The sequence below is a fragment of the Camelus ferus genome, chromosome 25 (genome assembly GCF_009834535.1).
Source record: "Camelus ferus isolate YT-003-E chromosome 25, BCGSAC_Cfer_1.0, whole genome shotgun sequence".
Taxonomy (NCBI): Eukaryota; Metazoa; Chordata; class Mammalia; order Artiodactyla; family Camelidae; genus Camelus; species Camelus ferus.
The window spans coordinates 6,148,164-6,436,521 of record NC_045720.1 but is presented as its reverse complement, the minus strand read 5'-3'; the positions used below and the strand labels follow the sequence as shown (position 1 = coordinate 6,436,521).

Genomic DNA, 288,358 nt, shown 5'->3' with positions numbered 1-288,358 from the left:
AGTAAAAAGTGGTCAGATTCTGGGTATGTTTTGAGAGTAGAGCCAAAAGGATGAATCGTGGGGTGTAAGACAAAGAATGGAGTTGCTACGACTTCAAGATTTTGACCTGCCTCTCTTGGCTGTTACAAGAAAAAGAGCCCCAGCATGTGGTGAGTACCCAAAACATGTCGATGTGGATATTATGACCATGATTTGATTTGTACAAAAACTTGATTAGCTCTTTAGCTGATCCATGGCAAGACAGAAAAAGTAATTAAGGAGAGATAACCCTGGGAGACGTCTGATTGGAAGAAGAGAAATACCAGTTAGGAATAGAAGAGAAGGCTGAACAAACTCATTAAGAGGGGGCATGAGGAGTCACCAAAGCCACAGCCACTCAGAGCCAGTCAGTGGGGAGACCAATGTTCTGGCATGCCTCAGTAAGTCCCCGGGAATTGTCCTATAAAAGTTAATTTTCTTAATGCCAGTGAGTCATCCAGATCAAATTACGTTTATTGTATTATGCTTAAAAGATCAGTAAAGTGTGTAACTCATTATAGGAAAAGTTCCATCTAAAATACTTAAAGTAAAATACTTGGCACTTAAAAGGATAATGCCTCCGATACCTGGGGGTGGGGGTGGGATGGCTGCCTTGAGATTCCAGGGAGTCGTATTCTGTGCTAACAGTGGAAATTCACCTGCATTCCAAATGTGAAAGACACATTCACATCAATGACTTCCTTTGATGCTCATAAAAACCTTAGGAGATAGACAATTATCCCCAACTCCAGGGGCATGAATCCTTACAGACCCAGAAACATGAAGTGATTGGTTTGACGTTAATGGCAGAATCAAGAGCCAGTGCTGGACATGCAGGACAAGAACTGCTCCTCCATCAGCCTTTGTCACGGGCCTGCGCTCCCCCAACACCCATGTGCTTAGGAGAGCTGCTCATGGCGGGAAGGTCAGGAAAGACCTAGAATTGAAATTCAGTTCTGCCACTAAGACCTGTGCCTGTTACAATCTAAATAAGGGATGGCCAAACATTTCTGTTTCCATTCCAACTTTAATTACTCCATAATGGCTTCAAGGAGTCTTGTGTTGAGGGATTCCATGACGAGACAGACTCAACCTGGAAGAGACATGACTTGGATCCACAGTGTCAGCCAGGAGCAGGGGCCCAGTAGTAGAGGCATGTGTGGGGAATGCATCCTGTGACCTATAAGAGCCCTTCCAAATCTCATGTCAGATGATCACCTCCAAATAGAAAAGTCTGGATCACGAATAAAGAAGGAATGGAAATTCACCAATAGAACATTCTTTCTACATATTAACCTACTTTCCACAACATCGAGAGCCTCCAGCAGAGGCTTTTTGTATCATAACAACATTTTCAAATATTTATACTTCACATTTTTAGAATATCCTCTCTCAGAGAAGCTCAAGGTAATATACTTTACTTACACTTTTGTGTATTTTCCAATTGCCAGTTGTAAAAATGTTATCTTTATCTTAAAACTATAGCCAACAGGCCTTTGCTCATATTTCCAGAACGCGTATTACTGTTAATAGTGGAAGCAGTTTTATTGCCTAATCAATTATTCTACAAATCCTAATTTAATATATATATGACATTTTCCCAGAGAAATAAAACTTTGGCCTAAAAGTAATAAACAACCTGTAGTGGGGGCAGTGATGTAATTCCTACACTCATCTCTCCCCAGAATAACTTTCACACTGAACAACTGATGTTATTTTTGGGATGGTGGTTTCTATGGCTTAATTGTGATGTCTCATTTTGGATCCAGGCTATAATAAACATTATCGATGTCTCTGTAAAACAAAGGTCATCTTTGACCATCTCAAAAGGCAAAGGGCTAAGCACAGCTTCTTTGACTCTGATTAATGTCAGAAACCTAATATTTATTGCTCCAAACAACAGCATACCTATGAAAGCAACTTGCCTCAGAGGAGTTACCCTTTTTAAGCCACAATATGTGCCAAGGTACACTTTATTCCCTACTTAATTTAATACTCACAGCATTTATGGCAGGTGTTTTTTTTTTTAATCTTGATATTAAAGAGAAGGAAACAGACATAAGTTCATTGACTCAATGATTATTCAAGAATCTATGAGATGTTTAGAGGCCAGTTATATAACAGATTATATAACTAGTAAGTGGCAGAGCCCAGATTGGACTCAGCCATCTGATTGCAGTTAGCTGGACCTTTCCTCCACTCCAGCATCTCTCCCAATGTGGTCTGAGAGAGCTCACCTACATCAGAGTCATCCAGGGTATTTGTAATAGCATATCCTTGGCCTCACGCAGACTTACTAAATCAGAATCTGGTGGCGGAGCTTGGGAATCTTTTTGCCATGTGACTCTGCTGACTCTACACACAGTAACATTAAGAACAACTGCTTTTAATTGTATCCTATCCCCAAAATACTGTCTAAGTTCTTTGGTGTTTATTTTTGTAACGTAGCAAAAGCTAACTGGTATACATTTGCTTGGTTTCACCAACAATATACAAAAGACAACAGTCTTTAAAATGAAAAACAAGGAAGCACAAAGAAGAGCACAAGAAAAGATGAAGCAGGAAATATTGTAACAAGAAAAAATACACTAACAATTAAAATCAGTGTTGCAAGGTGTGAAGAAATAACACTGCAAGAAAATTAAGCAATGTAGAAGACAAGCTATAGATTTAATCTCAGAATAGACAGGGAAAAGAATAAGAAATTAAAATAATGGAAGTTTGATAAGTCAGAAAAGTTCTAAATCATAAGGAGTGCTAATTCTGGAAGAAAAAAGAAGAAAAAACCACAGAATTGGGGAAGGAGAAGAGGAGGAGTGGTGGGGGCCAGGGGAAGAAGAAAACCTTCCAGAGTCTTCAGATCAATAAGACACTCCACATTCTGGGGAGCAGGAATGCAAGGGAACACACAGAAATATATCCTTGCACTTTATAAACTATAAGATTTATAAAGACTATAAATTTCAGGTTGTCCTAAATAGTTTATTCACAAATAATCTAGAAGAAAGGAACTAAGAGGAGACAGAGGCATGGACAGAGGCCAGGGACAGAGGCATGGAGAGAAGGGAGAAAAAAGAGTTTACTATTGATGGTGTCTCTCCTGTGTGTCCATCTCTGCTGTTCCAAATGCTTCATCGGCACCTTTCTTCCTACTTGACCACTTTTTAAAAAATCCTTAAGCAAGGTCATATACTGCCAACGCCACCTCTTGAATATAAAACACAGAAAATGCAAGATAGTTACAACTGTTTTAAATATTCAAGATGAGAAAAATTATTATGTGTTGAAAATTATGCACAGGTAAAATCATAGTTTTGAATCCTTTATTTTCAATAATAAGCTACGAAAACACTTTCATTTAAAAATAGCAAGAACATAATAAGGTATTAAAATAAATATTAAAGAATTAGAAAATTAAATAAAGTCCAGGAATTCATTTTAGGAATAATTAAAATGTAAAAATATACCTAATAAAGGACAGAAAAATTTCAGCATTGCTTATCCCCATACATTACTGATGGAAATATAAAATGGTTCAACCACTTGGAAAAAGGATCTGACAGTTTCTCAAAAAGCTATATTGAGTTACCCAGCAATTTTATTTCCAGTTATACACCAAAGAAAAAAGAAGACATATGTCCAGATAAAAACTTGTTCACTAATGTCATAGCAGCATTATTCATAATAGCCCAAAAAATGCAAACAACCCAAATGTCCATTAACTGGTGAATGGATAAACAAAAGTGTTATATCCATACAATGGATTACTACTGGGCAATAAAAAGGAATGGCAGACTGAGACATGCTACCCTATGGACTAACCTTGAAACATTATACTATGTGAAAGAAGCCAGACACTAAAAGACACATATTATATGACTTCATTTATATGAGATGTCCAAAATAGGGAAATCCATATAGAGAGAAAGTAGATTAGTGGTTCCAGGGGCTGGGGGAGGGGAAATGGGGGACTAATTGCTAACTGGTGCTGGGTTTCTTTTTGGGGTGATGAACATGCTCTAAAATTAGACAGTGGTGATGGCTGCACAATAAAACCACTGCCCTGTACATTTTTAAAGGATGAATTTAATGGTACATGAATTATATCACAATAAAGCTATCATTTTTAAGTCAATTAGCATATAACTGACTCTGAGTTAAACAACATTACCAATGAAACATAGTACATAGATCAGAAACAGAACCTCATATAAGAATTAATATATGATAAAGGCAGAAGAGCAAACAAATAAATAGGGCAGAATAGATCACTCAAGACATAGTGTAAAAAATGGCTTTTGCTAAAAAAAAAAAACATCAAATTTAGATTCTCACCACTATAGAGCAAAATAAATCCTGTTTAGATTAATGATTTATGTATAAAGAAAGTAGGTACAAACATCGAGTATTTATTGCTCTGCAGAAGAGGATAGACTTTCTCAATACAAAAGCAACAGAAGAAGCCACAAATCAGAACACCAAAGGGTGTGCTATCTTACAACATAAATAAACATCTATAGAACAGAAACGCCCACAAAATTTAAAAGACAGCAATAAAACTGAACAAAATGTAATAACTTCTTCACACTAGCGTTTAATATTTTTATTTGAAGAGTTCATTAAAAATGGATCAACCTTTAATTGGAAAATAAATAAATAATATCAACAGACAGAAGAAAATCAAATAGCTAATGAATGTTCAATTTTATAAATAATTTTAAAATGGGAGCATTTTTCCACCTCTCCAACTGGAAAACATTTACGAATTAGTGCTGCTGGGGGAAGAAGTGATGTGTTAGAAATTCAGGTGCAAGTACAAATCAGGACAGAAGCAGCTGTGCAATACATGACAAGTTCTCAAGAATTTTAATAGTCAGATAAACACCTATCAATATTTGAAATAAATGTACTAATAAAAAATGTAAACTTCAAAATAATTCATTACCCAATAAACGTGCTTATGGGAAGCGATCCTATGAAAAAAATTCAGACATGTCAAAAAAATGATTCATACATATTGTGTTCATTCACTGAGTACCTATTTATTGCACATCTAGCATGTGCCCAGGACTGTCAAGTAATAAGGATTATTAGCAGAGAACAAAACGGACAAGTCTCCGCCAATGTTGCAGAGCCTGTACAGCAGACAGACAATAAACGCAGTGCGCTCATTAGAGGGTGACGAGTGCACTGGAGCAGCTGATGTCACTGATAATACCAGCGTCCCTGGAAGTCTTCCTGGCCACCTGCAGGTGAATTTCCTTCTTTGTTGTGGATGCTCTCAGGTGGGCACTAAAGAGAGGTACAGAGATCCTCGCACCTTTGAACATTCTAACAGAAGTCCCCCGACTAGACTCTTTCCCAGGTTTCCACCCAGCCCTGCTGGCCCTGAGTCAGAGTGTGCTTCGCACCCCAGCTCTCCTTTCCCTCCACCCAACTTAAATGACCAAGTGCCGCGGGGCAGCTCTGCACCCTTCCACTGTCCTTGTCATTTAGGGGTCCCCGGGAATGGGGCTGCAGGGTGGCAACAGTTCCTTTTGGTCCACGCCCTTGTCTTTCATGCTGACCACCTACTAACCAGGTCCCAGTGTTCTTCCTCGTCTTCCAGCCAAAAAACAATGCTGCTGATCTCGTCCTGCAGTCTGGTTCCTCTGGTAAATGGTCACAAGTTCCTTGGGGAATGTTTGGAGGAATTGTCACTCTATTTGCTTGCTGCCATTTTGCAGATCTCTTCCATAAGGGGACTCAGTCTCCCCTTCAAACAAGGGGGTCTGGGTTTGAGAACTGCCTAGGATCTAGAAACTGGGTGACACACCACAGTGCATCCATTGTGATGGCTAGCTTCAGTGCGCTCTTCACTGGCTTTAGATTTTTTTTTCCAGGTAGATCAGTCAAGCTACACCCTCGTTGGCTACCTGCCCATCTCTATTGCCCCTTAGATCACCAAGGTCCACTGGCTATTGCTAAGATCCTCTAAGTCCAAGGCACCCTGTTGTCCCTCTGGCCTTTCTGTCCCCTTACAGTAACTACATCCTCCAGACTCTGGTAGTCAAGCATTGACACCTGGCTCCTGCTAGTCTAGAGTCTATCCTGCCCAGTTCAAGGGCGCCATCTGCTACTGTCAACCCTGGCCCATACACGGTGCTGAGCTTTTCAAAGATTCCACGCCCGTGCTCCCAGTAGTGTGTTCCTTACTGACTAAGTGAAGGGCACATCCTGCGCACCCTCCCAGGGAACATAATCGTGTTGTGTACTCTCTGGTCCTACATAAGAAATCCAGTCTATTCTTCTCCTCTCTCCAAGCCTTCTGACCTTCTCATTTCTCTGCTAAGGTTGTTCTGGCATCTCCATCTCAATAAGCCATCACCGTTTCCAAGTTTCACGGAATCATCCCAGCAGATTAGGATTAGCTCCAGGGTGTCCTTGCCAGGACAGTAAATCTTGAATCACAGGAGAACACCTTCATATCAATAAATTTCCTCCTCTCCAGCTGTGCACTTTGTATTGGCTAGTCTGACACCCTCAAGAGTAATTCAGTTGTGTTGCCTTAGTTCCAGTACATGCATATAATCCAGATCACATAATCACTTCACTGACTAAGCAATTTCCTCCAAGAACAAAGGAAATAAAAAAAAGGAAAATGGGTCATTTCTAAAGCAAGATCCAAGGAAGACTTCATAGAGAAGATACTAGACCTGAGTGTGACCTTCTCTGAGAGGCAGAGAAGGTCAGGGAGAGAGACAAGGGCATGCCATGTGAGCAATTGCAAAGGGGCACCAAATGGCCAGGCACCCGAGGAAGCAGCAAGCAGAGCAACTGGGCAGGAGTGGAGAGAGTGAACGGAGCGCAGAACAAGGCTCAGATGTAGAGGAGGGTCACAGAAGGAGGAACTTGTGTGCCAAATGAGGGTGCTCCCAGGCACACACATTCACTAATGCCCACCCCAGCCCCACGCTGGATGGATAACTGACAACAATTTTGTGGGATTTAAATATCTCATTTAAAAGACTGTGATTTGGAAGGACAGATAATTGGTTCAGATACCAAAACTGAGATAGTCTTAATAATGGCGCCTCCAGGATAGACGCTGTAGAGAGACTGGAATCCCATCTGCATGTGGGTGTCAAGTTTAGTGGAGCAGGAATGATCCTCTACGTCATCTGCTGCAGAGGATGGAGTGCCTGATTGACAGCCACCTGCCAGTCATACTGGCTGCCATTTCTTACTGCTACCATGTTCCATACATTTCATATCTATTCCTTATACCTATTTCACCCAGTTTCATTCTTTTTAGAGATGAGGAAGTTGAGTTTAGAGAGGTTCAGTGTTGTACCCAAGCCGTACTAGCCAGTAAGTGACAGAGCTGGAATTCAGATGCAGGCTTCTCTGATGAGTCACCTCCAAACATGGTCTGACATGGAGATTGAAACAGGCTAATCTAAAGGTTGATGCTCTCTAGGATTTGAATCTGTGTGGCTTCCCTCTAATATCTGCCCAGGTAACTTCTCTGGGTTTTTGCAAGATAATCATAATCAGAATCATATACTAAAGGATACTGTCAATGATTATGATATACAATAAACATAAGGAATTTGTGCTGCTTTTCATTATTTAGTGCTCACATTATTTTGCTTAATTTTTACTGTTGTCATCATCATCTTAAAATCATAACAGGCTGAAGGATTATTAGCAAGGCAAATAAGGCAACCCCTCGTGGTGCTTTTTCCTTTCCTACTTGGGACTATAAATTAAATGTGTGAGAAAACTAACCTTTACTCATGAGCAGGGATGAGTTAATGCTGAATGACACCAACCCAGGTAGACAACACCCCCAGTGAAACAGGAACTCCAAGAGGGACTTAGCGCTCGGAGGTGCTCGCGCAGGACAAAATCACCCCACGAGGCAGTTAACTCTGAACAACATGACCACTGGGTCTCTGAACCTCAATGAGCGAAGGTGAGGAAGGTTTATCGAATCTGCAGGGAGCCATCCAAGAGGATCACAGTTTGTAATGAAAATACCCAGAGACGGAGGGAGAGACGCATGGCATCTGGCAGGGAAGAATTATTTATCCAGATATTTATTCCACCCTGACACCAAGCATCTGGACGGAGGATCCAGGCATCTGTCTGAGGCTGTGTTTGTTGTGGGGTGGGGTGCGTGCATGCGTGCGTGTATGTGTGTGTGTGTGTGTGTGTGTGTGTGTGTGTGTGTGTGTGTGTAAGGGAGAGGCCATACGAAATGGAATCAATCAAACAAACATCTGCAGAAAAGATAAATGCCAGAAGCAGAATAGAGTGGTTGTAACCCCTCAGTTCTTTAAAATCAGACACAGGTACATTTAAACCCCAGCTCTGACTCTTACTGTGTGTTCCTCAGAAATGTTCTTGAGCTCCTTGAGCTTCAGTTTCCTTATGTGTTAAATAGGAATCGTAACAGAGAGCGTCGCTGGGAGGATTGTGTGAGTAAATGTATGTAATACACCAGCTACAGAACAAGTAATTAGTAAACCCTGTCCATTATTATAACCAGCCTTTTGTGTGAGCCCTGCAGAAGGAGAATAAAACAAAAACCAGATGGGTTGAATTTTCCTCTTTTTAATCAGACATGCACATCTCTAATAAAGCAGCTGGGATTTAAAACCATCAGGAAAGTAAAAGATTGGGTCACATTCAAAGAACAACTTTTGAATTATTTTGAAGCAAATTCTTCACCAAACAGAAGGTTCTTGCAACGCGAAGTGAGCTCTGCATCACCTGGGAGCTTGTCAGAAATGCACAATTGCAGGTGCCACCCTGGAGTCTACTCAATCAGTCTGCATTGTAACAATATCCCCACGTGACTTGCAAGCACCATAAAGTTTGAGGAGCACTGAGCTAGGACATAGAGTCTGCAATTGTGCACAATCACATCAAATCCCCTCATGAACTGGGAAGGAAGGGTCCATTTAGCCAAGCAGCTGATCTATTCAGTCACACCTGATCAGTTTATGCCCCAATAAGGAAAGAGCAGAGCTGACCAGCTCACATGGAACAATGCCCAGTGCAATCAGCCTAAATGGGAAGCAGATGGTTTATGTGAAGGGCTGTCCAAAAATACTCTAAATAAGATAGTCCCTTGCATCCCTGAAGTTTACAGCCTATTAGAGGGTAACGGAGGAGTAGAACACTAAGCCTAACTGTCAGCTGAGTAACAAGGCATGGTGGCAATTTCTGACTTGAAAAAAATCAGAGTAGCTTTCTGGAGAGTGTAGGAAGTTTGGTGCTCAGTGATAAATGGGCAGGATTTCAACAGGTGGAGAAGAGGAGGAAGATGCAGTTCAAGTAGAGGGGATCCATGAGGTGGGAGAGCAGAAAAGTGCCTGGTGTGTGCAGGTGCATGAATGGACGTAGTGAGAGTGAAAGCTTGAAAGGTGTTTGGGGATGGGTCATGTAGTCCTGAAAGCTGAATCGAGTGCTCCAGCTTCAACATCAAGACAAAGAGAATTGAAATGTCAAGGAATGTTGCCTTAAACAGAAATATGACTTGAACGTGTACGTGGGGGCCACAAGTGATACCGATTTTATTTAGCCTTTGGCATAAACAATAGGACATAATCTCCCTGTGACTGGAGACAAGACAATTCTATGTAATCTGGCCTTGACTTGTCACATACGGTGTGGGAGTCAGACCCCTGCTGGTCCCTGCTTTGGTAGATAAGGAAGCCACCTGTGAGGATGCCTAGACTTACTCAGTTATTTTCTTAATCTATAGACAATGGGATGCTCGGGCCCTGAAGCCCGTAGCACAGATGACTCTCTGGGCACTAGCATTTACTCACTCTCCTGCAGCGCAGAGTTGTAGCTGGAAAGCAGCTGCTCATTCCGGCCCCCCATTATCCAGCCCTTCCTCACACATATGTGTAACCCTGAGACTAATTCTCTCCAAAAGAATGTGAGCAGAAGCAGTGTGTTCACACCCAGGCCAGAGATTCAAAGAAGTGGTCATGTCTGCAGACTTTTCCTTTTCTACAAGCTTGATGCAGATAACTGTGACACCCTGGGGGATGATAGAACCTGGGCCCCAAGTCTCCACATGACATAAAGCCAACTCCCAGCTAGGAACATCCCACATTGCACTAATACTTATAAACAAACAAGAATAAGCTTCTGCTGTATCTGAGTCACTATTTGTTTTGGGGTCTATATGTTACAGTAGCTAGCCTTACCCTAATATAGACCTCACAGGTGCGACCGAGAGAATCAAAGGAGAAACGGGTGAGAAGATGCTTTATAAATTATAATGTCCTGATTAACACTCTTGCTACATTAAATATTCAACAAATACTGATGGAGCAGCTAGTAAACAAGCATGTACTTGGTTCTGAGTAATCGGTGACAAATAGGACAGATATGCTCGCTCTCTCCCAGATTAGCGTCCAGCCACTACCCAACAGCACTGGCTGGAGCATAAGAATCACACCATCTGTCTCTCAGCAGAGGAGATAATGCATCTCATCCTCATTTATCCATCCAATGGGACAAAAGCCAGGCAAAATTAGAGCCTCTCTCATTAAATGGCTTTCACTGAGTTTCTATGTATATATATTTACATATAAATACATAACTTGCTTTGTTCCAGGCAAGAGTTAAGACAGCTTACCAGATAGCTTAATTTTAAAATAAAAATGAAAGATGAAAGTAAAAACAGAGTAGCAATATGAAATGGAGCCCTGAATATGGTTAAATATGCAACCACTGATGACTTACCCACTTGCTACAAATTTAGCTCTGGGCTCCCTGGAAGGCAAATCAAAAAGTGATATTCCTTAGTTGTTATGAACTATGCAGCATCTACATTCCCCATGGACTGGAAGCTACATGGAGGACAAAGTCTGTCTTTTACTTACTGTTGTATCCAGCTGACCTAGCCCAGCTCCTGACCTAGCCACAAAAGTCCCCAATAAGCTTATCACCGAGTATAAGGAGATCAAGCCTGAGGTCCAGTCACACTTGGCACTGAGACAGAGAGGCACATCACCCCTCCCCAGTCTGCAGAGAGATGAGCCAGCATGGTGATACCCAGCATCCGCATCATATGCTAATAGTGAACCCAATGGCAAGTGACTGGTGGCTGGTACTCATTTCCCAAACCCTATGTGTTGATGGCATCAGACCAAAGCACAACACAGAAAAGGCAAATTCTGTAGGGAATTCAGAATCCTGTGGTCCCAAACCCCAATTTCTGCTGGTCTGATATGATTCAGGAAGGATTGTTTACAACCTAGATGAGCAGATGGATACATGACCTCTTAAGAACCCTCTACTCAATGCTGTCTCCCTCATAATATTTTAGCTCCCATCAATGAGGGAACTTTGACTTCGTGTCTTTGGCTTATACAGGTCATTTTATAAGAAGCCATTTTCTGGGGAGAGGGTAAAGCTCAGGGATAGAGTGAGTGCATGCCTAGCATGCATGAGGTCCTGGGTTCAATTCCCAGTACCTCTGTTTAAATAGAGAAATACATAAATTTAAATTACCTTCTCCCCCCACCATAACAATTTAAAAAAAAAAAAAAGAAAGAAATCATCTTCTGAAGCTAGAATCTCCATTTTTCCATGTGGAAAATTGAAAAGTTTGTCTAAGTTGTCACTTAGGGGCTCCAATATAAAGATGTAATTAGTTGAGTCAAAGTGACATATAAATGTCACTTTTGCTACAGAATTAGAGAAACCTTTTCCTGTCCTTTGGGTTCTTACGCTGACTTGTTTCTCTTTTTGGCATAGGTCATTGATTCCAGAGCCTGGATTGGCAAGATGACCTGTGTAGTCCCAGCTAGTCAGCAAGGTGCCTGATGCAGATGGCAGAGCACACGGGGCCAGTAGGGGCAGCAGAGAGCAGGGCTATGGCTGAGATAACGCGCTGAGGACCGAGGCAGAGTTACAAACCCAGGCCATGTGGGGACAGCACAGGATTCCTAAGGGTGTCCCCAAGAATGCACCAGAGTGAAAAACTTGTGCTGGTTGTGAGTGTGAACCAGTGACCTCTTGCTCAGCTCCAGTGACCCAATGCTCCAATTGCATTGACTGCACTGAGTTCAATGTGATGGCACCCCCTGGAGTTGTGCTGTGCATCTGCCCTGCTGGACAGAGTGTGAGAGGGCTCATCGACATCAGTAACGATAAGAACCAACGTTGACTGAGTGCTTTGGACATGCCAGGCCTGTGCTAAAGACTTGGCAAGTATTAGCTCACCAGGCTCTCACAATAATTCTCTAAGTAGACTCCACCATCATTCCCATTTTACAAAAGTTGGGGATAAGACTTAGAGACATTAAGTAACCTACCCAAAATCATTCAGCTAGTAAATGATGAAACTAGAATTTGTACCCAGACAGTCTGATTTCACCAACTTATCCTCTTAACCACCTACTATATTGCCTTCCTAAGAGTTGATAAAAAAAAAAAACTTCAAGATATTGTGCAGAAGTGCTTTTGAATTCTTCCCTAGCAACCAAGGACCTAAATTTCACATGCTGATTCTACTACCTTGTCTAAGGGAACGTCCCCATATTATAACGTGGAGGTAGGTAGGCACACACTGCACACACACCCTGGAGAGACATTAATGCAGAGAGACATTCAGGGTCTGGCCCTGCAAAGCAATCCCAGCACAGCAGGATGGATGCAGCCTCTAACAGAGATGCCTGCAGCAGTTACCTAGGCACTTACTAAGTCCCACTGGCTAAATTCTCCCTTGGATGCTAGCAGACGATTTCCATTCTCTGCAATGAGAGCTGGGAGAATGCATTCAAGGGCACAGCACAGCTGGGGGCTGCATTTTGAAGGAACAAATTCAGGGAGCAGGGGAAGAGATGGCTGGTGACACATCACTCAGAAAGGAGCTGTCAGTGCAAAATGACCGCTGCCCAGTGGCCAGGGCTCCTTTAACTGGGAGACACCCATCTGCAACCTGAGAGCGGACAGGCATCCTCACAGAAATATATACCCTGTGCCGTGTTTTTAGCAAGTTTTCCAGGCATCCCCCAGAAGCTTTTTACTCCCTCAGAGATAAATCTGCCTGGAAAGACGCAGCTTAATCTATTTCATCTTTTTTTTTTCTTCTTTGAGGGCTTTACTTCAGATCACCTTGTTCTTCAACTGACACTTCAATCCTCTAAATGTAGATTTCACTTTTTATTCACTTTTTAGTCTGTTTGGATCCTGGTTTGGTTTAGTGGTGCATTTTTCCTTCCTTCTGTCGATGTAAAGAAAAACATACAACATAACTGTTGTGAGTTTCAGTTTTATTCAGGGTCTTGCTTAGGACGATAGCCCGGGAGACAGCCACAGTTAGCTCTGGGGAAGCTGCTCCAAAGAGGGAGGGGGAGAAGGCAGATTATCTGTGATCTGGGGGCTACGAATACAAGCAGTCAAGCATACAGCCTGGTAAAGGATTACTGCTCATCATAAAGAATAGGTATTTTGAGTTAATGATTTTAGTGCTTTTCTAGATATGGAAAGATGCAAGAATCTGGGGTCATTGACCTTCTTCCTAAGACATGCGTCTAACTACTTTGGGACCCGTTTATCCAAAGCACACAGTGCCTCATCCTGCTTTTCCTCCTGAATTCTTCTTGGGGTGCACTGTCAGTGGGCAACTGCAGTGGGTTACAGCTCAGCCCTTGTAGAACTCGGTGATGAGCGATGCTCTTTGGTCTTCTATGTTCTCGCTTTTCTTCCTTCTTTCCATCCTTCCATCCTTTCTTCCTTCCTCCCTTCTTTCCGTTTTTTTTCCTTCTCTCTCTCCCCCTGTTTCTCTCTTTTTCTTTCTTTTTCTCTTCAGATATCTAGAGCTCTGCAGACTGAACTAAGCTTGGGATGATCTGCCTTCATTGTGCAGGAGCTCCACACACGCAAACAAGAGCAGACAAGCAAATGACTGAATACAATCCAACCAACATGCACCTTGCCTGTCTCCAGCCTCAGCTCCTCTAGCATCCTGGTCCCTCTGGGCACCTGCTACCCTTACACTCTTCCAGATCCTGAACCATACTGTCTCACCTCAAGGGGCCACACTCAGGCTATCCTTCCACCTCGATCAGGGCAAGTGGAGACAGCAGAGGGGCACTGTGGTAGGCAGAGAATTAATCCCTAATCTGGAGTCAACTGTGTCTGTTCCCTGCCCCTAAGTCTCCTAATGCCTGAAGCCACTTACAGAAAGAAGACAAGGCTCCCTTTACCTAAGCTGTTGGATCAACCTAGAATATTGTCCTAAAATGTCATGGTGCTTATTTTTAAAGTTTCCTTCATTTCATTTTTATTTTGCTTACAATTTTGATTCTTTGTCCAAACAACTTCTAGGGGATATAAAGAACATTTCCTATATTTTATGCCTTCTAACTGCCTCTGTCTCTCTCTCTCTCTCTCTCTCTCTCTCTCTCTCTCTCTCTCTCTCTCTCTCTCTGTGTGCGTAATCATGTACAGCCAGGCTATTCAAATCCCCTTGGGCTCTTTCCCATCCTGCAACTTTGAAGCATTTTCCCCATCTGAGGGGCTAACAGGTAAGTGAAAGTTGGAACAGATCTTGAGGTCTGGAGCAGTAAGTGCCTAACACAATTTTGTACTCGGTAGCAGTCCCTAATTATAGCCCCCAGCTATCTCTAGACCTTCCAATATAGCAATGTCAAGGGTACACTATACAAAGAGCTCTTTCTTTACCTGAGGTGGGGGGAAGCACTGAGGGGAGGGTAATTTGTTAATGAGATTGGGGGAAAGAACAGAAGGCAGAAAAGGGAAGTAAATAGGTGTGACAATAAAGCTGGTGGGAGAGAGAGAGATGGGAGGGGAGAGTGTCAGAAAGTTCTGACAAGGGTAGTTACGGCTTTGCCTTTGTTATGAAGTCCGTCAGAGGGGTTATTTGGGAGTCGGTATTTCATTCTGAGGCCACAGAATATCAATCAAAGCAGGTCTGCCATTGAATGGTTGGTGTTTGCCTCTCCTCTGGAGTTCCTCTTAAATCTAACTTTTTTTTGGTATACTGAAAGTCTCCCATAATGACCACTGAATTCTAAATCATCCTTAAGGAAGGGCTGCCTTTTACCAAGAGAGACGCAAGAATTAGGACTGTAGTGAGAGAATATTCAGCAAGCAGAAAATCTGCCAGGTGGAGGCTTTGGTTTTGATGCAGGTGATCCTGTGACAAACAGAAAAAGTGGCCACTACAGCTGGGCAGAATTGTGTGCCTATGAAAGGTGGATCACAGTCTTACTAAACTGAGTCTAAGAAGGCGCTGCACTAATCTTATACCACAATGTGACAACACAAGAAGCAACATTATGAAGGTTTTGATGAGGTATTCAAGGTCAATGCTGACCAATTGCTTCTGCCTGAATTGGTCATTGGTCTAACAAACCATTAGTCATGAGTCTAATCAGCCTATAACCATTAGTCCACAGGACCAGAGAGGACCAGAGGATGAACGAGTTCACGCCTTCATCTGTTACTTATGGAGTACTTCCTTGTAACATTCAGCGTATACAAGACAATTAAGGACAATGCAAAAGCACAAGGGCCAAGATGATGTATATACAGAAAAATGAAAAGTGAAAGTATTTAAAGCAATGGAAGAATAAAGGGAACAATGAAAGAATATTAACAAAAAGCTTTTCCTTCCAACCAAAAACATTTACTCCCCTTCAATAAATACCTATTTGCTTACAAATCCAAGGACTCCACAGTAAATTCAGCAATGAGACCTCAATAAAACCCATTTGAGAATGACTCACTTCCCAGAGAAGGAGAAGGATAATCAGGGTGGAACCAAAGGGGCTCGATGAGCACACCAGTCAACATGAGGTTCAAACCAACACCAGATTGCAAAGAAAGAGACTGTTAGTCACAGTACCTGGAACAAAGATGCTGTGTTTATTCCTTTCTAAGCAGTAGAGAGCTGTACTTGCAAATCACAGAAAAGTCTCCCTGAACAAAGCAAAGAGCATATTTTTGCAGAGCTTGGGGATCAGAGAGCTTTCCCAAATGGGAGTATTTAGGGATTGGATGACGTGCTATGGTCGCCATAGTATGGGTACCGCTGATGGACTTCCAGGCCTACGACGACTGAAACGAGGCCACTCTTGACTGATTGGGACATTCAATAAAACACCTAGAAAAACTAAAGCAATTCTGATAAAGAATAAAGTTAGAGTACGTTCCCTTCCCACCTTGAAAACTTACTATAAAGCTAGTTATGAAGACAGTGTGGTACTGGCGTAAGGATGGACTGGCGAAAGAAAATTCAGAATCCAGAAGTAAATCCTTATATCTGTAGTCAATTGAATTTGAAAAAAGGTGCCGTTGGGGCCCAGAGTAGGCTGCCCCCAAATACACCTCAACAGCATATTGATTAATTGGATTGGAGTTACTTAAGAAATGGCCAGCACAAGAGGGACACCCTAACCTCCACTTCTGTCTCCCTAAAAGCAGGAAATAAATCTCTCACACGAAAGACGCCCAGACTCCGTTATCACCAAAGCTACAGAATTCAGGCCAAGAAGCCTGTATGAACAAACATTGTTACTTCTTTAATTTACCACCCCAAGCTATTTATATTCTTTATTAATTGGGCGCCCAAAACTTCATTTTTGTTGTCCTGTCATTTCCTCACAAATTTCTTGTTTCTTTGTCTAAAATACAAAAGCTGCCTGCTTTGGTCCCATTTTTATGGGAACTCCATGGGCATGAATTAAAATTTGTTTCTTTTTCTCCTTTTAATCTGTCTTTTGTCAATTTTCCTATTGGTCCAGCCACAGGAATTCAAGTTGGGTAGAGAGAGAAATTTCCCCCCTTCAACAGTGCCAAGAAAATTAACTGGAGTAAAAGATAGCCTGTTTTGAAGAATAGCACTGGAACAATTAATCAATGCATAAAGATGAGTTAGACCTTCATCTCACACAATACACAGGCATTAACTCAAAATGGATCATAGACTTAAATGTTATAAACCTTTAAAAAAAATTAAGGGACAATCTTCGAGACTTGGGCTATGCAAAGATTTCTTCAATACAACACCGAAAGCATGGTCCATAAAAGAAAAATAAATGTATACATATTGGATGTCATTAAAAAATTTAAATTTTTATGCTTTAAAAGACATCCTTAAGAAAATAAAAATAAAAGAAATAGACTCAGAGAAAATATTTTCAAAATCCATATCCAAGAAAGGGTTTGTAGTCAGAATTTGTAAAGAATATCTACAACTCAATAATAAGAAGACAACAAGCCAAACTAAAACTGAGCAGAAGTTATGAACAGACATTTTGCCAAATACAATTTACAAACAGCTAAGTAGTCATTAGGGAAATGCAAACCAAAACCACAAGAGGTAACAGTCACACACACTAAAATGGCTGCAATAGACACACAAAAACGCACGTGGATGGGGATGTGAAGAAATGGGAATCTTCACGTAGTGCTGGTGGTCATGTAAGTGGTGCAACCTCCTTGAAAAATATTTTGGCAGATTCTTAAAAAAGTAAAGCATGAATTATCATAGAAGCTAGCAGTTCCACACCCAGGTGTCTGCCCAGGAGAAATGAAAACATTGAATTGCACTTGAATGTTCATAGCAGCATTATGCATAACAGCAAAACCCCCAAACAGCCTACATGCCCATCAACCAATGTGTGAATAATCAAAATGTGGTGTATCCATACAGAGGAATATTATTCAGCTGTAAAAAGTAATGAAGTATTTACACATACAATAGCATGGATGAAGCTCAAAAACGTTATGCTTAGTGAGTAAGCCAGGTGCACAAGGCTGCATATTAGGACTTCACATATCAAATGACTTCATAGATCAGAATAGAGAAAGCTATAGAGACAGAAAGTTAGCAGTTGCCTAAGGCTGGGAGAGGGAACAGCAATTAACTACAAATGGGCGTGTGTGATCTTATTGGGGGGATTAAAATGTCCTAAAACTAATTTATGGTTATGGTTGCACCCCTGGGTAAAGTACTAAAAATAACTGAATTGTACATTTGAAATGGGTGAATTTTATGTTATGTAAATATAATTCAATAAAACTGTTAAAGAACAATAAAACAAAAAAAATAGACTATGGAGAAATATCAACATGTGTTAACTTTAGAAAATGAATAAGTGAATGTAACATAAATCTCTATATTTTATGTTTGGAATGTTACATAATTTTTAATTGGAAAAATTAATAATTAAAACCTTTTACGATCTCAGAGATGGCATTATCCCTGGGAGCGAATGTCGTCGTGATTGCTTGGCGCCTGTGAGCCTGCTTTTTATTTTGAGGGTTATCGACAATCTGTGCTTGATAACTGCCCTCTGTTCTTTTGCATCTTCCACACCACCTGGTTCAGGGCCAGCCTCAGAGGAGATAGTTGTTAGCTCGATTCATGCCTTCTGTTTGCCCAGGTCCAATGAGAGTTTCTATAAGTCTCTTGGCCATTCAAAACCCTTTCTTTGGGTGGGGGGGTGGGTAGGAGATCTTTGCAAATCTTCTAATTAGAAAAGGATACTGTAATAATGAGTGGTAATGGTGATTTTAGTTGTAAGTGCAAAATCAAGGAATGAACAGACCCATTATTTCAGCGACTCCCTTTTGCACCCCAAACTAGCAGCCCCTGCAGTTCAGTTCTTGCTTCAGCAAAGGTACAAATCATTTCAGCAAGTGAAACCTTAAGGTCAGAAGCCAAAGCAGCAAATCCAAAATTTTAGTGCCTTAGTAATAATATCCTTTCCACACATTTTATTACTTTTCTAAAAGTCAAATGGATTAACAGAAATCATTATTGCCATATTATTGCCATTTTTCTGATGAGGAAATGGAAATGCTGAGAAGTATATGACATACTGAAAATCACGTGATATATGAAATACGCACGTAGCAGATCTGGGACAGAAATTCAGTTCTCTTGTGTGTTAAAGTCAGGTTACAGAAGAATGTATAAAGTGAGAAATTGGACATGCATCGACATCTCAAATTCAGCATGTCCAAAACCAAATTTCTGATCTTCACCACCAGGGCCCTGCCTGCTCCTCTTGCAGCCTACCCACTGCTGTGAAGGGTAACTATCCCACCATGTGTTCGAGACAAAAAAGATTTTGGTGTCCCCTGAAAGTTTTCTTTCTCTCCCCACACCCACTATGTCAGCAAACACTGCTCTCTCTCCCACATGTAAGCAGAGATCCACCACTTCCCAGTGGCCACCACCTTGGATAACTGCAGCAGCCTCTTAACACGTATCTCCCTGCATCCACCCTGACTCCCCTAAAAACTGCTGTTGACTCAGTGGCCAGAGCGAAATAAAAGGAAGTCCAGTCACCTTATACTTCTGTTCAAAACCCGCCAGTGGCTTCTCATCTCAACCCAAGTCTTTCCTGTGGCCTCTAAGGTCCTCTACAAGGAAGTCCCTCTTCTGTGACCTCGTCATCCACCTCTGTGCTCTCCACTCCGCCTATTTCCTCCCCTCCCACCCAGTCCCCTATGCTTACTATTTATCAAACGTGCTACTGCCTCACCTTTGCAGGTGTGCAGGTGTAGCTCCTCCATCACTCCCTTCATACATTCGAATGTAACCTTCTCAATGAATGTAACCTTCTTACTTGACCATACCTCTACCTGCCCTCCTTGATGGACTGCAAACAAAAGGCCTCAATCCCTCTCCCTGTACCCACTCCACTGCAATGTGACTTTGTAGCTTCTCCCACTAGGAGGGCAGGCCTCCACCCATCTCCCTGGTAAAGAAGATGCTGGTTTTTGCAAAGGCCACACTTTTCCTCTCTACCTTACACTGGCTTAGTCTGTTGGAAAAGGAGTTGAAACCCAGACTTGAACCCAGGTCTCCTACCTCTGAAGTCAATTCTCTTTCCAGAACGCCACAATGCCTTTCAGACAATTATTAACTGAGCCCAACCTTGAACTTTCAAAAGCACTTGAGTCACATTCTGCCAAAGCAGTATTTCTAAGCTTGTCCTCATGAGATCCCCAGGAGTGAAGAAGTCAACCAGGCCATAAGCAGTACAAAGGCAGTCACAGAACCGAGGGTATAAATAGCCTTTCACAGCTGGTGCACGTGGGATTACAAGTAATAACGTTTCATCGCTGAAGACGCTGCACTTCACTGCAGAACCACTTCAGCTGTTTCTCCGATGTGTTTTACAAATAATCCAGAACTCTCGGAGGGTCAGCTCGACCATGCTCCTACCCTCCTGTCAAGAGCTTCCTGAGTCTCAGAAGTGCCAGTCATGACTGAATCCCTAGTTAAATCCTGACCTACTTTCAGCAATTCTAACCCAAAATTCTATGTTGTAGCATCATTTACTGATTATTTATAGCTAATATGTGATGAATGTTGTAACTGGGAGATTATGGGATGCCGTGGGAACACACAGCAGGACCTAACTTGCTGTGGTCAAAATACAAACTTTGGGGACCTTTCATCAGAGGGGTGGTAAACTCATGGGATAATGTGATTTTAACCAGAGAAAATTTAAAGGATAAAAAGAGGGCCAAGAACAGAATTCCAAGTAATGGGAGCCAGCAGAGGAGACAGACAAGGAGCCAAAAGAGGCAGGAGAAAAGCAGCTGAAGGATGTCATGGCAGCCAGATTGGGACATACATCTTAAAAGTGGGCAAAAGATAGCAAATCCAGGCAATGGTAAGCTAGTTCACTGCAGATCAACAGTCTGCCAAGAATAAAGCAAAATCAGGATAAAATGTTCAAAAAAAGTAATTACAAAGTCATTGGAAAACTACTCAGTGAAAGCATAGGGACCAAGATTCTAAAGAAAAGAAAAGCACAGAAATGTGAACCCAAAATTACTTTTTCCTTTTTTTTTTTTTTTTTTCTTTTCGCTTATTTGAACACAGAGCCTAAGAGGCTTATGAGGCTGGAGGAACAAAAACTGGAGTTCAGGACTGATGAAAGATGAGTTTCCTTGGTTAAACACCCTAGGTTTTTAGTGGAGGTTCCGGAAAAATGAAACCGTGAGAGTTGGGGAACACATGAAACAGAACACTCCTCACAAATGCTGAAACCCGTCTTTAATAAACTAAGCTTATCCAACAGAACAGATACAGGAAATGTCCCGTATCTGTGCTGTTCAATATGGTAACCATGAGCAGCATTTGGCTATTGAGCATTTGAAATGTGGCTAATGTAACCGAGGAATGGAATTTCTAATTTTATTTGATTTTAATTATTTTTTATGTAACTTTAAATACCCACATCAGGTGATGGTTTTTGATTTTCTGAATACCAGGATTCATTAATACTTCCAACGGATCAATTCCTTAAGAAGTAGATTTGTAATTATCATTTGTAAGATGTGTATTAAAATACATAAATAAAAAGTAAAATATTATTTTGATTTAAAAAACCAAGTTATTTCTACTTTCAAGACTTCATCTTTGCTTAAATAACCACATTTGTGTTTAGCAAGTTACAAACAAATATTTCATTCAATAACAAATTCAAATTTATGAAAAATAAATAAATGACTAAATACCCACACCAGGATTGTTTCAGCTAAAGAGAGTGACCTCACCCAAGATCTAGCCTGCTTCCAGGGTGACCCACATCAATGAATGGTCCACACACGCTACAAAGGCCAAGCCTCTTGGCCCAATTCAGGGCAATGTGGAAAAGTCATCGAAGCCTCAGAGCTCTCCGTGAGGTTGGCCAAACTCCACTGGGACTGCTTCACAGCTCAAATTCTCCCTCTGACAATCCTTTCTTTTCCTTCCCTTCCATAGGTGTCAGTCCCAAAAGAACTCCCCAGTAAAATTCCTGCTTGCTACTCTGCAACTTGTAATATCTGGTGCTTGGAGTAGGCTAAGAAAGCAGATACTAATATGGGAATCTGGAGCTAGAGCATCCTCCCCTCAGCTGGCAATGAGGCTCCATCACTGGTGGGAGGTGACACATGGCCTCTGGCACAGTCGCAATGCAACTACTAAAACTTTCACTGTTTGTGAGCTGAGATGGGATACAGAAGGGGAAAAAATACATTAATTAGTGTGAAGCACTACTTTTAGAATTCAGAAAGAACATCTTTTTTTTGACAAAAAGGGCAAACTCAGATTCTGTCCTTTTAGGGAAAGTCCTGAGAAAAATCAGTTTCCCTGATCTCAGCTGTCTAGTAACGTGTCAAGGGTCCTTCCCAGATTTAACTGCGCCATCTGTAAAGGTGCGTGTCTTTGCTTCATGTCTCAGCAGAGAGAAAGACGTTGGAAGGTGCTTGTTTCACTTGAGGGAGAAACCGACCGGAGAGAGCAGGCCCTCGGAGGAGCCTTTGGGAGGAGCCCTGAGCCAGTGTACTTCCAAACCAGGAGTCCAGATGGGGCCTCGCAAAAGTTGGAGTCTCAACACACCAAACTGCTCTTCCTGCCACTTGCTTAACTCACCCACAGCCGCCAAACATGTCTTCTCAGCTTTGTTTTGATACACTCGACTTAAAATAAACATTGGGCCAGCTGTTTTCCACTCTCAGGTTTAAGCGGTGAAATCATGACCAAATAATGGCCATGGGCCTTACCTTCGGCAGGCTCCTCTCCCGCCCCTGAAGGGGCTGAGCAAATTTATCGGGTTTATACTCTTGCTCCTTTGACTTTAAAACCTGAACTAAAGTGAAGCATATTCAGAATATTGAACTGAATTGTCTGTGATCTTAACTAGTTAATCGGAAATTAACTAGGGAAATCATGTAGCTTTCCTGAAACTTGGCTTTTTGATGTATAAAATGAGGATTTAAAAAATCATATAGGAATTATCTTTCCCACCAGGTTGCATCAAAGACCGAGTACATCCAGAAGCAGTCCAGTGCCACGGTCTGGAAACAGGCAGACTTGGACTGGATCTTGATTCTGCCACTTGTTAGCTGTGTGACCTTGGGTAAGTCACTTAACTTCTCTAGGCTTTAGAGTTCTCATCCATAAATGGAAATATAAAGATTACCTGCCTGTTATTGCAAGGGCTGTTGTAAGAATTAAATAAGAAAATGTATATAAAGCGTTAAGTGCATGCCTGGTGCATGGCAGAAACCAAGAAATTACAGAAGCAATAGTATTAATATCCTTAAGATACTGTAAGCTATAAATCACTATGATACAGGTACAATCAAGATCATCATGATTATCAGCTAAGTCAAACTTTGTCTTTTTCATGAAGACTTTCCCAAAGACTTGTTGCCTAGTGACCATTCCTTTCCCTAAACCCCTACAGAACATCCTCCCTGCACTGTGTATTAGGAATTTAACTTAATTCTCCCATGTATTTTCTCTAATGCTTTCAATGACAGTTAGAAATAAACATAGCTCACCCAGGCCACATCTCCTGGGGACGGGTGGGGGTGGAGTGGGCAGTACTCGATAAAGCCACCTGATTCAGGGCCCAGAAATTCAGGGTCCAGGGACTTCATCTGGAGTTCATTCTCTCAGGGACTGAGCTGTACCAACGTCCCCTCTCCCCTACTCCCCTACACATGAAAACAAATGCATGGTTAGAAATAATCCTGAATTCTAATGCACCCTTTAGAGTCAGGGATGGTAATATCCAGGTAGGAGAGCACTACTTTTCACAACCCAGGGCTCCCCTGCCCGGCTGGAGGGACTGGGAAGTACCCAGCATGAAGTGCTCAACAAATATTTGAATGAATAAATGAATATTACTAGTGAGAGGATTATGGGGGTATCCTTAATTGTCACCTCAGTGATGCTGCAAAAGGCAATCAAGAAAGCCTCGGTGACAAACCATTGCTCATATACATCAGACCGACTGCGAGCAGCTCAGGTGGCTGTGCCATCTTGGCTGAGAGGTGACGTGACTGCCAATGGGTATCATCAGAAGAAGAGCTGGGTGGGAGCCTGATTCTCTAGCTCCCAATCCAGCACCCGCCTCATCCTCCCAGGTTCTCCCGGGTCTCAGGGCTAAGATTCTGTGTTGGGCAGAAGTAGAACAGATAGAGGATGGGGGACTCACCAGGTGCACACACGAACACAAGCTTCCTTGTCACGTGCAGGACCAGCACAAATTCCAGCGAGCTGGGGTAAGCCTGAAACAGGCTCTAACACCACTGCCAAGCTCCAGGAGGCAGAATTTGGGCCAGCACAATTAATGGACTACATCGAATGAGGGACCAGGGAGCAGGAAGGGCTCCCTTGGGGACAGGAGTGTTTGCCTGTAAGAGGCAAATTATCCATCCCAGCCACTGCCCAGGCAGCCATTTGCTTGGCACATGTGTGTATCACCCTCCAGGGAGTGTTCTCTCTTCCAGTTCACAGATCAAAAACGTTCAGGTGGTAACTGACTTATTATACACCTTCTGAAGTCTGGATCCAGGATTCAGAATGATCCCCCTGGGTCCAAGATTACAGTCACACACACAAACCACTGTGATGAATTAATTTCTTTAAATCTTGCAGAATTCAGTCAAAGTGTCATTTGTCTCTTCTTCCTGGCTCCAGATAATCGGGTAGGTGGAACTTTTCAACCTTCACCCTTTGGCTCACAGAGAAAGAATCTGAACATGAGGTGAGACAAGTCAGCCTCTGGTCAAGGTCATTCCCCCACAGGGCCATCTTCCTATGTCATGTGATTTGAAAATGAGGAATGGCCATTATTCTTCAGGACTCATCCATTCAGTCACTAAGCAGGCATTTGACATTATGTGTTGGCCAGGGGACTAGACGGTAGTGTTAAGAATGAATAAACCACAGTCTCTGATTCTCAGCCAATGACTAATGGGTGGCTCTCACCCCTGAGTTTTATTTTGTTTTGATTTTTGTTTTTTTTCTGCCTAGTGAGGAAAAGATAATCATAAATAATTATAAAACTATTTGGAAAAAGATTGCAATGGGCATATGAGTTACATAACACAAGATTAACAAATGAGCTTGAAGGAGAGGTAATATTTAACATGTGTCCTGAAGGATGAAGAGGCAATCCTAAGAAGGGAGAAAAGTATGTGCTGGATATTGTGGACTGGCTCATTCAAATGCCTCCCCTTCATCCTTCCAGGGGAGACTGAAGAGCTAAAATCCAGATTTCACAGACTCCCTTGCAGCTAACCTCTGGATACAAACTGGATTCCACTGGTTAGATGCCTTTGGTGCAATCTGAATGGGATTTGAAAGGCAGACATAAGCTGAAACAACATATCTGCCCTTTTGGGGGCTGCTTCTGCTGGTAAGAAAGGCTATGGAAGTGTGAAGATTTTCTGCAGTAGCAAATCAGGGTCTATTCTCTAGCTCTGGATCTTCCAATAGGCATTTGAAATGACTGTAGATGCCCTTTATTCCAGAAAAAGCTTCCTTAACAACCTCAGAAATAGATGCACCCCTGGTTAATCTATTATTCTATGCTGATCTGGGAGTGATTTCTTCCAGTGATTTTGTTAGCATGAATTCCTTGTGCCAAATGCCTTTCTGCTTAAAATACTTCAGTTGATCTCTATCTGTTGCATTTAATTCTTACTGATACGGAATTTAGAATCAAACAGATGCTTAGACATGGGAACTTGGGGTTCTTTTTTTCTGAGCTTACAGGGTTTGAAGGCAGGAAAAATGCCACTATCATATGAAAATGGGTCACACAGCACACAGGGGCAGTTACTGAAGGTATCACCTCTGAGCTTCCAGGTATGATGGTCCAGCTGGCAGCCTTACTGCTATAAACAATCTTGAAACTGATAAAAGTATATAAGACCACTGTTTACAGACATGTGGCAATAGACTACACAGACTGAAGTTCCCAAGAGAAGAGAAATTCCAGGCGGGACTCATAGTTGCCCCAGCTCTCTGTGGGGGAACTTCAGCTGTAAACCGGAGTCAAAGAACACGGTGAAGTCACTGAGCTGGACTCTGTGGAACAGGGCACTGGAGGGGAGAAAGTTGTGCAGGTACCTGTGTGGGGTACCTGTGTGGGGAGGGGTCACGTGTAAGTCACTGACTGAAAGGCAACAGGTGATGCTCCTAGAAGCTTACCACAGAAAGTAGAACAGAAACACCAAAGGTTGAACAGTGCCCAGGGCTTTGAAATTCTGGCCCAGCAAGGGAGGAGGAAGTCCTCAACCTAAATCAGAAGGGCCCTGATTTAGGTTTAAAAGCACATCCTACAGTTGTGCCTACACTAGACATACCCTAACAGATCCTAGGATCAAGACATGATAGGATCTACAACAGAGACAGGTGTGGAGACTGGGTCTTCCCAAATTATAGGGCTTGAGGGACACCTTAGGTTTTTCACAGATCAATCCAAACCAACACAAGGTCAAGGTGATTAGCTACTAATTGAGCCACTTCCAATTTTAAAAATCAATATTCTTGATTCACTTTGGTCACTAAGAAATTCAAAAGTACTAGACATGGAAAGAAAAAGTATATATGGCTTAAAATCAAGAAAAAAGTCAATTAAAAAAACAGACATAAACTAGCACAGATGTATTGTTTGGCAGACTAAAATTTTAAAGCAGCTATCAGATGGAAATTCTAGAACTGAAGACTGAAATAAAATAATCAGTTAAGCCTAACAGAAAATTAAAAATAACAAAAGAGTCAAAGAATCAGAAAAGTCAACAGAAATTCTCCAATCTAAAGAGAAGAGAGAAAAATATTACAAAAAAAAAAAAAAAAAACAGGGACTTGTAGGACAATATGACATGTAGTAAGAATCCCAGAAGGAGAAGAAAATTAGAACAGAGTAAAAAAAATAATAATATTTCAAGCAACAACAGGCCACTGGATAAAAAGCAGGGATTCTCAGAGCCCTTAATAAGGTATGCATTAAGAATTTCCGAAGTATTCAAAGGAGACCATCCTAAGCAGCATCTGCACAACTTACTGGATTCCAGAACCTCTGTGCCATGGAGCCTGTCACAGAACCGTGTTCCGTAGAATTCACTTTGGGAAACATCCCCCATCAGACTGGACATGCAGCTCAGACATTTCTTGGGGAATCTGGTTCAGGTGAATGAGTGACCCCGGGCTCCCAGAGGGTGAGGATACTCAGGGGTGGGTGACAGTTACAATGACAAGAATACTCCAGGAGGTCAGGGAGGACACAGAAAGGGAGGTGGAAAGGGCTGAGGACAAACATCCACCACAGACCCATCCTGGCTCTGAGGCAGCCCCCACTCAAGTGACACTTAACATCCGCAGGTTAGCGGGTAGCATTTCACACAAGCAGCCCTGGGCGCCCCCCTGGGAAATCTGGGTCCAGGACTCAGAAAACTCATTTCCAACAAAGAAGCTAGAAGTCCTGGAGAATCGCCAAAATCCAGGTGGAAAGCATTGCTTTGTGTTTTTGTTTCTCTTTTTTTTTTAAGTGACAGAATTGTAAGGAATGTCACCCAATGTAAAAGAAATAGCACAGAACCACGAATCACAGTTCTCTGGATCACAGCCACGTCTGCCTAGCTCTTCCTACGTGACAAATGGAAGAGCCCAGAGGGTATTAAACAAACTACACCACAAAATACGAAACAATGACTCAAGTAATGACCAAGAGACAGGTCATGTGATTGACTACGTATTAAACTCCTGCAAATGCATAACCCTTTCATTCAGAGAGCATTTGAGAGTTCATTTTTAAATTTGATTTTTATGACAACACACAAAGCTTTGGCATCTTTTCCATTTTACAAATGAAGAAACTGAGACATGGGAAGTACTGTGAACTTCTGGAGACTCAAGTGTAGCTCATTCCTCTTAACAACCCACAGCCAACAAGGGAGGGACCAGCAGGGCTAGCCCTTGGCCACACTGTCAAAAGCATGCATTATCCACTTCCTGTATAGTGTCCCTCTCCTCACCCCTGCTCCCCCACCTTCCAGAACTGCCCCTAATCTGGCAACTCTTTTCTTCCTTGGCTCTCTTGTTTATTGTGTATAGTTGGTAAGTTACTGACACTCTCTGCCTCAGTCTCTTCATTCATAAAATGGGCTAATAATTTCTTCCATGCCCATCCCATGACTTTAAGTACCCAAAAAACAAAAGCACAGAAAAGTGCTTAAAAACAAGAAATGATGTGTAAGTTCAGACACAATTTCCTCTTGTCTCATCCCATAGACATTGATTCCCAGAAAAGCAATACTATAAACAACTGCTTTTCCTCCAAAATGAAAATTGTCCATTTCTCTAATTATAAAATCATTCAAGCATATTATGAATAACTTCGACAATATCAAAAATATAGAGAAAGAAGTGGATCATTCATTTCACATAACACAGAAACATACATATATATACATACATAATTGATACCAGATATTCATCTTTTTATAGACTGTGATCTTTGTGGTGTGGCATACTATAGAGCAGACAAAGAAAAACCTGGGTCTGAAAATCTTAAGCACCTTCATTGATGCAAATACTTCTCAGTGTCATAAAAGCAAGGCTGACGGCATCTCCCAAGGCAGCTGCAAGGTTTAGGCTTTTAGCACAAACGTCCCCTTTGCCCAACATTTCAAGTCTGTCGGACTCCAAGTCACCATCACCATAATAACCCAGAACCCATGAAAATTAGTGCACAAAATGAAAATAAGTACTGCAGAATGTCTAAACAATGTCTGAATTTTGAGAACAAGGGGGAAGAAATATTAATAGAGATGAGTCAAGACATCTTCAAAAGATAAATATTTCTCTTTAAATAAAAATAGAAATAATATATGTACCATTTAAAAATCCACTACTCCTTGTTAACAAAATACTGTAGGAAACTTATGTGTCAATGAGAACCTATCTAGGGATTTGCCTATTCTGGACCATTCATATAAATAGAATCATACAATATGTGATTTTTTGTCACTGGCTTCTTTCACTTAGCATAGTGTTTTCAAGGTTCATCCATCTTATAGCATGTATCAGCCCTTCATTCCATTTTACTGATGAGTAACATTCCATTTTCTGGACATACTACATTTTGTTTATCCATTCATCAGTTTTAATCCACATTTTAAATAGATTTATAATAGTCAGATGTCTGTCTGTGCCCTCACTGTTTAATTGATCTCCTGATGATGGACATTTAGATCTTTCCAAATCTCTAATTTTATTAGACAACAGTGTAAATTATACGTTTATAAATATTTCTTTATACACATAGAACAATGGCCTTACCTTACACTAAAATCAAACAAAATCAATTCCAGACAAATTATAGATCTAAATGTGAAAAATAAAACAATAAACTTCTAGCTGGTAATACACAAAAATATAAACATGGCCTTGGAGGAAGCAAAGTTTTTTAAACAGAATACCCCAAAAAAATAACCATCAAGTAAAAGATGAATAAACTAGGCATTTTTAAGACCTAAAACTTTTTAAAAAAATCAAAGTCACCATTGAATAAGACATTTGCAGAACATATATCCAACAAAGGGCTCATACCCAAGATACCAAGGAAACTCCTCCAAATCCATAAGGAAAACACAGATAACCTAACAGAATATGGTAAAGAGACCTGAACAAGCACTTCACAGAAAGAATATCAAAACGACCAATAAACACATGAAAATATTCTCCACACCTTTGGTCATAAAGAAATGCAAAACTAAAACCACAATAAGGCACAGCTACACACCTACCAGAAGAGTTAAGTTTTTCTTTTAAATAACAAGGATGTAGAGCAACTGAACTCTCTTACACTGCTGCTGACATGAGTTCACGTTATTACAATCACTTTGGCAAACTGCTTGAAAGTACTTACAAAAGCAAACATGTATCCTAAGACCCAGAAATTCCATGTTTAGGTATATATCCAACAAAAATAAATACATCCATGTACCAAAAGACATGTAATAGAGGGGGAGGGGATAGCTCAGCGGTAGAATGCGTGCTTAGCAGGCGTGAGGTCCTGGGTTCAATCCCCAGTACCTCCATTTAAAAAAAAAAAAGACATGTAATAGAAAGTTAAAGCACCATGATTCACAGTAGCCCAATACTGGGGAAAAAATGTCCAACAACAGCCAAATAAACTGTCATATATTCTTGCAATAGTAAATAGTGCAGCAATGAAAATGAACCACTGCTATATACAAAAAGATGCATGAGCCCTACAAGTATGTTGAGCCAAAGCAGCTAAAGACGGGAGAGTAGATGACACATGATTTCATTTATGTAAAGTCAAAAACAAGCAAAGATACTTGATGATGAGTGAGGCCCACGGTTAATTTTTTTTGCACTAGTAATTAAGGTGCTGCTTTGGTCACACAAATATGTTCACTTTGTGAAAATTCTATACACAGGATTTGTGCACTCTTTGGTGTGTATATTGAGTGGCTGCAGCCATCTTGTAACCATGAGAAAGGACGTGTCCAAGAGTGAAGGGAAAAGGGAACTGAGAGATTGTTAGGGAAAAGTTTGGTCCCGAGATGGTTCAGGTCTCTGAATCAAACCACACTTGAATCTGACTCCACATAGAGTTTTCTAGTATGTGAGCCAGGAAATTCCCTTTGCTCTTTAGCCATTTGGAGGTCATATTTTGTTTTGCTTGCAACAGGAAGATTCATATCAGATGTGGCAATTACCTAAAATAAATCAGAAATCCCTCAAACATAAAGATTCATTTCCTGAGGAAACTCTCACCAGGTCTACATGAGAGTTTTGCATTTCTCTTACTAACATAACTTTCACCTAATCAGGTTTTGAGAAAAGAAAGAAAAATTTCACTCCTAACCCAGTCTTAGGCCATTAATTTGACAACAAGGGCATTGGGTCAAACCCTCTTCTATCTTTCCAAGATTTCTTGCCCAACTGGACTGTAGTGAAAAGATGAGCTGTCCTGACAAAATTCCCCCCAAAACAGGTCATCTCCATCCCTTCAGATGAGGACACTAACAGGGACACATACCACCAAATGACCCAGGAAGAGTTTCACATTGGTCGATGTACCCCAAAAGCCATTCCCTTAACACTGCATCGCCCCATTTATTTGTAGGGCTGAGCTCTTCAGGAACCCACTTGGTGGAAGTGCCAAGACTTGACTCAGCCTCATAGCCCTTTCACGGTCTGTGTTCTATCCCTGGCCTTTTCTGACTGCTGCACAAAAAGGAAGTAGCTGATTCTCCTCACAGTGGGGCCGCCAGCCCTCTCCTTCCAATCCATTAAGCATGGCGTGGAGATGTGTAACTCTGCACACGCCGCGCTGTTCTGTATAAATGGGGACCATCCATCAGGAATGTCACAGACAGGAAGCCAATGAAGTTTCTACAACCAATTTACAATCAGGATCCGCTGTAAAATGCACACGGAAAATGCCTTAACAGATTGAGAGGATGTGAAATACATATTATGTATGGCCTATGGAGCCCTGTTAAATCCAAGGACGGAGCTCCAAGGAGAAAGTGGAAAATGCACAAAATCGGGGGAACAAATGATGAAAAGGTGGGGTCTATATTCATATTTGAGAATGAAAAACAAGGTGGCACATAGAAACAGAGTCACAATGTCCCATTTTTGCCATCCTGCAAAGTCAGCAAACCAGGGGCACCCTTGCAAATAAATGTTCTTCCTGATGCTGAATTTATTACCACTGGGCTAAAAAGTATAAAAATTGAAGATTTCTATTTAGACAGAAAATAAATTTAACCAAGGGGATAACAAAGCAGGTTTTCTGAGGCTGAGCTGCCAACTTCCTTCACTCTTGTCCCGGAAGATTTACTTACAAGCATAAAATTTCAGCCTGGGTTCAGAGGTGCCGCTTCCTTCATTTTAAAATTATCCTCGCAGGACAAGGACGAGATCTGTCCATCCCTCTCACCATAGGCATCCTGAGCACCCAGGTCCAAGGCATGGCTTCACACAGGGTAGAGACTCAGAATGTTCCCATTACTTCAATAAATGCCCAGCAGTGTTTTCTTTCTCTATATGTTCATGCAAAGGAAAGAGATGCTCAAACGCTAATATCCTCCTCATCAGTATCATCAACAACCATCGTCATGCCGGTTGATATTTAACGAAGGCTGGTTTTATGCCAGGTACACGCGTGGTTTCATGTAAAATGAGCACTGTTATGCGCCCACTTTAAAAGAAGGCAAAACCCAGACTTAGAGAGATTAAGTATCAATTAAGTGATAGACTCAGGACTCCAGCACCATCTTTCCAAGGCTGGACCACAAAGCTGTAGTCACTGATCTTCTGCCACTTATTAAGGGCATTTATAAGACCCTCAGATGGGTTGCTTGTACATTTTCTACTCAAGGGTCTCTGAAACATAAAAATCTCTCCTCCTTAGCCCAGTTCTGCAGGCAATGACCCTCCCAGTCAAGAATGGATTGATCAACAGTTACAGACTCACAGACACAGAAAACAAAATTACGGTTACCAAGGGGGAAAGGGGTGGGAAAGGATACACTGGGAGTCTGAGATTTGCAGATACTAACTACTACATATAAAACAAACAGGTTTCTACTATAGGGCACAGGGAACTATATTCAATATCTTGTAGTAATCTATAATGAAATAGAATATGAAAACGAATCTATATATGTATATGGATGGCTGAAACATTATGCTGTGCACCAGAAATTGACACATGATAAATTGACTATACTTCAATTAAAAAAAAAAAAAGAATGAATTGATCAAATAAACATTTACCAAACATATAGGACTGATAATAAAGGCCAACTTTATTGAGTGCTAACTATGCCAGGCATTGTGCTAATTCTTTTATATGGATTATCTCACGCATTTATCACACTGACACTATGAAATATCCATCATTATTATCGGCATTTTATGGGTGAGGAAATTGAGAAACGCACAATTGTGACGACGGCCGGTGCACGTACATTTAGCAAGTGACCGAGCTGGAGGTATTCGCCTCCCACTGTCCCCTGAACCCACCACAGCCAGGCTTTCTAGGCTCCTGCTCACCGCAAGCTGCTCTTGCCATGCGACCCATGGCCTCCACATAGCTCAGTCTCGTGGTCAGTGTGTGCTCACTTGTCTTAGTTGATTTTATCAGCACCTTTGGAACACTGTTCACTCTCCGTTCTTTGTTTGTTTTCCTATACTTTTCCATTATAGGTTACTACAAGATACTGAATATAGTTCCCTGTGCTGTACAGAAGAAACTCGTTGTTCATCTATTTTATATATAAATCTTGAACTCTCCGTTTATCCCTTCCCATTGCCTGTCCTCCCCACCCAGCAACCATAAGTTTGTTTACTATGTCAGTGAGTCTGTTTCTGTTTTGTAGGTAAGTTCATTAGTGTCTTCTTTATTTCTTTTTTTAGATTCCACACATGAGTGATATTATATGGTATTCTTTTTCTTTTTCTGGCTTACTTCACTTAGAATGACAATCTCCAAGTCCGTACATGTTGCTGCAAATGGCATTATTTTATTCTTTTTATGGCTGAGTTGTATTCCAGTGCATAAACATACCACAGCTTCTTTATCCAGTCATCTGTTGATGAACATTTAGGTTTCTTCCATATCTTGGCTATTGCATATACTGCTGCTATGAACACTGGGGTGCCACCCCGGGTGAAGAACCATGGAACAGGTGGCCCAGCTTGAACCAAAGCCCTGCCTCCTGCACTCTGTTGCAGGTGACTCTTCAGTTGCCTGTCTCCCCACCTTGACCACGTGCTGCAGCAGGGATGCCAACATGACTTGGGGGTATCTGTGTACCAACACCCAGCACAAGTGCCCAACAAATGTCTGTGACACAAGCGAGGGCTAGACATGGTCTGCCTCATCTGTGGTGCATCACTCCAAATCCCACTCTCCCCAGGGTTTGCATCCTGATCCCTACCTTACACCAAACCCAAGGCCAAACAAAACCATCCCACCATCCACGTGACTTTTACTCAAGCTTAAATAAAAGCACCCACTGAATTCATGGTTGAATAAGTGCGTGCTCTCGGGTTCATAATTTAGACTAGAGTGAAAATGCAACCCATTAATATTCCCAGGATGTTGTGCAGGGTGCTGTAACAGGGAAGCATAATGAGATATTTAGGAGAAGAAAGGAGATCCTTTCCCCAATACTGTGGATCAAAAACCTAGAGTCCTTAAATTGCAACTATTATTTTTTTAAAGATAAAGTGTTAAGGATAAATTTCAGAATAACTCTTTCAAAGCTATCTCAGAGGTCAGTCATTACTCTCCAGTTTCCTACAAGTAAGCAATCTGATTCTCAGAGCTCATATATACCCCCTTAATAGATGTGTGTCCCTCTAAACATGGGAAACGTGAGCTGGAGAGGTTGGTCACCAAAGCTGAAAAGTCAATTTCACATCGCAGCAAGAAAATCATTTTCCCAGAAGTTACATAAGTCAGCAAACAACAACATGCAAGCCTCTGGCGCTGGCCTTGTCCAAGGAAATAACTCTTAAATTTAAGGAGTGAAACTGCCTGAAGAGATTGGGGTGAAGTCACCTGTCTAGAAATTGACAAGACCGGTAAAAGATTGCAGAAGCGAAGTTCTCAAGCTCTGCAAGGTTAACAGAAATGTCTGTATAGATTGCAAACTGCAGGCTACTGGATGCTGCAACTTCCCCAAAATGAAGTAAAAATCCTGCCAATTATAAACTAGCGAACTTGACTTCCATCATAAAAACTGTCAGATGAAAATGAGAACTTTCTTTACAAGCTCAGCACTAAATATGACTTGTCAAATCAGTCGTGTCCTGAGCTTACCAGTGGCAATGAACTCACGGCCCTGCAGTTTGCCATGCATATGCTCCAAGACAGAAAAGTGAAAGTCCAGCGGAAGGAGCTGTGATGGAACAGGTTTGATGATTTTTCCTTCTTTGCCTAGCTCTTCTAAGGAAAGCACCTGGCCTGGGTCCTGTCTCACTCTGCGTGCTTTTGAACGTTTGCCTTCAGGAAACTTCCACAAGGGCTCCACTCAGTCATCTATGATTCCAAACTGCCTAGTATACTGCCTGGGATGTAAGAGAGGTCCATCAGATGTTTGATGAATAGAACAAAATCACCTCCCTGATTATCACAGCACAGGATGTCGGTGTCCTGCCCAGATGGTGTTACCGGGGAGGATGTGTTGTCCACAGCTGCTGGCATTGGCTATTAATGGCTCAGACGTGTACCTTTCTCTGAAGGATTGCCCTTGGCTTACCTGGGACAGCAAATCCTCCTGGAGGTGCCTAGAGGCTACACTTCCCCTAGGGCAGGGAGCGGCCTCTACACAATGGCTAATCTGATCTAAGCCAGTTTTTCTTTGGGCAAGACAACTATTGTGTGTAATTCACACTCCTGAGCTCCCTGTGGGAGCAGGCTGAGGCCAGGCTTTCTTTCCCCTGAAGCCTGTTCTCTTGTCTTCCCCTTCCCAACCCCATCAGGCTTTATTGAGATGTAACTGACATGTAATACTGTATAAGTTTAAGGTATACAATGCGTTGCTTTGATATACATATCCTCACCTTAGTGTTAGCTAACACCTCTGTGGTGTCACATAATTACAATTTCTTTTTTGTGGTGAGACCATTAAAGATCTACTCTCGTAGCAACTTTCAAATATATAATATGATATTATTAACTATGATCACCGTGCTGTACATTAGATTCCCAGAACTTATTTATCTTATAGCTGGAAGTTGGTGTTCTTTAATCAACAGCTCCCATTTCCCCCACCCTCTCCAGCCCCTGGTAACCACCCTTCTAGTCTCTACTTCTATGAGTTCGTGCTGTCTACTTTTCTTTGCCTCACTTCTTTCCTTGACCCAACCCTGCAACTCTCACTCCCTCACACCTCACAGGTCCCTATTTTTTTTTAATAATAATGCCAATCTTACTTATTTTTTGTTTTTCTTACAATACACTCCGCATATTTTTTTAGTTTACGTGTATGTCCTGATCACTGTTTCTAAGAACAGATTACAGCTCAGCTTTTTAAATTTACATAGTTATCAAAGGAATAAAGCCAACCACAAAATAAGAATCAACAGAATGTTGTAATCCAATCATAAAGGACAGTAAAATCACAGGTCCCTGTTTTGAACAATCCCTCAATAAATCACTTTCATGAGCACTTTTCAGACACAGCTCCTAGGGAATCAGATCTAAAATACTGATCAAGCAATACTTGTCAATGTTCTGATCATACAGAGCAAAGAAAGGCCACACCACATTACATGGAAGAGGTGTCATTTCATGGAGATACTGACGCATGAACAGGATTTCACAGATAGAGATGAGAAGGTGAGACATTGCGCAGGGAACTCCATGAGCAAGGGCCCAGAGGCAGATTGGTGTAGCAGGAGCTTCGGATAGACAAGAAAGGAGGGGAAGCCAAGAGGAAAAGACTTAATTTTCATCTCCTCTGTGTTACTTGCAATACGTCCCCCTCCACAATGTCATGACTGGTCATAAATCACAAGCTCGAATGGAGTCACAGTTTCCTTCCCATGGTGCTCACCCTGGGACCCAGAAGATCTGGCTGGAGGAACATGTGAATCGGGGTCAGGCTGAGTGGACAGCATGGAGAAGGATGACAACGTTTTACACTCAACAGAGAGGAAGGAAAATAATTCCCCCAATGTATTTGTATTCACTGGAATATTCCCCGAAAGAAGGGATTTCAGAGGCTAATTCCAAGAAGGGGAACTGAGGAGTAAAAGTCTTGTAACAGGATTAGGAAAGTAGGGGATGTAGCAAATAGAATACTAATTAAAAGGGAAGAGACCTGGACATGTTCTGGGTAATTCTCAAAAGTGATCATTTATTTCTCAAGACAACTTTGCTGGGCTTGTATTATCCAGAAGCCGAGAGAAGCAGCCCCCCCCTCCACAGTCAATGGAATAGTCAGGGTGGCACAAGGCCTCACCCCTAAAGTTCTCCTCTTTATTAAATAAGCCATAATAAACATTCCTGGGAAGATGATGTTTTTAGTTAACCTATGTAAGTAGGGAAGGGTAGATCCTGAAGGCCAAGTCAAATAATTCTGGGAAATGAGAAACTACAGAGGATGGGGCTTGCTCTAGTGCCCTCAGGAGAAACGGAGTCCAACAGCCACAAAATCATAAATGCACAAATATCTCGTAGGAGAAATGGCCAAACAGATCCCAGACCTCACCTCCTGAGAGCTGATACCTCCAGATGGTTTTAGCAGATACAACAAGATATTCTAAAGAGACGACTACCCAGTGAGCAAAGCTCAATCAATGTAAGAGCAGAGGTGGGTCATGTGGTTGCACGAAAAATATGTAAGAGAGAAGCCCCGAGTAATTTTATTTTTACTGTACTTGGTATCTTCTCACTGCCCATGGCAGTGAAGTGGGCATTCAGCAAACACTTATTTCATTAAACCTAAGTTACCTTGCTCTACACCTTTAACTTTATTAAGCTTAGGTTTCTTATCTGTAAAATGCCACCAATAATAGTCACTGTGCCTTGCTTCACAGGCATATGTTAAATGAAATAATTCACATGAGGATTTTTGTTGTTGTTGTTTTGATAAACTCTCATGCACCATGCAAACATATTCACCTCTGAAAGCAGAAACCCAAAAATACCAGCATGTTAATTATTTTTTATTGGTTGAAAATGAAATGGAAGGAAGGTCAAAACAGTGGCGTAACTCTGCTGTCAAGAACATGAGAGATGGGGAAAAAGCTTTTGCCATGAGAAAAAGCACTAACCTGTGGCAATCTCTTTTTATTGTATGCTTTCCATGCTCTGTTCCGAGCTTAGGGTAGTTAGCTTTCTGAGGAAGCAGATGGATGTTGGTGGATATGTGACCTGCCCACAACAATTACACAACTTTATGGCACTTTAAATCATCCCAAAGATAAAAATCAAAAAACAAAGTTTTGGAGCTGTCAAAACTAGTCTAATTAAAGCAGCAAATGTGCTAGTTAGCAACTGTGTCTCTGCAGAAAGATAATTCAGACACTGCTGGCTGCAAGGCATGCTGGGATCTTGTTGACATGGTTGGTGAGAAGGATAAAGAAGTTCAGAAGCATCGTGGACTCAGGCTTGGTTGGTCCTGACTCTAAGGCTCCAGAAAGCCCAAGCTAAGGGGGACAGGGAGTGGGAGACAATGGCAGTTCACTGGGGTAAGAAACCCTAGCCAGGGGTTAGTAACACTGGTTACAATTCTGGGTCTCGGGAGCTGTCTGAGGTCCTGAGAATACAGGCTTGAATCAGTCTCACTAGCTCAGAAACCAGCAGGCCAGCAGAGAAGACAAAAACATAATCAAAGCCTTTTTGGCACAATTATAGGAACATATACCATTTATTGAACCTCTACTCTCTGCCAGACAGGGTGCTAGGCATTGCTTCATTGTTGGATATCATCAAACAGAAATAGTCTTAAATGTGATGCCCCATACGGGCCCCCACCTACACCTCCTACTCATATAAATTAACATGTATAGGACAATTTCCACATGCCAGGCATATTGCTAAAATTTTATATAACATATCTCATGAGCCACATGAATCCAAGCATGGCTCCTGGAAGCCACAGTTTACCAACTGGCCTGACCTTCCTGGCAACAGATTATTGCACTGAAGATTTCACTCTAAATGGGCTAATGATAATGCTTTCTCTGGGAATTTGGATTTTTGCTTCATTCTGTCTCCTGAGCAGCAGCGATAAAAACTAGGGATTTGTTTGTGGTCTTTGAGGACTGTGAAGCATGCAAATCAAGCTGCAGTAAGAATTATTCAATAAATATGCAAAAAGAAGTAAAGTTGAAGGATAGAAAATCTTTTAGATCTCTTACAAATCTATAAACGCTGGTTAAGCTCGTACCAGAAGCCCAGCTATATCCCCTTCTTTGGAATCTGTTACATAACCTTGAAAATGAATGACAAATACTCCTATTTGGTTAAACTAGTTTAAGTCTCCTTACTTGTTGCAACCAAGAGTTGTAACTAATGCATCTCCTAAAGACACCTCGATTATAATAAGGGACTCACAGCAGTTTCTCAGACAAAAGAAAGACTGGGCTCTTACCTAGCACACATTTTAACTCCTTCCATTCCCTTGCCTGACACTCTCTCTGGGCACCCTCACATTATGCTCTAGCCAAACCCAATCACTGCAATAATTTAAACTCTCTCTATAGTCTGTTGTCTACCTGCCTTTGTAATTGTTGATCTCTCTGCATAAACTTCCCTTCCCTTCTGGGTCTGGTACACTTGTATCTATAATTCAAGGCTCAGCTCAAAAGCATTTCAAAGGCTCAAATATGGGTGTTATGGCTCCCACTGAGGTGTCCATGCTAGTACACCTGGCTTTCCCAGTGTACCAGTCTACCACCAGGTTGCACAGTCCCCTTCTGTGCACACAGCCTTCTGACTTATCAGTCTCTCCCACCACACGCAGCAACAGGGAGCAAGTCTTTCATCTCTCTATCTCCATGACCTGGCAGAGTACCTAGCATTTAGCAAGAACACAAGCACATTTTTCTTTATTTGAATAAACATTAAAACTAACATTTTTTGCTTTATACATTTCTTCCAGTACCATGAAAGATGGTTGAAACCCGTTACAGTGGGGGAAAAACCTGACTGGAAATCAAGATACATACTGGGTTTATTTGGATAAATCTCATACCATTGTGGGATAATGGGACTGAAAAGAATTTCAGAGATTAACTAGAAACATGGTGTTTGCTGCTGGATAAGTAGTCCCCCGCCTGGTCTGCCTGCATCTTTTTTGCCCCTTTACAGCTCAGTCTCCACGTAGCAGTCAGAGTGATCTTTGTGGGAAATGTAAATCAGGCTATGACATCATTTAGCTTAAAACCCTTCCATAGCTTCCCACTGCCCCTAGAATAAAATCCAAATGTTTTACAACAATCTAGCCCAAGTGCATCTCTCTCACCTCATCTTGTGCAATTTCCCCTCACTGTTTCAGTGGCACTTACTTTCCTTCCATTGTAACTTGCTAAACTGTACATGCCTTAGGGCCATTGCATTGTTTTTCTCCCTCAACCCACATTTTCAAATGACTAAATCTCATCCCAAATAGCATCTCTTCAAAGAGTCTGCCCTGTCTCTTCGGTCTAAGCAGCCTAACCCTTTCCTCATCAATTCTCGCATTACCTCCCTCTTCTATTGGTTTCACATCTATCACCATCTTAATTATTCGGGAGATTCACTGGTTTGCACCTAAACTTACTCTCTTCTTTCTAGAACGTACACTCTGATGGCAGAGATCGTATCTGGTGTGTTCAGCACCGTACATCAGGAACAGGGAAATTGTCTGACAAATGTAGGAGACTTGATAAACACACATGGAATCAGTGAGTCATGTGAGTTCAAGTGTTAGCTGTCCTTTACTATTTGGATGCCTGTGGGTAAATAAAACAATAAAACAAACAACAATAACAAAAAACCCTCATGTTCTCTGAGTGTCGGTTTTCTCATCTATAAAAATTAAGAACCCTAGTAAACAACCCAGTCTAACTTCAAAATGGCATGGTTCCACGATGGGGGGCCTTCGGTGGGTATGAGAATGAGGACATGGCCTTGGAAAACTTTTTAATAATAGTTTCTTAATGCAGACACTGAAGTTGCACGTGTCTGACACCAAGGTGGATCAGCACAAGCCCAGCTGAGTATATTCACTCTGAGTAGAAATGAAACTCAATCATTAGTTTTATAAGCATCTCCAGGGCCTTCTAGAAGGTCCATCCTGTCCATTTTACAGCCTGAGAATTGCATCATAAAATTCATGTATCTGTGTATCCTCCCCTGAATTTGTCTGTCTATCAATCTACACAGAGGTAGCATCTTGGTTTATCCAACATTAACGACAGCCTCACTCTTGGCCCCACGGCCCTGACTCAGCAGCTCAGAAGCAGGGAGGGTAAAAGTTCAAGTTCAGCTGGACTACTGTTTATCTTCCACCCTCCTTCCCAAGCAGTCAATTAGACTTCCAGAAGAAACAGTCGTCAGAGTCCCAATCCCCCCCAAATTTAGCAGAGGCAGTATTTTAAGAAATGAATGGACTTTAGCCTAGACTGCTTCTCCCCCTACTGCATGTATTTCTTCATTCAATGCTCTCAGCCTCTTTACATCTAGTTTGGCTAATTCTACAGTGCAAGTTATTGTCTCCTGTAACGTTCTGAAATCATCTCTCCACTGTCTTCTTGACCCCACTATTACTGTTGAGGTATTTAATGCCAAGGTGGCTTGAATTCATTATGGTTTGATCTATCTTCTCTCTCTGGAAGCTTTTTGAGACAGAGGAAAGACTGGTGTTTAAGAACCCAGACTCCAGACCAAGAGACTGCTGGCTTCAAGAGTGATCCCATCCATGTCCTGACTGAGATCTTGGGCAAGTTACTTCAAATCTCTATACTGCAGTTTCCTCGTGTAAAGTCTCAGGGTTGCTCTAAGGGCTGAAAAAGTTCACACATGTGATGTGCTTAGGTTGGCGCCCCCAGTACCAGGTGAATGTTCTGCTGTGGATACTTAAGTTCTTTGTTTTTCTCTGATAGGCTTGTATTTTTCTCTCACGTTATGGCTGTCTGTTTTTCCTTATCTACTCTGTCTTGTACTCTGTGAAGTCTTTCAATCAAGTTCGCTCATCATCCTTTAATTCTGGAACATTCTAAGTCATGATCTCTTCAACTATTCTCTCCCCTCCAATCACTTTTGCCTTTCCTTCAGGGACTTCTGGTGCAAGATCACTGACATTTCTTCAACACTTCCTGACATCTCCTGGGAGAGTTCCTCAAGCTGGCCTCCCATCTGGTCTGTTCTTTTATTGCAGGCATTCTGCCATGTAGCCCAACTACCATGTTCTTTAACATCATATTTTTCCCGCCATGCATTTCAACTTTGATTCAGTTTTATTAACTTCTTGCTTCTGCTTTCTATTACCAGTATCCTCTCTCATCCCTGTGGGGGAAAATCATTATGCTTATTTTGAATTTATGACCTGTCTAGACCATTAATTTTTATTTTTATAGTATAGCTGAGTCTTATATTCTTGTCTTCCTTTTATAGTGACGGCGTCTCTCAGAAGTGAGGTTAGTTTCCCCTATGACATACCCCTCCTCCACTGCAGAGAGCCAGATACTAGTTCATGCTGCTCATAGTGAGGACGCATGATTAAATAACCACACCTGCTCTAACAGGTAATTACACAATTTCAGTGTGTTTTGCATTACAGAATTTTATTTCTCACCACCATTTGCTGTGTCCAATCATTGTGTCCTCTAGTGACAGAATCCCTCTCCTTGGAGACTAAGATTTCCACACCATCAGAAGCCTGAGTTTGGGGGATGGAAAGCAAAAACTCTGCAGTGGATTATTAAACATAGAGTTCTCTAAACATAGAGAACCTCTCTCAAGTTCACCCTTTGATTTCTAGACCTATGTATGTTGGCTATGGAAAATATTATACCTTGCAACTGTCTCTGATTTAAAACCTACAGTTCATCCTGGAATACGGAACACCTACTGTCACACCTGGCCTGCTAAGGAGAGCAACTGGAAATTTTCAAGCATGCAGGTGCTTCCTTCACTAGTGCCTATGTCTCAACACCTTAGTTAAGAGTCTTGGTGCCATAACTCTGTTGTGAGATGTAGTTGGAGGCACGTGTGCAGGTCACATGTCAGTCATCTACTCCAACACTTCTTTTTCCCTAATCTTTTGAATTTTATCCTCCATATCATGCCAAGAAAACATTGGCATCTCAATCTCATTAAACCCAGCCCATTATTAGGTCTAAATTCCAGCCAACCAACCAGTAAGATGTTAGAACCATCTCCAGCTGCATGAGCTAATCCATTAAACCCTGGGTCTTCACTAAATACACTGTATCAGTTAGTTCAGCCTGACACAGTGTTAGAGTCTACCTTCTGTAACACTGGGCAGCCACTCAGATTCATTCTCTTTCTTCCTATCTCTTTTACATGGTGATTAATAAGAATTAGGGTGCCCAAACCCCAAAAGCTCATGAGAAGCAGCAGCAACATTGGAATTCTGGGTCAACTGTTAATGGACAATCTCACTGGTCCAAACCCTCAGAAAATATTTTCCTCCCCAGACTTGAACTTGAGTTATACTGGCTTCATATAAAAGCAAGCTGCTGAGCTTGTGAATGAAGCAGGCCAAGTGCCCCACATCCACACCTTCGTGTTGCTTTCCATGCTCTCTTAGACCTGGTGATGAGTAGAAAACCATACCAGATTTGTTATTGCAAGGTCTGCAAAGGAAGTCAATGGCCAAAGGAAGGGAGATATATGAGGACTGGGGCAGCTCTTGTAGGAATCTTGTTCATAATTGTGTGCTGGGGTGATAATGGCCCATGGCATTCCGGTCAGAACAAAGAGAATGCCTCCAGTACCCGAGGGCACCGGAACTGCCCGGACCGTGGAGCAAGCTGGTCCTTGGAGCTGACTGAGACACACTGACACAGCTGACGCCCCGTACGCATGGATGGATACGCTTCCAGATGTAGATTTTGCAGTGAGACCAACTTGAGTTCAGATCCCCATCCTGCCACACTATTCACTTTATGGCCCAGTAATATAACCGTTTTATGCCTGTTTCTTTATTATAAAGTAGGGCCTGCTGTGGGCATCACAAATTAAGCACCCACCCCAAGCCAGCCACTGTTCATAAGTGAGTCAGCCATGGCCTCTAACCTGTAGGAACTCACTGTGGCACAGACAGACTAGCAGACGTACAAAGACAATGAGGCGACAGGGCTGCAGTAGAGGTAGACAATGAACACTACATGAACGAGGGGTCACGGATGGCTTCTTTGTAACCCTGCATTGCAATCTCTTTTCACATTGATCTCTCAGCCTGAAATCAATTGCTAACTCAAGCTTTCAATAATCACAGCACACTATTATAGCAGCTATTTAAGGATACATGATCAACCCAAAATCTTACCCACGTGTCCTCTCTTTTGTGCTTAACAAAGAGGGCTCTGGCAGGCAGGCAGGCAAAGGATTGGGTTCCCCTTCCCTCTGCATCCCAAAGACGCCCTTCTGACCTTAGCTTCTGTCACACATTGCACAACCAAAGTGAGCCAGAGCCTGAGGCATGCTGGGGTCATGGCACCTGTGTCCATGGAGAGTTAGGGGAGAGCAGGGAGTTGGAGGATTAGGCCAGGGAAACTGCCAGCGGCTGGGATGGTCCCAGCGTGGAATGGTCGTTGACAAGGGCCGGGGACAGGGGAAAGGGATCTCAGTGAAAGGGAAGCTGAGTTGGTGTAGCCCAGGATTATGCTACATCCAGGGACGCTCCAGGCCTTGGAAATGGTTAGAGATGAGCGAAGTGGCAGCACCAGGCAACAAGCTATGCACTGGATAAGAGCCAATGTGTGCTTTGCAATGGTTCTGATGCTATGATGTCAATCTCTACAGGCTTAGCGGGGACACAAAGCGCAGAGTAGTTACCTCTGCACATGGTGGGGGTGGCAGAGCCTGGGCTTGGGAGCAGGGCCCCCTATCCGGCAAACACTCCCTCTTACCTGTTCAAACCTACTTGACGCAGTGACTCAGAACATGGGTCTCACTGTCAGTGGTCATATGTTTGAATCCCAACATTCTCCCAAGTATACCTGCTGAGTAACCTTTAATATGTGACACATACTAACATCCTGCAGAACGAACGCTCCAAGAAAAAGCCTTGGAAAAACATGGCTTTGCGGCATTGCCACATGACTTAGCACTTGATAAACACGTACTGGTATTGATCCCTAATGCCTTCAATTAATCAAGCATGGATTAACTGAGAAGGATCCACTTGAAAGAAAAAGAAAAATATAAATTTAACGTGAGCTGTGCACTGCCCATTTCCCTTACGTTGAACACAGGTGATTCCCCCTACCTACAAGGCTTTCCCCACGACCCCCTTCCCAGTCCATGGTCCATCGTCCCAAATCCTACTCATCCTTTAAAACTCACCCTTAACTTCCTGTGGGAGCTCCTGACCTCCCCAAGTAGTTCCATACTTGCCCCATCTTCCCAATTCACTTTGAATAAACCTCTAGGTGGCCCTCTGCACCTGGTACCAAAAACAATGAGAATGTCTCCCTCATCAGAAAACTTAGGACTCTCCAGGGTCTCCAGATGATGTTCTCCAAGTGCAACTCGTAAGAGGAGGATGGGGACAATATAAAGGGCCCCAGAGTCCACACACAGGTGCTATTTTAAAGCTTCCTAACTCATCTCTCCTCCTCCACTCCTGCTCACCCCACATTCCCTTTCAATCCATTCTCCTTACTATGACCAGTGCAATGTTCCTAAAACATATGTCCAATCAGGAGCCTTCTCTGACTCCAGTCTTTTTTTTTCTTTAAGTTTTTTTTGGGGGGAGGGGGTAATTAGGTTTATTTATTTTTATTTATTTATACATTTTTAACGGAGGCACTGGAGATTGAACCTAGAACCTTGTGCATGCTAAACACACACTCTGCCACTGAGCTATATCCTCCCTGCTGATTCAAGTCTTTTAAAGTTTCTTTTTCTCCTGAAGGTTAAAGCCCAAGTTCCCCACCACGGCACAGAAGGCCCTTCATGACCCGGCCTTCCCTCCCCTCCCCATAGCAGGCTGTGCTCCAGTCAGATGGAGATAAATCATAGTTCTCTCAACCCACATCCTTGTATGTGTTACTCTCCTGCCTCAGCCTCTCCCAGCCACCCTAACCCACCTCTCTGCCTTCGAAGCTCAGTTGATGTGGTCTGCCCTCCACTGACCAAGCCTGCCCAGAGCCCCTCAGCCAGGCTGAGGCCCCCTCTCTGCTCCCACAATGCTGCGTGTACCCCAGCTCAGCTCTCAGAACCCCACCCCAAGCCCCCCATCCTCCAGGGCAGTACCAGCTCCTCCAGGGCGCGCACTTTGTCCCGTGCACCCCTGTGGATCCCACACCTGCCTGGCCATCACGTCTGCTTGGTCCATCAGTAAGCAGGTGGGGGGTGACTTGCTGATAATAGCTGGTGCTTTTCTCTAAACTGAAGGATTACCAGCTCCCCATTTTTAATCTGAAAATGAAAAGGTGTCTGGTGCAGTAGGAAAACACACTCAGGCTTGAGGCAGAGGAATCTTGGAATTGTGATGGAAAAGATCTCCATTCAGATCCTGATTGTATGACCTGCTCTCTGGGTGACCTCTGACCTGTTACTAAGTTTCTCAGAGGCAGATATAGCCAGACTAAGGCCCCCGGTAAATCATTTTAAAAACAAAATGACCCAGAAATCTGACCAGGACAATAGTAATGCTTACTTCATCTTTCTCTCCCCTTTCATAGCAAGTGCAGGGTCCCAGTACGTATTTGTCAAATGAATTAATGAATAAATTAATCAATAAACAAACAAAAATGGGTTCCTCCAAGCCTGGAGGTAAACTCTCAAAGGCAAGATTTAAAGGTCCCTTGGTCTTGTCAAAAGAGCATGTGCTAAAGAGCTCTGAGTCTGTATCCATTTAAACCTCCCCCGGAGAAGCAGAAACCGGGAGAAACCAGAAGGCAGTATTTAGAGAAACAGCCCAGATCCTGCTCTGTCTGACACATTCGCTACAGATTCAGAACCAACTGAGGACTTTGCTGCCCCAACCTCAGATCACAGGCTGGAATGGTCAGGAAAGAGCCCTGGTATTAGCATTTTAGTAGAAGCGGAATCGAGCAGAATCACAGCCTCCATGCCTTCCGACCAGACGCAAGCTAACAGAGCCGGCCACCCTAGTGCCCCTGGGTCTGAAGGTGCATCGAGAGGCAGGGGTGACAGTGGAAACCTGGTCACAAGAGCCCACACCCTGAGGTTCTGGAAACTGCTCTAGAATGCTCCATGCATTCTGTGGTGAGACCACTATGTGGTGTTCTAGGAAGAGGCTGCATTTATTTGGCTAACCTAGTGGGTTGATATAAGATAAGCCAGGGGCCTCGAGGTGGAGGGAGATGGCCTGGAATCCCAGCTTCACTTCTGACTAAGTGAGGGGTGATGGCAAGTTGCTTAGCCTCTCTGAGCCTTCGTTTCCTTATTGGTTGAAAGAGATACATTAAGATTTACAGCAACATGGATGGACCTAGAGAATATTACACCTAGTGAAGTCAGTTAGACAGAGGAAGACAAATAGTGTATCACTCATATGTGGAATCTAAAAAATAATACAAATGAATCTATATACAAAACAGGAACAGCAACACAGACATAGAAAACAAACTTATGGTTACCAAACGGGAGAGGGCGGAAGGGAGGGCGGGACAAATTTCAAGTATGGAATTAACAGACACAAACTACTATACGTAAAACAGAAGAGTGACAAGGATTTACTGTGTAGCCCAGGGAATTATATTCAACATCTTATAATAACCTCTCATGGAACATAATCAGAAAAAAAATAACTGAATCACTATGTTGTGCACCTGAAACTAACATAGTATCGTAAATCAACTATACTTAAAAAAAAGACCAGAAAAAAAAAAAAGAATATGCACCACATAGGGTTGTGAATATGTGAGAATTAAATAAGATGATACTTGAAAAGCAGCAGCCCCAGCTACCCTCCCACTAGGTAACTGCTGATGCACGAGAGGACCAGCCCTGCCCAGGAGAAAGCCCAGGACGCGGCGCAGCTCCGGGAGAGGTGAGGCGCCATGTGGGCATCTGGAAGGCACTGGAACACCCCACCCATGGCAGAAGCTTGAGTTTTTCCACAGTAGACTCTGGCAGTGGAAACCAACAGGCTGATAACCTGTTGGGACCAGAGCAGAGTGAGGTCAAAGAACCACTTCTGAGGACCTGTGAGACACCCCGGGGCCTCTCAGGAACAGCTGAAGTGCTTCTTTACAGGGCTGGGGGTGGTGATAAGGCAGCCATATGTGAGCACTCATCCTTAACGTGAACGCAGCAGAGTAAAGCCAGGGAGAAGATCACGTCCCACGAGCAAATGGTCATGCCAAGCTAGGGCCACCCCCAAGACCTGCACCACAGCAGAGATTTAAGCTTCTTTTCCATTATTATGGATGCTGGATTGAGGTTTTCCATCTTTTATAACCTCTATGCTATGCTGAGACTGAACCATGAGGTCCCTGGATTCCCTGGGGTTCCTCATGCCTTTCAAACACTTGTAAAACACAGGCTGGGTGTAATGCCCCGCTGTCCCCCATCACCTGCCCCAGGCTGTACATCACAGACACTGCTTGTGTGATGCTGAACCCGCCCCAACATGCTTGAGTGTCAGATTGTGGGGAGGTCACCCCCCGTCTACCACTGTCCTCATCTGCAAACCGCAGAGGGTGGAGACGACTCCCCAGAATCCTTTCTGGTTCTTCAACCTATGAGGTCAATGGTTTGTCCTTGGCAGAGAAGGAAGGGAACTCAGCTAAGGAGGAAAGCAGAGTAGATTGTAACTATCTGTCATGTTTTGCCATGAAAAAAACCTGAGGCAGATTTGACAAAATGTTGACATTTTTTAATTCCACTTAAATGTCACACACACACACTCTTAAAGACAGTAAAACAAGGGACTCTTGAAAGAAGTTGGTACATGTAAGTAAAGAGTCCAGAGTTACAAAAGCTATGTTGAATGACATGCAGGGAAAACACAGTATCCTAGATTCATGGGCTCCCCACCTCATGGGATAAGGCTGCACTTTGGAGCCAACAGCCTGAGTCCTGTTTGCAGTTCTGTCCCCAGTCAGCCATGTCACAAAGTTTCTCTGGACCTCAGTTACTTCACCATCACTTTTCAAAGTCTAAACAATCAGCAACACAGTAAGTCAAGCACTGATTTATAGGGTTTGCTGATTTCTGTGGTGTAAACCCTCCCACTGTAGCTGATTTCAAGCTACCAATATGACGTCACTGAACTTGAAATTGGGAAGAGATGCTTTGAAGCTTCATTAATAATTTTCCCACCAGACAGACAATAGAAGCCAATTACCTTAAGAGCACAGAGACAGTAAACTGTAGCAAAATAATTAGCAAGTGGTAAGGCTTTATAATTTACTCTTTGTTATTAGTATTATTTACTATAAGTTTATGTAATTTAATTTTCAACAGTGGCCAGTTTAACATCCAGGATGCTTGCAAAATTTCTGAAAATTTAATAATTGCCTCTTGCAAGCCCGCGTGAGCTGGCTCCAGTGCACCACTGTGGCCGCGTCGCTTTTTCTACCCACAGTTAGGAATTCTAGGATATAATGAATCTGTGGGGGAAATTCATCTGTTTCCCCCACGATTGTATACTTAGTATTTGGCCCAATGCCTGGCACAGAGAATGCCCTCAGTAAAGGTCTGTTGAACAAATAAAATCCTAGGCTTTTTTAAATTATTATTTCTAAGAGCCTATGATTCTAATGGGTGATTCCCCTGGTACCATCACTCCCACACTAGAAAGGCAGTGGAGGTAAAAGATAAGGCCGCTTGAATTTGGATCACAGCTGTCTGCCACTGACTAGCTATGTGAATTTCAATACATTAACCTCTCTGTGTCTCAATTTCTCTTTTGTAAAATAGGCAAAGTAGTTGTAGTTCCCTCATAGGGGCCTAATCATGGCACATGAATGAGTGACTATTCCGAGTGCTGAGAACTGGTACCTAGCAGATCCTATGCTGGTATTTGCTGCCATTTTTCTTAGCTGTATCATTTCCAGTGATCTGTCACATGCCAGATGTTCTGCTAGGGGCATTTCAGCTGGACTACTTGGATCTACCTCCAAGAATGCATAATTGAAGACAGAAATTTAGGCAGAATTTTTACACAGAATTTAGGTTGCCCTATCTGTGTTTCTCTCCTTTATAGATTTCTTCTCTCACATTAGAGATGTGGTGATTGTCCAAAACTCAGTCCGCTTGATCCCTCAAACAGTAAACTTCAGGTATCCAGCTGAATTTTTGCCACACGAGAACTTGCTCTCAAGTGAAAAGCTATAAACATGGGAAATTCAGTCAGGGATGATTCCTTCTTCAGGTATCAAATCTCCTCTAATTTCTGCCTGTTTTTGTCACTCTCCAGGGCCATCACATAGTGGGCTTTTTTTTTAATATTTTGTCCAGAGTTTACAATTGTTGTTAGCAAGAGGGTTGGTCCCATACAAATGACTCCGCAATTACTATAAGCAAACTTTCAGCAACATACATCTGATGCTGTGAGCTAACAGAACCACAGCTCTTACTATCATGGTAGCTTGAATTCAAATAAGCAAACAGATCTCAAAGTTGGAAGTCATCTAGTGTTTGCTCAATCGATGTTGTTGAATTAAATTGAGCAACAAATGTTGGAATCTCAGGGACTGATCTGTACAATTGTAACATGGCTCTAATCAATGGCTTATTGACTGTCGTCCAGGCTGATGCTGCAAGAAACATCTGTGGGCTCGTCCTGAGAGCCTGAAGATCAAAGGACCCAGGAGGATGGAAGGCTTTTGCTCAGAACCAGGCTGGGAAATCACTTCCCGCCCATAACAAGTTGCCACAATTCTCACGCCTTTCAGAAAGTCTGAGAAGTTCACAGACCTTAAGGGAAGGTTGGAAGAGGCACCGAAGGAACACTGTGGAGCCTCTTAGAGCTAGAAGGCATATTCTCTTAAGGGAAATGTCCTAGCAAATTAGGATACAGATATATGACCACATAGTTTATCACCCAAAACAGGGCACTTGTGAGAGTGGACGGGACTTCTAGTAATAATTCTGCAGGGGCGATAGGCCTGAAATGATACTGCCCCAGGCAAACTGGGATGTATAAAACCCTGAATGGTGCTGGGTCTCTCACAGACATCCTGGAAGACAGCATATCTCTGATGCCCTACAAGCAATGAAATCAGACCCACGCAGCTGTAACTTAGTCATCTTCAGTACCAACAGCATGGCTCTGTTAGATGGTCCTGAAACAGCCTGGGACTTCAGTAGCGGGCACTTAATGAAGGCAGGAGGCTGGAATACACTGGCCCTAGAAGCTAGAGTGGGTTTAAAACAAAAGAGAGCTATATATCCCATTTTCAGTGTCCATAGGAGCCTGGAAAATGTGGGCTTGAGTCCCAAAGAAGCTGATACCCCAGGAGGATTGAACGTGGCAGGCAACACCCACCCTGGGGCAATTCTAGAAGCCACCGTGTTCTAACAGTTTCGTTCATTCATCCGTTCATTCAATAAACATTTACTGATCCGGGGCACTGGGCTAGGAGCTGAGGATCCACTGTAGTTTAGAGGGCATACTGGTTTACAGGGCCAGGGTCTGACCTCAGGGGCTGGGCTTCAAGGGCGAGCCAGGTGGTCAGGGCTCTGCTGATGCTGCCGAGGTTCAGTCCTGAGCTGCCAGGGAGCTGAGAGATGGCATGGTGTAAGAACAGGAACTGTGGCAAAACTCTGATTACAAAAAAAAACACGCACCTGGCAACGAAGCTGAGCGCTTACAGCTGGTGCGCTTGTGAGTCCCTGGCTCACTTCTGCAAGTTCTGCACCTGACGTTGGGCTAATGTGCCCTGAGGACCGCCAGACCCCACATGCCCTGGTATGTGGATGCTAATAATCTGCCAGTCAAGTCAGGGCTGAGGGTGGGGCTGGAGGTACTGAGCCTGAGGCCGATGCCCGGCTGGGTGGGGAAGCAGGGCTGGGGGTGAAGAACGGACCGATGATCCAGTCGCACGTGATACCATGCTGCCCCCTCCACACCCTGTAGGGAGAGGGCTCCCTAGTGCAGAAAACTCGACTTCCGGGGTGTTGATCCACTTATGAAGGTTAGAGAACGAGCCAGAAGCAAAACAAGCACCACACACCTCAGGTGCCAACTCTCCTCCCAACCACCACACTTCCCAAGCAACAGGGACGGGCCGGCTTAGAGCTGGCGCTTTTACTTGGTTCCCAATGTTGGGAAAATGAGGGTGGCTCTGGGTGCCCTGGAGAGGCTCCTGGAGGGTTCCAGGGGGGCCCAGAGTCTGGAATAGAGGGGGTCAGTTAAAATCCAGAAAGTAATCAAGTAAAATCAGGGGCTGGGCTGTATCTGTCCCCTTGTTGACAGTAATAAATTAAATCCAGGCCTCCAAGCTGAGACCTGAAAACATCTCGAGCTGTGTTTCATCCCCACAAGTGCCCTTCAAAGTCAAGGACAACTGCTGTGAGCAGAGAGACGCTGTTTATATAGCCAGGTACCAATAAGGATGAACTGGGGCAGGGGCTCATCCCTGGGGAGAGGGAGGGTGGCCGGAGCACACTTGCCAGCCCATCTTTGTCTCATTCCTGCCTTCTGAGGAGATGCCTGGCTCTGGCTCAGACATGAGTCCAGATTCAGGCCACACCACTCAGGCTTCTCATCTGTGGCATGAGACTGATGCTTTCAACTTTCCAGAACATCAGGAATTGGGAGTATAACCGAGCAGGACCCTATGGGGCCTTCACAGGACAGACTACCCCCATGTTGTCTGCTTGCCTCTTATTTGTAGAAACACTTTAGCCTCCTAGGCCTTCCCTGAGTTCCAAAGAATAAGTTTAATCAGAGAAGTGAAAAAAAATGCAGAAGCCAAGGAAAAGAGTCAAACAAGACAAAATAATAATAAGTTAGCCACCAAACAAAGTTGAGGACCTTCAGTTCCTCCTCAAGGGCTGTAGATAATATTCTGAGCCATGTCCTTTGAGCTGTTTTGCAGGTATCGAAACCCCACCAGGTAGAAGAAGTTGACTATATGCCAATCACAAGCACGCAGCCCCCAGACCAATTGGGATGAGACTGGTTGATGACGCTGACTCCCAGTTACCTCCCCACCAACCAACCAGAAGAATGTCCAGGGGCTGATCATACACCCCACCACCCTCTCCTCAGCACGTAGCCCCTTCCTCTTTTCTCTACATAATTTCTGAGTGAAGGGGAGTAGGGAGTTAGACAGCAGAAGAAGAAAGCAGACACATCATGAGGACAAGGCCAAATGGCCGGGGGGGGGGGCGGTCAGAGAGGGTCCCCGAGCGCCTCATCGGGCCCAGGCCTCACTCATCCCTCTTTCATCCCACCTCTTCCCAAGGCACCTGTGTGTGCCTCTCTGGACCTGCCGACCAAAAGAAGCAAGTGGAGCACCTAAGGTGGCCTTTCCCCCGACTCATTCACTTGGCCAACTCCCACTCACCTCTGGGTGTCTGCACAACCCAGCCTCCTCAGGGCCCCGCCCTGACCTCTTCATCTGATATGGACGCCTGCCCTGCGCTCCCACGCTCCTGGAGTACTGCAATGTCTAATTACTTGTTGGCCTTCCTGGTTAGACTACAAGAACCCCCAGGACTGGAGTTGTGCCTTTTCCTCCCTGGACCCAAAGCACACTGAGCGGCACACAGTAGGTCCTCAATGACTGAATGAGACACAAAGAGCCCCATGCCAGGGGTAGGAAAGGGGAGAGAGAGGCAGCACTGGTCACGGTGCTCCTGCCACAGAAGGGGCAAGTCCATGCCTTGTTACCAGCTAAAGCTGGTTGGCACAGTGCCTTTCCCCAGACACACCCCCAGGGCGACACAAAGGAAAGCTTAATTCCAAGTGGGCAAGTCCAATGAGACTTCCAAGGGCAAGCAGTGTCCGTGCTGGCTTAGAAGGAGGAGGTGAATACTTCCCAGTAAATGGGAGAGGCTTTGCCACGTGGCCCTGGAGCATGATGGCGTCCGAGGGGTGGGTCGAACTGGGCTGGGGAGACAAGGTCTGGGCCCACCAAGGGGCTTCAGGAAGCCCTTCCACCAAGACCTGCCCCATCCGGGCACCAGCCAGGGCCAGTGCAAAAGCAAAGGCCATCAGTCGGCTGGTGTGAGTCGATGCCGAGGCCCAGCTTGGATTTACAGTGACGCACATTGATTTTGGCTCTTGGAGGTGTCAGCTCACCCGTAAATTAGAAGATTTATCTCAAGGAGCTACAGAGATAAGTGGCTTTGCACATAAATATCCTTTCTTTTTAAACGAAGAGTGCTAACACACTGAGGACCTCTGTGGGAGAGGCTTTAGGAAGCTCCTGCCGTCTCCCGGGGTCCAGCTCTGGGTAGGCCTAAGGACACAGCCAAGGATGCCTGCAAGGTGCCTCATCCCTGGTCTAACCTCAGCTCAGGAAAAGGTGTGCCATCAGCCCTGCCTCCCTGCCATGCTTGGTGCTAAAGGCTTCACTCACTCACGCATTCATTCATCAAACATCGACTAAAGGACCATCGTGCTGCTCACAGGGCCAGAGGCTGTGGATGGATGCAGAGATGGTTGAGACCAAGTCCCTGCTCTCCCAGGGCTCACACACCAGAGGAGGACACAGGGGATCAGTGAATGGGATGACATCAGGTATGATCCATGCTGTGAAGAAAGTGAACTCTTTGACATGAATGACATCACCCAGGCTAGGGCGGAGGCTATGCAGATGGGGTGATCAGGGCAGGCCTCTCCGAGGGTGGCATCTGAGAAGAGTGCTGAAGGATGAGAACCAGGTAAGTCTTGCAAAGTGGAGGAAGAGGGAGGGCATTCCAGGCAGAGGGAATCGCAGAGGCACGGAAGAGCTTGGAATGTTCCAGAAACAGAAAGGAGGCTACAGTGGCTGGAGTCTGGTGAGCAAGTGGAAAAGGGTAAGAGATGAGATGGGAGGAAGGGGTCAGGGACTGAATCCCCCATGCCAATGGATGAAGTTCAGATTTGATTGAAAACCTCATGGGAAGCCAGCAAGTGGTTTTAAGCAGGGAAGTGATATGACTCCGTCTGTGTCTGCAGGATGGCTGGAGGACCACTGGGAGAGGGGAGGCGAGGGGTCAGGCATGGAGGAAGGGAGGGCAGCTGCGGGCAGTGTGGCCATCCAGGTGAGGGGTTAGGCTGTTGGGCAGAGGTAGGGGAGGAGACAGGAGGCAGATGGATATAAGCCACATTTTCGATAATCTAGTCAATTCCTTTACCAGGAGGGGGGCCCAGACAGCCGAGCTTCCCAGGCTGTGGTTCCTCCAAACACAGCCAAGGCCATACCCATGAGCAGACCATGTGGCCCATCTCCACAACCCAGCCGCACTGTCTTCAAATTCCTGTGTCCAGGCTGCCTCTGGGCTGCATCTTCTGAAGCCTGAGCCGCAGCCCCCAGACACGCTTGGCTCCGTGGATCAGATTTATGCTCTTCTGTGCCCAGGGAAATTTCCACAGAAAAGTGCACCTTGCTCCCAGTACCAAATGACCACTGCACGTAAAATCCATCCCCACGTGGGGTCTTTCTCCTTCTATTTGGAGATCCTAGGATTTTTATCACTGTTATAATTTTTGAAAAGGCTTTTCCATCAGTTTTCCAAAAATAAGTCCTTATAAAAAGTTGGCATTCTAGTTTGTATCCTTGTGAGTTTGGTATCAGGCTGATTATCTGGTTAAATGGCTTTGGACTAACTGGTCCCAAATGAATTGGTTTGAGGGGAACTGTCCCTGCTTTTAGCATCCTCCACGGGACCATGCTGTTCAGAGATGAGTATGAGGTGGAAAAAGACCGTGGAAGGCCTCCCACCCCCAGGAGTCCCCCTACAAGGCCACGGTCCCTCCCTCTTCCCACGGAGGACCCACCACAACGCATCTAAGGACCTCCGCCAGTGTGGCCGGCTATCTCCTCGGCACCTGATTTAGTTCAGGTATCGGAGGAGGTTGCCCTCCCGAATCAGAGCTGTTTCCAGTTCAAAGGAGACACTTGGATTTATCCAAAGGCAAACCTTAGGGGAAAGAAGGCAGAGGAGGGAACGTGGGGTGAGTGCTGTGGACAGAAGGGGACAAGGACAGGGGTTAACGAGAGGCCTGGAGGCTGTGTAAGACTTCCGGGGGGGGGGGTTGAGGACCCCCCGGGGCCACCCCGACAGTGACACCTGAGGAGGATTTAATGAAGGGATTACCAACAAAGGGGATGGCGGGGTGCGGAGAAACCACAGGGGCGGGCGGGGAGGAGCTGCAGGGCTGCTGACCGAGGGCCCGGTGATTGCTCCGAAGCCCGGCACAGCGACAGGAAGGGCCGCTCCGGGCACGGAGCAGAGCGCCGGCGTCGGACAGTGGCCGGGACCACCCGCCAGGCGGATAAACACGCCGACCTGGCTGCCTCCGCCTGCCCTGCTGTCCGCGCAGATCAGGCCAGCGCGCAAGGCAGCCGGCGAAGGCGCGTCACACACGTGTCCCGCTGCTGCCGGGACAGACGACAACAAACGTCACGGCCCCCGAGGACACAGATGCATTATCCTACCGTTCTGAAGGTCTGCGGCTCCCAGTGGGTCTCATGAGCTAAAACCAAGGCGCGAGCAGGGCTGCGAGCCTCCTGAAGGCTCCGGGGAGGAACCAGTCGCCTACTTTCCCGCCTCCAGAGGCCGCCCTGCCCCAGCTCGCGGCTCGCGCTGCAGTCCTCAGATCCCGCGGGCGTCCTCAGATCCCGCGGCCGTCCTCAGATCCCGCGAGAGTGAGGCAGGCCTTCCCTACGCGGCGCAGTTCCGGCTCTGAGCGCCCTGCGGCCGTCTTCCGCACAAAGCGCCCTTGTGCCAGAGGGCTCACCTGGGCAGTCCAGATACTCAGCCCATCTCAGGGTCAGCTGATCGCCAACTTAGCACGAGGTCTACCCCTTAACAAGTGTGTAAGTGCCTGCAGTAACCGTAGGTTCCCTCTCGTACAGATCTCTAGAACCTACTCATCTTAACAGTCTATCATTTGAACAAAAACTCCACAGCCCCCTCCCCCCAGCCCCGGCACCACCAGTGTTCTCTCAGTTTCCCTTCGTCTGAGTATTTTAGATACGCCGTACCAGTGGAAGCATGCTGTCTGTTTGAGCTGCAGTAACAAACTACCATCGACCGGGTGGCTTATAAGCAGCAGAAACGTATTGCTCACGGTTCTGGAGGTTTAGAGATCCAAAAGATCTCTAAACTGATCCAAGATCCAAGAGAGCTGTCTTCTGACTGTGTCCTCGTACAGCAGAAGAGTCAAGCAAGCTTGCTGGGCCTCTTTCACAGGGGCACTAGTCCCACTTACGAGGGCTCTGTTCTCAAGACCTCATCACCTCTCAAAGGTCCCACCTCCAAATCCCATCACTCTGGGGGTTAGGATTTCAAGATATGAATTTGGGTGGAAACCCAAACATTCAGTCAATAGCACATGCATTATCTGTCTTTCTGTGACTGGTTTCTTTCACTTAGCACAATGTTTTCTGGGTCTAACTAGGTTATTGGAAATGGTAAGATTTTCTTCTTTTTCAAGGATGAATTACATATATAATTTTATTTATATATATTTATATTTATATATAAAGAAATATATGTTATATTATAAATGTGTATATTAAATTATGCATTGTATATAATTTATATAATATATATTAAATTATATTTTACATTTATAGCATATATTACATACAACATAATATATAAATAATGTATTACACATTATAAATAAATGTTATATAAAGAAATATAATATATGTATATATACATGTATGCATATATCTGACATTTTCTTTATCCATTTGTCTGTCAGCAGACATTTGGGATGATTCCAAATCTTGGCTATTGTGAATAATGCTACAATGAACATGAAAGGATAAATATCTCTTCCAGATCATGATTTCAATTTTAAATATATCATCCCAATTAAATTTCAGTCATCTTTCAGGGCAGATCTTTTTCCCCTGCTTTCAGATGAGGAAATGAGATCTAGAACTAGTAATGGTGGGTAACTTATAGCTCTGACTCCAAGCCAGGTCCTGGAAGTTCCGGACGCTGTCCGCATCTCATGGACAAGGCAGGAAGCGCCAGAGCAGTCAGTGCTGCAGAGGTGGGATCGCCTCTGGGTTCAGAGCCTGGTGCAGAGAAGATGCCCAGGAAATACGTGGCAGGCAGATTAAAGAAGGGGCTGTGAACGTCACCTCTCGGGAGGGTATCAGAGCATCAGAGACAAAAGGGAAGGGAGGTGGCTAGAGACTGAGCCGTCACGTGGGAGACTTTCAGCTTCCAATCTTTCCTTTACAGGTACAGCCCTAAGTGCTTGGCAACTTTCTGCAACTTTGCCTCCCATAGTCTGCAACCCCCTACATACACATACTTTTCTGTGTTTCTGCTGGAAAAGACCCTCTTTCTCTTTTTTCTTATTCCCTGACAATGCATCAAGAGAGACTAGCATTGTAAATCTAGTTCCTGGCACTGAAGCAGTGGGTCCAGGTGCTGCATACCAGGCTTTGGAAAGAGTCAGGCCTGAGGCAGCCGAGGATGCGGGAGCTTTGTGGGGGTGGGCAGGCACACCACCCGGTGAGAGGAGCCAGAGAGAATGACTGGGAAAATGAGGAAAATCAGGAACGGTGGGGAGAAGGCCAACCACCTACATCAGAGCACCGAAGAAGGCTATAAACCCAACACAGACGGGGTTCATGGCATCTTTGGCAAATGTTAAGATGCAACGGCCGGCATCTCAGTGCCACTCCTGTCTCCTAATCAAATGGCACTTTCATCATCCCAGCATAGAACAGAGCAGGAGCTGAGCGATGACAAAATGATGCTAAGCTCTGTGTGTGTGTGTTTTATAGCCGACCATTAATAATTCATGCTGCAGCTAAATGACCAGAGAGCCGGAGCCATCTTCAGCACCCTCCCCCCACCGCCAGCACCTGCTCCCTGCCACAGACCCCTTTGGGGGCCACCCGTCCCTCTCTCTGCCTGGGACCAGAAGCGCCTGCTTGCTGTGTCATGCAGCGCCTGACAAGCCCGTGACAAAAGCTGACATCCTGCGTCAGGCTTTCCCGTCCACTCACCCAAAATCAAACAGGCTACAATGTGGCGATTTATCCTTCCTCCCACTGTCCTCAGCCTCACCCCTGCCTGTCAGAGGATGCAGGCCAGCTGCACAGGTCCCCTGGGACACAGGCTTCAGTTCCCATTGGCCCCTGCCCTGCCGCAGCAGCCTACCCAATGTGAGCCCACACTCTGATGACCACATCCAACTCTGGGACTAGTTTTAGTGACAGCTTCTTAGAGCCACTGGGTAGTTTCAAAAGGGGTGATGAATTTCCTTCCTCGTGCCCCCAACCCAATTCCTGGTGCAGTTTGTCCCAGCAAATCCCTGGACAGACATCCCCATTCCTCACCTGGAAAGGATTTTTGACATCCCTTATCCCTGCCCCGCTCCTCAGAGTGGCCAGGATCACAGTGTTGGCCATGCAGCCCCTGTGGTGGGGAGGGGAGACCTGACTCAGGGCCCCCCAGTTGGCACAGTTGCAGTCCCAGGGGAAGCCTCTCCTCTCACCCCCCAGCCCCCTGAAGTGGGGGTTTAGCACGTCAATGCAGCCCACAATAAATTAGACCAAGGCTGCGAAGCAGGGGTGGGAAACATCTGTGTTATTAAAGATGCCCTAGGGGTCGGGGAGACGGTGAACATCACACACCAGGCCACCACATTTCATGCAATCGTTTTTTTCTTTCTCTTCTGTCCCCATTTACCTCCTGATGGTTCATTTTGTATTCAATAACAATTTCTAAAACACTGCAATACGTCAGGCACTGCACTACGTTCTGGGGGTACAGCAGTGAGCAAATGACAGCCCCCAGAGCTCGTGGGTGTGTGTGTGTGTGGGGGGGGTAATCACAATATACGGGTGTGGATACAGATACAGACAAAGGTGAAGATTGCAGAGATAGGTGTCAGCATTGAGTGACGGGGGAAATAAATGTCACAAGACCTTTTCACCACCCCTGTGGACAGTGTATGATGCAAGGGTCTTAACATCTGTGCCCAAGGTGTTTTTCAGGAACTTGGAGTCAGCTGTGTCCAGTTCAAGTTTCAGGTGGCTCAGACTGGTTGGGACCACCAACCCTCCAGCTGGGCATGCGTTCGTGTCTGCTTGGTGACTTTTTGATGTAATAAAAGAAATGTTCACATATTGAGGTCTGGGGAAGTCATTCTGGCTTATACATGAGTTAACTTGAATCTTATGCTAACTAAAATAGCCTATTTGTGGCCCATCAAACATCCATTGTACCTCTGCCTTAATTATTAAAGAAAAGGGCACACTGACCAGAAGTAAAAAATGTCCATGTTAAAAATAAATATTAAATGTCCCTCTTCCTGGGATGCCAGTGCTGGTCCTCCTTTCACGATAAGACTCCCTTCCCAGGTGCCAAGGCCACACTGTACATGCTGCACATGTACATGCTAGTATGGTTCTTTAAAAAAAAAAAAAAACCTCGATGAATTGTACTCCTGACTTGTTCAATGTTCTTGTTCTGACAAGATATAAAACTGCTGAAAACCCTGCTTCTCTGGAGCAGTTTCTCAGAGAAATTTTTAGGAAGTATGCTTCTGGGCTGGTCCTCAATTTGGCTCTAGTCAAACACTTTTCTATTCTTTTTATTAATTATTTTTAATTATTGTCATCAACAGACATCAGAGGGCCAAAACGTCCACCTTCAAGATATGCACACACTTGCAAACAATGTGACCAACAAGGGATTTTCAAAATAACAAACAGCACACACAGCTCAATATCAAAACAAACAAACAAACAACCCAATCAAAAAATGGGCAGAAGATCTAAATAGACATTTCTCCAAAGAAGACATACAGATGGCCAATGGGCATATGAAAAGATGTTCAACATCACTAATTATTTGAGAAATGCAAATCAGAATCACAATGAAGTATCACCTCACACTGGTCAGAATGGCCATCATCAAAAATTCTGCAAATGATAAATGCTGGAGAAGGTGTGGAGAAAAGGGAACCCTCCTACACTGTTGGTGGAATTGTAAATTGGTGTAGCCATTATGGAGAACAGTATGGAGGTTCCTTAAAAAACTAAAAAGGGAATTACCAAGTGATCCAGAAATCCTACTTCTGGGCATATATCCAGATAAAACTCTAATTTGAAAAGCTACGTGCACCCCAATGTTCATAGCAGCATTATTTACAATAGCCAAGACATGGAAACATCTTAAGTGTCATTGACAGATGACTGGATAAAGAAAATGTGTACACACACACGCACACATGCACACACACACACATAATGGACTAATACTCAGTCATAAAAAGGAATGAAAGAATGCCACTTGCAGCAAGATAGATGGACCTAGAACTTATCATTACAGAGAAAGACAAATATTATATATCACTTATATGAGGAGTCTAAAAAAAGGACACAAGTGAACCTATTTACAAAACAGAAAGAGACTCACAGACAGAAAACAAACTTACGGTTAATAGTGGGGAGAGAGAGGGAGGGATAAATTGGGAGTTTGGGATTAGCAGATACTAACTACTATATATGAAATAGATAAACAGCAAGGTCCTATTGTATAGCACAGGGAACTACATTCAGTGGCTTGTAATAACCTGTAATGAAAAAGATATAAAAAAGGATATATATGTGTATAACTGAATCACTTTGCTGTACACTAGAAACTAATACAACATTGTAAATCAACTATACATCAATTTTTAAAAATGTTTAAAAAAATATGCCCACACTGCCATTTTGTGAACGTGCATCCCGTGAAGCAGGCAGCTTAGTCAGACCTGCACAGGACAGCGATTCCCTCCCCTTCTCCTCGCCTCTGGTCACCTTTCCCCAAGCTCCCCACGCCCCAGACCACCCTGCTTCTTTATCCCATAAACATCCCAAGCCCCTCGCCTTCGGGGAAGCAGATCTGAAGTTTGCTCTCCCATCTCCTCGCCTGCCTGCCTCATGAATAAACGTTTTCTCTGCCACAAACCTCAGCATCTCAGTACTTGGCTTGCTGGGTGTCGGGCAAAGGAATTGGGTTTGGTAACTGGGGAGCAGCGGGAGGCTGGGAGGCTGGAGGGAGGAGGTGGCAGGAGACAAGGTCAGGGAGGTCAGGACAGAGGAGGCAGCCCGGGGACTTCGGCTCCACTGATGGAGGGGGGATTGGTGGACAGCCTCGCATAGAGGGTCCACCTGCCCTGAGGGTGAATTCCCAGGGCCCCTCCGGCAGCTGGGCTGAGAATGACCATCACAGGCAGAGACAGGAGAAGGATTGGCTGGGGGTAACAGGACGGCCAGGCTGTATGATGCCGGGACCTGGCTGGGGGCAATGCGGGGCACCCAGGGACCAGCCCCGGATGCTTCTCCAGGTGGGACTGGTGGCTCTGCTGATGCACTGGATGTGGGGTGAGTAAAGGCCCCTCTTCCCAGCGGTACCCACACCCCCCTCTCCAGCAGGAGGAGGACACTGCCTGCTGCCCCGGCTCACTCCCTCTGGCCCGACGCACCAGAGGACCTGGGGGAGATGTCCTTTCTACTCTTCCCGAGGGGCTACGCTCAGAAGACGAGGAAATGAACCTTGCCAGGGCTGAGGGCCTACTGTGTGCGGGCCCTCGGCCAGGCCCTTCCCTATGCACCCACAGCCAATGCTCACAATTGACCTGTGGTCAGGTCCCCAGTTCACTGACGGGGTGCCCTGACTTATCACAACTGGTGTGGGCCAGGGACAGCCCTGCAGGGTCTCTGCCCCCCCACCGGAGCGGGGCCACCTGACTCCGAATCCTTTCCCTCTTAAGAAAATTCTGGTTTCCTCTCTCTTGGTCCTGGTAGAGGGAGGCTGGCCCACCGTTCGCTGTAAGCCTCTCTTGGCCAGCTGCTCCACTGATTCAAAGACACACCCTCTGCTGTTCCTTCAATTCCTCTCTCCTTCTCCCTCAGTTTCAAGTCTTTGTAAAGGAGCAATTTTATGGTAAAAGGCCTGCATACAAAATCATATAGATACTGTAAGCTTGTTTTAAAAAATACAATATATGTTTACACTTACATAAATACGTTGACAATAAAGCCACAAAAATATAAACAGTTTAGTTCTCTAGAATTGGTGTTTTCTTCTTGATTCTTCTCTGTATTTTCAAAATGACCTGCCATTTCTAGGAGGCTTTATTGCATGAGGTTTATAAATGCAGGCCCTGGGGCCGGAAAGGCTGGACCCATCCTTGGCCACACAGACCACTCTGATCTGGGGCCAACTTTCAGCCTCGCTGGGCCTCTCCTTTCTGTTCTCTGAAGTGGGGATTATAACCACACCTGCCTCTTCCTCATCCGCCGCTGTTATCAGGACCCAGAGAACTGCTCGTGGAGGGAGTGACAGCTCTCACAGGAAGCAGGCACTGCTTTGAAAATCACAGGGTACGGAGCATTTTTAGAGAAATATTTAAAAAATAATTCAAAAGGCAGGGTGGAGGCAGAAGAATTAAAACTGGTTCTAATCTTCAAAGCGTATGAATCTGAGGCTTCTGCATCGAGAACATTTCAAAGCTTCCTGGAATCTATCTTCATTTGGGCCCAAGCGCTGGGGAAAGAGGATAAACAGGCCCACAGCCAGAGTCAATTAACAGCCACCAGATGTAGGGGGACATTCCTCAGGGAGTAAGCAGGGTCCTCCCTCACTCGAGTTGTGCACCTAGGGGTGAGGTAGACATGGGGTGTGTGTGTGTGTGTGTGGTGGGTGTGGTGTGCATCTGTGTGTCTGGTGTGGCACAAGCAGAAATGGTGCGTGCACACCTCCCTGGTTTCACCTCCATCTCTCAGCCTGTGATGCTGCCACATGCGGGCTGGGCATCAGCAGCCGGATGTAGACAGAACCCTAAGGACAGTCACAGCGGGGCGTCCACTAATGGCCCAAGAACATCTGGCACAACTGTTCTGGGGATCGCATGGGCTACCGCTGGGGACAATGGCAGACTAGATGTCCTGTACTGCTCTGGCTCAGAGAGGGGTGCCCCGGTGACCGTCCTTGGTTCAGGGGCTGGGTTCCTAACCACACTGTCCCCCTGTGGACTCCCTCCACTCTTGGCCTCTGATCTGCGACGGTCCGCCTCCAGGTGCTAAGCTGGTGGCCCTCACTGACTCCTGGGTGGGCTGAGGGGAGATGGGGAAGCTGAGGGGGCTGGTCCCCGGGGGGGGGGAAGAGCCCTGGGCCACTATGCTGGGTGCTGCTGGATGGTCACCCACGGGCTGGAGGCCGAGCTGGGGAGCTGGACAGACGTCAGGGTCACATTTCCCATCTAGGGAGGGTGTTCGGGACAGTCTCACCTTCAAACGCTTGTATCCTCCTCTGCTGCTCCCCCACCACCGGCCAAAGGGAGCTCGCCATTGCTACGGCTTACTGCCTTCCAAGTGTTTCCAGGCCACAGAAGCAGGCGTGACCCCAGCAGAACCCAGCACCCTGAGTTGAGGAGAGGGAACTGAGGACACGGACAGAGTTCACAGGGCAGAGCACTGGAGGAGAAAGCTGCTCAGAGGGACCCCGGAGACGAGCAGAGCCCCGTGGCTGGCAGACGAATGGCCTCTGAAGATGTCCACATCCCAGAGCCCAGACCATGTGAACACATCACTTCACACTGCAACGGGGAATGAAGGGGGCTGATCAGCTGACCTCAAGATAGGAGAGGACTGGGCTAGATTATCAGACCCCAGCTGGGTCAGGGAGACAAGATGGAAGGAGGAGAGATCTGGAGTCTGAGAGGGACTCATCCCACCATTGCTATGGCCCTGAAGACAGAGGAAGGGGCTGAGAGAAGGACGGTGGGCCAGCCCCAGGGGATGGAAACGACCACCAAGGAAGTGGGAATCTCAGAAAAAATGAATCCAAGAGCCCACGTGAGCAGGAAATGGATTTTCCATTTCCCCCAGAATACAGAAGATTCGGGAACAGAGCCTCCAGGAGGGCACACAGCCTGCTGACCCCGTGCTCTTAGCCCACTGATGCCCATGCTGAACTTCCAACACTCAGACCCGGAAGGTGGCAAGTTTGTGTGGTGTAAGCTGCTGAGCTCACAGTCATTTGCTATGGCAGCAATAAAAAATGCACACAGCCCCCTTGAGTATTCTGATCAACTCATGCAGGGGAGAAAACTACCAAAGAGAGGGGGAGAAAAAGACACACAAACGGGTTAAAGGGAGGAGATTAAAGGGATCACACAGAGCCCTGCCCTCTGGGTGGGGCTGCCTACGGAGCTGGGACCAGGGGGAAGCTGGGACCAGGGGTAGCCGAGACTTGATTTCCAGATCTGGTTTTGTCTGAACTCACAGTTTACCCTGAGCAAAACACACTTCCCCAGCCTCTGTTTCCTTGTCTGGGACATGTGGGCTTGGTCTGGAAACCTTCCAAAGGCCCCTCCCCTCCACTGAGATGTCCTTCAAGCCATCCACACAGGGCAACGATCTAGTCTTGGATTGGATTGCATTTCAGTGTTCCTTCCGGTGGAAGATAACCCGAGTTGCATGCACACAGATGCCCTGATCCCTGCATCAGTCCATGAAAACCATCACTGGTCCCAGGGTTCTACTGCAAAACTGATGCAGTGCAGCCAGTCCATTCACTGCCTTTTCCCACTTACCTGCACTGGCAAGGCCCTGCCTAGGGAGAGACCTACTGCTTATAGGAGCCAAAAACAAAAAAACAAAAAAAAGAGCAATCTAATAGCCGTCAATAGGGGATGTTAAACGCTCAGGAGCCACACCAGAGAAGACTGTGTAACCAGTTTAAGAATGAAGTAGACTCAGCATAGAGGTTCTCCAGGTGTCCACACACGGGGATATGAAAAAGCAGTTTGCAGAGCAACACCTATAGCGTGTCAATGGTTCTGCTGGAAAAAGAAGATACAAATATACATGTATGTGTGTATATATATAAAACATATATACCTTTTATATATGATATATGTAGATATGTAACTTACAGGCATAAAATGCATTGAAAGGTGGTCCATTTTGCACACATCTGCCAAGCAGTCCTTTTATAACATGAGTCGGTTCACGCCATTCCTCATTCCCGAAGCACCAGCAGCTCCCCAGCTCCCGGAGAACAAGGGACGAAGTCTTCTCCACGGTCTGCAAGGACCTCTGTGACCTCCCCAGCTCCTCCCCAACCCCGACACCTCCCAGGCTCCCCCTACTCAGCACAGGCAGCCACACTGTCTCCTGCTGCCCCTCCAACAGGTGAGTCCTCAGAGCCACACCTGCTCTTCCACCACCAGCACACCTTCCCCACGTGTCAGGCCAGCTCATGCCCTCGCTCCATGCTGGCTGCTGCCGAAATGTCTCCCGAGGAAGCAGTCTGTGTCCAAAATCACACTTCCTTCTTCACAGCTCCCCTCCTCTACCCCACTTCATTTTTCAAAAAGCACTCATCCCCCTGTGATGAATTTTCATCTCATTTGCATCACTTGGCGGTTTCACTGCCTCAACTAGAATACAAGCCCTTCGAGTTTTATACAACGTCATACCTCCAGGACAGAGTAATGCCAGGCACACAGTAGGTCCTCCATAAATATTAATTGAATGGATGAATAAATAATAGACAGCAAACCACATCTAGCTGTTGCAACTTGGGAGGAGATGAGGACTGCTCTGGAAGGGAACTCCAGTTGTATCTTTAAGGTCTAAACTGTTGACACTGAGAATGTTTTCCTGGATTGCTTGTGAAATTAAGCATCACTAAACACTTAGGAAAAAGTCATTAGAACCCACTGTGTAGAAGGACTGGCACTTCTCCAGGATCTCACAGGATCTGAACTGGGAGAACTGGGGACTGAAGAACGGACAAGAGAGAGGAGAGGAGAAAATGTTCCAGGCAGAGGGAAGAGTGTGAGCGAAGTGGGGTGAGGCGAGCCTGTCACCCTGCCAGGGGGACTGAGCCACAGCCAAGCTGAAAGTCAGGTTGGGTGGAAACACACAACTCGCTGTCTTTGGCAATGATGCCTGAACCACCAATCTGCAAGGAGTTTGTGTTAAAATACAGACATAAATATAAATCAGTGCCTTGCTTCCCTGCTTCCTTCACTGACAAAGTCTTAACACAAACAACACAGGAGCCCTGTAACAGGTTGAACAGTGTCCTTGATGACGAAGTTGACTTACATTCTGGCCGGGAGCAAGCTCTTTCTCTCACCATGGACAGTAACAAGTGGTTGGTGAAATGAGACTAGCCCTGGGACCCCGAGTTGAATGACCCTCTTCCATGGCTCGCCTCAAAGTTTCTCTTGAGCCTTGGCTAAAGAGAGGGAGTGGCTGTGGAGGTGGGTGTTTGGGGGCCTAAGGGGAGGGAAAGGGCAGAGACTCGGACCACGCCAGGTACTTCCAAATCCTTGGGGGAGACACTAAGCCCCAGGATCCCTGCAGATTTTCACATGCCCCCCTCCCCATCTTCTGTGTCTTCTTTCCCCACCTGCCCTCCCTTGTCTGACTTCTTTCTCTTGTCTACAGACATCTGTCAGTTTCTTCCTTCCCTCCTTGTGTCCCCTGGGCCATGCTCTCAATAGCCTCTCAGCCATGGCACAGGCCAGGCCCTTCACTTGGCTAAAGCCTGGACAACTTCCAGAATTCAGCTGCAGAACGCCCAGCGCCCAAGGAAGCCTGCCCTTCCAGGGTGGGTTGGGGCGCCCTCCTCGATGTCCCCAGTGCCCTTGGAAACACCTCCATCACTCAGATGCCAGCGACCTGCTTTGTCCGACTGGGGGACTGGGTGGGGTTGGATGGAGTCGTTTCCCTGCTCACCCCCAGGTCTCAGGGCAGAACGAGCTCTCAGTAAGTAGTGGGTACATTAAAAACCAAAGCTGGATCAGATGTGCTAAGTAGACCATTTTATCCACATCCCGGGGAAGCTGCCAGTGTGTCTCACCTGTGGGAAGGAATCCCTGGGTGTCTAGGAGAGGAAAACACCAAGGTGCTCTGCGCTGAGATGGTGCTGGCACAGACACGATCAGCGTGCCATCAGGGGACCAGCGGCAGCAAAGGCTCCCAGGAGGAGAAAGGCCTTAGGAGGTGAGGGAGACACAGGACTGCCAGGAACACACTCTTGGTTTCCATGAGACCCCAAAGCCTGGGCCACAATTCACATCTCACTCTGAGGGGGGCTGGGCATGGCGTGGATGGATTAGAGGTTTGGGGGCAGGGTAGGACTGATTGACCTCAGGATTAGCAACAGAGCGCCCGTATTTAGAGAGGATATCTTCCCAGTCTCTCCAGGAGGAGCAGCCAAACCAAACTGAACCCCAACCCCCAGCCGAGGCAGAAAGCATTCATCGCTTTTGCAAGCTCAAGAAAGATCATCCAACTTAATTAAGATCGGCCCCTCCTGGACCATCCAGGAGTGGTTGGTGCGGCAGTAACAGGAGGGCAGCTGGAGTGGGAGGAGGGAAAGGGACCAGAGGGCGAGCGGCCGCTGTGTGGAGCAGGAATCCCCCCAGTGAAGGGTTTGCTAAATGTTCCCGGGGGTCAGACCTCCAGTGTCCGCCATCTGTGGACGGCAGGGAGCAGAGCAGTGTCTTAATTAATCCGTGGAGAGCGCTCTGGCCTCAGCACCACCCTCTGTTTCTCAATCAATCAATCCTTCTAATTTCCCAGAGATTTAATTACAGGCTCTTCCCCCTTACAATAATATCTCATTTTCCTCAGAGCAGCATGAAAAGAATTAGGAGCCACCAAAGCTGATCTGACTGTGGTGTTTTCCCTATTGGAGCAGGAAGGAGCCAACAGGCCTGCTCAGTGCTCCCCACCCCCCACCCCCTTACCCACTGCAGGGGATTGAGGCCCAGAGAGAAACAGGGGTGTTCTCAAGGTCTTCTCCCCTCCACCCACTCCATAAAGAGCTGTAATCTTCAACCAGTGACTCCAGTTCACGCCTCTTAAAAATGGCATGATATTTGTGGAAAGTCAATTCCATTACAAGTATAAAACGGCTTGGTTGCTGGAAATCAAAATCAAACACAAATACTTTGCAGCTTCTGTGACCCTGGCCCTGAACACCCAGGCATCCAGGACAGGGGTCAGTACACTATGGTCCGCGGGTCCAGTCTGGCGCCACCTATTGTTGTCAATGAAGTTTTACTGGCACACAGCCACACATCTGTCTCTGTACTGTCCATGGCTGCTTCCAGGTGACAATGGCAGCGCTGAGTAGTTGTGATGGAGACTGGATGGTCCGCAAGGCCTAACGTATCTATCTGATTCTTTACAGGAAACAGTTGCCAATCCCCCCAGAGTGGGAGAAGCCTGTGATTCCATCAAGAATTCCAAGGGCTGGAGGAACCAAAATGCTTTCCTAGAGGAAACAGAGTAATAATGTCTATCGAACGTGGCACGCCGGCTGTGGGCCAAGGAAATCGGATGACGACCTTTAGGACATTGCCACACGTGATTCTGGCACTGATCCTACAGATGGGTGAGAAGCTCATGGAAGCTCAGGGAAGCTGAGGGACAACAGAGGCCACAGAGCTGGTGAGCTGAGGACAGAGCCCCGCTCCACACCGCCACCGGAGGCTAGTTCCTCTGCATTGGACGATGCCTTCCTACCCGGGACCGGGCCTCGAAGGTCCTCCAGCCCCAACCCCTCGCTGCACAGTAGAGAACTGAAGCCCAGACAGCAGACGAGACCTCAGAGCCCCCAGCAGAGGTGGGGAAAGGGCCCGACACTGTGCTCCATCTGTCCCATCAAGGCTGAGCTAGGGGACACACAGGCAGGAATGAGGGTGATCAAGACCAGAGGACCCACCCTCCCCCGGGAAGGCTGGCCCCCCAGCTCCCCGAGCTCTGGTTCTCTCTTCTCTGACTTCCCGTGACACCAGGCATCTGGGCTGGTGGCCATAGCTCTGGATTCTACCCCATCTTGTGCAGAATTCTCAGTCAGTCCAAACCTTCGTCTCCCAAACCCCCTGTAAAGGGGAGAAGCTGTGTCTTGCATACATTCTACATGCCTCACGGGGGTTTTTACTAGACGTTCAACAAATACTCGACTGTTACTTTTCTCCCTGGCAACCATGGGAGGGGAAAGAGGTGAGGACGTTGCACTGGCCTCTGGGTGTGCAGACACCTCATCACGTGACCCTGGCCGGACCTGACCTCTGTGTCTTGCACATGTTATGCTAAAGATCAAGGAGGTGAAATTGGATCAAAGGGTTTTAACTTAGGACCCATGAACCTCCTGCAACGGCACTAAAGCTGTGCGTGTGTGTATTTCCCTGGCAGCGAGTCTGGGGCTTTCCTCAGAGCCCCCTCTTCTGTAGGCCATGGGGTGTCCCAACGCTGGGGGCACTGATGTCGGAATCACAGTGGACAGAGGACTGAACTGACAACAGGGTGTGGAAGTGACCATTGCTTTCTTGTCACTGATAGCTGCCCTCTCCCACGTCCCCACAGTAGGAGGGGATTGTCCTGGTGGTGGGGTGACCAGGCAATGACCAGTTCCCAGGTGACAAAAGGTCTGGGTGGTGAGATTGGCAGTAGCAAAGGATGAAGGCTGCTTCCAGAGGGCAGAGCAGCAGTGGTTGCCTTCCCAGAACCACGGTGGGCATCTTAGCCTCCTTAGTATGCAAGCGTCACCAGTGGAGCTCAGCAGCATTTCACAGACTCACTCCCACTGAGGAATTGGAGGAGTCCCTTTCCCTCTCTGGGCCTCAGTTTGCTCACCTGTAATATGGGGCTGCTGACTGTCTCCCTCAAGTCCCTTCCGCTCCGGCTACACTGTGCCTGGTTTGTAGTCTCTGCTCTGTCCTTGCTGATTATTGCAAACTAGGGAGTCACCTGTCGCCTCTCCCAGCCTCTGGGGCTCCTTGGGTGGTAATCTGCCCCCCCACGCACTCAGCATGGTTATGGTAGAATACAACGATGACAGTAGTTGTGGGGGTTGTAATTATCACCCCAGTTGGATGGCTGCGCTGTGGCAGGAAGTGCACATGCGATGCTTAGGCCTCACGATGACTCAGTGAGGAAGGTGCTGTTATGATCTCCATTTCAGAAATGGAAAAACTGAGGCTCAGAGAGAGTGTGTGATGTACCAGCTCACAGTGGTGACCCCCTGGCTCCAACCCGGCTGTCTGACCCCAGACGCAGCAAAGGTTCAGCCGTTCACAGCATATCCACACTTGAGCACCGGTGGGTGGGTTTACAGACCGCTGGACTGGGACAACTCTACTGATCATCACAGTCAACGTGTTGTGACTTACAGGGCACAGAAACCGGGCGAGCATCCCTCCTTCCCGCCAGGGCCAGGAGAAGCTGTCTTTCAAGGCTGGTTTCCACCTCGGTATCTGGGTGGGATGTATGTGACCTACGTACCCATCACGGGTAGTTGTGCCACAAATGGTTCCCTTGTCAGTTTCTCCAGATCCACAGTGAGCCCCCTGGGGGCGGGGCTCCTGTCTGGGATGTCAGTCACCCACAGGTCTGGTTCAGGGATGGTCAGAAAAGAGGTACAGGATGGCAGGACCAAGGCTGGGCACAGGAAGGCAGCAAACACCACAGGCGACGTTGGCTTGACATCCCTTGTTTTGTCTACACCGACCTGCCTTTCCCTTTTGTCTGCTTTGTGACAGTTAATATACCGAACCGTCACTGCCTTCTTAGCCTGCAGTAAGGGTAACAACTGTTATCTACTACGAACCACTGAAGCCTTAAATTGCAGCAGGAATGGTGACAGTGATAGATTAGAATTTTTAAAATCAAACCCAAATGTGTCCCCATCATGGCTAAGGGAAGGGCTAAGTTGACTTGAAAATAATTTACTGAGAAAATTTTGTGATGTGTGGTAAATTAAGTCCCCCTTTCAGAACGTTTTTCCCCCTCTTCCAAAGTATTAGGCCACTTAACTGCTTCCCAAAGACTTCCTGCTTCGACTTAAAACTCTTACTACCCCCGGGGGAAAACTGACGCAGACCGGGATTTCAGCCAAGGGCAAGACTGACAGTTCATTTTGAAATTTTAAAAGGGGTGGGGGGAGTGGGGTGATGGATTTGGAATCAAACTGCATTTTCTTCTCCAGTCTTGAAAGAAGGAACCAAAGAACAAGGGGAAAATCATCACTGACCACAGCTAATGAACTTTAAATACTTATTACAAGAAAAATTAATTTGCCAAATTGGCCCTGTAGATACAGGTTAGAAAGTAAGTCATGTCACCTCAAAAAATGCCGAACTCAGAGCGACTAGTGCATCTCAGACTTAGGGCCACCCGGCCCTGGCCACGCCAGAAGGTCACGGCCTCCTTACCGGGGGGGGGGGGGCACCGCCTCCAGGGGCCAGAGCCATTGTCTCCCCCGGACCCTGTGCTAAGCACCTCACAGATGTTATCTCGGTGAACCTTATCACGCCAGGGGCCACTTTATCTTCATCTGTATGATGGGACGAGAACAGCCACACCCGCCATGCTGTCCTGAGGGTGGATGTGGAGCCCCGACTCAGTAAGTCGTTAATACCTTGCAGTGATGATCTTACCATCTGCACTAGTGCGGCGGTGAGGTGGCACAACCCCATGTTCCAGTTACATGGATGCCAAGAGGTGGAGTCAGCCCCAGGGCTGTCCAGCCTGAGCTTCCGCTCCTTGTTCTGAATCTGCCTTCACCCCCTGCTTTAACAGACCACAGCCCGGGAAGCGAGTCCACACAGCAGCGGGAAAGGCCGCCCAGATGCAGGGCTGGTATTAGGGCTGCTGGCACATAACACGGGCTGAAGGGGCACCTGGGGAACAGAGCCGGGGGTCTTCAAAGGCCAGGCCACCCAGCGCCGCCCTCGGACTCCTCCACAGGCCCGAGCATCGCAGGCCCGTCCTGGCTGGTCCCCATTCCCTGCTTGGCTCTGGGTCTCCTGCTCACACTTGTTGTGGGTTCACAGCCACAGGGTTCCAGGGCTTTCACTCCACGTGGCGGCTCTTGGCATCCTGGCTCTAACCTGTTCCTGCCCCTGAAAGTGGACCTTGCCCCCTACCTCCACGCTTGCCCTGCTCTCTGGTGTCAGGGTGGAAAGATAATAGGGAGGCATCATGGCCCAGGGAGACAAAAAGCAGGGGATGAGACCGGCCCCTCAGACTGGATTCTAGTCCCAGACACATCACTCTCTGGTTTCAAGTGTCACCCAAGAAAGGTTGCTTATCAATCCTCCGTTTTCTCAGTGAGGAGTTGGCAGAGTGCACTTTAGTTGTGAATGCAGATCTTCCTTGGGCTCAAATTCTGGCTCCACTACTTCCTGTATGAACTCAGCAGGTTTCTTAATGTCTCTGTGCTAATATTCTCCATCAATAAAACTCACCAGGTTGCTGGTCACAGGCCACCTCCACCATGAAGCTTTCCCTAACTCATCCCAAGTGAGAAGTATCCTTGCTTCCTCTGAACTCCTGCTGCACTTCTTGCCATCCTGGTTTAGGAAAAGCACTTTCCTCCTTGTATTAGAGCAGCAGCTTCTCAGCTTTTTCCAAGAGGTTCCATCAGACTTGGCTGGGGTTAGAGGGTGGTGACAGTGCATGGAGCTATGGACTCCACCCTCTTCATCCAGAGCAACCACCACTTTGCCTGTCTGTACACGTGCTTACATACCTGTATGAGACTTCATTTGAAGAAAGGGTTCTGGGTGAAACAAATCTTGACCTCAGTGAGAAGCTATAACCAACAACAGAGAAATACACAGGATCACAAGAAATTACTATGAACAATGACACACCAAAAAAAGTACAACCTAGAAGAAATGGATAAATTCCTAGAAATGTACAATCTCCTGAGGCTGAATCAGAAAGAAATAAAAGATATGAATAGGCCAATTACCAGTAATGAAATCGAATCAGTAATAATAATCTCCCAACAAACAGAAATCCAGGACCAGATGGCTTCACAGGTGAATTCTACCAAATGTCTGGAAAAGAGTTAACACCTATCCTTCTGAAACTATTCCAAAAACTGAACAGAAAGGAGTATTTCTGAATTCATTCTGCAAGGCCAACATCACCTTGATACCAAAACCAGACAAAAGCACCATAAAAAAAAAGAAAATTACAGGATGATATCACTGATGAGCATAGATACAAAAGTCCTCAACTAAGTATTAGCAAACCAAATTCAACAATACATTAAAAGGATCATACACTATGATCAGGTGGGATTTTTTTCCAGGGATGCAAAGATATTTCAATATCTGCAAATCAATCAATGTGATATATCACATTAACAAACTGGAAAGTAAAAATCATGATTGTCTCAACAGATACAGGAGAAGCTTTTGACAAAATTCAGTATCTGTTCATGATGAAGACTCTCAACAAAGTGGGTATAGAAGGATCATACCTTAATATAAATAAAGGCCACATGTGAAAATCTGACAGCCAACATCATACTCAATGGTGAAAGGCTGAAAGAAAGCATTTCCTCTAAGATCAGGAACAAGATAAGGATACACACTCTCATCACTTTTAGTCAACATAGTATTAGAAGCTCTAGCAACAGCAATCCAATAAGAAAAAGAAAAAGAATCCAAATTGGAAAGAAAGAAGTAAAACTGTCACTGTTAGCAAATGACATGATACTATATACAGAAAACCCTAAAGATGCAACCAAAAATCTAATAGAACTAATAAGTGAATTCAGTAAAGTTGCAGGATACAAAATTAATATGTAGAAATCTGTTGCATTTCTATACACTAACAATGAACTATGGGAAAAGAGAAATAAAGAAAACAATTCTACTTACAACTACACTAAAAAGAATAAAATATGTAGGAATAAATCTAATCAAGGAGGTAAAAGTCCTGTAGTTGAAAAACTATAAGATGATGATGAAAGAATCTGAAGACAATACAAACAGATGGAAAGATATACCATGTTCATGGATTGGAACAATTAATATTGTTAAAATGACCATACAACCCAAGGCAATATACAGATTCAATGCAATCCCCATTGAAATACCAATGGCATTTTCACAGTCTAGAACAAACAATTCTAAAATTTGTGTGGAAATACAAAAGGCTCCAAATAGCCAAAATATTCTTGAGAAAGAACAACAAAGCTGGAGGTATCACACTTCCTGATTGCAAACTATACTACAAAGCTTCAGTAATCAAACCAGTAAGATACTGGCACAAAACTAGGCATGTAGATCAATGGAACAGAATAGAGAACCCAGAAATAAACCTAACATGCATGGTCAATTAATCTGTGACAAAGGAGGCAAGAATATACAATGGGGAAAAGAAATCTCTTCAATAAATGGTGCTGGAAAAACTGTACAGTTATATGTAAAAGAATAAAATTGGAACATTTGCTCACACCATACACAAAAATAAAATCAAAGTGGATTAAAAACTTAAATGTAAGACCTGAAAACATAAAATCCCCAGAAGAAAATATAAGCAGTACACTCTTTGACATCAGTCATAGCAATATTTTTTTTGATACGTCTTCTCAGACAAGGGAAACAAATTAAAAAATAAACACATGGGAATACATCAAACTAAAAAGCTTTTGCACAGCAAAGGAAATCATCAACAAAATGAAAATGCCAGCTACTGTATGGGAGAAAATATTTGCAAACAATATACCAGATAAGGAGTTAATATCCAAAATATACAAAGAACTCATACAACTCAACATCAAAAAAATAAACAATGCAATTAAAAAATGGGCTGAGGATCTGAATAGGCATTTTTCTAAAAAAGACATACAGATGGCCAACAGATATGTGGGAAGATGCTCAACATCACTAATTATCAGAGAAATGCAAACAAAAACCACTGGGATATTGTCTCAAACCTGTCAGAATGGCTATTATCAAAAAGCCAAAAAATAACAAGTATTGGTGAGGATGTGGAGAAAAGGGACCCCTTGTGCACTGTTGGTGGGAATGTAAATTGGTGCAGCCAATATGAAAAACTGTATCCTGGTTCCCCCCAAATTAAAAATAGAACCACCATATAATCCAGCAATTCCCCTTCTAGGTATTTTTCAGAAAAACAAAGCAAAAATAAAAACACTAATTCAAAAAGATACATGCACCCTGATGTTCATAGCAGCATTATTCATATATGACAATATGCCAGCATATGCCAACATATGGCAGCAACCTAAGTGCTGCCCATCTATAGATGACTGGATAAAGAAGATGTGATTATATATATGTGTACACACATATATACACACATACACAATAGAACATTACTCAGCCATAAAAAAGAATGAAATCTTTCCATTTGTGACAACATAGATGGACACAGAGGGTATTATGCTAAGTGCAATAAGTCAGACAGAGAAAGACAAATAACATATGATTTCACTTGTATGCAGAATCTAAAAAACAAAACAAATGAACAATCATAACAAAACAGAAACAGAGTCACAGATACAGAAAACAAACCAGTGGTTGCCAAAGGGGAGTGGGGTAGGGGGATGAGTGAAACAAGTGAGGGAGATTAAGAGGTACAAACTTCCAGCAGCAAAATACCTGAGTCGGGGATGAAATGTACAGGATGGGATGTAGTCAACAACTATGGCGTAACTGTATGATGACAGGTAATAATTAGACTTACTGTGGTGATCACTTTGTAATGTATAAAAATATTCAATCACTACGCTGTGCACGTGGAACTAATGAAGGGTCACAGGTCAATTACACATTAAAAAACAAACTCATGACATACAGGCTTTTTAACACTAAGAGAAAAAAAATCCATCACTTTGTTGTACTATTTACCCTTACCAAGATTGGTAACAATCCATCACCTTTACTAGAAAAATAACTCAGACTTCATGCTTTACTAAAAACAGGTCAATAATGTCTTCCTTGCAAACAAAAGACAGCAAACCATTGTAGGATTAAAAGTAATTCTCAAGCTTTTTCTTCATCGGTTTCTGAATAAAAAGTTTTGCCAGTGTTCCAATGCCCGAATAGCATCAAGAAATTTGTTTTAGATGAACAAGTTTTGTGAGCCACCCCAGGTAATATAGGTTATTTCATTGTCTAGTCTAGAAATGTGAAATTCTAAAACCATGGGGCAATCGTTTGGTATTTTACACCTTAAAATGATGGTTTATTCAAACAATTGGTTAGAATCACTATAAATTAAATAAAATTTCATTTGATAGAAAAAAATCTTGACCTCGAGTGGGATGGTAGGTGATGATGTTGAGAGATCCCGGGGCTGGACAGGGCGCAGCAGGACTCGCCTCGACGCCCCCATAGAGCTGTCAGGGAGCAGAGGCGCAAAGAGGTATGGGATTTATCACGAGCACCTGGACTGAAACCTCAGTCAGACAGGAGAGCATCTGGAAGGCTTCTGACTGCCAGTTCCCTGCTCCTCCTAAGGTGGTAGGGGCTGCCGCCACGTCTCAGATGCAGCAAATCAAATGCCAGGTGCAGGGAGACAGAGGGTAAGACCACTCACCTCAAACAGTGGCCCAAAGCAAGGCTCACGCTCTAGAGGGAGAACGAGCATCATCACTGCATTTTAAGGGCCGCGGTCTCAGGGAGGGTGGTTCGGGGTGGAGCCCAAATCCAAGATTTCGATTCAGGAAAGCTAACGGAGGAGCGGAAGTACTCAGGCAGAGAGTGTTTTTATTCTACCCACCTCACCTCCTTAGAGTGGGAGGTGAACAGTAAAAAGTGCATTTATTTAAAAAGCAAAAGAATTCCAAGACAGTAAGCCGAGCCCCCACCTGTGATGGGAGTGGGCAGATCATCAAGTCGTGGTTACTTCACATGATCCTGGACAAGTGCCTCTGATGCCTGAGGGGGAGACCTCTGTAGCTAACCCCTCCCCTCTTTTCTCTCATCGGTGATTCAGAACCATAAGGTCACTTTCTCTGATGGCTGTCTCCCATGCACCAGGCTGCAGGGCAGTCCCAGACGAAGGTTCGGCACCTAGATGGGGGTCAGGGAGCTGGGGCCGTGATTCAGGGATGATGCTGTTGGGGACTTGGGGGCCTCCGTTCGAATGTGAGGCAAAAGGGCTACACAGTGTGGGCCATGTCTGGGGAGCTGATGCAGAAGTCTTCCTGGAAGCAGATGATACGGGGGAAGGGGGTGTGTGTCTGGTGGGGGTGGGGATCCTGTATTGCTGGTGATGCTGATGGCCTTGCCCACCCAAAGCAGGACAAGGAGAGCCCCATCTGGCCGCCGGGGTAGTGCGCGCAGAGGAGAGCACCACGGAGAGCACCGCTCGGTGGCCTCCCCGCCCTGGGTGTCCCGGCTGCCCTGAGGAGCCTGGCAGCCCCACCTGTGCCTTCGTCTGCCGCTGTGTGTCCTCTACGGCTCCTGGACTGGCGGCCCCACGGCCGGCTCCCCCACGGGCTGCACGGCCTCTTGCACGTAGACGATGAACTCCGAGGCCTCCCCGCCCTGCGTGTAGACAGTTACCGTCTCGATGCCCTCCACGTCGTCGGAGGACACCACCAGGTGATGCTGCTCGGCCAGCCCCACAGAGGCCTGCTGGAGGGTCTCCTGGATCATGACCGTGTGGTTGGAGCTGGGCTCCTCGTCGGTGACCTGTGGGAGGGCGAGAGAGAGGTCACACGGGCCCCACCTCCAGGCCCGACCGTGACAGCAGAGTCACAGCTACTGCCTACAAAGCGCCTCATCCGATCCAGGAGCCTGTCCTCGCTGCACAGGCATCTCAGCCGCGCTCCGGCTGCTCTCACCCCGGCTCGTGGAGGAGGGGAGTGAAGCTCACGACTGCAAAGCTGCAAGGCCAGGGGCCCCCGCGGTGGCTAACGGGGCTCAAGTTTACCCCCAAAGCCCAGGCTCTTCTCCTGACACCAAGCTGCCTCCCCACAACCGTGTTGTGGGTTGAGGGGAGAAAGGGGGTGCTCCTGGAAACCCACAGCCGGCGCACTGGGTGGTGAGTGGGGACTACTTTACGTGGGGTTACCTATCTCCCCACACCCGCTGGGAGCTCAGCTCTCCGTGTGAAGGTCGGCACCACACTAGGCAGGAACGGATGCCCTTGTAAGACTGCTTTTCCCCAGGGGTTCTCCGTCAACACTGCTGCCTCAGACTTTCAGAGGGGCGCCTGCTGATAGAAACTCGCTGCCCCAGGGCTGGGCGGGAGAGTCTCAGAGCATCTGTCAGCGGAGGGAGCCTGCTGGGCTGGCCTTTCTCTGCAGCTCCAAGGCAGATTCCAGACAAGGCCACACTCCAGCTGGCACCAGAGCCCCAGGTCCCTGACTCTGGGTTCTGTTCTGTTTTACAACTGCCTTGGATCTCGAGAGGAGAAATCACAGAAGTAAGGTGGGGAAGATTTAGAAAGAGCTGAGACCCTAAGATCTGTGAAGATGACTGAAGGGTCAGAAAGCCAGCCCAGGGGGAAGGCAAAGGGGCCTGGAATTGCTGAGCTGGGGGACGAGAGAGCCCTCGGACGTGGGGAGGGATGTCAGAGAGACAGGCCTTTCCAAGGGGGTCTGAGTGGCGAGGTGGAACGTGAGCGTTGGTCGGGGTGAACTCAAGTCCAGGGACTGTCCTCAGCTGGTGTCATGTGGCAGAGACTGAAGAGATTACGTGCCACAGATCAAAAGGGCTAAATTATTACTCTTTACGCACCCCAATCAGCTTATGGCTGGCTGTGCAGCTCTCAACCGTTTTCTTTGTTCAAAATGATCACTCTAGTAGTTTAATCTATTAGCACAGGCTTAAAATTGTCCTCACAGTGGAAATAATATGGCTTCACGGCGTCATCATCCCCTGAGATGGGTACTCTGCTTTCCCCAAATGCTCTAACACATCTTCCAGATAAATTATCAGCAGCACAGAGAGCTTAATGGGAAACCTTAACCCACAGGACTCTGCAAATTATTCTCTAAATCAGGCTCTGAGTTCTGCGGTCCTGCCCACCTCAAGCGTTCCAGAACCCTTGACTGGAAGGCTTGTCGGACCCAGGCACGCTGTGGTCTCTCTTCACGCTGAAGGGCAGCTTCCCAGCAAGACCCCAGCCCCTCCACGGGCTCCGCGAGCCCTCCCGCACCACTCGCCAGGCAAACGCCGACGGGCCCTGGGCTGTGGGCCAGTGCACCGGCCTCACTGGTCCCGCCTTTTCCGTGCTCTCCCCCCGGCCCCCGTCCAGCTTTCTCCCCCTTCTCCAGGTCCCCCGCACCACTTTCTGGGTAAAAACTGTTCCTAGCAGGTTGTGCTTTCTCCCTCCCAAGATTCAAGAAACTCCCCAGAAGCGCCCCAGCTGGGGGAGCCCCCCTTAAGGAAGAGGGGTTCCCCGTGCTCACACAGGGTACCCAGAGCCCCTGCAGGGCCCTCTGCCCGGTCCTGTGTTACAGCCCGTCTCTGCCCCGGTCTCCCTGCTAAACCGACCACCTCTGGAGAGCGAGGACGAGCCCCTCCGTCCCAGCGCAGCGCCTGGTCTCCGCAGGCCCGCCAGGGGCACTGGTGTACCCCTCGCACTATTCCCCGGTAGAGCCTGGAAGTGCTGACAGAACACTGGGCAGCCTCCCCCGCTCCAGCCTGGCTGCTGCGTCCTTGTTTCAGTCTCAGACAAACCCATCCAGCTGACGTGGAGGCAGGGAGGAGGCAAGCTGTCCACAGAGAGGCCCCTTTGGCTCCAAAAGTCCTAAAGGTCCATCCTCATATTATACAGGAGAGGCGCGGTGCTCAGACAGGAAAGAATCCAGAGGCCGGACCTTCTGACTTTTGGTCTGAGAACTCCCCAGGGCACGGCTTCAGGCCACCTAACCTGCGCCTGTATCCCTCTCTCCCCTCCTCATGCTTCCTTCACACTCCTTCCATTTGCGTCTTGTGACACTCCTGCTCCCTTGTGTTACTGTCACATCCCACAGTGACTGTAACAGGTGGGCCCTCGGCAGTTAGCAGAGTGTTCTCAGGTCCCTTAGCTCATTTAATTCTCCAGCAGCCCCGTGAGGAAGGCCAGGTGGGGCGGACTGCAACCCATCTTTTTGAGAAGTGGTGGTTCAGAGAGTTCATGAGACCCTACTGCTAATAGCAGGTGATTCTGGAATCTGAAGCCAGGTAAGACCCTCCGAGGCCTCCAGTTTTTCTCACTCCCTCTGTTTAATAGTCGGTGGTCTCCTGTAACCGCCAAGATGACGGGCCCACACCCCCCTGGTGTGAGGGACGAGATCTCTCTGCCCTGGCCCCGCCCGCCCCCTCCCTCTGCTCTCATCTTCGGTTTCTGAGGGCACACGTGCTCTCTCTTGCCCCTGAATTTCTGCCCTTGCTGCTCCACCTGCCTGAAGCCCCCACCCATCACCTTTCCCTGGAGAACACGGGCCGAGCCCTCTCGTCCAGGGAGCCCTATGCGCCCTGAGCTACCCAGCCCAGAGACCCCACTCAGAGCCTGGAGACAGCAGGCAGCCCACAGTGAACCCCCGCTTCCTGGATGAGTCCCCAGGGTAGAGAGTGCAGACTGAAGTCTCCTAAGAAACATGCTAACCTTACCCAAAACCACAAATAAAGCTGGCTGGACGCACAGGTGCCAGTTAGACGGTACTGGTCACTGGGAGAAGCCACGGGCAGTGACCCCCCAGAAGCCCGTGTCTCTCAGACACGTGAGGTCACTGAGGGCAGCCACCACAGCCTCCGTGCACCCTCCATGGCACTAAAGGTTCTGTTCTCGGTACAGAACCAGGGCCGGGGCCCTTGTCCTGGTTCAGGTACCGCCATGCCCGTGGCTACAGGCGCCGCCAGGTGTCACAGTGCCCCCCTGACCAAGGCGGCTAAGGGGCAGTTGGGACGTGAATGGGGTCGGCCTGAATCCCAGCCTGTGCGCCTCTGCTCCATGACACCACCTCGCAAATACACAGAGGGTCACGTCATCCCAGACACAGAAGCTGAGCGCCTACCACGTGCCCTAAAAACTTGGTGGTGAAAAGGCAGCACATAACTGCAAAGGCCCTACTGTGTATCCCACACTTGGCACCAGCCCCTCCGGTGTCCGCGCCCGGCCAGACCCCGCATGCCTGGAGCCGCCGCCTGGGCTCAGCGCCCTCCCGGCCTCCGTGGTCCTCTCCCCAGAGAGCCTGTCCTGCCGCGGGGCTCCTCCTGTGACCTGCCCCGCTCAGAGCCCATCCCGGGTTGGATTGTCCCTCTGCTCCTCCCTCACTCCCTTCAGGCTCCTGCTCCAGAGTCACTACATCCAACGGGACCTCCCTGAGCCCCGAGCAGAAGCAGCCACCTTGGGCACCCGCTGGTCTCTCCTGCCCGCTGCACTGTTGCCCCTTGAAGTTGTATCACCTGTTTATCGATCTGCTCATCATTGTGAGCTACATGAAGGCAGGGACCCGGGCCGTGTTTATGCCACTTTATTTCCAGCACCTATGATATGGCCTGGCACAAGGAGAGTGTCCAGCAAGTCCCCCCCGACAGATGGCGCGTCTGGTACCACGCTCACCAGCACGAAGGGGGCATTGGCACTCTCCGTGGGCGTCTGTGTGCTGCGCGACCACAGGCCGTTTTTCTCTTCTTTCTAAACTTTTTCTGTTGCCTAAGTTTTCACATAATATAATCCTTTAATATTTGGGGGAAATGAAGCAAAAAGTAAGATAGGAAAAAAGAAAAGGGAAGAAGAAAAAGGCAGAGTTGCTTCTTCCAAATGCCACGAGGTGTTCCGGCTGAGAAAACATTTTCTCCCAAAAGCACAGGAAGGCCACCAGCCCTGTGCTGGGCACGGAGGGGGCGCTTTAAAAAACTGCAGAAAAACTGAACTCTCTGGGGGAAGTGGGGAGCATGACTCAGTGGTAGAGCGCATGCTTAGCATGCATGAGGTTCTGGGTTCAATCCCCAGTACTGCCATTAAAAAATAAATTTAAAAAATTAAAAAAGATTGAAAATGTCTAAATCATGAAAAATTAAAAAAAAAAAAAAAAAGAACTTTCCAGAGCAGCCCTTTGGTGGGGAGGGGAGAGGAGGGCGGGCACTCAGCCTACACCAGCAGGAAATGAGGGAGGAGGTTCTAAGCCAGGATTTTCCTCTGTGTTTGGCACCAGCAGGAATGAGAGCGCGTCGCTGTGGGCAGCGTCCCCGCAGGAGGGGCTGCAGACACTGGATCGAGGTCTGGTTTCAGAGGGACCGCACAGCGTAAACTGCTGCTTGATAGGGTCCTCACACGCAGTCAGGCTCCTGGGAGCATCACCTGATGACGACGGCAAACAGGCAGGCCGGCGAAGGTTCCCGCGGCCAAAAGTGATGGGCAGACAAGGCCAAGAGATGGACACTGAACAAGCTTTGAGATGAGGAACAGGTCTGGGGGGCTGGTGCTTGCTCTGGGCTGCTGCGCGGGAAAGGTGCTGCCTCCGTTGGAGCAGGCGTCTGCGGTTACAAGCCATTAGCACTGGCTCTGCAAGACCGACAGACAGACAGTGGCCTCTGTGTGTGGACACCTCTGAATGGGGAGCCTTTTACTGAATAAGCCACCTGACAGGCCACCTACCTGCTCTCGCCTGTCCGATGCTGAGTTCCCATACACTTCAGATGCCCTCTCGGCACTTTCCTGTTCCACTGAGAATTTAGTATGTCAGACACTCTGCTGGAGGCTGGGAACAGGACCCTGGGCCGCCCACACTCCTGGTCCTGAAAGGACTTGCGGTCCAGTGGAGGGGCGGACAGGGCACTTATTCTGGACCCCCCGGGGCGGGGTGGGTGGGGAGCAGGCCGAGGTTTCCTGAAGGAGTGACGCTGGTCTTAAACACTGTAGGACTCCCAGGAATGTGGGAAGAATGTGAACATCTCCGAAGGTCCCTTCCACTGCAGAAGCTCTCAGGCTGCACCATATGGTGAGAGTTAGAGGTGCAGACCAGAATCCAAACACTCCCCAGACAACAGGGGTGAAAAGGGCCCCGCAGTCCACTCTTCCAGGTGAAAAGCTCCCCGTGTGTGCGTAAGCTCTGGGGAGCGAGCTTTATTTTTTCCAGCAACTAGAGTTTCACCCACTGCTTTAATTATAACTAGGTGAGAGCTTCCTCCCGCATTCTTAAGGGGACCGCAGACCCACTTCACAAGGTTAATAAGTGAGCGCAGTTATTTTCATGACCCTGGGGGAGGTGTGCCGTTGTATTCGTTGGAAACAAAGGCAAGTGTCTGTACTATCCTCAGTTTATAGAGGAAAGAAAAGGTCTAAGTGAATGTGGTTTGTGAAAAAAAAAGCATCATAAATTCCCAACTCTAAATGTATGTACATATATATGGGGCAAAAAAATGGGGGATAAATATTATGTGCAAGAAACTTGCAGAAATGTCAAAAGATACTCACAGGCAGGAAGAAACCATTCCATACATCAATGAAGATTTAAAGCCTTTTAAAAAAGAAAGGCTGCGTGGGAAATGAGGGGGCCTCAGGCGAGGCAGGCATCTTTCATGAGAAGACGGCAAAATGCCTCCCTCTACTCTGTCTTTCTCTTGGTTATAAGGAGATAGCAGATTCCTTTCTTTTCTGGAAATAGAGTCCCCATAAACAGTCCAAAGCCCGGGCTGTAAAGACTGTTGGCTAAAAACAGTCACCAGCAGGCCCTGTGTGTGCGTCCTGGCTCTAGGAGACGCCGCGGGGTCCAGCCAGCCGGCGCTCGGCCGCCCTGCTGAGGCCCCAGACCACTGGGGAGCCCTCCGGCACAGAGTGGCCCTGTGCGCAGGGTCCCCGCCTGTGGGAGACAGGCAGGTCCAGCTCTCTCTGCAGTGACAGAGGAGCTTGGAAACAGGAAGAGAGGTGCCTCCCACTGGCCCCCAGCCGGTCCCAGGATGAGGATGAACGGGCACGCACACTGGCCACACCGACTTAGCAGGCAGCCGGGGTTAGAAGCAGATGCCCGGGCAGCAAGAAGGGGGTGCACGTGGCGAGGACACCTTGTGTTTTTCAGGAGTCTAAGCACAGGTTAGAGTGGTCTCGATAATCGTGTGACTGAGGGAAAAAGAATCCTTCCTTGTACGCTGTAATGGCACGGGAGGGCAACGTGGTCTCCCTTAGCACGTGTGAGAGTGAAGGTGGGGCAGGAGTAGCAGGTGGCACTCACGATTGCTATGCGTGTCACCCCCTCCAGGGGCGGGTATCCCCACCGTCCCCACTCCCCACTGCCCCCGGGAGCTTAACTAGCACACCCCCTCCAAACAATGTTCACATAGCCCCTGGCTTACAGTAGGCGCTCCATACACGCCTGACTTGCATTATCTAGTGTGTGTCCCGGGAGATGTTTTACAGCTGAACAGAAACAAGCACTTTCGCAGGGAAGGGAAGGAGGCAGGCAGAGCCTCTGACCGCCTCTGAATATCTTCCGATATTTAGACAAGTTTATTGTGCCTACTGCTTTGCTTGGGGGACCTCTAAGCACATTAATTGAATTTCTATTCAGCGCCAGGCAGGCATCAGTCGGGGGCTCGGCACCCCTGTTAGGCACCGCGCACAGGGGGACGTGCTTCTCCTTAGAGCCTCGCTGCTGCCAGGTAGCCCGTGCACCTCCCTGGGTCAGCAGGGCTCCCTGTGCTGCTCTCACGGGAGCCCCCGCCACTGCAGTTGGAGAGCACCTCCCTCCACACGTGGCCCAGGAGCCGAGGCCTCCACCCTCCTGATGGTCACCAGATCCCCCAGCCCGACAGGCAGGTGCTGGACAGGGACGAGGGGTGTGATGGGCCCCGCCTGCCTCTGCCACCCCCAGGGGCCCTCTGTGTGCTGGGGTGGTGTGTGGCTCCTCTCCTCAGCTGATGCAGACACCCCACACTCCCACCCAACAATCTGTTTCCTCGAGCAGTTTCTCTCCGTCCTTTCACACAGATGACGCGCAGCCGCCGCAGGGCACAGGGGACAAGAGCCTGGAGCTGGCAGCTGGTCCTCCTGCCCTCCAGAGCTGCAGCCTCGCCTGAGGGAGAGAGACAGACTAAACTCCCAGGGACAGAGCATTTCTGAGTTCTGTTTAGAGAATGTTTATCATAATAAATCATAAACCACTTCAGTTACTCCTCCAACGCATCAAGGTAAGTTCATTTATGGCAAAGTGGGTCCAAGAACAGAACACGGACCTGTCACTCATGTTACTCTGAGCACCAATGCCGTGCTGACGTCCACCCTGTGCGCTGAGCTGGCTAAGATCCGCTGAAGCTCAGCGTGGACACCACGTCCTGCTCATCACCTGCACCATCTCCTTGTTACCTGTCCTCCCCTCTCAGAGGAGGAGGGTCTGCCAACCCTGACCCTCTGGTCGTCTTCCCTCTGCCTGGTCTCGGCCTGTGCCCCTTCCGGCTCAGAGCCCCTCACCCAACTCCCCACTCCTCTGGGCAAGTGGCCGTGTGTGCGATGCTCCTCAGCCTCCTCCGGGGGGTGACCCAGAATGTCCACCAGCTGCACACAGCACAGGGTCGGGGTGTCTCCAGCCACAAACACGTCGGTCTACATAATGCAGCGACACATTAACCTACCTGGACCAAGTCACAGGCTCTTCTACAAAGTGCACGGTGTTTCACCCACCCTGGGACTCCCACTGCTGCACACAGGGCCTAGATGGCCGCATCGATGCCTGCCCGCTGAACAGAAGCTTCCAGAAGCAAAAAGAGTTATGGTTGAATTCTACGAGCCCAGACTGGGGTTAAGGAGCTACATCACTCCTATGAGAGGAGCTAAGATTTAATGAAGACTTAACCAGGGCCAGGCACTCTGCCACCTGCTTCGTTTGCATAATTGCATATAACCCACACATTAGCCCCTCGGGGTAGGTTCCCCATTTCACAGATGAAAAAAGAGGAGTTCAAAGAGGAGAAGAGCTTTGTCCCAGGTCACACACTGTTAAGTGAGGACGCAGGGTCAAACCCAGGCAGCCTGGCTCCCTTTGGGCCACTCGCTGTGCCACTGGCTGTGCTGAGAACTCCTTCTCCGGCCCCTGTGACCTGGCCTGGGTGACCCACAGAATGAGCCCCCAAGTGCTTTTCATCCAGGCAAGGTCTCCATCTCAGAGGCTGCAGCTCCCCTGGCAGGGCACCCACATGGCCAGAGATCACAAGGCTGCTCAGCTAAGTCCCACGCAGGGCCACCTCCCCCCCCAGCCCACCCAGGTCAGCTTCCCAGGTCTGACCCCCACTGGGGCTTCCTGAAGGCCGGTGAAGTCTTTACGATGCGCCAGGCCCTGAGCCAAGTGCTGCAGACCCCAGAGACGAATGAGACCGGCCTCTGCTCTTACCAAGCCTCCAGCCTGATGGGAAGGAAAGGCATGTGAGCAAACAGGCTTCCTAAGATATGGCTGGTGGTACAGCCTCCAGGAACAGACGCCTGCCCTCAGCCCCCATTCTCCCCACCGCCTAGGCGGACGCCCACAGGTGGGAGCAGCAAGCAGCCCAGTGGGCTGGTGAAGATGCAGGGAGAGGCCAGGCCGCTGGGGGAACCAGGAGGCCAGGGTGAGGTCCTACTCTCAGTCTGTCAGAGACTTGCAAGTTACCGGAGGGCTTTAAGTGAGGTACGCTGGGATCTGATCCACATTTTGAAAAGATGGCTCTGTCTGAAAACTGGATCTTAGAGCAGCAGGAGGGAAAGTAAAGAGACACGTGAAGAGCAAGGTCTGTGACCAGGGAGGAAGGCTGACAGCCCAGAGCGAGCATCCACTACACACGCCAGTCACCCGGGGACCAGGGACGACACTGTCTAATTCAGCAGGGGAGCCAGACATTCTGAGTCCCTAACAAGCCCCCTGATGCAGATGCTGCTGGCCTGGGACAGCACTTTGCGTAGCAAGGGCTTGATGGAGGTGGCGACAGGGGACTATTTCAGGTGTGCTGTGAAGGGAGAGCCCACAGCAAGGAGAGAACCTGCTGACAGAGCAGGTCTGGGGCTGAGAGAGACGGCGGCGGGAAGACAGACACCCTGCAGCTGGAGTGGCGAGGGTGCATCTACTGGACAGGGAACCTGGATGGAGAGCGGGCGGGGGAAGATGTGGAGTCCACAGCTCCTGTTTAGGGGAACTCCTCTGGCCAGGAGGGAGCCTGCTGCCCCAGCAGGAACGGAGACAAGAACCAGCCTGCAGCAGCACCGCCCTGGGCCGAACCCAGGGGAGGCCGGGACCAGACCCCTTCAGCTGGGGCTCACAGCTCGCTCCTCCCATCAGGTTGTCATAGCCCAGCCTTTGCCCCAAACCTGAAGCAGACAGTGATCTCAGCCAGCAAGGTGAGGCTGCAGAGAGGAGAGGGAACTCCTGCCTTGGCTGAAGACACAGATTAGGAAACAGGCACTCGAGCAAACAGAAATAAACACAACAGTGTTAAAACTCAAATACCGTGGAATCTGGCAAATCGCATCAACCAAGCTGCAGCTTCTTGGGGCCCAACAGGAAAACTGGGTCTTAAGGAAAGGAAAAGAGAAGTGAGCTTCAAGAGATGGACATCTTCAGGTCGGGTGAAGATGTTTCATATGAAAAAGAGTGTGAGAATGGATTAGGAAAAAAAGCCTTTATTCTCTATTTTTTCAGACAATTTCCCATAATGGCCACAGATATGTTATGGAACTTTCACTTTTAACATTTCACAAAGGAATGAAATGACATTTTCAGTCACTGCTATGGCATAAGAGGGCTCAGCAAGTCTTAGAAGAGCCACGAAAGGAAGGAGTTTTGAATATCAGCCATCAGAAGTTACACCAGAAACAGAAATCTCTGAAGGAAGTTTTATTTAAGACAAAGACAAAGAGAAGATTCCAGCAGCCAAGGGAGAGCTCAGGAAGGCTCACAAGGGACAAGAGTTGGCATTAAATGACAGGGAGAATAACCCACTGCCAAGACCCCGAATGAACTGTCTCGATCTAAGTGCTGGAGGTCACCGTCCAGTGACCGAGAAGAATGTGAAGCATGCAGATATTGGATGAGGCTACCTGTGTGTGTGATTAGGAGCTTGATGTAATTACAGCTGGCAGGGCCCCAGGATCAAATCAATTGTACTGCAAAGTCCTTTAGGCCGAAGCCAAACCTCACCAACCAAAACGTCTGGTTAAAACAGGTTCTCGTTGGAAGGGTTGGGATGAGAGGGAAAAGCAGAGAAAGGAGTCAGTGAGGCTTCAGTATTTACATAATGATCAAAAGGACGGGGAATTAAACAATAAAAGATGTCTATCTGGATTGCAGACATCTGCTCTACCCCAACAGGGACTCCAGAATTAGATCATGTGAGGGTCAGGGAGCACGGGGGACGCCTCTGCTCTCAGCCCTGCAAAGTGCAGCAAATGTGATCGCCTACGAAAGACGCGCGATTCCCTCGCACGGGCCTGCAAAGGCATCTGGGTCCACTGTGACTGTACTTGGATCACGGAGTCAGGGAGCATGGACGGGGTGTGACATTCTCATCACACAACGAGGACGGAGAGAAAACACGAACAGTCACGGATGACACAAACGGCAGTTACCACGAGTGCTTTCAAAACCACATGTACTCGTAACCTTCTGGGAAGATTCCTTAGATGAACCACAACAGCGGCAAAACCATGATAAAGGGAAGGTGGAGCAAATAATCCAGCGCTAGGGCTTCCTCACGGCGGAAAAGAATACAAATCTGCTGTTACAGGGCCTCTCACGCCCCCAGCAAGTGGTCTGAAGACAAGCGAGGTTCTGAGGGAGATGGGGGGACAGAGAGAAAAGGGCTGGTGGCTTTCCTGTTACTTCCATGCCTTCAGTGAAGTCAGGGAGAGGGGTGTTGACAGTGTGAGTCCCACGGTGCCTCGGTGGGAACAAGAGAAGGGCATTCCATTAACTCACCGGTTCTTTGAGCTTAAAAGGATAATAAAATGGGAAGGCTTCACCCAGTCCTTTCCGTGGGCAGGATAAGGACAGAGACCTCAATTCAGCCCCACTTTATTGCAATGCAGGTGGCCAAAATCTTCTATAATCTTTAGAGGATTACAAGGGAATCTGGTGTGAAAATGATTCTTCTGTGTTGCTGTGTTGTTAAATGACCAAATTAATGGAATGGAGTGACTAATTTTAAATGATAACAAAAATAAGGTTTTGTTCCCTCCCATAAGTCACCTTCAGATCCATCTCCCCATTATTTGCCACAAGTCCTACGAGACGGTCAATCCCTACCCCCGAGGGGCAAGAGGCCTGCTCCGGGCTCCCCTTCCAGGTGGACTATGAAGAGCGAGGCCCCTCTCAGGCCAGACCTGCCCCTGAGAAGTCCCTTCCGCAGAACAGCTTCTCCCCACCAGACGCCCCTGTGCAGATGGAAAGTGACAGGCTTTCCGGGGACCCCCTTACTCAGGGCCTTAAGTTAAAAACAGGACAGGCTGGACCCATGTTTCCCTGCAAACAGGCAACTGATGTACGTGGTTGGCCATATAAGTGGATTGCATTTCCTTACAAAAATAATGAACTGCAAATAACAGACAGAAATTCCAGGGTTGGCTGCCAACCAACACACGTCTTCCAGAGAACTGCCCCCGAAACTGCCTCAGACTATGTGCTGCAGGCTGGTGTTCAGGGAGGCTCTGAACTCCTCTCCTCCAGACCAACACGTCCGGACCTCACCCTCCAGCGCCAACCACCCCAGGGGATCTGCGGGAAGATGACAAAGGGCTCGGGGAAGCAGCCAGGAGAGGGGTTTTTGTTTTGTTTTAAACTAGCAGTTAAAGCATGTGGGAAGAACACTTGGGATTTTGAACAAGATGATGGCAGCCTTAATTCTGCACCACGCCCACCCGGCTGAGGGTATGGGGAGTGGGGAAGGGGACGGGGTGCCTGCAGGTCTCAGGTGGACTTCATTGCTCCTCCCTGGGGTTCCCTCCACTGGCGCGGGCTGCTGGCCTGGAAGCATCCAGCACATGGAGGGCAAACAACGAGCAGGGGAGGCAGTCCCGGGAGGCTCCGTAGAGCAGCAGGACCAGGACAGAGGCGCAGGCTCACTAGCAGAGTGTGTGCTCATCACAGTCCTGCGGTCCAGCTCCTCCACGGGAGGCAGAACAGTGAGGACCACGTGGTTGCTCTTGACCAGGGATGAGAGCGGAGCATCGGTACTCAGGGGAGGACCCCCGAGGGCCTGCATGGCTCTGTTTGCCTCTCCTCAAACTGTGACTCTTTACAGGACCTGCAAGGTGAGACTCATTCCTGAGCCCTGAAGGGAAATGTCAACTATGATAGAAATGAGGCTCTCCCCAAGTAAGTGTGCTCCTGAGAAGCTGCCCCATCGCCCTGGAATCTGCAACTCAAAATCATCTCTATGACGACTGAGTATCTCAGTAAACAGCAACCTGGTCTAACAGGAACCTTCCACCGACAGACGCTGTCATACTCTGAGATGCACTATGTGGACATGTGTGATGGTTAATGTTATGTGTCACCTTGCCTGGGCCACGGGGTGCCCAGATATTTGGTCAAACATGACTCTGGGTGTTTACAGATGAGATTAACATTTAAAGGAACAGGCCAAGTAAAGCAGGTTGCCCCTCCTAATGTGGACCTCGTCCAACCAGTCGAAGGCTGACTAGATCGAAAGGGCTGACTCTCCCTCAAATAAAATGGAATGCCTCCTGCCTGACTGCCTCCGAGGTGGACACTGGATTTTTCCTGCTCTTGGATTCCTGTGGAAACTTCAGCTCTTCCCGCATCTCAAGCCTGCTGGCTTTCAGACTGGAATTCACATCATCACACCATCAGCTCTCCTGGCTCTCAGGCCTTCAGACTTGGGCTGGAACCTACACCAACTGCTCTTGGGTCTCTGACTTGCTACCTGCAGGTCTTGAGACTTGTCAGCTTGTCAAGCTTCATCAGTGAGCCAAGTCCTTATTTTATACATATATACACACACATACATATATAATAAATATATATAATATAAAATACATACATAAATATGCAATGTAAAAAATATATATCCTAATTTTATATATATGTCATACATAGAGAGAGACACACACATGTATAAACATACAAACACACACACATATATATCTACACACACACACACACACACACACAGGCCCCATTGATTCTGCTGGTTCTGTTTCTCTGACTAACATGCTGTGTTTCCTCACAGGGGCTCAGCAGGGTAGGCATGATAACTAAGTCTCAGAGAAGCAGGCTCGACAAAGTGCGAGCCCCTGGACAGTGAGGGGGTGTCCTGGCCTGTTCACACAGGGCACGTGGACTGAAAGACTATTTTTTTTTAAAAAGCAACACGGATGAATGATCTGAGTCACTTTACCTGTGGCTCAGGAACCCTTCTCCCAGCCAGGGCCCCCTCCACCCGCAGAGGGTGGCACCCCACGATGCACCAGCCCCACCAACCACTGCTGTTCAGGGGTAAACGCTCAGCAGTTACAAGGAGTACTCAAATTTAACTCAAAAAGGCCCTAGATTATCATAAAGGCACCCTGTTGAGTCAGCCCGACCTTAAGAGGAAGACGCTGTGCGATTATAAGCTTTCCTCACTCTCCACAGACAGACACCCCAGGGAAGAGGAGGGGGGCACGGTGCAGCTGCTGACCTGGTGGACCCAGACATGGAGGCCACGACCAGTGTGCAGGGGTCTGGGAGAGCTTCAAGTTGCTCTGCTGAACGCCAAAAGGCCAGAATGCTCAGTGCAGACGCACTGCTTGGGTTCTGTGACTAAATGGAAGAACCTAGAAATTGTGATCTGTTAAAAATGCCAACGTGCCTTCAAGAGGGCAGCACAGGTCAGAGAGCCCACAGCAAAAGGACGTGAGGCTCAGAGAAGCGACGTGAAGCCGTGGGCTGCCTGGTCTCATCCTTTTTCTACTGGCCTTTGAGCTAAAGAGAGAGGCCAGGCTGGGGCACTTACCACCCCGTGGTGACAACAGAACATGTCATTTAACCTAAGCGGAGCCTCATCTGCCACCTCACCCTGTCTCCGGTCACCAGCACTGACCACCAGCTCCCGCTCCCACCTCAGCCTGGAACCCTGCCCCACCCACCTCCCAGCTACCCTCAAGACTCTGTTCAGACACCAGGGCGTCCACAAAGCCCTCCCTGCCCAGCACCTGCTCCCACCACAGACCCAGGTTCAAGCTGGGCCACTCCCCGTCCCCAGTGAGCCCCCAGCACTCTCGCCTGACCTCCCCGAAGCAGTCATTACTCTCCGCTGAAACTGCCTGTTTAAGGTCTGTGTTCTCCAGACCCCTTGACCAGTCCTGCTTATCTTTTTCCATCTCACCTCTAACGTACTACTTACTAACGTATTTATTACACGTGTGTGGACTAGCTCTTGCCCAAAGGTAGACTGTAACCTCCTCGACCGTACCGCTCATCCGTTCTGTCCCCTGCAATGCCCCCCGTGCTGGGAACAGCACCTGGAGGGTGGGAAGCTTGGGGGCTGTTTGTTGGATGAAAGAATAAACCACTTCCCTCACTAGACAATTTGCCCCTTGAGAGCAGGAGCTGTCTTAGCCCTGCAGCCCAGAGAGGCAGGCAGAATAATGCCCCCCACCCCACCCCCCGCCAAAGAGTGAGCGTCCTCGTCCCCAGACCTGAGAGCGGTTCTCACGTGGGCGTGAGCTGACGTGCCTGGGCTGATGACCCTGAGACGGGGAGATCATCCTGGATTATCCGGACAGGCCCAGTGTAGGTACAAGGTCGCTTAGGAGGGAGGATGGGGTCAGGCCCAGAGAGGCCAGTGGGACGAGGGAAGCAGGGGTCAGAGTGAGGGGACGTGGGAAGACCGAGCTCTGGAGATGGAGGAAGGGAGCCCCGGGTCAAGGAGTGCCGGGACCCCCCGGCCAGAAGAGGCAAGACGGGAGTCCTTCCCAGAAGGAGGGCAGCTGTCCGCGCCTTGATTTTACCCAGTGAGACCCATTTCAGACTTCTGACCCCCTGAACCATAAGATCATAAATCTGTGTTGTTTTAAGGCTCTGAGTTCGTGGTGATTTGTTGCAGCTGTGAAAGAAACGAACGCACTGGGGACCGAAGGTGAAGCGGTCGCGCAGGGAACGTCCGCGAAACGCACGCCGGAAATTTCTAGTACGATGTCGCTTTCAGTCTCGAAAATAAATGTTAATCCATAAAAACAGCAAAGAGTGAGTGAAGCCAAGAGCCAAACTTGGTGATGGTTGTTATTTTTGTAGGTCTTTCTTTTCCTTTAAGTGACTAATTTTGACTCAGAGATGCTTATGACAATATTTCCCCTATGCTGGTAGGTCTTACATTTAACCTACTTAGGCAGTTTTATTAATCAAATGTACGTTTCCCCCTCATAAAACCCTAAAGCAAGATTAAAAAAAAAAAAAGAAACCAGTTTATTTAATAAAAACTGGTCTTAAATGCAAAAGTAACTGCACTTAAAGTCGTCACGTGACTCCTGCGGGTGAGGCACGTGCAAGGATTCCTCTTTCTGAACATTTCCAAATGCTCCCTCCCCACGAATCTATTTTTAATGCTGACACTTGATGAAAGAGAGAAGTGACAGGAAATCACTGAGGACTTACTTCTGTGTCCAACTGAAAATTTAACTGGTCTGAATTATGAGCCAAATCTTTCCCATGTCTCATTAAAAAATGAGAAGAAAACAACTTAAGAAATGTTTTTCTCAGCTCTTAGCTTTCCAAACCCCTCAGCCTAACTCCCAGTCCTGTTAGTATGTTCACCCTAGAAACCAAAAACTCTTAAAAACCGGAGATTAATAGATACATTTCAATCATCACTGAAAAACTTAAGATACGTAGGAGTCTTTTCAGTTTACACTAATACATCATGAAAAAATTATCAACAGAGCATATAATTATTTTTTTTTTAATATGGGAAAGAAATCTTGAAAGTTTTAAGCAACTGGAACCAATTCACGTACAATCCAGAACTTGTTTCGGTCCTTTGGAATATCTCCAAACGCAGTTATTCAAGACTGTGTTAAGCAGTGGCACTCCTCTGAGCGCCGTGTTTTCAATAAGCCCCGAAGACGGGAAGGTGCCCCTGTTTTCTGCTGCCGCGAACACATTGCACCTGTTTACACTGGCTGTACCGGATGCTTATCTGCCTTATCCCTCCTCATGCTGTCAGTCTAATGCCTCGAAGCGCATCCAAGCTGTATGCTAAACCTGCACCCTCATGTATCACTGCCTCGCCTGCGATGTGCCATGAATCATGTCTCCAAGGAGCAGCAAGCCAGTTCAGTTCCTAGAAGGAAGGTGCAAGTCACAGTCAGTGGCGCCTTCCTGCAGTTCTCAAAGGGATTTGGCATGTGTGAAACATCCAGCGTTCTCCTGATACCATCACACGAAGACCCTTCCTGAAGTGCCAGGTCCAGCTCAGGACCCCACGTGCCACGATGCACACGAGTCTCAGAAGAGATTTTTAAGACAATGTGAAGACTGCAATCTAACAAATACAAAGAAAAGCTGAAAGGCTGTTTGGCCAAGAGGCGTATGAATCTGTTCCCAACCAGTGAAGAACACCAGGCCCCTGCAGACAGAAACATCAAACTCCCACTGCCCGACTTCTCTCCGGGGTCTTGTTGAGAGAAAGCAGATGAATGGAGGAGGGTTTCCAGAACATGCAGTCCAAACACTCATCTAGACGTGCTAAGTCTTGTCTGTGGATCCAGAAACCCAGAGTTAAACCAGAATGCCTAATTCCCCGGAGAATTCCTTAGCCTGAAGTTCATACTTTGCACTGTGGCCTGGGCACACTTGAGGGGACAGTCATGGAGACAGCATTGGGAAGTCTACTGATTTATCAAAGGCCAGTCACTGGGGATACATCACCCAGGGATGTGAGAGCTGCATTAAGAAACAACTTTCTTTGTTATTTGCCAAGAAAACCTTACCGCTTCCACCGTTAACTGTTTCAAGTTTCCTCCTTGTCTTTTATTATAAAATTCTGTATCAGTTGTACAGCAGAACTTGGATAATTCTAGTAACATACACCTCTCCCACATCTCCACTCAAACGTCAGGGATCTGCCCCAGTAACCTTTTACGAAGCAGCCCCCAGCCCACACCCCTTGGCCCACACCCTTCCCCCGCCGTTCACCATTTGACATCCTTTAGGTCTCACTTAAGTATTTTATCTTTTTCTCACTAGAGTAACCACGTTGATGGGAAACACTGGAACCCTAGCAAGGAGAACACTGCAGGCACTTCCTAACACTGAGTGAATCACTAGAAGAATGGAAAAACCGTGTAGAACTCTATGGCCTGAGATTCAACCTTCTCCATGAACTTGAACTTTGATTCTAAATTATACACCCTGGGTTTGCCCTGCTTCTGATGTGCTTACTCTTGTTTTTTGTTTTGTTTTTTTTTTTAAGTATTTGTGTAAGCCAGCTTAAACTTTTGTACAACGAGGGAGACAGTAGAGAGAGAGGTATGGACAGATAAAAGGATGATCTGATTACAGATTACTGCACACACTGCATTCTAGCAGGTGGTGAGGTCTGTCCTGAGGTTAGAGCCAAACAGTATAACAACCAAGTAGAGTAACCTTTATTCAAAAACTGGTCATCTTCTTCCGGTCAGTCACCCTGGGTTGACTGGATCAGGTGATGTTTCATATTTAAAAGGCCAGTCTGCTGGGAGACCCTCCTGGCTTCTCTGGCCCCAAGGCCCCCACCTGTTCCACTGACTCATGCCTTAGGCACCGAGGCTGCTTTTGCCCATAGGTGTGTCCAGATGTGCCCACATCACGCTCATTTCACTCTGGGATTGCTTTCATTCAGAAGGAATGAGTAAAGTTTCCAGAACTTTTTGAAATACACTACACCTTCCCCCACAACACACCCGCCACGCAGAGCTACTGCAGACACAATCCCATAATAACCGGAGGCGGAATAAGAAAATGCCTGAGACTAGACCAATTTTGTTCCAAATTCTACCCCAGCTAAGTTAGAGCCCTGAAAGCTTCCGGGGGCAGGAGAGAGGGTGTGTGCAGTGTGAGGAGAGGGCACGGTCCTACCTGTTTCACGACGGTCACCGTCCCTGGCGCCATGGCAACCACCGAGGCAACGGCGGTGGCATCGTGGGTCTCGGTGCCCAGCTCGATGATCTGCTGGAGGAAGTTCACGGCTGTGGGGTCAAGCCGGTCACCTTACCGGGAAGAAGCACACAGGGGACCGTTAAGGCCACGGGCAGAGAAGGTCACTGAAGGCAAAAGGAGCTCTTACGAGAGGCCATTCTTGGGCGGCGCCCTCTCCGGGGATGCACGGGGCCTGAGCAGGCGCTCATGTTGACAACAGAAACACTGTGGGTGGTACCTCATAGCTTACAATGCACTTTCTATAAAACATCTCAAGACTCTAGGCCACCTGTGAGGAGAGGACCCTGTGACGATATTATCCTCATTTTACGTCACTTCACTGCAAAAGACCGAAAAGACTTGCCTTGGGCCATTGGGTCAGTTATGTCATGAAGCCAGGGCTCAAGCCCAGATATTCTAAGTCCAAACTTGTTGATACGGGACTGCCTCTCAGAACAGAACTCCTGAGATGCTCCAGCTAGGGCGTTAAGCTGCAGAGCCGGCTCCCTGGAGCACGGCCACAGGAGATGGTCAGGGCCCGTGCGCCAGATGAGCGGCCTCACATACAGGCATGGCACTGAAGGATGTCTCTATTACCCAGCCCGTGGGCTTTAGCACCCTAACCCCATTCAAGCTTGGGCTTCTCTTTAATCATCTCAAAAGACTGGAATCCACATCATCAGGGCGGCTGCTGAGTGTGCCCTGCCTGCTCTCACCATCTGCTTGGCCATCTGTGAGGCTCCCGAACACGGCACTCTGACCCTGATCATTAATTCACTAAGAGGGAAATTACTGCCTGATCGCCAGGTTAGCATAATATTATGACATCTCCCCCCACGTCTGCACCCTCCTGGCGGCTCTCTGCAGGCCACGTTCCAGTGTGAGCCTGTGTTCCAGCGCCCTGCACCTGTGTGCTGTACGCCAGCCCAGCATCCCCCTACGCACACACCTACACACACACACACACACACTCCTTAAGGGGAGTGTTTCATCTGTGCCTGGCAGCCAACCACTCTGAATACCCAAAAACTAAATAAAATATTTACCTTAAAAAACATACTGACATAAGAGTTTAATTCCTCATCCAGCTACTCCCTCAATGACTGTCGAGCCCATGCTGTCAGCCAGGAACATGGTTCCCAGTGGGGACGAAGATCTAACCCTGCCTCTCCCTCCTCCGAAGGGGCTCAGGGTGACTGAGACAGCCTGTAAGCAAATCCTTGCAGCACCTGGTCGGTTCCCCATCAGAAGGGGCAAACAGAGAGCACTGTCAGAAATTCGGGTGGGCTCCTGGGAGATGAAGATGCATTTGCCTTAAAAAGTGCTGAGTGGGAGGGGCCCAGACTGGGCCCGGAGAGCCCTGGAGCATGTGAGGAAAAGAGAAGGGCCTGGCCTGGAGAGCACAGCCCAGAGAGGGCAGAGACACATGCAGGGTGGCCAGGACCAGAGCCGGCGGGCCTGGAGCTGAGCTGTCTCCTGAGCTGGGCGGAGACACAGAGAGCCTTTAGAAGGAGGGAGAGGGTGAGGGTTTGTCCACGGGGGATGAAGACAGACAGGCTGTCCTTGCAGGGCTTGAGTGGTCATTGAAGTCACGAACATGAAGGAAGGAGGGAGACTAGAATGGAGGTGATGCCCCAGAGAGAAGTCAGGGGCCCCACATTCCAAGACCAGCTCCAACACCCAAAGAGTGGGTGACCCCCCAGCCAACCATTGACAAGGAAGCAATCTCCTGAATCCGTGAAGTGAGGACAGTCAGAACTGCTGCCCTCGTAGACTGTCCTGGGATGTGACAAGACGTGTGGACGCCAGCACCGCCGTTACGCAGCACTGCCTCCCTTGTGGCTCAATTCTAGAATCAAGAGATCGCTACCTCCAGGCTTGACATGGGACCGCTCCTGTGGTCCGACGCAGCCGAAGGAGATGAACGGACAGACACCATTCACTCACACATCCATTCATCCTCCATCAGGGCCCGGTTCTAGGGTGACAACGGGAGGCAGGGAGCGCCGTCTCACCGCTCTCTGAGGTGTATCTCAGGTCCTGGAGCGCCGCCACGGCCGCCTGCGTGCCCTGAACGTCCTCCTCCGCCTCTGTGATGTGCAGGTACTGCGTGGAGGGCTCCTCGGGAGTCTCGGTTGCTGGCTAAATAAAAACATGGCATCATCTGTGTGCTCTTCTAGAGGGTCACCTCTTCCCCAGAAGTCCCAGGATAATGTCTTAAGACAAAACAAATGTACACAAGCAACGCCTTGCAACATCTCACTCACCTGGCGCCCCTGAGAAATTAGTGCTCTGATAAAAACATACTTTCCAAAGAGAAAACTGCTCTTCGCAAGTGCCAACACTTTTTAAAACCAGCTTTGGTGGAAAACACATTCTTGCCTTAGGGAACAGAGTATGCTGTTCATAATTAGAGATCAGACAGGCGCAGAGATCCCTGAATGTGCTCTTCTAGCGTCCCCTCTGCCTTCTCCCTCTGCCACCAACACTGCCCCCGTCTTCCCTGTGCCAGGGGCCTCCCGCCCTGAGGCCCACAGAGGACAGGCCCAGCGGTGGGGGCACCGGGAGGGCGGAGAGGGCGGTTCATCACTCACATACGTCGAGTTTCCAGCACAGGGCCCGGCACATAGTAAGATCTCAGCAAGTCTTAGCTATCCGTGCCCTTCTTATTTTTATATGAAGGACTGATGCGTGAAACTGCCCACAGGAAATGTGTGTATGCAAACTCAGGATTCCTGAGCACAGGAGGAGCCTGAGCGACACTCACAGTGTCTCACACCCATGGCAAGAAGAGGTGGGGTGGGATTTTCACAAGCACCAGATGTTAATAATCACTTCCTTCTGAAATCCTAGGGCAGGAAGAATGGATGTGACCAACAAAGAAGAGCAAAAAGGAGGTTTTACGTAATATTTATAGGCATCGAAGTTACCATGCTCTATAAGCACTTATCAGCTACTCACACAGGTTCAGAATAGAATGTGACTATTCTTTTACAGCCAAGTGGTCAAGTTCATTTAGGTGTTTCCAGCCTGACATACTGTAGACACCCAATAAACAGTGATGAATGCAGAAATGAACAAGAAGTAAGAATATTTCCTTTTAAGGACCAGTAAGCAACATATTGGTCAGCACTGACCGGATCCAGGGGTCGGCTGAGCCGGTGATGAACAGGACATTTATTATGTGTGAGGCTGATCATGTTTTCAGATATTCAAGGTCATCTGCATTTCTTTCCCTATGATCCTTTCTTATTTCAAGCCCATTTTCCCATTGGGTTGTTGATCTTTTTCATCAGTATTTCTAGAAGCCTTTTATAATATAAAGATATTCATCCTTTTCTCTGTGATATGACTGAAAGTACTTTTTGGCCATTTGCCTCTGTGAGTGCTTTTTTTCAGTAGTATATGTATATTTTTATTGAAGGACAGTCACTTTACAATACTGTGTCAGTTTCTGGTGTGCAGCACAGGGCTTCAGTCATACATGAACATACATACAATCGCTTTCATATTCTTTTTCATAAGTTACTACAAGATACTGAATTTAGTTCCCTGTGCTCTACAGTATGAACTTGTTTATCTACTTTATATATAAACTTTATTGGTTTTTTTTAACATCAGTTTAAAATTTTTTTTGCACGTAGTCAATTTTTTCAGTCTTTTCCCTAATTGAATCTGGATTTTGAGGATAGCTACAAAAGGTCTCCATACTCCCAACTTATAAACGAATTCACTTCTGTTTTCTTCTGGTCTTTGCAAAAGACCTGTTTCTTTACGTTTAAATCTCTGATCCTTTAATCTGCTGCTTACTGTGTATAGCAGACTTCATTTATTCTTTTAGATTTTTCAAAACCATACTCCTGTCATCTACAGAAAAAGACACTTCATTTCTTCCCGTCCGATTCCTATGTCTCTGTTTACTCTGCTTCCGCTGACGCACCAGCTGATGCCGCCCGCGGGATGTGAAGGAGCAGGGCGCCCAGGGCGTCCTCCTCCTGTTCCCACCTTTGACGAGAAGCCCCCTCACCTAAGATGCCGGCTTTTGGGCTGAAACGCATATATTTCGCTTTTCGTCTTTAAGACGTATTCGTTGAATTCTACTTTACTGCCTGTTTTTAATCAGTGGATGCTGAACTTTGTCAAATGCCTTTTCTGCATCTGTGAAGATGGTCAGTTCATTTTCCTCCCTAGTTCTAGTATGATGATGGATTATATTAACGTGTTTCTTCCCACCAGACCACCCTTCCTTCGCATTCTGGAGTAAGTCCCGCGTTGCCATGTATTATTTTTCTCACGCGTTGCTGGATTTGTTTCACAGCCCTTACACTTAACCACTGGGGCTCCAGAAAGTCCTTAGAAAGTGGTTCTCAGCTGGAGGTGATTTTGACTCCTGGGGAACACTGGCAATGTCTGTGATGTTTCTGGTTTTCACAGCTGGGGATGCTCTTGGAAGCTGGCGGGTAGAGGTCAGTGATGCTCCTGAGCACCCTAGGGTGCCCAGACCTCCCCTACAGTGCTGAGCCGTCCCCAATGCGAGTTCAGCAGGACCGCGCCTGCGCGGCTCTACCTAAGGTAACCTGCAGTTAGTCCGCGGTGTGACCGCCGGTACTTGAAAAGAGAAACAGCTACTGGCTTTGAAAACACAGCTACTAGTTTTTATGTAATTCAGCCAGGAGACTGGTTCCAAAACTGATGGGGAAAACAAAGGTGACAGGTAGGAGCAGGTGCATTCGGCAGAGGGGGAGGCAGCCCAGAATCAGGCAGTGGGCCCTTCCCGGCTCTCCAGGTGAGGACCGGCCATGTATACCCTGTTGTGCGTTCTTCCTTCAGATGCAGCATCTGGAACTCCAGATTTATGAGGACAGAAGTGAAAATGTCCATGAGAGTCTCACAGACATTCACAGACCAGCCTAAACACAACCCAGGCTGAGAAGGCACCTGAGTGGCCCGGATCTCGCCCCGAGGCACCCCTCAGGAAAGAGACAGGCTTGAAAAGATTTCTAAGTTTCCCCACAGGAAAACCCACTGCTCTGAGGACTGGATGACTGTGCCCAGCCCGGAGCTTGCCCACTTTGTCGCTGTGTTCAGGAAAGGCATGATCAAGGCGTGCTTTAAAAAGTACCTCCCACTTGGGATCTCCTTCGTTCTCCACCAGCTTCAGGCCATGCTTGTTCTTCAAGTGCCTGTTGAACTCCCACTTGGTGCCGTATACGAAGCTGCACACGGGACACTTCAAACCACCTGGAAGCACAGACAGAGGTGAAGAGAAGGGTTCACAGCACCCAGACACGCAACAGCTCCGCTCCCAGCCAAGTGCCTCAGATCTAAGGAGCGTGTGTTTTTGTCTCCAGTACTTACTTCCACGCCAAGCTTACCTTCATATTCGACAGAATAGCAACAGTCTGTGTTTTGCAGGGTAGAGATTTTAAAACCAATGTGTTTCTTTTCCTTTTTCCCTTTTTGAATGAGAATTTGCAGAGAACCTAATATGCACTTAATATTCTAGGTGCCAGAGAAAAGTAAGATGGGTAACAGAAGTCCCTCAGCCGAGTGCATAAGCAGCTTAAATCATCTTTTCATTCAAAAATAACAAATAATTTAGAAAGCAAAAACATAACTGAAGGGCAATGGGTGCTTTTCTCAGTCTCCTCTGTCCCAGAACACTATGACCAAGGGCCAGATTCCCAGGCTCCTTCACATCAGAAGCCGAGCCAGGGGTACAAACCCCCATGTGGAAATCCCAGCAAAGGACAGAAGAAGAAGCTGGTCGTATTCTGAAATGTCACTATTTGTTTAACTGATTAAATTTTACACATGTTCCAGGAAGCGTTTGGATGCTTTAATTAAGAGAATATAGAACTTCAGGATAAAAAAAAGCCAAAAAACCAAAACACCAACCGAGAGTCACACAAAGACTATCTTTCTAAACTTACAGCAGAAGCAGCAACTAAATTAGAAATCGGACAAAAATCACCTATTTATTTATGTTTTTATTGCAGTATAGGTGATTCACAGTGCTGTGCTCATGTCAGGCCTACAGCAGCGTGCCTTAACAGCCGTGCTTTCAGAAGCGAGCTCGGGCTGCGCCGGAGGCTGGCTGGGCCCTGGCATCAGGCCCCCAGGCCCCCGGGACGCGGAGCAGCCGCAGTCAGGCCACGTGCCGGCACCATCAGGCCTCCACCCCGAGCCGGCCGGGCGGTGCGGTGGGACCGCCAGGCCCCCAGCTGGCCTGCCTGCAGCCGCCATTGGTCGTCTCTCCGCCCAGCATGCAGACTGGTCTTCAAAGCATAAACGGAATCACATTTCTCTCAGGTGTAAAACCCTCCCATGGCCTTTTGTCACACCCGGAATAAAATCCCAGCTCCTTGCTGTGGCCTGTGTCTCCGATGTGACCGCGTCCCCGCCTCCCTCTCTGCCTGGTCTCCTCCCTTCTCCCTCTCCTCTCCTCCTCTGTCTTCTGCACTCACCAAGCTCCTGCCCTTCTCAGGACACCTGCTGCTGTGGGGCCTGTTGCCAGTCTTTCTGTTAACTCTGCCCCTGTCCCTGCTGGACCTGCCGTGACCTCCTGTGTCCTCCCAGTGGCAGACATTAATTTTCTTGCTCCCTGGGGCACTAAGGAGGGAGCAGAGGAATTCTGTCTTGACGACAGCTTGTCTTAATACACTATATACGAACTAGACACATCTCATGGGGATACATAATTTAAGCATCTCCTAGATGCAGTTAGGACGTGCTAGGTCTCCCGAACCAATTCCACTCCAGCGGACCTTAGAGAGCACGCTCCATGACTGGGGTTTGTCTGTCACCTGAGGTGGGGAGTGATTCCCCAACCTGCCACGAGCAGAAAGGGAAGCCAACTCAAGACAGCTGACAACGCGACCCCTCGAGCCTGCAGCCCCTAGGCCAGGAGGGCACAGGAGAGCAAGCGGGTCCGGCGGACGTGGGCGTGGAGTCAGCACAAAGACTGGCAACAGACACCAAATCCCGAACTTCCAGAATATTCTACAGAGAAAACAACTCAAACAGATGCTTGCTTTCTGAAACTCAAACACACTACACTTTTTTTATGCAAAATCAAACGAGCTTGTTCCTTCTTGCCCAGAGGATAATTAAACTTAGTTTCTAACCTTCTTTGTTATCACTTATTAAGCATCTAGGATGACGTATATTAAAATCCTCCAAGGCATGAGAACCACCACCTTTTCTTTTGGTTAAGCTGACGCTGATTCTATAAAGACTTAAAATGAGGCAATGAACACAAGCAAACTACCTAAGGTTAAATTTAGGCCTTAAAATGAAATTAAAGATTCCTTCTGGGGTATCCTTTAATGGAAACTAATTTAGGGAGAAAAACATCCTTATACTATGTTTAAATTAAAATTAATATGAAAGTTCCCCCACATTAATTAAAACTACAACCTTTGCCACGGTGACTTTAATTAAAGAACAACAAATGGAAATATGTAATCTAGACCAAACGTGTAACTGCACCAGTTAATTGACATCAAAGCCGAGAAAAATTAATTTCCATTTCAATTCATTAAATTCTTAGGCAACATTCAGTAAAGGTCACAGGAAGACTTGGTGAATTTACTTGCAGCATTGATATTAAGTGCACACCATAAAAACCGTACCCCTCCCTGCAAAGTCGCAATTTCCTCATAAGGAATGATGAACCAGGCAAAGGGACAGAATTTCAGGAGCAAGTTTAAAACTCCATCATGGCACCCTTTGTTCTTCTTAGAATGCAATATATTCTGGAGGAATTCCGAGCATTAAACTATTTGCATGCCTTTGTTGTAGCTGACACTACTGAAAATTCAATTTCATTTTCAATAACATACCTCCCAGAATGGCACGGGACCCTGGGTTGGACAGTCAGGAGACCTGAATTTAACACTTGCTCACGTGACTCAGAACCACTTCCTTAAACTCGGGGGTCCTGGTTTTCTCTTCTGCTAAAGTGAAAATGCTAAAGCTTATAACCTGATAAAAGGCAGTGTGGACAGCAGAATAATGGGCCCCCCAAAGAGATTTACATCCTGACCCCTGGAACATATGAGTCTGTGACCTCGTGTGGCAAAAGGGACGTCACAGGTTATGATTCAGCTGAGAATCTGGAGGTGGAGAGATCATTCTGGACTGTCTGGATGGGTCTAATATCATAACACGGGTCCTTATGAGAAGAGGGCAGGAGAGCAGATGACAGTGATGTGACCTGACACAGACTGCTGGCTTTGAAGGAGCAGGGGCACGAGCCAAGGATCGTAGGTGCCTCCAGAAGCTGGAAAATGCCAAAAACAAACAAACAAACAAAAAAAACCCCCAAAAACCCCAAATGGGTTCTCTTCCCCTGGAGGCTCCAGAAGGAAGACAGATATGTTAGCAAACTTGACTTTAGCCCATCTTGGACTCCCGACCTTCAGAACAGTACGAAAATCAATCTGTGTTTCAATCTGTGCTGTTCTAAACCACTACCAAGTTCATGGTCACTTATTACAGTAGCAATGAAAAATGAACGAAGGCACTAAAGGATAACTGGACCAAAGGCAGCTTAATTATCAGAAGAAAGTAGATGCAGAGTAACTTGATTGTATCAAGTGAAATACGGCCTGGACTTGGTTGACATTCGCACTTTGAGAAAACTACATTTTATTTATGGTTTTTTATTGTCATTTTAACACATATTCCTCTATCTTGAAACAAGAAATTATAAAGTCCCATGAAGATACTTTCTGAAGAGTGAGCAAAAGAGGGGAGGAAAAAAAAAAAAAAAGGAAGAGGGGATGAAGAGAATTACTTGAAATTAAAAGAAAGTGAAAACTTCCAGTGGTACCAAATGACAGCCTTTCCAAACACAGTCATTTTATCCAGCCCCACTTTCTCCCCATCTCCTTCCTGCCCAGACATCAGAACAGCGTGAGCTGTGTGCTCCTGAGGTCTCTGAGCTGCACTCACACTCAGCCAGCTCTCTGGTTTCAGAGCCTGTTCTCCTGCCAAAACCGTGGCACAGTGTCTAAGAACCAAGAGACATTTAGCTGTTTCCTTCCACAATATGTCTCTTGAAGGGGGCATAGGAAAAAAGTACACACACACATACACACATACATATATGAAAGAAGGTCAAAAATATACCTGCAAAGATTAGAAATAAAACCCAGACCGTCAGGGAGTGCCAACTGGTTACACAGTCAGAAAGTTAAGCAAAAACTTACGGCATGCGGTCACTTGGCCTCAGCATTTTCTGCCGGGCAGTGATGAAAGTTTGGAAGCTCAGAGCTATGACAGTGTCATCAATCAGACCCCCACGCCTGTCCCAACAGCCACAGTAAATGTCTCTTTCCTGCCAATCCAACCCAAGAGCGTGAAGGATGTTGAATCTCTAGCCCGCTACTCCAACTGTTTACTGAGACTCTAAGCAACCAGTTCTCTCCTCTGGGATTCCCGGACAGGCGGGTGGTCAGAAATGATGCCATGGCTCTAGAAGTCTTAACATATTTTCAGAAAACAAAAAACAAGAAACAAAAACAAAAAGAAAGGAATGAAGCTGTCCTGGGAGCCAGACACTCCTGTGTTCTCAGTTAACCCCTCCGCTATCACGTGACGGCCGTTCCAGGTGAAGGGGCTCAGGTGGACAGGTTCGGGAACTCACCTGAATGGCAGCGCTGAAGAGCCAGGGCCCCTCAACGCACCATCCTGCCCCAGCTCCGGGGAATCACCACTAAGCAAACACCAGGCACACGCTCCACTACCCCGGACGGATGGCTCGTAAGTACCCCGAGTCTCGTGCTGCTCATCTGTCTCCGCGCAGCAGCATGTCTGTCACGGAAAGTGCTGAAGGATACAGTCCCTTCACTTGCTTTACACGAAAATGCACTTCCTGGCGATAACAGCAAGCAGAGCGTCACGCTGCAACGGAGAACTCCGAGCGTCCCCGGCTGCAGCCGAGTTTACAGCCCTACGTCTCTGTTTACTGGGTGCAGATTTCTAAAACGGTCCTCAGCTTCAAAGAGTCACAGGACTCAGGAAAGAGCAGCAACTGACACACTGCAAGCTGCGGTCGTTTTTCAGCTGAATTACTGCAGCACAGATATAAATACAGCAGCGCTCCTCTGTGTGGTAACAGCACATGAGCTAAACCCTCTCAACTGGGAATATGTGATTATTTATTGAAAAACGAAGCAAGAAAAAACCCCAAACTCTTCAATACTATTAGAGGTTTCCATCCATTCTCTTTAGATTAAATGTTCTAAATAGCTTTTCCTTTTCAGGATGAATACGTAATCTGAACACTCAATAAATATTTTTGGATGATCTAAAGAATTCCACCCCTAAGTGTGTTTAGCATAGCATTATTTAAAACTGCAATGAAAGAAAAATCTGGAAACCCTACAACGGCCCAGTGCAGAAACACAGGCTAAATAAAGTCAGGGGCTTCCACTAGGTGCTGTGTTGCGGAAAGCCCTTAGGACAACCAGGAAGACAGGGTACCAGCGGAAGACAAACATTCACGTTAATCGTGTTAAGTAAGGAAAGCAAGCGGTGAACTTTCATTTACACAAAATGTATGCCTGGACCAAGAACAGATAACGTCGGCCCTTCACATCCCCAGGCTCTGCATCTGATGTGGGCCCGTAAACACGGAGGCCCACTGTGCGCTGCCATTCTACATCAGGGACTTGAGCATTCTCGGGTTTCGGTACCCACGAGGGTCTAGGGAACTGATCCCCCTCAGTATCTGTGGGGGATCAGTTCCCTAGACCCTCGTGGGTACCAATAATGAGAAGGAGGAGGACAGTAATGAGGGTGAAGGATTAACAAAACTGAACCATCAGGGATGAGGGTTGCTCTGCAGGACGTCCCAGTTCCTCTCTGCGGGGCTGGTGGCAGGAGAGGGCCCTGGGCACTCGGGCACCTACCTTGCTGGATGAGCGCGTCGGCCGCCAGCTCCCCGGTGCCCACGTTGGTGTACTCCTCACTGGGGTGCTTCCGGTTGTAGTGCCGCTTCAGGGAGCCTGAGATGTTGCAGGAGTAGTGGCAGTGGGCGCAGCGGAAGGGCTGTAGGGACAAGGAGGAGGGTCAGGGAGGGCCAGCCCTGATGCGATCAAGCCCCAGAGAAAGGAAGGGGCCCGCCCCCCGGTGTCCTCCTCCACGACTCTGCCCCCTGTGAGTGTCTGGTCCCTGGAACGCCCGTGAGAAGCAGGCCGTTCCCTTGGGATATGTTCCAAGAAAACAAGCCAACCTGGGGAGGCTGAGTCCTGCCTCTGCAGGGACCACCCATGTGACCGGGCAAGGTGTCTCCAGAGCAGGAGAGGGCTCTGCTAAATGAAGCTGCTTTCAGTTCTTTTCCTTTTTGGTCCACCCTAGAATTTACAGTTCTTGTTCAAGAAGAAAATAACAAAAAGGCAACACAACTCTTCTTTTCTTTTTTTAAATGAATGTCATTCAAGCAAGTCCCCCTCACCATTAATTCCCTGATGTATTTGCTTCCTTAACTAAACGGTTTCCTCCACAGTCTTCACCTGCACCTGCACACCCCCATCGCCGCCCACCGTCAGGGACACCTGCCTGATGAAGCTGTGTCCGACCCCCGCCCGGGCTAGACAGGCACTTTCAGGATAAGGGCACCAACGTCTGCAGCCTTGTCTGCCACCTTGTCACTGCTTCGGGGGATGCCCAAAGAGCAGTGAGGGGAAGGGGGCCTCCCCGGGCCTCCTGGGGAGCCTAGTGAGACCTATCCATCGGCCAGGTGATGGATGGACACCTGGGTCGCCATCATACCTGTGCCCCCACTCCTGGGCAGGTCAATAGCAAAGTGTCCCTCTGAGCTGCGTGCTACACAGCTGGAGGGCACAGTGCTACAGAAATCCCCATCCCTGAATTCGGGTAACACAAGCGAGATCAAAGAGCATGGAGCCGCCTACAAGGCAGCAGCCTTCAGAATGGCACAGGGCGTTCAGACTGGGCAAGTTCAGCCGAGGGCAATGAACCTCAGACAAGCGGGGAAACTCCTAAGCACTGAACTTCTCGATACAAAGTGGGTAAAACCTCTACCTCAGAAGGCTGCTGTGAGCATTCAGTGCTGTAACATAAACTGATATCTAAAATGCCATAGAAAGCATTCACTGTCTTTATCAGCAGCTCTACACAACTCTTCCATGTCTGTGGGAGCTAAGGCACCACTGTGTCTAGTAAGACCTCAGAGCCACCTGGCCTCCTCAGCTGTCCAGCCCATCAATCTTCCTCCACTATCACCCAGAAGAGCCGGGCCAGACAGAGCATCTCTGAAGGTGAACGCACCACCTGGGGGACTTCCTCTGTCCTGTGACACCTTAATCAGCCTCTCTTTCAATGGTTTCTCCAAGTCTGCAGATGTGTCGAAGTCTCCCCATTGCAGAGTGCAGCAGGGAATGGAGTGAGGGAAGAAAATGAAGAGAAATGCCATCTACTTGGTCCTTGTCCAAGTCACTACACTCTTGGCTCATAGCCCCTGCCCACCCCACCCTCTCACTGCCCCCTCAACGTCACCCCCTTCCTTAGGCCTCCTGGGTCTCCCAGGTGAACCCCTCCTGCAGGCGCAGCCAGCACCTCTTCGCAGACCTCACCCCCACTCTTCTCCGCCCCCTTTAGCTGGCGCCACCTCCCTTGTGACATCTGCAACATGGTGACATTGCTGTGAACTTCCTTGGTTTCTTGACTCCACCTATTTGCCAGGCCTGGTGTGAAAGGCCAGCTTTCTCCAAGGTCCTGCCCTTGGGCCTCTTTTGTTCTTCCGCGTGGTCCCAACGATCATTTTTCATGTTGATACATACACAGGCCGTTGGGATGGCTCCCAAACCACAGACAGGAATTTTCCACCATCTTCCAGGTGTCTCTACAAGGATGCTCTGTAAGTACCTCAAAATACACACAATTTCAGGCTCACCCTCTTTCTGCAGAATCAGCCAGTCACTCGCAGACAGGAGCCTGAGCATCGCCCTAGACTTCTCCTTTCTCACTGCTCAGCCGGTGACTGGGCTGCCCCAGCATTCCCGGACATGTGTCCAGAGCTCACCCCTGCTCCTCTCCGCCTGTGACTCCAGCGCACAGAAAGTGCTGACCTGGCCCGTGACGGAAGTGCTGTTACTCCCAGGGGGGCAGGTCTCAGGGATCTGGGAGCTAACTGGCGAGCCAACCTGCTCTGAACCCTTCCCCAGGGACGCCCTCTCCGTCGTGGCCACACTGCGGTCACCAGATGCCCCGGGCTATACTGCATGTGCCACTTTCGGTCCTGCGTGTGACAGAACCCCGCGGTTTGGCCTGAGAGGGTTTGTTAAATAAAAGGACCCAAAACAAAGGCAAAAATTACCCAGGCTTCTCACCAATCTACTGAGAGAGAACAAGAGGTCTAAAATGCCAATATATGAGTATCTGCAAAGTTAAAATAAAAATTAAAACATTTTTAAGTGCTTTCCTCCCTAAAGAAGCACATACTATGACACTATTTTTGGACCGTTAGTGCTGGCACAGAAATCAAAAAGAACCAAAACTGCTCCACTGCCAGGGCGGGGAGGTCGGCGGGCACAGACGCAGCAACGGGCAATTAAAATGAGAAATGGTCCTACAGACCTAACTTCGGGCTCGAGAGCCAATTTCATCCTTGTAGCAAAGCAGATAAATTGCCTCATGAGAGTTTCAATACTTTTTATTCCCCTCACCTGCTCCTTGGTAGAATTGCTAATGAGAAGAAAAATTGTCAAAATCTAAGTGGAGAGGCCAAAAAATGTACAGGGGAGCCCAAGTGAGAAATCAGTTTCCAAGCCTACTGATGTCTGTGAAAACCTTCCACTCTTAAAGTTGGAAGGGATGCTTTCAAAGACTGACTTGGACTGACCTTCCCTCCCTGACAAGCCGGTCTTCTGCGCCTCCGAAAGCCTGTGGTCTCAGCCTCCATTAGATGCAGGGAGGTCAAAGCTCCAGCCCTTGCACTGCCGAACAGCTCCGGGGGTTTAGGAAGATAAATTCCCTTGTACTCGGCATCACCTTTTACATGAAATCAGTCACCTAACTTCTACTTGGGACCCTCTCTCCTAAAACGGTGTCGCTGAGCCGCATCTGGGCCCTTTGAGTGAAACAAGTTTGAATTTGTGAGACGGCGCTGAGTTGCAGCAGGGAGTTCTGCCGGGGCTGTTGCCGCAGGGCGGGAGACGGAGGCAGAGGAGAGCGTGGGTGACGTCCCTACACCCACTGCCAGACGCACACCTTGGGATGCCGTTTACGGAGCACGTATCACTGACCTCCCGCTGTGAGTCAGACATCGTCCCCTCACCCCGGGGGCACAGCGACGACCGAGAGAGTCGTGACCCCTGAGTCGCGACTCCGGTGTCAAGTGCAAAGATGAAGCGCGGACTAGGCCGCACGAGGGCTTCCTGAGGCGGATCCTTGCAGACAGCAGATGGCGCTGCATCTCAAAGGGAAGCTGTCTGCCGAGAGCTTTCAGGCCAGAGTCCAGCCAACAGTTACGAGGAAAATACAGGCAGGCTATAGTCCTGGATGCATGCGAAACAAGACACCAAAAAAGAAACTGGATCAGAAACAGGGCGGGGACCCGTTGTTATGCCGACAACTGGGTGTTGCACTGTATTGGTTAAGTGATGGGATCTAGCATAACTGTTACTATTCTCGCTCACGTTTACTGATGGCTCCCATACAGCAGGCAGCTCTAAATTGTAGGTGGATTAATCTTGGCCCCCTTGTCCTTTTTTCCCCTCACTGCTTTGCTTGGACAAGCCTACAGCTAGATGTTTAGCTATCAAAACTCAGGCAAAACCTTTAAGCAAAATGCTGACTGAGTGTAAACCTTGTAGCCGGAACACTCCCCAAGTTCAGTGGCAATGACCGAACCGTGGAGCAGAGTGTAAGAGGTCAAGTGGAGGGCTGCTGGTGGTGGTGTGTGTGCTGCTTTTCAGCTCTTCATTTCCAGGAAAGTGAAGAGTCTGAGATTAGACGTTTTTCATCTTTCCTTCAAGCACGTGTATGTGTGTGAGGAGGGGGAAGGGCCGTGGGGAGGGCAGGGGGTCTGAGAGAGGTTGTTTATGGAATTGTTTTGAACTGAAATGTCTCTGCTGAAAACCTGTTACATCATCTTCAGCTCCCTTGTATTTTAGATTTTTAAAGCACTTTGGGGGAAAAAAAAAGAGGAATTGGATTGTCTTATGTTAAATTAAAATCCTGTCTGTCTAATAATGTGCAGTATTATCTCTGGAAATACTGCATTTTGACAACATAAGCGATTACAAAAAAAATCAATAATTGGAGAACACTGAAGAGTCTTCTAAGCTCTTGCATGAAAAGCAATTAGTATAGATTGATTTACTGTTATTTATTCTGATGAGGTAATTGCCTCAAATAAGCTGTTCTGAACTTGTGGTACCCCATGGTTTTAAAACATTTATTCCTTTAAATTGTTTAATTTGTCTCCGGCCGTGTTTTACAACAGACGTGGCTTTGTGCTTGGTGCATGACACGGAGATCCGGCTTTTTGCTCCCTGGATCTGTGGCCCCAGGCTTGGTTTGGTCCCTGTGGTGGCCCACCCAGGAGGAAGTCCCAGCCCCATGCTGTCAGGCTTCTCATCCTGAGACAGGGTCAAAAAATCACTGAGACTCTTCTCTCCTGCACAGAAGGTGCCGGGTGGCTTTGACTGAAGGCCCAGGTGGCAGAGCACGGTACGCAGTGCGGAATCGGCTGGGGCGTGTGTGGCTGGTGATACAAGGAGAAAGGGTGATACTCTCGTTCACACAGACAGCATCGCTTTGAAATCTTGGGTACAAATCTCTTTAAAAGCTGAGCTCAGGCACATGAGTCAGGGGAGGTCCACCTGCCCCCACCCCCTTGGGATGCAGGCCCTCTCCTTTCTGGTGTCTCTTCTGCCCCTGTGTCCCCGTTTTTCCTTGTCTGTCCTCTGTGACTGTGTGTGCACCCGTAGGCTCTGTGTGTGTGTGTGTGTGTGTGTCACTTTGGGGGTTAGTTTACCAGGCCCCTCCTTGGCTCTCCACGTGCAGAGTTCATATCTACCTCTGAGCTCAGGCTGGGAGGAGGCGGGGGCCAGTGTTCCAGACGCAAATGCTCTTTGGGAGTTTCCTTTATCAGCATCACCATGTGTCTTATACTTTATAATCTCCATCCTTTTTCTTATGAATATGCAAATGTTTCTTTTTGAATGGCTCACTTCCTGGTCCAGGGCTGCAGACGGGGTCTTCAGCGATTGACGTGATCAGTGTGTGTTTCTCCTGCTACAGGGGGAAGGGCCTGCACATGGCTCTGCTGAAATGACTCCCAGAGCAGGCTGCAGGGATGCTATCTGTAAATCTATGGAACATTTCAGTCTCCCAGGCCATGGCATCATTCAGAACATTCCTAAAGGGTCACCAGCCTTGCTGGATGACCCTGTGTAGGTAATGGGACTTGGTTGTTCAGAGATCCGATGTGATGGAATTTCTTTGAGTGGAAAAAAAGTTTCTCAGGGACGCATTTACTGCTGAGTAGGGAGATGAAGCCAGTGGCCAATCAGTTGGGGGTTTTGTTTTGCATAACTTGTTTGGTGAGCCTCTGGTACCCAGTACTGTCAGCTGCAGTGGTCCACCCAACAGCAGTGTAAGGTACATAGCTCAGAGGTCATGGTCTACCTGGCGGAGACGAGTCAGATCCTGCTGGGGGATGGAAGGTGGCATCAGGCAGTTTTCCAGAATGTGTTCCTTAGTTCCAGGGGAGGTCAGCTGGCCTTGTGTGGAGGGACATAGCATGCAGAGATTCTCAAACATACCTGGCCACAGAATCCCTATCTCCCTTTTTTTAATCCCCAGTGTTCCTCCTAGCACTTAGATTTTCTCAAGACAACTTGAGAACTGCTTGTTATCAGAGAATCAAAAAGTGGAAAAAAAATAGTATAATGAGCCCCACGTGTCTGTGCCCCTCCAAGGGCTCCTGATCACCCCCAGAGTCAGAGCCCGTGTCCTCCAGACTCTGAGACTTTCTGTGAGTCTAACATTATTTCAATATATGTTTTAATTAAATAATGCCACATTTTATTATTAACATGCGAGGAGACTGGCACTGAACCCACCAGCCCCGTGATGGAGAACATTTCCAGCAGCAGAGCCATGGGCTCCTTTGAGGCTGATGGAGAAAACTCCACGGGCAAGTCCTGCGTGTTGATCACCGTGCCTAACAGAGCGGCATGGGGCTGGTTTATGTGTAAGAAAGGAAAGAGCTGAACAGCTGGGCTCAGGGAACAAGCCCGCTTCTGCTGAGCGACCCCTGGCCCAGCTCCTCTTGTCTGAGCATCTTCTCTGGCACTTCTTCAAGGTCGACTGTGTCAGCTCCACCCCAGGGAACACACTTGATTTACAGCTGCTCAGAGTACACATTAACACCTTCAACACTTGTGACTCCTCGGTGGTTTGATGGGCTTCACCCAGTGTTTTACAGACCTGAGGTTTCAGGACGACATGGAAATGCTTTTGGTGTGCAGATGTCCACTGTAGGGTTATTTGCAACAGCGAGAACTGGGAACAACCAAACTGTCCAGTCATGGGGGGGACAGTTCATTAAACTATGATGTTCATCCTTAAGCAACCATGAAAAGCAGTTAATAAATGTAGTTTCATGAAATGGGAAAAGGCCCATGAAATGATGATAAATAAAAAAGGCAATATTTATAATGCCTAAAGTACGTAAGTGCCCCTGCCCGGCCATTGACCGCAAGGTTACTCTAACTCAGAAGTGCAGTATTCTTAGAAGAACATCTGGCCACTCATCTAAGCCCCATTCTCCAAGAGAGCTTTATCACTGATAAAGCTGAAATTTTAATCTCTATCCAAAAAAAAGCTCATTTACAGTGTGACCTCAATCATGTCTAAAAATACATCCAAAAATTCTCCAAGGAAAAAGACCAAAAAGCATTTTCAAATCTTACTCAGTGAACACATTTTAATTTCATTTTTAAAATAATATATAAATAACACCATGTAATTTTAAAAGGCAATACAGGAGTTTGCCCTTATTACCATGTTGTCTGACACAAATTATATATTAAAATTACATATCTAGATCTAGAAAGACAAATTGGTTTCCTCTAGCAAGCCAATTGCAAAAGATTAGTAGTGTCTGCTGCCCAAAGATCTTGAGGCCTCATCTCGAATCAATAAAACGGTGAGGCTAGATTTCCTGACAATGTTCGCGTGGAAAGGGAGTACAGGAGATGCGCTCTGTGATATGGATGAACATCTTCTACCGCAGCGCAGATGTGAGAGGAAGGAAAAAGAGTGGGGGGATGCAGAGGGTGGGAAACTGCCGTCCTCAGAGATGCCCACGTCCCAGTCCCCGGAACCTTATGCGGCAAAAAGGAATTACGACTGCAAGAGGAATTAGGGTTGTTAATCCTCTGACTTTAAGACAAGGACATTATCCTGGGTTATCCAAAGGTGCACTGTAGTCACTAGGGTCCTCGCCAGCTGGAAGAAGAGAGTCAGGGAAGAACAGAGAGAAGGGATGCTCGCCCGGCCCTGGAGACAGAGGAAAGGGCCCTGAGCCGAGAAATGCCGGCAGCGCATAGGAGCCAGAAGAGCAAGGAAGTGGGTCTTCTCTTAGTGCCTCCAGAAAGAACACAGCCCTGCCATCACCTGGGTGCTAGCTCAGTGTGACCCGTGTTGGAACTCTTAACCACAGAACTACAACATAATAAACGTGTTGTTTTAAGCTACAAAGCTGGGAATAATTTGTTACAGCAGCAATGGGAAGCTAATGCAGGGGTGGACAGGAGGAAAGGGAGAGGGCAGTTACTGTTAGGATGGGGGCGGTCGGCAGGAATCAATTTCACATGGTCTCCTCAGCCCCAGCAGCTGAGAAACACGACTTCTGCCCACGTGTACTAGAGAAGCACCCCAGCCTGGAGGAAGGGAGGAGCCGAGGGCTGACTCAGTGGTTCTCACTCAGGCCTGAATCTCATCCCCAGCTGGGGTACCACTCAGCAGTGGGGATGCCTAAATCCACACGGAGCCCGTGGGAAACCCGCCATGACCCAGGGTTCAGCGGAGCTCGGGCTCCTGAGGCCCCGCAGTGCACAGCAACCGTAGAGGGCAGGAGAAAACCAAGAACCACACGTGAGAGGGACATCCTCCATCAACGCCCCCTGCCACCCAAACACCCTCTGCATGCAAACCAAAGATTCCAAAAACCTTAGGAACAAGTCAGTGAGGATTTCAGGACAGAGAGACTGACTGTGCTGCTGTGTCTGGTTAGGAAGGGAAAATGATCCACCCTGAAAACGAGGAATGAACGAGAGGTCTAGCTGGAGTTCTGGAACAGCAAGGACAGAATTAACCTCCCCGGTCTATGTTTCTCGTCTCTGTGGTGACAGCTGCCCTGACTCTGCGTCCTCTGGCACTGTAATTGCACTAGTCTAAGAAAACTGAGAGTCCCCCAAAGAAACGCATCTCTGAGGCATGAAATATGAAATAAAGCTCTTAATTTTAATTATGCACAAAGTGTGCAAACACGGAACACCCCAACTGAGACATTTCACACCCCCACGAGGGGACACGTGGGTCTCACCTAAGGAACTCATGTTTAGTGCAGACGTTCAGGCAGCGACAGAAGCAACAGGTGCAGCAGCCTCAGTGTCCCGGGGCCCCCTTCCTCCCACGACGGGTGACTGAGAAGATGCAGGGAGAGGCGCTCAGGCCTGGGATTCTCGCTCCCTCACTTCCTGGACCACTAAAGCACATCTGCCCGTATCCTTCCGAGCCACACGGTTTCTTAACCACAAGAGGAGATCATGTGACCTCATCCCAAGGCTGCTCTGAGCGTCAGATGAGCTTGTCAATGGGGAGGGTCCTCGTCACCTCAGAAGGGGTGACAGCACAGGCTGGCCGCTATTATAATGACAGCAGAAGCCTGTGGATAAGGGCATCGAGGAAGGACTCATTGGGGTCACTTAACTTCCCCGAGGCAAATCCGGGCAATGATATCTACACGCAAAGATCAGAGTTGAGGGCTGTGAAGTTCCTGGCACAAGGCGGGCACACAGCAGACGTTCAATAAATGCCCCTCTGAGTGTGGTGACCCACAGTCCCTTCCACGTCCTACCGCGCTCTGGGACTTAGCGATTTTAAGGGTCAAGTTGCCAAATGCCGAGCAGAAAATTTTTTACTAAACAAAATCACTGGACCAGAGTTCTTGTTGTCGATAACTGCACCAGGAGCAGTGGCCGAGGGGATACCACATTAAACGAACATCAACTGGCGCTATTACAAGGATGAGGCGAGTCGCGGTCCTGGAGTCCCTGCTGCACGTGGCGCCGCGGTGGGCGCTCCGCGGGCACCGCCCGCCAGCCGGGCATCCCCAGGCCTGCCGTGTCGCGGATTTGCCTGAGGCAGTCCCCAGCGGACAGCGCGCACACTCGGCCTTAACACACGGACTCTTTGCTCTAAATCACTCGTTTTTCACGGCAAGAGCGTGCCTTTTCTCTAGCCTGCATCTTACACGCTGTTCCCAGACTCGGTTCCCAAAGGACTGAGAAGCGCTACACTTGCACAGGGAGAGAGCTCGCAGTCCGCCGAGCTGTGCCCCGGACTCCACGGGTACCGGCTCGGAGGGCCCGGGAGGGGAGGGAAGACCCCGAACAACAGAAGGCCTCTCCCGGCTGCCTGTTGAAAGCGGTGTGCCGCCCACGGGGAGGCCGCTCGCACGCCGAGCCCCTTACCTTGAAGGAGGCGTGCTGCTCCATGTGCCGCAGCAGCTGTGGCTTCTGGGCTGCCGTGTAGTCACACACGGTGCATTTAAACTGCTTCCCTGCAAAGAAGGGAGAAGGAAGTGAGCTGACAGTCCCCGCGTGTGAGTGGAGTGTGAATGAGGCACAAAGCCGCACCGTGCCGTCTGGAGCCCAGGAAGCACACAGACACAGGGCAGCCGGGGGCGTCCCATGAGCAGTGACACCCGAGCCGGCTCCTAAAGAGAGAATCAGGCTGTGCCAGCTGAGAGGAAAGGCACCACGGAGAGGGGTGCACGGGGGTGAGAGCACAGGGGTACAGACCCCAGCCAGCGTGGGCAGGAAAGGGGAGCAGCTGGGTCCTCCTTCCCGGACCTAAGGTGTGATGTCTGGGGACTCAAGAGCTGACCCGGGAGAGGCTGGGGGGCTGGACACCAAGGGCCCGCAGCATCTCCCTAGGAATGTACACGCTACCCCAAGAGCCAAGAGAACCTGCAGAATGCCATTCAGCAAGAGAACAGGTCTGTGTTTTGGAACCCCCAACTCTGGGAGGAGCACAAAAGGCAGATTTGAGAGGATGCTAAAACAGAAAATGACAGAGAAATGTAAAACGTTGCCCTTTTGAAAGGATTAATGTTTTAGCAATTTGTAAACATTCAGTAATGTGATTAAACAAGCCCACGCGTTAAATCAATGGAGGTAAGGGTCAGGCTACATTTAAAAGAAGAACCCTGATTAGCATGACTAAAACCTCAATTTGCAATAATACAAATGTGCAACCAAATATACTATGACCTACTTCTTACAGCAGTCATGTTCACCTGTAACTTCTGATGGCTTCCAAGCCTCCTCTGGGAACGAGGACCACAGTCCCTGCATGTGGCACCACAGAAGCACCGCTCCTTCCCGGGGACCTCTCCCCCCTTCCTTTCTCAGACATCCAGGTGACAACTTGTTTACATGTTTTCATGACCCACGTCCCTTCCAGCCCCCAAGACCCCTTCCTATTCACTCCTGAGCCCACCGAAAACTAGCTGAAGACACCGGCACACCCAGAACCTCTCTCACCAAGGTAACCAGTGACCTCCACGATGCCCAGCCAATGGGGGATTTCAGTCCTCATTTTACGGGACTCCACTCCCCGTGGCTCTGCTAACAGGCCACGCTTGGGAAGTCCTCTGCTCCTCAAAACCCACACCACGGCTGCCTCTCTGGCCTCTCTGTTTGTTCCGAGTACCCTTGAGACGTTCTCTCCCATCTGCATTTTTATTCACTGATGTCCCATGGTGGTCCAGCCCACGCTCCCATCCTCATCCCTCGACAGGCATCCTTGCAGGTAGTGGTCCCCTTGGGCTTCTGTAAACCTTTGATGTCAAAGTCTACATCTTCTACTCAGACCTTTACATTTTCTACCCTTCTCTGGACCTGAGATTCGAGTGTTCAACGATCTGCTTGGACTGTTGCTCAGCTGTCACAAATGTCCTAATTTGGACTCATTATCTTACCCATCAAATGGGTTCCGCCTCCAGCCTTCCTAGTTCATCACCCACCTGATCGCCCAAGTCCGAGACCTAGCAGCCTCCCTCAACATCTCCATGACCCTAACTTCACTCACCTCATTTTTTCAGCACCTGATTTCAACCCCTAATATTTCTCTATTTCTCTGATACTAGAGCCTCCACACTGGTTTAGGCCTTTCTCATCTCTTTTCTGGAGAATGGCAAAAGCCATTTGAACTGATTTCCTTGCCTTCAAGTAACCCTCCCATCCATCTGTCACCCACCCTATCCGTCATCCATCCGTCCATCCTGATGCCCCAACCTCCATCCACAGTCTAACACATAAACCTGCCCACAGCCCTCCCTGCATAACCCACCAGCGACTCCAGCCACAGAGCAAAGCTGAAGTTCCAGAGCATGGCACAGAAGAGCCCAGAAGCAGAACTAACTCTCCCCTTCCGACTCCTCTCTCTGACTTCCAGTTTTGACTTTGCAGCCTTAGAGCCTTGAGCCTCTGCTAATATTTTCCATGACTGGGATGCACCATCTCTTGGCATCTGGTCATTCTTCACTTTAACTCAAAACTCAAGTTGAACAACATCTCTGGCATAACCGGGCTCAGAGCCAGCCCCCTGCGGCCCCTACACACCCTCTCCAGGCCCTCTGTCTGGGCCCTGGCTGCCCACGGGCAGGAACCAGGGCTTACTCGTCTTGACACTCCTAGTGCCCGAGTGCACGGCACATGCTGAACATATGCTGTGCATCTGACGAAACTGAACTGGGCAAGAAACAAAAAGGAAATTTTGCACAGCTTATGTGAATAACACTTTCAACAGCAGCAGCAGAAGGGAAACAATAATACAGACATGTTAATACTGCGATGGCATCTCTCACGCCAGGTGAATGACCCCCAAATTCTAGATGCTACTAAGTCTGCATCCGAAGTATGGGGAAAACTCTTCCATGTGTAAGGCAGCTAAGTCATAATTAGAGAGCAGTTAACACCTTCTCTCAACCACAGTATCATCTTACAAACAGAAGGCCATGTATCTACACATCTTCTAAGTCATCTTGGCCACCCCGACTTCTCCACTGGTTTGTGACTCGCCCAAATAAATCACTACTGGGCCAGGCAGTCTGAGCAACACACTGTCTGGGTTCCCCGCCGCCACAGTGCAGGGAAGGAAAGATGATAAAACCACTCTCCAGCTTGATAAATATTTTCACTCACTACCAACACACTTGGATCAAAGAGTTAGAGGTTAAGTGCTGAAAATGATTAGCGCCTGAAATGAATAAATGGAATCCTCTCGTTTGAGATCCAGAGTCAGCCTTTTATGGATATGATCCCAGGGCTCTGCCGGAGACAGGGAAAGAAGGCAGCTCCTAACAGCCCTCCCTGACGCGGGGTCAGTGCCCGGGCAATAAATATTACAAGTGTTTTCAGCAGCCACTCACAGCCCCCGCCACACAGGCCTGGGAGAGCGCTTGTCATAATCTTTCGCTGCCTAATTAAAATAATGCAAGAGAGATGCATGACTCATCATAAAAAAGCAGCGATTTGAGACCATCAGACTGTTTTCTATCAAGATACTCCTGAGAATTACAGGGAGGCTTGGCTAGAAAACGCAGAATTTACCCAAGGTTACAGTGACCTCAAAGGGCTGGGACGGAACATCAAAAGGCAGGTATAGGTGTGAGCTCCAGAGCAGCCCAGGAAAAGAAAGGAATGAGGACAAAGGAAAAAAGAGGTGGATTTTTTAAATAACTTACTTCATTTTCACACAAATGCCCGCTAGCTCTCCTTCCTGAGCCGCTGGCCGTCAGCAAGCTGTGCTAGGATCCGGGATGCCCATGACGCCCAGAGCCTGGGGAGGGGCAGTGGTACCCCCTTAAGCATGAGGAACGAGGGACAGGAAGCCGAGCGTCTTGCCAGGTTATGAACTGGCCGGTGGCAGAGCCTGGATGCAGACCCAAAGCCCCTGTTCACAGCCACTACATGAGAGTCCTCCCAGCTAGTGAGGGCATGACACAGTTTCCCTAAAGGGAACAAAGAATTTACAACAGCAAGGGCGCATCTGAGCCACACACACACGGAGGCTTGTCTGTCGCACAGACGGCGGCCCCAAGAAGCACAGGAGGCTGGGGAGGGGCGTTCTCCCTCAGGCTCTGTCCAGCCCACCCTGTGGGGCCTGCGGCTCTTCTCCACTGCTCAGCGGCCCCGCTAGAAAAATGGGGAGGTAGCCTCCGCCTGCGGCAAGGATGGTCTCAGACACTAGGTGACAAGCATCCGAAAAGTAGCCCCCAAGAGAGGAGGCTGGGGTACGTGCAGGTGACCTGGCAGTGGACCCTTCACCACAGCCATGGCAGCAGCGCCCCCTCAGATCCTATCACTGTGACCTCCCTGACATTCTCGGGGACAATCCAAGGAATAGGTCTAATTAAGCGAGCCTGAGATAATACTCCTTAAATAGAAAGAACACAAAAAGAAGGGGAAATGCTAACATGTAAGTAACTTACAATATCAAAGAGGCTGTAGAAGGCCAACCTCATCACCCTGCCCCCCGGCAGCCGCTCCGGCCTTGTCGCCACCCAGCGCACACCTCCACCACCTTACAACGGCCTGCAGGCGCCTCCAAGGCGTGGCTCCCCGTCACCTCCCTGCGTTCAGGCACCACCCTCACCCCTCTCTCTCCCCAGCCCGGGGGACGCAGTACACCCAGGCCACCTCTCGGCCTTTGCACTTGCTGTTCCCAGGGCTGGGGTGCCCTTCTATGCTCCGGGGGCTCGTTTCCCTTCCATGACCGTCCCATTAGGGTCACTGTCCCCATCCTCCTTTAATGATTCATTTTTGACATTCCTCATCTGATAACAATTTCCTATTGGAATCGAACCGCGTCAGATTCATATTTTCATATGTCAGTTTTCTCAATATTTGAGAGATTTTCATATCTCAGTTGTAGTGCAGCCTACATTTTATTGATTTTTCTTGCTAATTGTTTAGCTTCACGACAGGGAGAGCTTTGGGGGCCTTGCTTTGGTTGTTGTTTGTATTGCCCAAGGCATCTAATCACCCACGTGGCTCACTGCTGCCTCTCTGGTTGGTCCGCCTGGTGCCCTCGCTGGGTTGCGGGTACTTTGGGGACAGGGAGAGGACACTTCTCATTCCATGTCCTTGTGCTTGGCAGTGAGCGCATGCTGGCTGTGAGGCTAACAGCAAGTTATAGGAGCGTCCCAACAGGATGTCTGCACAGCCCAGCCCCCTTTCCCTCCCCGCAGTCACCAGGACTACACAGGGCACACAGAAGCCGCGGAGGTGGCCCTGCCCACCATCCCTCCACACCCAGTTGCAGGGACTGGACCTTGGGGGATGAGGGACCCAAGCTGAGCCAGGAATCTGAGCCAGGAATCGGGACAGAAGCACATTACTCAGGAGCTACTGGTCATTAGACTTCCGCCCTGCGGATGAAACCAGTAAAGGAACCAGCCTGCAAAGAGAGACAGACAACATCAGAAGGAAGGAGGCAGAGAGGAGCAAAGGTGAGCGATGAAGATGTTCAGGCGGGGACCAGGCCTGACCCCAGAGCACGGCGGCAGACAGACAACAGAGCCCCTGCCCTCCTGGAGCCCGTGGCCTGTGTGGACGAGAAGCAAACAGACACATAAATCACTACAAATTAGAACTTGCTACCAAGGAAATGGACGGGGCGACGTGGCACAGGATGGGGGGCCGTGGGGCTGGGCAGTCAGAGAAGGCCTCTTGTGTGGAAGCTACAGTCAAGCTGAGATAAAAGGATGATGGGGACCCAGCCACAAAAAGAGGAGGTGAGGTCTGTGAAGGAGTAACCCAAAACACCAGGATCCCGAGTCTCCATAAGATTCAATCAATGTCCCTTTGCTGCTTCAGTGACCTCAAATGAGTTCCTGTCAACTGCAACCAAGAGTCCAACAGATAGAGCTGTTGAATGAATCAGGGAATGCGTGAATATAAAATGCCAAGACCCCTAAAAGCAAACACATAAAAAAGGACATGAACAAACAATTCACTCAAGAGAAGATTAAATCTGATTAAATTAATCACAAGAAGTCCAATGACTGCAAGTAATTATACACAGCGCACTGAACCAGTCAGCGTTACAGATCCCTTATGCACGCGACTCATCTAATCCATCTAATCCTCTAATTTGCCTGTTTGATTTTATGAGTTACCAAATAACTAAAAAGTATAATAAAGCGGTAAGATTTGATACTCATTAAACAAAGAAATTGAACTTCTTTTAAAAAAAGCACGTGACGCTAAAAATGAAAGAGCCTGGCTAGAATGCTTTCATGTTTCTGGTACAATTTTTTGAGAGGTAAGTTGGCAGCACACCGTACGATTAAAACCATCAAAATGAAACAGCCATCCTGCTTCTGGAAATGTGTCCTAAGGAACTAATTCAAAAGAAGGAGAAGTTTATATGCAAGAAGAGGTTCCCTGAAACAGAAGCTGTCATAATGGAGGAAAAAAGAAAGCAATGCACTGTCCCCAAGTCAGGGAGTGGTTGTGTACCTCAGGGGGCACCGCCTCAACGGAGCGCCGTGCAACTCTTACATGTGCTATTCACGGCCTCTGCAGCAACAAAAATAATTACACTATTCATTTTAAAGCTGGAGAGTAATATTTATCCTGTAACCACAACTATGCAATCATTCCATATGAACATGACTAAAGATTGAAAAAGAATTTTAAAAAGAATAACACTTGTTGGGTGATAGAATTGTGGACACACTTGTAGGAAGGGGGTAGATATTTGTGAGTGTGGTTCCAGTGTTTTCTGCACAACAGAAGAGCATTTCAGATGAATTAGCATCCATCCCTGGAAGGCGGGGAGGTTTCACCCCATTCGCTCCTGCACACAGTCTGGAAGACAGGTCTTTCAACAGGGAATCACAAAGTGGTATCAGTGGTTCCCAAACTTGAAGTTCAAAAGAGCTCACTGTCTTTTAAAACATCGCTCACCTTGATGTCTGTACACTGATTTGGGGGTGATTTTCCACCAGGCATCTGTGCCCCTCTTCTTTACAAAGACAAGACTGTGGCCAAATTTTAAGAATTATCTCAGGTGTGGTCATTTCTCATCTTCTGAGTCAGGATTTAACCTTTCTGAACACTTGAAAGTCATTCTGAGCCAATTCTTGCCAGTAAGGAGGGAAAAAGAAAGCTGAGTCATCCTACCTTCTGGAGAAACACTCCTCGGGGGAAAGCGCTCCACGCTTACTGCAAAAACACTGGCACAGCGAAAAGCGCTAATTGCAGGAACAACGTCTTCCCGGTTACAAACTACAGAATTTAGAATCTCAGTTACTTATGAAACTTCTAAGTTCATCCAGAGGCCCAGATGTTAAACGTCAAAATCACAGCAACCTAGATGAACCCTACAGATTTAATGTGAAAAGGAAGAAGCCAGAGACAGAAGAGCATGTTTACAGGAATCAATTTACATGAAGTTCAAAGACGGGAGAAATCACGTCACAGGGTGAGAAGTCCGGGCAGCAGTCATTCAGCGACAGCAGCTTCGGGGGGCGGGTGAGGAGGCCTTCCGAGGGGATGGTGACACGCCGCGTCTTGCCCTGGGCATGGCTACATGGCTGATAAGCCATTGGCCTGCACTTGTTTGTAGGTGTGTGATACATTAATTTTAAAAAGGTGAAAAAACAACAATGCAAGAACAAAACAGTCAGGTTACCTTCCCCAGAAGGGACTCAGGAACTGGCATCAAATTAGTTCAAGAAAGAAAAGATGTGTCAGGCAGTTCAAGATAAAGTCTGCAGACTGCGTGGCAGTTTGTGGCTGATGCTGACCGCTGCCGCAGGTGGTAAGGAAAAAGCCACGCTCAGCATTCTCCGTCCTGGTGATTTTCAGTCAGGCATCTCTGAGTGCCAGGCTCACTGGAGATTTCCACTGCAGATACTGCAGCTCGTTCTGGAAGCTCAGTGTTTCACCGCCAGCTCCTGTCTCCCTCAAAGTGTGTGATCCTGGTACAACCTCCCTTCAAAGACTGGGAAGCTGGGGGGGTGGAAACCTCTATTACTTCTGCTCATCCCTCACAGGGTGAGGTACCATCTTTGCAGACTCTTTCTCTGTTTTCAGGTTTCTTCTGGGAGGAGTCTGTTTCTCTAACTTGAGCTCTTCCACCAGTATTTCATGGCCAGCTGGCTGCAGGACAAGCCCTCTGACCTGTGGAGCACTCGCTGCGCCTGGAGACAGGATGCTGGCTGAACCGGGTACCACCAGACATAGGGGGATGCCCCAGTCTGGAGGCCGGCAATCCTGAGCTCGGCCCTCAACTCAGGTCTTACTCAGGCAGAAAGGTACTCAGCCTGTCCTGTCAGGTAGAGGGGACAGGATTTGGAAGTAGGAGATGGGAGAAAAAGAACAGAAATCCATTATTCTGCCTCAAGGTAGACAAAGAGAGGTACCCCAAGCCCAGGAGGGTCAGGACTGAATTTCCTTCTGCTCTGGAAGGAAAGGTGAGTGCGCAAGAAGGCGGGGCCAGGGGCCGGCGGACACCTGCCTTGCTGAGGCCCCGGTGCTCAGGCGGGAGAGTCTCCAGATTAGAGGAGAGGGGCCCTGCTACTCACAATAAAGACAGTCGCCCTCACTTGCCTTGCTGGTGGCCTGGGGGGCTCACTCCGGGATACACAAGGGCCCTGGCCCTGTGACCCGCTCAGCACCTTGGCGAGGATGTGGTGAGAACGGAACCCTTATGCACTGTTGGTGGGAATGTAAATTGGTCCAATCGCCATGGGAAAAACCATGAGGTTCCTCAAAAAATTAGAAACTGATCTACCACCTGAGCCAGCAATTCCACTACTAGGCACATACCCAGAGGAAATAAAAGTAGGATTTCAGTGAGATGTGCACGTTCCTATGTTTGCTGCAGCACTGTTCACAACAGCCAGGACACGGAAACGACGTATGTGCCCATCCACGGCCAGACACACACACACACACACACACACACACACACACACACACACACACACACACACACACACACACACACACACACACGGGAAGATTATTAGGCCACGAGGAAGGATGATATCCTCCGTTTCTGACAGCATGGATGGACCCTGAGCAAACGATGCGAAGGGAGACAAGTCAGGCAGAGAAAAACAAGTCTTGTCTGGTATCGCTTATACGTGGACTCTTAAAAATCAAACTCAGGAAAAAAATAGTGGTTAATGGGGACAGTGGAGCAGATGAAAATTGCTGTTGTTTAAGGTACAAACTTACACTAAGTAGTTCTTACGCCAAAGTGATCTGACCCACAGTATGATCAATACAGACACTAACACTGCACTGTAACTACGTAGTGAGATTAATATCACTACTATGACAATCATATTATAATATGTAAATGCATCAAAATAACATGCTATGCACGTTACATTTATACAATGCTATATGTCAAAAATATTCAGTAAAATAAAAAGTACTTAATCATCACAAGAAAAAATGTTTAACCATGTAAGGTAATTGGTGGTAACTAAACTTACTACGGAAATCATTTCACATTTGATATATACATATATCAAATCATTATGCTGCACATCTTAAGCTAATGTAACATTATATGTGAACTATATTTCAATCAAACTGGAAAAAATACTTCAAAAAAAAAGGAAACACACAGCACCTGCTGGTTTCCTTTGTTTCTTACTACACCCTTGTCTGCTTGATGAGTTTCCCTGAGGATGGTTCCAGCTGTTTAGTTCCTTTAAATAGAGTTCTATATAAAACCAGGGAGGAATGGGATGGCAGACAAATCTTAAACCATCAGAAGAAAATAACACTGTCCCCTTGTCTTCTGGCATTTGGATTCCATCAGCACACAAAGAAAGACAGAGATGGAAAATTCCTTCTGCTCTAAGGCAACGCGTTTGAAATACCTGCTAAATTAAATCATTCCTGCCAAATCAGCCTTTCTGTGTACCTCAAACTTGGAGGAGCACTAAAACACTCAGAGAAAGAAATCTGCGTAAATATAAACTGTTACTAGTAACACTATCTGGAGGCATAAAAGTGAAAATGCCTTCTTATGACTATTTATCCAGTCTTACGGGAAAAGGTGATATTTTGCATAAGCAAAGTTTTCAGAAAACTGACTTTACCCTTTTCAACACTGACACTCTTTAAATATTAACTATTGCACTGTCCCTTCCTAATGAAAGAATATTTGAGGGAAGAGTAATTTGATCTTTCCTAAAGGACACAGATGACGTAGATGAATCGCTACAAACACCCATTTTGTACACTGTGCCGAGGGTGGCTGGGAGCACGAGGAGCCTGACCGCCGGTGGAACAGGGACACGTACTAACACTTAGAATGTACTGACACACGCAATAGGAACCCAGTTCGTCTTCCCAGCAGCCCCACTGTGGTCAGCTGATTTGGGGGTCACCCTCCCCCCAAAATATCCAGGTCCTAATCCCCAGAACCTGTAAGTGTTACCTTATATGCAAAAGGGATTTTGCAGATGTGATCAAGTTAAAGATCTTGAGACAGGAAATTAGGCTGGATTTTCCAGGTGGGCTTGATGAAATTGCAAGGGTCCTTATAAAAGAGAGGTGGGAGGGTGAGACTCAGAGAGCAGATGCGAGGACAGATGCAGAGGGACAGAGAGACAGATGGGAAGAGCAATGCTGCAGGGTTTGAGAGGAAGGGGGCTCATAAGCCGGAGGATACAGGCAGCCTCTGGAAGCTAGGTAGGTTAAAGAAACAGATTCTCCCCTTGAGCCTCCGGAAGGAAGACAGCCCTGCCGACACCTCGATTTTAGACATCTGACCTCCTGAGCTGTCACGTAATAAATTTACGTTGTTTTGTGGTAGTTATAGCAGCCATGGGAAACGAATACATCCCCATACAGAGGAAATACACAGGAAACTTCATCACCCTCAGGTTACAGATAGGGAACGACGAAGCACCCGTTCAGGGTCATTCACGCAGGAGGTGGTTCCACCCTGGGCTGGGTCTGCCCTCGCGAGCCCAGGGTTTCACCCAGCTCCGCACTACGGCCTCTCCACACGGCCCGGCACTTGCGGGTTTGCCACCTGAAGTGGGAAAAACACCCCGCAGGAGGCACGGCGGGCATTTTGCAGCAGGCGTTTTGCAAAGCACACATCGTCACAGTCCTGGCATCTGCAGTAATTTGTGCAATGGCAGCTCAGAACAGAAATAGCTACAGCAATAAAAATATAGTTTAAGATGCCTCTGTACTACAACAGCTGAACTTGAAGCAACTACAGCTTAGAGACCGATGAGTCTCTGTAATTAGTACATCAGTTCTGAGCCACGGAGGAGTGGATCAGCGTTAGACACGGAAAGGAACAGAAGGCAGAGCCAGATAAGAGACCAGGAAAGAGCAGGGGACCAGAACTGGGTTACAGTCACAGACACTGTGCCAGATGTGAGCAGCTGAGACCCTTCCACCCAGGTGAAGTTTTAGGTAACCAAGCCTCATCCAATACTTACGTCTGTGTATCAGCCTGAACTAACTGTTCAGTAACTAGCTGTTGACCTTATAGTATGAGCTCAGTTAGTTTTATGGTTTATAAAAGCCTTAGAGAAAGAGCCTTCGGTGGCCCCAGACTGGGTGCACATAAAAAATGGGGCTCCTGGGTCCTGAAGTCAGCCATTCCCTCTCCCAACCATCACCCAGACACCAGCCCTAAAGATAAGCCACAGACACCTACTGTGTTCACGCAGCTGCCTCCCTCCCACCCTGGTCCCTCTCCCTTTTCTCCAGGAGTAAGTTGGAGGAAGGATATGAGGGACAAGGATGCTTCGGAGAGACCGGTCTCCCAGAAGCCTGGGAAATGAAGTTGGTAAGATCAACCATCTGGTTGCTCAGGTACCATCGTCTTTTAACTTCCTGGTTCTAGAACGTATGTGTTTGGAAGCAAAGAGACTATGGACACGTGGGGCTACTTCATCCTAGAGTGACTGTATTTTTCAGAAGAAAGAGGAGATAAAAAAAAACTCCTTACTTGGATCTCCTGGAATACTTCAGTGTGGAGCCCTGGGATCTCTTACTATAAATTGAAGAAGCAAGGGAACGAGGGGTACTTCCTCCAGCCAGACCTAATTTCCATATTCAGCTCTGCACTTGTCCAACTGTTACACACACAAGAGTTCTTGAAGCTTGGATGATCCCTCTTTGTAAATTTTACCAGCAAACTTCATACCTCAAGTGTAGGAGGGCAGGCTGGAATTGCGGGGGGAGGGACCCAAAGGAATTAGCACCGGCCTTCAAAGAGCTTGTTACTTCAAGAGTAGAGAATTCTTGTTTGATTACATAACATAAAAACACGGCACTATTTAGCCTTCCCCATCTGCTCTGGGTGGGCAGAATCAAGGATAAACCTCTAGACCAAACATCATGTCTAGGCCCTCTTTAATATCAAAAGGGGAGAAATGTGTTACCAGCGTAACTTTTGCATTAAGTTCTTGCATCTGTTGGCTCACATATGTGAAAGGTTTAATCGGGCCCCTTATAGGTCAGTATCTCCCTTTGTACATATTGACTGGCAAACCTCTTTAACAGAAACCTTCGCCCATTCTGGTCTGTCTTATCCAAGGCACAGTAATGAGCTCCTTTGGGAAATAGGAATGAATAAACAGGGACAGATCACTTTATGCAAGCCAAAGCATGTGAAAAATCAGATTCGCAAGCAGGTAGAGGAGAGAGTAATTACTCAGTTCCTTTCTACTTCATTAGAAGATACCCAAGAAGACTCATTTAATAGTGAGTTCCTTTACCGTATTTAAAATAACCTAATTCACAAGCATCTGATTTAACAGAACCATCAGGGAGATGATATTGGGAAATAACTAGTCCTTGTAAGTGCTACTGTATGCCATCCACTTTGTGTAAGGCACTGTACCTTTTCTCCCCCCCACTCATTCAATCAACAAAAATTTACTGAGCACCTACTACCAGTCCGGCACTGTTTTAAGTGGTGGGGATACAAAACAAAACCAATACAGTAAGTAAAAATTCCTTGCTTGGAGCTTACAGTCTAGTGGAAGACATAGAATATCATGGAAAAAAAATATATATATATATATATTATTAGAGAAAGACAGGTCTAAGAAGAAATAGTAAGAGATGTGGAAAAGATGAGAAGCAGTTGCTGGAAGCGTCGCAGTGGCAGAGACGGAAACTACACGGTGCATGAGGGAAAGATGAGCCAAGAAGAAAAGCATAAGAAACACCAGGGAGTGTGGATGGTTTGGTGGGGTGTTGAGATTTTATACACATACAGGGGCCAGGGAAGGCTCTCCTGAGCAAAGACCTGAAGGCCATGAATGAAGCAGCCACTCATTCTAGATCCAAGCATTCTACTGAGGGGGAAACTGAGGCTCGGAGAAGCCATTTAACTGAGGTCATCCTACCAGGCGGTGACTCAAGCCTCCCGAGCGCCACCTCTTCCACGTAGCTTCTCTGTGACACACACAACCTACTGAGTTACTGCCGATGCAGCAGCTGCGCTGAAAACCCAAGAATTTCAGGCAGGCTTGAAAGCCACGCTTGCTTCTAAGCAAAGAGCGAACTCTATGGTTACAGGCTGAGAGCCTCATCGAGGTGCACACACCTCCCCGAGGAATTTAAAGCATGTTTCAGGTGCTGTCAGACGGCTCACGCAGCCATCCAGTTTATCCAGTGAAATAGTCATTAAATGAGAAGAAACTAGATGTCCATAAAAAGGAAAAAGAAGAAAAAGGAGTATCTGAACATACAATATTAGAGTTATTAAAACAGTATCTTACAAAACCATGTACGAGAACAAATATCACTGTAACAAACCAAAATCTCAGAATATACCCAACATCCTGAGAAATTCTGGCATTTCAAAACAAAACGGAAAGGACTGATTTTTCGATAAATATGCTGAGTCAACTGGTAACTGTTTAGAAACAAAGATCCCTGCCACAGGCCTCACACCAAAATAAACGTCAAGGACGTTGCAGTTCATAAATGTCATAAACCCCTGAAACAGAACTTGAAGAAAATACAAAAGAACTTTCCCTTAAGGTGGGAAAGGTTTCTTTTAACGCAGAGAAACTACGGAGGAAAAAACATAAAGAAAACAGCTGATATGTTTGAATACGCTAAGTTATTTAACTTTTATATAAAACCTATATAAAAAGATACCTTAAAACGGAAAAGCTGGGGATAATTTGGAGAGAAATATTTGCACGACATGACACACCACTGAGATAAAAAGAGCTCTCAGAAATCAGCAAAATAAAATAGGAGGACTACAAAAACAGGGCAGGAGATGTAGCTAACCTTTTTTCAAAGCTTTTTTAAAATTAAAAAGGAAAAGAACTGCCCGTAGTTTGATTAAAGTTACAGAACAGGTCACCAGTGGAGTCAGAACAGCCGGTCTGCTAGCCGGGACTCCACGTACCAAGCTGGCTCTTGAGAAAACACGAGACACGGCAAGTGTCAAAAGAGACACGCAAGGAGCGCTGGTGGCCCCACGGAAGAAGCTGGCACCTCAGAGCTGGACCACATCCAACGATACTGCATCTCCTGTTTCCAGGTCTGTGGTCCGCATGGCACTTGCCTCCTAGAATCACAGAGCATCAGGACTACAGAGACCAAGAAATGTTCAGGTCTCAGGTCCTTATTTTGCAGGATAACAAAACCACGGCTCAAGAAGGGAAGAAGGAGAGCCAGCCCACCGAGGCAGCCCCTTCCCACTGCTCTCCTCGTCACCCTGATGCCCAATGCCCCTCTTCCCAGACTGGTGGGTGCCTGAAAACAAGACGTGACTTTACAAACACCTCATCCTCCCAAAAGTGCCAGGAAAAAAAAAATGAAGAGAAGAGATGCAAATTTCCTGCTGTGTTAGAAAATATTTCACATGCCTGCGGGGCCCTTCCTTTTCTGGGAAGGCTGTGTTACTGCTTTGACTACCACGCATTTTTGTCCACCTGAATTTCCTTTTCCTGCTGAAGAGCTCAGGGAAGCAAGTGGAGTGACAGGGCAGGACAGGCTGAGTGTCACTGTGACGCCCGCGGTTATACTGGCACTCACCCCGACCCACCGCTCCACCACCCACCACGGCCTGTCCACCGTCCCTCACTAGACGCACGTCCCACCTTCTCAAAGCCTTTCAGGGCCGAGCCCAGACCTCAGAGCCGGTGCTGAGGCCACAGCGCCCTTCCCAGGCCCTCCAGACCCTGCCCATACGGCCCAGGGGACACTCAAGACCTCCCTGGCTCTGGGGACAGCCGCTTTTTGTAACCAGCACTGTATTATTAGGGATTTCAGTGAATAATGTGCTACCCAGTCAAGAAATATCAGTGAGGCTTGTTGCTCGCGGAGATGGGAGAATTCATGAATAATTACACAACTTACTGCTTTCATTATTCAGGACAGGACTGCTTCACTGTCACTGTGTTTTTAATTATTTTGATTACGGATTTTTTAACTTACAGGACACTGCGTAAGTGTGAACAGCATGGCTCTGGCTTTTGCTCAGCTGTAGACAAGTCCTGGTTCTTAATTGGGACGAATCCCAGCTAAGCATTTGGCTTCTCCACTGAGCCTCTCAAGCTCAACTGACCGCACATACAATGGGGTCCCCCAGAACAACCTCGAAACAAAGGCAGATGGCTAGACTGCCCTCCACGTTCTGAACTCAAACATCTTTGTTGAGATCACTTCAATTTTTATAGTGAACTCCAGTTTTCATACATAACTGTGCTGAAATAACAGTATCAGTAAGTATAGTTTATTAATCGCATTACATGGAACACTGACAAGACCCTCACACAACTGGAGTTTTAAAGGAAAATCTTAAATGTTAAAGGTCTTTTATGGTTTAGCTGCCTGTCTTCGTAAAACCATTGTGCAGTTCTGCCTTTCTGTCCTCTATCCAGCCCTTCTGGGGGTGACTTTCCCAGTGACCACCCCGCTCCTGCCCAGAGCTCCCAGCACCTCCCACCACAGCACCCACCTGCCCACTCCGGCCTGCTCCCCACGGGACTGGAAACCCCGTGAAGGCAGGAACTGCTCCTACTGACCCCGTACCCCCAGGCACAGCTGGTGGTAAGAACTCCATCAATGGTTCTCACGAAGGAACCAAGCTGGAAATCCACCTCAGTGTGCTTGATCAGGGGCGCACCTGCCCAAAAGCTGTTTGCGTTTTCGACTGAGTCCCATTTTGGACTAAATGTGGAACAACCTGGAGGTAGCTTGGATAAGAAGGGCGTCCACCTGAAACATCGGGCCAGCTGTGAGCGCAGCCGCCCTGCAAGGCCGTCAGGCTCGGGTTGGGGTGGGCGGCTGAACAGGGCCGGGACTCCCAGGTCAAGGCCTCTGGAGCCCGAGGCTGCCTTATTCCCTGAAGCAGCGTCCCACAAGCGCACACACATATCCGCACGCGCGCAGCAAGTGTTTAGCGAGCCCTGGTGGGGGTCGGGGGTCAGAGGTCAGGCAGGGCTCCAGCACTGAGCGCAGGGGCAGTGAGGGAGCAGGCGAGGCCCCTCTGCTCTCCTCCAGAATGGAAATTCCAAAAGCCATGTGTCCTTTCCTGCCTACAGGCACAGCCACCATTTCTGCTGGACTTGGGATGTCAGCAGCAAACCACACTTTTAGAGGAAAAAACTTCACTGCAGAGCCACTCACTCACCGTCAGCAGTGTGAAGGAGCTTGTGACTTTTCAGCGTCCCTTTTGATTTGAATTTCTTGCCACACATGTCACATAGGTGGGTTTTCTCGGTGCTGTGACGATTCATATGAGCCTTGAGGTTACTCTTGCTACGAGTTGCATACTCACACAAAGAACATTTGAAGGGCTTCACCCCTATTGAGGGAGAAAAAGATAGATACACGTATATATTCAGTTATGTGTGTGTGTGTGCGCGTGTGTGTATCTGAAGGAATATATACGTACACATGTGCACACACACACACACCCCTCCACGTCCATCTGAATAAAGCAGCGCACCTGCTGGTCCCCACGCCACGCACCTACCTGCGCTCTTCCGTCCAACTAGGACGCCCTCTACTCCTGGGCCTCCAGTGAAATTCTCTGCGTCCCTCTCAGTGCACCCAAACCCTGCCTGCCTCTACCACTGCACTGTTCACAGCACTTAACAGTGAGCAGCTTACCCCTCCCCTCCCTGCAGTCTGGAATCTGAGGGCACAGACCCCTGAGCAGTTGGAGCAGCAGACGTTCATTAAGTTCAACTGAACTGAGTTAAACGGACCGAAATTAAAGTGACCGAGGGCCATGACAAAAGTCCCCGGGGTCAGGCGTGCAGGACCAGAGGTGAGAGCAGGTTTTAGTTGATAAAACAAGCAGAGCTTGACAACGCTCGTCACTGCTGTTGGGCTAACGGCTCACGGCGGGGCATCCTACCACGTGGCTGCTCCTTCGCTCCACAGACATCTCCCGAGGACCTACTTTGCAGTAAACACCGAGGGCTGGTTTGAAGCTGAGCCGCCCTGGCCCGGCTGCACTGTCCAATATAAAGGGCTGTCCCCGCAGTGTGACATGCTGCTGGGGGAGGGGAGCGGTGTCTGAACGCGGGGCATAACAGACATGATCTAGTGAGCCTAGCGTTTCCGCCCTGATCCCCACCACCCGAGGCCTTGCAGCTGAGGAAGCCGAGGCTTTAACAAGGCTGCAGGGTGCACCCAGGGCACAGAGCCGAGGCACAGACATGCTGGTCAAGGAAACAGTATCCCCAGCCTTGCCTTTAGTCTCGGCTCCTTCTGCCGGTCCACGTTCCTACTCCGTCAGCTCCCGAACTGCTAGTTTGATCCCATGTTGTAGAAAATACATACTCCTTCCCCCATGGGAGCCAGCTTGTCTTCCTGCCTGCGGCACCTGGACTCCTAATTCACAGGAAGGGACCCACTCGGACCTCTGGAGGGGATCTCCCTGGGTCACGGCTCCGAGCCTGATCACCAGGAGAGCCACGTCCTTCCCCGGGGGGAGAAACACAGTCGGTGGCCCGCTGTCCCCAGTAGCATCCTGACCTCCAACTTCCCAAAGTCCCGGAGTGTGCCCCACACCTCCCTTCACAGGCGAGCACCCCAAAGGCACAACTTACATCCCTCCTCCCCCTGCTCCGTCTCCACGTAACTCTTCACCTTCTGAATTCTTTCTCCACAACCTGAACAACAGAATCCCACAAAGCACCGGGGAGGCCACCAGAGTGACCGCCTGGGAGGTGCCAGCGAGGTCCTGTCCTCCTGCAGCTGGCTCCCCGCACAGGTGTCATGGTGATTTATTAAACTACAACTCCGGCAAGAGCCACGAACGGCTGCACACCTCTGCTCACTGCAATTGCAACTAAATGAGTAATGACTTAAATCACTGATTTCAGCTGGCGGACAGACACTTCTCTCAGTGTGCTAAGGAAATTCTAACTGCAGGGGCCAAGGAGACACACTTCCTCCTGCAGGACCCCCAGAGGAAGCACCAGATCCCAGAAAGCGCTCCATTTTGACGGAGGAGCACTCACCTTCATGAGCCCAGATGTGACGCTGAAGGTCTGAGCCATTCTTCATGAAATAGAAATCACAATACGGGCACTTCATGGCTCGCTTCCCAATCAGCCCCTTCAGCTGGACCCTCCGCCCGAGAACCTCGGAAATGGTGCTCATGGAAACCTCTAGAAGAAAAGCAGGGTGATAACCGGAAGCAGCCAAAGAACCTTGGTTCAGGTTAGATGCAAAGGAGCCTCATGACAGAACCCAGACCCTCTGGCCAGTCCTAGCAGGTCTGAGACAATGGTTAAGATGCGCCTCGTGCGTCATGGGACAGGACTTCTGCCTAAAGTGTTAAACCAGGGTCTAATCCAGTCTCAGATCTAAATGTCCGTTGACATAAAATGTGAGGGATGGAGAAACAGTGTCAACGAGGCAACGTTCAGAAAAAGGCAAAACATGACCACCTGCAGGAAGAGCCCCAACTTCCCAACAGATCAGCCTCCTGGGGAAGAGAGCGGGGGGTGGGCTGTCCCATGTAACACGAGAAACTGCGGTGACATAACAACCCGATCCAAACAATCCAACTGTAAAAGAGAAAATCTTGTGTCAATGGGGACATTTTAAAAGGACGTATACGAGCCGAACCTACTGTTAACACTGTCTTAAGGGTGATGTGGTAGTTACGTTTAAAAAATTCCTTACTAGTTGGAGATGCATTCTAAAGATTCTTTATGGGGAAATTATGTCAGGACATACTTCAGAGTATTTTAGAAAAAAAAAAACCATCGGGGGGTCAATTCATGAAACAAGTTTGACCACATGTAGGTAAGAGTGGGAGCTGAGTTATGGATACATGGCTGTTCCTCATGTTATGTATTTTGCATACATTTGAAATTTTCTATAATAAAAAGTTTAAAATAATGAGCAAAAGTTGATGGAGCTAAATGAGCATCCTTGGCTCACACTTGGACACGAGTCACACTGGACACGGGTCACACGGGGAGGACAGAACTGAGCAGTTCAGAGCATTACGTAACCCACACATCCCCATGAAGGTGAAGGCCTCAAGGCTCCGTCCGACTCCAAGTAAAATACGAGTGTTAGCGTCCTTCCATCATTTCTTTACTTTTCTCCACAATCATGATTAATCAGTGGGTCAGTTCCCTCACAGGAGAAGCAGAGAGAAAACAAAGAGGAAGAGAAGAGGGGCGCGGGCGAAAGGAGAAGTGCCTTAGCTGCTCTGCTTCTCACTCGTCCACAAGCAGCGTGTGTCTGTGCTCGCGGGCCCTGCGCCACGTGGCACGGGGCTCTGGGGATGAGGTGTTAACGGTGGCAGCCCTGCCCCGAGGCTCCCAGGTGGGTGGAAAGTACCAGGGACTAGAATACGGGGGAAGTGCACTGGGATGGGTGGCGGGGGGTCGGGGGAGCCATCAAAGGCCCCCAGGGCAGGCTCTGAGGGAATATGTAGAGGATACACAGAAATTAACCGGGCAGAACCAAGAAACAGTGTCACTGGGGTGAGAATGAAAGTGACAGGGGTGACGCCCAGGGGGCTCAGGGGCCGAGGACAATGAAAGTGACGGTCACTCCCACTGACCGGGCTCCTTGGCCTGGGAGGGAGCCCACACCCCTCAGTTCAGGGACCTACGAGAGGGCTGGGGGCAGGCCTGGGAAGTGGAGTCGGTCGGGTCCGCACTGGATAAGGACCCGTCCAGAGGCTGTCACTGCTAATACTAAAAGGGGGAGGGGAACTGTGAGATGGGGGGAGACGTACCCGAAGACCAGATAAGAGGATAAAATGAACAAAAACTTACATAGCCTCCCAGGCTTTAAATAAAGACGATTGTTTCCCTTGAATTTACTCATATCTTCATCCCTCTTTTACTTTCATTTAATACGGTTGATAATATAATGTTGCATTTTTTAAAAAACATAAGCATTTGAAAATCAGTCTCCCGCTCTAAAGTGCATACCCTTACCGGGATGGTTGGTCTTGATATGTGACTTTATCAGTCGATCTTCTGAAAAAGACTTTTCACACACAGGACAAGAATAACTCCTTTTGTCCTTAACAAAAAGAGAGTATAATCAATGGACTGTCCTGTTTAAACTCAGGCTCTGTGGAAAAATCACCATCACCACCACCACCACCACCACCGTCAAAGCCAGATGCGCACCGCACCTGTCCCAGCACCTGGCCTGCAACCTGCACCTGGCCCCGCACAGCCCAGGGAACTCGAGGGCAGCAGGGCAATGGCCTCACCTCCCTTTCAGGAGGGAGGTACGGGGCATAGAGATGACGGTCCTGTGGAGGTGGCCCAGCCAGGAGAGGGCAGGGCTCGGCCTCGAGGTCCAGCGCACAGACCAGTGCAGACCCACCGTGTCTTCTGCCCTCCAGTGCTCGGTGCATGGTGTGCGTATAAGTTACTTTACTGAGACTCACTCTTATTATTATGCTGTTACAGATTAAGAAACCAAGGCCAAGGGCAATGAACCCCAGGTCTGCGAGGAAGAGCCAGCGTCAGAACCCGAGTGTGGATGCCCACCCCGGCTCCTCCGGCCACGCCAAGGCCCCGTCCCACCCAGGCTGCAGGTAAGAGGTCCCCCTGCGCCGCTGCTGGCCTCAGCAGCCCCACTCCCTGCGGTGCGATGCTCGCACTGGCGAGAAGCTTCCTTGGATGCCAAGCCATCGCCCACCCACTTTCCTCCCCGAGCCTGCATCAAGGCTATGTATGTCACGTGATGATTTTTCAGAGGGTGGGTGTGATGGGTTAGTCTGTTCCCCACAAATTCATATGCTGAAGTCCACAGAATGTGACTTTATCTGGAAATATGGCCATTACAGATGTAACCAGTTGAGATGAGGTCACAGGCCCTAATCCAACATGATTAGTGTCCTTATGAAAAGGGGAGACTTGGACAGAGACCTGCAAGTGGGAGAAGGCCACATCTTCACGGAAGAAAGGAAGTACCCAAACCCAGCCCACTTCAGTCATCTTTTCCCACCTAAATGGGGAGGACAAATGCACTGGTGAAGTTCATGTCCGGGGCACAGGCTCACCAAAGCCTGAGACCTAACCTCAGGATGACCTTGCGCTTCCCCTCCCAACACCTTACCGACACACCACAGTGGGCCTATGTACAGCAGCTCCTTTACCCAGGACATCTCTCCAGCTATCAAGAAAAAATTACAAGGCATAACAAAAGGCAAAAAACATAGTCTGAAGACAGAGAAAGCATCAGGACAGGACTCAGACACGGCAGGGATGTCGTGATTATCAGGGCAGAAATTTAAAACAGCTATGATGAATGTGCAAAGGGCTCTAATGGGTAAAGTAGACACATACAAGAAGAGCTGGACAATGTAAGCAAAGCAAAGAGATGAACATTTTCAGAAACAATCAACAAATAAATTCTAGAGATCAAAAATACATAAATAGAAAAATGCCTTTGATGGACTTATTAGTAGTCTGGACCCAGCTGAGGGAAAGAATCTCTGAGTTTGAGGTACCTCAGTGGAAACCTCCAAAACTGAAAAGCAAATAGAAAAAAAAAAAAGACTGATAAAAACACAGAATATGAGACAACCACAAATGTGTAACATATGCATAACAGGAATATCAGAAAGAGAAAAAAAAGACAAAGGAACAGAAGAAATACTTTAAACAATTATGACCAAGAATTTCCCTAAATTAATATCAGACACCAAAGCACAAATCCAGAAAGCTCAGAGAATACCAAGCAGGATAAATACCAAGTAAACTCCACCTATTAATTTCAAACTACAGAAGACCAAGGGTAAAGAAAAAATACAGAAAGATGCCAGAGGGAAAAACACCTTACTGACAGAAGGGAAAAGACAAGAATTATATCCAATGTCTCAGATCCACACAAGCAGAGAGAGTGGAGTGAAATATTTAAAGTGTAGAAAAAAAAAATCCACCAAACCTAGGATTCTGTACCCTACAAAATTATCTTTCCAAAGTAAAGGAGAAATAAAGATCTTCTCAGACAAAAATCAAATAAAGTTGTTGTCAGTAGACTTGGTTTACAAGAAATGTTAAAACAAGTTGTTTAGAGAGAAGGAAAATGATAAAGTCAGAAACTCAATCTATATAAAGAAAGAGCATTGGAGAAGGAATAAGTGAAGGTATTTTTCTAAATCCTATTTGATCTCACTAAAGTTTGTCAAAATTAACTATAGCAACAATGTATTCAATACTGTATGTTTACACATACACATGCATGCTTCTGTATGTGTGCAATGATTATCAGCAATGATACAAAAGGTACCAAGAAAAAATTAGAATTTTAATTTTTTTAGGGTACTCACACTATCCATAGAGCAGAATAGTGCTATGTGAAAGTGGACTTGGATTACTTGTAGATGTACATTGCAAATTCCAGGGTAACCATTTAAAAAAGTAAAAAAATAGTAATAATAACAACAATAATAAGTATAAGTAATCTGCGAAGAAAAGAGAGAAAATGGAATTATGTAAGATGCTCAATTAAACCTACAAAAGGCAGAAAAAGAGCAGAAGACGGAAAAAAGTAACAAAGAACAAGGGCAACAAATAGAAAACAGTAATGAATGTGGTAAATATTAGTCCAGCTCTACCAATAGTCGCTTTGGACGGCAATGATCTAAATGACAGAAATTGTCAGAATGGATCAAGAAACAAGATTCAACTATATGTTGGCTACAAGAATCTCGCTTTAAACATAAAGACATACAGATTGAAAGGAAATGGATGAAGAAAGATATACTACGCTGATATTAATTTTAAAAAGCAGGAGTAGCTTAGTAATTTCAAACAGAACAGACTTCAAGACAAAGATAATCATCAGTGTTGAAAAGGAGCATAACATGATGAAGGCATCAAATCTCCAAGAAGATGTAATAACCCTGCACACTGTATGCGTCTGACAACAGAGGGTCAAAATGCATGAGGCAGAAGGTCATAGAACTCCAAGGAGAAACAGATGAATCCACTATTATAGCTGGAGACTCTTACACCCCTCGTTCAGAAATGGACAGATCCAGTAGGTAAAAAAGTCAGTAAGGACATAGCTGAATTCAACAACACCACCAATCAGCTGCGTACAACTGACATCTACAGACTGCTTCATCCAGCGGCAGCAGAATACGCATCCTTCTCAAGTTCACACAGAATCTTCACCAGAACAGATCACATTCTGGGCCATAAAATACCCCTTAACAAATTGAAAAGAATAGAAATCATTAGAAATCATACAAAGTCTGCTTGCAGACCACAATGGATTAAACTAGAAATCAGTCATAGATAGCTGGCATGCCCCAAAATATGTGCAGATTAAACACCACGCTTCAAGTAACGTATGATTCAGAAAAGAATCCTCAAGGAAACTTTTAAAATGTTTTGAACTAAATAAAAATGAAAATACAACTTATTGAAATCTGTAGGAAGCAATGAAAGCTACGCTTAGAGGGAAATTTATAGCATCCACTGTGTGTATTAGAAAAGAGATCTAAAATCAATTATTTAAGCTTCCCCCTAGGAAAGCCGAAAGTGTAAATTAAATCTAAAATAAGCATAGGAAAATAAATACAAATCAGAGCAGAAATCAAGGAAGTTGAAAGCAGATCAATAGAGAAAAATCAACAAAACCAAAAGCTGGTCCTTTGAAAAGATCAATAAAATCATTAAGCCTGTAGCCAGGCTAACCAAGAAAAAAAGAGGATACAGATTACTAATATCAGAAATGAAAGAGGGGAAAAAAAAAAATGAAAGATGGGGACATAGTACAGATCCCATGGACATCAAAAGGATAGTAAAAGGAGTACTATGAACAACTCTATGCCCCCACATTTGACAACCCAGGTGAAACAGGCCAATTGCTTAAGAGACACAATCTGCCAAAACTCATACAAGAATAGGCAGAATAGGCTATCTCTATTAGAAAAAATTGAATCAACAATTAGCAACCTTCAAAAAAATAAAAAGCCCCAGCCCCAGATGGCTTCACCAGCAAAATCTACCAAATATTGAAGGAAGAAATCACACGATTCTCTGCAGTCTCTTTTAGAACACAGAAGCAGAGAAAATACCTCCTAACTCATTCTGTTTGGCCAGCATTACCCTAATACCAAAAACAAAGACATTACAAGGAAAGAAAATTATAGGTCTATATCTCTTGTGAATATAGATGCAAAAATCCTCAACAAAATACTGGCACAGAAAACCCAATAATGTTTAAAAATAACTATACACCACAAACCAAGTGGCATGTATCCCAGGTACACGAGGCTGATTCAATATTCCAAAATCAGTTAATATATCCATCACATCAACAAGCTAAGAAATAAGAATCACAGGATAATATCAATATAGGCAGAAAAAGAATTTGGCAACATCTAATATCTATTCATGATAAACATGCTCATTAAACTAGCACTAGAGGGGAAATTCCTCAAGTTGATAAGGAATATCTAAAAACAACCTACAGCTTACATCACAATGATGAGAAATCAGTAACTTTCCCACTAAGATTAAACACAAAGCAAGGATGTCCACTCTTAGCACTCCTTTTTAACATCATACTAGAAGTCCGAGCTAATGCAGTAAGGCAAGAAAAGAAAACACAAGACATAGAGATTGGGAAGGAAGAGATTAAAACTGTCTTTGTTTGCAGATGACATGATTATCTATGTAGAAATTCTGAAAGAATAGACAAAAATCCTTGCAAAACTAATAAGTGATTATGGCAAGTTACAGGATAATAAGGTTAATATACAAAAGTCAACTGCTTTCCAATATTCTAGCATATGAATAAGTGGAATTTGAAATTTAAAACACAATACTGTTTACAGCCGCACATAAAAAATGAAATGCTTAGGTATAAATCTAACAAAACATGTACAAAACCTATATGAGGAAACCTTCAAAATCGATGAACAGAATCAAAGAACTAAATCAATGCGGAGCTATCCCACGTTCATGGGTAAGAAGACTCAGTATTGTCAAGACGTCAGTGCTTCACGACTTGACCTACAATCCCAATCAAAATCTCAGCAAGCTATTTTGTGGGTATTGAAAAATTGATTATAAAGTTTATATGGAGAGGCAAAAGACCCAGAAACCATCACAAAATATCAGAGGAGAACAAGGTTGGAGGACTGACACTACTCAACTTCTAGACTTACTGTAAAGCTACAGTGATGAAGACAGTGTGGTACTGGTGAAGTAACAGAAAAAACAGACCAAATGGAACAGAATACAGTCCAGAAATAGACTCTCTTAAATACAGGTCCATTGATCCTTGACACAGGAGCAAATGCTACACAATGGCTCAAAGATAGTCATCTCAATAAATGATGCTGAAGCAACGGGACAGCCACATGCAAAAAAAAAAAAAAAAAGAATGTAGACAAAGACCTTACACCCTTTCACAAATATTAACTCATAATGGATCATTGATGTAAATGCAAAATACAAACCTATAAAACTCCTAGAACATAAGGAAAAAACCTGGATGATCTAGGGTACGGTAATGATTTTTTACATGTAACACTGAAGGCATTATCTGAGGAAAAAAATTGATAAACTGGACTCCACTAAAATTAAAAATTTCTGCTCTACACAATACACTGTCAAGAGAATGAAAAATAAGCCACAGACTGAAAAAAAAAATCCGAAAAAGAGATGTCTGATAAAGAATTGTTTTCAAAATACACACCCACAAACACACACACACAAATCTCTTTAAAACTGGCAATTAGAAAACAACTCCATCAAAAAATAAGCCACGAAAAAGAAACAGACTCACAGACATAGTTAACAAACTAGTGGTCACCAGGGGGAGAGGAAGTGGGAAGGGATAAATTAGGAGTTTGAGATTTGCAAATATTAACTACTATATATAAAATAAATAAAAAATAAATTTCCTCTGTAGCACAGAGAACTACAGCCAATATCTTGTAGTAACCTATAAAGAAAAAGAATATGAAAGCAAATATATGTATGTGTGCGTACGACTGAAACGTTATGCTGTGCACCAGAAACTGACACGCTGTAACTGACTATACGTCAATAAAAAAATAGGCCAAAGACCTGAAGAGACATCCCACCAAAGAGGATATACAAATGGCAAGAAAGCATATGAAGATGTTCCATGTCATATGCCACCAGAGAAATGCAAATCAAAACAACGAGATGCCACCAGACACCTACCAGAATGGCCTAAATCCAAAACACTGACAACACCAAATGCTGGTGAGGATGTGGAGCAATGGGAACTCTCACTGCCTGGTGGGAATGAAAACAGTACAGACATTCTATAAGACAGTTTGGCAGTTTCTCTCAAAACGAAAATACTCATACTATATGATCCAGCAATCACACTCCTCAGCATTTGCCCAAATGAACTAAAAACTTATGTCCACACAAAAACCAGCACACAGATGAAGCAGCTTTATTCATAACTGGCAAAACTTAGAAGAAACCAAGATGTCCTTCAGGATGTGAAGGGATAAACTGTGATACCTCCAAGCAATGGAATGTTATCCAGTGCTAAAAAGAAATGAGCTCTCAAGCCATGAAAAGATGTGGAGGAAGATTAAATGCATATCACTAAGAGAAAAAAGTCAATCTGTAAAGGCTACGTATTTATGATTCCAACTATAAGACATTCTGAAAAGTGGCAGAATGATGGAGACCATAAAAAGATCTGTGGTCGCCAGAGGGTGAGGGGAGAGAGGGATGAATAGGTGGAGGATTTGTAGGGCAGTGAAACTTCTCTGTATGATGCTATGATGATGGCTATGCACCATTAGCCATTTGTCCAAAGCCCAAACACGGGCAGCACTAGGAGTGGACCCTGATGTAAACCATGGGCTTGTGAGTGTTACTCATGTGTCAGCGCAGGCTTGTCAACCGTAGGAAAGGTAGCACTAAGGTCTGGGAGTATCGGTGGTTGGGGAGCTTGTGCATGGATGGGGACAGGGGACACGTGGGGAAATCTCTGTACTTTCTGCTCAATTTTGCAGTGAATGTAAAACTGCTCTAAAAAATAATGTTTATTAAAGGAAAACACACACATCACATGCTTAAAAAGAGGCCAGACTACAGTGAGAGCTCAATAAATCTGAGTGACGTTGCTTTCGTGGTTTCAGCATTGTTATTAATGCAGCTCAGCCTCAGGTACCAGACCTCCTGGTGGGTTAACGCACTCTGGAATCTCCAAAAGGTGGATCTGAGTGAGCATTCTTCCAAATTCCTTTGTGGATTAGTTCCTGCCAGTACAGAATGTCTCCTGAGGCTGCGTACTTTATATTTAAAAACAAAAATGAAACAAAACCATAATCCCTCTGGACAACCGAACAGTCTAGACGCACTTCCCACCAAGCATTTGGGTTCCATGCAAGGCCTGCTAAGCTCAGATGCCCAAGGGGTCCAGGCAGCTCTTGTGCAACTCTCCCGAGCTTTCTGCCCAGACAATGCTACCAGCTTCTGCCCAGGATACATCTCGGGCTCCAGGCTTCTCAGTGTACTCCCAGTCACCGTCCTCCTATGTCCCTTGACCTTCCTGGTCACTCCATCACTCGCAGCACCTGCACACGCGTGTTCACATGCCACTTGGAGAGATGCCCTGGGCCCAGCATGCATTGTGTAGGAGGCCTGCCGCCCCGTCGGCTGCCCCCAACGTCCTCATCATCGGAGCTGATGGAGGCATTCAGAGGGAATTGGAAGGAGTTTACAGTGATCTCTCGTGAGCCCTTGCTGTTTGATTTTTTTCCTTTTAATCTCTGATAGTCTGGAAGCAATTTTATCTTAGAGTTTATCAGGGCCCTTCATTTCTCGATGCCTTTGAAGATTGTCGGAAGGATGCAGGCAGTGGGAAAGGGTGCTGGGAGAAGGGTGCACTCCAAGGACTCATTTATTTCTTTTTCAAAACCTCAGTTCCCTAGTTGGAGATGAAAACCCAAACTGACACGGCAAACTTAAAAAGAATGGTGGTTAAAAGAGTCCTTGGCAGAGGAGGAGAGGGAGAGACCCACGACGCAATGATGGTAAAAGCCCAGCCCTCAGGTTTGTTTGCTCTGATGGAAACGGCCTTCAAAGCAACACAAGACTCTTTGAAAGAAGAGAGGTGGCAGCAGGAGGCTGGGGTCATGGTATTGGGGGAAGGAGCAGCCCTGGGGCTGATGCTCAGAGCCCAGCTCACAGCTCTGGGTGAACCTGGCCTTGGTCTACGTCTCTGTGGCAGATGCCTTGGCCCCCAAAGCAACAGGATGGTTCTCAAGTCTGCAACTAGCGGTGGGTGAAGATATCATATAAGTACCCCTATGAAACAGGTGACCAAGTTACAGAAGTATGGCGAGGGATTCCACTCTGAACAATTTCTCAGGAATAAAAAGGCCGTGGTTCCAGAATCTGATGACCCCTATGGACTCACTCATTCATTCCTCAAACCTTCCAGGGACCTTGTCTCGTGCTGGGCATTGCACTGAGGACAGGGTGGGAGACACTGGCCCTGCCCTCAAGGGCTCATGACCTAGTGAGAAGTGCCAGCACACAGAGGCCGGTCATCATCATGGGACACGCAGAAAGTGTGGCAAAGACAGGAAAGGTGACACTTAAATTGTGGCTAATTTGAACAAGTTAGAAAAGAGCCAGAAATGTCCTCCATTTGGAATTTCAACTCAAGGATCATCCTGGCCACTGAAAGTGGTTCTGTTCTGCCAGAATGTGCCCTCGCTTCCGGACCTCGGGCTTGCTAACGGGCAGCTGTTTTATGCACAGAAAGCTCCAGTAGCCCGAGGTCTCCAGCACTGTGGATAAACGCCCAAAGAGGGCAGCCCAGAAACAAACTGGTCTGTGATGGTGTAAGAAAAGACCATACGCTTGCTGCAAAGGGAAAACCCGGAGTCCAATTGCTTTAGTTCAATAACATTTTACTCTATTTATAAAAAAAAAAAAGTACTACCTGAAAGTAATGTAACATTATAAATCAACTATACTTCAATTTAAAAATTTAAAAAATAAAAAGACTTTGTTGACAGTGTCTAAAAAAAAAAAGCAAAGACGGACCCATTGCGTTCCAGAAAGATACTGGAGCTAGCTCCCTCTCCTTCTCTGTGCAGTGCTGGCGATATATTATTTGAGTTTACTTCTAGCAAGCACATGTAAGATTTTGTAAATCTGTGTAACTTTACAGCAGACAAAGCACTTCTCAAAGACAGGCACCACACCCTGGATGGAAGCGCCACCACCACCACGCAGCCACTCCTCCTCCTCCTGCCACCACTACTGAAAACAAGGATGCGCTAGGGTAGACGGGCCTCCCCGGCAAGCCTGGACCTGTGCCGTGTCCCTCACAAACGTCATCTCACTGAATTCCCACAGCAACCCTGGAGGCAGGGACTGTTATCCCACTTTGCAGACCAGAGGTCAGAGAGGAAGGCAGTGAAGCCACACCGCTTCCAAGTGGCAGATGTAGAATGCGACACCAAAATGTGCCCACTCCTCCCAGCTGCAGGCTCGTAGCTGCTGCAGTGCCCTCGGCCTCGGGCACCCAGGAGTCTTCTGAGAAGGAACACAAGCAGGAGATAAAGGGAACAGACGGACATACCCTGTACCTCCACCATGAGCTCAACTTCCTGCTATTTCAAGTGTCTACATCAGGACAAACTTATTTAAATAACAGGTTCCCAGGTCCCCCCACCCCCGACAAAGTATGGTGGAGGTCTGAGTGGGGAATTGCATTCATAACAATTACCCCCAAGTAATTCTGAGTCAAGATGTCATAAATTACATCATCAGGGTCAGTGACTTACAAACTTATTTTATGGGCCCCGCGGAGGCCACCCACTTGACTTCGCCACCCAGAACATACATGAACACACACTGACATACAAACACATTGAAACACGGAAACAAAGGACTCAGAAGACAATACTTACTACCTTGTTATGGGTAAACAGTGCTGAAAATTTCTATTTCATTCTATTCCACTCCATTTTTGAGATATCCTAGTTGTAATCCACTAAACTAATTTCACAAACCATGGACCATGACCTGGGGACTGAGAAAACACTGACCTGGGTGTGCTCTACTTATTTGCTAATTTAATCCTTACAGTCCTGAGAGGGAGGAGAAAGTACCATATCTCCATTTTACAGATGAGAAAAACTGAGGTTCAGGGAGGCTAGGCAATTTGCCCAAGATCACACAGGCGGATAAGGGGTCTGAACTCTAACATGTAAGAACCTGAAGGCCCCTTTTGTTGTACAAAACCGTGGCTTCTCAAGTCTCCCTTTCACAAAGTTTGCACAGTGCTATAAAAAGTGGGTTTGCTCCAGAAATGTCACTGACTAACTCCCTTGACTCGGTCCGCACATTTCCTTGATGCCAGTACATCCCTGACTGTAGTCACACCATCTGGTTACTACTGGGAGCGGGGTGGGGGGCGCTGTGTTAGATGCACACGCCTCCCCATCATTAGGTGTATCTTTAGCCAAGAAATGGTTGCTGAGAGTCAGGGAATTATGATGGGCACGGGGCTTGAATCCCATCTGTGACCCTTCCAACAGTGGGAATGTGGGCAAGTTACAAATGACTCTGGGACAGCAGGCTCCCAGACTCCCCAGTGGGCAACACAGTCCCCACCTCCTGGAGGTAGTATGAGAATTCAGTAAGGTCACACGGGGCCTGGACCACAGGATGCAAACAGCAACTGATACTCCTCCAGGTGCCTTCTTGAGTGTCAGTGCTGAAGAGAGAAGCCTCTTCAAAGGAAGATCAAAACCAAGCAAGGTTGAAAAGAGAAGCTTCTTTAAATGCCAGTGTATCAAGAAAAATGAAAGCATGTGAAACTGGGGTCAAAGATCTCAGTACACATTCCCGACGCTCCCCTGTTGACTGTGAGGCCCAGGGATGCAGCCAGGAAGGCGAGCTTCAGCACCCAAGGGCCAGATGGTACCTGAGCTGGACCGTGCATCTCTGACACCCACAGTGGGCACGAAGGAGCTGAGTGTGACCCCCGATTGTAAAGCTCTTTCACAGCTTCCTCGTCCACGCCAGGCTTTAGCTCACATTTCATAACCTCTAAACCCAGAGCAACAAGGTCCAAAATGATAAGGGATAAATAATAGTAATTCTCGCAGTCAAAGGCATAAAGTGCTTGCTCCGTGTCAGGCCCTGTTCTGAGACACTAACTTACGCTCCCTCACCTTGTCCTCACCTGAGGATGGGGAAACTGAGGCACACAGCGCAGTTCTGTGACTCCTCTTGAGGCCAAACACGTGGTAAACGGGAGAACCATGGTTGAAACCTGGTCTCAACTGCTACGCTCCAACACTGGCCCCGAGAGCCCTGTTCCCAGGTTGGCTTCACCCCCTCTGGATTTCGTAAGAGTTTCTGGCGAAGTCACGGTAATGGTTTCTGCCACCTCAGTGTTCCCTGCCCATGAGAATACTGAAAGCCATATCAACTTAACTGCAATTCCAAAGTAAACAGGAATGACACGCCTTCACGCCCCCCACACACAGACAGGGAAGGGATGGAACACGTACTAGGAGGTACCTGGTGACCGACAGCGGCTGCTCCAGTCAGCTGTACAGGCACTGAGCCAAGCTCTTTACCTGGAACACTCCACTCTGAGATCCACAGACACACGCATGTACACGTGTATTATGTGTCTAGAGGTGCGTGTGGTACCTGTGTGTACACCTGTGGGTGTTTATAATGCATGTGTGGATATATGTGGATGTATCTGTGCATATATGTGTATATATACATGTGTATGGGAGTGTGTATAAAAAAGATACACATTTTTAATATATATATTTTTACAGAAGGCTAGCAAGTCTCAGAAAGGACAAGTGACTTGTCCGACATCACACAAGATGTGTAAATGCTGGGGACAGGATTTGAATGCAGGTATCTAACCCCACAGTGCATGTGCTCTTACCTACCCACTAAACCCAAAACACCCTGCCTTCGCCCTTGGTAACAAACTGCTGGAGCGTTAGCGATTTGTAGGCCAGAAAACGGAGGGAGCACGTCAAGTTTCTGAAGCTGCATTTTGTGCTGTCTGTGGCATAAAATGGAATTCAATTAAACTAGAACCGCACCTGGGGCCAGGTGTGCCACCTTTATAACTCTGAGAGTCTCAAATCACTCTCAGGTGTCAGCCTCTCAAGTTAGAGGAGAATGTGCTAAAATAACTTTCATCCATTATGTTACATGATCACCCACAAAAGAATTAAACAAATTTTATCACCATGAATATTAACAGAACCTTGAATTAACATATCACTTCTTTTCTAATAAAAGGGCCCTGCAGAATTCTCTCTGAGTTTCCAACAGATAACACAATAATATGACAACAGTGACCATCAACATTTACAGTGCTCTCACTGTGACCCAGACGCCGTGCCGAGCTCTCCACAGGCATTACCTAGCTTAATCTCTCAACAACTTTTAGTGGCAGCTACTATTATTGTCATCCCTGTTATTAATAGTTTTTTAAAATGTCATTTAAGGGGGAAGGGTGTAGCTCAGTGGCAGAGCACGTGCTTAGCATGCACAAGGTCCTGGGTTTAATCCCCAGTCCCTCCATGAAAAAAGTAAAATAAAATAAAATAAAATGTCGTTTAAGAAACCCTTGCTTTATTTCCATTCTGTAGATCTTTCTTATGGAGACCTTCTCCCATGCTGAAAAATTCGCCCAGAAAGCAAATTTATTCAACCTTAATCTTTTTTCCACCATATTTGAGACTCTCCCTGCGAAGGGAACCCTGGGATGAAGGCACTCGTTAGGTGAAGGGCCTGCTTTGTGAGAAGGACCTCTCCGTCTTCCGGGTTGGACGCTCACACACTGTGTTCACAGGAAGCAGGGACACCTCCATAGGCATCAATGCGAGAAAGCAAGGAGCACCCAGGGGAGACGGGGCTGCCGCTCGGGCTTGCTACTTACCAGCTCTGTGTGAACTTTAAGATGTGCCTGCAGCTTATATTTATCTGGAGTCGAGTAGTCACAGCCGTCAGTGGGACACTTCAGCAAGATGTTACTGTGTTTCTGAATTACATGGCGTTTAAGGCAGTTTTTGGTGATGGAGGAATAATGACACTGGGAGCAATAATACAGATGTTCCCGGGTGTGGGTGCGGACATGCATGTCAAAATGCACTTGGTACCAAAAAAGTTTGCCTAAAAAAATATTTTCACATGAGAACAAGGAAGTTTCTTTTATCCTGAATTTGATTTTTTTTTCAACTACTATATTTATCTCCCTCTCCTGCTCGTCCGGGTCACCCTGCACACTTTCCACCACATCTCTGTCTGGAAATTACTTTTCCAAGGTGGGAGGCTGTAAATATTAAGGGTGCTACTACTTTTGCATGACGTCAGAACTAAGAGAGGAGGAAAGAAACGTTTACTGGGGACCAATTATGGTGCCAAATGCTATTATGCATCTGCGTAAAATCAAAGAGGTGCTAAATTCTGCTGACACCTGGGACAGCTACTTCCGGTCCTGCCAGCTCACCAGGAGACCCAGAGGCCGTGCTCTCACCGGGAGCTGGAAGGGCTGGATTCAGGGTCTCCCTACAAAGAGCTGCAGCCCCTTTTGTGACCTCTTCTCTGCTCATCTAGAACATGGCCACAACGTACAGCTCTACTTCAAACTTGTCACGTGCCAGAAGGAAGCTTCCTCTTGGTTAACAGCGTTCTGGCCGAGGCCGTGGGGTAAACCTCCGCATGCATGCCTGACCAAGCCGGCACGGTGGGCTGCCCCGCCATCCCGGCTGCCTTCTCAAAAGCCTTCACGCACTAAACTGCACCACGGTGGCCACCCGTTGCTATCTACAAATGAGGGCTAGCTCACTTAGAAGGTGTTTTTGCCAAGAGACACGCGCTCAAATCAAACACGCGGTGACCCCCAGCCAGGCGGGGATGGGTGGGGCCGCCGGGAAGGAGAGCTCCGCCCGGCTGCAGCCCCGAGCCGCCGCCCCTTACCACAGTATTCACACTCCAGGTCTCCATACACCTTCCGGATCCTCTCGCACAGGCCGGGGTTCATGCGCCGCTTCTGTAAACTGTCCAGGATCCTCATGAACGCAGTGATGCCGGCCCGGTGCTCAGGGGCAGGCGTGCAGGAGTCAGGCTGGCACAGGGCCGCGTCCCGCCCACCAGCTCCCGGCGGAAGGTCTGAGGCCTCCGCTGGGTTCGACCTGAGACACCTGCTGGGATCTGGGCCATCGGATGGGAGGGCAGCCACTTTCTGTCCTTCGGCCGGGGGGCTCTCAGCACCCTGGACCTCTGGGTCTGCTTCACCTTTGGCCTTGGGCAGCAGTGGTGTGACGTCCTCGCCCTGGGGCTGGGCGGAGCCTCCCTGCTGGGTGTCCAAGGTCTTCGCCGGAGCCTCCGGAGCCTCCGCGGAAGAGGCATCGTTTTTCAACAAGAACTCATCCGAAACCACCGAGTGCGGATGAAGGTCCGAGGCCCCCTCGGAGGCGGCCAGCTCACAGGGTAGCTGGGCGGCGGCCGAGCGCACCGGCGGGGCAGGCACTTCCACGGGGGTCTCCGGCGTCCCCCGCCCCTGCCCGGGCCGAGCATCCCCAGGGCCGGCCGCCTCCTTAGATGCGTTCACCCCCTGGAACACAAACTCCTCTTCTGCCAGCTGCAGCTGCCCCCCCAGGGCCTCCTGCTGGATGTCCCCGCCAGGCTCCAGGAGGCAGAAGCTCTGGTTGATGGAGCTGGTGAAGACCAAGGTCTCCTGGGCTGCCCCGTGCGCCTCCTTGATGTGCGAGCGCAGCCGGATGGAGCTGACGAACTTCTTGAGGCAGATGGCGCACACGTAGACGAACGGGTGTTTCCTGACGTGCAGCTCCAGCGCCTGGTACTTGGTGGCCCCGTGGCCACAGAGCTCGCAGGCAAAGGGCCACTTGTCACCGTGGACCAGCATGTGGCGGTCGCGGTCCAGCTCGTTCTTGAACTTGCGCTCGCAGACGTGGCAGTCGTAGAGCAGCTGCCGCTTGCCCTCCCTGGTCATCAGGCACAGCTCGTCCAGGGCCTCCTTGACCTTCCCGTCCTGTGGGTCGTGCGCGCCGCGGATGTGCTTGATGAGGTTCTTGACGTCCGAGTACTTCTTCTTGCAGAAGCGGCAGTGCTGCTTGATTTTCTTGTGCACGCGCTCGATGTGCACCTTGAGGTGGCCTTTGCTCAGGCAGGTGAAGGAGCAGTAGTCGCAGGCGAACTTCTCGCCCGTGTGCTTGCGCAGGTGCACGTTGAGGTTGGCCTTGATGGCGCTGGCATAGCTGCACTGGGAGCACTTGTAGGGCTTCTCGTTGGTGTGGATCCTCAGGTGCGCCTGCAGCGAGTGCTTGAACTTGAAGACCTTGTTGCAGTACTCACAAGTGAAGATCTTGAGCTGGGTGGGCCCTAGCCTGGAAACAGACGACAGCACGGTTACCGCTGCAGACTCTAAACCTTCCCCGTGCAAACGGCAAAGGCTGAAAAGGGAGCTAAACAGGGCTGAGGATGGATGGATGCATTCATTCATCAACAAGTAGGGCCCGAGGACCTTGTGTGGTCCAGGCACACACGAGGATGGAAGAGTGGGTGGGTCCCTGTTCCTCAGCAGCTCACAGCCTTGGGGGGTGGGGGAGGAGACAGGCCAGCACCTGGCCACATGACAGTGCATAAGTGGTGACAGGAGTATGTGCAGGTGAAAAGAGAAAGGGACCTCTAACCTGGATGAAAGTAGCTGGGAAGAGAAGAGTCTGGGCTGAGAGATGCAGCACCAAGAAGAGGGAGGCAAGAGAGGGAAGAGGGCTGTGTCATTCACAAGGTACACGGTCACCAGTGGTGTCCCAAAGCTGACCTGGATGTATTCCAGGGTATTTTAACAGGACCAGTCTTACTGGAATGAACTCAGTCTGCTCCATGAGACTAGAGACAATCCATTTGGGTTTATTCAATAAGTTTTGATAATCCAGCCTTGCCTATTCATTCAATCACATGTTGGGGTAACACTCTTTCTCTGCAAGTTTCCATGTGAGGTCCACTTATTATCAAAAGACCCCTGGCCTCTGTCCTTGCCCTCACTTCTCCCCAGGAAAAGTGAGTGAGTGTATCTGACCAGCGAGTTTGGAGCAGGACCTAGCCTTCAAAGCTGAGCTCGCCTCTCCCCTCCTGGTGAGGACATGCCTCCCTGTGGACAACATGTGATACAGCAGACACCTAGCCCGGTGGCCCCCATGAGTCTGGCCAGCTGCGGTCAGGGACTGCAGGACGGGGAGCGGGCCAGGCCACCAAGCCCTGCAGTACAGTCAGCAGGAGCTCAGTGTCCACCTGCCCTGGGCTCTCCCTCCCACAGCTCCACCAGTCACGCACCTGCTGTCTGAGCCTCCACCTGCCTCCTCCTCCATCATGGTTGGTTTAGAATTCAGACAGGGAAAGTAAGGTGGTTGTTCAATTGTCATTTATTAAACTCCTACATCACTAATTAATAAATGACTCTCATTTTACTAACACTCGCCTGTATGTCTCAGGCACTGTGTGAGCTGTTGTGCACGTGATGGAGAAGAAAAGAGTGGTCTGCCTCACGGATCCTTTCACTCTCAGTCCAGCAGCGTGTGTGCTGAATAAGATGGTAACTGTAATAACAGGTACACTTACTGAGAACTTATGACATGTGAAACTCTTTGCTAGGTGTTTAATCTCAGCCCTACCATTATGCCCATTCTACAGATGAGAAAACTGAGTATTTACCCAAGGTCACACCGTAAGTGATAAAGCCAGAATTTGAATCCAAACAGACTGCCTTTCTCTAGAGCCCGCACATTCTTCTGCAAGCTCACACTGCCTGGCATGACCGTGAACACCACCCCTCGTGTACAAGTGAATCAGGCCTTCTGAGTGGAGCTCCCAGTGCTGTTGGAACAGGTGTGCCTTGTTTGTGGAATCAACAAATGACAGTCACCAAAGTACTGCAACTTGCACTGGGGACAGGAATTGGCAGGTGAGGCTTCCTCTGTCCATAACCACTCCCTCTGGACTCTGCCCAGGTTATCCAGGTAGGTCCTCAGAAACACTAATCATCATTTAGGACCGTTAATCAGACACCATGAACCTGGACCGACTGTAACTGTGAAGTCTGTATTTATGGAACCATCCATTCAGCAATGTTTGATCAACACAGGTTGCCTTGTGTTTAAATTTAAAATATTTAAATGAATTGAGGGCCATAAACACCAGAGGGTACAATTCTCATGATGTAATTAAAATATTCAAATCTGAAAGTCGGTACCCTGCCTGCATGCTAAACCCAAGGCTAATTTAAGGAAACTAATCTGGATCTTCCTCAGATGACAAATCTAGAAGGTGATACATTTCACTGGAGGAAGCAACTCTAGATTCAGAATGTTAATTAAATAAACCACTCACCACAGCGTTTCCTCCTCTAATGCAAGTTCTGAATGGTCTTAGGAGAATCCTTCCCTCTGACTTTTTTGTATTATTACACAAATACCTAGCAAAGCCCTCAGTGCCACTTCCTGCCACAGGTGATGCATCTGAACCTCAGTTGCCGGCCTGTGCCTGGGAGCTGCGGGAGAGCCGCGACGTCCTGTGGTTCCTATTCCGTTATTTCACTGCGAACGTCCCCTACTCAGTGAGAGAGGTGCTCTCACCCGCTGCATTATAGAAAGCATTTGGGCAGAGCTTTAAAAGATCAGACCCTTTGGTCCAGTTGTTCCACTGCTGGGAATCCATCAAAAGAAAGAATACAAAGTTCGAATGGAGGTGCTCAAGCCCCAACTTTTCACAATAGTTAAGACTGGAAAGCCGCTTGAAGGTTCCAACACAGGGAACTAGTTTGTTTGCACAATTTTTTTTTCACTCATTGATTCATTCATATGAAAAAGTATTCCAGGCACTGGGGACACAATGGGGACAAAAACAAATACAACTCATGCTCTCCCAGAGCTCACCTTCTAGTGGTGGGCCAGCCTAATAAACAAATAAATGGGCAGATATGCCCACCAGCCCCTGCTGTGATGGAACAAGGCAGGATGCTCTAAGAGCCCAGGTCAGGGCAGACTCATCTGTCTAGGGGGCAGGGCAGGCCGCCCTGAAGACTGGACATTTGAGCAGGTAGCTGAAGAAGGAACAGGAACCAAGCCAGGGGAGGAGAGGCATCCAGGAAGAGGAAGAGGCACCTGCAAGGAGAGATCAAGGAAATCAAAAGGACCCAGATGGCCGAAGCAGAGGCTGGAGCCCAGAGAAGCAGCGGGAGCACAGGACGGGACCCCGCTGCAGAGGCGGCAGCCTGGAAGACCCTGGAGGCCAAGTCCTCCAAAAGCAGTGTGAGGCCTTAAAGGGTACAATCAAATGGACATTTTACAAAGATCTCATTGGCTGTAACGCGGAGAGCTGAGCAGGTCACAGGATATCTTCATGATATCACAGCATGCCACTACAAAACAGAGTTCGTGAATAATTTGAGTAACAAAGGGAAATAAGTATCACATGTTCAGTTATTAAAAGCAAGATACGAAATTGCATATAAAATATAAGCTCAATTTTTTTGAGATATACAGGCTGAACGAGGCTGGAAGGAAATAACATTCAAAATATTAACAGTGGTTATCTTAGGGTGGTGAGATCACAAATGATTGTTTTTTCCTTACAGTTTTCCAGACTTCTAAAATTTTCTATGTAATAAGGCTGTATCATATTTGTGTGGGAATCTAACTGTTATAATAACATAACCCAAAAGTTTGTGTCTATATTTTAAAAAGCAAAATCGTCATGCAAAAAGTCTCTTTCATAACTATTTTATAATTTATACTATAAAATATTAAAAGAACGCTTGGCAATGGGAATACAGCTTAAATCTGTTGATTAAATATTGAGCATATCTACCTGCAACTAGGGTAGCATTTAGTTGAAACCCTCCCCAAGAGACCTTGAAATATACTGAAGATAATTAACTAAGGTCTACAAATCAGCCTGTGGTGAGACAAGAGTGATCTTCAAATTTAATTCCATCTCAGTTATGCCAAAGCAATGCCTATTTTTACAACTTTGTCAAATAAAGTCAGTTGCTCACGTTTGCAAGAGTAGAGGACGAGGCTACAAATTAATGAAGCCTCCCAGATGGCATTACGTCCTAATTTAACAAGAGCACTTTCCATATATGTTATCATTTACTCTGACCACTAAACTAAGTCAGATTCTGTTGCATAATCACGGCTGGTATGAGAGAGGCTCGGAGGCAGAATCACTGTGTCCGGTCACAGCAGAGTGGAGGCCTCACCTGGGCAGCGGTCCGTGACGGTCCTGTCCTCTCCCACATCCCCAGTGCCTGGCACACAATGGCTGTTTAATCTGCTGTGTGCACTCTGGTAGAAGGGTCTAGATAGAGCCAGCCCAGCTCTGTCTGGCGCTAAAACTTACACTCTCTTCAAGAACACCTCGTTTCCCCTCTTTCTGAAACAGAGGGAACCCATTGGCACTGGCGCCTTCTCTGTCTTTCCTCCCATCTGGGAAAATGTGTGCAGAGCTCTGGTGATGAGTTTGCTAACCGACCTCTGGAGGTACAGATCACAGCCGACACAGTGACCAGGTGCCAGGGAGGGGCTGGGGGACACGCCAGTTCACTGCAGGACATCAACGCACCTGATTTGGAGGGCAGTTTTCAATGTCAGTTAGAGTTTTAAGCACTCACATCCTGTAAGACAGCAATTTCATTTCTAGCAATTTACCCCACAGGAAGTCTTTGAAGAAGTATTGAAAGAGGGAGGGACCAAAACCTTGAGCACAATGTTGTCCGTCAAGCAAAAAAGAGCCCTAGAAACAATAGTGCACCCATACAACAGCAAAACGCTTTTAAAAATGTACTTGCTGAAAAGGAAAAATCAAGGTGTGGTAAAAATTTTTAAGAGTGCCTTTGGTATTTTGTGTTAGGGAGAAAAATAACAAAATCAAAGCACTATATTTTAGGGTCTCATAAAAAGATGATGGTGGCATGTGAACCACACTGTCAACAGGAGTGACCTCCGTGGGAAGAGGAACCATGGATTACAGTAACTGCACATCATATAGGATGCTGGAACTTTCTACAAGATGTTTGTGTCACTTTTGAAAATAAGGGGGAAATAAGGATTTCCTTTTTTCATTACTAATTGTGCAGCTATAAAAACCAGAAAACTTACTGGGGAAGGCCATGTTGACACCTCTTTTTATTCAGGCTAAACAGAGGTTTGCCTTAAGTAAAACACCCCACCCACATTAAGCCAGCAGGTGCTCAGCCTCCAGGCATGCCACTCTGTGTGAATCCCACAGAGGCCACTCTGGCTCGGCTGGTGCACTGGGGACATGATGGACGGGTTGGTCCTTAGGTTCAGCCAGGAAACCAAAACCCTTTACAAACGAGTTTGTGGACCGAGTCCTGATGAACTAACATACTGGTCCTCTCACCCTCTGTGGCGGTGGCCAGAGTCACACAGAACAGACGCTTTACCTGCTGGACTTCATGGGCTGCTCGTAGGGTGTCTGCTGGATGGCGTACTCTTGGTACCCTCTGCGAGGCGCGAGGTCGGCCGCCGTGGCCTCGGGGTCTGTGGCTCCAGTTTCTGGGGGCCCGGCCTCCACTGGAACAATCTTGGTAGCACCTGGATGGAGGCATAACACACTGGTATTAAGAAGGCACCACAAGGGCCCTGACCCCACTCCCCCAGTGCAGGGAGTCAGCCGGAGAAGTACGTAACTTAACTGTAAAGCACCACGTTTAACTTGTGTGTGTGTTTGCAGGGAAGGGGCAAGTTTTCCAATAATCTATCAAAACCTCCTTCTGAGGTACATTTTCACTTGATCTATTTATTAAAAACAAAAACATATAGATTTAGACTGGAAGAATTAATACTGTTAAAATGGCCATACTACCCAAAGAAATCTACAGATTCAATGTGATCCCTATCAAATTACCCAGGACACTTTTCACAGAACTAGCAGAAATAGTCCTAAAACTTATATGGAATCACAAAAGACCCAGAATTCCCAAAGCAACACTGAAGAAAAAGAATGAACCTGGAGGAATAACCCAACCAGACTTCAGACAATACTGCAGAGCTACAGTCATCAAAACAGCATGGTATTGGGACACAATACCATATGGGTCACTGAAACAGAACAGAGAGCCCAGAAATAAGCTCACAAACCTTTGGTCAATTAATCTTTGACAAAGGAGGCAAGAACACACAGTGAAGTATAGACAGTCTCTTCAGCAAATGGTGTTGGGATAACTGGACAGCTGAATGTAAATAAATGAAATTTGAACACTCCCTCACACCATACATAAAAGTAAATTCAAAATGGATCAAAGACTTAAACACAAGCCAAGACACTATTACCTCTTAGAAGAAAATATAGGCAAACATTCTCTGACATAAATCTTAGCAATGTTCTCCTAGGGCAGCCTACCCAGGCAATAGAAATAAAAGCAAAAATAAACAAATGGGATCTAATTAAACTTGGAAGCTTTTGCACAGCAAAGGAAACCATAAGCAAAACAAAAAGACAACCTACAGAATAAGAGAAAATATTTACAAAAGATGAGAGTGACAAGGGCTTAATTCCTGGAATATATAAGCAGCTCGTACAACTTAATAAGAAAAAAACAAACAACCCAATCCAAAAATGGGCAGAAGACCTAAGCAAGCAATTCTCCAATGAAGACGTATGAATAGCCAATAGGCACATGAAAAAATGCTCAATATTGCCAATTACCAGAGAAATGCAAATCAAAGCTATGATGAGCTATCACATCATAGCAGTCAGAATGGCCAGCATTCAAAAGTCCACAAACAATAAATGCTGGAGAGGGTGTGGAGAAAAGGGAACCCTCCTACATTGTTGGTAGGAATGTAGTTTGGTGCAGCCATTATGGAAAACAGTATGGAGATTCCTTAAAAGACTAAAAATAGACTTACCATATGATCCAGCAATCTCACTCCTGGGCATATATCCAGAGGGAACCTTAATTCAAAAAGATACATGCACCCCAATGTTCACAGCAGCACTATTTACAATAGCCAAGACATGGAAACAACCTAAATGTCCATCAACAGATGATTAGATATAGAAGTTGTGGTATATTTATACAATGGAATATTATTCAGCCAAAAAAAGAATAAAATGATGCCATTTGCAGCAACATGGATGGACCTGAAGATTGTCATTCTAAGTAAAGTAAGCCAGAAAGAGAAAGAAAAATACCATATGATATCACTCACATGTGGAATCTAAAAAAAAAAAAAAAAGACAAACAAACTTATATACAAAACAGAAACAGACCCATAGACATAGAAAATAAACTTATGGTTACCAGGGAGGAAGGGTATGGGAAGGGATAAATTGGGAGTTCGAGATTTGCAGATACTGACTGGTATATATAAAATAGATAAACAAGTTTATACTCTACAGCACAGGGAACTATATTTGATATCTTATAGTAGCTTATGGTGAAAAAGAATATGAAATTGAATACATATATACTCATGTATGACTGAAGCACTGTGCTGCACACCAGAAATTGACAGAACATTGTAAAAACTGAATATACTTCAATTAAAAAATACAAAACAAAAACAAAAACAAAAAAAAAGCAAAAGAACAATCAACAATAAACTAGATAGATAGATAGATTGATAGATAGATAGATGTTTACCTGCAAAATTTCATACAGAGCCACATGTGTTAAACTTCAAGTAAGTGTAAAACTGCATCAAGTTAGTATAGAGCAGCAGAATCAACTGGGAACAAGAATTTAAGCTGCCTGGGATCCAGTCCCAAATGTGACATTACCTCACCGTCTCTGGGCCTCTGTATCCGCCCTATGAAATGAACGGTTTTGGAAAGGAAAAACTCAAAGGTCACCTTTCCTTGTGCAGAGCTATGGCACGAGATGGTCAAAGACCTTCCACAGCAGCGTATGTGCACCTAAGGGTGTGTGCACATGCACTCTTGTATATCAAGTGCACTAAAGAAAAGGCTCTAGTCTACCCCCTTGTTTCTGGATTAGCAAAGGAAATTGATTATACTTTTTACTCCCCCTTACAGAAATCTCAAAATACTACCATCAATTTTTAAGGAATTATTATAGAAACTTTCTCTAAAGATGGCTGAGAACAGGAACCCCTCTCCTGATATTTTCATCTCCCAGAATAATACTGCTCTGAAGTACGGTGGGGCAGACAAAGTGACTTTCCAGAAACTTCTTCTAGTCACATAATTTTATGTGACTTGGTAGGGAGGGTACAGCTCAGTGGTAGAGCATGTGCTTAGCATGCACAAGATCCTGACTTCAATCCCCCGTACCTCCATTAAATAAACAGATAAATAAACTAATTACCCAAAAAAATTAATTTAAAAATTAAAACTTAAAAAATGTTTTTAAAATTCTATGTGCCTTATTCTCTACTGATCACCTTACTCTGCACTGAATTATAAAGAGGTATTTATTTATTCAGTGTTTTCATTTTAAATAATGAATTATTATTAGCATTGAAAACAGATACTTTAAAAGGCTCTAGCAATCCTCAAAATCCTAAACTTATTTTTTTTTATTTTATTTGATTTGATAGCTATCACCCCAAATGGGTAGGAAAGAATCCATTATTATACTTTGGAATCTACTATCATAAACTGCTTTTTGTCTAAAGTATCCTTTCCTGGAAGAGACCTTTTAAAAAAAAAGGTAGTTTAGTATCTCCACTGGCTATTTTATGCGAAAGGAAAAGGTGTCAGAAACTTCCAGTGTTGTAAAATATATGATGGAACCACTAAAAAATGCAAAGAAAGAAGTCAGGTGGAGGGTTCTGGAGAAGCAGCGAGCAGCCGCCTGGTCTGAGTGGTCTTACACTTAGGTCAGGGAGGACGGGCACATCCGGGGGGGCTGGCTGAGGGGGGCACAGAAAAGAACCCCTCTCCTTGGCCACTGCTCCTCTGAAGTGGCTACACGAATGATAAGGGCAGGTCGCGGCCACAGGGGTCCCGACGGCGGCAGGAGCAGCCGTCAGCCCTTCCCTCTGCGCACAGCTGTCCCAGGTGAATGGGTGATCCACTGAGGAGCCCCCCAGGGATCAAGCTGTTCAGGACCACCGCCCCAGCTGCCAAGCTGCCCGCGGCACAGCCGTGCCAAGGGAGTCCCGTGTTGTCACCTCCCGCTTGCTGTGGTCACCTGGAATAGCTTCGTGTGCAGTTAAAACCACGCTGATGATGGGTTTCTTGGCCCCGGAGATCTGCGCAGCCTCCTTTCCAGAGGAGACCTTCTGGACTTTCTCTGCTCTCTGGGTCCGTGGTCTCTTCGGGGCCTTTTCTCGATCATCTTCCTTACACTTCTTCTCCAGTTCCAGGTCAGATTCGTTACCTAAGGAGCAAGTGCCAAGGTGTATCAAATACCACTGTATATCAGTCACAGAGTGCACCCAGCCCTTTTACAGGAGGACAGTAAAGGAAAGATGTCCGAGTGACAGAGACACAGGCCCGCCGCTGTGCGCAGGCCGCTGTACCGCTTCGGGCATCATCATGGCTTCTTCGGTCTTTCATTTGATTCAGTAAATATTCACTGCGCCTGTGCCACAGGCCACCATCTGGGCACTGGGAGACACTGCTGGCAGAGCAGGCACACCCCTCATCTCATCTGCACGAAGCCCACCAGACCTCAGAGTCAGTAGTAAGTAACACTGCGGAGAACACGTGGTCTCAAAGATTCACAGCCTAAGATGTCTTTCACTTACTCAACTCACAGTTATCAGGTACCTTCCTCATGCTAGGCATGGAGAACATATAGACGGAGAGGGCGCAGCCCCAGACCCTGCTCTCTGGTGGGAGACAGCCACATGGGCAAGGACAGGCCTGCTGTGTGCCACCTGAAATGAGAAGGGGTCCGGGATGGCTGCAGGGAGGGAGGGAAGATTCTACCTGAGGGGTCAGAAGAGACTTTCTGGGCAGGCAACCCCTTCAGATACATACAGAAAGCAACACTTGTGAAGCTATGGTTGGGGGCCACACGGAATGGGTCACAAAAAGGTGTAGGGGGCACAGGGGACGGATGGTGGGGGGACCAGTGTGGCAGGTTCCATTCTAAGGGGAGTGACAACAAAGAGTAATCACTAGCCGAGTGTCCTATGTGGCGAAATTCATGAGGAAGCAGCAGGTAGAAATAAAAACCAGTGGAAGGAGTGCAAGCCAGGTCCTGAAGGGCCTCGAGTGCCATGAGAAGTCTGGAACCTTCCCTCGGTGAGTGCCAGGCGGGAACCTCCAGTGCTCCCGGAGACCACGCAGGAGCGTGAGTGACTGGTCTGGCCGCGGGGCGGGGGCGGCACAGCAGTGACCCCACGCTGCCGAGGCAGGGGACAGAGTCACCAAACCTTCTGGCTGTTGGCGGGAAGACTGGAAATCCAGATTTTTTACAGAAAATCTTCTGATTTTTCAAGGGTGACTCTAATCTAAAATTTCTTAAAATAATAAGGAAATTCAGCCAAACGCGTCTGGGGCCGCTTCTGACACGCAGCCTTCACTCTGGAGGACGGGGCAGGGCCACGGAAGCCTTTTAAGTGGGGGAAAGGCTGGAGGAGATCTGTGCTTTAAATCTGCGCCACCCCCAGGGAGGGTGAACCGAACAGGCTCAAGAGACTTTCAAATACTCCGGAGATCGGGGGAGCCAGGCACAGACAGAACGCGGCTCCCCGCGCACGGCCACCCGGCATCAGCCTGAGGGGGAGGAAATGAGGAGTGTCTGCGATTCCCACTCCCTAAGTCAGAAGGAAATACGGAGAGCAAAGGACAGGGGTTGTCTCTTTCTTAGAATCACAGCCACAGACCTGAAAGAACCTGCCCGAGCATCCCCTCTTCCGAGCGTTCTGACGAGCAGTCCGCACGGCCCTTCAGCAGAGAGCACGCATCCGCTCGGGACCCGCAGGGAGAGGGCAGCTGCGCCCAACCCGCCCTGGACATCCACACGCAACGGCTCCCGGGTTCGGGCTCATTCGTGGGCTTGACTGAACAAATCACAGACGGTCTCCATCACGGCTGTCGTGAGCAAATCCACTGCCGTTTTTTACAGAAAACATAGAGAGAAGAGCACTTTGGAGGGAGCCACGCTCCTGGGAGCCCGGACCGGGCTCTCTCCAGCCGGTGCCAGGATGGCACAGAAGAGAAGGGGCGTGCTCGGCACGTGGGACTCTCCCCTCACTCCCCAGCCAGGCGTCCCCTTCCCAGGTCTGTCCCTCCACTCCAATCTACCCTGACGTTTGGCAGTGATATACGTGGCGTTTGCTGCAGGATACAGGAGGGAGTCCCACCTCTGGTTTCCAGCCTCTGGGGGTAACTTGACTTAATCAGCACAGGTCCCCCTGCCAGCATCGCTAGTCCTCCGGGAGCTGGGAGAAGGGAAAGTCCCAGGACCTCATAAGGACCTCCAAGCCCTGGCTCTCCACCCACAGTCCCCACCCAGACCACCTCAGGACGGGTCCACTTTTCCGACATGCCATGGAAACCCTCTCTCACTCCAGACCTGATGCTCCTGGAACCCGAGACAAATTCAGCCACCAGGCTCTGTGGACACACGCACTTTAGCTCGTGGGCCTCTCCTGGCTGCGACTCAGAAAGGCCAAGCCGACTTCAGGTCTGACCGCAGGTCTGCCTCTTCAGTTTCTCTGCCTGTTTGCTAGTTACTACCCTCTCCTCAACCTGGTCAAGTATTCATGTCAAGTACTGCTTTCCTGAAGACAGAATTTCCATCTCTAATACCAAGTTCAACAGTGATCCCCTGCTACTTGATAAAACATTCTCTTTGTAAATAAGCTTTTTATTCTTGTTCTCCTACTTCCAAATTTTCTCAAGGTCCAACTTCAAATAAAACATCATTTCTACACAAAAGGAAGAAATATTTATTTGGAAATTCCCCCAGCACCACAGAAGGTATTTATTTGTTCCTTACCAGCCACAGGGGGCCGAGCCCTGTTCTAAGCATTTGTGACACTGCGGGGCACCAAGCAGAGTGACCCCTGCCTTCCGGAGCTACGTGCTGGTGGGGAAAGACAAACAGCACCGTTAAATCGAAACAAGTAAGTGCACGACGGCATTCTACCCGAGGGCGAAAGAGCACAGGCCCCTGGAAGCCGAGAGGTTTGAGGTTTAAGGAGCCTGGCCTAGCGGCTGATAGACGCACGGCGCTACCAGCTCCTACTCGGCTGACAGACACACGGCGCTACCAGCTCCTACTGGGGAGGAAGGCTGCCGGGACGGCTTGTTTACGTACTTGTTGCCTTTGTTTCCCATCTGTGCCCCTGGGGGATGTACCTGCCAAGAGGCCTGGCAGGATTTTGCCAAGTTTGCTGGACGCCCGCCACCAGGCTGATACACTGCAGGGCTGCACAGAGTGGAGAGTCACCCCTTCATTAAAGAGACCACCAGCGAAGGTCCCTCCGACGCCTGGCCCTGTGCTGGGCTCTGGGGACCCAGAGAAGAGCCAGGCCTGTCCCTGCCCTCGGGGAGACGTGTGAACAGGGATCGTTGCCCCACCCATTGGCACGCCCCACACATCACCTTCTCCTGTGGTCCTCAGGCCCTAAAGAAGTGGGACTGTTCCTAAGCCCCTAACAAAGGCCCGGCATCACTGCCTGTGTCCCTCTGCACAGCGCGGGCTCCCCGCTGTCCTCTCATGATTCTGATGGGTGCAGGAGGAGAAGGTCAGACAGAGGACCCAGGGAGGAACCACCTGAACAGCAGGCCCTTTGGTGAGACACCGTGGTCAAGCAGCAAAGCCTAACATAGTCTTACAGGGGCCAGAGGACGGGTGGGCCTGGCTGGTGGGCCGAGAAGGTCCACCACTATCCCTCTGCTTCCTCCCTGGGAAAGGGTGCTTGGCTGGAAGGCGGTTCGTGCAGCACAATGCTTGGACTTGTTTCTAAAATACCCCTCTCCTCCCACCCACCCCCTCTGATAGGGCCCCAGCCATCTGTGCTGAAGACTGGGCGAGGAAGTAAAAGCTGGCCCCTGCTCGGTGCGCCCTCTGCCGAGCCCCCAGCAGCAGCAAGGGGCCGTGGGCTCCTGCTCACTTGGCGCAGGTGAGCGTCCCACAGGCATGCCCGCACTAAGGTCACCCACCGCACAGCTGGTGACCCTGGCCCAACAGACCCAGCCAGGCACTTACAGCCCCATCCTGCCTGTCCACGGCGGCCAGTTCCTCCACTCTGCACCTCGCTCCTTGCTACGAAGAGACAAATCTTGGAAAGTGAAGAAAACTAGAGATTCCATCTGATCAGACTGGTAACTGTCTCTCTTCCCTGCACTGGGACAGACCCTACCCTCCGGCAACCAGCAAGGCTGGCTAAAGGCGGCCCTTCTGACACAGGACACAGTCGGTCAGAGAAGCCTATCAGGCTCCTAGACTGACGCCGATGGGTAATTGGGGCTAATTTACTGACTCTTGTTCCAGAGAATGCCCGGTTGACCCCCTGGGTTGGCTCAGAACGCCTGATGAGGAATGGGCAGCAAGTCAACCCCTTTCAATAAATACACAGAGGAGGAAATAAAGACCCCAGAGAGAGCTGGGGTACGGGGCGGCCGGGTCACACTCTAAGGCTGCCTCTTCTCAGTAGTGTTGTCAAGATGAAGCACCTCCTAAATATGCTGCTTCCTGTAGAGGTGCTAATGCCACAGTGAATTTTAAGGCAGTACATTATCTTCAAATTGTATGAAAGGTTTGTAAGATCTTCACTGAGCTCTAGAGAAGACTCTATCCAAAAGAAGACAGGATGGGATTTTACGTGCGATCAATAGTTGAAATCTGTCTGAGATGCTTAAAAGGCAAAAGAGATGGGATGCCATCAGCCCCAATGATGGCCCTGCTGTGGGCGAGCTAGCCAGGGCTCGGGAAGGAGGGGCAGAATTAATCCCATCGGCTATGCTGGGTTTCAGACGGAAATATCTGACAGTGGTCCATGCCTGTCTGGTATTTTTCCTTTAGTCAATAATCACAATAAACTCTACTCCTCTAATAATACGACCTTATCCTCCAAGTGGAACATTACAGTTTGCAAAGTACTTTCATGAGCATTAAGGAGGACCGGTAACTCTGCTATCATATGCACGGTGCGCTTTTTTAATTAGTCTTTTCATGTCACTTTTCTCTCAAAGCTCTAATAAACGTGCTTTTCTGGAAGAGGAGGTGCTTGGCTCAAGTGCCCTCGTCCATCGAACTCCCCACTGCGTGGCGTCACTGAATCCGACTGTGATCGTCACTGCATTAGGATAGTGGTTTTCAGACTTTTTTTTTTAGTGGCAGGACATTCTGAGTGAATTCTTTAAGCAATTTCAACAAAAACAATCAATAAAAGGGCGTGGCTCCTCTGGTTAGAGAGGTGAGGTCCAGGCCAGACTCCCCATCCCCACCCCGCACCCCACCCTCCCAGCCAGGGCCTCAGGAGAGCCCTGGATACAGCTTAAAACCCAGCGCAGGAGGACAGGCGAGGAGCCGTCAAACAACACTTTCACCACAGCCACTGCCCTGGGCAGCCCCGGGAGGGCCAGGGTGTGTGAGCTCCTGTGCTCCAGCCTCTGTCTTCTAGCTGGACCAATTTGGGACTCGCTAGATCTATGGTCCGAATCTGCAAAATGTGTCACTGTGAGGTTCACGTGAGGGACAGGACAGGGCAGTGGCAGAGCCCCTCAGGCAGCGAAGCATGCAGTTGCCCTCAGGACCCATCTGGAGCTAATGACTTCATGCTCGAAGGGCTCACGCAGCTCAGGGCCAGGCTGGGGTCCCCGCATCCCTGTGGTTCTGTCTGGCTTGTGCTAATAAGCGAGGTTCAGTGGAAGACCTCCCCCTCCCCAAGCCTGCAGCGTTCTGCCGAGTCGCTGATGTTCTGGGAGCTACAGCGTTTAATCTCTTGCCATCTGTGCACCATTGCTCCTCGACGCAGCACGTGAACAGAATTCTTCACATTTCATTTCCTTCTGAAAAGACAGGGTTTATAAAGCGATAACACTGTGCAACGTGGAAGCAGAAGTTCATGGCTGGGTGCACATGGCCCTCAGTGCTGAGACCCCCCCTCCAACAACAGGGCCCCAGGGCCCGGCGCCCTCACACATGGGGAGGTGTCCTGACTACAAAGCCAGAGGCCACGTTGCTTAAGGAGTGGAGACCACATATGTGCTTGGTAATGAGCAAAGGATAATGAGCAAAGATCCAGTGTCCCCAGTGTACTAGAAGGTTCCCCTTGCCCCTCCAGGCCCACCCTCCATCCTTCTCCACCTGGCTCCTAGAGGCCGACCTGCAAGGGTTCACACAGGCTCCACGGCCGCTGGCTCCCCACTGGGTTTGGCCAATGGAGTCACCAGCAGAAGATGCGAAGGAAAGAGGGGAGCAGGGGTAGGGGGTGCTCTCCAGGCTCCCTCCCTACCGGGTCACCGCAAGTTGACTCAATCCTCTGCAAAGGCTTCAGCTCTCTCCCTTGGAGTGCGGGTGACCGCGCCCCCTCCTGCCTCTCTTCGGGGGTGGTAACGACACCCCACCGCTCCCAGCTTCCCTCAGGACCACAGCTGCCCACGCCTTCACACATAATCCCTCTGTTAAACACTCAAGGTGCCCGTCCGAGTGTGCCACCTGCTTCCTGCTAGCATTCTGCCCGCCCATGGGGCGACCCTTTTGCTCATCTCCAGATGACCCCTCTTTCCATCCCCAGCCTTATCTTCACTCCCTCCCTTTTCAAGCACCCCCTACAGACACGGCTCCTGCTCAGGTCGGCATGAAGCCCATTTCCAAGACTCTTGTCCCAGACTCCCATCCCAGCCCCATCTCATTCAATCTCCCTGCATCTCTGACCACTGCTGGCCAGTAAGGGCAGCCTTCCTTCCTCTCACCCCTCCATATGCTCAGGAAGCCGCCCTTGCTGTTTGCTTCTTCTGTTCCATCCAGTCCCCCGATTACCACCCACTCGTGACCTCACCCGTGTAAGGGCCCTCCTGCTGACCCCACCCCAAGGTGGATAACAGCCCCGTGGATACCCACGGTCCATACAACTCAATGAGTGACCAGAACTAACTCATTCTCCCTCCCCAAACCTGCTCCTCCCTTGGGTTCTCTAGACTGGCGGGCCATCCTCCACCCGGCACCCAAGCCAAAACCTAGGCGCCCCTCCCACTCACTCCCTGCTGCCTGCCCACGGGCCGGGATCACACTTGCCCTGCAGCTCTGGAATACACCCCCTCCTTCGCTCCCACCGCCACTGCTGAGTCCCAGTCCTGCAGATCCTCCACCCGGCCCTGCGCCAGCCTCCGACGCCCTCTCCCACTGACCACGTGCAGCCAGCAGGCTCCTCTGGGCCTTAAGGAGTACGACTCCCCCACCACGCTGCATTCCACCCCTCCTCCCCTCTTCTCCCTGCCCTCACTTCCACCCCCCACCCCACTGCAGAGCACCAGGCCCACGCGGCCTTCAAAGTCTGCCCAAGCCCCTCCTGATTGCCCCTGCTCTCCCAGGCTGCCTCTGAAACACCTTGTCTGAGCTCCCTTGAGACCCTATGTGACCTCAGCAGGTGCGCATCACACTTATCCCAAAGCGTCGCTGTCATCTTTTTGCCCAGCCCACCAAAGTCTGAACCCCTTTACTACACACACGTCCCATCACTTGACATCGCACAGCCGGCAACCACCACGCACCTGGTACACAGAAAGTGTGGACTCTTCTGGTGAATCAATGAGAGATCTACAGCAGGGGTTCAAAAATACTCCTATTTCCCTCAGCTCCTAACCACACACACACACGCACCACATGCACACACGCACACACACACGCTCCCTTAACACTGATGAGCTTCTCTGACTTCGCTAAGAAAAACGAAGTTCACCTGAAACAAAAGCTCTCAGTGAAGTCCCTTTCATCTCAAAACCTCCCGCTCATCGCTCTGCATCCCCTCCTGTCCCGGAGGAGGGGTGCCTTTGGAAGGGATACTGCTCCATTTTCCAGCTCTACGGGTGGGATCTGTGTCCGCGTCCCCCATGGGACTTCACAGAGACCCCCCCATGTAAGAACATCCAAGCAAAGGAGGCTGACTTGGTAACAGACAGGGGAAGAGTTAATTCCAGCAATCATGCATTTGTAGAAATTGGTTTGTATGCATTCATTTATAATTAACACCGCGCTAATATTCTAAAGTACCTATTCCAAATTGCCCAAGAACTAATTAAATCTCAGAACACCCCAGAGAGTCAAGTGTTATCAGCCACATTAATAAAAAGCCCCGAGCAGTTGTCAGAACGGCAGACGGATGAGGGATTATATTCTGGGACTCTGCCGCCGGCTCATCCAACTGCCAGCACAGCAGTTTAAGGGGCTTATTAGCCCACGACAATCCTCCCCAACCTGCTGGATGTGCGTCACTCTCGCCCCCACCTTCCCCTCGGGCCTTCTCACATCCGCCTGGCTCTCCTGCTCCGAGGGAAGGCCGGGCGGGCACCTGCTCCCAGCACAGCGTCCCCATGGAGAGGCAGCCAGGAGTGTCAGTACCTGCGGGCACGGAGCCGGCATCTTCCTCGTGACCCTGTTCTCACTGCACTGACTGCAGTACCTCCCCCACGTTCCTCAGGCTCACCCGCAGCCCCGCACCTGCTGGCTGTTGCAGGAACCATCAGGAGGGAAGTGTCTACCCATCGCTGCCTCTGCCCCCTACGTCAGCCTCAGACTTAGTGTTCATGGCCCCTCTCCCCAGGGAGCCCTCCAGGATGCACCCCACAGGCGTGTGGTCCTGCTCTGCCCCCTCAGCATCTTGAGGGGGGGGCCTCCACCATCTTTTATCTTTTCACCCCTCCGTCCTCCTCCCCAGGCTCAGCTGCGCAAGGAAGAGCCTCATCTTACTCCCTTTGGTCCCTTAAGCCTGGCTTAGTGCCCAACGATGACAACACAAGCTCGGTAAGGAGGAGAAAAGCGAGGAGACAACCAGCCCGCTGCAGGGCTCTCACCTAGCCCTCAGCTTCAGCCAGCTCCTGGGCAGCAGCCACACCCCCCTGGCACAGCAGCAAGTCCGCCTTAAAGGCTGCTGGGCCCTGGGCCACGGGCCACGGGCCACGGGCCACGGGCCACTCGTTCCAGGGTTTCTCAGCAATCGGAGTGTCATGGTGAGAGAGAGGCTCCTTTTCAGAACGGGGTCATAATGAAGAGTGGCTACTCATCTGGGAAGAGCCATTACCTGGAGCAGAGGACCACCGTGTCACGAGCTCCATCACTGCTATCAAGTCCCTCCAGGTGGGACACACCCTGAACTCAGATGGCACAGGGCAACGGGGCTGCCAGCACAGGCCGGCCTCCGAGATGCAGGAACAAGAGAGTTGTCCTGCAGGAGCCCAAACATCAAGTCCTGCTGGGGTGGGATTTAGTTCCTCTTCTCCGCAGCTCCCACTCCCACGGAAAAAGGCACTGAGCACAGTCTGGTTACCTCAGAGTCACAGCAAGTCAGCAGCAGAGAGCACTGTGCATGGTGCCAGCTGTGTCTGACTAGTGTCACACGTGGAGACTTAACTACCAAAGGGACTGAAGGTGAAATTCAGGCGACTCCAGGCGAGGGCAGGGTGGCGAGTCAGAGAGCCAGCACCCCAGAAGACGGCTGGATCCCTGCAACAAAAGCCTGCGCTCGGCAGTCAAGGGGACCAGGACTTGTGTAGTTATTGGGTGGCCTCAGGCAACCTCCTTCATCTAGCAGAGCCTGTTTCTTCATCTAAGCGATGAGAAGGCAGCCCTTCCTTAGCACCCAGCAGGTGGATGAGAACAGATGCTCGGCGCCCCGACCGCAGCGGGGCGCACTGTCCGGGAAGGCCTCATCACCGCCGTGGGACCCAGCTGTGGTCAGGAAGCATCACGGTCCTGCTGACCTGGGTCTGGGATTCTGCAGACCTAATGGGAATTGCCCCAGGGAATTCTGGAAGCGTGTAAACAAACTTCTGCCAAACCTAGCTGCCTGGTCCGTACCCAGAGCTGGCTCATCCGGTGCCCGTCTCTGGAGCCTGCTCTCTGCCTGGGTCCCTGGGGGAACAGAGCCTCCTGAGGACGTGCAGCAGCAGCAGAAGGAAAGCTCGGTCCTGTGAGGCCACCGTGCTGGGGTGGCTGGTCACCAGGGCACAGCCTGGCCCGCACCAACAGAAGCCGCTCAGGCTCACAGAGCAGGCTCACAGGAGCCACTGGAGAGAGAGGAGGAAGTGGGGCGAGAGGGGGTCACAGAGGTAGCCCATCACTACTTCCCACATGTCCGACCACGCTGATGACGCGCGCGGGTGGAGGTCACCACACTCTCCATCCCCCAGATTAGTGCCGAGCTACAATGAGGGCTCGCGAGGCAGCCAGAAGGAACGGACAAACGGACAAGACCGTTCCACATCCTTGCACAGAGAAACTCAGAGGCCGTACACCTTTCCACCTGCAAATTTTCAAACATGACTCACTCAGAACCATTTTCAATCCAAGCAGCCATTTACCAAGTCAGCTGTTCTGCTAACACAAATACAGCAGAAGACATTTGAAATACTGTAAAAAACCCTTGTGAAGATTATAGGTGCATCTTAGGTAAGATCTTAAAATAAATGCCTTGTCTTCTTCAGGGAGGATTTAACAAGAATAAGAGAAAATTTTGCAACTCTCCTTGCATAAAATGACCCCAGAAATAACAAGCTTAGAAAGGTTCAGAAGTCACTTTTATAAATTTGACATATTGATTTCTGTAGGCTCCAAAATGTTTTTCAAAAACACCAGCTGTTCAAAAACACATGATGGCATTAGGGGAAAAAAACACAACTCTCTTTTCCTGGTTTCTTTTACTATTCAAATGCAGAATAAAATAAATAAATGTTGAATACACATCAAAAATGTTATTTTAACTTGCTGTGGTTCAGTATAGGGAAAAAGCTTACTTTTGTTTTCTTCTAATTGTTTTAGCAAACTAAGGAGTCAAGGTCAATTCTCTGAAATGTCACTAAACTGCATGTATTAAAACAATGATGTGAGAATTTTCCAAATTGTAATATTGTGCTTGGCAAACTCGGGAACGTGGAGCAAATACAGGGACATCGGCCACCAGGCAGCTGGGCATAAAGTCATTTCTGCATATTTTAGAGGCCTCAGCCGTAGCCAGAAAGGGGGAAGTACCCAGAGCTCCTACCTCTCCGTTCGGTATTTGTTAAATTAAAGTCCACTTAGGTCATGCAAATCAATGGACTACGAGGCCATTCTCTGTACAGTGTATTACTGGTGGAAGCTGTTAATCTTATTAGATAGGACGGGCTGTCTGCCCCTGCTGAAGAGACTGCCGAATTAATTACAGAGCAGAAAATAACACATCGGGACCACACGGGGTGGGACTTCCATTTCTCATAAGGTTAGAGAAAGAACTGAGAGAGGTACACTGAAATGAGCAAAACCCACATCCACAGAGTGGAAGAGAGATTGGTTTTAAGCCACAAATGCAGCAGAGCAGGGCCGGCCACGGGGCAGGAGTGTGGAGACATGGGATGGTACCCAGCTCTACCTTAAATGAGCTGTGGGACTCTGGGTAATCATCCCTTCTGAGCCTCAGCTTCCTCAATTATAAAATTATGAAGTTGGGTTTGAAAAGGGGGGCTTCTAAGCCAATCTTAAAAGATCATATATTGTGTGATTCAGCTGATGTAACATTCTCGAAACGATAAAATCAGAGTTGGGGATCAGCGGTAGCGGGTAGCGGTGGGGTGATTGTGAAGTGGGAACACGAGGGAGATATTCATGGTGGTAGCTACACAGACCTGCGTGTGTGATGGATGCCGCTCTGTGCACACACTGTCTCACTGCCAAGGCCCCGAACTTGATATTGTGCTACAGTTATGTAAGACGTCACCACTGGGGGAATCAGGGTAAAGGGCACACGACACCACTCTGTACGCTATTTACAGCTTCCTGTTATTCCATAATTACTTTCAAAATGTAAAGTTTTACTTTTTAAAGTTTCTTAGACTTGGAACCAGACCCTTATTATTTTCTCTGTGTAACCTACAATTGGAAATAGTTTATCTACCAAATTGCACTTACGGAGATCATTCCTGTCCCCATATTTATTGATCGTATATACGTAACTGCTCTACTTCACAACTTTCACAAAAATGCAATTTCCAGATGGATCAAAGATACAGAGTTCATCTGAATAGTTTTGTTGCTTTTTTTTTTAAGCAGGGAGAAAAAATTAGAAACAATATTCAATGTCAGTCAACTGGAAACCAAAGAAGGAAAACTTACGGTTCATGCATACAATGAAATGCTGTGTGGCCTTTAAAAATGACAAAAATCTACGTTTACTGACTACTTTGGGTCAGAAAGCAGAGCCTGGCAGACAAAAGCACAGATCCTGCAGCCAGACCATGTGCCTTCAGAGTCCAGCTCCAACACTTACGGGCTGTGTGATATAAGCAAATTCTTGAATCTCTCTGTGCCTCAGTTTCCTCGTCTACAAAATGGGAATGATGATAGGGACACTGTGTTGCCATGGCAATGAAATGAGCTATAATAGTTGTAAAATACTGAGAACAGGATCTGCAACACAGAAAGTGCTACAAAACTGCTTGTTAAATAAAAAATATTGACATGAAAAATTCATATCTGCTACATTATGAGTGAAAAAAGATCACAGAACATTATATATGACCTCATTTCTGGAAAACATATGTTGAGTGTACACAGAAGTGAGAAAGATCTTTTCTTTACTTTTTTATACAGTATAATAGAGGTATACTATTACACTAATATAATACTAATATATACAATATAATACATTATATGTAGGCAGTAAAGTTTTGGATTATTTTTACTTTCTTCTTGGTATTTTTTGTATCATTAGAGGTATTACAAAATAAAATAAACAAACAAAAGTGATAATATCCAGCTGGTACCCTTGGACACTTTTGGAATCTAAATTGGTGTCAGTTTTCTAGGGGGAAATTGGGCGATACGTAATACACTTTCTGACCTAGGAGTTCCACTTCTAGGAATTTATCCTATAAAAATAACAAATAATAATCCACATACACATATATACACACACATATATATACATACAGGCATATTTATTAAAGTATTATTTATAAAAGAAAAAAAATTGGAAAAAACCTAAATGTCATCAGTTGTACTGTGGTTGGCATGAATAATGGAATACTACATAGCAAGGAAAAAAGATGCTCCACAGAACGATCCTCTTGGTGAGGGCCCTGAATACCCCAGTGAGGAGTCTGCACCCTATGGTGAAGGGGAGACACTGAAGGACTGTGTTTCAGGAAGAAAACCCTGAGGGCAGCACAGACTGGGGTACATCCATGGACCTGACTGACCTCAGGCTGCCTCCAAGTTAGACAGAGGCCTGAGGTCTGGAGGGAGAGGAAGCCGGAATGTTGGGCAAGGTAAAAGAGTGAAATCCCTGACTCCTAGCCCTAATTGTGCAGAAAGGGCCTGATGGAAAAAACCAACTGTGTGAAGGCACAAAAACAAAACAGATTCTCAAAAAAGATGGCCCTGAAGGATCAGAGACACTTGGATTCTCAGAAGGACTGGGGCCCGGACGAGCAGGACTGGGGCCAGGATGAGCAGGGCTGGCCCCTCTGATTAAAAAGCGACAACCATGAACCATCTGTGCAAGAAGAAGAGAGTGGGGGCAGTGGGGAGCACACGTGTGTGCACGTGAGACAGGGAAGGGCGGGTGGGGGGGAGAGCCAGGGAGAGCAAGTCCACAGCCCAGGCCCGGGGGTCTGCAAGTCCACCGGGAACCAGCTCCCTGGCACAGGGCCGCTGCATCTTAATCCCCTCCTCCCTTGACCATCTCATTGCTAAAATTATGTTCATTTGGCAAAAGGACTTGAGGCTCTGAAACGAGATGCTGGTTCCTCTGAATCACAGAACGCCCTGCCGACGCTTCTCACACAGCGATTACTCACGCTCTGTCCTGGGACAGCTGCCACCAGCTGCCTCGTCTTGTCTGAAGCCTCGTCTATTATTCACATCAGCCCCCGCCGTGGCCTAGTGAGAGTGCACGTGGTCACCTTGAGAGCAGTTTTTAAAAACCAACAACAACATTCTACACTTTCTATAACTGGCACAGAGGTTGGCAGTGGGCCTTGGCCACCAACCTAGACGTCTGATGAACATTAGGCAATGCATGACTCAACAGCTCTCCCTGTCCGTGCTAGGGTTTTAGACACCAAGGGTCTTGCTTCACTGCTGGGAGATGTTTCTAGGACTTAAGAACTGGGAGTCAGAATCAGACAGCCTGGGTTTAAAGGCCAGATTCCCTTGTTAACTAAAGGACCTTAGGCAAATGCTTATTTCTCAGTGTCTGAATGCCCCATCTATGAAACAGGAAGGCTGGCAGTAGCACTGTGTCCACAGGGCCATGAGTAACAGTAACAGTCAACAGGCACTGAGTGCTCTGATAGGGCAGGCACGGTTCTAAGCACTGCACAAAGGCCTGCCTCATTTAATCCTCAAAGCACCCATATTTTTATTCCCATTTCACAGTTGAGGAAAGTAAAACACAGGGAAGTCAGTAGGGACTGGAGCTGGGATTCAAACCCAGGCAGCCACAATCCAAAGCCCACATCCTTAACCAGAACCGCCTCCCACGTAATGTGCTTAGCACGGCACAAAACACAGCAAGAACTTCCTAAGTTCATAGACATAGTTTGAAAACTTAAAAAACGATGCAAGACCAAACAACAACAGCAGAACCCACGGCAGCAGCCCTCGCTGCCTGGTACAATCCTGCTGTTTCATTTGTCTAGGAGACACTCCCTGCTCACGCTCGCACTGCCTTCAGCCTCTCAGAGCAGAAGCCGAGTCAGGAACTCACCTGGAGGAAGCACCGACACCCTTCATTTTCTGCAAGAACGCCTGCCACAGTCTAGGCCCGGCCATCAAGGCCACCACAGGGCCTCACGCATCCTCATGCCCCCTCTTCTGCTCACATGAGCCCATCACCCACTAAGACATCCTCCCTCCTTTAATCCAAATGCCGCCCGAATGCTGACACTAAGCTCACCCCTGACCTCCCATCGGAACGCTTTCTTAACTGATGATTTGCCACCCTTCAACATTTTGCATTTTAAAACCCCATCGTCTGGCCCAGAATATAAGCTCACGAGCACAGGGGCTGTTTTTCCGTCTCTGCTGCCCCCAAAACATCTGCTCGAGTAGCCCTGTGACCTGCACTCGGGGTGTCAGCTACCAGATGACACGCTCAGTTCAAAGATGACTACATAAGAAACAGATAAACAAGCTTCTACTGCAGAGCACAGGGCACTATACTCAACGTGTTATAGTAAACTATAAGGAAAAGAACACGAAAAGGAACGTATGTGTGTACATGTATGACTGAAACATTACCCGGTACACCAGAAATTGACACGACATTGTAAACTGACTGTACTTCAAAAAAAAAAAGTTCAGTGATCGTTACAAAAATGAGCACTTTCCGGATGGGTGAGACTCGAGTACACGTGTGCTATTTCCAAGTAACAACTGAGGCGGTAAAAATGACCGTGAGTGGTTCCATCTCTTCCTAAGAAACCGCGCGGCCGGCCCTCGGACAGCACTTACCTGCCTCCCCTTCCTCCTCGCCCAAGCTCAGCACCACGATGCAGACGTGCTTCCTCAGCTGGCGCGTGTTGGAGAACTTGCGGCCGCACTTGCCGCACTCCAGGCTGCTCGGCGTCAGGCTTCTGCCTTCCTCCGGGCCCCGCGGACTGCCCTCGCTCGGCATGACGATGTTCTCCGCCAGTTCCTCTTCGGGGCTGGGCTTCTTCGTGGACCCCTTAGGCCTGCCTCTCTTCCTCTTCATGACCGAAAACTCTGTAAAGGAAACAAGAGGGCACCAGGGAGTCACACGAGGAGACAGCGCAGGGCAGGCCCTCAGTTCCCCAAGTGTGGAAATATCTTTGGTTTCACAGGGTTTTTTGTTTGTTTGTTTTTGTTTTTTAAAAAAGAAAAGTCTGGAACCACCGTTCTAGAATTAACAGCTGCAAACAATCTTTAGTGCTCATATCTTTGCATCTCCACCCTATTATATGATCAGCTCCGTAATAACGCGATTTAAGAACATCATTTTATCAGAACCTTTGCACAGGCTTCTCCTGTAGAGCAGGGAGGATTTTAAGTTGTGACCCTCAGGCCCCAGTTCACAAATCAGGCTCCTTATGAGCCCTCATTTCCTTTTAAGTCCAGTTCTCAGAAACTAGTTAAGGACTTCTTCTCTGCAAAGGGTTCTCCAAGGATACTTAGCTTTTCACGCTCTTAATGAGCTACACTACTATCCAGACCATCTCAAGGCATCATAATTATTAGAGCCAAAATGCTCTGATGAAAAAGAGAAAAAATAATTTCAACCTAAAGCCACAAATTATAGGACTAAAGACAGCAACAATATTTTTCAAGTTTCCTAGAGACCTGCTGATTTAAATGTCACAATCAGAGCTGCTTCAGAGCAAGTTCCAAGCCACTTTTCAACTTGTATTTCTTCATTAGCATTCATTGTTAAGGCATTCATCGCCAGCATGAAGGTGGGAGTTGAGGTGGGTGAGCAGGGTCAGGGAGCATCGTGCTGTTGCGTGAGTGTGGGGTGGGGTGGCTAGGTGATGTGACTTGAGAGGTACCGGGAGGAGACAAGCAGGGGGCACCGGGCCATCTTTGGAGCGCCATCTGTCGAGCCACAGCAGGGCATGTCAGCAGCCCTCTGAATCTGAACATCAGGGCAGAGGAAGGCAGGCTCCTAGGTTCTAGCACCACGTTGGGGGCCTGGGCACCTGTGGAATCAGGACGTGTTCAAGGTCCCTGCTGCCCTCTCCAAGGCTCTGGCTCTCCACAGGAAAGCAGCAGCCACATTGCCCACTGCTACCACTGTGAGGACCCTTTCAGTGGGTCACTTGTGCCCCCAAATCAGACAGCAAGGAGAGCCACAGGGGCAGTGGAGGAGGCCAGGGAGGTTCTGGAGCAAAGTCTCCGGGAAAAGAGCAGCAGGACAATGTGGGCTCTGGATGCAGGAGCCGGCTCTGACGCGGGGCCCCAGGAACTCAAGGGATCGTGTGCCAGAACCGGAAGACGCTGAGAGGTGGGGAGATCCTGCAGGAGCAGAGTTTCTGCAGAGCTGCAGTGCCAAGGGTGGGTCACCTTGACTGAGAGATGCAGACCAGGGTCGCCCTGGGCCAGGGCGGCCAGCACGATGCTGGCATAATCAGTGCCTTCCCTCTGTGTCACTGGGCATGTCGGAGATGGAGGTGGGGATCAGAGACAGGGGAGAAAAAAAGACTGAACAACAGGAAAGCCAACCAGGAGACAGACAGAACAAACAAGGGCACAAGACCCTCGGCTCCCCTTGCCGGCACTGAGGCGTCTCCAAGGGGAAAGAAAGCTGTGTAGACAGGAGGCCTGGCTGACGTGTATGGGGGGCTGGCAAGGGAGGTGAGGAAGGAACGTGCAGAGTGAGGACAAATCGTTCACCTCAAAGCCATGAGAACTTTTCTCTTTATTATCCTTGACAGCATTATGCACTTGTGCAGCCTACTGAAGCAGCAATTGCTAGTCAGAGAAGCAGAACCAGTGGAGGGGCTGACTAACACCCACTGCATGTCACACCCACTGAGCTGCAGACACGTGTTGCATAACAGTTTGCGGAAGGCGGTGGCCTGGGCCCACCCCCAGCGACAGAGCCCACACCCTGCCCGTGCAGACAGAGGCCCTCCACTGAAGTGCCGTGTGAAGGTGAAGTGACTTTACCCAAAGAGAGGCCAGGCCTCCGCCCTCAGCTCCTGGGGGTGACCTCTCCAGGCCCTGGGAACGTCCTGCCTGACAGGAGGGCCTATGATGTATTTCAGCTGCTCGGCAGCAGGTCAGATCATTTCCGAGCTCTGCACGAACTGGAGAGTGGAGGTCCTAGTCTGACCTCCACGAGGAGCTGGAGACTGAGGGCCACCAGCCATGCGGGCAGTATGTCACCAAGACCCCCAGAAACTCTGGACATAATGGCTCGGGTGAGCGGCCCTGGATGGAAATACTTGAGCCCTGTCGTGTAACGTAGCCTAGAAGGCAACGACATCCAGGACTCCACGGGGGACACAGGGGGGCCGACAGCCCCGTGTCTGGGACCCCTGGTCCCCAGCCTCGCCCATTCACCTCCCCCTTTGGCTGGTTCTGACCTGGGCCCTTTCTGTAAAAGACTGTCATCATGAGTATAGTGCTTCCTGAGTTCTGGGAGTTGTTTAAACAAATTCTCGAACGTGAGGTAGTCCTTGGGCCCCCCAAGTTTGCACCTGGCTGTAGAAGTGTGAGTGGTCCCTGGGACCCCACATGTCCAGCTGGTGTCAGCAGTCTTGGGCAGGTGTGTCAGCTATGCAGAAAGTGTGCGCTTCACCTCAGGTTCACAAACAGCGTGACAGGGTGCCCAGCGGTCTCTCCCCGGAGACATCCAGGGCAGGTGACAGGTGACTCCACTCGCCGCACAGTAGGCACACAGCAGGTCAGCCAGACACCAGCACTGTCTGTGTGTCTCTCCCCACAGACAGGACTCTGTGAAGGCAGGGTCCTGCCCGGATTATTTTTGTCCCCCAGCACCTGAGCCTGCTGCCCTCACCCAGCAGACACCCTGTGAATCTTGGTGAATTAACCCGATTCACCTGCTGTCAAGGAAGAAACTTAAAATCAAGCCCTGAAAGCTTTGGAAAACCTCTGACACGACCGTGACAAAACTAATCTTACATCTTGCTGCATCCATAATGCAGATCCTCAAGACCAATTAGTTAGCAAAAAATGAAATATTCATAAATGAATTTGGAATAATTTACACACTGAAAATGAGCTGCTGCTGTCAACTACCCACGCGGTGCTGCAGAGTGAAGAACCCTAGAACTGGGCGAAGAACATCCTGTAACTTCTAAGTCTGAACAGAGGACTCTGCAACTCCTCTTCCTCCTCCCTGAGTTCCTTTACTCAGTAGTCACTGAGCTCTGCGGGTTTTGTCCTGAAGACCTCAGTGCAGTAAACCCCCTCTCCGTTCACCCGGCCCCTCTGTCACCCTGTGCAGGACCTCGGAGTCTAGCCCTCTGCTCTGGTCTTGCTCAGCCTCTGTCCCTCATCTCACTGCCACTTCCTGGCTCTAGAACTTTCCATCATTCTTGATGACTTTGCCCCACAACTCTCAGACCTGGCTGTCTAGGCCCGTTATCCCATGATTCAACCCTACACACACAGACACATAGACACACACAGACACAGACACACAGACACACACACACACACACACACACACACACACAGAGCAGCGTGTACGCATGCCCCCCCCCCCACTGCTCAGGGCGATGTTCCAGACCTCCCTAAATATGCAGGGGTAACACCTGTCTCTTTCTACCTCTCTGTACTGTTCTCAGTCCCCCTGCCTGTGACTACCTCCAGCACCCCTATCAGAACCCAAACCCCAGCTCAAACTCTAAAGTTCCAGACCCAGTTCAAGTCTCAGCATCTCCTCCACGAGGCCGTTCCAGCAGGGAGGCCGTCCCCAGCCCGGCTCGCAGTTACAGCGTGAGCACCACAGTGCACGAGTCACCCACACGGCTTCCTGGCTGCGTTTCCCTTCCCTCACCTTAGAGCATACGCCCTGAGGTCTAAACTGGCCTTTTAAGTCTTAGGTCCCATGAGATCTCGGACAGAGCTGCAACATAGTCAACACTTAATAAAGAAATACACACGGATCAGTCATTTAATAATAGGAAAAGAAGCATTTCAAAAACAAGTCATGTTCTATGTCCCACGTTTCCAACAGGAAGAAAGGGACGAGTCACAGGGCATCTCAACCTCGTCCTAAGTCCACAGTCTGGGGACAACTTCCTCGCAGTCAGGAAAGTATCCCTGCTGAGCCAAGGCCCAAACTAGGAAGGGACAGAAAGAATCAGCCAAATGTTTTTTAATTTAATCAAAAGACAGTGTGAGCATCATGAAAAAAATACCTCAATATTATCAAAAATCTAATAACACAAGCCCTTTATTTGTACATCACTCAAGTGTGTGAGGCACCTTCCTAGCTATTATCTCACTTTATCCTCATAAAAACCATAAGAGATGGATGTAACAAATATAACTCCTCAACAGGAAAAGAAGTGAAGGGCCCAAAGTTCCAGGGACTTGGCACATTTTCCAGAACTTGCAGCCGAGCTGGCAGAGCTGGAGTCTGGGCTCCTCCGTCCCCACCAGGGTCCCTCTGCTGAGGCACGTGGCCCTCGGGTCAGTTCTAGACACGGTAACAGTAACGGAGCGAGGGTGTGCACTGCACGGGAATGCCAGCTGGGAGCCACACCGACCTGAGTTTGAAGCCCTGCCAGCTTCAGAATCTAACATGAAAAATAAACCCCAAACTGCCTCTCTTTCACAGAGTCACTGTTAATGAAAGTAGTCCATCAAAACGCTGAGCACAGCCCTTAGGGGAGGGTCTCCGGACGGCAAGTGTTACTACGACGGCTGCAGTCACTGGTGTTCTGACTTGGACATCTCTCTGAAGACACTATTACCTTCCCAGCCCATCCACTGTCAGAGTGTGTGATTCCTCTACGTACACACATTCTTGTTCATTAAGGCACTTTTCGCTTGATCTCTTCATTTTGAAACTTCACATACCGAAAAAAGCAAGACAGAATTAGGGGCATACAAATTCCGTTCTGCCCAAGACAGCAGATGAAGCCAGCCGCCTAGCTCTCTCCCTGCAGCTCAATCTCCAGCCAAATCAAGTCGAGAATTTAGGAAGATCCTGAAACCCTAACACTGCCAGGCCCTGACAGTCAATCTCCCTGACATGTATGTCCTTGGAGCCCAGGTGGCAAGAGACAGTGAATGACATCAGAAATGAGGGGCTGTGGGATTGGGGGACATTCAGGTTTACGGGGACGCAGCACCCTTTGCGGGACAGGCTGCAGCCGGCCCCGTCATGCCAGGCACCAGGGAGGCCCAGAGCACCCCAATCCTGCTCCCAGTGGTTTTACCAGCAGTAATGTGGAAACGCCACATAGACAGGAGCCACAATTAACTGCTTGGCACGTGCATCTCAGGCAGCAGCTGAGCCCCACGTGAATCTCCTCAGCAGATCCCTGAGAGAATTCCCGCTCTACAGAGGACACTGAGGCTTAAGAAAATTAATCAATTCACCCCAAGACACAAGTGGCAGACCTGCTATTTGAACCCAAATCTATTTGCCTTAGTGAGTGAACCTCCCCTCCATGTCATTTCAGTTAACATCAGAGCACAGAAGTAGCAAACTTTGACTTGTGCTCTGAGTTCTGCAGGAAGGGGATGACAGTGTCACCAGCCACAAGCCCCAGTGTGACCCGACTCCCAAACTGAACAGCAGATGGACACACAGGGAGGCGGGAGGGCTATAAGGGCAGCGCGCACACGCCATGGGCTAGGGTGTTAGGTATCGCCATGTATGCGTCTCAGAAGCTGTTTTTCTTATCTCCCTTTAACAGATAACAAAGCCTCTTGCCTAAGCCCCCAGTGGGGCCTCCGTGGCCGGGGTGCAGGCTGAGCCCCACGCAGGCACACAGGGCGCGGTGGGGGCCCTGCACTCTGGACCTGCCCGCATCAGCCCTGGGCGCATTCTGGCTCGTCCACTCAGAGCAAGCCTGTAATAACGCCTCGGCCCACAACGAAGGCATCTTTTGTCATCCACACAGAAGCACCTTACGTGCCAGAACAGTGATGACAGGGAAGCCCCAGGATGAGCCCAAGACGGTGCTCCCTCCACAGCCCCCTCGCTGCTTCCCAGGGCAGATTAGAAAGCTCGGGGTTCAGCGGCGACTGGGACAGCGTACAGATGCCTGCACACGCTCAGAAGGCCTTGACTCGTGGTGAGTGCCCAGAAGAGACCACACAGAGAGTTAAATTTAGATGCCAACCTCCTTTTACCCTCAAACTACTCTCTGCGCCCCCTCGTCAGCAGCCCAAACTTAATCCCAGAGAAGCACCTTCCTGCTGCACCGAAAAGACCTCTTCGTCCAAAGGCCATCCGCCAGCCAGGAGGCAGAGTCAGCAGGAACGGTGCCTGGACTCGCCCCGTCCTCTCAGCACCCACACAGCACCCAGGCACGTAGCAGGTGCAGTTACGGAATAAATCAAGGAGGGATGGGACAAGAAGGAAAACATAAAAAGAAGAGAAGTGTTCCTACTGAAGGTCTGAAAGGAAGACGATGGAAAAACCAAACACAGCTCTCAGGAGGCCCATGTAAATCACTCCTCAAGTAAGTCCAATGTCCCTGCCTCCATCAGGATGAACAACTGTGCACACACACTCACCCACCACACACACTCACCCACCACACACACTCACCCACCACACACACTCACCCCGTCACACACACTCACCCGTCACACACACTCACCCATCACACACACAGACTCCCCCACTTACCCACCACACACAGCCACACACACAGGCACAATCACACACTCACATGCACACATGGTTTTACGCGCTCATGTACATAAAAAAGGGAGAATGAACTTGCTCCATTAGGAAATTTTTTCTTGGGACCAGAGCCAGAGATTTGATTAGGAAGAAGGGAGAAAAATGAAAGGTTCCTTGGCAGACCACTTTCTACATGAGCGAAAGAGATTAAAAGGCTATAAAATAAACCAAGGGATTTAGGAACCTTCACGTTATAAAGGGAGACTGAAATAATAAATCAATTACTACTCAGTTAAAGGTTTAATTAAACCATTTCAAGTATCTCTCGACTTAAAATGAATTGTGAAGGTTAAACTTGAATGGAAATCATTAGAGAGAAACTAAGCTTCTAGAAGTCTCAAATTTTATGGACTTGCACAAAGAGGAAAGGAAGGACTTTGAGTTCTTAATGAAAGACTTTTGAAGAAATTTCCTCATATTAACAGTATAAGTTTAATTAAAGTCTTAAGAAATATTCTTTAAAATTAAATTACACAGGCAACTAATCTTCCAGTACACACAGACACACACACACAGAGAAAATGTATTCAAGAAGAACTTACATCAAAAGTAAATTAGTTAATAAAGGGAAATAACTTTTTAAAAAAAAGTTTAATAGTAAGAATCTGATTACACCCAGAGTTGCACAAGAACATGCAAGCACGCTGGGCCCAAAGCTCACTCTCCAACTGACCAACTAGATCATCTTGAGCATGTTGTTCTAACTTCTCTGGTCTCTGAGCCACTTATTCCTCAGTTATAAAATCTGGGCATCAGCAAGGAAATAGAAGACATGAACGACACTAAGACCAACAAAACCTAACACGTGAATATAGAACATGTCACTCAACAGCAGCAGAACAGAAATTCTTCTCAAGTGCACATGGAACATTCTCTACCTTAGACCACATGACAGGCCATAAATCAAGTCTCAATACATTTATAAGGACCGAAATGAGAAATAAACCACAGAAATAAATTTGGGAAATTCATAAATATATGGGAATTAAATGGCACTCCTAAATAATGAATGAGTCAAGGAAGAACTCCTCAGGGAAATCAGAAAATACATTGAGATGGAAAAAAAGAGAAGAAGAAAAAAAAACACAACCAAAAACGTACAGGATGCAGTGAAAGCAGTGCAGAGGGGGCAATTTAAAGCTATAAATGCCTAAGTTAAATAAAGGAAAAATATTTCAAGTCGATAGCCTACTTTCCAACCTAAGAAGCTAGAAAAACCAGAAGCAAACTAAATGCAAAGCAAGCAGAGAACAGAAATAATAAAGATTAGAGTGGAAAGGGAGAAAATAGAATACAGAAACACAAAAGAGAAAATCAACAAACTGACAAACATTCAGCTACACTCACCCAGAAAAAAAGAGAAAAAGCTCAAATAGCTAAAATCAAGAAAGAAAGAGGGAACATTACCACTGACCTTATTTTTTAAAAATCAAAACAATTCTAAGGGGCTACTATGAACAACTGCATGCCAACAAGTTAGATAACTGATGAAACTGATTTCCTGGAAAGATATAAACCACTGAAAGAAATTCAGAAAGAAACAGAAGATATTAACACACCTGTACCAAGCAACTAAACTGAGTGAGTCATCAGAAATCTCCCCACCAAAATAAAAGGCCCAGGACTAAACAGCTTCACGGGTGAATCCATCAAACATCTAAGAAGAATTACTACCAACACGTCAAGTATCTTCCAAAAATCAGGAGAGGAGGGAATACTTCCCAAATGATTCAATGAGGCCACGAAAACCCTGATTCCAAAACCAGACACAAAGACATCCATGAAAAAAACCCCAGACCAGCATCTGTGAATATAAAAAAATATCTCCATCAAAATACGAGCAAACTCAGTAAAAATATATTTCAATAATAAACATGAAATAAAAACAGCCAAACAATAACCAGGGGAGCCCCTGACCTGCAGCCCCACCCCGAAAGAACCGTGAAGAGTGTTCTACAAGCAGAGAAAAGAACCCTGCTGAATGGATGGAGAGCCGGCGACTGAGGAGCTGGAGAGGGGGAAGCATGTGGGTAAATCTAAATGGGCACTTACCGCATAAGATAATGATTATAAAACACTGTGAGGTTTAAAGTTTCTATAGTTTTTTTAGGAAAAGTGTTAACATCCTCTATATAGTGAGATTCTAAAAATCAATAAAAAAGATAGAAAAATGGACAGTTGATCTGAATGTCAATTCACAAAAGATGAAATGTCCATTAAACAGGAAGCATGGTAAAACTCACCACTGACCAGTAAAATGCAAATTAAAAAGATATACCACTTTCTAATCTATCAGATCAGCAAAATACTCTTTAAAATCTAATATCCTCGGTTGATGTAGTTCTGAAAAAAACAGAAGATCTTAGATCCTGGTAAGAATGTAAGTTGGTACAACTTCTTCCGAGAGCATTGTGATAGAACCTAGCAGACTTTTAAATGAGCGCACCCGCTGCACAAGCAGTTCTTCTAGGACAGAGTCAGCATAAACACACAACGTGCAATGGTGTTTCCAACAATATTCACCGTGACCTTGTTTAGAATGACACAAAGGTGCAGAGAAGCTATATGTCATCAAGAAAGAAAAGGTTAAGTAAACTGTGAGTTACCCATAGAAGGAAATGTAGGCAGTAAAAAGAATTAGAAGACACACTGGTATTATGAAAGTGGAAGGCTATCCAGTATATATTACTGACATTAAAAAAAAAAGGATGCACAACATATATCATGATCTTATTTTTGTTATTAAATAACAAAGCAACAACAGAGTTCATAGGTTTACATACGCATACAGAAACGCCTAGGAGCACGCTTACTTGGCTGTTGGCAATGTTATTTCTAGGAACTAGGAGGGATAGTTAGGGAAATGTACCTTCCTCATTTTATGCTGTTTTAACATTTTCATGGCAAGGCATTATTACCTTTGTAACTGAAAAAAAGAAATAAAGTACAAAGGAGTGAAGTCACTTCTCTGGTGGGTTTACCCACACAGTGCTTGGCCCAGGAGAAGCACCGATGCGCATCTGGAGGAGCGAAGGGAGCTTTACAGGAATGGGTTCACATGCCACAGCCTGGAGGAGAGAGGTCTGGGGTCCACAGGGTCTGCGCACTGTCACAGGGCCCGCGGTACCAGAGGAGGAGGAACAGCCCCCAGTGGTGGATTCACGCTGCCAGGGACACTGCAGAGAAGGTGAGAGGGCTCGTGCTGGTCAGAAGGGTTTCCAGGTCGGGTAAGTTTGAGGAACTTTAGTTGGATGAAGGGAGACACTGAAGCTTTCCAAGTGAGGGGTGACTGGAGGAACAGAACACACTCTCCGGAAGACAGAGGGGCAGCAAGGCCAGTGGTAAGAAAACTAGTGACAACAGAGGTGACTGTTTCCACCAACACACGAGGAAGGGGATGGACCCTGTGCCAGGGCCCGGGCAGGACCTCAGACAGCCTAAATCCCTTCCTTGGGCGTGCCCTGGCAAGCAGGAGACAGGGACAGAGGAGCACACAGACAGGGACGTGTCTGTGGGGTGATAGGGCCTCCCACCCCAACCTGGGCCAGGAGGTGAGATCCTGGGGAGAGGGAGGAGCTCAGGGCGGCCCCCTGAGCAAAGGCAGTATCTTCCACTAACATTGGTGAGGAGGGAGAGGGTAGAAGCCAGAACACGTTGTACCCTAAACAACACTGATGCACATAATTCCATGTGAAATTCTATCTGCTTTATTATTACTGATTCATTTATTATTGATACATGAAATGAAAAATTCAGATTATTTTGTCCTTTATTCACATTTCATTTTAGGAGGAAGAAAAATCTTAATAAGCAAGGATGAATAAAAATAGAATGAAGAGCTTGGTAACAGCCTCTCTGAGTTCTCTGCGTGTTAATCCATATGGCATCCATCCACCATGTGAATTTTGCAAGAGAGATTATCGGCTTTATGGAGTTTATAGATGTTCGATCCCAGAGGCGGGTATACAAACATTCAGAGTTCTTGACCAAAGCTTTGGTTCCATCTGTCTGCTAAGCTACTCTCTTTGGAAAGCCAAGGCCCCTTAATCGCTCGGCAGGAAGGTGGTGGTGGTGAATTCGAGCCTCCTGACGGGGACAGGATGGACGAGGCTTCCTCACTCCCAGACTGGGCAGCACAGGGAGGGGTGGCTGAGCTCTAAGCCCCTGGCACTAAGCAGATTCTTTTTTTCCCTCACCTTTTACTGAGGCATCAGTGATGCATAAAAACTGCATATTTAGGTTTACGTCATTTTTTAAGGTGTGCAGGATGGTTTAACATATGTATACACTGAAATGTTTACCACAGTCAAGCTAATAAACACATCTACCACCTCACGTAATAACCGTTTGTGTGTGTGTGTGGTGAGAACACTTAAGATCTACTCTCTCAGCAGACGTGAAGTATACAGTGCAGTATTGCTAACTACGATCCCCATGCTGTACATCAGCTGCCTGGACCTAACCCAAAACATCGTGCGCTTTGAGCACCTTCTCCCAATCCCCCCCACCCCCTGGAAACCACTGTCATGCTCTCTGGTTCTGTGAATTTGGCTGCTTTAGATTCCATACGTAAGTGAGAACACACAGCATTTGTCTTTCTGCGTCTAGCTTATTTCACTTAGCATATGTCCTCCAGGTCCACCCATGTCGCAAATGGCAGGATATCCTTATTTTTTATAGCTGAATAATATTCCTCTATGTGCGCGTATCACATTTTCTGCACCCATTCATCCCTTGATGAACACAGGTTGCCTCCGTATCTTGCCCATTGTGAACGGAGTGGTGTTTTCCAAGAGCCCCTGTGGATGCCCAAAACAGCAGAGAGTACTGAACCCTTTATCTTATGTTTTCACTGATGCATATATGTCTATGATAAAGTTTATTAATTAGGCACAGTAAGGGATTAACCACAATCACTAGGAATACAAGAAAATAATTATAACAATAGACTATAATAAAGGTTATGCAAATGTAGTTTTTCCTCTCTTGCTCTCTCTCAAAATATCTTACTGCACTGACTCACCCTTCTTCTTGTGATGACATGAGATGATAAAACGCCTGCGTGATGAGATGGAGTGAGGTGCATGGCAGGCACTGTGATGCGTGTTCAGCTACTACTGACTCGCCGACGAGACATCAGAAGGAGGACCACCTACCCCAGGTGATCCTGAGTCACAGAGCCAGGACAGTGTCTATGGCTGGATATTGATGGGTGAGGATCTGGGGTGGGACGGAATGAGAACAGCCCTCTATTTAAAATTTATGAATTGCTTATTTCTGGAATTTTCTATTTAATATTTTTAGACTACAGTTGACCAAGGGTAACTGAAACCATGGAAAGAAAAACCACAGATGAGGGGGGATTGAATGCTGCAGTGGGCATAGCGTGTGGGTATCTCTGAGATCCTGTTATCATTTCCTTTGAATATGTGCCCAGAAGGGGAGCCGCTGGCTCATGTGGTCGTTTCATTTTTCATTTTTTAAGGAACCTCTCTCCCGCTTTCCACAGTGGCTGTACCAATTTACGTCCCCACCAACAGTGCACGGGGTTCCCTCTGGTCCCCTCGCCAGCACTTCCTACCGCTTGTCTTTTCCGCCACAGCCATTCTGACAGGTGTGGGCTGACAGCTCACAGGGGCACTGACTTGTGTCTCCCTGAGGATTAGTGATGTCAAGCACCTTCTACATACCTGTTGGCCATTTATGTGTCTTCTGTGGGAAAAGGTCTATTCAGGCCTTTTGCCCATTTTCTAATGGGGTTATTTGACAGATTCTCAGTGCCTGACAAACATCTGCCCTCGCCCCCCGCCTCCTCCCCAAAGCAGAGAGCAAAGGCTGAGATGTGACCGTGTGCGACCTGCCACCTCCCCTGCTCCCTCTCAGGGGAGAGGACAGACCGGCCCAGGGCTGGGCTGGGGCAGAGGAGCGCCGCGGGCAGCCCACCCGCGTCAGCGGTGACGGGGCAAACACGACCTGCCCTTCTCTGGCTGTTGCTACTTTCAGTGGCTGGATTCTCTTAGTTTTCACTTTAGGCCACTAACAGTAACGGGGCGAAGGGCTCCTAACTTGCCAAAGACTCAGTCCTCCGTCAGGCACATTTCTCTGGGCACCCTGGGCACAGCTGGAGGGGCTCACGAACCAAACTGCTCTTCATCTGGAGCCTCTCCTTGTTAACGGTGTCAGCCAGATGATCAATAAGCCAGCCTGTTTAGAAACGCCACTCTAAGTATTCCCGGGAAAGAGCCATTGGATTATGAGTGTGACGAATGAATCCTGCGGCAGGACGTTCACAGCCACAGACCTTCTGCACAGGAGACTGGCCGTTACCTCTCATCTTACAGAAACAGCTTTGCTTTTTGTTTTTTGGGGCTTTTTTTTTTTTGGTTGGGAGGGTGGGGGGATTTTTCAGTCTCTTGTTTGCAGCTGTTCCTCCTGTACCGTGTGTCTTCTCTGTCTGCGGGGACCTAATCACAGAGCCTGGATGGTTTCCCTAATCCTCCACCTGGGGCATCTGACAGCATGCCGTGGGAGACGTCTGGACCCTGCAGACGAGACCGACCTCACTCCCAACACTGACTGTGAACCTGAGGGATGCTGCGAACCAAAGCTTGGCGACGTCAACTCCTTGTTTCAGGGATACGTGATCGGTCCAGCAATGCTGCCCCTAAGACTACACGCATTCATTCATGATGTGTGTGATCGTAACAGCTTCCCTTACTGTCTCCTCTGTACCAGGCGTCATCCTTGGTGCAGTCACTATATGCTTTGACGTAATCCTTACAGCCCCCTGGAGACAAGCAGATCGATCTTCATTTTTCAGAGAAGCAAAGTGAGGCTCAGAGAAGTCAAGTCATTTACTCAGGTAACACAGCTAGTAGGTGCTGGAGCCGATTAAACCCACGCCTGTCTGACCACAAGCTCATGCTCTTTACCCCGCTAGGTGGTGCCACGTCGTCTCATTCATTCACCCATCCATCCATCCGACAATCAGGCACTGGAGAAGCACCTACGGGGACCGGGCGCAGGGAAGTCAAAGACACAGTCTTATTTAAGCAGATCTTAACTAGAAGTTCTCGTGACTTCTGGTTGGAAACTCGGATCTTCTGGGTCTCTAGGCCAACCAGACAGAAAATCAGAGTCAAAGCATCTGAGAGCGAATCAGCACCTTCATCGCTGACAGGCACACCCACGGGCATGGTGCCCGCACCTCACACCCCGCCCCCCAGCCCCCTTACCATCTCCGCTTCTGCCTGGGTTGGTGGGTTCAGGGGTGCTCAGAGGCCTAAGGGGAATGACGATCTCATCCACATTAATCCCTTCTTCGGCGTGCTTCTCAGAAACGTGGGAGAGGAGCTCCGACTGACTTGGTGAGAAAAGGTTACAACATTTACACATGAAGATGGCTGTGTTTTCTGCAAAGAAAAGAAAAAAGCAGAATATGTTATTTCACAAAAACAGTGATTACATCTAATTGCCAAAGGAAACTACTAAAGCTGCTCTTCTTCTGGGTCGCCAGACTCCACCCAACGGTGTCCCTCTCGCAGACGCCACGCGGCCGCGCAGCTCTCCGCTAACTCCAGGTGGTCCTGGCTGCCAGGAAACTCTTCCTTCAGGATTCCAGATCCTCAGTCCTCCTGGGTAGTGTCTAAGATGGGCCTCCCTGTTACCAGGATCTACTCAAGAGCCAAGATTCAGTACCAACATGGCAAAGTAAAAAATGAATACGGAACCTGAAAATTCATCCAACCTTCAAGTGAATGAATGGCGTTGACAATGTGAATTAGCCTAGTGAGACTCATTCAAATTAGGTGCAAGGAGGAAATGACCAAAACTGCATTTCTCAGGAGCCAGCACACCCTTCGCTGGCTGGCATGGGAATCTGTTGCTTCTTCAAGTCACTTTGTTCCTATTTAAAGTATTATCCTCGTTCACATTCACTAACAGTCCATTATGTTCATCCCGTTATGCTAGGCAAGAAGACATATGGGGGGGGGGGGACACCTAATTTTTGAGTCTGATAAAATAATTATAGGCACATATAGGAATATTAAATTTAGGATCCAATAACAAAAGCTAGATTTTTTTTTCACATTTACACTGAAGGGAAGAATGGGTATGATGGTGTTGAAGGGCAAACTTCAACTCCAGCCCCTAAATGCGGCAAAGCTGGCTGACCTGGGAGCAGTGGTGATGATCTCCAGGTTGCAGAGCTGAATCGAAGGGCAGGTAACGTGCCTACTCTGCAGGGGAACACAGCAGGCACTTGGTAAACCACACCCTGATTCAATCCAACCCTCCACCCACCACGTGCTCTGACCTTGCAGCTGCAGCAGCTGAAAATCTGCGCCCGCGCGGCCCAGCTCCCTGACCCCCGCCATCACCAGCCTCACAGGGACTCTGAACTCGGCCCAGGAATCAGACAAGGGCTCTAGGCCACTGACCGTCTGTCAGTGTGAACAGATACAGCCCTCTTCCCCTCTCCTCACCCCTGCCCTCACTGTCAGCCGACGACCTTGCTCCCTGTTTCACCTGAAGCAGCCAGAAGACAGCTCCACGAGCTCCCTCCGCCTCACCTGTCCTTCCACCTGCAGCCTCACCTCCCCCTGGCAGCTCCTGTTGGAGGCGGGTGGGCCCAGTGCGGCACTGAGGCTGTGTGCGTGTGGCGTGGGGAGCAGCGGGAGTGGTCCGCCCCGGTGCGGGCAGGGACATTGTTTAGAACTGGCAGCTCATGGTGATAATAAAAAGCAAACCAACATTTTAACACTGTTACTGCTTCTACATTTTCTAAAGACAGTGCACCCTTAGTGCCTGCACCTGGGAACACTGCTCCCACGGCCTCACCCCGGAATACACTGCACAAAGGGCAATGCAATGGCCTGTGTGCTCTGAACCCCTACCTCTCCCACCTTCTCGGTGATGTCAATCCAGCAACTTTTGCTTCTCTCCTCAGATCATCGATTCTTCCCTCCCTCCTGGTCTCTGCCTGCGTGCTATTACTCCCATCTCAGAACGAAACTCAACAAAAATCTCTCTCGATCTCCACTCCCTCACTCTCCCCGACCCCACTTTTCTCCTCTTCACAGCAAGGCCAGAAACGAGACGAGAAAGGAAGGCAGGAGGCCAGCACGACGTTGCCCCAGTGAGGACAGAGCCCCCCAGGGCACCAGAGTCACAGAAACGAGACCCTCTCTGTGTTGAAAGAAAGGGTTTCTCCAGGAACAAGCAGGCGGAGTAATGACCTAAGAGAATTCTTTCCTACCAGATAAGACAAGAAACAGAAATTTAACAAAGCAGAACATTGTTTCATCAATGAAAATTTCTCATGAATACTGTCGATCGATATTTTATTTCTTTTCAAGAAATGCTTTATTCCTAAGGAGCCCAAAATGCGTCCAGAACAAGAGGAGAGTGCAGGGGTACTGTTTCCTTTATAAGAGGCCGTGTCATTTTCAACATGCTTCCTGCTGACCCTACAACGACCCTACAATTTAGGCTAAAGGGGTTTGTAATCCCCATTCCACAGGTGAGGAAACTGAGGCTGAGAGGGAGAGCAATCTGCCCAAGTCAAAGCCCAGACCCTCTGCCCCCTGCCTTTGACATGGGCCACGTCTGGCTAGACCGAGAGCTGAGTGCCTCCCAGTTAGAGCTAAAATGCTGATCACTGTAGCCGACCACGCCTGACACGAGAATCATTACAGAGGAGAGCACAAGCCCCAGATCGTGTGTCAGTGTCCTTCTCGGTCGTTTCCGCGTCCACAGAGCAGCGGCCATGGGGTGGCCTCCCCACAGGCACTGGGGATGCAGAGGTGAGTCAGGTCCCGCTACAGAGGAGGCCACCACCCCACCGAGGAGACAGACACACCACAAAACAACTGCATCTTAGGGGTCTTACTGAAACTACCCCCCAGCGGACCTGGAAGTATTCCTGACTCCGTTACGCTTCCAGGAGAAGGGGAACTCTGTGACACGTAACAGAGCAGAACTCCTGGGGACCGGAGGGTTATTGCGAAGGGCCTTCTAGTTCACAGGCACACCAAGCATTGTTTGGAGACCAAATAAATAAAACTGCTTTTGCATCTACATATCACAAAGCGTTGGAGACAGCAGTAACTGACCCACCATCCCGCTACCCGACACTGCCCGAAGGCCTGAGGGACCCAGGGTGGCGCCTGGCTTTGGCCACCTGCTGTCAATCAGCACATTTCCCAAATGACCACTGTGTGTCCCGCTCCAGGTCTGGAGTCCCCAGGGTGCAGGCGGAGACAAGCACACGTGACTGAGGATGAATGTCACATTAATGGAGTGCTCAGTATGCGGTGGAGACTGATACGGGGCCAGGATCTGGGCTGCCATCACAGAAACCAGGTTCCGGGGAGCCTGGCTCTCAGCACCGTTCCTGCAACACGGGTGAGCCAGAGGTCGCCCTCGGAGACGCTCGCTCAAGACTTCCCATCAGTGGTTCTACATGTCGAGATCCTGCCTTCAGAGTCACCCAAAATGCCACCGAGGACGGTGCACAAAGATGCTTGACACCGAGGTTAGTTATGATGGCACGTTCCAAAAACCTACTGCATGCTCTGCAGCCGGCAGATCACAGCCCAACACCCCGGAGAAACTCCATGGAGCCACTGAAAATCGCATTTTCACAGAACCCTGAATGGCACAGAAAATGCCCATAACAAACACTCAGTTCTGTAGGGTGGGACGCACCACTGCTTGGCACGCACGTGACTTCATGACTAAGGGAGAGACGTTATTTACGAGTGGGTGGATGGACAAACAGACGGCCAGGCTGAAGGAAACACCAAAATCCTGACTGCGGGACTCTTTTTTGTTGTTGTTGTCACTTACAGATTTCCCACAATGAGCCTAGATGAATTCTGAACACCAGAAAGACCGCTGGCCCTCCTGAGAAGCAAGGTAAGGGAAAACACAGCGGCGAGGACCTGGTTCTGAGTGACGAGGGCCGGCGGCTCCAGATGGAGGCCTCTGGTCAGAGGCTGAGGCCCCCAGCCTGGCACGGGGGGCCTTCAAGGAGTGGGCGAGCCAAGACGCGTGCTGCAGATCACAGACACGTGGGCAGAGGGAAGGCAGCAACCCTTGGCTCAAGTGCTCGGAAGGCTTCCAGGAGGAGGCATGAATGGACCTTAAAAGGCAACCAGGGGCTGGACTAGCGGCTCTGGGAAAGGTACCCAGACTCCAGTGTGCACCACGCATGGGCTCCAGGCCACCGGCCACAACATGACCTCATGCCCCCCGCCCACCTGCTAGCCAGGGCCCATCCTCCCCGTCCTACGGGTGTGGGACAGGGGTTCAGAGAGGCTGCCTGCCCCTCGGCCACACCGCCAGGAAGTGCAGGGTCAAGGCGGGACCCAGCTTTACCTGACCCCAGGCCCAGGGTCTCCACTGTGCCTGGTGGACCTTCCCGGGTCAGGCAGAGAACACAGCTACACAACAGCCGGCAGGACCCCGAGCGGTGCCAGTGGCTGGGCTCTGTTTTGCTACCAACAGTGCAATCTTGTGTTTAAGAGCAGGCTGTTCGGAAGCCCCGGCAGTGCTCCCTCCGGGACATGATCCGTGAATGCCCCCTAGGCCTCTAACAACGCGAGAAACCGTGCGCTCTTTAAAGATGCTCATCCAGCAGTGTACAAACAGCCAAGTGCCAAAACATGCAGACAAAGTGCCCGCCCCGGCTGCATCCCCTAAATACCACGAGCTGTTGATCTACCAAAATAACAACAGAGCGGCTCTTTTCATTTTCTGTCATGGACTAACGTGAAAAAATGCATCTTGTACCCTGAAATACAATCATAATTATGTTGTCAGCTAATTCTGATGAAGATGCTATAATTTGGATGCATTTTTAGGTTCAATTACTGTGCACTCGTCCTTATCAAAAGGATTCAAAGGGAAAATGACGTGTTCAGCATAAGGAAAACCACAGAAGTTTGGGGTTTGAGCATTCAATTTCTATGAATTTTTTTGCCAGCTTTTAACCAGCTACGCCACATTGTTAAAAAGGAAAATCTTAAAATAACTGCATAAACAAGTCCTAATTTCTGAGCTCTGATTTGCAAACACTCCTGGCCAGGAGCAGCCAGGTCCTGTCTGTGACCTGACCTCCCACCTGCTTACCCCTGCCTGGGGACCAGAGAGGAAGGAGGGCCACTGTTCCCAGAAGGTCATGAACTCGATGGGCTTACAGGTCCTGGAGGGTGGCTGGGCCCCTTCAACTCTGGGGAGGGTCACTGGGAGCCAAAAGATCACAGCTGTGGGGTGGCTGGGCCTCCTGCCCCTTCCTTTGGCAACGGGCAGCCCTCATGTCAGCTGGAGCTGGCCAGCTCCTGAGGTACCCCCGTCAAAAGCTCAGGCCCTCGAGTAAATGGACAGAGAAGGCCAGGAGCACGCGGAGTGGAGACATCGCCCACCATCCTTCTGAGATGGAGAGCATCCATGAGCACAGAGCTCTCACTGTGCATCACAGGGAGGGAGGAACGCACACACCCCCACTGCCGCCCCCAGAGCCCCCTGCACAGAAGGCAGGAGAGGAGGTATCTGATGTCACTGACATGAAGGGTCTCAGGGACCCTGAGCAAAAACTCAAGATACGTTTTCTAACAGAAGCGATGTCAGAAATGGCCTCAACATCTGAGAGGTCTCACGGGGACAGCCGGGACTGGGTGGCACGAGTCCGGGACCCCAACCCCTGACTGGCTGCGCACCGAAGGGCAAGCCACTGACTCCTTCACTCACAGCAGGCAGGGCTGGAGCGGGCAGCCCTGGGCAAAAGGCCCGCCCTCCGGTGCCTTCCAGGCTGGGCTTAAGGATGCAGGAGTCACACACACACACACACAGCAGCTCAGAGTCACTGAGAACAGACAGGTGCTGTAGGCCCCGGGGGAAGAGGGAGAAGGCGCGGGCCACCCGGTTCCTACACCCCACGCTTCCTCCTTCAAAGCAACGAAAGCGCGCTGTTCTCCTACATTAGAGCCCGCCTGCCCACCCAGCCCGGCCCGAGATCGGAGACCAGGATGCCGAAGGGGAGCTGTCGGGACCTGCTCGGAGACACGGACTCCCAGCCACACCCCGAAATGGGCTGCATCCCATTGAAAGCTGCGGAAAACCAAACAGGGCAGGCTGGAGGTAAGCAAGGAAGAGGCAGGAAGGCGCCAAGGCCCTCCAGGTGGGGAGGTGACGGGCAGGCGCGGCAGAAGCCGGCAGGCGCTGGATACAGGGCTGTCGGGACGCGGCAGTCCCCGCGCGGCCTAAGCATCCCAGCACACACGGGCGCGTTCAAGTGCTGTGGCTTCTCTCACAGGCTGCTTGTGCGGACACACAGCGGCACAGCCACTCTGGAGGACAGTTTGCTGGTTTCTTACAGAACTAAACATACTCTCACCATATAAACCTGCAATCATGCTCCTTGGTATCTGTTCAGAGGAGTTGAAAACTTATGTCCACACAAAAACCTGCAAAAAAAAAAAGGTTTATAGCGGCTTTGTTCAGGATTGTCAAGACTTGGAAGCAACCAAGATGCCCTTCAGTAGGTGAATGGATAAATAAACTGTGGTTCATCCAGACAATGGAATATTACTTCATCACTAAAAAGAGATTTGTGGTGCCTGGCTAGCTCAGTCGGTAGAGCATAAGACTCTTAAAATTTGCTGTCAAGCCATGGAAAGACATGGAGGAAACTTAAGTGCATATTACTAAGTGGAAGAAGCTAGTCTGAAAAGGCTACACACTGTATGATTCCAGATATATGACATTCTGGAAAAGGCACAACTATGGAGACAGTAACAAGATCTCCAATAAAAAGTTTAAAGACAGTAAAAAGGTGGCCAAGCTTAGAGGTGGGTAGGGTGGGAGGCAGAGGATGAACAGGCAGAGCACACAGGGTTTTGAGGGTGGTGGAAACATTCAGGATGATACCATACAATGGATTCACGACATACATATTTGTCCAAACCCACAGACCGTAGAGCAGCAAGAGTGAGGCTTCATGTAAACACCGACTTCGGGTGACGATGACAGTGACGTGTCAATGTAGGTTCTCCAACTGTAACAAATGCACCATCTGGGGTACATGTTGATAATGGGGGAGGCTGCACGTGGGGCAGAGGGTATCTGGGCAATCGCTGTAACTTCCTCTCAATTCTGTTGAAAACCGAAAACTTCTCTAAAAAAGAAAGCTTTAAAAATAGACATCGTGGCAAAAAAGTTCCAGAAAGATGGAGTAGATGTGCTTTTCCCTCTTCTTCTCACTAAGCACAACTAAAACCTGCATATTTTAGATAAAATAAACATAAAGCTGTGGCGGGCGGAGAGAAGGCAGCAAAACCACCTTGCAACCTGAGGAACAAGACGGAAAGGGCCCGGGTTTCCTGGTCACCTCCTAGAACCCAGATGCAGAAACACCAACAGACAGCACTGCAGCCCACCACCCTCCCTGCCAGAAGAACCAGTGACCTTAAAAATGGGACAATTAAAAACACACAATCTGAATAACAGAGAAAATAGACTGAAAAAGAACAACGGAGCCTCAGGAACCTGTGGGACTGTAACAAAAAAATCTAACTTTCAGGTCGGTAGAGTCACAGGAGAGGAGAAAAGACTGGGGGTGGAAAAGTATTCAAAGACATAATGGCTGAAAATTTCCCAAGTTTGGCAAAAGATGTAAGCCCGCACAGTCAAGCAGGTGAACCCAAAGAGATCTGTGCCATGACACATTATTCTCAAACTTCTGAAAACTAAGAACAGAGAGAAAATCTGAAATTAGCAAGGATACAATTTCCTGAATGGAAGAACTGTTTGAGAGACGGCAGACTGCTCATCAGACACATGGAGGCCGGGAGGAAGTGGCACAACATTTTTCAAGGACAGAAAGGAAAGAACTGTCCACCCATAATTCTACACCCAGTAAAACTCTCCTTCAGGAATGACGGGAAAACCAAGACATTCCCAGATGAACGAAAAGCTAGAGAAGTTATTGCCAGCAGACCCAGCGTAAAAGAACGGCCAGAGGACGTTCCCTAAATAGAAGGGAAATGTGAAAACGATGACTCCTGGGGACATCAAGAAAGGGAAAATGAACAAAGGGGAGTGTAAAAATACGGGCAAATACATCAGATTTCCCTCTTCCTATTAATTTCTTAAATTATGTTTGACCATGAAGCAAAAAGTGTAACTTTGTCTGATATGGTTCTCAGTGTCTGTAGAAGAAATTTTTATGACAATGATATTGTAAATGGGGAAGGCAAAAGGATAGAGGGTTTATACACTTCATTCAAATGGGCAAAATGTGAACAAACAGTTCTGCATCTTGACTGCAGGGGTGGTCACACAAATCTAAAACATGGATTAGAATCATATATGCCCATTGTACCAACATTAATTTCTTGGTTTTGATATTGCACAATAGTTACACAAGATATAACCACTGAGTTGGGATGCTGAAATATGTATATATATATAATTACTGCCCCCCCCCCAAATGTAACCATTTGAGTAAACCAGGTAAAGGGTATATAAGACCTCTCTGCCCTACCTGTGGAACTTCCTGTGAATCTCTTATTATTTCAAAATACAAAGTTAAAAAAAGTACTCCAGCAAGGAACACACACCAATGGCTGCCAGTCTGGACCCTCTGGAAGGACGTTACATTTGAGAAGAGGAAGGTATACTGCTTGGTGTGTCCATAACCCATCTGATCCCAACCACTCCAGGTCCCTAAGTCTCACAGACGTGGAGCAAGGCAGCTCGCAGGCGGACAGCTGCAGGGGGACAGTCCAGGTCCCTGTGCCCACCTCTGTGAGATGGCAGGGCTGTGCGGGCTCTTCACCCCACATCTCTGTCCGTACCCCCTGTGCTCAGTACCTGTAGCCAGAGACCCACTCATCCATCTTCCTCTCAGTGATGATGCTGCCAGGGAAACAGTAGGCACTCAATAAATGTTAGATGAACCGATGATTACAAACACGCTTAAACATCTATTGATAACCACAAGACAACAAAATGCTCAGTACTAGACTATTAAATTTCTCTATTTAAAAGCTATCGCATAAAAAAAAAAATCTCTTTCTTCCTCACCTTGATTAGTATAAATCACCCTTCTCTGCTTTGTAACTGTCTTTTATGTGGAATGATTAACTTTAAAGAGAGTTCAACAGCCAAAACTAAGACCCTATTACATTGCCTACCTTATGAGAAGAGAAGGATGGCAAATTCTTTCAGAGTTATATTTTTGTTTTCCTGTTTTTCACTTGCCCTTAAGTTATTAAATTCATCAGAGCTGGCAGCTTCCCAACAGGATCAGGAATATTTTAGCACCATAAAGCCAGATTGCTGTCACATCCAAGGCAATGAATAAACTCTTATAGTGCGCAGCTCAGTGCAAGTGGAAATACTTTTTTCCTTTATCTTCGGGAAAAGAGGCCTGGGCCTGGACAAAACACTTTCCTTCCATTAAGTTTATTTTGCAGAACTTTTAACCAGCTGTGGATATGCCATTTAGCATCATTACCACCACCATCATCACAATTACTGAGAACTTGCTGACCAAAACAAAGCGATTCTAAGAGGAAGAGGAAGAAAAGGAGGACTTAAAGCAGTTAAGCCATCACCACAAGCGGGCACCACGCAAGGCTCGCGCTGGGCGTATTTAATCTTCACAACTGTCCTGTGGAATAGCTCTCATTATCAGGTTTCCTCAAATCTAAGACATCTTCTTTTTGTTTGTTTGTTTGTTTGGGAGCAGGGGGGTAATCAGGTTTGTTGGTTGGTTGGTTGGTTGGTTTATTTTTAACGGAGGTACGAGGGATTGCATCCAGGACCTCGTTCATGCTAAACACACGTTCTACCACTGAGCTACAGCCTCCCCCTAAGACATCTCCAGAAAGATACCACTAAGAAAGATAAAGACACTACCAAACTAAGACACGCTGATTTCTGACAACGCCAACTGTAAGACACCGCCTGACTTTAGGGATGCTAAAATGTGAGCCTCTGGAACATTTCCGGAGCAGCATGGGCTAAGGCACAGGAGGCTGGACTCCCTACCCAGCCCCATCCTGCTAAGACCCCGCTTCCCCACTCGGCACCCTCACCAGACACACTTGGGGTGGGGGCCCCACCGCAGGGCCTACCTCCACAGTGGTACTTCAAGCCCTGCTTTCGAGAGAGTGAAGGAGACAGACCCTTCCTGAGGACCAGGCCCTGTCACACTCCCTACCACATCTAATCCTGACAAGCAGGGCCACTGCCAGCCCACAAGGCACCTCTGCAAGAAAGGGGAAAATTCACCCTTTCCTTGAGACACTAGCTCCCCCTGTCAGAAAGTGGTCAAAATGTACTGATTTTATGGGAACAAGGTACTTTACTACCATTTGCAGAAAACTGTCACAATAATATACAAATCTATGGTGCAAAATGATTCTCTTAGATGTGGTGCTCTTGGGCAGTGTGCAACCCGCACAGCTGTACATGGTGGCCCTAGTAAGTCAGCTGCGAAGATCTCATTATCTCATGTCACAGATGAAGAAGTTATCACTTGTCTATGAGGATTAAATCCAGGCCTATATGGTCCTAAAGCTACTTGGACAGCTCATGAGGAACTTAAAAATCAGGTAGAAACACAGGTTGTATGCATGTGTCTGTAGGGATGCGTGTCTGTACAAGAACATGCTGGCCATGTGCCACCGGAGAGCGTGGGGAGGACGCAGAAATCCCACAGCTGAGGCACCCAGGGAAGGCTTCTCAGGGGAGGGAAGCTGAAGGGATCCCAGAGGTAAGAGAGTAGGCTGGGGGCAGAACAGAGGAGGGGGCCTTAGCCCCCGAGGAGCCTTGAGTGTAGAGGAGGGAGAACCAATTCAGCACTGGCGTGCCTCCAGGAGGCAGGCAGCCCCTCCTGGTCCTCGGAAAACCCACCACGGAAGCCTGCCCAGGAGAAAGGCAATTGCACCGGGCCTGCAGGGGAGGAGGCAAGCTGGCAAGGGGATGGGAAGCCTGCCCATTAGAAAGTCCCGGGCCCGCTCATGGGGGCTGTATTTGGAATCTCTGGATTTTTAAGTGCTGGCAACTAAATGAGACTTTCCTGCCAAAAAAAAAAAAAAAAAAACTATGCAGGCCAAACAAATCAAATCTGCAGGTTACATCTGTCCAGAGCTGCCAATGCGCAACTCTGAGAAAACACTTTCCTACCTGAGTGACTAGGACCCCTGTTGAGTGGCAGGGGAAAGCCAGGGCGACTGATCTGAAGAAACAGAGAAAGAGAGACAGAGACAGAGAGAGCATTCCAGGCCCTACCTCCACCCCTCTGGCTCCCAACACCCAGCAAAGTGCCTGGCTTTGTGGAGGCCGATTCTCAATACCAATTATTTTCTGTTTCATAGACTCTCTGAGTTCTCCAGACCTTCCACAGTGTTGCTTACCTGTGTGATCCAAGAAAAACTAAATTTAAAAAAATGTACATTGATATTAGAAATAAAGGCACCGTAAGTGACAAAAGGAGGCCCCCTCTTGGGGGAGGAAGACATGGGTCCCCAGACAGCCTGGGCCCCCAGCCACCGCACTAGGGGCAAATGCTAGCTGAGAGTGCGAACGGGGCCACGGCTGCCCAGCCTCAGCGGAGACGCAAGCCCCAACCGAGGGACACAGCGTTTGTCATGGTGGACAGTGATGTGGTGTTTCTCTCTGAAGCTGATGAGACGTCTGACTGGTGGGGGAGGGTGGGTGGGGACCTCACGCCTCATCCTCTCTCCGTCATTCTCTCATGACACTAAAGTGCACCGTGTGCAGGTGACAAAAAAAAAAAAGAAAGAAAAGAATAAAGTGGTTTCACCGGTAGCAAGACAGATTTAGCTTAGAATCGACAAGGAAAAGGCGTTCTTGACACGAGAGCTATCCACGCTGCAACAAGACACCTGGAGGGGTGGACGGCCAAGCCTCAAAGGGCCCGACTCTAGAGCGACGGACGTGGGGGCCAGGTGAGCACGCGCCCAGGTGTGCAGAGGGCCCAGGGGCACGGAAGGCCCAAAGAGCCCCAGCCAGACAAAACATAAAGTCAAAATTTGACCAAGACCCTCCAAGCCGACCACCGTACCTGCCTAACCCCTGCGGCAGCATTATCTCCCCTAAGAAGACAATAAGGCCCCAGGAGGAATACAAGCCTTTGGTCCCAACCCTTACCCAGCATCATGACTAGAGAGACATTTCAAACGATGAATTACAACTAAAAGCAGCTACACCAAAAAGGGAACCTCGCTCTCTATGTGTTTGTTCTAATTTATGACAGCAACTCACTTCACGGAGCAGCAGGCTGGAAAATGACAGCACCAGATGCAGGGCCACCAACCACCCCACCACACACTTAATAAGCATGCCCCCTGCATGGCTTGGCAACAGGTCTAGAGCTAGGAAACAGAGAACCACCACATTCAGGGCATCAGCTTTTTCTGGAAAAAAAAAAAAAAAAAAAAAAAAGGTTACCAACACAGGGTAAATCTTCAGCTTACTTGGCTGAGAGTGGGCACCATACACGCGCTAGCAGCACCCTCTGGTGGCCAGTATGAGCACTACACCCTCCGCTCAAGGGATGAAGCCGTTCCCCAGACAGACCGTAATGAAAACACAGCTCACATTCCCTGAATCGCTACCTCTGCCAGACACCATGCTTTGCCCGCCACCCACTTAATCTTCACATTAATCCAGTGAGGGAGGGGCTGCTCTCCCCGTTTTTAAGACGAGTAAGCTGAGCCCAGAGAGGGCACAGCAGGCAAGCAAACTGGAGCACGGCCCAGCCCAGTGCCGTCCTAAACGAGGAGCCACCACTTGACGCTGCTGCTTCCAAGGCAGGGGTGGATCCGTCCTGGCAGCAAGTCCTGGCCACCAACCTGGCAGGTGAATCAGACCCAAGGCAACCGCGGATTCTCTGTCCTTATCACAACCAGCTACTCCTTGGCCAGTTCTCAGTCCACGTAAGAGTTATTCTCAAATCTTACGGTGCTTTCCCACTCACAGCCACATTTCTGTGCACCCGAAAGGGTGCTGAGCCAAAGGGGTCTGACTCAGAGGCCAGGGTGCGCTCCCTTCACACAAAGCACAAGAGGGACCCAACTTCCCTGCACCATCTGAGTCAGGACGGGTTACCCTTGAGGCTGCGGCCAGAGGCTTCTGCATGTGCTGGGGTTCCGTTTGGTTATACAGTGAATTGAGTTTGTGAACATTCACAGAGCTGTTCCTCTCTTCAAACTTTTCTACATGTACATTACACATCAATTTCTAAAAACTTTAAACAGCAGATTTTAAAGGAAAATATATAGGGGGAAAGTGGATCCTATTCACAAGTGAATCTCTTACACTGACAGAGTGAGGTGGGAAGCCCAGATCTGGACGTGAACCCACCTCTGCCCAGCAGCCGTGCGGCCCCGGCGTGGGCACTTGGCCTCCTGAGTGGCCTTTTCTGTTTCTGTGTCTGCCTGGGGCAACTGCTGGGGCTGCAGGACGGCAGGGCACCCTGAGTGTGACATTCCCAGCTTGATGACTGACACCTCGGAGGCACCATCCCACGTGACGCGGTAGGATGGGAGCCAGCCTGAGTCAGAGCCTGGGTCCCCCAGCCCCTAACCAGCCCCAGCTTCCCACCGCACGTGTGACAGAGTCTGCATATCTCTGAACCTCTCTAGGCACCAATTAGAAGTGGCCTTTGAATGTCTTAAAGTGGAACCTTACCCGTCCCAGCCTCACCCAGAGGCTATTTACAGAGAGACAGGCAGAGCCACCTGGATCGAGGCCAGGGTGTGGGGACAGCCCCAGCCAGCGCTGCTCCTCCACAGCCTGGAGGGGCCTGCCTGCTTTGCACCTGCCCTTCCACCTGCCACCCCCCACCCACAAATAACCTCCAAGGTGCCCTCCCAGCTCTGAGGTTTGGTGGGCTGAAGTTCCAATAAATGCACACCCGAATTTGTGGTATTATTATCATCCATCTCATGAAATGCTAATGAGCACGCCAACTTCTACAGCTCACAAAGTTAACATTTCTATTAAATGCAAAGGAGAAGTCCCATGAGTGTTCCTTTGTTGAAATCGGATTAACAAAATAAAATGAGAAATGCTCAGTATCAGCTATAATTAAGGCTGGGCCAACAGTTGCATAATAATTTTATGCATACACATTTCTTCCATGTTGAAACTTGGCATAATTTTTTTAAGTTATTTTTAAGCACTCTCAAAATAAGAGCCCTAGGCAATTGAGTATACTCACATTTAACATAATCATTGCTGAAGAGCAGCCCCAGGCCCCTTTCCTTCAGAAAGCACCACAAAGAACTGCTTGTAAACAGGAACCGCGCCCCCATCACCCAGTTCTCTTTCTCTAAGTGGCAGCGCCAGTCATGCCCCAGCAGGGGTGCGGGAAGCTCTGGGGATATGGGGAGCCCCAGTGTAGACTCCTGACATCATAGCTCCTTGTGCCAATCACCAAGGTGGCTCCAGAACTCTCACATCTCACCTCCAAAGTGACCAGTCTCTGGGCTTGTCTCCATGGGAAAAACGAAATTTGCGGAATTCACTCCCGTTCTACAGTGCATTTGAAAGGGACTGTCATGCCCACAGCCGCCACCGCCACTGCCAGACCTCCGAGGTCCCAGTTTTGGGGTTTTGTTGTTTTAGGTTATTTTGGTGGCTTTTGTGTGGCCAACACACCATAAGCCTTACTCCTGAAAGGAAAGGGCAGCCTCAAACCGGCTTCAGCACTGGGTCTCGGGACAGAGGCTCTGGGTTCAAGCCCCACGTGGGCCACTTCTGTGTGACTGGAGGAATCTTTCCCTTCTCAAACCCACAGGTACTCAGCTCAAAAGCCTGCAGAGATCCTTGCAGCCGCCCTGCTGACTTCATTAGGACGGTGCAGGACAGGGGGTCCTCACATGGAGGGAACAGCAGGAAAAGGGCGGTGTGGACTGCTGAATGGGGCGCAGGTGCAGCGCAGAACCAGGAAGCGCAGGGAAAACGTGCTTGTAAACACAACCTATCAGGCAGGTGGAAACGGCTCAGCACACACGGACCCTGCGAGTGCTGCCCGCCTGCAGGACACTTCCCAGAGTGGACAGACACACAGGGCTGTGGTCCTGCAGCAGCTCTAGGAGGGCCCCTGCGGCCCACGAGGCCTGGTGCCCCATCCAGGCCAGCGCCACCCCACAGAAATAGCACCACTGGTGTTATTTCAATTTTTCTAGCAGCTGCATTAAATAGAAAAGAAACAAGTGTAATTAATTTTAATAGTATGTCTCCTTAACCCAGTATATCCAAAATATTATCATTTCACTTGTAATCCATTTTTAAAAGATTGATAAGAAATTTCACATTTTTTTGTTGTTGTACTCAGTCCTCAAAATCTAGTGTGTATTTTCCACTTAGAGCACATCACATTAGTATGGACTGGACACAAACTCAGTATTCACATTATTCACGCTTTTTCACTGCAACTCAAGAGAAATGTGGTGTGCGGTCCCGCTCTCCGACAGCCAGTGGGATGGGAGAGGGACTCCACCACCGCAAAATCATGGGGACCCGCAGAGTTAGGAAAATGGAGACAAGGAGTTAGGAGGCTTGGACCTTGCCAACCTGAGTTCCTGTCCACACTGTTAAGAAAGAGGCAGAAGACAGGGGCATTTTCATTTATTACTGTCACATGCTTTAGAAGCCATCTGTTCCAGGCTCCTGAGGTCATAATCAGAGAAGATAAAGTAACAGCCTGGACAGGAACAGAAGACAGATGTGGGAATCTGAACTGCAAGTTCAATCTCAAATTTCAAATACCTGCCTTACTTATCAGGAAAGCCTGCAATTGGTCGCACTTATAAGGTATTCTGAACGTGAAAATTAATTCTCGAAGAACTGCCCTCTAATATTCAGACGTGTCCAAGGTCTGTTCAGATTCCAGAACAGAGCTTTAAATTTAAGCAGGAAGAGCTACAGAGAAAAGAAGAATTTTCCAAGTCCCACCGGACATCCAGCTCCGGAGGACCAGAGCGACCTGGGCCATTCTCCCTGGTAACGAAAATACGAAGGAAGTATTAGATGTAGGCTCCAAATACCACAGCTATTCAGTTTTCACTAGGGAAAAAGGTACGGTAATTTTAAAATTTTACTCTCACAATTCAACACAACGAATGCCTAATACATTCCATATACTATGTATGCTAAGCACGTTTACAAATAGTTGATACAGATCCTTCCTCCAGAAACGTAAACAAATAACTCTTTTGTTCATGAAAACAATTTAAAGTGACTGTGATTTTATATGTGGCCCAAGACTCTTGCCTTGAAAGGGATGGGGCATCCAGCCCCCCAGCCAGTGCCTGGGGGGGGGGGGGCAGTCAGCCCCACCTGCCCCTCACCAGGTAAGAGCAGCCACCGCTCTGCTCACAGAGCAGGGAACTTCAGATCAGGCCTCCGTCCTTCCCCCGACTCGGCTCCAGCTAGTGCAGCCTCAGGGTGACCCTGGCAAGGCCAGCACCTCCCGCTGCATCTGACCAGGCTCTCCGGTGGCCCCCAGGTCTCCTCTCCTGCAGGGCCAGCCTCCTGGTCCTTCAGCCAGGCCTGACAGGTTGCGCTGCTCAGAAGGTGCCCACCCCGTGGCCAGGCCATTCCCTGGCCAGCAGCCTCCACCTCCGCAGACCCAGGTGTCCCCTAAGCTAGGTCAGCAGGTCCTTTAACATGCTTGTCCCCTAGGGGGCGATAAAGGGCAAAGGAGAACTCTGGCCACTGGGAGCAGTTCTGAGCTGTGCACCTGAAATTCTGCCAAGTGGAGAGAGCCGGTGAGTACCTGCTCTCTGCTTATAAAAGTTTTTTTTTTAATGTATTTATTTTACAATATCATATTTTTAAAATTGAAGTATAGTTTATGTACAATATTATATGTTACAGGTACCAATATAGTGATTCACGAAATTTTAAAGGTTATACTCCATTTATAGTTATTATAAAATATTAGCTCCATTCCCCATGTTGTACAGCGCATCCTTTAGCTTATTTTATACCCGATAGTTTGTACCTCTTAATCCCCCACCTCCATCTTGCCCCTCCCGCTTCCCTATCCCCACTGGTAAGCACTAATTTCTTCTCAACGTCTGTGAGTCCGTTTCTTTTCGGTGATATTCACGAGTTTGTTGTGTATTTTTAGACTCCACGTGTAACTGACATCTTACAGTATTTGTCTTTCTCTATCTGACTCATTGCACTTAGCATCATGCCCTTCAAGTCCATCCATGCTGTGCACAAGAAATTAATAAAACATTTTAAAATCAACTGTACTTTAATTAAAAAGCAACCAACCAACCAACCAACCCATTTAAAACATGGGCAGAAGAATATCAAACGTTTTATAAAATTCAGAACCTCATTCTTCAAATCTCCGCTCCAACCTCACTTTCTCAGAGACTTTTCTTAGATCCTCTTCGATATGAACCAGGTCTCCATTACTTTCTCTTGCCCACCACCTCCCTCCACTTAGAAGCAATTACCACAATTTGTAATCATGTATTAAATGCTGTGTTTGTTTATTTGTTTAAACTATGCCTCCCTTAAAAGATTGTAAACTCCAAAAACATCAATATCATGTAATACCCAATACAGTTAAAAGCTTAAAAAGATCAATGTTTAAGGTTAACAAACATTTACCTCTAAACAGAGAAATGCTGCATTGCCTTTGCGGTGCGGACTAGAACATTTCCAGAATGTTCACCTAATAAACCCTGAGAATGATGTTAACCAAGTCATTCAACTCATGCTTCTCAGCAAAATAAGTAAGACCAAGGTATGGGGAAGAAGAGGGGCTCAGGGTGGGACGCCACCAGCCCACACCCCACAGGGGGAAACTCGTAACCTCTCTGATCCTCCAATTCCCGTCTATAAAATGAGAATAAATGCAGCATCGGGAATGGTGGCTGTAAGGACAAGAAACCAGACCCAGACAAAGGGCCTAAGGTGAAATTCGATCAGTCACCAGTCCCGTAGGTTCTTCCTCTGAACTGTTTCTCTAAACCTACCCTGAGCCCCATTCCCACAGCCACTGCTTGGGCTTAGTGTCGTCAACCCTCAGATGCACCAAGACAGCACCTAATGATGGGGCTCACTCCTGCCTGCATTCTACCCCTCTGAAAGATGTCTGATTTATTCTTTAAGTTTCAAAGTACTACAAAGCCACAGCAATTCAGACAGTGTGGTACTGATGGAGGATAAACAAACAGATCAAGGGAATAGACCAGAGAGCTCAGAAATGGACCCACACATAATTTTCAACAAAAGGACCAAAGTAATTAAGTGGAGAAAGGAGAGTCTCTTTGCTGGAAAAACTGAACATCCACAAGGAAAATAACATCTCAGTCCCTACCTCACACCATACACAAACTAATGTGAGATGGATGATAGACCTAAACATAAAAGCAAGAAGTATAAAGCTCTAGAAAAATAAACAATCCTAGAAGAATATCTTTGTGACCTTACAGTAGAAAACCATTTCTCAGAATATAAAAAGCACTACCTACAGAAGCAAAATAATGGTAAATCAGACTTCGTTAAAATTACAAACTTCTGCTGATCAAAAGGCAAAATTAAGAAAATAAATAAGCACACAGAGGCTGGGAGGCAATATTCACAACACATACGTACATACAACACAAAGGTGTTGTATCCAGACTATATAGATCTCTACAACCCAACAATTAAAAAGACAAGTGTTTAAATAAGGCAAACGACTTAGACATTTCTCCAAAGATTATATACAAATGGCGAAAAAGCTTAAGAAGAGGTACTCAACATCTCCGGTCATCAGGGAAATGCAAACTAGATGAGACCATTGCAGATGGTCTACAATAGATCAAAGGAAAAAGACTGACTACACCGAATGTTGGTGAAGATATGCAACAAGTGGAACTCTCTTACACTGCTCATGGGGTGTAAAATGGTACAACCCCTCTGGAAAGCTACCTGGAAGTTTGTTAAAAAGTTGAATCTACCTCTAACCTACAACCCAGCCATTCCATTACCCAGGAGAAATGTAAACACTTGTCTACAAAAGCCTTGTATAAGAATGTTCATCGCCGCTTTATTTACAATAACCAAAAATTGGAAACAAGCCTAGGTGGTTACCATGTAAACAAACTGTGGCATGTGCATACAATGGAATACTACTAGGCAATAAAAAGAAACAAAATACCAAGTCTCAAAATTGTTATAGTAAGTGAAAGAAGCCAGATACGAAAGAACTATATCATGCCCTACCAAAGGCACAATCTACAGTGACAGAGCTCAGACTAGCGAGGGTGAAGGACAGGGGCTGGGTGGGAAGGGGCAAGAGAGAGCTCACTGGGATAAAGTTTTACCTATTATTAGGGGTGAGGGTTACAGGGGTGGTCAAACCTTAAATTTAAGGTCTGTGCATTTCACTATACAGAAATTACACCTCAAAAAAACTTGTCTTCAAGCAGCTTCTGAACAGCAGGCCTTGTTAGCTTCCCATTCTTGAAAGTTTTCATAATAAAGTCCCAACAGCTTCCCATTGTTCCAAAGACCCTTTGCCACAGCCCTCCTCCACACCTCGACTGCTGCCCCGGCTTCAGCACTCCCCAAATCACACAGAACACAACTATGGGTGTGTCACACCTGCGCCTCTGCACCACCGACCCCTCTGCAGAGTACCTCTGCTTGCTCGGCAAGTTCTGGCTCAGGCACCTCCTCTTTCAGGAAGCCCTCCCAGAATCCCCTGGCTGGGCTGGGTGCACCCCCGCCTCCGAAGCCTTCAATTCTCAGAGCTTATTTCCATCAGAGCATCTGGCACCATCTCCTGAAGGATAGGTTTTCCACTGCTAGGACTGCATGAGGTCCTCAAGAGGAAACAGCAAGTCATTCCTGACTTTGCATTCCCAGTTCCCGGCACAAGATTTTGCACAAACATTTGGGTGAACCATAGAATCTGCTTCGAAGTGAAAGAGAAAGAGAGGAGGGGGTGAGGAGGAAGAGGGGGAGGGAAGAAGGAAGGAAGCAAGGAAGGAAGGAAACCTCCTAGGGGACAGAGAAGTGGTGGTGGCCCCTGAAGAAAGACGTGTGTAGAGAGTATTTAACAGCAAGAAGGAAGCCAGCGAGGGCCCTTGGGGCTGACTTACAAGACCCTCCAGGATGCCAGGTTATCCAAGACTCTCATTTTCCAGTATGCGCCTCCCAAAGCCTCCTACTCTTTGGTTCCAGGTGCCGTGGCTGACCTGGTCCTCAAATCACCTACACCCCTGGCCAGGCCATTGGCTGCCTCTGAAGCCAGGTCCCTACCCTGCCCATCCTGCCTCAGCCCAGACCCAGTTTGAGGCACGAAGTTACCAGATTCCGGAGTGCAATAATTTGCAACTCCATTTGTTACATGACTTAAAAGAAGAATCTGCTACCCACTTTAAAATCCTTTTTATGTCGATATGCCAAGCATAATCTGTTTACAAGCAGACAATTCTCTATATATTTTATGTTCCTTGAAACAAAAGGATGTAACTTCAAACCTGTAATAACTGTTTAATATGACTATTTGCTTCATTCTCAGATTACTTTTTTTTTCTTTAAAAAAATCAATCAAAGGCTATCACACCTTTCCAATCACAATGTTTTCAAGAAGTAAGTAGATGAAAATGCACTAGGCTGTGCAGCGGAGAGACTGGGTCAGGGTGAGAGGGGTAAAAAGCAGTGCCACCAGCATCCACAGTGCACCATGCCCGGGGGGGAGGCAGGACTGTCTCCTTCTGCAGATGAAGGAACGGGTTACAGGAGGTACATGACTTCCCTCAGGTCAGGAATCTGGTGAGTAGCAGATCTTTGGACTCAGAGCTCGTGGTCATTCCACACTCCACTCCCCTCCCTTCCCCTCCCCTGCCAAATTGTTTCAGCCCTTAAAGTTGACACCTGCCCTTGAGAAATTTCAAAGACAGAGAACTTTTAACAGGATAAACAGCTGAGAACAAAGAGAAAATTTAACTCTAGGCTAAATCTCTTCTACATAATTAAATCAGCCCCTCCTGGTGGGGAGGTTTTCAGAAACAGCATGCGTAAAACTATGGATAAAAGGAGATACAATTAAGGAGAGTCCTTTTAATATATCTAATTCTTGACTGCCCTTGCCCTAGGCAGAAACTTAATTCTACTTCAGGACAGCTATCTTTGAAAAGTTGTTACGTGAATTGTAAGGGAAGGGGAGAAAAGCCACAGGGACCACTGTACAAAGTAAATGGGAGCAGGCTGGTTACAGATCTCCCATTTACAGGGGTGACCATCGCAGCCGGTTTACCACCTAAAAGCTGGACCTTATAGACCATATGCCACCCCATCTTTCCATTTATTGTACCGGCTCACCTAAGTTAACCCAACAACCAAGCAAAACAGGAAACTCTTTTCAGAAATTAGCTGACCACAAGTTGACAGTAATATATTTTAAAACGTGACTTTTGCTCATTTATTACAGCTGAAAATTGAAGGAAACTACAACAAATGCCCAGGTTTCTTTTTTAAAAACTGTTAAGTAAACTCCAGAAAAGGAGAGGTGGGCAGTCTGTGCCATGTATCGGGAGTAACCCAGGGACTTGGGAGAGGGCAGGCACCAAAGAGAAAAGGCATCGTAATAGGGAAGAACAAATCTGACTCCATATTGGATCTGATCTTTTACTTTAACCATTGTATTCTGTTGTTTTTCCTACAAGTTAATCACTAAAAGAACGTTGCCTATAGCCTGAAATATACAGGATAACCCATTCTCAAGGTTCTGATCTTTAAAGATACCACAATTTTCCATTTATATAGAGATTAAAAGTTCCTGAACAGAATAATATTTGTCTTGGAGGTTTATGGGAACACTGTGACCAGATCTACATGGACAGCTGCAAGAACAAAGGATTTCAACTCCAAGAAGTTTGCAACAACCAACCATACACCCTCCCCTTTTAGTATAAAAGAAGCCTGAATCCTAACTTGGGTATTCTTTGGGACACTAGTCCATCTTCTCGGTCTCCTGGTTTTCCAAATAAAGTCGCTATTCCTTGTCCCAACAACTCCTCTCTTGATTTAATGGCCTGCAGCACGGCAAACAGTACAAGCTTGGACTCAGCAGCAGCATCATTGTCAGAAAGCACGCCCGGCGTAATGCAGGGCTCCTGGCCCACTGCTCCGGCTCTGGCCCTGCTCCGTCACTACACACACACATATGCATGCACCCAGACACACACAGGCACACACCTGCCCAAACCTGACACAACAATGGGATGATGGCAAGACCAAGGGTCAAAGGGCTCTTTACCCATCCCTGCCTGGCATGGACAGAGGTGTGCCACGCAAAGCCGTTGCCCTGAAGTGAAGAAGCCAAGAAAAGTGCCCCTGGGGGTTAGGGCAGTGGCACCAAACAGCCAGCAAACATCAGCTCCAAGTGTCTCCTAGCAGCCCTTGGCAAGGTGGCCACTCACTGTAGCTGCTTCAGTACGAACTGGGAGTCTCAGAGACGAAGCTGGAGGGGCACCTGTGGAGGTTAAACTCTGTACACCAAGCTTGTATTTCCGGAAGGTCACTGGCTCTGCAAGGGAACCAGACTGGAAGGGGCAAAAGGTGGTCAGTTAGGTCATTTATTCTTCCATTTAATAAATACACCCTGAGTGCCCACTGGGGGCCAGGCACTAACCCAGGAGATGGAAGTACAAGCCACCCAGAAATCACTTGGATTTCGCCCAAGTCGGAGGAAGTTGATTTTTAAAGCCTCAGCTCTGCCATTTCTAAACTGAATGAAGTTGACCTCCCTGAACTTTTGTTCCTCATCAGTAAACTACACACAAATTAGAGCTGTCAGGAGAACTGAGCAGCAAAAAGCGTGAGGTCAGTGCCGCAGTGTGCACACTTATTGTTAATTACAGATGAAGGAGCCCCAAGCTCAACGTTAAGGGGCTTGGACCAGGTGTTCAGTGGACAGTCCGTTGTGCTCTCGCGTCCAACTGGGAGAAAGGCTGCTTCCGCCGAGAAGCCAGAGACGGCTGCCTGGAGGAGGTGACATTTCAGCTTCACAATAAAGGTTGAGGGCCCACTGAGCTAGGTGGCAAGTATAGGATAAATTATCACAGGGTATTACAGCGTTACGAGTAGCAACAACTAACCCTTGGCGTTCATGTCTCCCTCTATAGGATACAAAGCAGCTTTCCTTCAGTAGCTCGGATGAATCTGGTCCCTTCAAAACATCCTGGCCAAGTACGTGGGCCTAAAGGAGCTACCCATTTCACAGAGGAGGAAACTGAGACCAAGCAAGAAGGAGGCCCAGCCAGGGACCACTTGGCCTGAGAGTTGGCAGCCCTGGGATTCGAACCTCCCGCCCGCCAGGACGCCTGCGCTGGTCGCACGGCCCTGTCCGTTGCCTTGGAAACGGAGCCGCACGCGCGTACTGCTTCCCCTTGCTTGTTCTTCAGAGAGCACCCTCGTTCTTTTTTAAATAAAAACCTAAGGCGGCGGGATACTGCCAGCGACTGAACGTGCTGTCGAAGCACGCCGCTACGTCCGCTCTCCGTCCTGGGCCGCAGATCCCTCCGCCGCCCGGCGGCCCGCGCGCTTCTTCCCGACAGCAAGCTCGCAACGACTTCCCGCGCGCCGCGCTGCGCCCCTCCCCCACCTTATCCCCACCCCAACCCCCAGCCCCGCTCACCTGCCGCCCGCGTCTCCATGGCAACGCCCCCACCGCGGAGGAAAAAAAAGCCTCGGGCCCTTCCGGGCCCCCTCCCGCGCCGACCGAGAAGGCGGGGCGACTCGCTGATGCTTCGCTTTTTATTTTTATTTTTTTAAGAAAAGAGCCGGCGCGGTTATGGCGAATCTGCGGCATCCAACATGGCGGATGGAGTCTTTGCCCTCCTCTTCAGGGGCGCTGACGCCGGCGTCGCGGACGTCAGCCTCGATGACCCTCCCCCAGCGCCGAGCGCGGCCAGGCTGGGCCGGGCTACTGCGCATGCTCAGATCCGCGGCTGTGCTTTGCGCCCCGTTCCGCCGATTCCGTCGCTCCGCGTTTTGAGCCTCTCCTGAGAAGGAGCTAACGGGATGCCTGGAAACGGGTTGCAGGTTTGGGAGTCTTCCCAGTTCTACCCCGAACCTGCAGCTACCTGCCGGCCCATCCTTGGACCCACCCGATGTGGAGCCACTGGGCTGGACGTGGAAGGAGTTCAGCGTTCGCGTTCCAGTTGTCAGCGCTTTAACTTGTCTTGACCTCGGTTTACTAACTTGTCGGTTGGAATGGTCACAGCCTGCCCCCTTCTCAAATGTTGCAGTTTTTCCTGAACTGGGATGCTTTCCGCTGGGAGTACCCGACTTGATTTAGCCATAGACAGAATTAGACAACCTGGAACCACCTTGACAGAGCAACTGCCTGCGCTCCGTCCTCCTGATCGTCTTGCAGAAAGTCTCATTTGGGTGTGAGCACGCGTCCCTAGCACTTGCTCATCTCCCTGAACCTGGCTCACAGCCTTCCTTCTGCAGGCAACAGTATCTGGTTGAGACGTAATGACCTCATTTTCCTTTTTGGTGTTAAGGTGGTTAGTCTACCACTTCCTTCAGATCTCTGCTCAAATGACATCTAGCCGGCCCTCCTGGACCACCCCATCCAAAGTAACCCTCCTAAATCACTTTCTATTTTCTGCATCGTATCTATTACTGTGTAACATTAATTTATCTCGATCTCGTCTTGGTCACCTCCTTGGCCTCAGAAACTGGAAGAACCTGACAGTTATCTGTTGGACTAATTAATGAGTTGGTGTTGCTTCTATTTTTAAGTTTAGCTGTCACAATTAGTTTGTAACAAATGATACAGGTTTTCATTTATGGTAGTAATTGTATAGAGTTTTCTTTTTAAACCCAGTTTATTTACTTTAAAAATTCGTCAACTTAAAATGGTACATGCGATGTGGTACAGAGACAAGGCAAAAAAATGTAAACGTGAACTTCAAGTGAGAAACCTGGGAAATTCTGATTTACTTTTACGGTTCTCCTGAAATGCTAATCTGCCTGTTGTCTTTTCCTGGAGTAACCTCCCTACTTTGCTGCCCAACTTGAGAAATCCTCCTTCAGCGCATGTCTGTGCGTTCCCACGTCCCCATTAGTCCTTCCTGCACATCGTCCCCGCGCCCGTTGTGTTTATCCGTTTGCGCAGCCCTCACCCCGTGAGCTGGACCGTGTGCTTCTTGAGCAGAGAAGCCGTGCAGGTCTCTTCCATCCTGTTCCCAGCTCCTTTCTGCACACTTGTGCTACTCAGTCATCCCTTCTGTTCCTGTTGTCACTTGTTTTCCAGTTAGTAAAACTCCCTTGAACACTGAGCTTTAGGATAGTCTGTCAGACTTCTGTCTTGCGCCTTAATCCTGTTCTTGGGAAATGAGTCATTGTTAAGACCCCAGTTTTACCCAGTCCATCAGATATATGTTCAGAGATAGCTCCTCCCCTGACACCTTCATTTAATCCTCACAACAACTGAGGAGGGGAAGTGAAATTGGACAGATAGGATTATCCTTCTTTCCTAAAAGAAAAGGAATGTTCAGAGAGGTTATGTGGCTTTCTGAGATCACACAGCAAGCCGATGAAGACCCAGGTGTGGAACTGGTATCTCCATGGCCAGAATTCTCCCCACTTTACCACAGGGCCACCTGGGATGTACCCACACTACCCACCACACCCCAGAAAGAGCCGATTCCAAGGCAATGGTAGGGTGATTGCTGCACATCCATCACATCCTATGTCCCAAAGTTGGATGGCTGGGTGAAGCCCATCACCACCTTTCATTTGGAAATGAACTGCTCAAAAAGCTTCATTGATAAGCTTTCCCTTTTAGAACAATAAATATTTGCAATAACCACTATTTTGCTGTGAATCGATTTCTGTCAGGAAATTAGTTGTTCTGAGTTGCCGACAGTATTGGTTTTGTGCTGGCTTGCTTTTCTGGCAGCAGCATTTGAGTGTTAGTTATTGATTAGCAGATGGATTGCTCCTGGATGTTGTGAACAAAATGAATTTTGGAAATGAAGCAGTTAAAGTTTATCTCAAAACCCAATTGCCTCAGAATGTTAATAGAGTCAAATTAAAAAAGAAATTGTGGATTATGAATGGCAGCCCTGGATTAATTATTCAGATGGCTATGGTTTTCTCCATTATTCCCACGGCGTTTTCTTCCTTCTCAGAGAAGAGTCACTGAGCATCTCTTGTTACGGAAAACTGTCCTGGCCACAGGCATTCAGAAAAGAGGAAGAGTCCCTGTCTATGGAAACCAGATTTGCAAATGCTGGGATGAGAGCGTCCCTGGCTTGCTGACTAATTTGCACATTTCAGTTGGCAGACACCTTTACTCTTTCCATTTGTGTACTATTTCAAACTGCCTTCAATTAATGAAGGTGGGTTTGTAGAATTAAATATAAATTGTTCAAAATTGTGTAATTAATGGTATCCTGCTTCAGCAACAGTTCCTAGAGGCAGTCAGCTTCCCAGATGGCCCTCTGGTGGCCATCAGCCTCTCAAGGCTAGCACGGGAGTGAATTTGTGCCAATAAATGTATCAACATGAAATGGTATTTGGTTATATAATAATATATTTACATAATTGAATACATTTGTGTAAATAATTGTATAATTATGTCTAATAGGTATATGAAAAATATGCATTTACATGAAAACAATATATATGCAATAATTTTATAAGATGCTTTCTTGAAAGCAGATTTTGGTAAAGGATACATATGAGGGACCTCAAAATAATGGGCCTTGCACACCGCAACGATACAATCAGAGGCTGGGATGCTCACAGTCTGAGTGAAACGTCATCAAAGCTGAACAGGCACGTAGTAGAGAAAATCCATTTAAAATTGTATAAAAGAAAGGGGTGTTGTAATGTTAGAGCAGTTTGAGAACATAATTATGACCTTAGGAAGCAACGTCTTTTCCAGCTCTTTCTTTTCTGTGGCTGCTGAGTGCCCTCCCGTCACCAGCCCGCCTGTGCCCTCAGCACCCACACATTGATCTCACAGTAGCACTTTTCGCTAGTGGTGTCTAGGGCTCCTTCAAAGAAGCTGAGTCCACGTCTGGGAGCAAGGGGAAATCAGGGTGGCCCGAGACATCTTGCTGTTGCTAGAAAACTAGGCTGCTGCCTAAAACCCTGGGCTGTTGCTGAAAGGACAAAGGAGGCAGCTGAAAAGAAAAGAGGGCTCCTGTGGTCAGGTTGTGACAACTTGGATGTCACAAAGAGTAACTAGCTGTGCAGTTGTTGATTTACAAGAACAAGTTGAATCTGTGAATAGCCATGAGTCTTTAATGATCACAAAGGAAAAATTAATATTATGGGCAATGACAAAGCTAGTTATAATAATTCCTAAAGAAAGGATGAAAACAGGATATTTTATTAGGTAGGTAACTTTGGAATCTAGAGGATTGTGTTTCTTACTTGAAGTTCTGTATACCTGTTTATGAAATGGTATATTTGTACAACTTGAGAAGAGCAGATAAACTTACTGTAAGTCAAAGATTTCCAGAAAGGGTAGGAACTGTACCAAAATCAGAAAGGGCAGGTCAAAACCAGTGGTCTCATAAGTAACCAGGTAGAAGAGGGTTCAATAATTGATGTTGCCAGTTAATGGATTCGCCAGATGTCCTAGGAGAATGGCTGACAGATTAAACTGCTCTATGGCCCGGCTAATTATAATGAATGCTAATAAGGCATACTGAAGTTAATTGTAAACTGAGGCAAAATATCATGTACCCAAAATTAAATGGACATGGAAGTAAAGATTGCAAGAACTTGTTTATAAGTCCTTTTGACTTAGCAAGTTTAACCTGATCCGAGACCAGCAATTGTCTCCTGCCATTTGAGTCACCTTGAAGGATTCAGTATTCCCACTAAGAATCCATCAATCAGTGATCCAGAGGCTGTGATTTCCATGTGCCCAGGGAAGGAGATACTGTTTCTCTTTTGGGTCTGATATGACAATCCTGGAAAAGTACAAAAATAAAGTTTTACATCGCGAACAAAGAAGCTGGTCAAATCAGTAGTTATGATTTTTACAAAGAAGCTTAATATGGGTGCAGTAAAAACGTCTGTGTTGTGAAGGCATTTGAAGCATTCAGGAGAAGTTATATTAGACTCATAGTTGTGTTGAAACAGGGTAATTGGACTAAGTGTGTAAATGTTTAAGGAAATTTGTTCTGTGAGGTTTTAAGTTTATCAATTGTGTTTAAATAGTTTACCCTTTAAAAAGTTAACAGATTTATAAGTATAATAAATGTTGTGTAAACCGACCACAAGCAGTAGTAACTGGGCCATGTGAAAAAAGGGGGAGGGTGGCCTTAGATCAGCACCAAGGAGGATAAAACGGAGCCCTGCCAGAGCCCAGCGGAGTGCCATCGCAGGGGCCCAGGCACAGTCATGGACGGAAGGGAGAGGGCTGGAGAGCTGGAGGCTGGATCGAGGGACGAACACTGGAGTGAACCCAGCAGGATGCGAATGTGCAAGAAATCTTCAGAGAGAGGCTGGTGGTTTGTGCAGGGTCTTGTTTTGGAGGGAGAAGGGAAGAGGAAATTGTAGAGCAGCTGGACATGTCTTCACCTGAGCCAAGTAGACCCTGCACCACACAGGGTCTTCATTGCTCTGGTAAAGGCAGACAGAAAGGAGAGGTGTCTGCGGGCAGTCCTACAATGGCAGCCCCCAGTGACTCCGATAACCATGCCTCCCTGCCATCACAGCCTTCAGGAGCCCCTCCCGCGCTGACTTTGGGGTTGGCCATGTGACTTTCTTTGGCCAATGGGACACAAGCAGACGCCGGACCAGCACTGGCACTTTGGGTCTGGGCCTCTTGGAACGCTACCCTTGGAAGCCAGCCATCAAGCTGGAGGGAAGTTCATGCTAGACTATCAAACACCGAGGCCACGTGACAAGAGAACCCAGAGAATAAGGGACTCTCCCCCGGCCACTCGAGTCCCAGCTTCTCCCCAGACGACGCAGCCACATGAGTGACACTGGCTACTCCACGTGGCACTACCCAGCTGAGCCTAATCAACCCACAGAGTTGTGAGAAATTATATATAAAATGTTGCTGATTTAACACACTAAGTGTGGCAGGAATAGATCTCCAACATGGTACATCACCTGTGAGAAGCTGGAACTTAAGTTTCAGGGAGGATTTTGTGTCAGTTTGGAGGAAGGCAGCGTCGTTAGCTGGTTTCCCCAGAAGCAACCAGGGACTGAGATAAACAGACCTCTGGGTGGACTCCAAGCTGTCCTCCAATCACAGGAGGTATGCTGAAGAAGAAAGGAGGCTGCAGGTGCTGGGGAGCAAGCAGCTCCGAGAAGGCGCGCCCAGGGAGGGCCTGGCCGCAGGCGGCGGCGTGCAGGAAGCCCTGGAGGTGGCAAGTGAGCAGGCATTTCCCTGCTGCTTGACAACACAGGCGCAGACTTCTAGAGTCTTCCCAGCCCTTCCACGCTCATTCATTTCACATAACCGTCACCACCGTCCTGGAGGGCAGGGAGGGCGTGCAGAGGCAGCACAGCAAACAGAAGGGGTGACTTTCCTGATGGCACACAGACAACAGGCCCCTCGGGACTGGAAACAGGGCCTCATGGCAATTAGCCCAGGCCTCTCTCTGCACGACCCCTCTGTCATCCACCTCAGGCTCTAAAGAATTGTCCCCGGAATAAGTGCCAAGGGCTGTACGGTGGGGAGAAGCCGTTTCTCACTTGAGTCCCTGGGGAGCGTGCAGAGAGGCAGCGGGGCGGGGCGAAGCACAGCCCTGTGGTGTGTGTTTAGCCTGAAGTGTGGCGTGCAGGAGAGCCTGTTGGAAAAGGTTATGTGCTGAGCCGCCTGGCCCAGGTCTTTGCTGGGAGATGCCATCTTCCACTGACTGCTGGCTTGTGTTTGAGCCCAGGGCATTCCGTGTGTCCCTGGGGGTTCCTCTGAGCATCCTGTGAGCATCCTTCTGGGAGTCACGGCCCCCTCGGAGATGTGCACAAGGTCTTGGGTTCAATCCCTAGTACCTCCATTAAAAAAAAAAAATCATACATACCTTTCCAGCCCAAATCAAACCTGGTGGAGGAGGAGGACCTAGAATGGAGGGAATGAATGTTCTAGTCCATTTGCTTCTTTATAGCACAAGTAACTGCTTCACGGTCCAATAAGACTGTTTACAAAAACAGGCTGCAGGTGGGATGTGGTCCCGGGGCTGCAGTTTGCTCCCCCAATCTACTTCATGATGATAAGTATCATTATCAAAAATACATTTTTGTTCTTTTAGCTTTACTATGAGCAGGCTTTTGGGTACTCCCGTCTCCTGGGACTGAGAAGACAGGCTGTACCCGGTGCGGCAATGAGTCCTGAACATGGGGGCATCTGAAATGTACCTCATCTGTATATACTATTAGTGCACAATTCTGTTAACATTTTTTGAGATTTCCAGTATTAAAATGTTCTTTAATTTTTAAATATTTTCCCTAAGGCTAATGGCCTTTTGAAACTACTTGGTTCTCTTTGGTAGATACGGGCAGCCTCCTGCAATCATAGGTAGGAAGGGGGTGGTCTGTCTGTGAGGCTCTCTGGAAATCACTGCCATGTGGCCTGTACATTGAAAGCAAGTCTCAAACGCAATTGTGCAAAGCATTTAGAAGCACGGGGCAAACGCTTATAAGCAAGCAGACCCAGAAGCAGGCAGGTAAACGCTTCCTAAAAGTCTGTGAGGTCCCACTCTGCCCCACAGCCTCTGACAGATCTTAGAAGAGTCATGTGAAGTAGGTACACCAATAATCAAGAGGCAAGGTTCAGTAAACATTCTGGTAGACTGGAAGTGAGACCCCCAGCTCTGAAGCAGGACACATTCTAGTCCGGAGCAGCACCCTGGACAGGGTGCACACCCCACCCATGCCACACAGGTACGCCTGCGCAGGAGACCTGCCCAAACAAGATCTGGAGCCGCCCCTCTTACCTGTAAAAGCGGAGCCAGTGATCTACCTGAAGGTTTCCACAGCTCGTAGCAGCACTCCTGACATCTGCATTCCTGAGCAAGGCTTTCAAAAGGAAACTTTTAGAGGCTATATTAAAATCTGCTTGCACACAGACATATCACAGTGTTTATGCTGAAATATCTGAAAATAAATTACATGTAATATCACATCCTTTCTCTTTTTATTGAATTTGTGATTTTTAAAAATTAATTCTGTATTTTCCCCAAGTGACTTGCTTTGGATTTTTTTTTAAGTGGGAGGTCAAATAAGATATATGACTTTAATTTTCAGTTTTGAAATTGTGGCAATTCCTAAATTTTCATACACCAATTATCATATTTACAAGCTGAAAACAATCCTTAAACATTCTTCTCAGGAAAATTGTGTTGTAAGGAAAGAACACACATCTATTCCATTGAACTACTCCATCTCAACTAATTCCTTTATAAATAAAGAGTGATGGCCAGGGGAGGGTATAGCTCAAGCAGTAGAGGGCAAGTTTAGCATGCCCGAGGTCCTGGGTTCAATCCCCAGTACCTCCTCTAAAAATAATTAAACCTAATTACCTCCCCACATCAAAAAAAAAAAAAATAAATGAAAGAAAATACATTAAAAAAAATGATGGTCAGTCATTTACAGACATTTACAAATAGAGATGCAGATGAGCTGACCTCGCACAGCCTTCCTATTACAGCAAAATCAGGACATGCGCTTAACTAGCACGCAGGCCACGTGAACAACAAGAAAAAGAAAAGGAAAAGTTTGTCATGTTTCAGAGCTTGTTTGCATGCAAACGCAACGTTCATTGACAGTTTGGGGGAAGGATTTGTGCGGGCTGGCTCACAAACTGGTGGGTGGACAACTTACTTTTAGCAAAAGAAACAGTCAAGACAGTGACATTAATTTATCTAACTGGACGTGTATTTATAGCACTCGGGGAAAGATGCATCAAAGAACAAGCGCGCCAGTTAGACTTGGCTGCGTACAAACAGCCCCAGCTGGAGGCATAATGCAACGATCATTTTTTATTTTGTGCAGGTTGGATGGGGACCCTGCTGAGCATGGCTGGGACATGAGTTAGCCTAGGTATGTCCTTCTCATGATGATGGCAAAAGCCAAAAAGAGAAGGAGAAATGTCAAGTGCCTTTTCAAGTCTCTCCTCCCATTTCACTGACCAAAGCAAGTACTACACAGCCAAGCTCAGGACCAACAGGAAGGGAAATACACTCAGCTTTCTGGTGAGAGACGGTCCATTCCCAGGACAAAGGTGTTCCCACAGGGGAGAGTGAAGAATCAGGACCATTAATACAATCTACCACTCATTCCATCGTGAAGCCACAGAAAAACTCTGGAAAAGTGTACTCAAGAATTCACTTTCTAAACAACTAGCCGACTGCGTGCTTAGCTGAAGAGAAAAGACAGAAGATCCTGTCATTTCAGGTGTGGCATAAAAAGGTCATTTTTTTTTTATCTTGAGCTTTGATATAAGACAGATTTAAGTTCAAGTTTGATTCTGCCATTTGTTGGCTGTGCGACCTTGGGCAAGTCATGCTGACTCCGTGGAGAATGTCCACTCCTCTGGACCCCTTCTTATGACAGCATCCGGCGTCTCCTCTGGGAACTTCCTTGCCTCCATGGGGTGATCTTTTTACGTCACTATCATTGACAGTGTAATTGACACTAGCGAGCCCTGTGACCCTGAGGCACCATTCTTTGGCCCTTTAGCAAAACTGGGGAGAGTTAGGTGAGGAAGCTCCCCCTGGGATTTCATACAGCTCACACTGCAACACCAGAGTCAGCCAAGCTGCCAGGCCTCCAGTTCTGACCTGCAGGTGAAGGTTTCCTTGCAAACATGAAGCCCTGTGACTGTGTTCGTAGAAGCATCGTGATTAAGAGCAATGCCTGTAAAGCCAGGCAGCCTGAGCTCGTAATCCTGGCTCCCCACTTAGAAACTGGGGCCCCAGTCAAGTTCTAAAACTTTCAGTGTCTCAGTTGCCCCATTCGTAAAACAAAGGTGATCATCTCTACGTCATGGGCTTAAATTATGAGGCTTAGATGAATGAACACACAACAGATAGGTTTTCTTTAAAAAAATTCAAAGCAGTGTTCCTATTAGACCCTGTGGAATTTGATATCTTGCCAATCTAATTAGTATTTTCATTTCCTCTCTTCTGCCTTCACATTTTGACAGCTTTCGGGTCATTTAAATTAGGGCTGGTCTCTGCAAAATTCAAATATCAGAGGGGCCTATGACCCAGACTTGCTGACCTGTTCTCTGGTCCTTACACACCACTGACAGTTAGGTCAGGGAAAAAGCAGAGAGCAGCCTGGCCTGGGAATCATTTGCTGCAAACAAGATAAATCCTGAGAAGGCTGAGGGTGAAACCTGCATTCTCCCATTTTCAGAGGGACTAATGCCTCCGGCCACACTCCCCCAGTGACCAGGCTTAGGCAAGCATCCCCTCCTCCCTCCCCCAGTCACCCTCCAGCCTCGGGTGATCTTCATCAGTGTTGACATTTCCCATGACTCTAGCCTTTTTAAAATGCATTTGGCACAGTTACAACCTCCCGTGGATGATACGGGTCCCCCAGGCACACAGTCCACTTTCCCCTCCGGCTTCCTGCCGGAGCTGTGGTGTTTAACAGGAGAAACCTAGATCAGTCTCGCTGTTCTGAATCCTTCTGCTGCACTGGGACCATCCTTGGCACTCAGAAGCTATTTGTTGGAAGGAAGAGAAAATGAATGAATAAATATCTCTAGTTTCTACTGTCAGCAGATAAATGTTAATGGGAACATTTGAGGGAGGGGGTCCCCTGCTGAGAAATGTATGTGGGCACCTCTGCAAAGGTTCCCAGGTTTAACAGAATGTTGGAGGTAAAATGACTTTAAAGATCTTTTAATCAAACTTCCTTATTTTATGGATGGGGAAACTGAATCCCAGAGATGCTAAGCCTACTTATTTTCATCAGGCAACCAATATGATGGGAGCATGTAAATCCATGTTTTTCAAGCGACGTTAAAGAAGCGAGGGGGAAGTAAAGCTCAAGTGGCAGAGCACATGCTTAGCACACACAAGGTCGTTCAATCCCCAGAACCTCCTCTAAAACATAAATGAATAAACCTAATTACTCCCTCCAAAAAAAATTTTTTTAAAAGCTGGAAATGTCTAGTTTTCTTTCCCTGGAGAAGACAGCATTAAGTGGGGACACGTGTGTTGATCTTTAAATATCCCAAAGGGGACTATATGGAGAAGAGCTTCTTAGGAAAACAAAGTGTCCAAAGATGAAACAGTTGCCCCTAGATGCAGTGGCTGTTCTATCCCTGGACATGTCCAACCATAACCCTAGAAATGACTTACAGAGGGAAGAGAAGCCTCCGAATCGGGGCAGGGAAACGGCTACAGTGATAAAGACAGGAAATACCAGTGCTGAGGGCACAAGGAGCAACTGGATCTCTCCGACACTGCTTGTGGGAGACGTAACGGCACAGCCACTTTGGAAAACTGGTTGATGGTTTTCAATAAGGTTAAACTTACTTCTGCCCTATGATCTAACAGATTCACTCCCAGGAATAGACTCAACAGAAATGCAAACACATGCTTCAGCCAAAGACGGATGTGAGGTGTTCGTAGCAGTTGACTCGTCACAGCCCCAACTTGGAAACTACGTAACTGCTCATTAACAGTAGAATGAATACATACATTACAGTGTACTCACACAATGGAATACTACACAGAAGGAATCCAAAACCTTTTTCTGAAAAGGGCCAGATAGTGTTTTCAGCTTTGTGGATCCTATGATCCTCTCAACTTTTGTCACTGTAGTGCAATGCAGCCCTAAACATGTACAGAACAGAATCGGCATGGTCCTGGGTTTTGGGGTTTTTTTAACTTTATTTCTGAAAAGAGCTGGAAGGTTGAATTTGGCTTGCCAGCTCTAGAATGCCAACCCTACCATATGGTAACAAAAATGGACAACCTACAGCCACATCCAACAATATGGATGAATCTCAAAAAGTGTCGGTCAAAAGAAGCCAGACCCGAGTGCATCCTTCAGGATTCCGTTTATATAAGGTACAAACACAGGCAGAGCTCTGTCGAGGGTGTTGGAAGTCAGCATGACAGCTGTGCCCTTGCAGGGTGGGTGGCTGGAAGGGGAAATGAGGAGGTTTGGGGGATGTTAGCTCTCATCTGGGCCCTGAGTACGTAGTGTGTTTGGTTTTTGAAAATTTATCAAGGTACAGAGTTATGATATGTGTACTTTCTGAGTGTATATAAAAAGATTTTCGATTAAAAAAGAGGTTTTCAATAAAAACTTTTAAAACAAGTAGGAGCAGAGGAGCTGTTGGCTTGTGGTCTCTGATTTATGACTAGTCCCTGGTCACAAAGTTGGATGGTAACAAAACTGAGACTGAAACCCCAGCCTCCAGCTCCCCGTGAGGACAAGGAATCAATCCTTAGTGAACACTTCCGTGCAAGCCACATACAACATTCAGTCTTCATGATAACTCTCAGAGAAGGAATTACTGTGCCTTATTTTTGCAGATGAGAAAACCGGGGCCCAGAGACGGCACGGATTTAGCTGGGATCATGCTGCTGGTTAGTGGCAGCAGCAATGCCATCTGAGCCCTGGACTGTCTGATTCCGACCCCATGTTCTTAAGCTGCTCCACGGTGTTAAATGCAAACATGGTACTTCTTACAGGAACGCTGCATGAGTATAAAAATAAACTGTAAGCCCCGTGCTAAGAAATACTATCCAGTTATCACTGGCTTGGGCTGTCGGCAGCCAGGGCTGCTAAATCTTATTACAGGATGGCTACGCTGGCTGCTTCTGGGCAAACAAACACTGGCCACTGGCACAGCCGAGAGGGAGGACATAGATGGGGCCTATTCAGGGCATTTTTCACTGTGCTTTCTCTCTCTGAAGCAAGTGGGGTGGGTGGGAGTCGGGGAGAGAGGACTGAGTGAGAACAAGGTGGGATGCTGGGTGAGGCAGGAACACTAAAGGTGAAGGGGCTTGAACGAGCTTGAACCAGAAACTGGAAACTGGAAACAGGAAGCCATGACTCCTTCAGGAGCCATCTGTCCCCCATGCTTGCGTCCACTTCTGAGAAGAATCTCTCCCTCTCCCCCAACCCCTGCCTCCAATACTGTCTGTCAAAAGCCAGAGAGAGTTATGCCCCCATACAACTAAGACACCTGTAGGATGAAGGTCTACCTTTCAGTACTTCGTGACAATTTCAATTCATTCTCAACAGTTAAAAACCGGGAGTTATGTGGATGAAACTTAAATGCATATGGCTAAAGGGAAAGCGGCCAGTCTGAAAAGGGTACATACTGTATGGTTCCAACAACATGAAGTCATTTTGAGGACTGTTTCCTGCTGATGGAACATCCCCTTCTCGTCTGTCCAGAACTGCCTCGTGTGTTGGTCAAGTTCCTCCTCCTGTCACACCCCTCCTCTCAGACTGTCTCAATCCAGGGTTAAGGCCCAGAGGTTTAATGGAAAGAAAACGAAAGCCTAAGAAACATTAGGTCTATGAGATGCATTTGGAAAATGAGACCCCTGCACGGAAACCTTAAACTTTCAAGGTGCTAGCTCTTGTTACAGAATGTGGGGAAGGCAGATGGAGCCCCACAGCGCCTTCCTGCTCCAGGAAGTCACTCCAGGACTCTGCCACCAAGCTGCTCTCCGGGTCCAGGCTCCAGGTTCTGGGCCTCTGGCCTGCCAGGTGCACCAACTGTGCCCTGCTCCGAGCTGCCCCCGTGTCACACTGCCCCCTCCACTTCAGGCTGCTCTCGTGTACCCTTGTGACTAGTCTTTACTTTTAGGAAAGGAGTTTTCAGGAACTTGTTGCCTCTCCAGGGTGTCTGTCTCCTCCATGTGCCCTATCTTTATATAGGTTGACTATATATATATACACACACACACACACACACACACACACACACACACACACAAATAATCCAGTTCTAGCCTCCCAGAAACATTTATAAAGTAATCGTTATATGCCAGACACCGTATAGGAAGCTGGTCTTTGTCCTCAGGAAGTTTGTCTTTTTTTTTCTGTTCAACGGAGGTACTGGGGATTGAACTCAGGACCTCGTGCAGGCTAAGCATGCGCTCTACCACTGAGCTATACGCACCCCACCCCACCCCAGAAGCTTGCTCTCTTGATGGAGAAGATAATGGAATGACAAAATAACTGCAGTAAGGGTTCCCCACTTACTGCGTAGCGAGCACAGGAAGAGAGGGGTGGGCGTGGGGCCAGGAGCGCACAGGAGGGAGCAGTTAAACCCATCGCCAGTTAGGGCCACAGCTCAGAGGTGAAACCTCAGCCAGTCTTGAAGAGCAAGTGGGTACCGGCCCGGAGGGGCGGGGCACCGCCGACAGGGGGCACCGCCTGGGCAAAGGTGTAAGCACCGCGCGGCTTTGGGGAGACGGGTGGCTCTGGGGCGCCGCACGCGGCTGCTGCCTGCAAAGAGAGACATTTTCCATCTGAGAAAGAGCAGAGCTGGCGCAGCTGCTTGTCCGAAGGCATCAGGGGTGGGGGGAGGGAAGCCGAAACTTAATCCTCTTATCAGATCAGCCTAGCCCAGTCCTGCCTCCCCTCCCACCGCTGCAGCTCCCCCTGGGGGCGGGCAAGCCACACCTGCTGTGTGTCCTGTGCAGAGCGAGCTGCAGAAGTGAAGTCACATGGGTGCAACTGGGTGCTTCTCACCTGTTCCTGCTCCATGATTTATCGGGATCGGCTGTCCAATTTGTGCTTCCTCATGTATCAACTTCATCGTCATCGTCCCATTTCGGGTCTGGAGAAATGCTTGAGTGGGACTTTTTATCCGGGTCCATGGCTTGAGGGGGATATAGGAGCATCCTGAAATGACCCACAGAATTTTGTTAGCATGGGCATTTTTCCTCAGGAAAGGCTCTCAAGCTTTTATCAGAGCCTTAAAGGGTTCTGAGGCCCTTTACATCGGAGGAACAACCAAACAAAACCTCCTAAGAGCCATGCACGCTTCCCCGAGAGCCTACGTGCAGTGGGGAGCAGCAGTGAGACCAGCACTGTAGCTGGACAGTGGGTGTGGCTGAACCATGTCCAATCAGATGAGTATGTTCTTCAGAAAGCACTCTGTTCTAAAATTCAAGATGGAACTAACACTGGGATCTTTGACAACACTTGACTACTTAGTGTAACCATTATAATAGCAGTTCTAATTGGCTTTTTTGTATTTGGGTGTGTTTTCATAGTTTGTTACCTTTTTACTTATTAGGGGGTTTCCTGTGATACCCTCATCTGCAGATGAAATACTGAGGGAGCAGTGCAACCTGAGGGGGCGGCTTTTTGTTTGTTTGTTTGCTATAAAATAAAATCAATAAATCCCTCATGAGGCCTGTAATAGAGATTAAGCACATTCGATGAACTCAGAGTTCACTATGACATATCATGCCATTGCCATGAAAGGAAAGCTGATCTCATAATCCTGAGAGGATTAAAACATGGTTTTCTTTTTTTTAAAACTGGTTCCAGGGTTGTGCAAAACAAACATGAGTCACAATTTTTAAAAAGTGAAAATAACAACAGAATGTCGAATGCTGTTGAACGCCGGCCGCGTAAGCCCGCCCCTGACGGTCGCACCGTGTAGCCATCTCAGTAGGCAGGGCATCGGCTTCAGGGAGCGGAGTGGGGGGGAACAAGGCCCAGCCTCCAGTTCCAGGTGGAAGCTGGGGTCAAAGGCAGGCTGGGGAGCAGGGACCAAGGCTCTGCTGACTCGAGATGTTAGAACTGAAGTTCATTAACAGGGTCATGGGGCTGAGAGTGAAGACCATGGTCATGGAACCCCAGTCATTAAAGTGGGAACATGGTAGGGAGGGAGAGAAGAGGTGATATGAGTTAAAAAGGATTTAAAATGACCACACTCCAGCCACCGATGGCGGGTGGACTTGCTTGTGTATTCTTTCCAGCATTGAAGGGTCCTTTCTCATGAGTTCTACACTGAACATCACCATCTCTGTCCATGTGCAAAAGTAGACATGTCCACATATCAGGAGTTTTGGGGACCACAAACGAACACTTCAGAGGAGGACACGGTGGTCCTGCCAGTCCTCTGAGAGCTCACTCTCAACAGAGTCGACACTTGAGTTACACAAACCTTGCTGCATGTGGAATTGAGTGGTTACTTGAGAGGGATGGCTTCCCCACGGCTCCCTGGAGATGGGCTGGCACGCACTGGCCTCCAGGTCCCCTAAAACCCCCCAATACAAGATGATCTGACCTCTACATTGAGGTGCCCTGTAAGATTTCACTTGAAAAAAGATTCTAATACTTTGCTGTTAGAACAACTTTTTTTAGTTTAAAAACCTAGGTCTTCTGTAATTCCCGTAATTATTATTCCATAAAGATGAGCAGAGTGGGGCAGTGAATGCAGAGGCACTCATAGTGAGCTGGTCAAAAGCAGCGGCTTGTTCAGACAAGTAGGGACACTCTTCAGACTTCAGCCGGGGCTCTGTGTGTTCAGTCACGGGGATAAATGAAGGTAAATAGATGCAAAACACGGAGGGGCAGGGGTCTCGAAGACTGTGTCTACAAAATAATGAGTAAGTAAGGAAACAGCCCCCTCTTTAATTCTTAGGACTCGCCTTCAGTTTCTTCTTGCATATGCAGGTTGGGACTGTCCAGCTGGGGCAGCAGCTGAACTGGGGGTGAATCTGAGCAGGAGAGCAAGGGGCCAAGGCTGATTTAGTTCATTTTAGTTTCAAGTCAGACTGGGTCTGGGATGGGGCCGCTGATACGCCGGGGGCAGGGCGGTGGGTCGTGGATACACGAAGGGTCTGACACTGCTACAGTGAGAACCTCTCCGTCTCTCAGCTCCTATCCTAGTAACTGTCTACGAGATCCATGGGTTTCCCATCCCACCAATTATTCAAGTAATGAATGCAGTTCCCTCAAGATAAAGACACACACACACACACACACACACACACACAAACCCCATTTTTGTGCAAGGAAATCGCTCTGCGTTGTCTTGCTGTTCCAGTTTCCTGGCTGATCTGTTACTGTAGACACATGGTGCCCGCTTCGTTCATGCCCAGGACATTCCAAGGCTGAGCATCATCATGATCTCATTCCTCCAGCCTAGTGCTGCTTTTATCTCAGTTTCCTATCAACCGAGAGAACTAAATCATTTTACAAGCATCAACAAAGAAAACAGATAAGTAGGACTCAAATTTCCCTAAATGACTCCGCTCAGCTTCTTCCCCAAGGTCCCTGAGCAAGGTGTTGAAATCAGGCAGCTCTAAATCTGAATGCTGAGCTGTTTGGCCTTGGGCAAGCCTGAGCCTTCTGTATTTTGGTCTCCTTATCTATACAGTAAGATTACTAATGGTTGTCTTGGGAGGAGCTGGTGAGGATTAGCTTTTAATTTGATCATTAATCCATTCATGTATTCCAAATATTTGAGCACCAAGTCTGTGCTGGAGATGAAATGCTGAGCAAAACCAGACATGGTTCCTTCTTCTCAGGGAATTTAGATTCTAAAGGGGGAAGTTTTCCTGCCCACAAATGACTCCAAAAATACTGTCCACTTAAAGCTGGAATAATTGCCAAGAAGAAAGTAGCATATTCCCAGGACTCAGGTGTTGAGGTTAGGAGAGGCAGTGGTGCAGAAAGAAGTCTTCCCTCAGGAAGAGACACCAGAGCTGATGAATGAGGAGGAGGAGTGGGTAATTAGTCAGAAGCAGGGGGACTGCTTTCCAGGCAGAAGGAATAACTTGTGCAAAGGCCCCGAGGTAGGGACAGCAATACCTTGGTGGAGGAATTCCCAGAAGCTCAGTGCAGCAGGAGAGCAGACAGTCATGGAAACAGTGGTAGCATGAGACACAGGGCCTGGAAGCTTCAGAAGTCCTTCCACAAAACCTGCCAAGGGGACACAGCCTAGCCTGCCAAGAGCCACCAAAATTAGCAATACCTTTAGGAAATGCACGGTGGGTACGACTTTGAGTGACAGAGCTCATGGTGAGCTTGAGGAGGACAGAGCTGAAGCCACTCTCCTTCCCTTCCTTTTATATTGTGAAACCCATCTGGGGCCATTCTGAACGGCCTCAGGATAGACAACTACATGGCTGGATTTGCAACTTGTACATATTTATTAGAAGAATACTCTTGTTACCTGAAAACTAGGTTCGCCTCTCGGTTGGTGTTGAGCCAAGACACAAGCTGAAGAGCTGGAGAAGGATGTATTATTTGCAGCAAATATGGAGAACGCCAGAGATCTTTCCCAAAGCAGTGTCTCTCTGAATAGCAAAGTTGAGGAAGCTTTAAGCTAAGGGTACAAGCATATTCATGAAGGGGCTTGGGCAGCTGACAGATTTCAAGCTTTAGTTGATTGAGTCAGGAAGGTCAGAAAAGGTCCAGCTGATCTGGTGGTTGAGCACTTAGGGCTAATCTTCACCACTGAGACAGAACTGGGAATCTTTAAAACCGGTCTATGGTCTTTGCTATTGTTAATTCCCTTGCCTGAGAATAGTTGTTCGTTTCTGCATTTTTTTTGTTTCCTCAAGATCGTTAATTACTGAGACCTGTTCAAGGAAAAGCATTGTGGCCAGGCTTAGAGCACAAAACGGCTTAGGCCAAAAATGACTCCTCTTCTGTCAAGAAAGCCATGCCTGGTTCTCCTTCTCTGGGGACCTCTCCCCTATTTGCCTACACACTCACCTTTTCATCATCTCACTTGGCCGTCAGTCAGAAAAGAAAGATATCCAGCATGTACAGACTGGGCATCAGTGGTGTGTGTAGATGTGTGTGCGTGTGTGTGTGCATGTTAGGGTAGCAGGGTGGGTGAGGAATAGAGATGAAAATTCTAGGTAGCCGTCGTCAGACAAGAAGAACCAGGATTTGAAATTGGGAGAGCTGAGTCTGCCACTGGGTAGCTACACAATCTAGCACAGGTCACAATCCTCTCAAAAGCCTTGGTTTCTTCATCTATAAAATGAGGTCAAGAGTGTTGCCGAAAAACCGGCCTCTGAACCCCATAGCCAAATTGAGAGTCGGAGGCAGAGTTTTGGGAGAATTAGAGAAGAGCAGCTCTATTGCTTTGCCAGGCAAAGCGAGTCACAGCAGGCTAGCGCCCTGAAGACCGGGCACTCACCTTGGGGTAAGGGTCCTGGGGTTTTATAGAAAAATGGAAGCAGGAGGGCGATGACGGTCAGGGTGTGAGCAGGGACACATCCCTTTCACCTTGATAAGAACTTGCCATGGTTATGGAGGAATTTAGGGGGGTCTGCCCATTTTCTTGAGGTTCAGTCCATGACTTTCTTTAAGACCTCTTGGGTAAAAGGATAAATTGTTCTACGTGTGTGGGAGCGTGTCAGTCATAAGTTCAGCTCAGCTGGATGTAGAGACCCAAACCACTCAGTAGCCATCTTGTTAGTTTTCTACTCTTTCAAATCCCCACTGTTAGTTCATTCCTTCCATTTCTATGAAAAAAGGGAATGCCAGTCTCCTCTGGCTGCTTCTTGCTGAATTGGGGTATCACCCGAGGATTCTTTTGATGGAAGAAATGAAAATGATCATTCTTAGGGGGTTTGAGAAGAGTCTCAGTGACTCTTCTACAGAGTAGAGGAATACAACAAAGTATAATTCAAAAAAAGTAAATAAGTTCCTATAATTATAAACAACGGGGAGAGAAGGAACTAAAATAGCCCTGATAAACAAATCTCAGTCTCTGGGGAATCCAGGAAAGACTGGAGAACCAGTTGGAGCCTCTCGACATGACCTCAGCAGTGTGGGCACTAGAGTCAGCTACCGTATGAATCTGAATTCTCATCTCGGAGGAATGATGTGGTGTTACCCACATCCCAGATGAAAGTACAACACTGAGCGTGAATTACTGCACAGGTTCCCCCCCTCCCCCCGGGAGCAGTCAGAATATCCAAAGCCATTCAATTTTGTAACAAGTAAGAAACAGGGGACACAGAAAAGGTTTGTGCCAAAGACGACCCCACAGCGTCCTGCTGTGCCAAGAGCAATCCCACCCAGGGGTGTTGTGAGGGTCAGAGTCCCGCCGCCTTCATCTTCTGGGTGCTAAAGACCACACCCTACAATGAGGTTCAGAGATCAAGGGAACAGCCTCTGCCTTTAGGGAGCTCACAGTCTAGGTCCTAGACTCTAGGAGGAGAGAGAAACAAGGAAATAGATAATAGTAAACAGTGTGATGGGCATGGAGCAAAAGGAAAACACAGGCATCGTGGGACTGTACACGGAGGCTGCACGTGTAGCAGAGGCTGCTGACTTCCTGCCCTTGTCCAGCTGTTCCAACCGTTCCAGCCAGAGCTCCCTGTAGGTCCTTGCCTGGAGGCCCTCCCTGCCACTGGAGCAGATGGGATTACCATCTTCCCCAGCAGCTTTCAACCTATGTGTGGCAGCGGCGCATTGATGCTGAACCCCCTTGTACCCTGAGCAGGCTGACTTTGAAGTGTGTCTCTGGATTTCTCAGAACCTCCCCCAGCAGGACCAAGGCCAGTCACCCCATGGTGACTTGCTTATCATACTCCCACTAATGACTCTTTCCTCACCTCATTTCACTTCCCCAATTATCAATACTTTCTGGGATCATTTCCTAATAATGTCCTAGCACTCAAATCCTAGACTGGGGGCCTGCTTCTGGGTAGAGGAGGGTAGGCACCCATCCTGCAAGGAAGAGGGGTAAGACAGGGTCTCTGGAAAGAAGCCTCTGACCTGAGCTAGTGAGGCCCTGAAGGTAAACATGGCTGACCAACACTGACCCCTGGGCACGAGCAAGGAGTCCAAATTAGCACCGTTATTAAAAGAAGAAATTGACCAAAGCATGGTTTTGAACCAGGGCAGGTCTATGGACAACGCGTTCCAGGTCCAATGACAGGAAGTGCAAGTAAGCATTAGTCTACACCAAGAAATTAAACAAAACAACCCTTTATTACAGGTGGTTGAGAAGCCCAAGTTTAGAACGCCTCATTCCCTTCTTAACCATGTCTTTTTTCTGTTTCTTGTGTCCACAAGCTAAACAAAGGTGCTTTGTCCCAAGTCCTTCCCAGGAGAGGTCAACCCAAAGGAAAAATAAAGCAGAAGGGCCCCTCGCAGGGAATTTAGCCTCAGGCTTCCAGAACCATGGGATGCTCTGGACTTTGGAAGGACCCTCTCAGACCTCCAGCTTTCCAAGGCCTCTAGGTCACACGCTGCCCCTCGGGAGGGCTGGGAGCCACATCAGCACAGCCTGTTAATCACCCTTGGCACCGCCAAGCAAGCAGCTCCGGGAAGCCAATTAGTGGAACAATGCCTAGAAGACTGAGTACCAGGTAAAGCAGAGGCAAGGGGTGATGCACCTTATCTTCCAGAGACAACTTGTTAGCACAGCTTCTCAGATGCTCCTAAGAATAGGCTGGAAAGTGATTAAAAGCAACGTGCAACCTTTCCCCACCCCTCCTCCTCTACGGTAACCAACATAGGAAGTGCTCGAGAACACTTTTAAATGCCTAAGAGAAAAATATGTTACGATTTCTATTTTGAACCCAGGGCCTCTCCACCTACGTTGACTTCTGCCCATCAGAATTCAAACCAAGTTCTCACTCCCCCAAAACACTCACTATCCTCCTCCTCCTGTCTCTTCCCACCTCTCACAGACAACGTTCTTGAAAGAATGATCCTCCATCCTTACTGGGTATTGTGTTTATCCCTGAGGTCACCTCACTCTGGCTTCTGCCCCAATAATCCTCTGAAACGCTCTGGCCAAGCTCTCCAACAACCTTCGTATTAAATGGAACGAGCCCTTCTTGTTCTGCATGCTCCTTGCCTCTCCACCTTGTCTAGTACCACTGACCCTTCCTTCTCTCCTCTGACTCCCATGACAGTACACCTTCCCCAACTCCTTCCTGCCCAGGGGCCACTCCATCTCAGTCAGCTCTGCCAGTCTGCTCTTAGCTGGCTGTTTCTTAAATACAGCTGTTTTCCAGGAGTCTCTCACACGTCTTCTGCTCTCACTGTACACACTCTTCCTGGGCGATGGAAACATTTACTATGGATTCAATTATCATCCATATGCAACGGCTCCTAAAACCGTATCCTGGTCTGGAAGCTGCCAGGTCTAGACTAGTAGGTGGGGTGTGTGGGGCCTCAGAGCCTGCTTCTCTTTCTTGGCCTTCATAGGATGGAGAAGGTAATGGAACCCATTTATCCATGTCTTTCTACTCGCCAGGCCCCTGGGGAGGTATGGCTCCACCAGGGCCTGCCAAAATTTAAATGGCCTTTCCTTTCTGGGCAAAGAGGGACATTGTTTTTTGTTTTCTTTTGTTTGGTTTTAGTTGCAGCACAATAGAAAAATGCAGGCTACCAAGAGAAAGTGACAGAGACGGGTCAGATGGGCTCCTGCATTTGTTTTCCGTCACGTGTAGTTATTGCAAAACGTATTGCCACAAACTTAGTGACTCAAAGCAGTACACATTTATGAACTCGCACTTCCCATGGGTCAGAAGTCTGGGCATGGGTTAACTTGGTCCTCTGGTCAGGGTGTCACCAGACTAAAATCAAGGTGTTATCCAGGCTGGGTTCTCATCTGAGGCTTGGGGTCTTATGCTAAGCTCACTGGTGGTTGGCAGAATTCACTTTCTTGTGATTATATAACTGATACACCCATTTTCTCACTGGCTGTTTGCCAAGGCTGACTCAGAGGCCTACGGTTCTCCAGGCTGGTTCATGTGGGAGCTTATTTCTTCAAAGCCAGCAGAAAAAGAATCTCTTGTGCTTCAAATCTCTTCCTTTAGGAAGGGCCTCGTCCCTTTTACAGCTCACCTGATTTGGTCAGGCCCACCCAGAATATACTCCCTGTGAATTAACTAAAAGTCAACTGATTTGGGATCTTCACTGTGTCTGCAAAATCTCTTCCTCCTTTTACCTACTTACCAGAATGAAATCCATCATATTCGTGGTCCCAGCCACACTCAAGGGAAGGGGACTATGCAAGGATATACACCAGGGGTCAAGAGTCTTGGGAGCCACCTTGGAATTCGGCCTACCCCATCTCCCTGTTTTAATTCCTTATGATGCCTGTCACAGCCGGGTGTCACCGGCCCTGCTCTTGCATTCTGCTGCGGGGGATTGTGCAATCTGCCAAGCTTCCTTGGCAATGGAGATGGATGCAGAAATATTCTGCCCTGAGTTTTCAGCTGGGCAAATATTGCAGCAAGGAGAGGAGAGAGGTAGGTTGAAAGATGGCTTTCAACCTTATTACTGTCTCCATAACAGAAATGGTGAGAATGGGGAATGATGACAACATAAAATCACAACTTTCCTTTGCCTGATTTGGACAGTCAAAGGGCCACATCTTCCCAATTTTTATAGAAAAATTCAACATGGGCACATGCAATTTCTAGGCAAAGGAGATTTTATCAGGGGATAAGAATCCTTCTGCCTTGCAGGTTTGAGATCTAAGATTTCACTGAAGGAATTTCTTCATGGGTTACCAATAAAAGCATTATTTTATTTAATCATCAAAATACTCATTGCGACGAGTATGTCACCATTATCATTCCCATTTTATAAGTAAGGAAAGCTCAGAGAGGTTAAGCAACTTGCTCAAAGTCACAGAGCTATTATGTATAGAAAAAGGATTGATAGCAGGTCTGTCTGACTCCCAAGTCCTTGCTGGTTACTATCCATGAGGTATTATTCCCTCCTTCTCACCTCGGCCCCTTTGCACGGGCTCTTCTGGGTGGGTTGTGCCTAATGTTTCACAGGGCAGCCCCTTCCATGTTGCACTGACCCAGACTGTAGAAATTCTTTCTTAATTTGAAATCTACCATTCTACAAATTTCATCTGAATTCTACCCTTCACAGTACATTGGAAAACCAACCAACCAGTCAATCAATGAAAAGTTCTTCCTTCTGATAGCCATTCAAATATTTAAAGACAGTTCCCACGTTCCCTATAAGATGAAATCTTCCCAAGTCTTCTCATGTGGCTTGATTTCTAGTTCATTCACAATTCCGCTTGCCCTCTGGCCATTCTTCGGTTTGTCATTTCCTGCTCAAAAGGAGACACCCAAACTGAAGAGCATTTCTGCTATGTCCAGTGAGTCTAGAACACCATGAGACCGTCACCCACTTGATATGGGCCCCACACTTGTATTAATGAGCCCTAAAGTCACATGAGCTTTTAAAATGGCCACATCGCATTGTTGGCTCAAATTTAGATTGCTCTTAGCTAAAACTTTGTTTTTTTTTCAACGATACTGATGTCAGGTCAGATCGTCTCAATCTTCAACTTCTGCTGAACTTTTTTTGACCTACTGTTTTTCATCTTGTTTCAGTGCTCTTTTATTTAAAGAGCATATATAAACATATTTAAATCCTTCTACACGTGAGTCTGTAATGAAATGTATAAACTCTTCTTCCACCCCTGGGCCACCTGTGCAGTTGTTAAGTATGTTTTCCTCCTCTTAATCCAGATATTAATCAAGTGTTATAAGAGGCAGGCTGAAGAATTGAGTTCTTTGAGGTTGGCACAACAATTTTACTAATCTAAGCTTTTAAAAAACTTATTAACTTCTTAATTGAACCAGCACCCACACCTTGTGAAACCTGAGATGCAGTATGTCCATGACATGCTCTTTAATCATGAACTTAGTAACTCCCTTAAAAATGGAAATGAGATTAATGAGAAATGCACTTTCCCTAGAAACACCATGCTGGTGCTCGGTCAGTACCAGTGATCGCAAGCCGTCCTGCCAAAACTCACAGCCCACTGGTTTCCGGGGATTGATGCTGTTACAACTTGTTCCTGGAATTGCCTTCTTGACTTTCTAAAGATCTTTACACTGTTTGGAAGCCTTGTTTAAGCAACCCTTCTGAAATCTCATTTACGTAAATAATTGGCTTAATTGAGTATTTTTCCTGACAGATTTTCTAAAAAATTCAACACTTCTCCAAAACACCAAATCAGCAAAGTCCTAGCAATGTTTCCGATTAGTGTTATTTATTTATAAGTCAAATACCTCCAAAAGACCGCTAAATATAGCAAGCTTGTGAAATACATTTACGGAACTTGTAACTGTGAAGAACTGCATCAGGCAAATCATGGCCTCCAGGTCAGCAGGGGTGGAATCTAGGCCATGTTTTGTTGTTGTTGCTGTTCTTATTTTGAGATGATCTTTTCCTCACTCTCTGAGGCCCTGGAATTTTGTGTTTCTTACTCCTTTATTTTATTGTGATGAAGGCATCATCGTTATATTATGGTCTGAGTAGACCAAAGGAGATGTAAATTAGTCTGAAGCATTTCTGGTCTCTTGGTGCCAGTCGAAAGCCTCTTGGGCTTCAGTCTTGATGAAGTCCGGAATTAATGAGAGGTGGGTAACAATGATCAAAGCTTATTTCTGTAAGCTCTGAATATGCATAGTGTGTTTGGATAGTAAGATTTGTTCACTTTACTATAATATCAAATATTCATTGCATCTTAGAAATTGGGGTGGTTTTTTAAAAAGCATTTTAAAATTTAAAATATATTATGTAGACAAATGCATAAAATGTACATACAGAGTTGAACAAATTATTGTAAAGTGAACACCCATGCAATCACCTCTGGGCCAAGAAGCAGACCCTTCTACACCCCTAGGACTTCCCCCACATTATCCACCAGCAACAGCCCCCCTCCCTGTTCTCCAGATGTAACCACTGTCCTTTGATAGTAGTAATCTCCTCGCTTTTCTTTGTAGTTTATTGCCTGTGGATGCACCCCTAAATGATACATATTTGTTTTACCTGTTTCTGAACTGTTTGAAAATGAAGGTATATTGTATTATTCTTTGTGATTTGCTTTTTTTTTTTTTTTTTTTTGCTCAGCATTGCAAGATTCATTATTTTGTTGCGTAGATCTGAAACATTCCTTTTCTTGCTGTACTAAGGGGCGCACCGTGTGAATATACCATATAGCAGGCATTTTGTTTTTTTTGGGTTTTGGTGATTATGAAAAATGTTGCATGGATTTTTAAAAATGTTTATTTTAGTGCACATAAGGCTGCCTATCGCTAGGGGATATGGAATATTCAAATTTCCTAGGTAATGAGACACTGTTTTCCAAAGCAGGTGTGCCGGCCCACATTCTTGTCGTCAGGAGTCCAAGTTTCTGAATCTCTACATCACAGGCTTTTTCATTTTTATCAATCACATGGATGGTAGCTGTGTCTTGCGGTTTTAATTTGCATTTCCCTGATGAACAGTGAGGTTAAGCGTTTTTATATGTTTTATACGTTAGCCATCGGGATGAGGTTCCCCGTGAGTACATGTTCACAACTGTGCCCACCTTTTTCTTAATCAGATTATTTGCCTTTTCTTATTTATGTTTATGATTTCTCATATATTCTGGATACTAGCCACCCCTTTTAAAAAATTACGTATGTTACAAATATGTTCTTTCACTCTGTGATCTGTATTTTAATTCTTTGTATAGTATCTTTTGATGAACAGGACTTTTCATTTTTGGTATAACCCAGTTTATCACTTTTCCTTTACATCCAGTGTTTTTTTCTGTCCTATTTAAGACATCAAAATTATTAAGATATTCTCTTATAGTACCTGCTAAAACTTAGGTTTTGGCTTTGCATATTAGTTCTCCAGTCCACCTGGAGCTGATTTTACATACAATTTTTTCAGTAAGGATGTCTTATTGTCCCATCACTATTTATTGAAAATGCTGTCCTGTACTTACTGTTACTGCTGTTATAGATCAAGCCCATATATGTGAGGTCTGTTTCTAAGCTCTCTATTCTGTTTCATTATGTTTTAATCTTTGCATAAGTATCACACCGTCTTGATAACTAAAATACTGTAATGTCTTGATATTTGATTTTTAAATCCTCCCACATTTTTCCTTTTCTTCAAAAAGCAGCTTGTCAAATTCTACAAAATAAATTTACTAACATTTTGATTGGGATTGCACTGAACCTATAGATTCGTTGGGAGGAACTGACATTTAAAAAATATTGATTTTTTCTTATCCATGAACATGGTATATCTGTCCTTTAGATACCCTTAATATTGCTCAGTAAATTTAGATTTCTTACCTTTAGAAGCCTTGCACATCGTTCGTGTATTTAGTCCTTAGTGACTGATACTTTTAAAATTATACTCTAATTATCATCTTTTAAAAATCCATTTTAACTGTTTTTTTGTTTTTTGTTTTTTGGTTTTTTTTGCTGGAATAGAGAAACAGAGATTTTTATGTATTGACTTATTTGTTGTAAGTAATAGTAATGTTATAAGTATAGATTCTTTAGGATTTTTTATATATACATAATGGTATCTGAAAAAAATGACAGTTTTTTTTCTTCCAATCCTTGTCCTTATAGTTCTTTGTTTTCCTTATTGCCCTGGCTAGGACCTCTAGTACAATGTTGCCTAGAAGTACAGGCTTGCTCCTACCCTCCAAGGGAAATATTTTAATGTCTTATTATTTGTCATAAAGTTTGCTGTAGATTGTATGTTACTATGTTTTATCAAATTAAACCTGGATAACCTAAAATCCTTAGAAGAGACCTGGGCATGGTTTTGAGCTCATATTTGGGGAAAAGCCATGGGAAGCGGGTTCAGTTTGGTCCCATCAGTCTATGCCAACTTCTTCCAGAAGAAGCTGCAGTCAGTTAAAGCCTGGCACTAGAGTGGACATTGGCCCAGAGGGATACATCCAGAAATCTCGGGCTGGTTAGTTTTATGAGCATATCCAGTAATAAAACTTGGCCTTGTCGCCGTCCTTCTGGCATTTACATAACATAACTGTACCCTTTCCTGCTTTCTTTAATTAAGGAATCTTAAAATATATTAAGTGCCTATTACAGTGTCAGCCTGTACAAAGCTGAGCATTAAGTTTTTAGAAAGCCTCCTGCTTCCCTCCAGTGACAGTCCTCTCTATTTTCTGTTATAGACGATTGTTTTGCAAGGGTAGTTGACAGCCATGTTCACCCTCCCTCATTCTTGAGAGAACACACAAGGTAACAGATACTACAAGGTGGGGGTGGGGGTGGGAAATGACCATATACGCAATCCTACTCTCTGCTTATTCTAGGGAGAACTCACTGGTGGCTTCTTGGGACCCTGGGCTTGTGCTGGGCTGGTAGAGCAGCAGAACTGAAGAAGTCCAGGAACCTAGACCTGCTTACATTGGTAGGGGCTGAAAATTGCTGCCAGAGAGAAGTGAGCAGAAGTAAAAGGTGAACTGAGCCAGGGAGAAAGGCCCGAGCCAATGGGAAGGATTTGAGAGGGGAGTTTGGGGGAGTTTGGAGAAATAAGACAGAAAGGGATCTTAAGCGCACCTGCCATACTGTGCTAAAAAATGACATAGAAATGGGGAAAGAAGGTTGGGAGTAAGGTCTCTCTTAGGAATCCATGCCCCTTTGATTTAAACTCTTTTGGATTCTCCTTTGATGTTGGCCTCGTGTCTCTTCTGCAGTGACACAATACCAGGTCAATCAGTGGCGCTGATCCATGCTGATTATCCAGAATTAGGCTCCCAAATTCAAATCTCAGCTCCACCTTGTGATACCCATGTGACTGTGGCTTTCTCTTCCGGAACCAAAACACCCACCCATAGGTTTCAGTAAAAATTAAATGAGATAACACGAATGCAGTTGTTCTGCACGATCCCTGCAGGATCACAACAAATGCTTCTTCTTTTTTTTAGAAATTTGACTAGAGACAGCAAAATGGGGGCCATGTGGAATAACCAAGATCCTCAACTAAAGGATGGAGGAAAAAAATTTGGCTGCAGGGAAAGACAACTAGTTACGGCATGCACGGCTCAGCCTGTATTCTCACCAGGAAGACATACACTGGGATAGAATAATTCACCTTTATACCTTCAGAAATACTGTAATTAATTAAGCTGGCTATGGTGGTAAAAGACTTTTGCAAGGGAAGTGAATATTTATTGGTATGTCATTCGGCTATCTTAATATTATCACCTAACACTGTCAGATTGTGTTCAGAAGAGTTACAGATGGCTAGCTGGCCACTTGGGAGTTTCCACTCTGATAGGCAAATCAGTAGACACAGATGATCACTGACATGCGCACGAAGGGAGGCACCTGAGGCAGCCCCGCTGGACGCAGGGAGCACTAGTCTGTGGGTCAGGGCTACCCCTCACCACTCCTGAGCCATGGGCCACCAATTACTAGCACCTTGACTGCCACGCCTCTCCTCTGCAGCACTTACACGGCTGTAACGGCTTAATTTGTAAGTATCCATCTCCCTCAGTGAATGAACTGAGAGTCTGTCTGCTGCATTTGAGCAAATCTGTCCATTCTGCCTCACACGGCGCGTGGCTCCTGGTGGACTCAATGTTTGTTGAATTCATTATTGAATTGGCTGGGGTCCTCCGGAGAAGTTTTTCCCTCTGTCCTTCATTTCTTCATCTATAAAATGAGGGGGTTAGACTAAATTATCTTTGAGGTCTCCCTAACATTGCCATCCTTCATTCCTTGTGCTTTGTTTTCTGGAAGGCCTTCACCACCCCCTACTTCTTGCAAGTCTGCTGGCTGGAATCCCTGCTTCCAGCCTGGTCCACCCCCACACTGCCTTGAGACCTCACTCTGACATGTTAATCTGACCATGTTCCTCTTCTGCTGAAACCTTCCACATACCAGCCTCTGTTGGCCAAACACCAAATGCCTGAGCCTGGCAGAGAAGGCCCTTCATGCTCTGGCCCCTCTCCACCGCTGGAGTCCTCCCACCTGGTGACTTCCCTCACATGGCACCCTCTCCCTTAAGCCATCTTGAACTACTTAAAGTTCCCCAAATGGCCCTGTTGCCCTTTATTTGATGTAAAATGGGCATATTTACAGGGCTGTCATGAGGAGATGTGGGAATATAATCAATTCTAAATGATCTATTTAGGCAGCTATTTAATTATCTGTTAACATTACACATGTAAGATTGATGGATCCTGAGTGTATCGGTCTGCTTGGGCTGCTATAACAAAATCTCATGAACTGGGTGGCTTACACAACAGACATTGATTTCTCACAGTTTTGGAGGCTGGGAAGTCCAAGTTCAAGGTGCCGGTCAGTTGGGTTCCTGTGAGGGACTTCTCCCTGGCTTGCAGATGGCCATGTTCTTGCCGCATCCTCACATGACAGAGAGAGAGAGATCGATCTTTGTTCTCTCCTTATAAGGACACTATCCCGTCATGAGGACCCCATCCTCATGACCTCATCCAAAAATAATCACCTCCCACAGGCCCCATCTCCAAATACCATCACATTGCTCAGCCCATAGCTCTGAGCAAAGAGGCTAACGGTTTATGATGACTGGCCTCTGTCTGGCATTCTCCTTCAGCACAGTGCCTGTGGGAGCAGGAATGTCATCTCTGAAACAAGGTATCCTGCACAGAAAAACCTATCTACACTTTGTTCGGGTGGGAATGAGGGAAAAGGAAAGATGGGGAGTGTTGAGACATGAGGGGGAGAGACAGGAAAAAGCCAGTTCACAGAAGGGTCCTGCGTTTACGAGAAATTATGGGTTTTATCTCCTGAATGACTGGGGTCATGAAAAAATAGATTCAATGATACAGTCACACATGGTTGGCTGTTTGTTAGCTTTAAGAGCTATTAAAAATGTTCATCCTAGTGATCCCACATTGGGGAATTTATCCTAAGAAAATAATCCAAAAGATTAAGAGAGGTATGTACACAGAGATATTTATTACATTATTCACAATAATAAAAACTGGGAGAAACCCACAAAGGAATATTTGAGTAGTTAGTAAGTATGTGTTTGTTGAGTGAAGCAACAAATGCTTGCTGAATATAAAGCGACAATTAAAATAGTGAAGAGAATGGAAAAATCTATGAAGTAAGTCAAATAAACAAAATACAAAATTATAACTGCACGATAGTACAACTCTGTAAATACAGTGACAACAGATGGACAAAACTGGAGTAAATACAGGTAAAGATGACAACAGACTGCATGTTAGGTTGGTGTAACTGTGTCACCGACATAGCATGTCTACAAAAGATACTGCCTTTTTGCAAATAAAAACCATCCTGTCTTATAAAAGGTAATCTGGTCAGCTTGTCTGCAGTCACAGCCTCACAAAGTAGCCTTTGTCTGTCGCCAGCCTGAATAAACACTTGCCTTCAGTGACACAAGTGAATTGATGAAATATTTGGGGTCAGTAGAGTGGAAAGAAGTGTGTGTTTTATAATGAGGCACAGAGCAATCTGGTAACCGGGGGAAGCAGGGTGGAGGAGGAAGAGGCTCTGAACTGTTAAGTGAACTACACGCTTCAGGCCAAAGCATCCATTATCTCCCACGTGCAGGAGGAGAAACAGGGCTCTCGTGTATAAGTAAGCCAAAGGGAGCCTGAACAGTATGACGATGGCTGAGCACACCTGTGCTTATCCTCCCGGGAAACAAACACTGGAAAGAAAGAGAACCAGCTACTTGGCAATAGTTACGACATTACTGGGTTTTGCCATTATAGCCTGTCAGGTAATATGTCCCCTCAAGGCAGAGCTGTAGAATTTTAGAGCTAGGAAAGGGGTAGGTGTTCAGCCAAGGCCACACAGCTGGAATACAGCACTGAAGTAGAAACACAGGCTTCAGAGCCACAGGGACCGAGTACCCAACTCCAGAACCGCCACTTTCGGGGTACGCCTGAATCACGCCTTCCCTCAAATGACTACTCCACCACCATATGCCAAGGTCAGTCAGTATTCCCTGCACCACCTCATTGGGGTCCTCACTGCCAGCTGACCAGCAAGTGGTCCATTTCTAAAATCCCACTTTTTTATATTTAAATTTTAAAAAATATAATTAAAGTATAGTTGATTTACAATGTGTTTGTTTCAGGTGTACAGCACAGTGATTCAGTTACACATATATGTTTTTTCATATTCTTTTTCATTATAAGTTATTACAAGGTTTTGAATATAGTTTCCTATGCTATACAGTAGGACCTTGTTGTTTATCTGTTTTATATATAGTTGCTTGTATCTGCTAATCCCAAACTCCTAATTTATCCCTCCCCACCTTTCCCCTCTGGTAACCATTAAAATCCCATTTTAGAGTCAGCTTCCTAGGACCACTTCCAGTGCCAACTGCCTGAGACTGAGACCCGTGCGTGCAGACTCTGACATAGAGGGTTGTTATGTTGAGAGTTTGTCGGGGAGGGTTTTCAGGAGACACCTGTAAGGAAGTAAGGATGGCAGGAATGGGCGGAGGAAGCTGTAAACATGTCACAGGCAGTAAGTTGGGATGGGATACCAGAGACGTGGACATACTCCTGGTATAACATTTCTGGCACTAGAGAAGGGTGAATGCTAGCTAGAAACGCTAAAATGGTAACTGGAAAGACAGTGGAATTGATGGCTGTGGCAGAGCACCACTGATCTGATGGAAAGAGAAAACAGGCTCAGGGCGAGTTAAGGAGCAGGGCTCCTATTCTGCGGGGTGAACCGTAGCAGGTACACCACGGGGCTGGAGCTGCGGTGGCTGCTTCCTGATTATGCTGGTTCCCGTCGCCCAGGACAGTGGCACTGACGCTCTAGAACCAGCAGCAACCGTGGCAGCTCGGGTCAGCAGTGTGACTTGGGTTTTTTCCTGGAAGCTCATCCCAGATCTATTTCTTCAGCCCCCACAGTGATGCTGCTTATCAATTCCAACCCAAGTCTGTCTGATTTCAAAATCCACGTTCTGTCCTCAACACCATGTGGTGACTTGGAGGACTGAGCTTTCACTACCTAAATGAACTAAATCAAGGGAAGGACACATAGTTGGAGGAGCTGGAGGGAGAAGTGTATTCAGTTTTAGGCACAAGGTTCTAGTAAGACAGCTGATGAGACCATCGAGTGGAAATTTGAGGGTGAATGACTGGCTCCCATCAGAGAACCTGGGACTAAAAATGTAGATTTTGAGTTCCCTCCTAAAAATGATGGTTGAAAGCATGGTCCTGGGTCCGACTGCCTAGGAAGAGCATAGGAAGGGAAGAAGTCTGAGAAGAGGACTGTGGTTCAGGAAAAAGATGCAGGAAAGAAAAAAAAAGGCAGCCATTTGGGAATAAAATTCCTGGGTTCAAGTCCTTGCTCTACATCATGCTAGCTGTGTGATGTTGAGCAAGTTACTTAACCTCTCTGTGCTTGGTTTAGGAGTGAGCTCTAAGCATCTCGTTCTCCTGGCTCCAATCTTTGGTTCTGTTTGGAGAAGAGCAGAAAAGTTGCTTGTCATCCCCAGGCTCATTGTCTCATGTTTACAAATGGCTTTTCACAGCTCTCACATAACCATGTTTAAGACAGGAAGAAAGGAACGAGACTCAGTGGAAAAGAGGCTCCTCTCTAACTTGGAGGCAACTGTTCTCCAGATACTCTTTAGCAAATGTGTTCTCAAGTCTCACTGGTCAGGACTGGGTTACCTGGTTTGTCACCCTCAGTTGCATGGGAGGCTAGAAACAGGCCAAGTTTATTACTATCTTAGAGCCTCTTTCTTACTAGTCTCTCTCCTTAAAGAGTTCTTCCTCCTGACTTTGGAATGGTTTGCTCCCTCGTTTCACATAGATCTCTGCCCGTATCCTATGTTTGCCTTCCCTAACCTTCTCCATCACTCTCCATATCCTTACTCCGACTTACTATTTTTTTTTATGGTGGTCACTGATTAATTGCTTGATTGACACATTTATTTATTTAGCTACTTGAATATACATTTACTAGGATGAAAGCTCCACACGTGTCGGGATTTTTGCGATACTCACTACGGCATCCTTGTGTCTAGAACAGTGCTTGGAACACAGAAGCTGCCTCTATGAACATTTGTTCAATGAATACATAAATGGGTGGACGAAAAGACCTCTTCAAAAGCCGTAGGGGCCATGTGAGCCCTACGAGGTAGTAGCCCTTTTCTGACTGAGGAAACAGTGTCCTGGGAATGTCCAGTGGCCTGTCTAAGCTTTACAGCTAGCTAATCACCCTGTCTGTTTCTAGGATTTCCCGTCTGTCTGCATCTATTAAACCACACCTAGTCTAAGAGGTAGGAAATTGGGCTTCCTGCCCTGGCTCTGTGGACAATCTTCTGTATGACCTTGGGCGAATTAGAAAACCTGAATTTTCTATGACTTGTTATTCAAATCGTGTGAATAAAGGCAAGGGGGTGTCTGAAATCTCCAAGGTCCTCACCAGCTTTACCTTTATTTAAATACCAAACAATTCACACTTACAGGGTAATCACTGTGGTCATATTTGCTTCCTGCCTTGGAACAAAGACTGCAGGAGAGAGTAACTGAGATGCAGATGTGTAGCCCAGCGGCCTCACACTGACCAGCTAAGTCCCCGTCAGCCTCAGTTTCTCTCCCTGGCAGAGCACCCGGCCACTCCTGGACTTGCTGGGCAGCTACAGCCCCTACCTTACTAGTTCTCTCATCGTGGGCAAAACATGTGGCTTCTCTAAGCTTCAAACCCTTTCTGTGAAGATTAAGTGGGATAATATACATAAGACAGAGCTGAAATTGCTTGTTGCTTGGCAATTGTTACAGCGAATACTGGCAACACACAGGCCAACTGGCCATGACGGGTTTAGCTTCGATGACCGCTGTGTGTAGCTCCTATATTAGAAATGCTGCTTAACCATGGAGATAGAGTAAACAAAGGATCCATGTATTTTTTTCCGGAAAATAAATCATTTAAATATGCAAACTTGCACAGATCATTGAAGGCAGTTAAGAGTACAGCCTTGAATGTGGCTAATAAAATCAGCATAGCTTTTGCCTGGCCAGGGCAAAGGAAAAGATCAAGTGGCAAATACCATGTTGGATGCTTGCAGACATACTATCCCCTATAATGCTTGGTGAATATCGCTGAGACAATGAACCCTGTCCTCTGTGGGCCACCATCCAAATATATCTGATGCACATTCTTTATTTGTATTTTTAAAAAGCCTATTGCTTTGTATGCATTTAAATGAATAGTATTGTGTTATAAATCTCATTCTGCTTTTACTTTTTATCACTAAGTACTATGCTTATGACGAGTCCACGTTCCAGGATGGATGCCTACCTGTTGCTTCCAGTGCTGCGTAGTACTGCAGCGTCCACCCACATCTCACTCATCTGGAACGATGCCTCTTGTGAAGGGGATGTGGAAACCCATGGGCACTGCTTGTGGGAAGGAAAATAAGCTGGTATGGCCACTCTGGAAAACCATCTGGCACAATCCTTGGTCACATTCCAGTCATACATCCTATGATGTGGGTAGATACCACGGAGAAATCTGTTCATTGCGGTCCTGTTTATGAAATCCAAGAGCTGGAGATGGGCAGCTGGGTGCCGGCAACTGGTATGCAGCTCATGAGGGACAACTGTTGAACTGTTAGGAATTTGGTGACTGGTTTCTACATTCAGCCATTACTAAAAATCAAACTATACATTATATTACATATATATATATGGTATCTAAATATATATATATATTAAAACCAAAAGTAATAATTACTTAAAACTCATCACTTCCTAATTTTTTCACTATATTTTACCGTCATCTCGGCCCTAGAGGTCACTGCATCTACTATGGTGGAAACATTATTTAATGGCGCACTCCACTGTGTATCTGTTTCCCATTCTGTGTTCAGGGCCATCACACTGGCAGCCTGAAACAGGCCATGGTGGGAAGTTACACCATGAAAATCAGCAAACACTACAAATCATTGTTTTTTCTCCCTGAGAACCAATTGTTAAACATTTACCAGCTCACTGGAGACTGTGGTGTTCTCTCTCCTTTACAGACGAGGAAAATGAGGCTCAGCCAGGTTATGACACTTGCCCCAAATCATACGACTTTTGAGCAGGAGAAACTGGATTCAAACCCAGGTCTGTCACAGACCTTGTACTCTGATGAAAACGAGGAGTTATACCATTTAGACTATAAAACTTACCTCACCACCACCAGTACACTTTTTTTTGTTTTGTTTTTGAAATCTAATGGCTGCCAGCACCTGGATGCAGTGTGAGATCAAGAAAAACAGAGTTTTTAGAAACACCTGCTTACCAAGTGAGCGTCATTAACCGCGCACGGGAGAGCGCTGTCCTGAGACGCAGGTGCTACTGCTCACAGCTCACGTGGGAAACAGACGCCCTGTGCTGCAAGGCTGCGGAAACCAATCATTCCACACTACAGCTAAGCTATTTTAGCTACTGTTTAACTTTATAATATTTGTTAAGTAATACGATCTGCACACCGGAGACCTTGACCCTGGCTGTGCAGTGTGAGTTTACATACATGGAAGTCACTTCCTAAATTTTCCTTGGAGAGTGACCTGAAATTGAGCCACCTTTTGTTCTCATGCTCTTTCCTCCCTCATTCAGTCATTCAGCTAGCCCTCAGTGAATATTTATAAAGTCTCTATTACATACAAGACACAGGGGAAACAAGTCAATAAAACATGTCCCCGAGTTTCAGAAGCTAACAGTCCAGGATTAGAACGTACATTTTATATGTGGGTCTCTGATTAAGGCCCACAGCAAAGGCATATACATAAAGTCTAGGGGAACGTCTTCATCTGTCCGGGTTGCTATAACAAAATACCAGACTGGGTACCACGGACTGCTTACACACAACAGAAATGTGTTTCTCACAGTTCCGCAGGTTGGGAAGTCTAAGATCAAGGTGCCGGTATAGCTGGGTTCTGGTGAAGGCCCTCTTCCTGGTGGCTGACTGCAGACTTCTCAGTATGTCTTCACGTGGTGGGAGGGACAAGCAAGCTCTCTGGGCCTCTTTTATAAGGCACGAATCCCATTTATGAGGGCTCTGCTCTCATGACCCGATCACCTCCCAAAGTCCCCTTCTATTACTATCACCTTAGGGTTAGGATTTCAACATATGAATTGGTGGGGGAGGCACAAACATTCAGACCACAGCAGAGGATAACTAATTTTCATAGTATAAACTGAAAGTAAGGACAGTATTGTGTCTCTGTGGCCATGGAAATGGTAACTTGGGCCTTGTACCAAAGAAATGCGTGTAGAAACATCTAGCTTGAGTGATTACTCTGGCAGAGATGATACTACATGTTCATGAATTAAGCAAGGGAAGGTGTATGATGCATAGAATATCAGAAGACACTGGTTCAAGTCCTGACTCTGTTGCTTCCTTACTATGCGACCCTGAAATAAGAAGAAATTTCTCCTATCTGGGACTCAAACTCCTCTCACATACGGGTTAAGTGAAGGCTGGGTTGTTATAACAAAGGTACAGAATCTTTAAGAAAATGGATATTTATTTCTCTCTCCAGTAATAGTCTGCCAATCGAGCTGCAGGGTAACTCTGCTCCTTGAGGTCATTCAGAGACGTAGGTGAATTCCTGTGCGATACATTGTGGTGTTGTGGCTAAAGACATAGCTTCTGCAACCAGACCGCCTGGGTTTGAATCCCAGTTCTGGTGCTTAACCCACTGGGGGATGTGCCTTAGTTCCTTCACCTGCTAAATGGCTGTATCTACCTCATAGGACTGTTGGAAGATTAAATGGCTTAACGTACAAAATGAGTGATGGCAGTTATTATGGTTGTGGCAGAAGAGCACCGAAATGTTTGCGTTTATCATCCGAAGTTTCTACTTTTCCCCCGATCTCAGTTGACAGTTCCTCATCATCTTTTTAGTTCTCTTTAAGAATTTATTTTGGTCCAGATTTTTTGTTGTTTACCTGGGATATAAAATGGTTGAGTCTTCCAATACCAGAAGGAGAAAATTCCTCTTATTATTATTTCCTCCCAGAGCCCCTAATGGTTAAAATTATTTGATAGAATAAAGAACTGTTGTCTATTCTATTCTAATAATACATCAAAGTATGCATCTTCAATATTGAGAGGTACAAAGAGATGGGAGATTTTAGACTTACCTTGCGTTACCCTCTTTATCATCAAAGTAGCAGAAGCTGTAACTTGAATAAAGCATTATGATTAAAACATATTTTCCAATATTTGTTCCAAATTCCAATGTTCCAAATATTCAGCAAATATTTTCCAATAAAAATGGCAATCTTTAAACCAACCCCTGGTCTTTATTAACACTACCTACCCACCTTCTTGGCTGTGGATAGATCACACTTCTGGATCTTATTTATTATACACGTTTCCAGCTCTTTTTTAAATTGCTACCCCTGAGTCTACTTATATACAAACACAAGTTACTCTGTCCGCATATCATCTGACTTAACATGCTCACCAACGTTGTGTGGCATTACAATGCTCATTTTATAGATATGGAAAAGGAGGTCCAAAGAAGCAGGCTGCTCTAACACCAGCTCCTGTGATTTAAATCCAGTGTTTCCCATTCTGTCGTTAGCTGTTCACTTTGGGCAAACCATGTCAAGGCCATCCCTCCTCTTCATTTTCTTAAAGTAAAATGTAAAGGTGAGATCGTACAACCGCTACAGCCCCCTCTCCCGACACCTTCTGGAGAAGACTTGGGCTTCCTGAGCTGATGGACTTCGGCAGCAGTGATGTAAAAAGTCACAGGGCGAAAAGTGGGCTGGAAGCTCTCTTTTTGTGGGTGTAATAATCTAAGCCTCCTCTTTGCTCTGCTGAGGACCACCTTCCTATTATTTGGAAGAAAGAAGGATGATTTAACCATTGCGCGTGTTCCACTACGCCCATTTGGAGAATCGTTTTGACGTTTCTTGACGGAGAATGGCATCTGCACACCCAGATAATTACAGCAGGCTACGGGAGATTTGTGAGTGAGGCCAAGTATGAAGCTCATAAATTCCACAACTTGGAAGGATAAGCTTTTTGCAGGATAAGAGAAGAAACAAATGCAGCTCTGGAGAGTAACGTCCTCGTCACCCTTATAGAAAACACACGTTCTCACTTGAGAAGGTAGTGGAAAGAGTATCCGGAACAGGAATTCTGGACTGAGTTAAAAGTCCTCTGCTATTCATTAGCTATTGATTTTAAGTCACAAATCTATTTGGATTTTAATTTTCTCCATTGTAAAATGAGGGTGAAATGAGATGTTGCAGATTCTTTGTAAACTCTTGAATTACTATTGAAATGTAAATTATCATCTTTTTATAGCATCAGTCTGTGCCCTGAATAGATCAGTGACAGGGGAGCCAGGGCTGCGGGGTGCTCATCCTCTCCAAAGGAAGGAAAGAAAGAGCTGGAGAAAGGAAATTAACATCTTAGGGCCCTTCTTCTGCTTCCTGTAACATACTTACATCTGATGACAAGGTTTCTGACTGCGTGGTCATTGGAACATAGTAAAACACTGGGAAAAAAATGGGAGATTTAAGCCAGATGGACCTGGCCCCACCCCTATCTGTGCCACATGCTGTGTGAGTGGGAAAACTGCCTGTCCTCTCTCTCCAAGACTGTCTCTGTATCTATAAAATGAGGAGAGCCTTTCAGGGTAACTGTGAAGATTTCCTGACACCTCATGAAAAAGCGCCTAATGGTCTTTTGGACATTGTAGACAGTCAATAAATGCAACTCCCCGTCTCTCTTTCACAGAGGGGAATTGCTGCATGGATGACTTTAATGTTGTTAACCTTTTACTGAGAGTTCATTGAGACCCACCGATGGAATCATATATGGAAGGGGAAAACATAAGTTGAAAACCTCCATAGAACTTTTTCTCTGTGATAATTGTCTGGAGAAGTAATGTGCCGATTAGGCTAAAAGGAAAGGGAAGCTTAAATATCATCTGAATGACTTTGAAAACTGTGCTGTACAGTAAAATAATACATATTAAGTAACACAGATTTCCAATTCATTGCATTGCACGTTTCATTGACTCGCATTGTCTTGCAGCACTCAAATGTAAAACACTTTTCCTTTCAAGGATATGGTTTGCTGTTTAAAAGGAAAAAAAAAAAGCAAGCAAAACGATGTATCACTGGCCTTCTTCCTGCCAGCTTTCAAATTACCCCCATTTAACCCCAGAAGAACAACTCAAAGAGCAGTACCCTTTAGCTGAGTTTCAGCTTAAATGTTTCTATAGCTTCCTCGCTGAACTGTGATTCATAAGCCTTTTAAAAATTAATTATTAAAACCATTTCCATTAGTCTTTTGCTTGGCCTTTATGCAATCACTTTCATTTGCTGTTTAACAAGTGACAAACTACCAGCATTAGCTATAAATACACGGCACTAGATATGGGGAGAAGGCATGACTCACACTGGACTGTTCCCTCGGGCTAACTAACCCAGTGATGACTTTTCTGGGAAGTGGTGTCAGGTTCACTCTTAACCTACAGGCAATACAAAGAGAATTCTCTTTTTCTGTCAGTTCCTTCTACTCCTCTTCTCGGTTCAAGGTATTGAGACACTTTGTTCACTTGGTCTGTTGGTAAATTCCTTCTGCTGTCTGTCCATCCTTCTGTCTGTCCATCTATCCATTTAGTAAATATTAGTGATTACCAACCATGTAATCAAATAAGAATGTGTTCCTGCCCTCAAAAAGAACACACCTGCAACTTGGGAGAATTGGACAAATAAATTAACCATTATAGTGTACTAAGTTCTGTGGTCTGGATGCCCAGACAAGGGTAGCAGGGATGGTATCTAGGAAAAGATCATATCAAGGACAATTAAATGCCATCACAGTAAAGATTCAGGAGGGTGGGGGAGCATTCCCAACAGAAAAGCAGCATATGCAAAGGCACAGGATGACAAAACAGAAGGACTGTCTGGAGAACCAAAAGTGGTGAAGAATGGCTGGACTGGAGAGTTGGCTGAGGCTAGTGGCGATAGAGGGGGACAGTCAGGAAGGTGGGCTCACTTTAGCAGCTGTCTAGTTGTGCCCCTCCCACACTAAGAGGGCAGCCGGGGAAGCAGCTTAGCAGGTGAGTTCACACACATGTGCCTTATGTTTGAACTTTGGTGAAAGTTTCTTTTAGATCATCAAAAACCTGTGTACTGCTTTAACAATACAAGAAGTGAAGTCTGACAAAACTGGCTGGTGGAATATGGGTTAAAGTGTTCAAAGCACTGCTGGACAGGTAAATGCAGTGTGGGATACACTGAAGGTGCAGGGATCCGCTCCTTTGGTAGCTCACATCCCCTCCTGACGCTGGTAACCAGCAGAAAACACACAGGGCGGGGGAAGTTACCATCGACACTCTTATTAAAACCATGAAGAATGAGCAGTTACAACACTCACAGTGCCTTAGTTCCAGAATGAGGTTTCCCTTGGCTCCGGTGACCACTTTTATTTGGAAAGTTGGGCTACCAGGACATGACTTAGTTCTCTTTAAAAATCACTGCCGAAAGAAATGAAAAATACACAGATACCTATTTTATAAGCCTTTTAAAGTTAGGGGAAAAGCCTTTAAAACCGTATTAGAGCACATGTTACAATAACTCCTTATTATCACTTCTGCAATATTAATGATGCCAGTGCTGTTGGAACATGAAACTTATCATCTATGTCAACCTTTATCTTTTTCAAAGGATTCTTGTATCGATTATTTTATACCTACAACACAAAAGGTAGGACAAATGTGACTGAGGTTCAAGATACTCACATGTATAAATACATATAATCAGTGAATTGTGTTAAGGGAAAAGGAATAGTATCCAGGTCTCCTGGATTCTTACCCAAGTGTTTCGGAATCCCAGCAACCTCTGTCCACCCCACCTCAATAGCTACTTTATAAAGGCTTTTTATTTTTTTAAAGGTACATACTTCCTGTTGTAAGTCCTGGGGATGTGTGCACAGCATACTGACTACAGTCAACACTGCTATGCGGTATACTTGAAAGTTGTTAAGACTGTAGATCCTAAAAGTTCTCATCACAAGGAAAAAACATTTTTAAAATCTATATGATATGATGGATGTTAACTAAACTTACTGTGGCTATCATTTCCCAGTATCTGTAATTATTTGTCATTATGCTGCATGTCTCAAACTTACACAGTGCCATATGTCAATTATACCTTAATAAAGATGGAAGAAAAAATAAATTTTAAGGAGGAGGGGATAGCTCAAGTGGGAGAGTGCATGCTTAGCATGCACGAGGTCCTGGGTTCAATCCCCAGTACCTCCATTAAAAAAAAAAGGAAGAAAGAAAGAAAGAAAAGAAATAAGTCTAATTACCTCCCCCTCAAAATAAAAAAGAATTATAAAATGACAGACTTAAAAAAGTCGGTTGCCATTCACAAAACATTTCAATAGTTCTTTGACGTGGTATGTTTACAAAATTATGGGTGTTACAGCATAGGCTCTTTGCTGACCCTGAGGCTGGGCCTTGTTCTCGGGTTCTGGATGTGAGAAGAATCTCCCATCATTTCTCGCTGCTGTCTCCGTAACCACCCCCAACAAGTGAGGTTCAGTCACTCTGATTTCTTGTCCTGGGACCAACTGCAGAGGCAGCACAGCCAGCAAGTATTCTCATCTCCAAGACACACACTGGCCCAACAAGGTAGGGAACCCAGTAAATGATAACCATAGTTACCACGTTCCCTTGTTGACAGCATCCATTCTTCTTCACCTATCCAATTCCAGCTATCCTCCAGGGCCTCCTAAAAGTCCCACCTGTTTCGAGAAGCCTCCCCTAACTGCTCCTGCCCACCCTAGTGTCTGCTTTCACTTGTCTCCTCTAATACTGTTTCTCTTCACCAGACTATTTAATAGCATTTGCATCCTAGCCTTCTTGTATCGTAGATTGTTTTTTGAAGCAGGTGTTTTGAAGTCAGAAATAATGGGTTCAAATGCAAGCTCTGGAGATACTAGATTCTGTTAACATCTTTGGGCCTGTTTCCATATGAGAAAAAAGGGTAATACCTTGTCAGGCAAATATGAGGACATTTAATATATTAAGTTCTTAGCTCCTCTCCACCTAAGACAGAGTAGAGGCTCAATAAATGTGAATTGGAAACAAAGGGCAGGAGCTATGTCTTATTCTTCTCTTATCTCTCCTGTAACCTGGCACAGGCTACAAAGAAAAAGCTAAATGAATGTTAATCACTTGCCCTCATAGCTGACAGAGCTTGCCTCTGGTCTCAGGAAACCAAGAAAGCATCTTTTTTTCTCCCTTCACAATTATAATTAGCCCACATGAGTGTCATCACAGTCAGGGTGATGTTAATACTTTTTGTAAGTCTCATTTACATAGTATTTTAACATTTATAAAAGGTTTCTTCTTCTTAAAAAAATGTTTATTATCTCATTCGATTCTCCCAGTAATCCCTGAATGTTGGCAGGGAAGGTATCATTAAATTTTATATACTAGAAACCTGAATTCAGTGTGATTCGTATTAGTAACCCTTTACCCTAATTTAGAGTTTAGAAAGCATTTAAAAAATGCTAAGGTGGATTTAGCAGCCTGCCCTCAACATAAAGAAAATTAACCCCCCAGCAATGCTTTACTGTTAGTAAAAGAGCTGGCTGTATGAACTGTCAGAACATTTCTTTCTTCCTTACTCATCTAATCTCTCAGTGCTCTACACTTTGTATAGCATAGCCCTTCTTCTCTAAAGAATCAACTTTCAAATTTCCACACTTCAAAATAACTGACCCTGCCAGCACTAACACACTTCCTTATAGAACAACCTCTTGGTTAATAATTCAGCATGACCTTGGGCAATTCACCTACCCAGACCTGTTTCTTAACAGAGAACTTGAGGAATTTGAAGCAGTTGAGGTCTTTAGCACAATCATTCTATAATTCCAAGCTAAGCCGATTTAGGGAAATAATTTAAAAATATTAGTAAAATAAAACCTTTTTTCATTTGTTTTACGAGATCAATTTTTTTCCTTGAATCTCTTTTTAAGAATGAAAATCTGACAAAAGTCTTAGCTTCCATCCCACTTTTTCCCCGGAGCTCACGACTATTCTGAAGTTTGTGGATGTCCTCCTTAGTAATTCTTTCATGATTTACACACAGTTACTCATAGTAATAGTTAAGTTACATAAATAGTATCATACTGTTTCATTCTTGTTGCTCTTTTCACTTAAAGCAGTTTGAGATTTATATTGCTATTCATCCATTTTAACTGTTAAGATTCCAATGTATGAAAATAACACAGGTTATTTGCTACCTTTCTGCATGAGACGGCAAAAGTTTTCTGCAAAGGACCAGACAGCAAATACTTCAAGCTTCACAGGACACATGGTCTGTATTGCATATTCTTTTTTTTTTTTTTCCAAAATAATCCTTTAAATGTTGTCAGGGTCCCCAAGACCACTCTAGTCCAATGACTCACAGAACTTGAAAAAGTGGCTATGCTGACAGTTATAATCTATTATAGCAAGAAGATACAGTGTAAAATCAGGAAATGCGAAAGGCACCTAGGAAAGGGTCCAGGAGACCAGGTACAAACTTCCAGGTGTCTTCTCTAGGGAAGTTGAACGCGCAGCCTCTAATTCTCCCAGAAATGATGTGGGGCAATACTTATAGGGTACTGTCAGCCAGGGAAACTCACCTGAGACTTCATGTCCAGGGCTTTCTCTGAAGGTCAGCTCTACAGGTATGGAGCACTCACTGGCTGACCTTGGTTACTGTTTCCAGCTCCTCCAAAGATCAAACCGCCCCTGCGGGGTGCCAGGCCCACACCAGAAACCCGTTAGCATAAATCATCTGATGTGACTCACGGCGCCAAGTAAACACAGGCACTCACATGAGGCAGGATATTCCAAGGGCTGAAAGGTTATCTCCCAGGAGCTGGTCAAGGGACAGACTTATCTTTGGAATGTGCAGGACTTGAGTAAGCCAGAGCTGCCAAGTCAAGCCTGCATGCACCGAAAACCACTCTTAGTTCCTGGGCCGTAGGCTGGGTTCGCCTAGAGGCTCTCATGATAAGCTCGTGTAAATTACTTTTCTCTGTTACTTCAAACACTGCTGAAGGAAGCATCCCTTCGATGTTATTGTACACATACACAATACATAAGGGGGACAATGACATAGGTAACTTCTTTCAGAAATAAAAATACGTAATTAGAAATATGTAAAATATGTGACTCTCTTTAAAAAGGAAATCAATCTATAATGCTAACCACTGAGACTTAAAAATTATGTATTTAAAAGCAGGACTATAAAACCTCAGCCTTTCTTAATAAGGAAAGTGAATTTACAATCTAGCAAACTAAATATAAAACCTGTGTTGGATACTAACAGATTAAAGCAAAGGTCTTAAAGAGATTAAATTTGAGGATATGTATTTTATCACAAGAAGGAACTTGCTCTGTTGTTTTTCTGCTATTACATATAAAGGAAATTTCTGTCAAATTATTTTATTATACACACTTTTTCTTCATCTGAACTATATAACCTTTGTGCGAATGAATGTCAAAGTTATGACGTAAGTCAGGTAACTGTGAAAAGTCGAAGTATGACCCAATGTAGGAGCAGTGGTAGTTCATAAACTGTATTGTTAACATCTTCAAATATAGCTGAATTTTTTTTAATTAGACATTAAAAAAAAAACTAGAGCTAAAACTTAGTTTTATAGTAAAAACATCAATGTGATTTTCCAGATTTTGGAAACTCCTAGGCACCGACTTGTGTCTCCAGCCTTGGTGCTGTTTTTGTTTGTTTGCTTTCTAGTCTCCGTAGAGACTGTGAAAAATTCCCAATGCCGACTGTATTTCAAGTCATCATGGCGGGGGATTGGGAAAATTTTCAGTCAGCAATAATCACACCTCAGATAAACGTCCTTGGCTATGATACTGCCACTGTGCAAAACTGTTTTCTTTTTAAATAAAAGCTGTATACACTTAAGGCGTACAACATGGTTATTTGATATACGTATACATAAATAATTACTCTGATCAAGGTAATTAACATATAACCTCACAGTTACACTTTCTTTTTATAGTAAAGTTATTTTTATTCCTTTTTTCCCTTCATTAAAAGCACTAATTGGAGAACAGAGAAAAGAGTGTAGTAACCACGCGCGGGGACTGCCCACAGCCTGGTATGACTGGGAGTGGGTGAGAGAAAGTGTCTGTCCTCTCTTCGTCATCTCCAGCTCAATCTTCTTCCTTCTGGATCACATACCTGGGTGTCTGTTGCAGCTCTGCAGTTCCCTGACAGTGGAATCTTCAAACAGACCTTCAGCTTTCATTTCAGTTTCCTCATCGAAGCAATAAAGATAATTTTGTGCCACCCTCCTTGTGGAATTGTGTAGTACTAAATGATACAGTCCATATAAAGCACTTAGCAGAATGTCTGGCTTGTCATTAGGGTTCAATGAATATTAATGATTAACATTTTAATTAGCTGTTCCCTTTTCCTTCTTCTTCCCTTACTTCCTTAATTTCTCTTTAACATTTACAGTATTTTAGATTGTTTCCTGAAGGTTTAACACATCACACTATAAATCATCTAGAGCTGATGGATCATTGGAGTAGATTTTAAAAAACAGATTGAGACTTACCTATTTTTATATGTACACAATGACCCACATTTAAAAAATATTCAAAATTTCAAATTTATCCACATAAATTTACATTATCCACATAAATTTGTCTTGAAAAAAACTTAACTCTGTCCTTATTCATATTTTCTTTCCGACATGTCTTTTCTATTGAAAAAATAATTTGTCAGGATAGTAATAACCTTTCCTTTCACCCATCACAAGGGTGTCCTTTGGTCATAAATCAGAAGATTTGTATTTGTGGATTTGTGCCAGGCTTTCTGTTACACTGATCTATTTGTCTATTCTTATGTCAACCATATAATTACAGTCATAATTGTAACTACAGCTTTGTAACAGGTCTTAGTATATGTTGGTGAAAGATTTTGTTTTGTTGTTGCTCATTTATCTTGGATAGTCTTGGTCTTCTGCGCTTCTGTCAGCTGGTTAATTTCCCCAACATACTGCTGGGATTTTGACAGCGTAACAGTGAAGCTAGGTAACAATTTATAAAATTGCCTTCCAAGTTATGAACATGACATATCCATACATTTAATTATATCTTTTCAAATTTCTCTCAATATTGTAATTTTCTTTCAAAAATTTATTCTTAGGTATTTGATGCTTTATGCTAGGGTAAATTTTATCATTTTAACAATTTCTATTTGTTTCTAACATAAATTGGTTTTTCTATACTGACTTTGTTTCCAGGGACCTTGATAAATTATTTTGTTCACAGATTTTGAATTTTCTACGCACATTAACTAGTTATCTATAAACAGTATTATTTCCTGCTTTCAAAACCTATGCTTTTGTTTCAGGCATTATTTCACTGGCTAGGATCTTAAATGTAATGTTAAACAGTAGTGGTCACTGTTATTAAACTTCAAAGAATGGACCATTTAGCTGTTGACTTTCACTGTTGTATATTTCATTGACTTTTAAACTTTTATTTTCCCTTGTTCTTCTTTTTCTAGTTTCCTGAAAATAAGCGTTTAAGTCACTGACTTTCAGCCTTGCTTCTTTTCTCATATACACACTTAATGCTATAAATTTCCCTACATGCACTGCTTTAGCTGAAACAAGTTTTGGTATCGTCATTCTTATTCAAGATATTTTAAATTTCACTTTTTTTGACCCAGGGACTGTTCAGAAATGTATTACATAATTTCCAAGCTGTTGGGGGTTTCTTTAGCCATCTTTTACTAGTTTCTGGCTTAATTCCAGTGTTAGAGAGTCCAGAATGAAGGCTTTGGTAAACGACTCATGTTTACTTGAAGAAAACGTGAATTAGCCCTTTTTGATAAAGTGTTCAACATATGTAAATCAGCTGAAGTTTAGTGATTGTATTGTTCAGTTCGTCTGTATTCTGATTTTTTTTTTTTCCTTTTTGCTTTTGGTCTGAATGTTCTATTAGCTGCAAAATCTCTATATTGCAAAAGCTGTGAAAAAGTTTCCAACTATGATTACAGATTTACTTAATTCCTCTCTTGTGTAATTCTTGCTTTATATATTTTACATTTGTTCTAGGCGCAAACATATTTAGGATTATGTGGTTTGTGTGGATTAATTCCTTTATCATTATAAAATGTCCTTCTTTATCTCAAGTGATGCTTCTTGCCTTAAATTTGTCTGATAAAACTATAGTCACACCGTTTTCACTGGCTGTTTGCCTGATGTCTCTTTTCCCATGCATTTATTTTCAACCTTTCTGTGGTCTTACAGTTGGGTCTCTTGTAAGAAGTGTGTCCTAGGGTGTTCTTGGTTCAGCTAATACTTTTTCAACTTTAATTCAAGTAATGAATCACTTAGTGTTTATATTTTGCAATTAAAAATATGACCCACCTGTTCTATGTTCCTTTATTCTTGCCTTCTTACACTTTACCCTCTGTAAAATGGATACACATTCTACTGTTCTTCTTTCAGTGTTTAACTCAGAGATTATAACTTGCATCCTTGACTGTAGTCTAGTAACAGTATTAATTTTACCACTTACTGATTGCTAGAACCTTAGAGCACTGACTCCGTTTACTCTCCTTGTCTTTATTATATGATGCATTTAAATTCTACAGATAGTTTAAATCCCACATTTAATTAATAACCACACACATATTGACCATTTCCATTGTCTTTCATCTATTTCTGGATTTCATCTGGGATCATTTTGCTTATGCTTCAAGAACAGCCTTTACCACACTCTCCAGTGAATGCCTACTGGTAACAAATTCTAGTTTTTCCTGGAAAGTCTTCATTTTGCCATCATATTTGGAGTATACCTTGCTCTTGCCCCTACTTTCTTGTCTGGAATGTAAGCACTGAAACCATCTTTCGATGAGGACAGAAGCACTGAAACTATCTTTTGATGCTGAAGACGGTGGATCATAAAGAACAGAAAAGGCCGGGGCCCCACTGACCTCGTTGAGCTACTGTACCGGACACCTGGACAGCCTACACCTGAAAGAAAAGTAAACCTCAACAGTTTAAGCACCATTCTTACTTTGGTTCCATTACAAGACAAATATCATTCCTGATACGCCTTTTATCAATTCTAGAAACTTCTTAGCCACTTGTCTCTTCCAATATAGCTGTTGATGGCTGTAATTTACATTTAAATACTCCAGCATTTGTGGCACATGACACAGTCATCACCTTCGGTCCTGCTAGAATTCTGATGAAGAGAGTAGTCCAGGACAATCAGCTCACACTCTTAATCAAAGGAGTCATAATCCAAAGGAAGCTTTTCTAGGTACTGTTGTCTGTCTCTTAACCAACAGATAATGCTTTGCTAATATACATACTAAATGTCAGAAATTTTTACTGGTGAAAACTATGGCCTGTTAACTAGAATGATGAACTTCAAAAATTAGTCCCTGATGATGAAATTAAAGGTTTTCAAGACTATATGGCACTTCCCACTCCACCCTTGCAAGAACAGGTCAAAGAATCCATTTTGGTCTGTACCTTTACCCTTTGGGAAGATGCCCTAATACAATTCCCTAAAAGCTCATCTGTCCAGCCATGAGCACAGGTTTCATTTAGGGTAACAGAATTCCGCTTCATGAAGGAAACTTTCAGGCAAGGTGGTGGCTAGCGTATATCAAAGGGCAGAGAACAAATTCCTTGAGCCTGCAGAACAGGCGTTAAGAACTGTTTTCGTGCTTAGTTTATAAACGTATTGGTGACAGAAGTTGTTGGTGTGAAACTGGCTTCCGTATAACCTGGCTGTTAGAGGGTGATCTGGGGGAAGAAGTGTGTAGACTTTGGGAGGAGGCGGGGGATGGGTGTTCAGTGGGTACACTAACAAAGGTTTGTACATGAATATATTAGCTTAGGTCAATTCACAACTGCCTCACCGCCCCCTACCCCCACCCCAATCTGTTTTCTCCTGTTTAAAACTCTTAAAATATATGTATGTATATTGGATCTTCCATGTGTTAATTTTTCATTTTTTCCATCTTTTATGCTGTATTCTAGCTTATTCCTTGTCATTTCAAAAATTATCTTTAAGTGTGTCTGATATACACATTAGTAAATTTTTTCTCAGTATTAGAAGAGGCCCCAAGAGGGCAGAAATTTGTTTTATGCATTGCTTTACCACCAGCACCTTACTGTGCCCAGCACATTAAGGAGGTGCTCACAATTTTCAAGCTAACCTTGAATACTCTGAGAGCAAGACCGTAATGTACATTTCAACTCTTTCTTAGGGACATTTTCTTTTTTTTGGGACATTTTCTTTTCCTCCACCCAGTCACAGGTTCAAAAGCACCTTTGGAGCCCCCAGGCTGCTATGCAGAGCTCTGCTCCTGCTTCTTGAGGCAGCAATACCACCTAGGGTCCTCGCTCCCTGCAGAGGACTCAGTCCCACCTTCCCTGAGTTGTCACGTCATGTCTGTTGCTGTTAAAAGTCTCAGAGTTCACTGGTGAGGGTCCTAGTCAATGACAATTCCACAGGTTTACCACCCTGACTTTGTTTTCTCTTCATTTCTGGCAGTTGAGATTTTCTTTCGTTTGCAGTCAGCTGTGTATCTGTTGTTTTATTTGACATCTTTATGTGTCTGGAGCTATGGGATGGTGGTGGTAGCAAGATTTATGTTAGTTAAGCCTGCCATGCCACCAAGATTCCTGGAAACAAACTGTGTGAGAAGGTTAAAAACAAAAACAAACTAACAAAAACAAAAAAACCCCACCATCTTAACTACTGTTACAGTTTTTTATTACACTCTAAGAGTAAAACTCAATCACTGATACACTATGAAAAGTAGAACAAGTGAGGAAAATACAAACTGAGAGCTGGAAAAATATGTTTACTTAGTACAAAGATATGAAGGTAGAAAGCCAGTAGTAGGAAAAGGAGAAATTGTAAGTGGGAGATTTTGAGGGGTTCCTTTAAAACATGCTAACTCGGAAATGATTTGGACAAGCTTTCACAGGCAACAAAGGTCCACATACCATAACCACTAGATTGAAAGGCATCTAATATCCAGCCAATTTTATTTGTATTCTAGTAGTGCTAAGAATAATTCTCTGTACACTTCTACCTTTTATAAGGAAAATGCAATCGATGAAGACCTAGACAGCTCTAATGTTTTCAGTGCGACTCAAGTTATCAAAAATTAACTGTAGAGAGTAGGACAAAGTAGAGACCTGCATTTCTATGTTGAGAAGATATTAACCTTTAATGATGCAGCTTAATTCTTGGGTATGCCTTTGCTGTTTGACCTGTTTACTCTTCCCTACACCACCAGCATGATGGAAGTATAATGGCTTGGTCACTACTTAACATTTCAGTTCTGTTTTTCACATACAAACAAGGGTACAACTAATTTAAACATTTCTAACAGCAGATAATTGTGTATATGGTAAAACAAGTTGACTTTTCTCAAATTTAAAGGGTACAGTAGCAACTGAAACTAACTCCGTTCAAGAAATAACTGTCTTCTATTAAGCAGGCAGTGCTAGTTCTATATGAATATTATCTATTAATCGTTCTAACAACTTTAGAAAAGACCTGAGCGCAACCCTGCACACCCTGTAGTCTATTTTTCTTACTGTTACAACACGTGACGTGAAGCATGCCCACTCTGGAGAGTCGGAGAGAAAAGAACTGGATCACTGTCACACGGCTAGAAAGCAGCAGAGCCTGCTTCAGTTCCAAGAGCAACTCTTTCACACCGCCATTCTACAGTTCTGATCACAGCACTGTTATTCATATTTAGTGGACAGTTTTCCCCACCTGGTAGTCACTTTCTTACTTTAATTTTTTATAAGAAAAACACTGTGAAGAAGTAAACTGACCTAATCCTTGGGAGTACAGTGGCAATTAAATAGCTGCTTAATTTTTTATTTTTTTAAGTGATTTGAGAACACGAGCATGATTTTTGAGAACATTTCTACTGCTCACCTTTGCTCCAGAATCATCTTCCACTGAGAGAGGGAGGGGACTCTATGTAAACACAAGAATAAAATTTTATTCTTTCAACAAAATTTATCATATCAGATACTGAATTTATGAAGATAAATAAATCTGTTTCCGTCCTCAAGGAGCTTATAATCTGAGAACTATACATGAAGATAAATTAGTGATAATTTTAGCACTAGTGATAGTGCTGAACTAGAAGTTTGTAGAAGACACATTTATGGCACAAAGAGAAGACCAATTTTACCTAGGAGGCCCAAGATCCAGATAATATTAAGACTCGACAAATGAACTGAGTTTTGCGGAGCGAGTTATTTCCTGAGGGCTTAGTATGTGCCAGGTGGTGTACTGAGTCTCTGGATCATCTAATTAAATTATCTTACAAATTAGGAGATAGGTAATCCCATTTTACAGATGAATCCAGGTGGTTTAACCTAGAACTTAATCTGCTAAATATTGTGAGCTACTGACACACACAAACACACAATAAAAGAGATCACTGGATGGAGTCACAGAGGTAAAGGGGCTTATAAGACTATAATACTTTCATTCACATGCAAGGAATATCAAGTCAGTATGCTTCAGGAATTAGCAAAAGGTCACATAACCAAGACAGAGATCCTTTATTCTCCTGAGGGCCTGTCAGTTGTATGAGCACTTTTCCCTGAAAATGTTATTCTCTTCCTGCTTTTCCCTTTAGCTCCTTAAAACTCTCCATCACTGGAAGCTACCTTGAATCATATGTCAACTTACCAAAGGGCGAAGTCATTAAATGAGCGCAGCACAAGGACACACGATCTGATAGGGTTAGCCTGTATTTAAAATGAGATATTTACTGTAAATATCAGTGTTTTATAAGCAATGATCTGAAAAGATTGAGAAACAAGTAAAACAGGTTTGCCAACTTTTATGAACACTGCTTCTTACATACTCAACCTATTACATCTAAAAATAGACACAAGGCATGAATTCAAATACCAGGACAGCCACACAACTTTAGAAAAGACTTGTACTCTGGTCTACCCAGAGCTCTACCTCCAGCCCTTACAGTTACACATCCCTGTACAGTATGGCTACATTAAGCCTTCTCAGCACTTGGACTAGTCTGTCTAATGTCAGCCCTGAGACTCTTCAAAACTCTATCATTCTTATTATATGTGCAGTTTTAAAAAACATGAAGGTTCAAGGTGGACAGCTATTAAGACTGACTGGGATTCTAATGTAGATGACTCTGCCCAAGGTTACTGTGCAACTATAATCTCTGTGGTTTAGGTTTAACATACAGATGTAGAGAATGGTTATGCAAAATTCTTAGTACCTCTGCATTTATTTCCCACCTTAGAGTGAAGGCCCAATTATAAATCCTATTGATTCTAAAACTATAACAATATGAAACTTGACAGGAGCCAAAGAATATCAGCAAATTTATCAATAAGAAAAGGAAAAAGGAACATTTACTTGGCAGCATAGCGCACACTGGTTCCGAAAGGATGAACATTAGAATCTCACATTTAATATCATGTTTTAAAAAAATTATAGATGTTCCACTCTAGATTGACTGTGTATCTGAGGTAGGTCTCTCCCATGTATTTATTTTTTTTAATCTCCACAAGTCTCAGCCCCTCATCCTGCATATTATGAACAACTTAAGGTACCCAGGGCAACTGCTCTGAAGTCAGGACTCTCCATCACTTTAACTGCTCTGTGATTATAAGCAACTTAACTTTTCTGAGTCTCAGTTTCTTCAATTGTAAAATGCACTAATAACACTTATTCTAAAGGGTTGCTGCAAGGATGAGAGAGAACATGAAAGTATCTAGGTAAGTACTCGTACCATAACAGGTGTTCCATATACACTGTGATATTTATGAATACTCAGACAGTAATAATGAAAGATGTATTAAAATGAGTGACAAATTCAGGGGAACACCCAAGATCTGATTGTTAATATAAAGATAAAGAACTGATAGAACAGACTTTCCTTTTTGTATAAGTTTTATGAATTAAAGAAAATGATCAGAATAAATGTCTTAAAAGAGATCTTTAGGTAACTACAAGTAAAATTTGAAATGATGAGTAGTTACTCTGTGCATTTTTCAAGGTTTTTTTCTTCCTTCTAGTATATAAAATCCTGGTGTTGTATAATCAGTGGCATTTCTTAGCTTTGATAAAATTCAGAGGCTTTTTTTGTCATTTTTAAAAATCTTTTTGGGGGGGTAATTAGGTTTGTTTATTTATTTATTATGATTTTATTTAACAGAGGTATTGGGGATTGAATCCAGGGCCTCGTGCATGCTAAGCATGTGCTTTACCAGTGAGCTATACCCTCCCCCCAATAAAATATAGTTTTAAAAGATTAAAAGATAATGTATTTAGTATAATGTATTTATAATACTGAGGCTGGAATAGGCCTTCCTAAGAAAGAACAAACCCACTGCTGGAATAGGCCTTCCTAAGAAAGAACAAACCCACTAAGTTACAAAAGATTACATAATGGTTTTAAATAAAATTTAAAAACACATGACAGATAGGAGGAAATATTTGCAACACACATAATAAGGTAGAAAGAACAAAAATCCAAAATATATATAAGTCCCTAGAAAACAGTAAGAACAAATTAACAAACCAAAAGAAATACAGGCAAATGATACGAACATGCAATCAAAAAAATAAAAGTGAAAGAAAGAAAAGCAATGAAAATGTGAAAAGATATTTTCACTCTTAGACAAGGGAATAAAAATTAAAAAAAGATACTTCTTTGCAACCATCAGATCAGCAAAAATGCAACTGAATGGTAATGCCCTGGGGCCATTATGTGAGGAAACAGGCACTTTCCTACACTGCTAATGAAAGTATGAGCTGGCAAAGACTCTGCAGAGAATAATTTTAGCAGTATGTATAAGTACTTTAAATAGACATGTTCCCTGACACAGCAATTATAACTTACATACGGTCCTGCAGAAAGAGTCACACCGTCACACCATATATATATCAAAATATTTTGTATTTTGCAGGACCGCCTACAATATTGAAACTATGGTACATTTATATATGGAACTAAAAAACAAATGTGATGCAGAGATATGGAAAGTTCCCTGAAATGCATGAAGAAAGTGTAAGGTGTATATATATATGGTATGATTTCATGATACTATAAATCCCACTCTTATCTGTAGGCTTTATGTGTATAAAAACACAACAAGAGCTTGGAAGGATCACCGCTGTCAGTAACTCAGAGTGTAAGAGAAAGAAAGGCTGCAGTATATGAATGAGCAACAGGATATTTTTACATATTCTTCACATTTTACTCTAAATATCACAGAATGAATGACCACTTAGAAAGTTATCTGAAAATGATGGATTTACCAGTGCCCAATTCCCAAAAACTGTTTCTCATTCATACTCAGAACTTTATTTGAAAATAATTCAGTATTCTGGGTAATGTGGAATCTTTTTGTGCTACTGACTATACACAGAAGATAATTTTAAACAATGATTATTAAATATAAACAGGATACCCAAACAAAAATTTTCAGATAATTTATACAATAAGGAAAACTTAAATCAAAATTAAGGCAATTGTATACCTTTAGGGACCTTTTTGATACTTTTTCAATCAAAGAAACCCTACAAAAACCCTTATTTTCCTGGAGAATTTGAACTCCTATAAAATTTGCAGGAGGAACAAGTAGCAGAGAAACTTTCTCAAACTACTTAAAAACAAAACAGAACAAACAGCCCAAACCCTGTTTTAAAATATTTTTAGACAGTAGGACAAATATTGAACACACAGCTTAATAGTCTTTAAAGAATCATTTTGAAATAAGCAAGGAAAAGGTCAGAACTTTTAAGCCAGTTATAATTGCATCTGGTTAGTCCCAAGACAGACAGTTAAGTAGCTGAACAGGTTCTACTGCTAAGATTTTGATTCATGGACCGATTTTACTTAGCCTCACAGGAATAATGTGTATTAAATTATAAAAATACCCTCAGGACTGGTTCTTTTCCATAAAATTAAAGAAAGTTAAGGCTAATGTAACATATAATATAATTTATATACATATAAAAATCCTAAATGTGAGAATGGTTTCATAATATACTGGTAGCTTTGTGAAGAATTAAAAGCTTAAAACAAACAAAAAAACCACCAAACAAACCCAAAAGCCCACCTTTCATTTTAATCCAGAATTTGATACTATCATATTTCTTGTTTAAAAAAACCCCTCAACATCAAGCTATTAACAATGAAAACATCATATGATGGCTTATTATAACTTTGCATATTTTTTGTACTGAGTTAACACTTTGACCATTATCAAAAAGTAGAACCTCTTTTTTTAAAAAAACTGAGATGAAAAGAACTAACAGGTAAACTCTCATATGTCAGATTCCCCATTTTAATTGACATTTTTCGATCACTGAAGTCCATAAGAGACATTTGTTTGGAATCATAAAATTGTACTACTGGGAACTGATGAGATGAAACAAATAAAATGAAACAGGAAAAGTTAAATAACTTATGCCAAATGCTTAGCAAATAATTATGAGAGGTATCAAACCTTCAAATTTGATAGAAAATAGTTGGAGGTTAATTTCAGAAAATATTCAAATATTATCAAAAAAATCCAACTTTATAGTATGTTCTCTATCAGTCAATTAAATAACAAATGACAACTAGAAAATAAGGGGGGGAAATGGGGACATTTTAACATTTAACCAGATTCGGTAACATTTAAAACTGATAAGCACACGTTCATCAGAAAAAAAATTCCTCGTACATTTCTAGTAAGTATATAACTTTTGAAGAAATCAAGGCATATATTTTCCTAAATGGTGGGGGACAGCTCAGTATAACAATGCTTTACTATATTAACTAAAACAAGATAAAGTGAAAAAAAATTTTTTCACTTACCTACAACTGAACTTTCACGTGGAGCATTTTCTAAGTGATAAAGTAAGGCAAAGCTGATCGCCCAAATGATCAAAGACTCCATTATATAATCAGGAAAGTATGTAATATAAAGATATAAAACACAGGACCATTAAACAAGAGGAAAAAGAGCAATAAATGAAAAAACACTATAGTTAGGAATTTAATCTATAGGTCATTTTGGACCCTAAACCACACAATATGCTAAATATCTTTTTCCTATTGGAGAATATGAAAGAAAAATTTTGTATTTTGCTTACTGAAGTTCAAAGGTACACTGATGTGGAACTCTCAAATATGTTTAATCTGAAAAAATACATTTCATAAAACTACCCTAGGGTTACATGCTGCTTCCATAATGTATTGTGATATGTCTCTTGAAGTATTATAAATTATAAAATAACATCATAAGCATTTAACAAGTTTCAAATGAACATGTGAAACTCACTGAAATGTTCTGCATCCAAGTACATAACGGAACAGCTCCCACTTAGTAACAAAGAAAATAAGAAAAGAAATAAAACAAAAACTTCAGTTCATAGAAAAAATAAAATACAATTAGAAAGACAGCACTTACCTTTTCAAGAACAAGTCCCCCTGCTATCATTTCATATTTTTATTTAATTGTGAATTTCTCATAACACATACACATCTTCCAGAGAAGAATCAAACATGTATTCACTCTGGACTGAGGCACAGATAAGAGTTCATAGATGTATGCCAAGCTGCTAGGCTAATGCATACTTCCTTTTTTTTTTTTTTTAACAGGTTTACAGTAAAACTAGTTTTTAAAAGATGTCTCATTCTTTTAAAATGACATTTTATAATCACATGTTGCTAAAAAGTCACTGATACGCCATCTAAATTTACTTTGAGGTAAGTCTGAGTGAGGTAAGGCTCTCATTATCTGCTCCCTTGCCTTATGAGCACTTACATAGTCAACTGCAGCCGTGTCATGTATTTAGGGCATGACATGTGTACTGTGTCAAGCTAAAAACAGGAAAGGCACAACTACTTCCAGGGTTAAATAAGACTCCAGAAAGGGACAGCTTCACCACCTGGACCTCAAGCCAGAGTCAACCACCCAGGGTCAGACACCCTCCTCTGGTGAGCCAGGAGAGTGATGGGGTAAGTTATCCCAAGTCAATTTTTCCTGTTTACTTCAGGGAAACAGCATTCACCAATTAACACAAAGGCTTTATATGCTGCCGCAGACGCTCCTGCTACTCTGCTGCACAAAGTTCAAAACGACTGAGGGAAGCACCAGAGTCCACTGAGGAATTTTATTTGCACGTATGTATCACATCCCTAGAAAAAGAATCCAAGGACTTTCCCTCCTGTGTGTTTTCGCCTTGCTTCTTCACGGTCCATGACACCAGCTGAGGTTGTCAGTACAATGAACCACACTGACGGGATGGGAGCAGGCTATTCTGCCATTTTTCTAGATCTTTGAGGTGCACATCAAATCTGGGGCTGATCTCTCCACACTTATTTAGCCTGCCTGTGAGGTTCACGACACTTTTCCCAGCTCTGTGATCATCGATGATTGCAAATTCGCCAATGTAACCATGCTTCATCACCACAGTTAGAAACCGGACAATGACTTTGGAGCACGTCCTAATAAGAACCTGGCGTTTGCCTCTCTTTTCGGCATTGTTGATGCTCTTAAGGGCATCAGCCAGGACGTTCATGCGCACCATTATGGCGGCACGGAAAGATGGTGGCAAGAGCCATACTTCTTAAGTAACTTTGGTTTTGTAATTGTTGTTTGATTTTTTTTTTTTTATCTATACAGAATGTGGATGTGTCACCATAAAATGAAAAGTAAAGCTGATTTCACGCAACTGAAAAACAGAGGCACAGAAAATTAATTTTAAGTAGAGTATTTTCAATGAAAGCATAAAATATGAAAGTGTCATTTAAACCAAACAATATATATGTAGAACTAACTATCAGGTATTAGGTTATCTTTAAATTATTTACAAATGTATGGCACAACTATACTCTGAAAAAAATAACAGATGACAATATGTTTTAAAAAAATAATCATATCTACCACTTGTCAAGAGCTTAGTTTGTACCAGGAATTTTTATAACACTTTACTGATATTCACTCACTTATAATATGTTAACTCATTTAATTTCATAACAATCCTATTGGGTAGGTACTTTCATAACCCTGATTTAGCAGACTGAGGAAACTGAGGCACAGGGAAAGCAATAACTTCCCCAAAGCACACAGCCAGAAGTGGAAGAACCAGGATATGAGTTCAAGAAGCTGGGCTTCAAAACTCTACCATTAAATTGCAGTAATTTCAAAGATTCAAAGTATTTCCATTAAATCAGAAAGTTGGTATCATGTTTATTGCTAAAATAAAAATGAGCTATGTCTACTTTAAACATAGCAGCATTTGTTGAACACCTAAAATATGCTATGTACTATTACTGGACACTGCAGCTAGCATTAGTAACAGCAAGCGCTTCAGCATTCACTGAGCACTTCACGTGACAGGTACTGACTAGCCAAGCACTCTACATTCATCACAGAGGTCGCGCCTTACAACAGTCCTGTGAAGTGGGTACCATACCCATTTTGTAGGTAAGAAAAGCACCGAGTGTGAAACAGTGCCTTTCTCTTCTCCAAACTGACCTGTCTAGTAGAGCCCAGATGTCTACAAACGTCAGGCGTCAGAGCCCTGGCCTGCCGGAGAGCACCGCAAATGCTGCCAATCTGACCTGCCGACCACGTAAGGGCATGCTTTTATCCCAACCCCAGAGTCTGATGTCGTGTCAGAGACATGATAACACAATTAAAAAGATACGACAGTAATTTAAATTTACAGTAATCAATTAAAAATTAAGCTTCTATGTACTATTTTTGCCAAACCCTGTATCAGTGTTAATGGTTGATATTCCAAGTCAGCTGAAGTAAACATCCACCTCCCAGCCAATTCACGAATCACAGCTGAGTGTAGGATGTTTACATGAACTGAAAACTTGGTTTAAAGCAGGAACTACAAAATCCTTTGTTGTACTTATATTGGTCCTTTACCTGAGACTCAAACGTATATTATGGTACATACGATGAAACATTATTATTATTTTTTAAAGTTAACTGTTTATAATCTGTTGAAAAAAAGAATAAGAGGTACAGTGATTGACATAAAAGAGGCAACAGTAAAATCAGAAGGTATTTTGAGACAAACCTTAGAATCCAAGAGAAAAACGTAGTGACGTTCTTTTCACTGAAATAATTTATGGCAATATAAACAGACATCTTGTAAATGCTCCAGATCTAAATGTGGCTGATTTTACAGCCTCTCCTCTTCCTAGATCTCTCTCTTCAAAACAAATGAACTTGCATTTATAGGAACCCGCTGATGGCCTGCAGGATGCATCAATCACCCATTCTTCCCCAGGAAAAGGATTCCTGTCTTGGGTAAAAGACAAAGTTAACAAACCACCTCTGAGGACCTCAAAGTTTAGCCATAGCCTTCCTTTTCCTCATTTCTTATTTCTCTTCTCCTCTTCGAGCCTCTCTCCATCTCCTCCCCTACACTCATTAATTCAGATAATTTCACCTCAGGAACATTTGCCCACACTCTGATCTCCTTCCATCTTCTGTCCCAAGTGTTGCTAAGTTGCTTCTCAGAAATCCCTCTTCTCTCTGCATTCCTCTGATTAAGAAAATAATACCACAGACACCTCTCCTAAGCATTAAGTGGCCCGACCAACACACTGGCATCAAAGAAGAGGAATCCTCAAATTTGGAAGTCAAATTAAATATAAGAACCATTGCCAGCAAACTCTAAAAATCTCTGGAATTTCACAGGCATCCCAGGACTTTCTGAAACCTAAGTCTCTACCTGGCCTCTTGTCCCCTTCAGGCTACTCTTCCTGAAGCACCAGTTCTCAAGATTCAACACGCACAACCTTTTTTTTTTCCTCTAGTATAGTGTTTTTCTGTTTCAAGTACTCCACTGAAACATTATTTTTTCCTTCTGCTTTTCTTTGCAAATGTATTCAAATGGGTTCTGTGGGCTAGACAATTAATATAATGCTTTCTCTGGGACAAAAAAAAAAAAAATGGGTCCCAGCTTTCCAACAAAACTTTTCAAAACAAACTTTCGGATTACACATTTTAAGGTGGGGATTTTACGTGCATTTTTCTTCAGTCACTGACTGGGCATAATACCGAACAGGGAGAAGAACGTAAGATGAGCTCCATGGTTCCGAGAGCAGGGACCCCAGACAGCTGCATCAGCAGCACTTGGGAATTTAGGAAAAACAATGCCCATTCTCAAGCACCACTCCAGAGCTACTGAATCAGAAATTCTTGCAAGGCCCAACAATCTGTATTTTAATGAATAATCCCTCCAAGTAATTCTGATACGTGCTAATATGTGAAACCAGGGGACTAACTGCTTCACCAAATATGCTAGAAAGCCAGAGCAAAGATAGCAATGAATGTCAAATTGTCATGAAGTTTTTAATATGCTACAGATCAAAAAAAAAAAAAAAAAAAAGCAATTTCAAATCACCTATCATATGTCTACCAATATTTAACCAGGTTAGGGAAACTGGCAGACTACCTGAAACAGCATAATTTTGGAAAGTAACTGACTGATAGCCAAACTTAAAAATTTTTTTCCTGAATATACACAGCAAATAGAGGCACAATGAATGAAGGGAAGTTTCAACCAGAGGAGTGGAAGGGAGCCACAGTCAAAACGTACTACATGTAATGAGAAAAGCATGCTGGGATTTAAAGTTCATTCTCCACTTCTGTGTCACCCCAAGCCTTTGATTCTACGTAAAAGGGACTCAGTAAGGACCCATCCAACAACATGTATTTTAACCAGAAATATTTGTACAGAAGCACATCTAATTGGAAATGAACCTGAAGACATGCTTTTGTAACCCCTAAGAATCTCAAAGCAAATGCTAAGGAAAAAATCTGTCATTTTCAGAATGGTATTTAGTAACTAAAAATGTTTTACTTTTAATATTAAATAGATCAAAAAATCTTTAAATAGTAAAGAATTTCTGAGCTTTCTGTCAATAAAGACCACACCTTTCTTCCTAAATACTAAGTTAAAGGATGGGGAAGCAAGCTGTTACAGGTTTACTGGAAAATCTAGTGCTCTAACATTTTAAAGCATTTGCTCTGTAATCAATTGCTAAATTTGCATGCCATTGGGAAGTCTGTGGGTCTTCCAAATGAAAACATAAAGAAGTCATCTGCAAACAACTAAAAGGTTGTACTCAAGTATACTGAAGCAAGGGCATCCAGAATTAAAGCCGACATGATCTCTGATTCACCTCATTAGGGCAGAACAATATGGAACAAACGTTACGTAACACAGATTGTACATTAATCCTGAGCATCCACGGATGCGTGGATGGGCTGGGCAGAGTCTAACAGCTTTGTGCAGAACACCCACCCTTCTTTTAGTGCAGATGTAGGCTATCATTTTGAAAAGTTTTTCAAATTCAGCTATGCAAAATTTTTAACTAGGCAGTCTCTCCATTCTACCGAATTTCAAAGCTATATAAGAAAATTTTTCATAGGAAAACATCATCTGGACTAACAAAATAATCTTGTTAACAGAGGACTTTTTGTCTTTCCAGGGAATAGTTCTTGGGCTCTCAGAAATGGCTCTACTCATTTCTTACTATCTGTAATCTAAGGCTTCCAATGTGCTAAATCAGAAGGTCAAAGAATGTACAATAAATCTGATTTATTAAGAGTTCAGTAGGAAGGGATGCTTGATGCACGCCAATCATCAAGCTTGAAAATTATACTTCAAGTTGCAAAGCTACCTGTGTGTAAAGCAACTAACTACCCTTCCCTTCCTCCACTCCTGGCCATGTAAGTCTTTTAAACCAGCACTCTAACAAAGGAGCATTTAAGAATCAACACTGCGGCATGAATGTATTTGGGTAGTGACATTATGACCCCAACTGCCATTTGCTCACCTGCATAAAATATAAAAGGAAACAGTAAGCACTGCCGCAGTGAAACAAATTGCTAGTGGGGTCCTATACACAAGGTGCTCTACTTGACGCTGACGGCGGAACACACAGAATTAAAAAGACACGAAGTCCTCACTCTCAGAAAGCTTATGATCTAATCAAGGGAATACGTATGTAAGAAATTAGCAACAACTTTGCCTTTCGGTTTTATTATGCACCGAACTTAAAAAAGGATGATGTTTAGTAATTTAATACTAATAAACGATAAAAATACCAATGTTTTATTGAAGAGGAAGATTTCAATAAAACAGAAATGTCTCCCAGTGTCTGAAAGACAAACAGGAATAAGAAAACAAATTTTCAAAACTCAGAATAAAAGCTGTTACAAAATTATACATTATCAATAGTCTGCACTGAATGTCACCTAGGAGAAAAGCCCTCTATTTCTTACACAAAATATAGATTCAGGGCACCTGCTCACAACGTGTCAATATTCCAATGAGGAAGAGAAAAGGCAAGTGATAACCTAAAAACACTCAGGAAAATATATTCAAGAAACTAAGACAAATATAACCAAGAGTGAATGTTGTAAATAGGCCCCGCGGTTTGCAGTTCTGCAGTTTCTTAGAGGAGAGTTCTGATTAGGAGCCATGATGTCACTCAGGGTGAGGAGAACAGGAAGCCGGAGGGGGGTGTGGGGTTGGGAGGCGAGAGACAAGGTTCATGCACACATCACTTCACTACAGAGTCAACTGAAAATTCCGGGTTGTATACTTCTGGGCGGTGCGATGAGGTGGTAGTGATAAATTTATTCTCCAGAACTTCCACAGAATTTCTAAAGGAGGAAATCAGTCTTCTGAACTGTTGGGAAGTTAAAACTCTAGCCTACTTGGAAAGGCAATAAAGAGCAAAAGTTCACTGACAGGGCAAAAACAGAAATAAGAACTCATAGTGGAAAAAAATTTTTTTCAGCTAAATTCTCTGAGGCCCACAGCAGCGCCGTAAGTCTAGGAGGCTTGGATGGCATCTGCTGCAGGATATCCTGTTACCAGGACAGCATCCCACACTTGGCCCTGCCACGGTGCAGGCCCTCGCACAGACAGCAGGACACGAAGACAGCTAAAGATTTTCGGTGCTTCCTCCCCACATTTTACAGCCTCCCCAATTCCCCTTCTTGGATATAATTATACTGAAACGATGTCTGTGAACAGCCGGTAGCAGCAAACATCTGACTGAAAGCTGAGCCACGTCTTACAGCTTCCAGTCGGGGATGTTTACAACAACAGACTTTCTGGAGAACAAATTAACAGAAGGAATAAACACAAATGTTGCCGCTCACCATCTTTATCTAAGGATTGATAGGCTTTCTAGTCCTGAGCAATTATCTGTGACATCTCGGGACAAAAATGATAAAGTTAATGCCATTCATTAACAAGAGAATAAGCAATTCATCAACAGCAACCTTTCCTAAATAAACTAATTACAAAAGAAAATACACATTATAAACGTATCTTGGCAAACGTGTAACATTCAAGATACTACCCAGTCATCCTACATGAAGATGTATTTTTTATTTGATATATGCAAAAATGAGGTTTTCTCTTCCTAAACCCAGAGTTTCAGAATTAATAATAAACAACACACTAGGATGACAACCCTAATGATAAGAGTGACCATACATCTGCCCAAAACAGTCCCAATTTATGTCTGTTGTCCTGCTATTATCATTAAAAGTGACCCCCTTAATTAACAAAAGTGTCCTAATTTAGAATGCTAATACAGTGAGTGGGTTTTACCAGTAGTGGATCTGTGCTAAGAGTCTAATATTCTTTTCCCGAATGTACAGTCCAATGAAATGAACAAAGCAAAGTAGATAATAAGTGAACAAACTCATGACCTTGGCTTTGTTTATAAAGCAGTAATACACTGAAATCATTTTGTTTCCCATACCACTTTCCTGAGAGAAGGAAGACTAGGTAAAAATATAAATCTACACTCCACCAAAACGGAGATTTGCTTTAATCTAAAACATATGAAATTACTATTTCTTTAAATTAAAAAAAAACTATTAAAACAATTAGTCTACAATTAAGTTTAAGTGACTTCTAAGAAATGAACATACATATATACATACATGAGCATACATACGGCCTACAGGATAACTAATAAAACACCAATATACACAATAAACACCTTTTGAAAGGCTACTAATTTTCCAATATTAATTAATTTTTTTTGAGAAATTGTGGAGTAAGTGATTTCAGTCACTAGTATTTATCATGTGATAATATTTAAAGTTGCTTTCTGAAATTTTGTTTGCTTTGCTTAAATATCAGAAATAACTCTACCCACTACAGAAATAATGCTGAAAATAATGAGGAAAGTGCATGTGGTCTCTATGGATACAAGATGACCTTCATTGTTTCTAAAGACAAATACTTAAAAAAAAAAAAAACAAAAAAAAAACCTCAGTGGCTATTTCCAACAAAGGCTATTCAAGCTGTTTTACAACTGAAAATTTCCAGATTTAAATTAGGAAAACACAGTTATTTCATGCTTAGGTAGGCACATGATACTTGACTAATTAGGATGCTGCACATTAAGCTGCAATGAACCAGTTATCATAGCTCTCTCCTTCAAACAATTTCCCCCTCTATTCTCAGTTAAATTTTTTTAAAGGTTGATCAAAAGACAGAAATTTTTATCATACCTACTATATTTAATTCACATAGACTCTTTTCTTCAGAGTTATCAGGGAATTCTGACAAATGCTGTACATTTATATATGATGTATTCCTGAAGACAGCTGAAAATTAAATGTACAGAAAGTTGAATAATTAAGTATGCTATAAGAAAATCAATCAGAAATACCTTCTATAATTACAAGGTCTCTTCTAGACACAATATTTAATTATAACATATAATCTATATTTCATAAATGTTCTTTTTGTTCTTTTATTCACAATCAAAGACAGAGTAAGAGGTCAAATTGAATTAAGGTACAACTAGGGCTAAAAACTTACCATTTTTGGTATGCTCAGTGATTTCCATATTTGTCACAAATGTATTACGCATAATGGGAGAGTTATCCTTCTTACTACTAGTGTTAACACAACTTTTTCATTTACAAATTTTAATAAAAACAGACAAAACACACATCACATTCATAGCAAAAATCTACTGTCCAGACAAAAATGGCTATTACCGAACTGGTAGCTAAACAGTGCTACTGTGCAGAAACTGGAAACATTTGTCACCTGTCAATGATAGTTTATAAGTATCCATACACTGCATATGCCATGCCACATTTTGCCACAGATTCCACAGTATCACAGATCTCTCAAGTACAACGATGAAAACAAGTTAGATACCTAATACATTTCTTTCAATCCTGCAACCCATAATGAAGACATTATTCTTCAAAAGTACAGCTGACCCTTGAACAACAGGAGTTCAAACTGTGCAGGTCCACTTAAATGTGGATTTTTCTCCCAATAAATACATACCTACAGTACTACAGGATCCGTGGTTGAATCTGCAGATGCAGAACCACGGATACTGACTATGAAGACCTGAACACCTGAGGATTTTGATGTCTGGAGGGGGTCCTGGAACAAATCCCCCTCAGATACCAAGGGACAATTGTATTATTATAAGGAAGTGTTACTGGGTTTAGGAAATTTTATTAGAATACATAGAATAAGAAAACAGCTAACAAGAAATATCATTTTGTAACTTAATAAGATAAACATGCTGGGGGAAAAACCCAAATAAAGTAAAATTCTCAACTGGCCTAGATTTTGCATCTTCTAAGAGAAACCTATTAATTTGCTGAAATTCAGTGGTGCCTGGGGAGTCACTTACAAACGGTATGCCACAATTCTGATCCTGAACTTGAAGCAGGCAGGGAAGCTGGAAGGAGCAGTAGCAGGGGGGCTATGCCAAGTCTTAAGGGAAACAAGGTGGTGACTGGGAGAAAAAGTTGTTAAAAGGCAAGAATTCACAGACCAGTAAAAAAGGTAGTACGAGCAGAAAACGTCCACATTAAAAGAAAACAAACAAACGGACACCCCTAAAGATATTCTATTGTCATTTTCAACATATTCAATAATACTTACCATCTTCCATATACTCCATGTAAAAAAAGCAGAGATCCAAAAAAAAGGAAAAGAAAATTATATCTAAATTAATAAACTAAATTAATAAACTCAATCCATTTGAAAAATTTATAAAGTAGTGAGGTGCTTAGGACAGAAAGATGGAAACTACAAGCTTCCTGTTCTTTTGAGGCTTATTTACAATTTACTCATTATAACTGCCATTTGTAATAAAGACTTCAAGATGTCTTCATACAACTTCTCAACTTAGCCTTATAACTAGTTCTAAGATTAGCAGTATAGCAGGTGTTAATTCCACTTTATAGATGAGGAAGGCACAAACTGGAGATTTGACACAGCTCAGCCATAAAGGACCATGAGCCACTACCTAGAAATCTACAAGGCGACTCCTCTGAGGACACATAAGCCCGGCAAACTGAAGTGTGAGGCTGTGACAAAAGTCACAAGGAATAATTATGATATAATAATTATTACATAATGAAGCAGCCCTACCTACTCACCTGGATTCTCAGAATACCTGAAAATAATCAATGAGATGATGAAGATGAAAGCGCTGAGAAGTGCTGCCCAGCTGTAAAGTACAGGCTAATCATCACTGATTACGTCTGCACAGCGTGTCCACGCCTTTCAGACGGCTTTTCGTAGTGATGACTCCGAGAAGCAGAGCAAGGTGGGCACCATCATCCCTACCACACCCAGCTTAAGTCAGTGCTGCTATGACAATGAATACGTGTTCCCTGAAAGTAACTACCCACTTCAGATACTTTATGTGAGATTCAAGCTGATTACCAAATGAAAGTTAACCTTATTTTATTTTTAAAAAATGTGTGTGTGTATGTGTCTGTGTATAAAACAAACGACTTGTTTCAATTTGATTTTTGTTAACCTCCTCCCCACTTCCATCACCTCTGACAGGGTCAGGTGTTTCTGGGCGGCACAGCCACCGCTCAGACACACAAAGACCCTCGGCGGTAGTTAGTGCTGAGGCCTGTGAGGCAGAGACAGCTCCTTTTCTCTGCAAGTCTGAACAGATTATCATACACTCACACCACACACGGCCTGACCTAAGCCAGTGGTCCTCAAAGTGTGGTCCCCAAACTAGCAGCAGCAGCACTTCCTACAAAACTGTTAGAAAAGTAATTCTCAGTCTCCTGCCCCAAACCTACTGGATCAGGAAGTAGGGGGAAATGAGACCCAGAAACCAGTGTTTTACAAGCCTTCCAGGTGATGCCGATGTACACTAAATTCTTATAACCACTGATCTAGCCGTCCCATAGTGCCAGTAACATGCCAGAAGCCCACTGACAGCGTAGCCCTGCGTTAGGGTTTGTCTGAGACTGAAAGGGACTTTCAGTTTTAAAACCAGGACAGTCCTTGTTTTAAAACAAGAACTGACTGGTCACCCTAATCATCATTACAGATCAAAGCTGAAAAAACTATTCACTTAAAATGGAGCAGTGGTATTATGGACTAAATGCCTGCTGCCTTTTGGGCGGAGAGAGGTTACATTAAAACCTCAGGAAGTGTTAATGGATAGTTTACCATTTCGGTATAATTATGCATTGGCTCCATTACTGTTCTGAACAAAGAAAGTGTAGCTTTCCATGATATGATATGGGTACGATATATTTATATATAAGCACTGATTCGTTATGTACTTACCAAAAAAAAAAGATTGCACAGGAATGCTTCAAACCTGGAGGGGAAGTGGGATAGGGCAGCACTTTGGACAAATGATTTAATACTTTTTATTAAACTACAGGGCAATCAGAAATTTGTATTTTTTAAAAATAAAATTCTCTGACCATAATCAAAACTGATAGAGCTGAATGATAGCCAGATTTTTAGATTTTTAAGAATCTTCTTAGATTCTTAAAATACTGCCCACTGACAGTCCTGCGTCTTAAGTGGGGTAAAATCAGTCACCAGTGAGACACAGAGTTGACTCTGAGTGTTAAGACCACTGAAACCAGGATAAAATGGGCAGGTCTGTGGTCCCACAGCATTCAGGAAACTGAAAGGCAGGGTCTCTTTAGCCCACAGGTTGTGTGAGGCTCCAAACTCTGCTTTATAGACTTAAGTAAACACCATGAACTCCACCCCAAACAAAACTGGTTAAGTCGTATAGCCCCAGAGTGCTTTCCATGATTCATATACACCACAAGCCAAACTACAACACTGAAAATTCCCCATAACCCTGAAGGGTAGCACCACAGATATGCATCATGATAATGCAACTCACTCTGCAACAAGTGTACTTCATTTTCAAAATCCACATCTCGAGGAAAATTGCCAACTTTGGCCTCAATATAGAGGCAAAAGGAGATTTCAGCAAATAACGATCTAAGAAACCCTAACTGTGAACCTGAGTGACAGAGAATATACATGCACACGTGTATATATTACATGTATCTCTAATAGGAGACCTCAAATGGATGTCATGTTTCTCACTATGCACTTTCTAATTTCAAATGTTTTAAACTTCAGAAATTATCCACTTATATCTACTCAGTATTAAATACCATTTTCAAGCTTTTCTAGTAAGAAATCTACTTATTGCTATACATGAGAAACAGAATTTCTTATGGTTACCTGGGAGGAAGGAGGTGGGAAGGGATAAATTGAGAATTTGAGATTTGCAGATACTAACTACTATATATAAAGTAGATATACAAGTTTCTTCTTCATAGCACAGGGAACTGTATTTAGTATCCTGTAGTAACCTATAATGAAAAAGAACATGAAAAGGAATATATGTATGTGTATGTATGACTGAAACATTATGCTGTGCACCAGAAATTGACACAATATTGTAAACTGACCATACTTCAGTTAAAAAAAAAAAACAGAAACACAATCCTTTTCTAAAGGCAAGAGGTATAAACAACTCTCCTACTAACTTATCTTCCATAAAGTCTGCTTACATTGTTTCCTTGAAGTCACATCTGTGTAAACAAACCCTTGCACTTCCACTGATACATACTGGCTGTGACTTTAAGTCACTCAACTACACACAATCAGTTCCCAATCTGTAAAATAAGAAAACTCTGTAACATGAAATTAAAAGTATCCCTCACAGAGTGGTTGTGAAGTTTAAATAAATAAAAGTATGCAAGTATAAAAGCATATTTGAAACATAAAGTGCTATATAAATGTTTACAGTGTTTACAGGTTTGTACCCACACTTTCTTGAAAATCTTCCCCCTGAAAGTAAGCATGTTCATCTGAAAGTCCGGACAACCATGAGGGTCATGGTCTGGTGAACACAACAGAGTTCTTCAGAATGCCCTCTGATGATGGGGCATTAACTGACCTGGGAAAAATCCCCCAAAGCACTGTCAACACTGCCCTCTTTCACACCAAACAGGCTAACTGGGCCCATCCATCAGTAATGATATAAGGACAATAATATTAGAAACACTATTCTTTGTTTTCACTTCACTCTTACGTTAAGAAAAGCTTTAAAATCTAAAGTTATACAAGATAAACTTGGTTTTAATTATATTTTTCACAGTTCACGGATTGGTCAGCCTGTAGCTAGCCTGAATGCCACTAAATGGGAGTTTCAGCCACAAAAGTACCACGCGTATCCAACAGCCTTCTTTATAGGGGCCTTCTACCTGGAGCTGACAGCCCCCGACTGGCCTCCCGGGTCCCACCTCCACTTCTGAGTGGCACACCTTTGGCTGTGCCAGCCCCTCAGGCACGAGGAGCACAAACTCCCCAGCAGCCCGGTGGGCCTCACCCTGGTGGGCAGCTGCGCACTGAGGTGTCTGCTGAAGCAGGCGTGCAAGCTGCAGAGCATCTTCCTGCCTGTGCTCAGCACATCACCAGTCATCATGCAGAAACCTCAGATGCAATTCCTCTCAGTGGAGTCCTGGATGAGCCAGGCTCCATTTGGCCACCCCAAAGGTGGACGGCACCCATCTGCAAATCTGTAATCTATTAGAGGCAAATCTAGGATCTGTTTCCTGGAAGAACAGGCCTAGAGTATTTATGGAATGAAGAGCTGTTTCAGGCACTGATCTAGGTGCGGGGGGAGTGGTGAATAAGATGTCTGTTCTCATGGAGCCTACCACCTAAAGGAGGCTACAAGGTTGAATGAAGCATGTTCAGGATTTAGATAATACTACAGCAATGAAGAGCGAAAGATTTTTAAGACACAGGATCAGATCCCCGTTTAAGAAAGATCAGATTGCTGCTGATACAGATGATGATCTGAAAGGGGGAGGTGGGAAGGATAAGCAACGAGCTGTAAGATCGCAGCAACCGTCCAGACAGATCACTGGGGTCTGACTCACAATGCCGGGTGACGAGAGAAAGACAGAAAAGGTACTGACATGAGATTTAAAGGTAAAAATCTTCATAGTTTCAAATCTTCATACAGTCAACATAGCAGGCGTAATGGTTTGTTGAAAAATCCTGAATGTTTTTGCTTTTGATTTTTAAATTTTTGGCTAAATCTCTGGTATTTTTTTTGCTTCCATATAATGCTCTTTTCCTTTTTTTTCCCTAAAAGAAGAGAGAAAGGTATAAATTCTAGGGAAAGATCCTAGTTACCAAGATTCTAGTTCTTTTTAGTCCAATTCTAGTTTTTCAAAGACTAGCACCTGAGTTGTTGGCTGCATCTTCTGGAAAGAGGAGTTTTAGACAGTAAAGAAAAGGCATTAAAATTAAAGAGGGGGAAAAACAGCCATCAGCTAATTAATGGAAGGAAGTAGAACTCGAAGACAGAACAACTTAAAATTCAAGTCAAGGCCAGGGAGATATTTGAGACAAAAAAGGCAGTATGACAAAGCAGTTAAGAGGACAGAAGGATTACATAGCAATAGAATTACAATCTCCCTCATTCCAAACAGACCTCCGCACATGAAACCATAAATGCTGACAACTGTGAGGCAGAACTGTAGAACACTCCTTTGATGTAGGGAACTGGAAAGGGTACTCAAACAGCAGTCAATTCTAGGCAACAGAAGTGTGTGAAAAGCACTGAAGCCCAAAGGGTCAATCAGGATGCCACTGGGGAAACTGTGTAACTTCTAATAAGAAAAACAATAAAAAACTTCAACAACCAAGTGCTGCCATTCCCAGTTTGAAAAAAAGTATTTCCATGCTGCTCAGTTGATGGGGAACAACGGTGTATTCAGCAAGTGCTGGCATGCACGTTTCTCTTCAATCTTTGGAAATGTTGGCATACACAGGACCCAGAGTCTCTCACTGTGACAAAGGGATCACATGAATCCCTGATATCATAACTCTATTACTCTTTAGAACTCCAACCACACAGCAGTCATCCTGTTAAATATTTTTTGGAATCACTTTCCGATGGTCTACTCTTAGGAACAAAGCACTAGGTAATAATTAAGAACCTGAGCTTTACAGTCAGAACTAGGTCAAGCATTTAACTTGGCGACTGGGAAAGTGACTTTACTTTTCTATGGCTACTTTCCCATCTGTAAAATGAGACTTTAAAATGCCTATCTTGGGGTGTTATCGTGAGGACTGAATAAGATTACGTAACATTCATCAATGCTGAGCTCTGTGGCGGGCACAAAGCCAGTAGGCAATTAATGGAAGGAGAAAAGAGGGGGAAAAAGTTTCTTAATTCCTCTGTGCAACTTTTTTCACACAGCTTTCTCCATTTTCAGTTCTTTATATTTCATTTTTAGAAATCCTATTTATCCTTCAAGGCCCAGTTCAAATGCCAAACTCTCAATGAAAACTTCACCAATAAAACCAGCCACTTAAAATGTATTATAGATATGCATCAATATTAGAAATAGTTAACACTTATCTAGTGTTCTAAGTGCTTCACGTATATTAAGTCATTTAGTCCTCACAGCAGCCCTGTTAGGGAGGTGCTAGTCTTATCCTCTTTGTAAACGAGGAGTGTGAGACAGACAGCAGCCTGCCCAAAGTAGCACCGCAGATGTGGGCTGGGCTCTGAACCGCGCAGCCGGGCTCCAGACTGCTCTCACCTGTGCTCCACGCTGTCGCTGTCAACTGAGAAGGGTGAGTAATTATTGCAGAGACCTTCAGAGAGCTGACAGTTTTATAGTTAGTATAGCTGGAGATTTTTCCATACAAGCTAAAATCATTCACTATGGATAGCTTATTCACCTTTCATTGAAAATACCCCTAGATCTCAGTTCTTCAATTTGCACAAAATAAAGGGGGAAAGTTATTCATACACAATTTGGTTTTATCATTTTTTTAGGCTGCTAACTTGAGTCCAATTTTCTCAGTTTATACTTCTAAAATTCTAGTTCCCTTCTCTCATGAGGCCCAGGAGATGGATAATGGAAATGGATCATTTTATCCCCATTATGACCCAAAAGATGGAGAATGTCAGATCACCTACATGAGACTGTCAAAACTGCTTGTCATCTGACACTCTGTGCAGATCTAGTCACCAGGAATTTATTATCTAATATCCTCAACAATGTATGCCATATTTACAGGTTTTGATTTTACACATACATACATACACATACACACAGACACACACACACAGTGGAAAAGATTCTCCTTGTACATAAAAAATGTTGATATTACTCTTCAAAAAGGCAAGCTCAGGGGTATGATATTGAGTTTTACAAGAAAAATAAATACATATATAAACATTTTTTGTGTGGCAGACAAAAAGTTAGTATCTTCCCTTTTAAATCAAACTTTATAACACAGAATCAGAGCAAGAATAGAACATACCTGCCCAAGGGATAATGTTTGGGTTATTTAGAAAATTATAAGTTCTTGAAAGAGAAAGGCTTAAAAGGAAACTACTGTTTCTCCATAATTATAGCAGTGCTACTTTATCTGCCTATTCTTGAAATGCATTTTGGGTGCCTTATTTTAAGATCAAAGACATGTTGTAACATCACAATGAACTTCATGTGCTAGTTTTCTTAGGAATGGCCACTCCTCCAAAACAAAATACAGTAAAAAGGCAAATGAGCCAAAAAAAAAAAAAATCATTGTTTCTGTTTCCTAAGAATTTTCAAAATTAAAAATTAATAAAATCTGCACCACTTGAGAGGAGGACTACATCAAGTTCAACTATTCTTAAATTAGTCTCTAAATGGGTTTCTATTATTAAAATAAGACATGCTGTCACTGGTGGCTTATCACTGGCAGTGGGTCCATACTGAGGCCTCAGGGCTTTCAAGCACCAGGAGCAGACAGGGCTGTCAAGAGAAGTCTTTCTGGTCAGATACGGACTGATCAGATATAGCCTGACCTTTGCATTTATTTACATCTAGCCCAGGGCTATGGCTGAGAGGCAAGAAAGCACAAGGAAGGCCAAACAGCTAGAGCAATATAACACATATGACACTAAAATAAGGGGCTAAGCACATCCAACTCTGCAGGTAAACAGTCTGAACTCAAAAGACACTCCCACTGTAACAGGCTCAGCTCCCACAACAGGCTCAGCTTGCCTTTATTGTGGCATTTAACTTGTATGGAAACTTTGTTTACTTGTCCGTTTTCACACTAAGGGAGGGACTTGTCTGATTCATTCCGATATCCTCAGTCCAGGGATAAGTGTAAAAATAGCATAGTTGTAAGATAAATGAGCAAAAAAGAAGGCAACCAATATAAAGCAAACTGACGTCACTGTCTTTTTCTTGCTTCCATATTTTGCCTCAATCTCTCTCATCTTGCAACTGGGAGGATAATAAACACCAGGCTTTATTTATGTTTATGTAATGTGAACCACTTAACCTCTGGATCTGAGCTACCTC

At 46.1% G+C, this 288,358-nt stretch overlaps 1 protein-coding gene, 3 long non-coding RNA genes, 1 other non-coding gene and 1 pseudogene across 8 annotated transcripts; 2 read left to right on the top strand and 4 right to left on the bottom strand.

Moving 5' to 3' along the window:
• Positions 1-77,194: 77,194 nt before the first annotated feature.
• On the bottom strand, positions 77,195-214,758 carry ZFAT (zinc finger and AT-hook domain containing). 4 transcript variants are annotated; one of them, XM_032467923.1, is made up of 17 exons: positions 214,522-214,758; positions 191,057-191,233; positions 176,921-177,172; positions 161,501-161,689; positions 157,784-157,934; positions 151,273-152,702; positions 150,233-150,465; positions 137,251-137,338; positions 135,736-135,855; positions 135,304-135,453; positions 133,461-133,634; positions 117,260-117,348; positions 107,438-107,576; positions 101,641-101,759; positions 98,534-98,660; positions 96,459-96,589; positions 77,195-78,144 (listed from the first exon to the last, which is right to left on the bottom strand). In XM_032467923.1, exons 1-17 carry the CDS (start codon positions 214,538-214,540, stop codon positions 77,905-77,907), a joined length of 3,828 nt encoding a protein of 1,275 aa, XP_032323814.1. In that variant the 5' UTR covers positions 214,541-214,758; the 3' UTR covers positions 77,195-77,904. The 4 variants fall into 4 exon arrangements, with proteins under 4 accessions (XP_032323814.1, XP_032323815.1, XP_032323816.1 ...); XM_032467924.1 differs by lacking the exon at positions 214,522-214,758 and adding an exon at positions 197,221-197,290; XM_032467925.1 differs by lacking the exon at positions 214,522-214,758 and adding an exon at positions 191,997-192,063.
• Positions 187,985-197,467, top strand: LOC116659861. Its single transcript, XR_004315220.1, has 3 exons — positions 187,985-188,066; positions 193,226-193,229; positions 197,457-197,467. It is a non-coding gene; the product is annotated as an uncharacterized LOC116659861 (long non-coding RNA).
• LOC116659862 lies at positions 213,457-216,711 on the top strand. Its single transcript, XR_004315221.1, has 2 exons — positions 213,457-213,875; positions 214,010-216,711. It is a non-coding gene; the product is annotated as an uncharacterized LOC116659862 (long non-coding RNA).
• Positions 216,712-248,884: 32,173 nt separating this feature from the next.
• On the bottom strand, positions 248,885-267,796 carry LOC116659860. Its single transcript, XR_004315219.1, has 5 exons — positions 266,346-267,796; positions 265,578-265,619; positions 258,245-262,630; positions 254,981-255,080; positions 248,885-252,417 (listed from the first exon to the last, which is right to left on the bottom strand). It is a non-coding gene; the product is annotated as an uncharacterized LOC116659860 (long non-coding RNA).
• Positions 259,366-259,505, bottom strand: LOC116659917. Its single transcript, XR_004315290.1, has one exon. It is a non-coding gene; the product is annotated as a U4 spliceosomal RNA (small nuclear RNA).
• A 4,000-nt stretch (positions 267,797-271,796) lies between the features above and the next one.
• LOC102515802 lies at positions 271,797-287,994 on the bottom strand (annotated as a pseudogene).
• Positions 287,995-288,358: the final 364 nt, after the last annotated feature.

Coding starts and splice junctions, on each gene's coding strand:
- ZFAT (XM_032467923.1), bottom strand. Junction 135,454..135,735: donor AGTTGGGGCTCTTCCTGCAG/GTGGTCATGTTT, acceptor CTTTTCTTCTAG/AGGTTTCCATGAGCACCATT. Junction 117,349..133,460: donor GCTCCTTCACACTGCTGACG/GTGAGTGAGTGG, acceptor CCTTCTTTGCAG/GGAAGCAGTTTAAATGCACC.